This window comes from Heterocephalus glaber, unplaced genomic scaffold, assembly GCF_053883595.1.
Source record: "Heterocephalus glaber isolate CG9 unplaced genomic scaffold, H.glaber_assembly_v1.0 deba00001610, whole genome shotgun sequence".
NCBI lineage: Eukaryota > Metazoa > Chordata > Mammalia > Rodentia > Bathyergidae > Heterocephalus > Heterocephalus glaber.
The window spans coordinates 23,388,649-23,668,427 of NW_028258381.1; the positions used below are offsets into that span (position 1 = coordinate 23,388,649).

Genomic DNA, 279,779 nt, shown 5'->3' on the forward strand with positions numbered 1-279,779 from the left:
AGTTTTTTCCCCCCAGAAATTTTATACCAGTTTGTACCCTCACCTATAAGGTGAAGGATGGGAAGGGAAGAATGCTCAATCTCACCTTGCTCAGCAAGATTTGGCACTGTATTTAAAACATGTTTTGATAGTCTGATAGGGGAAATCTCTTTGGTGACATTTCTTTGATTACTCAGGAAGCTGGATATTGTAAAATATGCTATTGCATACTTTTATTTCTTGTTCTGAACACTTCTTGTTGGCTTTTTCTATTAGAACACTCAGTTTTTATTGATTTGTAATTACTTTTTATATATTAGAGATATTAATCTCTTGTCATTTTTGTTACAACAATTTTATCCTTGTTAGTAATTTCCCAATCAATTAAATTAAATGGACTTTAAAAACATGAAGAGCTTTACTTTTTATGTATTAAATTCTATCATCTTCATAATACTTTTTCTACTGCTTTTCGTGTTTCAAATCTCTTTACTTACCCTAAGATCAAATATTTGTCTGGTTTTTAAAAGTGTTTTCCTTTTTTATGTTTAATTCTTTAAATCCCCTGGAATTTATATTGATGTTTGGTGTGAGAGAAAGAGCTAATTTTATTTCTTTCCGAACAGCTAACCAAATGTCCAATGTCACTTATTGAATAATCCGTTCTTCCCCACAGGCTCATGATGCCACCTCAGTGAGCTGAGACCAGCGATCGCCATGGCAACGGGGCTGCGTTCAGAGCCTTCGTGCTCACAGAGTGGAGCCGGGCAGAGTTCAGTCTGGTCTCATGGCTCATCTTCCCTAGTTAAGATGCACTTTTGGGTGTTGTCTTTAGGGAAAAAAAAATTCTCCCTTGATAGCCATAATGCAGGAGAAAATGAAGGCTTTTTGTGCCCACTCTAGGGGTGCCAGGGTGGCTTGGAGCATGGGGCAGGTGAACTTTGAGTTGCTGCCTGACATCTTGAGATTCTGCAGGGACATCATCAAAGTCCTTGAATAGCTGGAGGACAAATGTGGCTCTGGTGGAAATGAAGCTCTGGTTTGCCCAGCAGAGCCAAATGGGATCCCAGGCATCCCTTCTGTTCTGCAGATTTCGGCTTCTGCCTCCAACAAGCTACCTAAGCCCTTCCTTCCCCTGTCTGGGGCTTCTGGCCTGAGGTCCCTGAATCCTCCTTCCTTTTCCAAGATTGCTGTCCTTGCCTTGTGGGGGACAGGACCCCAACCTGTCCTTGTCTGCCCACAGGATCAAGAATCCTGATCTGGACTGAATATTTGCATAGTCCAAATTCACATGATAAAGCCTGGTTGCCCAGCATGGTGGGCCATTTGAGGGGTGATTTGGTCAATGATGGAGCCCTCTGGAATGGGATTAGTGCCCCTAATAAGAACGGAACTCAGAGTGATGATCTCTTTCTCCACCACATGAGGATACAGCAAGAAGGTGGCTGTCTGGGCGTGGGGTGCATGCCTGTAATCCCAGCACTCTGCGAGGCTGAGGCAGGAGGATTGAAAGTTCAAGCCCAGCCTGGGAAACTTACTGACTTAGCAAGATCCTATCTTAAAATAAAAAATAAAGGGCTGGGGATGTAGCTCAGTACAAAGGCCCTAGGCCCAATCCCCAGTACTGCAAAAAGGCGGAGGAGGAGGGCTGGGGATTTAGCTCAGTGGTTCCGCTGCCTGCCTCGAAAGCGCAAGGTCCTGAGTTTGATCCCTGGTACCAAAAATAAATAAGTAAAGTAAAATAAAATAAAAATAAGAAGGAGGAGGAGGTGAAAAAGTAGGGAAGGAGGAGAAAGGGAAAGAGGAGGAAGAGGAGGAGGAGGAAGAGAAGGAGGAGAAAGAGGAGGAAGGCCATGTGCAAACCAGGAAGAGGGTCCTCACTAGGAACCAGGTCTTCTGACACCTTAACTTGGACATCATAGCTTCTAGAACTCAGAGACATGTTGTGAAGTCCTGAGTCTCTGGTCATGTTGTAGGGCCCTGAGGTGGCCAGGACAACCCCACTCTGGGGAGGTCACAGCGAGCTGTGTGCTGGGCCCAGGAGCCAAGAGACAATAACGATGTCCGTGACCAGTTTGAAAGTCAGGTGACTGCAAAACCACTTGCTACAGGGGGAGGGCAAACAAGGGGTCTCAAAAGCTGTGGAAGGAAGACACAGAAGTCATGAGCAAGCCAAGCGCTAAGGCTGAGACACAGTGATGGATGGCCACGGAGGAGGGATGCAGACCCAGCAAGCAGAGCCCGTGAGCATCGGCAACCTCTTCCTGACACTGAGGCCCCCAAGCAGACCCATGCTGCTCTCAGGGGCTGCTTCTCCTGCCCGTGTCCTTGGAGTCCCTGAGGTCCTGCAGCCTTGTAGTAATCCATGACCCCGCTCCCTGGTCCCTCCTCAGAACAGCACCTTCCCCATGCAGCCACTCTCTAGTCTGACTTGTTGGATGAATGGGCCAGTGCAGAGCAGGTGTGAGGGGAGCTTGGGGGCCTCCTCCATCTTTGCCAGGCCACCAGCCCTTGCTCTGCTCAGTCTGCTGGCCCCCGATGAGGCCCTGCCCAGCTGGAGCAGTGGCATCCCAGTCCCTGCGGGAAGCCAGGCCTGGGAAGTGCCAGGGGATATTTGCAAATACAAGTCAGGAAATGCCTGGTGTGAGCAGCTGGTCCCATAGGGGGAGAAATCTTGGAGGTGCTGTGGCCCTGCCAGCTCCTTGTGAGATTCCTGGAAAGGAAGCAGCACTAGGCAGAAATCCAAAGTGTAAAAGGGCCCAAAACTTGTACTTCACGATGTGAGATCAGAGAGGGCGTGCACCCTCTCTACATCACACAGCCAGCAGAGGGTGACATCAGGGCCGCAGCCTGAGATTCCAGGGTTCTTTCTGCTGTTTGTGCAGATAAGCTCCAGGAGAAGGAAGGAAGAAAGGAAGGAAGGAAGGAAGGAAGGAAGGAAGGGGAGGAGAGGAGGAGGGAGGGAGGGGGAAGAAGGGGGAGAGAGGGAGGGGGAGGGAGGGAGGGAGGAAAGAGAAGGGGAAGGGGAAGGGAAGGGAATGAAGAAGGGCACTTTTGCTGGCTCTGGCCACCTTGTCCTCAAGCTGCTCATATAAGAGTCTTCCAAAAGAGTCCCCTGTAAAAAGAGAACCCAAAACAAACCTAAGGGCATCCTTCACATGCAGGCCCTGATTCCTGAGCCAGAGCTGCCCACCTGGCTGTGAGTATGCCCAGGTGCCTACAGATTCTGGGCTTTGGAGGATGCTGGGGTTGTGCAGGGACGGCCCGAGACCCCAGGCTGGGCAAAGCTACCAGGTGCAGCCCTATTTGCCCTGAGCATTGTTCAAAGATCACCCTCTTCTTGTGCAAGGTCGAGAAAATGATGGGCAGTGCCGCCCAGTCGAGGGCAGAGCAGCGGCATCAGTGGAGACAGCAGTCATTGTGGATTCATCTTCTGTATCTTACCAGGTGAACCTTACAGATCCTGCTGGCCAGGAGCTGCCTCTCCCTGAGACACAGCCAGGTGTGGCCTTTCATATGCAAACCAGTCCATCCTGAGTCTGCACTCCAATCACTCCCTGATCTAATTTCCACGCACCCAACCAATGTTCCTCTCCCGCATCGTGCCGAGCAGGTGCCAAGCAATGGGAGGACTCAAGGCAGCTGATCCTAGACTGTTCACACCTATTTTCTCATAACGCATCCTGACTGATCCTATCTGCTACCCACAGAACCCTGTCCTTGCTCTCTCGGCCTCCTGAACAACCTCAGTGCTGTGGCATGGCGTGCCATCCCCTCCTAGGTATGAAGTGTGATTGAAAACTATGTAAAGGTTTAAATTTTTTAAAGTTATAGTAAAAGACACACTGCCACAAACCCGTCTCAACCCCCGCCCCCTTGTTTTGAAAATACTTATCCCATCATTCTTGTCACTTTTCTGCAGCAGTTCGGGAAGTCCTCTTTTGTGGGTATCTTTTTTTTTTTTTTTTGGTACCAGGGATTGAACTTGGTACCTTGCGCTTGCAAAGCAGGCAGCGAAACCACTGAGCTAAATCCCTAGCCTTTTGTGAGTGTCTTTAATTGTGCCATCGTGGCAGCCTCCATGTCCTGGCTAGATTGTAAACATTTCCCTTTTGTGGTCCTTTTGACTTTGGATAAGAGCCAGAAGTCACCTGGTACCAGATCAGTGAATAAGGAAGATGCAGACACACTGTCATGTCCTTACGAGCCTGCCTTTCTGTCAGATGGCACTTGGCAGAGCACTCACCATGTTTTTGATCACATCTCATAGAGACACACATGAAAGAGGACTTCCAGAACTGCTTCAGAGAGTGGCAAGAATGTTGGGATAAGTGTGTTTGAAGGGAGGGAGAGTATTTTGAGAGAGATTCATGGTAAGATGTCTTTTACTGTAATAAATTTTAAAAATTTGAACATTCACCATATATTCTGATCACATCCCCATAAGTAATAAATTCTCCTTCCAATGACATTGGCCTCTATGTGTCATGTGTCACTCAGTCACCTCCCTGAGACAGTCACCCAGTGTGACAGCTGACATTTGAGTTGACCCACGGTGCCTGGCATTGCTGGGGTTCTTGTGGATTGAGAATTGGTTCAAGAAGATATCTGTGCAGGGGAGGGGTGAGAGGCCCTGTCCCCAAGCCCTCCTGAGTCCTCACTGAGCAAGTTTTGGGGTTTGGCTGAGGCTCCTGGATATGCTGGCGCTTGAGGGTTTGAGGGCTTGAGGGCTGCCCGAGACCTTGCGGGTCATTGTAGCACAGTGGCTGCTCAGCCCTTTGAATACACTGAGAAGCACTGAACTGTGATTTGAAAGGGGCAAATTGAATGGTATGTAAAGTTTAGCTCAATTTTTAAAAACCAAATGCAAGCTTCGGGGTAGATGGCCTGGGTTCAAATCCTGACTCTGCCACTTAGTAGCTCTGCAAACTTGGACAAGTCACTGAACCTCTCTGTGCCCCCAGGTGGTCACCTGCAGAGTAGAGCTGTTAGATGTAGGACTTGCTCTGTCGGGGAGCATGAGTGCCAAATGAGTGGGCACCAGGAGGCCTTTGGGTTCATGGAGCGGCTCTTTAGTTTACTCGGTGGAAAAGGGAGCCCAGAAAGGGTAAATGGCTTGTCCAAGGTCATTGCTGTGTCCAAAACACACTCCATGCACTGACCCCTCCTGCCCGTGAATGGGACCTCATCCAGAATGCGGCCTCATGTGGATGTCATTTGGCTAAGGGTCTTGAGATGAGGTCCCAATGTCCGAGGGCAAGTGTCCTTATCAGACACACTGAGGGGCTGGGGATTTAGCTCAGGGTTCCGCCGCCTGTCTTGCAAGTGCAGGGTCCCGAGTTCAATCCCTGGTACCAAAAAAAAGAAAGAAAAAAGACACACAGAGCACACAGAGAAGGGGACAGACATAGAAAAGAAGACGCAGCAGAGACTGGGGAGATGCAGCCGGAAGCCTAGGGTCCCTGGAGCCTTCAGAGTGGGACGCGATGAGAAAGCTCCTCTAGGAGAGCCAGCAGAGGGTGTGGCTGGCAGTGTCAAAGCCAGGACTCTTCATCCTGGGCCACACTCGGGGCCTATTGGTCAGAGAAATGGAACCAACAGAATGTATACACACATGTGCGCATGCATTGTGCACACACACATGCACAAACACATATTTTTACAAGGAATTGGGTGGTGAGCCAGGAGGGCCTGTGGTGTCAATTCCAGTCTGAAAGCTGACTCAAGCTCCAAGAACCACGTGTCTGTCTGAGTCCAAAGGCCAGCGAAAGCTGATGTCCCAGCTCAAGCAGTCAGGCAAGAGCTCACACTCATTTAGGTTTTGAGTCTCACCAGGCCTTCAACTGATTGGGCAAGGCCCATGCACATTAGAAAGGACCATGTACTCTCTGGGGCTGATTCAAATATGAATATCAGCCAGACACACCCTCATGACACACACAGAATAATACTCCATCAAATTATCCAGCTACTCGGGCCATGAAGATGACACAAAATTTATCATGACTGGGCCTTTTATTGTGTTTCTCTAGGAATAAAACCCAGCATCAAGCCCAAGTTCCTGGGCTCTGGAGAAAGGGCTCTGTGACCACCTTGTACTCGGTGTCACCCACCCAGGGCACAGGCTCAGCTACTGGGGGTGGAGGACCTGTGAGCTCACCTGTCTCCTTTGGGTCACACTGACAGGTTCATTAACTTCTCCAGCCCCTGCCTTCAAAAAGGATTTAATTCACCTTTTACAATGCACCAATTGCAAGTTAATTAACTGGCAATTGAAAGTTATAGGTGACATTAGACTTTATTAATAACATTGTAAATAAATCTCCCTGGAATTCAATTAATTGAAAACCTCATGAAATTCTCTTTTTATAATCCATAAAGCAGGTCTGGGAGGGAGGCAGCAGGGACCCCGGGAGGGTGGAATTCCAGGTGTGGAGTTGCTGGCCCTCGGGGAAGGAGGGGCCTTGGCCCATCCAGCCGCTGTTGGCCTTGGTCCCCCTGCCAACCGCCAGGGTCACTGCCTCTTGGGGTGTGGGAAGGAGCTGCTCCCCATTGCTAATGTCCTGTTACTCAGGGGCCCAACACTCAGAGCCCCACACCTGGCCCCAGGCTGGGAGCTGGGGACACGAATGTGACCTGCATATGAGGTGCTCACGGCTGAGCAGGGACACAGAGCAGAGGGCCCCTCTGGATCCAGCTGCAGCTGGGGATCCTGATAGCACCTTGGTCCCCCTTGGCTGGGACCCAGGGCTGCGCTGGGCTGCTCACCTTGTGCGTCTTTGTGACGTGCCAAGGACACGCAGGGGGAGGGGATACAGGTGAGAACCTCTGGGGGCCAGCATGGCCGTCGTCCTGCACTGTCGCCCAGCTGCTGTGGCAGGTGGCTGCCTATGGTGGAACGGGCAGGGATCACTGGCTGCAGGCCAAGGAGCTGGGTCCCACCTAGGAGACCCTCGGCACCTCCCACTACATGCCGAAGAGGATGGTTCCCAAGTCAGGCCCAGCTTGAGCCTGAACCTTCCTGGGCCTAGCTGGACAGATATGCGGACAACAGCATTGCGCAGACTGGAAGGCCCTACTGGGGGAATAACATGGACCACGACTGAGCTCAAGCTCAAGGCCCTGGGGGAGGAGCCCAGAAGGGAAGGTGGTTCTGATGTCAGCCAGTTCCCCGCTACTCACTCTGGAGCTCACATGCTTGTGCACACACGCACACAGACTCTTGCACATATGCTCTTGCTCATGTGTGCACACGTACACCAGAGACTGGTGTCAGCTGGTGTTTGGGGAGGAAAGTGTGGCTCTATGTGGACTCCAGGGAAGTGTTTGCCAGAAGCACCAGGGAGAGGCAAGACCCACACCAAGGGGGTGGGAAGCTGTCTAGGAGCCAGCGATGAGTCTGGGTGGACACCATGGGCACGGTGGGGTGGAGTGAGGGGTGTGCATGGCCTGGGCTCATTCTCCCTCATGAACCTCTTTGGTGGCAGGCCCAAGGCAGAGAGAAATCCAGGGGAAGAACACAGGCTGGGCTCCCCTGGCCTGGGCTGAGTCTACAGGCTCCTGCTCTCCCAGCACCGCAGCCAAGGGTTCTGGGTGATTCTCTTCACATGCCGGGAGTGGGCCTTGAAGCCAGAGTGAGCTCAGAAGGGTGTGCTGGGGTGTCCACAGTGCCCACATAAGGTCCTTCCTGGTGCAGGTCAGAACCAAGGATGGGATGGGCCCAGCCTGTCCTTTGGCCACAGGGGTCGGAGGAGGTGAAGTGCTGATGAGTTCGCATGAGGCCCGGGGCTGGGCTCCTTCAGAGTTGTGAGTGCCAGAATGTGCCAGGCCCTTCTCCACCTGCTTGCTCCATCTGCTGTGTGCACCTGGCACTTCCCTGTGCCTGGGAGCAGTACCCACAGGCTGCCCAGAGTCAGGCCTGGCTAGGAGGAAGCTCCCAGCCAAGACCCGATGACAGCACCAAGTGATAGAGCCCAGGCCAGGAACATGGGAGCCATAGCAGGTTGGTGAGGAAGGGAGGCTTGCATTTCAGAAATCTACAAGCCAGATGGAAGGAGAGGCCAGGCTTTGCCCATCACTCAGGGTAGCTTCCTCCTCTCCAATATTGTTGTCTTCCTCAATCCCATACTGGACAGCAGCTTCCATGTCCTATGAGAAACCCTTCCAGCCCTCCCAAACCTACTCTGCTCCTCACCCAGCTGTGTGACCTCAGGCTAAGCTGGTCAGCCTCCCTGGGGCTCAGCTGATTCACTGCACACTGAGACAGGTGGCAGTGAAGTTGAAGGAGATGCCAATTCATGTCACCTTGTGTGGCACAGTGCCTGATCCCATCTCTAGTAGGATGATGAGCTCATGTCTACCTCCCTGGGGGACTCTGTTCCTCAGCCCACCTCTTGAGTACAGGAACCTCCTTGAGGTCCCACAGCACCTGCCTACCCCTTCGGCACTGTCTGACACACTTCAGGTCTAGCTTCTCCACCTTGCTGGTGGGAGCTTCTGCCCTTGGCCCCTGGTGGTTCCAGGCTGGGGTCTGGAACCATCTGGACCTACAGTCCCCATGCAGGGCTGTCTGGGGCCACTGCATGGTCCAGGGTCAGGGCCTAAGTATTTACAAGTTACCATTGTGCTCACTTGCTATGTGAAACACCCTCTTCTATGGCAAATACCCCTTTAGGACTCAGAAGCCAGCTTTGACTTCAGGATTGTCACCTCACAGAGTTCTGCACTGGCAGGTGACATCCAGGAGAGCCAGTCACTGCTCCCTGAGTCCCTACCCCTTTTCCACACTTCCCAGCTCTATATGAGCTGAGATTCCCATTCATTCATCCATCCATCCATCCATCCATCTATTCATTCGTTGTACTTCATTCACTGAGGTTCCCCAGGGCTTGGGTCTGCAAAGGTGTTAGTGCTGATGCATTATGAGAAGGGAGGAAGGATGTGCACTGACATTAACTCCTGTTCTGGGAAAGGAATAAGGGGTAAGGACTCTTTTCCAGCAGAACACATCACATTCCCTGCCTGGCTGTCTTTGCCAAGGTTTGGCTTCAAGTACCTGCCCCACCCTGGGTCTCCCGATGGCTGAGGGAGCTGGGCCAGCCGGGCTAGGTCCATGTGGCAGGAGTCCCTGGGCAGCAGGGGCATGGGCAGGGCTGGAGTCCAACACTATAAGCAAATAAAGGCAGGAAGAAGCCCCAGGCAATCTCTGTCTCTGTTTCTCCCTGTTCCTCTCTCTCTTTCCCCTACTTCAGTCCCTGGTCCAGGTTCCTGGAGTGGGCCATGGTCCCCTTCCTCCATGCCATCAGCTGTGTGGTTGGTCTAAGGTCCACCTTCTGTACTGGCTTTTCAGCTCCAGAAGGGGATGGACTTGGGTTTGGAGAAGCTCCGGGGCACACACCAAGCATTCTGCTCACACAAAGGCCCAGGGTGACTCAGCAGCCACCCTGGGCTCAGGCCTGTCCCCAGGCTTCCCTGGGGACCCAGGGAGGGGAACTTTTGGCAGGCTAGGGGGTCTCCCTGCTCAGAGCCCAGGGATCCCCCAATTGAGTCCCCCCCCAGGCCTCAGATACAGCATTGTTAGGGCACGGCCTCTGTGGGGTCCTCTCGGCCTCCCTGCTTCCCCCCGGGCTACCTGCCTCCAAGGCCTCGTGGTCACCCCAGCCTCCCAGGAGCTGCCCAGGGCTCTTGGGCATTGGGTCAGCAGGACGCAGCCCAGCCTCCCATAAAGAGACACAGCTGGGAGGGAGAGCACCTTTATTGTCAGATACAAGAACAGTGTCACAGGGCTCCAGCTTACAGGCCTCCAGCGTCCCTCTACGAGGATGAGGACGAGCAGACCTGCCTCAGGAGGGGCATCTGGGCCACTCCTGCCATGCGGGGAGACAGCCACCAGGTGGTGCCAGCACCTTCTAGTCTCTGAGTTTATGTGGTCGCTGAGTCCTGGGTCCTGGCCCAGTGAGAGAGGAACATGGGGACCGAGCAGATCACAGGGACCTGGGGACTGAGAGGCCTCAAGGGCTGTGGTCTGAGCTGCTCTGGGCCACTGGGACCTCACTGGCCTCTGCCCTGGATCCTGCCAGGACCCCAGCTCTCAGGGCTGGGGGCAGCATCCCCCAGCAGGCCTGGGACCTGGGAGGCTCCCCTCTCTCCAGTGTGCTGTGTCCTCTGGAAGTGGCAGACCCTAGAGATTTCCCATAGAGACTGGGAGGAGTGGGGCTTTGTCCCCCACCAATGGGCAGCCCCGGTAATGTGCCCTCCTGCCTTGGTGGGTGGAAGGGCTTGGCAGGGCTGTGGATGGGCTCAGAGAGACTGGGAGGGAGAGGTGGGCAATGCCGGTGGGGTTCAGAGGCCTTCACATCTCCAGCTCCTGGTCCCCAAGTGCAGGTGACAGTCAGTGGTATATTCAGGTCTCCCTGGGCTCAGAGAGCAGCTTCAGGCCAGCCCCTCTGCAACCTGAGGAGCCTAAGGGAGGCCCAGGGCCCTGCAGGTTCCATGCCAGGCTGACCTCACTTCCTGTGCCCCTGCCTACACCCTCCTGTCTGCTTCCTCATGAAGGGGAAGAAACTGTGGTGTTCAGGGAACAGGGCTTCAGGACCCAAGAGGCCAGGGTTCAAATCCTGCCCGGGCATCCATGACCCTGGGGCCTTGGTGGGTTATTTATGCCCTCTGAGCCCCGGTCCCCGCATCAAGTGGGGAGAACAAGCCTACCTCCTACAGGTTAAATGAGACAACATAAGGAAAGCTCCCTGGATGGGCCCAGATGCAGCGGGGACTCAGTAAATGACGAGGACTATGGTTATTCTCAGCCGACACCCAGCCCACCCAGACTCCGTCTCCAGCAGGGGCTGGAGGGGGGCTGGGCAGGGTAAGGGAAGGGCTCTGCCGAGGGTGCCAGTCCCCTTGGAACCCTGCCCTGGGAGTTCCATCCGCCCCCAAGGACCCCCAGGCCCAGGAGCCAGCATTCTTCACAATTGTCCAGCCTGAAGCTGGGCCTCCTCCAGGTCCAGTGGCAGCACTGCCCAGGCAGGGTCTTTTGCCGGGCCTGGGCTTGTCCTGGAGAGCTGGCCCTCATTTTCTGCTGCTGGCCTGGCTGGCACTCTTCTGCGCAGACTCGGGACTCAGCAAGGCAGCCAGGGCAGCCAGGGCACCATCAGGTTGGGCGCCACCCCGCTTCATCTTGAGGTTGGCTCTCAGGGCGGCATCCTGGCCAGAGCCCCCCTCAGGGGAGGCCAGAGGATCTGGAAGGAGGAAAGAAGAGGGGCTCGAAACAGTCTTGGCTCTTGGGGTACCTCTGCTCCCAGCACCTGGGTATGAGGGAAAGCCCTTGTCCAGCGGGGACAGCAAGACAGCAGCTAGCTTGGGCTCTTCATTTGCTCATCCACCCATCCATCCAGTCATCCATCCATTCATTCATCCACCCATCCATTCATCCATCTGTCCGCCATTCACTCATCCATTCATTCATGCAATTAGTCATCATGTACCCACTCATTCCCCACCATTCACCCATCCATCCACGTTCCCAGTCATTCATCCACTCTTTAACAAACACAGAGGCACCAGCACTCCCAGCAGAAGGGGCTCTCCTTGCATCAGAAAGAGATGTGGATCCCCACCCATGATGGAAGGGGGGAGGACTGGCTGGATCACAGGGGCAAAGGTGGGAGGGGGCTGCCGTGACCACTGTGGTCTGTCATTAGGCCCATGATGCTGGGGGTGCCTCTTGGGGATGGGGTGGATGCACTGATGGTCCCCATGGGGAGTCCTTGAGCAGGGGAGGGACAGGGTCTTATGGGTTTGGCAAAGTCCCCCTGACAGCCAATGGCTGGGAGCCCAGAGGCCTGAGGCAGTCACTATGCAGTCGCAGGGTGCAGGAGGAGGGGCCGTGCTGCTCACCGTGGATGCCAATCATGTGCTCCAGGATGAGGACTCTCTCTGCCAGGATCTTCAGCGCCTCTCGAAGCTGCTGTACCCCCTCCCCCTGGTGGGAGGAAGGCCCGGGGTCGGGGTCGGGGTCGGGTTCGGGGTCAGGGCCACCGGGATACAGTGGACTTGGCTCGCCGCCCCCAGCCTCTTCCCACCTGCCACTGTCATCACTACGAACAGCTGCCAGTCACAGACTGAGCCTTTACTGTGCCGGGCTGACTCCCAGCTCTGTCCACAGAAGAAACCCCAGCACTTGGAGACCGCGGCTGCAGTCCTTTATCGTCACAGCCTGGACGTGGCCGACCCAGGCTTCAAATCCGGACCTGACAGCCTACAGCTGGGGCTTTATCATCCTGCCGGGCTGCCTGGCTGCCTGGCTGCTTCCTCATGTGGGCCACTTCTAGGAAATACCCTCAAGGCCAGGGCACCCAGCACAGGGCCCCGCTTCCCGCCTGGACACCCCCACCCGAAAGCACCGGCCACATAGCGCTGCTGAGCAGCCGGGGGGAACGCACACAGCCGCGGCTTCCTGAAGTGCTGGCAGGAGGCAGGTGCCATCCACATTTCCAGGACCCACTGTCTACACGGGCAGAGGACCTCGTGCGCAGGGACACACGACGGGGCTGAGACAGGGCTCCCTTGTGTTGAGAAGATGGCGGTCAAGGCCACTTTGCAAAGGAAGCAGTGGTGAAGAGCTAAGGGATGTCCGTGTCCCCAGGTCAGGGGAGGAGACCAGGGTGGGGGGCAGGGGGTCCAGGCCCCTCTGTCAGGTACCCAGCTCAGCCTCCTGTCTCTGAGCCCCAAGTTGTTCTTATGAAATGGGCTGAGGGAGGGGTCATGGGGACCTCTCAGGGTCCCCTGGCAAGTGGCTGGGACTCAGCACCTCTCACCTCCCTCCCCGCTGCCTCCTCCCCCCAGCACGGAAGCCCTGGTCCCCCTAAAAGGTGTAACAGATAATGTGAACTAGGAAGAAAAGGGGTCAAGGGGAAGGGGAAGTGGGAGGGGTAGGGGACAGGAAAGAAAGGAGTGGAATCAATAGGAGAAAATGGAAACAAAGTCTCTGTAAACAGGGAGGGCTGGAGGGGTTGAAGGGAGGGCAGGGGAAGGGGAAAAATAATAACCAAGAGAGATTATGTAAAGGTGCAAATTTCCACTGATGAATGTCATTATATTGTACACCTAAAATGTACCAATAAAATAAAATAAAATAAAAAAGAAGTCCTGGTCCCCACTTGCTCCAGCCTTGCTCTTCAGGGTCCCAGTCCAAAGCTCCCTTGTCCCCAGTGCATGCTCTCCTTCACGACAGTGACTTCCCACTGGGTCCCTGGCTCCACCCCCGGGCCTGGTCACCCCAGCAACACAGGGCCCTGACGTCACAGCTGCACCCGCTGGGTGTTGCCACAAGGGGCTGGGACCTCCTCTAAGGTGAGACCTCGTACACCTCAGGGCTGGCTGAAGGGCCAGAGCAGGTCTGTGGGTGTCCCTCCCCTGCCCGCTACGGCGCTCGGGAAGGTAAATGACAGGTAAAGTTACCTCTGCAGTAGCGGCTTTGTCCTCTTCTTCTGAGATCACGCCAGGCTCACTCTAGGAAGCAAGTCATGTAGTCAGCCCCTGGTGGAGGGCAGCATCCCCCCGACCCCGGCGGGAGGGCCTCGGGGACAGGCAGGGCCTGGGACGGTGCTGGGCCCTGGGCCTCCTGCTCCGAGGGGAGAAAAGCTGGGTCTGGCACAGGGAGAGGCCTGGGTAGTTTCTGGGGCTGCGGGGGCCTGGGCTCAGGGCTAAGCCATTGCCTCAGGGACTCGGAGCCCTGGCTCTCAACTGGGACCCATAGCTGGATGTGGAGGTGCGCACACCTGCAATCCCAGCACTGAGGGAGGCTGAGGCAGGCTGGGGCAGGAGGATGCAAAGTTTGAGCCCAGCTTGGGAAACTCAGAAACTTAGCAAGAGACTGTCTTGAAATAAAAAATTTAGGGCAGGGGATTTAGCTCAGTGGTTCCGGCGCCTGCCACACAAGGTCCCGAGTTCGATCCCCAGTGCCAAAAATAAATAAATAAACAAAAACAAGGGCTGGGGATGTAGCTCAGTGTGAAAGTCCTGGGTTCCCAGGCACAGTGTGAGAAAGAGAGGGAAGAGTGGGGAGGCGATGGGCAGGTCAGACCCCATGACTGCCAGGCCCTGGGGCCCTCTGCATCTGGCCTGTGACCCCGGGCCCAGCAGCAGCTTCTGGCCCCGTCACCTGCACGGTGGGCAAGGCCCAGTGCTGTCACCCACATAAGGGGGCGGCTGGCCTCGGGCTCGGGAGCAATGACAGCAGTGGGCGTGCTGATGGCCACATGTGCTGAGGCCAGGCCCCTGCGTGCAGCTGACAAAGAGAGCATCCCCCACACACGCCAGGGTGGCCCGGGACCCCAGCCATCCGGAACTGGCACCACGGTCTTCCCGGCTGCCCCAGGCAGATACCCGGCGTCACTGCACCTCCACTCTCCCTGCCTCCCCCAAAGTGATGCCATCGACCAGCCTGCCAGGTCTGCTTTTGAAGGTGTCACCTAGGTTTGGATCTGAAACGTGCCCAAAGGTCATGCGCTGAAGGCCAGTTCACAAGGATGCCACACTCATGGGTGCATGGGCTATCTAGAGGTGGGTCCCAGAGGCAGGAAACAATCCCTGGGCATGACCTGGAAGGGTTCTCTTGTCCCTGCCCAATCTTCTCTTTCCCTCTGCTTCCTGCCTCAGGGCCTTTACACTTGCTCTGCCTCAATCTGAACTAACGGCTAGAGAGACAGAGCCAACCTGGGTTTGGGACCACTCATCCCGGCTCCAGCTGACCCCTCCCCATGGGTGATTCTCAGGAAGGGGGCAAAGGGTCGCAGCTGTTAACAGCACAAGACTCCTGCGTTGCCTTCCCTAGGTGCATGGATGGATGGATGGGCTGCTTTCCCAAGTGCCTCTTGCCCACAGTGGTCTGGCTTCCCCCTCCTAGGACACAATGGTCCCCAAGCTTGTCCCCTGCACTGCACAAGAAGTGGCCAAATCCTTACCTGGGATCCGGGGACTCCTGGAGGTCCTGGAGGACCGTGTGGTCCTGGGGGACCTATGGGCAGAGTCACCAATGGTCACCTGGGCCAGAGAAGCCCACCGTCCCTGTCATCTCCAGAGGGGACACTGCCAGCCTCCCCACCCCAGCACCTGTGCCCTGCAGCAGGGAGTAGAGGTTTGTTGAGGGACTGCTGGGGACAGCAGGAAGCTTCACACTCCCCAGCCTTGCCAGCCTTGCAACCCAGAGCTGCACGTGTCCCCAAGCCTGCGTCCCTGCCCCTCCTGTGTCTCCCTCCTTTTCTATGCACCCGCCTCCTATGCCCCGCCCCTTCTTTTTGTCCCCATGCCCTCTCCCTCTCCCCGTCGCCTCTCCTCCTCCCCAGGCCTCTTTCTCCAGGTGCCCAGTCCCAGGACCCAGGGGCTGGTGGGGAGCGGGGCAGGCGTCCTCCGTGAAGTCTCCCCACCACGCTTACCTCAGGGCCCTGTGCCCAGTCCCTCGAGGCCCCGGTCGCTAGCCCAGACTCCTGACCACTCCCCACCCTGCCCCCCCCCGCTGCCTGCTGCCCCCCAGGCGCCCTTTGAGAAACACACGCCAGACAGATGGCTCCCACCAGACAGACAGCTCCCGCCAGACAGACGGCTCCTGGGCTCTGGGGCTCTGAGCTCCACACGGTCTCCGCCAACCCCCGGACGCCCTCCTGCAGATTCCTCTGCTTTGGTGCCTTCACCAACCCTATACCCCAGCTTCCTATGTCCCCGCTCTCCCAGTGGACACCTCGATAGAAGGTCAGCTCCTCCTCTAGACGGATCTCTGACCTGCACCAGCCGCCGGCCTTGACCTGTGGGCCCACGACTGTCCCCCTATCAGGGGTGCTGGGTCTCATGTGCCTGCTCAGGGAGAGGAGTCCCGAGCAACTTCAGGCATGCGGGGAACACAAAGGTCCCTGTTCCCACAGCCTGCACAGGCCTGCTACGCTGCACCAAAGCGGCTGGGCCGCTCCAGGCTTAGAGAGGACACCGGGCAGGGCGCAGATGAAACCCGGTCTAGTTACAGAGCCAACATCTCTCTCCAGCCTGAACTCATGGGGACATGAGCCCTGCCTAGCACACAGTAACTGTGCAGTGAATGTTTGTTGATTGCACACAAGATTGAGTGTGTGACCAGGAGTTTGATCCGGGCACTGGAGGTTCTACTGGGATGTGACCTGCACGCAGCTGGGCACACAGGGCCGAGTGAGTGGCCACCAGCCCCTGCCCCACTCCTTACCCAGAGTGGGTTTGTGGGAAGAGGGGGTCAGGCCTAGAGCCAGGTCCCTCCACACTGAGTCCCAGGTCTCCCCTCCTCTGGGCTCCCTTTTCTGCTGCTCATCTCGAGTCCCTCGGTGTCCTGCCCCACAGGCCACTGCCCCTGGGGAGACCGATCCCACCCAACCACCTAGGGGCTGGGCTGACCCAGGCTGTCAGCTCAGGCCAAGGCCAGGAGAAGAGGAGAGGGATCTGTCACCCACTTACCAGGGGGGCCGGGAGGGCCCCGCGGCCCAGGGACTCCTGCGAGCACAGTGTCCACGACAGCAGGTCCCAGCTGGGAGTCCCCATCTACGGGAAGAGAGGCTGAGCAGAGCTGGAGCCTGGGCTGGGCGTCAGCAAGGCGCCCCAAGGCCCCAGGGCACAATGGTTCCCACAGCTCAAAGGTCATACGGAGGCCCAGGCTGGGGAGCACAGCAGGCCCTGGCTTCCCTGTGTCTCGGGCTGGCGATCTCCTCCAGGCCCACCTAGTGCCCATCCTGATGTGCCCTCCTCCAGGAAGCCCCTGCCCGCCCTCTGAGCCATCTCCACTCCCGAGATCACACTGCTGAGCGGCAGAGCTCACAAGCTGACTTCTGGGGTCCCATGTGAGGTCCTTTTCCGAGCCCAGAGCCAGACCAGGGCACCTGGGCCCAGAAATGGGATGGGCAGGTGGCCTGGGTGGACACCAGGACCGGAGGCACAAGTCCCTTGCCAGGTGGGTGTCTGGCCAGGTGGGCGGTCCCCAGGGCCGCCAATCCAGCACTCACATTCTTCCCAGGTGCTCCCATCTCAACCCTCCGGGCACTGGGTGGTATTGGGCAGTGCCAGGTGCAGGGGGTCACACCCAGGCCAGGGCAGACAGGGCCCAACTGGAGCCTCAGGGCTCAGGGTGCAGCTACTGACTCTTGAGCCCACCGAAGGTTCACAAGCACTTCTACTCTACTCGGTCCCTGCCCAAGGGCTTCCCTGTGCCCACTGCCCGGGAGGAGGCCTAGTCTGGCCCCTCCCCAGCCCTGCCACCTGCCATCTGCCCAGCCTCTGCACCCACAGATGGCATTTGGAACCCCACCCTGCTGGGGCGAGCCCTGCTCCTGGTGCAAGCTTTGGCTGGAGGCTTCGAGGACATGGCCATCTTTCCTCTACAGCAAAGGAAACCGAGGCTGGGAGATGGCATGGGGTCCAGACATGTGCTGCCTGGGGGAACAGAAGCTGAGCAGAGGTGGGGGTTGGGTGACAACAAGGTGGCCCATGTGACAGTGCCCGGGAGACCACTGCCCATTCGTCCCCACAAGTCGAGCCGATCCCTCTTCTAGAACTCCCCAGCGGGCTGGGAACTCAGCTAAAACCCAGCTCCTCTGGCTGGCCATGCCCTCAATGTCCTGGACCCACAGTCCCTGTGCCTGCTCCCCACCCCCATGGGGAAGCAGGTGTTTCTGCACAAATTGTGAGGCCCTTTGAGCAGGATGTGGCCCCTGAGGGCCCAAGTTTGTCCATTTTTCTCATGCCTGTTCCCAACACATAATAGGTGCTCAGTAAACACCTGTCAAGCGACCTATAGGGAGGGGCCCTGGAGGAGACAACAGAACAGGGATGCAGGGCAGCCTCGCCAGGGGGGAAAGGGGGTCAGGCCAGAAAGCAGAGCTGCCTGGGGACTGGGGCAGGACCCAGGGGCTGGGATTTGAGCCCAGAGGTAGGGACGACTGCCTTGGGCCAGGAGCAGGGTAAGGAGCAGCACTGGCCCTGGGGCCCCCACCCACTGGAGGCAAGCCCTGCTCCTGAGCTGAGCCCTCACTGGTGAGATCCCCACTTCCCCAGGTCCCTGGGAAGGCTGCCCCCTCTAAGGCAGCTCAGCCTGCCCTGCCCCAGTGCGACACTCACTGTCCTTGTCCGTGGGTGGCTGCAGGGAGTAGAGGACGCCTTGAGGGTCATTTGGTGAGAGGCCTGGGCTGCCTGCTTGGCCAGGGGGTCCTGGGGGGCCAGGGTGCCCCATCTCTCCAGGAAGTCCACGGGGCCCTGGTGGCCCCAGGAGCCCTGTGACAGGGAGAAGAGCAGTCACTGAATGAGGAGCTGCACACAAAGGGAGACAGGGCACCTGGGAGGGGGAGAGGGAAGGAACTGGGACCCCCAGGAAGATCGGGGTGTCCCTTCCTCCAGGGACAGAGTCGGGCTGGGGTCCTTACCCGGAGGCCCCACTGGGCCCTTCTCTCCCATCTGGCCCCGGTCCCCTTTGGAGCCTGGTGGCCCTGCAGGTCCTGGGGGTCCTGTCTGGCCTGGGGGCCCTGGGGAGACAGAGGGATGGGGCTGAGAACACCGTGGACCCAGATGGCCTGTGCTCCAGGCCTGACTTCCATCGGGTCCCTGTCCCCAGATGCTGGGCCCACCCGAAACCTCGCCCAATGGCCCCAGCTCCACCATGACCTGGGTGTGTCGGTCACCACAGTGGACAGGCCACCTTCATCCTATTCCCATCTATGATCCCAAGAACTGCTCTTGTTCCTGTGTTCCAGGTGGGGAAAGTGAGGCTCAGAAAGGTTTGGCTCTTTGCTCAAGGTCACAGAGCCAGGATGAAGGTCAGGTTTTTTCATCCCAGGTCCCTCCCTCTGCTGTCTCCCTGCTCAGGGTCATGCTCTGGGCACGTGGCAGGGGCCTCCCATTACATCTTCTCGGAGGCCTCTGCACAACTGCAGACAGAGGAGATGGAAATGTCCCTCTCTGGGCCGGGGACTGCCCCTTCTCCCTCTCGGTTTGCTGAGGAGGTGGAGGGACCTGCTCAGGCTGCGTGTGACTTGGGGTTCTGGAAGGAAGGGCTCTTCTGGGGGCAGCTGGCTTCAGGGAGCCCAGGGGCAGCCAGGAGGATGTCCAGGCGGCACCATTTGTGGAATGTGATCTCTATCTGGTGGCCATCGCTGGAACTGCATGCTCCTTGGTAAAAATGGTCTGACCAGGAGGCCCAGCTGCGCTCCCAGCCTCTCACCTCCTCAGGCCCTGAAGAAAGCTGTGAAGAAATGGTTGCTCTCTAGGGTGAGATCTTGAGGACAGCGGCTTGAGGGATGGGCTAAGGAGCCAGAGTGAGATGTCCCCAGGCTCCCCGCAGCAGGCCTGAGCCCCACTCCTCCTGCCACAGCCTTCAGACACCTGCTTCTTTGCCCCTGGGCCCGGAAGTGGCTCCTGAGGCCACTGCCCTGCTCTGCTGGGGATCTTCCCTCCTGCCCTGGTCCCTCTCCAGAACCCAGGAACAAATTCCTACACACAGACAGGACGGTGGAGGTGGGGGACTGGCGTGCATGCTCAGAGCCGAACAGGGGGCGAACAGGGTGTATCTCCCCATGGGGCTCCAGGGGGGCTGACGATCATCAGGGCAAGATGCCTCCAGCTCGCTGGTGACCCTAGAGAAGTTACCTAGCTTCTCTCAGCCTCGTTGCCCCTGCAGCACCCAGGGACAGAGCCCAGACCAGGGTAAAACTTGCTGATGTTTTTGGCTTTTTTTTTTTTTTTCAATATGGGGATTGAACCCAAGGCCTTCACACTGAGCTACATCCCAAGGCCTTTTTATGATTTTTCATTCTGAGACAGGGTCTTACTAAGTCTCTAAGTTATCCAGGCTGGGCTTGAACTTGCAATCCTCCCATCTCAGCCTTTCAGAGTTCTGGGATTATGGGATGGCACCATGCCTGCCTGACAGAGAACATTTCCACTCTTGCCTTTAAAATGTTGCAAGAAGACAAGGAGCCAGGTGTCCTCCTTCTCTGGATGAGAATTCGGTGAGGATGGCCCAGAAACAGGGGTAGGGGTGTGTCTGTAAGCTCAGAGTTCTGGGGTGCACCCGTAGGGGCTGCTGCAAGGTGGAACTGAGCAAGGGTGTTGGGGGGGCGGGGGGGGGCAGGACAGCCGCCGAGGGGCAGGACAGAGCTGAGGACTGGACTGTCCCACAGTAAAGAGCAATGGGGACTGCAGCAGACTGCTGAGCTTGAACCGGATCTGCAACGGCCACTGTGACTTACAGCGTGTGATCTGAATATGCAGTGAATGTTTAAATTTAAAAGTTTATTAAAAGACACATTGCCACAAATCCCCCTCAAAATCCTCCCTCTTACTTCAAGCACACTTATCCCACTGTTGTTGCCACTTTCTGAAGCAGTTCTGGAAGTCCTCTTTCGTGAGGGTCTCTATGAGGTGTGATTAAAAACATGATGAATGCTGCTGCCAAGTGCCATCCAACAGAAAGACAGACTTGGAAAAACATTAGTGTGTGTCCTCACCCACCTTATTCACCAGGTCTAGCACTGTGTGACTTTTATCTCTTCTCCAAAGTCAAAATGACCATGACAGGGGAACATTTTGAATTGATTCAGGAGACTGAAGTAGCCACAATAGCACAACTAAAGATACTTATGAATGAGGACTTCCAGAGCTGCTTCAGAAAGGGACAAGGAGGGTGGGATAAGTGTGTCGAAGCCAGGAGGGGACTCAATGCAACGTGTCTATTTTTGTAATTCATTTTTCAAAAATGATTATACCTCATAGTGACAGCCAATCACTGCCAGCCCTCCTGCCAGATCTTTCAAAGAGAAATTAGAAATCCTGATTTTTACATGAACTTCCCAATTTTTGAACATTAGCCCTAGGGCAGAGCTCTCTGTGGAGGCCCCAGGAGGCCGCACCACACCCTTCCCGCCCCGCTCGGCTCACCAGCTGGACCCGTGGGCCTCCTCCTCCGGGGTCCCGGATGGGCCAGGGGGATGGCGTCAGGGAGGAAGTCCTCGTTCCAGGGTGGCGGTGTGCTCTGGGGTGCTGGCAGGTCGTTGTCAGGGCCCGACGGCTGCTCGGCTGCCTCTAACAGGTGCACCTGGCCAGAGAAGGGTAGAAGGCGAGGTCCTGGCTGGAGCGAGGACTCACATATGCAGGGCAGTGCACCCCACAGCCCTGTCACTTCCCCTCCACCAGCGCTCCCGCCGCGGATGCTCTCCCTCCCCTTGTCCCCACTGGGAGAGCCCCTCACTCCTAGGAGCACCTTCCGCACCTATCACCATGACTGTGACTGCACAACAGCCCTGCTGTCCCTTCACATCCCGCTCCCTAAGGGAGGGACGGGCGGTCCCCGCTCTGCCCGGTTCAGGACACAACTCCTTCCTTGGTTAGGAAATGTTTGTGGCTGGATGGATGGATGGATGGATGGATGGGAGAGAAGAAGAGAGAGGGGAGAAAATAAAGAAACAAAGAAAGGAAGGACAGAAGGAGGGAGGGAAGGAAGGTAGGCAGGCAAGCAGGAAGGAGGGAGAGAGGGAAAGCATAAACAGGCTGGGCTGGGTACATGGTTCCCAGGACTCCCCAGGAAAACACAAAGTGGTCGCATTCCTCAGGCCGGGCCTGGAGCCAGCCGGTCCTTCTCCTGGAGGGAGACCAGAGTCACAGCCTGCCTGGGCCGGAGACTCCCCTAGGTTTAAATTTTCTCTCCCTTCATTGAAGTTTCTCAGGCAGCGGGGGCTGGAGTCCCTGCTGCTCCCGAGGACGCCGGAAGGGGGCGCTGCGAGCCCGGGATGGACACAGGCAGGTGCAGGCAGCAGCCCTGGTGCTGGGGACCCGGGTGCTGCGGCTGGAGGTTCACGGGGATAAATAGTTGCAGTCACAGCGCTCAAGCAGGGACTGGACAGAGTTTCCGGGGTGCACAGGCACAGGGTGAGCCACATCACGCTGTCCTCCCACCCCCAGCGCAGCCACTGTCTGTGTCCCTCCCTCTGGTCCTCAGGGGCCCAGCAGACAGAAGGTCACTGGGCCACATCCCCCCTGAGGTGGAGGCAGGGCTGCGACTGCGAGTGACTTGTCCAGGGTCACCCAGTGACTGTGCGGCCCCTCGTCACCAAACCAGGCTGTCCCACCTACGGCTCAGCTGCATCATGGAGTCACTGAGCAGAACAGCAGCTAGGGACTGGGTCTGCGACCCTCAGACCCTCCTCCAGGAAGCGGCCCTGGTGCAGGGAGGAGAAAGGCCTGGCTTGCTCCCTCCCCGCCCCGACAGGGCCACATCAGAGTCAGCCCCCTTGGAGTCCAGGCTGCCCAGCTTCTGAGCTACCAGGGCAGAGCAGGGGCGCCCGGACTGGGCCCAAGGAAAGCAGATTGTGGCCTTGGAGGCTGAGCTCTGGTGATGTCACTGCGTCCTGAGCACTGTCCAGGCCACCACCCGCCCTCCTTCCCGAAAAAGACCAACCCAACTCTGAGAAGTCTGTGACCTTCACCCGGGGAAGTCCCTTCAGTCCTGCCCAATGCAGTGATCCATGAAGTCATCATAAACTGAGGCCAAGGGGGGAAGGCAGGAAACATTCTGGTGCCCTGTGACCTCTGCCCACCAGCCCATCCTGGGACAAGAGGGTAGCAGCAGTCCCGGGTCAGGTCCCTAATTCTCCAGTTCCCTTGCAACTTGGAGGCGGTCATATAGATAAGCACTGGCCCATGAGACCAAATTAGGCTACTGGGGTATTTTGCCTCACTCTCCACTTCCTGCCTTTGACTGCTGAACACAGTGTGAAGAGGTGATGCCTTGAGCTGCAGCATCCACTTTATAACCGTGAGGCACCAAGCATGAGGACAAAAGCCAATTCACTGAAGAGGCAGAAAGGAAGGCTGTGAAGAGCCTGGGTTCTTGAGGCACTGAGGCAGTCCTGAGGCCACCTACTTGCATGCTTCTTGTTAATCACACAAGCATCCTCGTGGAATAAGCTACCACTGGCGGGGTTTCCATCACTTGAATTCTTCTGGATGCACCCAAGCTGGTGTCCTGTCGGAGGCAGCAGAAGCCTCAATCTCCAGCTCTCTTGGCTGCTGCCTGATTGCCGGCTCCCTGCCGGATGGGGTCTGCCTGCCTGGCTCTGCCTTCACCCACCTGACCCCTGACCCCTCACCCCTGACTTCTGACCCCAGCTCCTGTTCTGACCCCTGCAGGCTCTCCTGGCCTGGGCACCACCCATGAGGCTGCTGCGGCCCCTCCCTCTCTTGGCCTCTGGGGCCTCTGACCTGGCCCACAAGGCCCCCTGGGACCCTGTCCCTCCAGGGCTCATGAGGGCATGGAACAGACTCGGCTGGAAGGTGACCCGGATGGGACACAGTGGTCAGGGGAGTCTCACAGCCCTGACCTGGGAATGGTGACTGTGGAAAGGGGGACTGCACTGTGAGTCGGGCTCCTCCTCCTGTGCCACCTCTGCTCCCCCGGACTCAAGCTGCCTCGTCAATCTCTACCCCAGTGCCAAGTTCACCCCATCTTCCCTGCACCCCACCTGACAGTCCCGTCATCTGCAGAGGGACTGGAGGCCATGGGAGGCTGTGCCCAGGATCCCCCCACACCTGTGTCCTTATCTGTCAGACAACAGCACTGACCCTCGCTACTGCTCAGCCCTCGGCCATTTCCCTAGCTGGGTCCCACCCTCCTCCCTGAGGTCCCCAATGGTTCTGCACTCAGGCTGCTCTGCTGAGGAGGAGGCAGCAGCCCAGCCACACCAGGGTCACCCCAGCCCCACGCGTGGGAAGAAGACAGGGCCAAAGGGCAGCACAGGGTCATCCGGGGCTCTGTGTGTGTGCGTGTGCGTGTGCATCCTGCTCTGTGAGTTCTCCTGGTGGGGACACAGTGCCATAGGGCCAGCTCTCGGGGCTCTTGCTGTCAGGAGGTCCCAGCCCTGGCCCCCTCCCCAGCGCTCCCTGAGACTCATCGCATCACCAGGTGCTCCTCCTTCCAGGGAACCAGGCCCTTCCCCAGTCCCTTCCCAGCTCACACCCCACCCAGGCCTGCCCGCCCCGGCCCCTTTAGCTACCCCCTTGACCCCACAGGCCTGCAGGCACCTGTGACTCCACCCAACACTTGCTCTGCGGCCACCGGAGCAGCTGGGTTGGTGGGTGGGTGGGGGACCGGGGTCAGGAGGGACTCGGGCTTGGCACAGTCTCCCAACACGTGTCCAATGTCCCTGCACCCCTCCCCAGCCAGCTCCCCGGCGGGCTCCCCAGCCTGCCTGACCTTGGCCTCCAGCGTGGTCAGCCGCTCGCTCATGTCTGTGAGCCGGGAGCAGTTCATGCATTCTGAAAGAAAAGGGGGTCGAGTGAGGCCAGCATGGAGCCTGGGGTGAGGGCAGCCAGGCAGGGGTGTTGAAATGACTTGGCCTTGAAAACTCCTATCCATCCTCCAGGGCCTTATCCTCAAGGCCCCTCTTCCACGCAGCCTGCTGGGTGTCTGAGTCTCCGTTCCGAATGCACAGAGCACACTGCACTGTCTGTCTGTGCAGCAAGGGGTCAACTTCATGCCAGGGACTGGGGTGGAGACTGTCTGTCTTCTGTCCACCCATGAGTCTCAGCGCTTAGCACAAAGTGGGGACTCAAAAAATATCTGAGAATGGATGAAGGAAGGGTAAGTGAGATGACATTCCTGACTGAGAACCACATCTGGGAAGGAGCAGAGCAGATGGCACAGGTCATAAGGGCTGTGCCAGAAACCTATGGGAACATGGCGGAGGCGGATGCAGTAAGCGAGGATGTCCTGGAGGTGGTGGCATCTAAGGGAAGCTCGAGGGCTGCACTGAACACGGGCTGAGGCCTCCAGGGGCAGGGAAAGCGGGCAGAGTCTGCAGCCAGCAGACAGGTGAAAGCGGAGGTCGGATTTGCACTCTGAAGGGCTCACCCCGGCAGCTTTGAGGCCTGGGTGGGAGCAGGCAGAGGGACTGGGCCTGGACACCAGCTAGGAGCGCATTCTCCGTGACCCCTGGGCCCTGTCTTCTCGGGCTCTCAGTTGTCTGTTTATGTCAACTCCCCAGACCTGGAGCACTTTTGTGAGCACATGCTTTAAAGCTGCTGGAAAGAGCTTTTATTGCCCTGGACATTGAGGGACTCATCCATTCCTCTTTTTCCCGGCTCGGCTCAGAGCCCGACCTCCCCACCCTGGAAGCCCTGTTCTGGCTAAACAGATTCGCAGGCACCCGGAGGAATGTGGGTGACTCGATGGCTCTCCGTGTGGCCCGCGGGAGCTCTGGATTCCAGCTGCTGAGCTCTCTCCAGCACCGTCCTGTCCACGGGTCCCTGGGGGGCTCCCCTCTATCACTGAATGCAGCCCACCCTGCTGATGTCCCTGCTTGGACACAGTGACTCCTCCAGGAGAGGTGAAGGGATGGTGAGGGGACCTGGAAGGACTATGAGAATAGACATCGGGGCTGCCCGCCATGGAGGAACAGAGATGACAATGCCCATCTTCTGCTGCCCACCCTTCTGGTTACTTTACCCGGGGCTGCGCCAAGTTAGTGGTTTATAGTGGTTTGTAACATTTTTTAGGAATAGAACTCTCTTTCCCCTCCATAAAAGCTTGTCAGCAACCCCGATGCAGAAAACAGATTAAAGATTGAGCCCAGACACTCAGGGCGTGAATCACTTGAAGAATGTACACAGTGGTCTAACGCTGGGCCCGGGCAGGACCTAGCAAAAGACCAGCAGTTGGAGTGAGGTGGCCAGCAGTGACGTGCGGGTCTGAGCACACGTTTCCCTCTGTTTCCCTCCGGTGTCTCTCAGGCATGGGAGGTGAAGATAGTGCAAGGTGAAGCCCACAGAGCCGAGAGGAAGGCCGAAGGGAGGCCCCAGCAGAAGGTGATGCCAGTAACTCACAGGAAGATGCAAACAATGGGGCCCCAGCCCCAGGCCCAGAAAACATGGGAGGGTGGGGAGGTGGGAGCCATGGGCTGTCCTGCAGCTGGGGGAGCTCCGGGACCTGCCAACGAGGAGAAACCCATGGACGCTGATGCCTGGGGAGGCCTCTGACAAAGCAGCTGGGTCCCCAAGAGACCAGTTCCATAGGGCCCATTAACCAGGCCCTGCCACTCCATAGGTCCCCGGGGGCCAGAGTCCTGGGCTGATAAAGACACCCCCTATGGGAAGGGCAAAGACCAAGACAAGCAGGGTCCCATTGTCCACCTACTCATCCCCCCATTCCTCCATCCCCCTTCCTTTATCCACCCATAATGGTTAATCTTGATTGGCTTGAGAGATGTTTCTGCCTTGGAACCAGCTGACCATGGACTGAAACCTCCAAAACCAGGAGCCAAAGTAAACCTCTCCTCTTCTAAGTTGTGGTTGTCCAGTCCAGCAATGGAAAGCTGACTAATGCACCACCCACCCTATAGCGTCATTCACCCCTCCATCCATCACCCTACTGCCCCACTCCAGCCACCACCCACATCCCCCTGGAGCCTGGGGAGTCAGGAGGCCGCTTGCAGCCCTGTGTGAGCACTGGCGGGTGGGTGTCCGGCAGTGTGGACAAGGAGCCACCCCTCAGGGGCTGTGTCTGGGAGCAGAGGTCTTTGAACCTCTTCTCCCTGCCGGGTGACTGTGTCCTCTGGGCTGCCTGGAAGATGATGACAACTGTGCAGAGTGAGCCTTGGCTCCCCCACTCCTGGGGGCCAACAGGAAGGGCTAGGATGAGGCTGGAGTGGACATGGGGCCCTTGTAAGTTAGAAGCCAGCCCTATCCTGGCAGTGGGCAAAGCATACATTCAAAGTCCGGGAGGGAGGGGCCTCAGGCTCTCGTGGGACCTGTTTCTGGAGGCGTCCTGGGCCTGTGCCCAGTCTGCTCTGGCATTGGGCACCCTGCTTGGCAAGTGAGGAGTGGCTTGGCTGCTGGTGGCCATGGGGGCTGGGGGGGTCCAGCTCCCCAGCCAGCTCAGACTCCCTAGGCCCCCAGCCCGGGCAGGCGCTCTGCATCCAGCCAGGTTTATGGCGGCCCTGGCATCTGTCACTGACAGGCAGTTAAAGCTTGTTTGTTTAATTTTCTCTAATTAGTCATCAGAGGAGCGGAAACATGGAAACAGGGCTGGCTGAGCTGATCCGGCCCTCTGCTCTGTGACCAGATAAAGCCCTGCCCCACTCCGGGCCTCAGATTCCCTTGCTAAGGGCGGTGTGAAGATTTAGATCGAAAATGTCCCCCAAAGTCTCACGTGTGGAAGGCGGTTGGGCCATGGGGCGCCGTGCTGCTCAGCGGGGTTGTCACTGATGAGTTCGGAGCTGAGCCACTGTTGGGAGGTGGGCCCTGGTTAGAGGTGGTCGCTAAGGCTGTGTTCTCTCCCCCGGCTCCTCCTCTCGCTCAGCTCCCTGGCCACCATGAAGGGAGCAGCTTTTCTCCACTATGCCCTTCTGCCATGCTGCTTCTACCTTTTTCTTCCCTCAGCTTTCCCATCTATAAGAGGTCTATACTGGGTCAGCTCCAAGGCCTCCGGGCCCCAGCTTCCATGTCCTTGTCCTCCATTCTCAGCCTCTCACTTCCAGGCTAGTCCATCCACAGCAGGACAGAAGTCCCAGGTCAGGGCACAGCTATCTGCCTCTGGCCAGCGGTGCTGCCACAGACAGCTCAGCTCCCAGGACTCAGGCCCTACCTCCTGCATGAGGTCATTTCCAAGGCCAGGCTGAGAAGGGCTTTGCAGATAGGGCAGGAGTTGGTTACTGCAGGGGATTCTAAAGAGGCAGGGTGACCAATTGTGGAGCCTGGGCAATGGACCCCAAAGGGGAGACCAGGGTGCATGCACAGTGGTTCTGTTCCCAGCAGCCAACTTCCTCTGGGAGCGGTCTTAGGAGGTCATAGCTGGGCCCAGCTGGAGGAGACTCTTAAAATCCACAGGAGAACCCTGCCAGGCCAATACTCCTAGGTCCTACTGGGAAAAGGAAGCCCAAGGTTGGTGGGAGTCAGATATGGGGTGCGGGCCAGGCCAGCTTGGCTAACCATGAGTGCTCAGTTTCTAGTATGGCAGAGGATAGAAGGCAGAAAAGAGCCAGGGTGGGTGGGGCCACCCATGGGCCCACCCAGCCTGCATACATCAGATCCCATTTAGCCCACTACACTGGGTTAGCTCCACTCCATCCATGATATACTTTAGGTTACATGATTGCTTAGTGCCTCCTACCCAACACAAAGCTTCTGAAGGTCACTAAGGACCTTCCTGCACTGGTCAGACTTTGGTAATCTCACCTCTGCTCCCCCTGCTCTCAGCAGAGTCCATGTCACGGTTGGGCTTACTACCTGGCCTCCAAAGTATCTTGCTCTCCCACCACCAGCCAGACCCTGGGAAAAAACCAGGGGAACCTCCCGCTGGGCCACGCCCTTCCATACAGATCCTACTCCTCCCTCCAGGCCACTCCGCCTGCGCTTTCCCAGACTGCTAGCCCAGATACATGCAGTTCCTTCCTCTGCACGGTCCTATTCCCAGCTTCCCTCTTTGTCTCACAGTTCATCCTCATCCTTGAAAAGCAGCTCTGGCCCAGCCAGAGACACGGTACAGCAAACAGGAGCATGATGCTTAGCCCAGTGTAGCTAAGCAGAGCGGCAAGGGCTCCCTTAAGGAAGTCGGGCAGCGCCGGGGTTTGAGCAGGAGGGCTGAGCTGCCGCGGTTTGGCGGGGAGGCGAGGGAGAGAAGTCACGTTCTACCTTCACTGTGAATGAAGTAACACGGTAATGACGCAGCAGTGATACCCCAGCACTCGCCCAAGTGGCTCCCCGAGAGCTGTAGCCGGGCCTCTGCTCCACCTCACAAGCCAGAAGAGTTCTCTCTGAGCCGGAAGTGTTGGCTGGGTCTATAATTCCAGTACTCTGGGAGGCTGAGGCAAGAGGGTCACAAATTCAAGACCAACCTGGGCAATTTGGAGACTTAATCAAGACCCTGTCTCAAAATAAAAAAATATTTAAAAATTAAAAGCATGGGCCAGGGATTTAGCTCAGTGGTTCCGCTGCCTGCCTCAGAAGCGCAAGGTCCTGAGTTTGATCCCCCGTACCAAAAAATAAAAAATAAAAAAATAAAAGCAAACAAAGCCTCTAATATCAAAAGAAAAAACCCAAGAGAAATAGCAATATGTAAATATAATTTAGCTCTGTGGAGGTAAGGTCCCCCAGAAAAGCTTATCTATGGAGAATGAAAATTGGGGACTGACATGGGTACAGGGGACGTCTCTTTTTAACTGTTAGTCTTGAAGGACTCTCTGACTTTTTAATTTATATGATATAGTTTTTCTTTTAAACTGGTTTTTGTGGTTGGGGGTTGAACCCAGGGCCTGGTGCATATCTGCACTTGCTCTACCACTGACCCACACCCAGCCTGTGATATAATTAAACGTTTTAACTGAGAAAAAGCAAGGAACACGCTCATGATACTATGTGAAAAATATACAAAATTGTATCTGTGTTCTGTTTATAATTTTAAAGATTTATAGTCAGGCATGGAAAAGGACAGAGAAGAATAAAAATAGCTGCAGTGGTAGGATTATGGGTGAGTTTTTTCCTTCTTTTCTAAAATTTCTGGGTGATTGTTACACTACTTTGGCTCAATTTCCTGGTCTAAAAATAGGCCCAAACATCCCTACCTCATTAAGGTTGCTATGTGTGCTGAGGACCCTCAGGGGGAGAGAGGTGCCTGGCTGGACCTCAGTCCTTCACCTAAGTCCCTGAGATGCAAAGCCAGCTTCTTGCAGTAGGGCCCAGGGGTGAACAGTACCCAGGTCCCTGACTTTCCCCGGCTCTGAGCTCCTGATCTGGTGACCCTACACCTTGGGCCACTAGTGCTCTGAGGGTGGCTTCCTGCTCAAGGGCTCATGTGTGGCACCTGCGTCTTCTGGTTCCCATGTGCTTGAGTGTGCCCCCAGAATTTGGTCCCATGAACCAAGCTGTGGTCTCATACATCAGCAGATATACAGTAGGCTTTTAATTAATTGCCAATCAATAAATGAAACAGTCACTCCTCAAGGATCATTTACTCATCGTTCTTAGTTTGAACAGGATAGGAGCAGACTTTGGAAATAATTTATGTATAGGAAAACTGAGGTCCACAGAGAGAAAGGGACTTGGCCAAGAACATATCTTTGTAGCAGATGAGCCCTATTTGCTGCCAGCCACATCCCTCAGACCAAGACCCAAGCATCCACCACAGCCCAGGTCTTTCTTCCCACAAGGCCATCGGGAGCTGCGCTAAGTGAGGGCAGCAGCTATCAGGGAAATGGGATGACAGGATCCAGACAGTGGCTGAGCATGAGCAGAAAGTCTCTCTGTGACTTCTGTACCTCATGATGGCCCTGGAGGATCTGCTGAGCTGACTGGCTCTTTATTTCAACTTCCAGCTGGAATTCAAGCCTGATAGTTCTTGCATCATGGCTGGACCACATCCCAAAACATCTTTTCTTCAACAAAATTTAAAGAATTATCAGAATTATTGAGTAAGTTTATCAAGGTCACTGGAATACAAAGACAGTTTACAGAAATCAACCATATTCCTACGTACCACAAACGCATAGAAAATAAAAAATTGTAAATGGTAACATTTATGAAAGCATCATAAAGTATGGAATTACCTAGGATTAAATCTCTTGAAAACTACGAAACACCACTGAGAGAAACTTAAAACTTAAATAAATGGGGAGATATACTAAGTTCATGGGTAGGAGTGCACTATTATAATATGATCAGTAGAGTCAGTGTGATCCTATTCAAAGTCTCAACAAGCATTTTCTTTTTCTTTTCACTTTTTTGGGGTGGAAAAGTGGCAAGTTGATTCCAAAGTATAAATGAAAATGCAGAGGCCCAAGAATAGCTAAGGCAACCTTGAAGAACAGAAACAGAAAACTTATACTACTAGAATTGAGAACTGTTATAAACTAATCAGGACACATTATTATTGGTACAAAAGTAGACAAATTGATATAGTCACCTGACTTATGACAAAGTCTCACATTCAGCACAATAGAGAAAAGCTAGTCTTGTCCATAACCAGGGCTGGGTCAATTGGACATCCAAATAGAAAAAAAAAAAATCTGACCCCTAAGCCACACCATACATGACAGTAACTTCCAGATGGGTTGTTGATCTAAATATAAGAAGTAAAACAAACTACAGCATTTAGAAGAAAATAGGAGATTGCCTCATGACCTCTGAGTAGGGTTCTTTAGCAGGACCCGAAAAGCACTAGCACTAAAGAAAATTTTGATAAAGTGAACAGCATTAATATGAAAACTTTCTTTTGTTTCAGAGATACCATTAAGAGAATTAAGAAGCACAACACTGAGGGGAACACATACTCCCACAGAAGACCATATCCAATTGGCCATGATCATACAGCAAGGCCTCAGCTTCATTATCCACATCTGGGAAATGCAGATGAAACCACAGAGCCATACTCCCACCCACCTGCCAGAATGGGTAATATTAAAAAGACGAAGGAAGGATTTTTTTTACCAAGTCCTACAGAGGATGTGGAGCACCTGGGACCCTCATGGCCTGCTCCTGGGAGCATCAATGTTACAACCACTTCTAAAAACCACCTGGCGGAGTTCTACTCAGCCATAAAAAATGAGAAATTAGAGACATTTATAGCTAAGTGGATGCACATTGAGGCAATGCTCTTAAGTGAAATAAATAGGACACACATGTGTAAATACCGAATAGTTTCTCTGGTGTGAGAAAGTGAAAGTGTAAATAAGGACTAAATGTATAATAGGTCATGTGAAATAGGAAGAAAAGGGGCAAAGGGGAAGGAAGTGGGAGGGCTAGGGGAAAGGATAGAAGGGAATGGGATTAATATGAGAAAATGGAAAAATAGGAACAAAATCTTTGTAAATAGGGAGGAATGGAGGGGTTGAAGGGAGGGCTGGGCAAGGGTGAAAAATAAGAACCAAGAGAGACTATGTAAAGGTGCAAATTTCCAATGATGAATGTCATTATATTGTATACCTAAAATGTACCAATTATTAGAATGAATAATCAATAATGTAAAATGGGAAGAAAAGGTCCAAAGGGGTAGGGGTAGTGGGAGGGGCAGGGGAAAGGAAAGATGGGAAAGGAAATAATGATGAGAAATGGAAAAAATGGAAATAAAGTCTTTGTAAATAGGGAAGGGTGGAGGACGTGAAGGGAGGGCTAGGAATGGGGAAAAAATAAGAACCAAGATGCATTATGTAAAGGTACAATTCCCAATGAGAAATGTAATTGTGTTGTATACCTACAATGTACCAATAAAAGAATTTAATACAAAAAATAAATAAATAAAAATAAATAAAATAAAAACCACCTGGCAATTTTCCCTCCCTCTCATCCTTCTTTCCATTTATTTATTTATTTATTGGTACTGGGAATTGAACCCAGGGCCTTTGCATTGAGCTATGTCTCAAGCCTTTAAAAAATTTTTTTATTTTGAGATAGGACTGATTTAATAAGTTGCCCAGACTGGGCTTGAATTTGTGATCCTCCTGACTCAGCCTCCCAGAGCACTGGCATTATAGGTGCCTATCTGGCAGTTTCTAAAATGGCTGAATATAAGTCAACATTATGACCCAGTACCAGTCCTATGTATCCTACAAAAATGAATACATACATTCACCAAAAGGCATGCTCTGGATATTCATCACCTCATAGCTCAGAATAACCAAAAAATATAAATAACCCCAATCCTTATCAGTGGCCAACTAGATGCACAAGTTAACACTTGCAAAATGAGGTATCACATAGCAATAGGAGAAGACACACTGCAAGCAGCAGTGTGGACGAATCTTATAAACATTGTGTTGGGTGACAGATAACAGACCCGGAAAACTACCTAGTGTGAACACTGTACCAGTGGTCCCCAAACTTTTTGACACCAGGGACCAGTTTTGTGGAAGAGTTTTTCCACCAATGGGATTGGGTGGTTTGAGGATGACGAAAAGGTGAGCATACCTAGTTCCCACGACTGCACGGGTCACAGCAGGGCCCTCTCGTGTGAGAATCTAAGGCCCCCACTGATCTGGAAGAGGTGGAGCTCAGGAGCCTTGAGGTGCCTGGACCAGGCCATTGTGCAGGGGGCCTGGAGAAGTCATCAGGGCCCGCTCCAGGTTGCAGAGGGATGGGGTTCCCTGTCTTGGTTGGTCTTGGAGGCCTGGCGGGGGGGGGACCAGGAGCCCGGCGTGCAGCTCTGAGGGGCACCCCCTTCTGTGTACCGGAAGCCCTGCTCTGGCTGCCCCGGAGCCCTCACAGCTGTTTTCCATTTCCACCAAGGCCAGACAGAGCAGAGGAGCTTGCGCTGGGCCACAGGGACTTCAGGTAGAGATAAGGAAGATGTTTGATCCTGGAGGTGGCATGTCCTGGCTTGTGTCACCCTAAAGGAGGAAGCGTGGCCCATGTGGAAGGAGGCAGGTCAGAAGAAAGAAAAGAAAAGGACACCTCCGGTCCCCAGAGGCAGGCGTTGTTGTAAGTGTCAAGGCTATGCTAAGGCACCACATTTCCCACACATTCCTCTCATCCCTACAGAAAGCCCACTATTGTTTCATTTACAGATAAGGAAACTAGGCACAAAGAAGTTAGGAAACTTGCCTAGGATCACACAGCTGGTAAGTGCCTGAGCCTGGTTCAAACCCTGGCAGCCAGTGCCAGCCTGGCCCCAGACATGGGGTGTCCAAGGCTCAAAGTGCTAGGGGCCTCTGGGGCCCCAGCCTCACAACTCCTTCCCTGCTCTCTGGCGCCACCTTTGTCCTTCTAAATCCTTGTCACCCTCTGAAGGCAGAGGGCCCGGCTACCCTGCTTTGCACATCGCCTTGGTAGCCCTTGTCCTGGCTGCGTTCAAGTCCTGATGTCTGTGGGAAAGAATGGCAGAAATGTGATCAGTACATTTCTTTGAGAAATGAGACCCATCCGAATAGCTAGTTGTGTCCCTTTGGGGTGTGTATGTGTGACACTGGGGACTGAACCCCGGGCCCTCACACTCAGCTACACCTCCAGCTCCTTCTTAATTATTTTTTTCTAATTTTGAAATAAAATATCGCTAAGTTGCCCAGGATGGGCTCAAACTTTCAATCTTCCTGCCTCAGCCTCCCCGAGTGCTGGGATTCCTGGCATGTGTGTGCCACTATGCCTGGCTGTGTCCCTTCAATGTCTAAGCTGACATATTCCTTTTGCTCCTGGCCCGAGGTGGCAACTGGGCCTGACTCAGAATAAGAGGAGCAGGGCATGGGGCGGCGCGTGGGGCGGGGTCTCAGGCCGGATCCGGGTTGCACAGGGTCGCAGCACTGCTGCTGCTGGGTGGGGGAATAGAGGGCAGAGAGAGGCCGATCCACGTGCCCTGCCCTCACCGGAGCGAACACGTACTGGCGTGTGAGTGTGGGGTGTGCAGGGCCGTGGGCTGGTGCCTGTCATGTGTCTGTCTAGTTCTGTTTCTGACAGAAGCGCCCTCATGTCTAACTGCGCCTGCGCATCACACAGCGCTTTGCGCCCCTGACCACCGCTGTGTGCGGTGTCGCCCCGACATCTGTGGACCCAGTGCATAGCTGTGCAGCTCGGGGCACAGCTGTGACATGGCCCCCGGGACCGCCTCTGGGAAAGGCCCACCCCCACCCCCAGCCTCTCCGTGCAAAGGATCCAAAGGGGCTCAAGAAGGCTGCGGGAGGAGGGGCCGCCAGGCCCTGCTGATGACTCCCCACTACTCTTGCTGGCTGCTGAGGCCATGAGACAGTCCCCTGCTCTGGGGAGTCCCCTTCCGAAGTGCAGGTCAGCAAACCCACTCTGCCCCTACTATCATCGACTGGGATCTGGATTTGGGTCAAACACTGGAGTCAGGAATTGTGCTGTGCTTCCTCAGCCAGAGTGTAGCCCTCTCTGAGCCTCAGCCTCCCATCCGCCTGACGCAGGGAGCAACTTGGTCTCTGAGTCAGTGGCTGTAACTGGAGCCAGAAGCCTGGAATCGGGCCAGGAGTCCACCTTTCGCAGGCAGGCGGATCCAGTCTTGGTGGCTCATTTGAGAAGGCTTCTGTAGAGAAATGTGATCCCATCAGGCAGCCCAGGCCCCTGAGCAGGAGGAGGGGGAGGCCCAGTTCCCTCCCAGCTCAGCTGCTCCCTGCCAGTGAGCCCTTGTTTTTTTTCTCCCCAATAAAAGAGGGCAATAATTCCAGTCTCCTTCCCCGCTGCGGTACTGGGGATTGAACCCAGGGGCTTTGCACTGAGCTACATCTTCATCCCTGTAAAATGTTTTATTTAGAAAGAAGGTCACACCACGTTGCTAAGATGCCCAGGTTGTCCTGAATTTGAAATCCTCCTGCCTCAGCCTCCAGAGTGCTAGCATCACAGGTTTGCACGATGGATATTCTGACTCTTCCTTCACAGGTAATTAAAATGGAGATTGAAGAGGTGACCACATTGCTTCGGTTCCACGGGTAGCAAGGACAAACACCTAAGCCAGGACTCTTTCCTTAGCAACTTCCTGCTTCTGGTGGCTTTGGCCACCTGGCAAACCTCAGGAGCAAGTGTGCTGGAGCAGAGTCATGGAACAGAGCTCCTGGGCCTTCAATGCCTGGATTCTGTAGCCCAGTGAGGCTGCTGTGACCCTCTCATGGCTGTGTCACCTGCCGGACAGATGGCTGTAGGCGAATGCAGCTCACCCCAGCACAAGTGAGTTATAAGAGGCACAGTAGGTCTGTTTGATTACATTTGCATACGGATCACCAGTGCTATTCCCAGCAGGCGGGGCCTGGCTTTCCTCCAGGCTGGCCAGGTTGGGCCACATCCCTGGACCAACAGCATGAGGATTTGGGCGTGAGAATCCTGCCCTCACCTGGGGACAGAGTGGGGTCCCCAAAGCTGGGAATGTTCGGATGAGGACTGCTGTGCTACTGTTTGGGACTGCATCTCTGCAGCCATCTGAGGGAGTGAGAGTCCTGAGGTCACCACTGCATGTGCTCCGTGACTCCCAGGTTTCACCTGGGCAGGTTTCTGAGTCCTTGTTGCTAACAGAAGCTATTGTTTGATGTGCTCTTACCATTTTCTCCTGGTCCAGAAAGAAAAGATAAATATTTCGTCTCACACAGCTGGTGGCCAGCTCCACTGGAGTCTGAAAGACACCAGGTGCAGCCCAGGGAGACAGCTCTGAGATTCCTGACCTGCTTGGATATGTGGCAGCAGCACTGTCACTGCTCTGTGTCACTGGGAAAGAATCCCTCTCATCAGGGCTCCATGCCCAAGGTCAAGGCCCAGGGGCCTGGGGCAAAGCCAGCAGTTCAGCAGCCTCCAGAGCTTGGGGAGCCTCCTGGCAGGACCCCAAAAGCTGGGCCCCAGTGTGCCTCATCCTCCCACAGGAGCTACCAGCCAATGATCGGAAGGAGGAGATGATGACCTCCCCAGGGGACAGGTGAAGTCCCCAAAATAGAGCAAGAAGGGACAAGTCCTTCGCCACTAGGTTTTCAGAGGGAAATGGTAGGAGAGTTTTAAACACTGAAGACAAGCCACTGGCTTGTCAGCCCAGGTGGTGGGATGAGAGGCACAGAAGACGAGTCCAGGGCCCAGCTCTGCATATTTTTGTCTGGCCCCGTGGTCCCAGGAAGGTCCCTTCCCCTTTGAGGTCCCTGCTCCTCCAAAGGCAAAGTGAGACCCTGAGGTGGCTTCCAGTGTTAAGTCAGGATTCATCTGGGCTCTGGGAGAGGCCTTGGTGTTACATCCGCCTATGACGGTGTTTAGGGAAGTGAGAGGTGGGCTCCTCTAAAATAGTGGGCCCTCCTGAGGTCTCCATCAGGGGCTGGACCCTGGCTGCAGGGACCCAGGGCCAGCCTCATGCAGGAGAAGGGCTCTGAGGAGCAGCGTCCAACAGTTTTATAAGGGAATAATTCTCTTCCCATACACACAATTGCTCCTGGGGTTCTGATGGATAATAGATCAGCCTAACAACTGCTGACAGGAGGCACAAGTAGAGGCTGGCAGGCATCCTTCCCTCAGACACCTTCCGTCTGTCCCTGGGATCGAGGTTGGCGAGCAATGGGTAGGTCTCAGCTCCCCTTCCTGTGTCCTTGTGCACCAGGGGAACTGCACGTGAATGAGATCCTATCTCTGCCTCACACAGAAACCGCCCGCCTGGCCCCTGCTCCCTGCTCCACTCTTCAGGGGCCACTGTCCGCTGGTCAACTGGATTCTCCAGGTCCAACCTGGACCACGCCTTCCCCAGAGGAGGAGGTAGCCATGGCAACTGGAGGGGCCTGGATGGATATTCTCACCACCAGGCACAGATCTTTGCTGAGGATGGTGTTGTTTGTTTTGTTTTCTTCTAATTGCTTGTATTTTCCAGGCAGACACGACTTGGTTCTTTCTTAGGAACATTTTCCCCTTACTGAAAACATTAAACACACTCGATCAACAAAGACATTTGTGCAGGAGTTCACAGCGGTTGCCCAGTAGTTTAGTCATCTCTGGGCCCTGCCCTCTGGCCACCCATAAGATCCTGGGGAAGTGATTTAATTCTCTGAATCTCAGAGCTTTCCTCATAAAACAAGGAGAATCCACACCTTCCTGGGGCCCCTGGGCTGGTTAGAGAAGATAAGATCCCATGGCATGTCTGAGAAAGTATACTTATTTGTACTCTAATATTAAAAAGCAAATCTCCCACCTAATTATAAGACAGAAAGGATCTTAGCATTAAAGCCCTTTCCCTTTTACAGATTAGAAAACACATCTGGGAATGGCATAGGCACAGTCACACATTTAAATGGTGACCAACATGGAGCAAAAACACAGGCCAGGATGAGCATGAGCACTTCATTACTCCTCCTTAGTTATTCACACCATAGTAAGAATGAGTACTACTGTACTGTACACAGTACTACTCAGAGCGCATGCTTTATATTTTTTATCCTTTTGTTTGAAGTAGTTGGGATTGAACCCAGGGCCTTTGCACTCAGCTACATCCCAATACTTTTTACTTTTTATTTTGAGACAGGGTCTCACTAAGTCACTAAATTACCCAGTCTGGATTCTAACTTGTGATCCTCCTGCCTCAGCCTCCCAGAGATCAAGGATGACAGGTATGTGCCATCCCACCTGGCTCATTCCTCCCTCTGTGTTTTGGGGTTCCAGGTGTGCCCCCAGTTAGGGCCTTGCCTTTTGGCCCCCAGATGCTGGTTTGGATTAACAGGGGAGGCTTCTGGACTCCCAGATGGACTTACTAAGTTGCAAATGGGAGAATGATTCAGGGCAGAAGCAGAGCCCAGGGCAGCAGACTGGGGAGAGGCTGGGCCTGGTGTCTGATGCCTGCTCTTGGCTCGTAGCTGACAGGGGAGGAGCTGACGGGGGCCCAGATCTCTGACTGCCCAGATCTGGGGGCGGGGGGGTGGGGCGGTGCACAGCCTCTGGAGAAGGGTCTGCTCAGGGCAGGGTCCCTTTCTCCCTCCTGCCAGCTCTGCAAGCTGGGCCCAGGCGCAGTGGCCAGAAGTCGCACATCTGGCTGCCTGGGAGTGGACCTGCCACCAGGAAGCACAGTGGGCCTGGGAAGGACCCAGGCAGCACTATCCTCTCACTGTCTACTGCTCTCTAGGCCAGCTGGAGCCACTTACTAAAGGACAACAGGGGTCCCCCGCCCCCTGTCCTATACCCAGGGTCTGGAGAGGCTGTCGTCCAAATTTGCAACAAGTCTGCCCATCTGGTGGTGTGAAATTGTATCTCACTGCAGCCTGAATGCATTTTCTGCCCTAAAAGTTGGACCTCTGTATAGGTCTGTGAGCCATTTCTACTTCCCTCCTCTGTGAAATGCCCATTTGTGACCCTCACCCATTTTCTGTTGGATTGGTCTGTCTGTTTTCACATCGATTCATAAGAGTTCTTTCTGTATCTGAGATACCAACCCTTCACCAATTCTATGCATTGCAAATATCACCTCCCAGTCTCTGGCTTGTGGTTTTGCTTTGGCCACACCATCTTTTGCCCTAAGGAAGTTTCCAGTCTGTGCATCTTGTGTTCCTTTCACTGGCAGTGTGACACGGTTATGATGTTGAATCCACGTCGTGACAGCCATGTCTGAGTCCCAGTCAGGACTCTAAAAGGTAGCATCTAACTCCTCGAGCTGGGGAGAGGTTTGCAGAACCTGGTGTCTGTGTGCCTAGGAGTTTCTTTCCTTCCTCATTTGCCAGGAGTTTTCATTAGGAAGTTTTCATCAATTTCATCAGCTGTTCAATTTTATCAAAAGCCATTCTCTTCTACTTTGTTAATGAGCTGAATTACCCGGATAGATTGTCTATAGCATGCTGCTTGCTGGTTGGTATGACCTATATTTTTTGTCTTTTTTTTCCCCAATACTGGAGATTGAACCCAGGGCCTTCACATTGAGCTACATCCCCATCCCTTTTTAAGTTTTGAAACAAAGTCTCACTAAGTCTCTAAGTTGAACTTCCATCCTCCTTCCTCAGCCTCCCGAGTACTAGGATTATAGCCATGTGCCACCACGCCTATCTTATTTTATTTTTATTTCTACCTAAACCATTTAGAGCTCTAATTTAAGACCAATATTTTGTGGTCCCAGAAGTAGAGTAGATTTGAGTCCTGAAGGTGTGGGAGGCAGAAGCCATGGCTCTGGTTCTTCAGACTTCTAGTCCCCCATCCAGGGACAGATGGGGGCGAGCTTGCTTGTTGCCTCTGCCAGCCAGGGAGTGGATGGTCCCTGAGTGGGCACTTTCCCAAAGCTCTGTCTCCCAGGGACAGAAGAGCCCAAGCCTGTACCCTTTCTGACTCAAGTGTGTGAAGCCTAATAAAAAATAAGTGCTTGGGCTGGGGATTTAGCTCAGTGGTTCCACCGCCTGTCCCGCAAGCGCAAGGACCCAAGTTCGATCCCCAGTACCCAAAAAAAGTGCTTAATTCCTTTTGCATCCCCTTTCCCTTCCCTCCTTCCCCCTCCCACCACCTCTTCCCCTTGGAGAAAGATCTATCTCCCTACTTCCTATTATCTATCATTTATTTTGCTCTTTATACTTTTGAGTTTCTCATATAAGAGAGCCCATGTGTATCTGATTTATTTCACTTAGCATTATGGTCTCTAGGTTTATCCATTTTCCTACAAATGACTCAAGTGTATCTTTCTTTATGGCAGAGTAGTACTCCATAGTGTGCACAACACCTTTTCCTTATATACATGTGCCAACTTCTCACAAAGAATGTACACAGTACGTACTACACACATGTACTAATAAACTAAAAAATTATAGTGAATGCTTCAATTAAAAAGAATTATTACAGGGCCAGGGATTTAGCTCAGTGGCATCGGTGCCTGCCTCAAAGTGCAAGGTCCTGAGTTCGATCCCCAGTACCAAAAACAAAAGAATATTACAGGCTTGGGATTTAGCTCAGTGGTACCAAGCCTGCTTGACAAGCGCAAGGTGCTGAGTTTGATCCCCAGTACTGGAAAAAAAAATAGTACAGTAAAAGACACATTGTCATGAATCCCTCTTAAAATCATCCCCTTCACTTCAAACATATTTACCTCATCGTCCATGCCACTTTCTGAAGCAGTTCTGGAAGTCCTGTTTTGGAGTGTCTTTAGTTGCACTGTCATAGATGACTTGATTTCCTGAATTGATTCAAAAAGTTTCCCTCTCATAGTCATTTTGAATCTGGGGAAGAGCCAGAAGTCACATAGCGCCAATTCCAGTGAATAAGGTGGATGACGACTCACCGTCATGTTCTTACGAGCTTGCCTTCCCACTGGATGGCGCTCGGCAGCAGCATGCACTGCATTTTTCATCACATTTCAAAAAGACACTTAGGAAAGAGCATTTTCAGAACTGCTTCAGAAAGTGGCAAGAACATGTTCAAAGAGGGGGGGAGCATTTTGAGGGGGATTCATGGCAATGTGTCTTATTGTAATAAATTTTTTTATTTAAGCAGACATTGTATTTTATGATCAAGTCTTGTAAACCTTGGTCTTGGGGTCCTGGGACCCCTGTCCCCACTCCACCTCTACCCCACAGTGACCATAGCAACAGCAAGACCATCTGCCCCTTAGGTTCTGGCTCTGGAGGATGTTCCTGCCTCAAATTTGGCTATGTATGCAGGTTAAATAATTCTTGTGCTATTGTATCTTTTATTTTTAAGTATTTATAACAAGAGAACTGGGTTATCTGAATCCAGAGTCTCAGCAGATCTGAATCCTGCTTTTTGTCATTTGAGGGCCACTTCCTGTAAGACTGCCAGTTAGTTCAATGCTATTGCTATGGCTTGAATGTGTCCCCAGAATTCATGTCCTGGAAACCTAATCCCTAAAGTCCTATGTTAACAGCCTTTGCAGGCAGGGCCTCTGGGAGGTGACACGGTTAGATGAAGTGTGGGACAGAGGGGAGGTGCCTGTGATGGCACTGGTGGCTTCATAAGAAGAGCCACCACCCTCACTCTGTCTCATCACGTTATGACGCAGGGAGAAGGCCCTGCCAGGGCCCAGCACCTTGACACTGAACTTCTCAGCCCCCAAAACTGTGAGCAAAATAAACCTCAGGGCTCTCCTGTAATTCCAGCACTCTGGGAGGCCGAGGCAGGAGGATCACAAGTCTGAGCCCAGTTTGAGTAACTTAATGAGACCCTGTCTCACGATATAAAAAAAAATTTTAAAGGGGTGAGGATGTGGCTCACTGTGAAAGCCACTGCGAAGGCCTTGGGTTCAACACCAGTACTGAAACAAATACATAAACAAACAAATAACCTCCATTCTTTATAAATTACCCAGTGTGTGGTGTTCTGTTACAGGAACAGAAAACAGACTAAGACAACTACCAACCATGCTCATGTCCCAGGACAGGGGACACACATGTCCACGTGCAGCACTTGGTGATGACCACGCCCAGGGCCTGGCAGGGCTTGGCTGCCTCTGGCATGGGAAGGCCTCACAGCTTCCTTTCCTGGAGGCTTTCCCAGGACCCAGGTCCTGCCCACTTGCCCCGCCCCAGCACCCACATGTGCAGGAGGAATTGAGCTCATAGCCCCCCAAGGAGCACTGGGGGTCCCAGCTCTCAAACGAGGCACCATCCTGCCTTAGCTGCTGCCCACAAATGCCTTTGCTTTCCCCAGGCACAGCCTCATGAAGGGTGGGTGGTGGCCCATCCAAAGGTCACAAGAGGCCCCTGGCCGTGTAGCTGCCCAACACAAACTTGGACTCAGATGGGAACTCTAGAGGAAAGGATAAAGTGCTCAGGTCTTTTCTTTTCTTTTCTTTTTTTTCTTTGTGTGATACTGGGAATTGAACCTAGGGCCTTTGAACTGAGCTACATCCCTAGTCCTTTATTATTTTATATTTTGAGACAGAGTCTCACTAAGTCACTAAGCTGCCCAGGCTGACTCAAACCTGTGATCCTCCTGCCTCAGCCTCCTACAGTGCTGGGATTACAAGCACATGCTCAGTATAGCTGGGTCCAAGTATCCTTACTTGACAGTCAGGGAACCTGGGGCCTACAGAGGGTTGGTGTACACAGCTGTGAGACAGGACAGTGATGTTCCTGCCACCTCAGCTCCAGGGCTCTTCCTACTTCAGACCACCTCACCCTGAGCACATGCCCACAGAAGTCTCGAGAAGGGAAGACAGAGACACAGAGGCCCATGGCAGCTGCGCTCCAGTGTATGTGTGTGTGTGTGTGTGCTTGAGTGTGCATGTGTGACTGCAGCACCTTCCTGGGGGCCCTAGCTGACACACACATGTGTGCATGTATTACCAGGACTATGTCAGTGCCTGTGTGTGCATCTATTCATGTGTTGTCTGCACTCTGTCTCCCCTGTACCCAAGTCACAGCCAAAACATGACATCAAAGGCAGTGTTGGCAGGCTAGGGATCCCAGGGACTGTGAGGAAGCCGCTGCTCCTTGGAACTCCCAGCAAAGCTAGGCTCTTGTCCTGTTTAGCACCCCTGGTTTATAAGAAGCCACAGTCCTGCCTCTGGAAGGAGACCCAGAGGTTCCAACTCCTGTCAAAGCCTGCAGGATACAGGCCAGCTGCAAATGCAAGGAAGGCCCAAAGTGGTTTTGTTTTGTTTGTTTTTCAGTGCTGGGGATTGAACTCAGGGCCTTTGCTACATTCCCCCGCCCCTTTTTAAAATTTTGACACTGGCCTCACTAAGCTGGTAAAGATTTGAATCCCGGCTGGATTTGAATATGTGATCCTCTTGCTTCAGCCTCCCAGAGAGCTAAGGGTACAGGTGTGTGCTGCCACACCCTGTTCCAAAGCTCCAGTAGCCCCAACAGCTGTAGAGCTTGGGGGCTGGAGGCCTTGGGGTGTGGGAAAGATGGGGGTCAGGCTACTCCATGAACCTGGGTCCACTCCCTGGTGATGTGATTGGATTTGCTTGTTGGAAGGTGCCCTGGCTGAGTATGGGGTGGGCAGGGTCCACATCCACATGTGTGTGGCTCCTCCATGTCTTCAGGTTCTTGCACCTGGTGCTGGGGAAAACTTGCTGATGAGTGAGACCTGCCCCTGCCTCTGGGGCCCTCTCCACTCTGCCTGTAGGAGACACCGAATGCCAAAGGCATTTCTTATGACAGCAACATCTCCCAGGCTCACACCTGACCCCTGGGACCGGGCAGCTGCAGGGAGCTGGCGAAAGAGTCTGGCTCAGGAAGACCAATGTCATCTCATATTCAGTCTGACATCATCTGGCCACAATTCCTGGAGATCAAAATTAGGCCAAGGAAATTTAGGATGCTCCTTCAGATGTCCAAAGAAAACAGGGCTGAGGGCCAGAAGATGGATCATGAAAGAATTTCGGTGACTCAGTCCCAGCTGCGACAGCAGACATGAGATCCACTTGTAGGAAGCAGCAAAGGATGCATTTGTCCCCATACAGCAAAAGGAGACCCAAGATCCCTGGGCCACTGCATCGTCACCTAGGGGTCTGGAGTCAGCCCCGTTTCCCACATGGATCAGAGAGATGCTGGGCTTTACCCATGGTCACCCCAAAGCTGGCTAAACTCTTCCTGCGTGCGGTCTACTTCCTGGTTTCTTCCCCAGCTGGGAAAGGGCCAGGCTGCTCTGGTGGGTGAGCAAGTACCTGGGAAATTGAAAAGCAACCGCTGCCAAGGAGAAGGGGTCACTCCTCATTCTACTGGCTGAGCTAAAAAGCCTAACATTCAGTTAAATGAGAAATGGGGGAGCCGTCTGAAGGTCCCTGGATGCAAGATTCCTTGTGCATGGCCATGTTAGGAGAGAGGGCTGAAAATTTTGTCTGACTCCCAGGGAAGGGGAGCCCATGATCTCTAAATGTTAAGACCATTTGTCATGATTATCCAAGTCAAATCCTCCTTTGGCAGATGAAAAACCAGAAGCCCAGAGGTGGGGTTATTTCCCCAAAGTCATACAGCTAAAAAGTGGGAAAACCAGGTCAGGCTCCCAGGCAAGTTCCACAATTCCCCTCACCCGGCATATACGTCCAGCCAGTTGCACCCTGGAGACTGGGACACTAGAGCAGGTAGGAAGATGGAGCAGATTTCATCTCCCTGATTGTCAACCAGCAGATACAAATGGAGGCTTTCAAGATGGTGAGGCACAGAATCACCACATCTCTAGGACAGAAACAACTTCCAGAGAAAATGGAGGCAAAGGACTGAAGTTTCTCCAGGGGCCTCCTCAAAAGGAGGCTGAGTGAGGAAGCTATGATGTCCTCAACCCTCCTCAGCAGAACCACTTCAGCACCAAGGGAACCTGTTCCATGGCCTCCCAGGTCCACAGAGGGAAGGCAATGCTCAAGCCTGTCACATGGGGTCCTTCTACAGCCCCCAGTGGCTGTGGTGAGAATAACAGGGGCAAAATGTCAGGAGAATCCCCAGCCTCATCTCCACAGGGAGCTTGGCTCAACCCTGGGGCACTCGCTCACACTGTAGAAATGTGTTTTCTCCCTTGATCATACTAGCACTTTGGGAGGCTGGGGCAGGAGGATCGCAAGTTTGAGCCAAGCTTGGGCAACTTAGCAAGACCCTGTCCCCACATAACAAAAGGACTGGGGATATAGCTCAGTGAGGAGGCCCTGGGTTCAATTCCCCAATACTGAAAGAAAATTAAAAAAGGAATAGGACAGGTCACAGTCAAGGACTGTTGAGGGAGGAAGACGGAGAATGACCATCAGTTGCAGTGTTTTCTGGCATCTTTGGGACCATAGTATTTCCAATGTCACCCAATTTTACCATAATTCTGATAACACAGCAGAGACTCAGGGCCAACTGCAGAAGGCTTTGTAACCCCTGATGATTTCCAGTCAATAAAAAAAGGGAAAAGAGAATCATGGGCTCTGTAGAAGCCAGAGAGATCAGGAGGAAGTGTGGGCAAGGAAAGGAGGATCCCTGCCCAGGGTGCAAAGCTAAGGAAGAACTAGCCTGTCCATGGCAATAGCAACTCAGAATATGGAGACCTAGAGGTTGCCCCAACCTCTGCACTGAATAAGCCCAAGCTTTTTATTTCCCAAATGAAGAAATGGAGGCCCAGAGAGGGGAAGGCTCTTCCTACAACTCACTATAGGAAGAGGCAGAGCCAGAGAAAGAGCCTAGGCTTTAACAGAACCCTGTACCAATAGCCAACTGGTTTTAGACAAGTTCTCAAGACCATTCAATGGGGAAAGAATAGTCTTTAGCAAATGGTATTGAGACAGCTGGATATACATATGCAAAAGAATGAATCTGGATCCCTACCTCACACCATATATGAAAGTAACCAAAAATGGATCAATAAAATAATTGAGTTTAAAACTTTTAGAAGAAAACACTGGGGTAAATCTCTGCAACCTTGGTTTTGGCAATTAATTCTTAGATATGACACCAAAAGCACAAGCAACAATGGAAATACAGCTAAATTGGATGTCATCAAAATTAAAACTCTTGTACACCAAAAGATAATACCAAGAAAGTGAAAAGACAAGCTACAAAATGAGAGGAAATATTTGTAAATAATATGTTTGATGAGAGTTTTATATCTAGACTATGTCATGTAACTCAACAACTAAAAGGCAAATAGCCCAATTTTAAAAGGAGCTAAAGACTTGAATTTACATTTCTCCAAAAAAGATATTCATGGCCAGTGATTTAGCTCAGTGGTGCCACACCTGCCTGGCAAGCACAAGGTCCTGAGTTTGATTCCCAGTACAAAAAAAAAAAAAAAAATACACAGATGGCCAACAAGCACATGTAAAGATGTTCAACACAAATAAAAATCAAAATCACAATGAGATGCACCTCATACCCACTTAGAATGGATATAATTTTTAAAACAAAAAATAACTATGTGAGGATGTGAAGAAATGGGAATTCTTGTTGTACACTGCTAGTGGAAGTGAAAAATGGTGCAGTTTCTGTGGAAAACACTATGGTGGTTCCTTGAAATATTAAACACGGGATTATTATATGATCTATTCATTCTACTCCCATGCATATACTTAAAAGAACTGAAAACAGGTGTTCAAGTAACCATGTGCACACACATGCTTACTGTTCATAAGAACTCTAGTAATTCAGCCAAAAGGTGAAAACCCAAATATCCATCAACAGATGAAAGTTGAAACAAATTGCAGAAAACTACTCAGCCATAAAAAGGAATGAAGTACTGATACATACTACAATGTGGATGAACCTCCAAAGTAGTGTGTTAAGTGAAAGAAATTGGATTCAAAGGATCACACGTTATGTGATGCTATATACCTGACATTCAGAACAGATAAATCCAAGGGCCGGGGATTTAGCTCAGTGGTTCCACTGCTTGCCTCTCAGGTGAAAGGTCCCGAGTTTGATCCCCAGTACCAAAAAAAAAAAAAAAACAACCAGAATAGATAAATCCATAGAGGGGGAAGTAGATTGGTACTTACCAAAGACCCGTGAGGAGAGGCGTAGGGGCAAAGGTAGACTGAGATGGGGAGGAAACTGGTTAATGAGCAGAGTAGAAGGTTTTACTTTGGAGTAATAGAAATGTTTTAGAACCAGAAGAAGGTGGTCATTATACAACATGGTAACGATACTAAATGCCACTAAAATTTTCACTTTAAAATGGTTACTTTTGGCCAGGGATTTAGCTCAGTGGTTCCAGCGCCTGCCTTACAAGGACAAGGTACCAAGTTCGATCCCCAGTACCAAAAAAAAAAAAAAATGGTTACTTTTATGTTGTGTAAATTTAACCTTAAAAATTATTTTTAAAACAATCAGAAAAATCTATTATAGGTTGAATATTCCTTATATAAAATGCTAGGGACTAGAAATGTTTTAGATTTGGTGATATTTACCTAGACTTTACCACTTAAGCATTCCTAACCCAAACATTTGAAATCCTCAGAGTATTTTGGATTTCAAGTTTTCAGATTAGGGATGCTCAGCCTGTATAAATCACAGGATATCCTTCCATGGGTTTGTTGAACCCTATTCCTTCTCAGGTGCCTGTACTAATAAATTGTTTCCAATCACCTCCAAGGAAGAACTCATGTCAGCATTTTTCTCAAGTTGAGCACCATAAGAAGGCATTCACAGTGCAGCCCTCCAGTTTTTCCTCTGTTGCACCATTGATGGTAGACAAAGTCATTCCCTAATAGGAAAGGAGCTTGTTATGAAGCAGCACCACTTCCTGTTTAAAACATCATTTCCTGTTTAAAATGTCACCACTGCCTGTGTTAAATGACACCACTTCCGGCTTAAACAGCCCTTGCTTCTAGTTGGGAATATAAGCCTTTTCGTCTCAAGGATACTTTTTTTTTCCCCAAAAGGCCACTGTCAGCTCATTAGAGAATTCCTTCCCCATAGATGTTTCATGCAGGGCTGCTCCATAGGGTTAGCCGCTCTTTCGAACCAACTTTATAAAACCTTGTTTGGGCCTGCATGTGGCAGGAGACAGATGTGGTATTAGTGTGATGAAGCTGCTGCGCAGAGAAGTTATGACACAATCAGAGACCACCAAAGGCACAGAAGACAAATAAATTTTGGGCCCTTAACTTGTTACTCATTAAAAAGCATGGTCTGTGTTTTCTTCTGAGGTGGTCTGGGACTTGAAAGCTGCTTTTGCTAAAAAAACAAACAGACTCTTCACTTGGGCCCAGTAGGTAACAGGTGCCTAAGAGGTAACTAAAAGTAGAGAGACACTTGCCCTTTATTTTGTGTCTATATCCTTTATCACCATAAACCTTTGGGTTAAACTCTTGCTTAGCTCTACATTTAGGCGTATTAATCACTTAGAGAATATCTGTCTAAAAATTAGCAATATGAGGTTGACTAGCCCTAGATTTATATAACCTACCCCACCCCCTTCAGGACCAAAAACATCAAGGTGAGAGACTTACAGGGATATTCAACTACCATTGAGAGCCCAGAGTCTCCAGTCACTGCCCAAACCTGTGGTCACTTTGGATTCCAGCAGAGCCTCCACAAAACTGAAACTTCCCCAAGCAGAAACAATGATCTCATGGAGACCAGATTAAGTGACAAGGACTTCTCCCAAAGCCATCTTGCAAAACCAGAACTGAGACAATGATGAACCAGATCCCAGCCCACTCCAACTCCTTAAAAGATGGTCCTAGGGCCGGGGATTTAGCTCAGTGGTTCCGCCACCTGCCTTGCAAGCACAAGGTCCCAAGTTTGATCCCCGGTACAAAAGAAAAAGATAGTCCTATTTCAGAGCTGTACTCCCTTCAGCTCCTCAAGCTGAAGTCCCTTCCCTAGTTTCTCTCACTTTCCAACTCCGCCTAGTAAATCTGCCCGTGCCTCACAATGACACATCCTGAAATGTCTTTCTGTGGGAAGAAGCAAGAACCTATTTGGGTTAGCTGAGGTCCCCATCTCCTCTTTGGGCAAACTCCTCTGACCCTGTTGGGTGACATTCCCAGGACCACGCAGCAGTGGGTGGCACAGCTGGGACTTGGGCCCGGTCCTTTGAGCCTGGCTAATGTGGTGCCCATTTCACTTCCTGCCTCCTAGTGTGCACATCAACAGCTCTCACAGCGATAGTCTTAATGCCAATACAAAAATGTCCTGGGTACCACCCATCCTAATGGCCTGCCTCTTTCTCTTCTTTCTGTGCCTATTCTGCTCCAAGCTGAGATCACTCCCTGTCCTATTACTTTCCCAGTCCTAGGACTTGGGTGCAGGAGCCAGCAGCCCCCAGAGACCAGCAGGCTCCCTACTTCTTCTCCAGTGCAGGGCAGGGGCCACTTGGACCACCCCTTACCAGCCAAGTTGCTCCACCCTAAAGGCCTTGGTGTCCTCACTTGTGAAGTGGGCTTATGAATTGGGTTGTTGTTATTGATATTAGAATGCAATGAGGAAAGGCACAAAAGCTCACTGTAGTGGTCAATTAATGTGCTAAGTGGTAATTAATAATTGTTATTGTTCACCTTTCTCTTTTAGTTTGCTTGTCATTTTTTCTACCTGTTAAATAAATGACATTCACCGGGGTGAATCATACATATGTACATGAAGGCACACTGAAGGACAAGGACGGTTGCTGGACCTATGCCTCAGAGGCACTCAGGGAGCCTGGAGGTAGCCCAGAGGGGTGCCTGCCTGCCCCTTGCTGTGAAAGGCTTTCTGACCCTGGGTTAGAATGAGAGGAGATCAAGTACAGAAGAGTCAGGTGGGATGGAAAGGAGGGTTCCCCACAGAATGAAAGTGGGCAGAACAGAGACCAGAGATAATAATAATGGAAAAATATGAATCTAGCATTTTCGATGTGTCAACCCTTATATCAAATGCTTCACAGCTATTAACTCAAGTAATTCTCACCCTAACCCAACGAAGAAAGAATTACCAGTAGCCTCATTTTACAGATGGGGAAACTAAGGGAAAGGTGTTTTAAAGTGGGTGTATGGCAGAGCTGGGATTTTGTCTCTACAGGCCACTTGCTTCATCAAATTTCCTGGTGTCCTCAGAGAGCTGGAAGGCGGTCAGTATCTTGTGTGGCATGACACAGTTGGATTTGGGCATTGTGTGTGCACAACTCTAGGGGGCACCATCACGTTGCAGGCATCATAGCCTTGTGCATTTATTATGACAGTTTTCCAGCAGATGGCAGTCACGTGCCTTGAGGAAGGGGCACCTTTTCCAAATCCACACAAAGACACCATATGCCTGGGAGGTGGAGCTGTTTGGCTGCCATCCAGAAGGGGGTGGGAAGCCACTGAGGGGTCTCAAACAGGGAGGAGAGTGTTTAGCTTTGCATTTTAGACCTGCAGCTCCTTCTTGGTAGAGGGAAGCTGGTGGGGCTGAGGTGGTCCTGCTGACAGATGGGTTAGGTCTACACTAAGAGATGGGCCAGGAGATGGAGAGGAGGTGGGCTCCAGGGCTGTGTAGACCAAAGAATCACTGGACCAGTTCTGGATCCCCCAGAACTGAGGTAGCAAAGGAGGGGAGAGTGTTGGGGCTTTGAAGTTTCCAGACTCAACCGTTGATCCATTACACAGGGTGGCACTTGGCACCAAGCAAGGAGAATTAGATGTGGTTCCAGGGAGTGGTAATGAGTAGATTGTGGGCCACTGGAGGGTGAGGGGCCACAGGACACTTAAGGGAGGGAGTACTAGGCATGGGGGTGCACACCTGTAATCCCAGCACTCTGGGAAGCTGAGGCAGAGCATTTGAGCCCAGCCTGGGCAACTTAGCAAGTTAGTGAGGTCTTGTCTCAAAAATAAAAAGCTAAAAAAGAGCTGAGCATGAGTCACAGCATGTAGCCAGTCTATCTAGGACTCTGGCTAAGAATCCCCAGGGAGACCCAAACCCTCCCTCAGAGATACTGTGAGAAGCCTGGGGGACAAGCCTTCAGGAAGGCCGGGTACCCTTCCATCCCCCCACAGTGGGACCCTGAGTCACTGCTTCCTGTGCCGAGATCCATGACCGTCCCAATGCTGCCTACTACCTTGAGGGAATTCATGCTTCTGGGCACAGATGATGTCCCCAGAGCCCAGGCACCTCTTCAACAGTTGGGGACATCAACTACAGTTGGGACAAAGGAGGACAGGGATCCAGGGTTCCACACATGGGCACAGTGGACCCAGGGCCAGCAGCCCTCCAGCTTCTAGACCTGCCGTCCAGCCTCCTCCTGGCCTGGGAACCCCTTTCAGCTCCATCCAGCCCGAGCCACTGTCCCAGGGGGCAGGCTGGGCAGGTCTGGCCTGCGACAGTTTGGTTTCTTCTGAGACCCCCACCAGCTCTTCGATTTGCAGCCAAGACATGCTTCTCGCCAAGTCAAAAATAAAATAAAATAAAGCATGTTACAAAGTGATTCCCTCTCCTCCGATTCATTTTCATGTGGTTTTCAGGATCAGTTTGTTGTGAGTAGCCCTGTGTGCAGAAACATATGTTTACAATATGCCTGTGACATCGGGGTTCCAGAAGGCCCCTGGCGGGGCCACAGACACAAGCAGGACCAGCAGGAAGTGTGTCTTTGAGGGTCAGGTAATTGGGGACCCTCAAATATTTGTCCTAAGGGACTCTGGAGAAAGCTCTGTAAATCCAGGGTTTTCTGGAGCCTGGCAGAGGAAGGGGAAGGACAGGGGCACAATCCAAGGGTGGGGGACAGCTCAGAGGTGGCCTCTCCTGCCTCGGGGTCCTCAGAGATGGAACGAGGTCGGCGGGTCAGGAAGAGCTCTGTGTCCATGGTCAGGAGCTTAAGGTTCAGACTAGCATAGCACTAGGTGATCTCAGGCATGCTGCCTGTCCACTTCTGGGCTGCTGTAAGAGGTGTTCAGCTTAGGTGACAAAAAGTTCCTCCCTTGACAGTCTCTGGTTTCTCCAGATGAGGACATGGAGCAGGGCCACTGTCCTGGCCTACAGCTACCCTAGATCTTGCAGGTCCATGCTCTGTGTAGGTTGGAGTGCCTCTGAGAGCTCACCATGGTCACCCTGCTGTGTTGTTTGACACTTTGACTTGCAATCTCTTTAGGCCCTGTCCAATCCTGCGGGCAACTCTGACTGTTCTCCGGCTCCTCCTAAGAACAGCCTGGTCCTTGCCTCCATTTTTGTTTTTGTTTTTCAGTACTGGAGGTTGAACCCAGGCCACTCGCACTAAGCTACATTCTCAGTCCTTTTTTGTTTGTTTTATTTTGAGATAGGGTCTCACTAAGTTGCCCAGGTTGGGCTTGAACTAGTGATCCTTCTGCCTCAGCCTCCCAGAATGCTGGGATTACAGATGAGCGCCACCATGCCCGGCTCCTTCCTCCCTCTGTGTCTGCTGGCTCCTCCCAGACTCAGGCTCCATATCCACCATGATAAATTTCAGAGGTCCCGGGGCCATGGGCGAGGCTCCCTGGATTTCCTTGACCTTCTCCAACTTGCCCTGACAGGGCCCAGAGCCCACTCTGCTCGCTGGCCTGCCCCCTAATAGGGACGTGTCGCTGTCTGGGAGGGGAGCAGTCAGGAGGGGTCAGCTTGTCCCCAGCCCCTTTGGGGTGTTGGTCTCACCTCCCAGGTGTGCCATCCCCATGGGGAACCCCCTTTCTGTGGTGGCTCTGCCCCACTTCACCATATGGGGGCAGCAGGGCCCAGCAGAGTGCGGGGCAGCAGGGCCCAGCAGAGTGCTGGGCACCACAAGATTCCAGCTCTGTGGACCCCACTGGGGGATGAGGGCAGGGACCTCTTTCACAGGGAAGGCTTCACTGAGAGGTGGCAAAGCCAGAGGGACTCCCAGAGAGCCCACCATGGCTCCTGCCAATCCTGGTGCAATGCTGGCTCAGGGCACCAACCTACACTAGGCCAGCCCAGCTGACCAGAACTTTCTGGGGCCTGGTTCCAGGGCTTGGCTCCACCTGTCAGGAAGACTTCAGGGTGGGCTCCCCACAAAACAGAATGGGAACATTGCGGCCTGTGGCTTTCCATAGTCACCCAGTGCTCCTGAGTGGCGGGAGAAGGACAGTCACCCGTGTGTGTGTGTGTGTGTGTGTGTGTGTGTGCGCGCTCAACCAGGCCATCACATGCCATGGGCCCATACTCATGCCACACAGGCCTGTGCACACACTCACGCACACACACAGCTGTCAAACACATAGGTATATCAGTATAACGTAGGCTTACACTCACATACACCAGACCCATGGTTCCATACACACACACACACACACACACACATACAGCACACCTCACCCCACCCCCGCAGGGAGTTGAAACATCTGGGCAATAATGAAGAATCCAAGCTCTAAGCTAGATGTGGTAGTGCACACCTGTCATCCCAGCGCTGTGGGACACTGAGGCAGAAGGATCAAAAATTTGAGCCCAACATGGGCAATTAGTAACTTAGCAAACTGACCCTGTCTCTAAATTAAAAATAAGAAGGGCTACGATGTAGCTCAGTGTGAAGGCCCTGGGTTCAATCCCTAGTACTGAAGAAAAGAAAGAAAGAAGGAAAGAAAGAAAGAAAAAGAAAGAAAGAAAGAAAGGAAGGAACGAAGAGAAAGAAAGAAAGAGAGAGAGGGATAGAAAGAGAGAAAGAAAGAGAAAGAAAGAAAATGAATCTAGGCTCTGTTCTTTATGGTTGGGATGGTGAGTAATTCACTAAATTCCCCTGAGCTCCTTGGGCTCGTATCTGAACTGAGTATGAAAATCAGGAAACTCCTCCCAGCCTCACTGGCCTCTCGGGGCCCTGGAAGGGAAGCAAGGACACAACAGAGGTGAGGTGTTTCATTGATCACAGGCCCTGTCACATGTCCACCTGTGACATCAGCCTCAAAATCACCCCCTCAGACAGAAATGTAGGCAGGCGCCTCAGCCCTGGAGAGGAGCAGGGGGAAATCCCCAAATCAGCAACTGCACATCTTGAGGAGGGACAAGGCCTCAGGCCCTAATTCCAAAGGGAAAGAAGGGTTATTCCCAGGACAAAAGAGGACACTGGCTCCCACCAGCCAAAGAGCCCAGGAGCTAGGAATTTGGGGTCCGGGAGGAGGAAGCTGGCAGAGGGAAAGTCTGCCTGGCCCCAGGTCACTTGCCATATCCTGGGCCAGCTGCAGGGACAGAGGGCAGCTCAGGCTGGAAACCCCCTGATAGTGAGCAACTAGAGGCAGGTGGTGCAGACCCATAGCCCACCCAACAGGCTCCTCCCATGGCTGTGAGCTGTGTTCTGTGTGGAAAGAAGGCTCCAGCGACGTCCCCTCATGGCACTCAGCCAGTGCCACCCCACTGCCTGCAAACCTGCCCAGTGCCTGTGGTTTGGGGGCAAAAAGCCAACAGTCCCAGCGCCCTGTGTGGAGATTCCCTTTGTTTCATTAACACCTTTACCTTCAGTGTGGTCCAGCAGGCAGCTGCTGTGCCCAGGCCCTGCCCAGTCCTATCCAATCCTGATGGATTTTCCGTGGAGCCCCCAGGAGACTTACCCACAGGGACAGTTCAGAGGCGCTGGCTCATATTTCATTTCCCAGCCTTTGTTTCATAGGCCCACATGAGAGCAGCGCACTGTGTTGGGGAGCAGAGAGGACAGGGTCCCTGCAGACCCGGAGCCCAAGACCCAGTTCTGGAAAGAAGTCCCAGCACTAATGAGAAAAGAAATCAGGGAGTGGGTGGGATGGAGGGATAGTGTCCTTCCTTCCAGGGGTGGGGACAGTGTCCTTCCTTTTGGGGGTGGATGCAGGGGTCAGGCTCTGGGGTTGCAGGCAGCTGTGGAGAGACTGGTCACTCACCCTGAGCATGGGGAGGAGGAGAGGAAGAGAAAGAGCTAAGGCCATTCTGTCAAGGGGCAGACAGAACAGGCAGGCCCCCTGTGGGGACCCAGGTCCCTGGGCAGACACCATGCAGGACACCCCAGCCCCTCAAAGGACAAACATCTGGCAGCAAGCCCCAGGGAAAGAGGAAGGGCCCACCTCTAGAGCTGCCCAGGGAGAGGGAAGACAGTCACCTGGGGACACACTGAAGGGAGGGCTGCTCTCTCAAGATCCCAAGAGCTGAGACCTCATATGCCAAGTTGCCCGCCAGCCCACATCAAGGCAGAAGGAAGGGCTCCAGCTCAAGCCACCTTCCTGGCTGTAGCTCCAGAGTCCTTTCCTGGAGCCCTGGGGACAGCAGGGCTCTGCCCCAGCTCCTGTTCAAGCCCTGTGCTTTTCCTGGGAGCCACCAAGATCCAGAAGGCTCAGCACCCACCTCTCAAGGAGCTTCTGAGCCAGGGGCCCAGTGCACTCTCTGATCCTCGGTTTCCCTATCTGAACAGGAGAAGATTGGGCTAAGTGACCCCAAAGCCTTTGGCAGGGGTGATAAAGCCGGGGTGTTTTTCTCTAGAGAACTGCATAGAACTAGGAATGTAGAACTGTGTATACCCAGCCACCCCACACAAGCATGAGCCATGTCTGCACACGCACTATGCAGATGTTCACATCCTATGCATGCAAACTCATAGCTTGTGCACCCACCCCAGCTCACACTTGTGCAGCCACACACAAGCACTGTGATCATGCACCACTAGGAATCTAAGTGTAACTGTGGACTAGGCCCTATGCTGAGCACTATGGAATTGAACCCAAGGCCATTTGAGCCAAATGGAGTGTGCCCCTGAGCAAGGGACCTGGCCAGAGTGACAAGGGCCCATTTGGACAGGCCAGGAAGGGTTTTCTGGAGGAAGAGTCTGGTGCATCTAGAAAAAAGGATGGAGGTTTGGGGAGCTGAAAGGATGAACCACCTCCAAGGGTGACCCTTCTGAGCTCACAGCCCCTCCTAGCTCACCCCACTGCTGGTGAGAGCCCGTGAGCCCTGTAGACCCAACTCGGCAGTGCGGGGAGGGGCCGGGCCCAGGGCCAGGAGGAGATGTGAGCAGGCTTCCCAGGCAAGGGCCTCATGGCCACTGACTCACTTCCTCCCCAGCCCTGCAGGTTTATTTCCATTGGCAGATTCCTAGGCAATAGTTAGCCTCATTTAGATGATCAGGGCAGCTTTTGTTTTAATAAGAATAAAAATAAAACACCTCTGGATAAGAGGCCCAAATCTTGGGTCCTGCAGGAAGAATCTGGTTCTAATAAAGCTGAGGTCCATCCCAACCCCAAAGGCCAGGCTCCACCCTGGGAGCTGGAGTCGTTGGACTGGTGTCTCCTGGGGCCTGGTGACCTTGGGAAAGCCCAGGGGTCTGAGACCCGGCGACACTCCCGAGGAAAGGAAGTGGTTTGCAAGAACTCCTAGCTCCTTCTGCCAAGACACAAGTCAGTAGTAGCTACAGTGGCCAGCCTGCCTCTGTCCCTATGGGAAAGAATATCTGCAAAATCAGCCACTGAAAGAGACATTCTTGTCCTCCCTCTTCCATTTACAGCAAAACAGAAAACCCAGGTGAGTCAGCAAAGGCCAGGTATCAACTGGCCACTGGTCTGCTGTGTGGCCCTTGGCATGTTGCTCGATTTCTCTGTAAATGGAGATAATAACATATTGTTGTTATTTATTATATGTAGTTATGATGTGTTAGGGAACATAATATAATCATAATAAGGACTATTTCATGGGAGTGCTGGGGAAACTCAGTGAGAAACCAATGCAGACTTCTCTGGGGTTTTCTCACTAACTGTGTTTCTAAGGTTTCCCTTAGGGATCAGGGCACAGAGTGGGAAGTTTCCACTAAATGATGACGCTTTCGAGTAGCAGAGTGAGTTGAGAAGCAAACCACAGTGCAACAAATTCAAAGCAAGTGGCTGAGGACCCGTTAGGCAACTCACCCCCATGGAAGATGTTGGGGCGGGAAGCAGAAATGGAGAGAACTTTCAGAGATCAATCTGGAGAGGGTGGGCAGTGCTGGGGGCCACCTGAGCAGACTCTGCCCCTTGCCCAAGCCTGGTGTGTAGGTTTTTGTGCACAGCTCGTGTGGGCCATTTGGAGAGCTTAGCAAGAGTTCTTTGCAGTTACAGGACATGGAGGCTGTCGGGCCACTCTGTTCTCTCTCTTTTTCTTTCTTTCTTTCTTTCTTTCTTTCTTTCTTTCTTTCTTTCTTTCTTTCTTTCTTTCTTTCTTTCTTTCTGGAGATTGAACCCAGAGTCTTTGCACCAAGCTACATCCCTAGATCTTTTTTAATATTTTATTTTTATTTTGAGACAGGGTCTTGCTAACTCACTAAGTTGCCCAGGCTGGGCTCAAACTTGCGATCTTCCTGCTTCAGCCTCGGAGAATGCTGGGATTACAGGCATGCACCACCACACCCAGCTAAATTGGGTGTTTTGATTATTTCATGGAACCAGTCATTTCTGGGTAATGAAGCATAGTTTATGACTTATGACTTATACTGACTTTTGACTATTCTATTGCCTACTTTTTTCCCCAGAATAGCCATAGAATGCCTGGTTTCCACTCAAGGGCAAGGGCAGAAACTCCCCTCCACCCTGAATAAATTTTAAAGGCAACCAGGGAGGCCACACCCCCAAGTCCAGCTTTTCAGACCAGTTGCTATGATACAGGCATCTCCCTGGAAGAGGGAAGAAGGGAAACTAATGGCTTGTTTTCCAGCTTCCCGCTCCCCATCTCCAGGGAGTGGCAGCCCCTTCTCTGGGAGACAGTCCTTCCTCCTCAGGTGAGAGTGTGAGCAGCCATCCTCTTAATCCCCTTGCTATCCTGGCTCAGCCCACAGGCTGGTGGCCACGTGACCTGGCTGGTTCAGTCAGAATCCTTCCCTGGAAATGTTTCCTTCCCCAACATCAAGACCTCCCTCCTCCTTTCCTCTGGCCTTAAGCAATAAGACTGTGAGTCTCTGTCGCTTTTGGTTATGCCCTGTGCTTTGGGGGATACCCCTCCAAGGGGATGAAAGTGACACACTGGAGAGAAAGATACAGAGACAAAGGACAGAGAGAGATGGTGCACTGGCTCACTGGCCCCACCTGTCCATGCTGACTCCAGCTCCAAGCCACTTTGTAGGTTGGTTGTAGGGCTCCCTTGTGCCTATCTGTTAGGCTTCTGCCTCTTGCAGCTGAAGGCAGCTGTCCCCACAGAAACAGAAAGGGGACTTCCTTCCTCCAGGGACCTGAATCTGGGCAGAATCCTCCTGCAGAGCAAAAGCCAAGATCACTTCCCCACCATGACAATCACACCAGTGCTCTTTGGTGGGAGGCTCCTCAGCTCACACAGCTATTTCCTAAATAAGATGTCGTTTGTCCTTGCTACCGTCCTGAGGACACAGCCTGATCATCTTCATTTTACAAATGGGAAGGTGGAGGGGTCTGCCCTGAACCTGGCTCCACTGTGTCCTGGGCCAGCATCCCTTCCTCTCCCTAGAGCTGCCTCAGGGCCCCCTTCCCCGCTCCTGTGGTCGAGTAGAGGCTCTAGACCCAGTGATCTTCCTGGCCCCTTAAACAACACCACGGACAGGCCGTGTCTGCCTTAGTTCCAGGGCCTCAGTCTCCATCTGGAAAGTGGGGTGATGGCCCCAGTTTGCCTTTTCCCAGGCCAAGGAGAGACCATGCAGGAACATGTGGGGAGCACGGAGCTTGGCCTTTCCCTGCCACTTTGCAGGAAGGATGCTAGAGACATGGAGGAAGCCTGTCCTTACCCCTCCAATAAAGGGAAAACTTCTGATAAAACTGCCTCAAATTGACAAGTGATTTTTAAAACTACCTTGAATCCAAGCAGGGCCATCTTAATGCCCACTCCTGTTCATCCTCCTATGGCTCAACGTCAAGTTTCAGGACACCTGGTCCTGTTTTGTTCATTCATTCATTCATTTATTCCCCTAACAGCTGGAGCCAAGGAGGAGCAAGACCACTGCACATCTGAGGGCAGACCCCCAAGGGCTCGGCTCCAGGAGGCAGACATCCCCCAGTGCATTTCTGAGGCAAGGAAGCAGGTGTCTGGGGAGCAGTGAGAAGCCACCAATCTGTCCCCACGCAGTCTGTGACTCAGATTCCAGCAGGGTCCTTCGGTGCCATGGGTTTGTGCAGCTCTAAACTGAGGGTCCTCACACACACGGTGAAATGGCTGGGGGGACACAGGAGACGGACACACAGTCCAGGGGTCACCAGTGCCCTGCATCACCCCTGTAGTCCCTCTTGCTATCTTCTTGCCCAGCAACTTCCCTGGAAAGGAGCATGTGCTGCTCTCCAATCTGTTTTTTTGTTTTTTGGTTTTTTTCAGTACTGGGGATCGAACTCAGGACTTTGAGCTTGCCAGGCAGGCACAGCACCACTGAGCTACATCCCTGGCCCTGTTCCCCAATCTGGAAAGCATTGAGGCTTTTGGGCTTCATTTCAAGTGCAATTATTACAAACCCTTCAGGGAATGTGCGTCCAAAATGAAATCTCTCTGTCAAAACTTTCATTAATGCGTCGTGTTGCACGGGGATCAGCTTACATACACGCTGGCCAGGAGTGCTCAATGGGGACTGGATTCTCGGGGTGCCAGGCAGTGAGGAGCCAGTGCCAGGCCTCCCTTACCTTGCCAGACTCCAGAGGAAACCATGTCCTGCCTGGGTCTCCAAAGGGCAAGAGCTTTGGTCTCAGGAAGTCTCCTCAGATTTCACCAGAGCCACAACGCGCGTGTCCAGAACACGCAGTTGCTTATTCGTCTCAGAGCCCTCTCTGCAGGTCAACTCACAATTTGGAATAAGTCAGTGTGGCCAGAGCAACCCCACACACCCACAGCAACAGTGTCATGGTCAAGGTCACAGTTTTTCAGGCAAAGAAAAGAGACTTAGTCACATCAGGTGCTTGTGTGAGGTATGCGGAGCTGGCATGAGAAGTCGGGGTCCCCTGTCCAAGTCAGGGCTCCTGCTGTCCCCTGGGCTGCTGTGCATGTGTGGGTCTCTATCACTCCAGTGTAACTTGGATGGGCCTCAAGGTAGGGGACCCAGGGAAAGCACTATGGACCTCAGGGGGCAGCTTTGGCTTTGTTTTTCCTCTGTTAAATAAAACTAAAGGGAGGGGGCACTGGGTTGGGCTGAGCTCTTGCACTTAGGCCTAACTGACAAAACCAAAATGGAAAAGTCACTCGTGCTAAAGTTCCAGTCACTGAGCTGAAATGAAATTGTTTATCAGACCCTCTGAGAAATCAGTAGAGAGAACAGTATCAGCCAAATCCCCCAACAGGACAGTTGTAGCTGGCGTGATAAGGATGCCCCTGTTAGAACCTGCAGGAGGAAGTTCACTTTGCAACGACCAATGTGCTTCTGTTTCTCAACCCTTCCCTGCCCATAAAGCCAAACTCCACGGCTCAGTGCACCAGAATCCTCATTCTATTTTATGTAACCAGTGGCCTGATTCTAGGCTAACAAAGGCCAACTAGATCTTTAGACTAAATTCAATGTACATTTGTCTTTTGACATCTATAAGGAAAGCTAAAGGTTTAGGGAAATTCCTGGACCAGAGACCTGCCCCCTCCTTGCCTCCAGCACACCCCCCTTCTCAGAGGGAAACAAGAGCAGTTGACCCCCCATTCGCCCCTGAATCCCCTCTCCACCCTGAAATCTGCCTTTTTCTCCAATACCAGGGAAGATTCTGAGACTTTGTTCTGAGCTCTGCTTCCTTCCCTGCTCACCAAGCTCTAGTAACTCCTCAAGTCCAAGTCAGAGGGAGGGTGGTGTCACCGCAGTCAGGCACAACCGTCCACCCCCACCCCGTACACTGTGTATCCCAGAAGCCCTCCCTAATCAACCCCACACATTGTCCAGGCCTCCATGGCTTTGGGTTTATTGGCTGTTCCTCGTACAGGAGGACATTCCCGACCCATTTCACCTGACTACTCTCTCTTCATCCTCCCAGATCCACCTCCTCTGTGAAGCTCTCCAGGATTTCAGGGGAGCAGCACACACACCCCCTGTGAACCCACAGCCTGTGTTCTCCCAGTTATGTCACCTATGACACCAGCCAAGTTTATCTGCATCTGTCTGTCCCTTTGGTAACTGGCACAAGCTCCTGGGGACAAAGTCTGGGTCTCATTCTGGTTAGAATCTCTTTTTTTTTTTTTTTTTTTTGGTACTGGGGATCGAACTTGGGACCTTGTGCTTTCGAGGCAGGCGGCAGAACCACTAAGCTAAATCCCTGGCCCAATTTTTAGTCTTTTTTTTTTTTCCTGGTTAGAATCTCCAAAGAGATAGTGGCCAAATGATTTTGGCTACACGATTTAGTGGGTCATCATTACAGGTTCCAGTCCTGGCCAGGGTACTTCATAGCTGGATGAGCTCAGAAAAGTTACTCAACTTCTCTGAGCCTTTGTGTCCTCTGCCTCAAAGTGGTACTGGTCTCTCAGGATTGTTGTGGAGATTAAATGAGGATTAAGGGCCTGTAAAGGGCTCAGCCTGGTGCCTCTGGCACATGGGGTGCCTGGTTCCATAGATAATTAGCCAAAATAAAGTGAAGGCAAAACAGGAAGGGCCTCCTGCTCCCCTGGCAATAGTCCTGGTTGCAGACACTTGGAGCACAGAGAGATCACCAGCCCTTCCTGTCAGTGTCCACATGGCCAAGTCCCTGCCTGGCTTCCAAACTGCAGGCCCAAGCTGGTAACCAACAAGAACAAGAGGAAGAAAGGCATAAGGGCTGTGGGAAGTTTCTAGCCTGTTAGAGCATGTCCATGAGCCACAAGTGTCCACCCCATGGGGACAGAAGCCACCAAGTGAGCTGTTCGATAGATCTCACTCGGATGAGGCTATGAAGGCTTGGGTGCCATATTAGAGGTCAGAAACTCAAGCCACTCTTGGCCCCTGAGCACTGGTGGCTTCTGCCAGGCTCCTGTGTGGTATCACACCAGTGGCCCTGGCCACAGACAACTGGTCCAACTTAGCTACCTCAAGCCTCTGCCCAGTAGGGCTGCTCTAATGTGAGCAGTGGCAAATGACCTTGGAAAACACAGTGTCCAGTTGGCCAGGAAACAGGAACCCCTGGGGGCCATGCCATGCAGCACTGAGCCATCGGTCTGGTTGTGTGTGAAGCCTTTGAAGACCTCAGGCCGACTGACCAGATGTGACAACAGCGTCCCAGGTTGCTCACACTGCCTATGTCCTTGCACCAAATCTCACCACCAGCAGTGCCTCGGAACTTGAAGACCTAATCAGTTTCTCTCAGGAAGAAAGGGAAATCAGGTCAACGTGCTTTGGAAAGCTGCGTTGGCCAGAGTCCCACTGGCCTGGTCTGTCTGACATCCGGGCCACATTGGGCAGATAACATTTCAGCCCTGCATGCTGGGTGATTCAAGCTGGGGCTAATGGCTCCTCTTCCTGGGCCGCTCCCTGATAGCCTGACATTCTCAGCGGATAGTGTAATGGCTCTTCAGGACAATCCTTAAGATCTTTCTTCCTGGGGCCAGAAGAGTATCAGGTCCATTATTTTCTGAAACCGCAGCAGCTCCTCCAGCAGGCTCTGCCAGGAGGAGGGCTGCGAGCAGCAGGGAAGCCCAGGGTGATGAGCACAGCCCCTCTCCTGCAGAGGAGATGAATCCCAGCCATTTCTGAGCAGCTTGGGACAGGCCCTGACTCAGACAGGGAGAATCGCTTGCAACCTGCGGTGCTCTGTGCAAAGTTGCTGCTTATCACAGTGTCGGGCAAAGCCAAGTCACGTTCGTGCTATTAAATAAGTACAGCTGGAGGAGTGGGGCCTGGCTCCCTGCCACACCTTCCTGAACTTAATTCACTCATTCGTCCATTCAACAAACCTGCTACAGTCAGTGCGTCTGCACAGCACAAATCAGGCACTACTTGTAGCACTAGAAAGAGACAAAGCTCAATGCTGGCCCTCGAGATTCCCTGACTCTGGAACCCAGGTTCATAGCCAAGGTCCAAGGACAGAAAACAGGGGGTGGCAAATTTGGACAAGTAATAGAATTAAGTCCTTATTTTTCCCCATCCTCGAACTGACATTCAGCATTTTTTCCTATTGTGAGCATAGTAACAACATCATCAACAATGCAGTAGAAATAGAAATATTTATGCCTTTGTCCCCAACAGAATTCACATGCCCATTATTGCTGCTATCTTGATTTCCCCTTACACTCATCACTACATTGAGATTCTAGAAGTTGTCAGGCCTACAGTTAGATCCTCTTGTAAAAGTACCCCCTTACTCAAAGTAGTACTTTCTGTAGTTCCAATTACAGTTTGAAAACCTTAAGTGGAAAATTCCAAAATAAACAATTCATAAATTTTACATTGCAAACTTTCTGAGTAGTGTGATAAAATCTCTTGCCATCCCGTCTCGTCCTGCATGGGATATGAATCATTCCTTTGTCCAACATATCCACGCTGTATATGCTACCCAGCTGTTAGTCACTTTTATCAGATCTGCTATAGCAGCAACCCAGAGCTGTGTTCAAGCAAACTTTATTTAATGGGATAATGGCCCCTAAGCTAGGCAGTGTGGTGCACGTCTGTAATCCCATCTCTGGAATCACAAGTTGGAGCCCAGGCTGGACAACTTAGTGACTTAGAAAGACCCTGTCACAAAATAAAAAAGAATTAAAGGGCCAGGAATGCAGCTCAGTGCCAAGACCCTGGGTTCAATCCCCAGTATGGAAAAAAAAATTTTTTTAACTTTTCCCAAAGATCCTGCTGTCTGAGCAAGAAACAAAACCAGAAAATGTCACCTCCAGGAGAGTTTGACTCTCAACCTCTTAAATTCAACATTCAGGCCAGCCAGGACTGTCCTTAGCCACTAATGTCAGCCTCCAGGAAAGGACCCCAAGCAGGTCAGCCAACCCAAGCAGGATTTTTCACCCAGTGCTCCCTCATCCCGTCACCCCAGAGACACATAGGCATGGAGGAACATCCCAAATGCACAACCACCAGTGGTGTTCTGGTAAATGGTCAACAACAGATTCTCTTAGCATTTGCCAGTTTCCCTGGTATAAATTCTCCCACTGTGGCCAATTTTAAGACACTGAAAACATCACTGAACACAAAGGTGGGAGGTAACACACAAAACCAGATGTAAGCCAGGGGTGACCACATATGCCTGTAATCCCAACACTCTGGTAGCCTGAGGCAGGAGGACTGCAAGTTTGAGGCCAGGCTGGGCAAAGCCAACAACACTTTTCAAGTGAAAGTGTCATGGTCCCCATTTTATAGGTGACAAAACTGAGGATCAGCAGGGTGAATATCACACCTAGAGACTCAAAACTTATGTTGTTCTGCTCTGCCACAGGGTGTCCCATAAAAGAGCAATGTCTTCAGAATGGCCCTGGGGAGGAAGTAACTGTCACATCAATGGCCTCTGGTTGTTGGGCACCTATTCCACCATCCACAGGCCCTGGATGGGGCTTGTTTTCAAGACAGGTTCAAAGTGACCTGTCTGCTCTGGGACAGCCTCCAATTCTCCTCAGTGACAAGTACATTTTTCTATCCAAAGGAACTGTCCCCCAGCAGGCATTATTTACATTTCTCCTACAAATGCTTGCTTTTTATTGTTTTGGTTTTTTCCTTAATGACTCCCTTTCTTCTGAACCAAACAAAAGCCCATTGAGCAGTTCTAGGCCCCCTGAAATGTCTTGCTGTTTCACTGGGGACCACTGTGTCCTTCAGCCTCACTGAACTTCCATGTCAGTGAGAAGGCAAGATGGCCTTCTTAGCCACTGCCACCTGGCCACAGTTGTGGTCCTGCCTGGTCATTTGATCTTCCCAAGGTTCCGTGTATTCACATCTGTCTTAGCCACTTTCCCCATCACTGAGACCCAAGATCAGAAACCTGCAACTCAGTGAACGGAGGAAGAGGTTTATTTTGGCTCACGGTTTCAGTCCGTGGTCACCAGACTCTGAGGTAGAAAGAGCATGGTGGAGGAAAAGGTGTTCAACTCATGGCAGCCAAGAAGCAGAGAAAAGGAAGGATTTGGGGGCAAGAACACAGTCTTCCAGCTCACACAGTATGTATCTTTGAGAAGTACAATCAAATATACAGTGAATGCTGCAGTCCAGTGCCATCCAACAGAGAAGGAGGCTCATTAAAACATGACAGCGTGTCTTCATCCACCTTATTCACCAGATCTGGCACCACAAGACTTCTGGCTCTTCCCTAAAGTCAAAATGATCATGAAAGGCAAACATTTTAAATTGAGTCAGGACATTGAGGCAACCACATCAGCACAACTAAAGACATTCACAAAAGAGGGCTTCCAAAACTGCTTCAGAAAGTGTCAAGAATGATGGGATAAGTGCGTTTGAAGTGACAAGAAGCACTTTGAGGGGGATTCATGGCAATGTGTCTTTTGTTGTAATAAATTTTTTTTTTAATTTAAGTGTTCACCATAGTTTTTGATCACACCACGTATGTCAAAGCTTTTTACTTAACACCTCAATTAAAGAGGGAATGGGCCAGGGAGATGCCTGCCACAAACATTTCAAAGGCAAATTCATAGAGCCATAGGCTCATGGGGGCAATCGAGGGAGGCTGAAATGAATTTAGAAAGAGATGTAAACCAGGTCCCTCCCCTGGGCCCTAATCGATCACATCTGCTGGACACAATTAACTCACATTCATGAGGACAAGGACATGTGCAGTTTTCCTACTTTTGCACAGCCTAACAAAGTTGTAAAATAGCTGAAAGGTGACGATAACCCAGAAAGGTGTGTTAGAGACAGAACTTGCAGTAATCCGCCCTCCTCTTTGTAAAGGTCTGCATTTCACTTGGGGTGACGGAGACATTCTGGACATGAAGGCAGTGATGGGCAGCCACAATGTGAATGTTAATACCACTGGACTGTACACTAAAACTGGCTAAAATGGGCAATTTCACCTTATATAAAATTTACTACAATTTAAAACACACAGTCTGTAACTTGAAAGATACCCAGTAGCTTGGTGGCCTTGCTACATGGTCTGGAAGACCAGCGCTGGGAGGGCCTGTCCAATCCCAGGAGGTGGCCTTTTCTGTCCAGCTACAGGGGATAGGCTTCCTGTGGAAAACTGGGGAGTCCTGGGGACCCAGAGCAATGGGCCCACAGGGCCTCAGGGCTGCTGGTGAGCATGATGAAATCTGTTAGGGAGAAGGGAGGAGAAACGTGGGCTCCATGTCCCCCAACACCAACACCACAGCCCCAAGCAGCAATGCTGATCCTAAGAGCAGCCCACAGGTGCACCCTGGAAGGCATCTGGGATGGCCGGAGAGAGTAGTGGACATTGCATCATAAAAGGAAAGGCTGAGGGAAGGTGGAGGAGACCCTATCCTGAGGGCCACATCAGTCCCAGCCCCAGAGGCCTAGCAGCAGGCAGAGGAGGCAGGCATGGCTGGGGCTCCCTCAGGCCCAACATGGAGTGCCGGGCAGGTCATAGGGCAGGTCATAGGCCAGAGTCCTCAGAGAGAGAAGGGGCTGAATGCCCAAAGAGAGAGAGAGAGCAGAAAGAGGCCACAGCTGGAGGGACACAAAGGTCCACCCAGAAGGTCAGCATCCTTAAGAGCCTCTCTGGTGGCACTGCCCTGGGCCAGGAGGCTCCTGAGGACTGCTGGGCCTGGTCTCAAAGGCCCAAGCTATAAGAGCCATGTGTGTGCCACCTTCGGGAGACACACGCTCCCCACCCACCGTCTCTCTAACACAGTGCAGCCCTGGAGTGTGACTTCTGACAGTTAGCACACAGGTGTCAGGGACACACTCTGGCTGGGGACAGGCTGGGCATGCATGGGACACCACTCCACCCCCAGGAATGAAACTTTGAGGACATTCCCAGAACTTTCACAAGCACACAAGCCTTCCTACAGCCTTTTCAAGCCTGGGATGGCTTTGGGCAGAGAAGCCTGGCCTTGGCGAGAAGGAGTGGCCACGCCAGGGTTACCCCGTGAGTGGACTTTAAGTCTGGGCCTCAGTCCAGGCCTGGCTGGCCCCTAGCACAGTCCTCGCTCACTCACAGCACATTTTCCTCATCCTGGGATGGCCATCGTCCCTGCCCAGGGTCAAAATCTCATCTCCAAGGCCTTCCCAAATGATGTCCAGAGTCTGTGACCAGCCCCATCCCTTGGTTTGGTTTGGGGTACTGGGGATTAAACCCAGGGCTTTCACCCTGAGCTACATCCCCAGTCCTTTTTTATTCTGAAACAGGGTCTTGCTAAGTTGTGAGGGACTTGAACTTGCAATCCTCCTGCCTCACCCTCCCAGACTGCTAGGATTACAAGCATGTGCCACCATGCCTGGCTCAATCCTGGTTTTTCAGGCCATCTGTGGCCCTCCTCCCTGCCTGTATTCCTCACCTCAGCCTCCTCTGTCTGCCCCACCCCCAGCCCTAGCACCTTCCAGCCTCTGCCTACGCCTGCCTGGAATTTGCTGACTTGGAAGCTGTCAGTCTGGGCTCCTTCCTCCCCTGTAACCCAGGGACTGTGCTGGTTCCTGGTGCCTGTCTGATGACCATGGGGTGCATGTAGGGCTGTGGCCTTGCTAGGGATTTTCCCAAAGGCTTCAGAATTAATAGTAGAGAGTCTGATTCCAAAATAGCATAAATTACATCCTGGAATCCATTACGTCCTGATCTGTTAGGCAGAAGGAAACGTGGTCTGTAGCAAAATAAAAGACATCCTGGAACCCATTATGGCCTCCGATCGAAGACAAAGGCAGCGAGAAAGGACATTATGGGATCGACGTGCCTAATAAACGACGTGTTGGCATCTCCCTTCCACAGGGACGTGGATTAACAACAGATGTACAATGCTAATGTCGATTTGTATGCTAATCTAAAACAACTGCATGGCCTTTGCAGACAGGAATTCTATAAATGCAGCCCCAGTCCCATTCCCTGCAGCTGCTGGTGGCAGAGGCAGGGCTGGCTGGTGGGGGCCCCTGTAGAGTCGCCTGTGGCGGTGGGGGGGACCCCTAGCTTGGGCTCAGAACCGCAGTCCCCACTCTTCTCCATGTCTCACAGAGTCTGGTCTGCAAACTCCACTGTGCAAAGCAGACAGCCTCCAGCTCCGGCCGGGACAGGAACTGAGAATTCAGCTTGGTTCCTCTGCAGGGTTAGTGAGGCCAGAGGGTGAAGATGAATCCTAGAATCCCAGAGAATCTCAGACCCACTGAGATCCCTTTGCGCCCAGCACCACCCTCTGCCCTCAGTTTTAGAGGCTGACTCATCCCAGAGTCAGTCACACAGGTTCCATCACAGCTACCCTCTCCCCATGGTCAGTCCCCCACAGGCCAGGCAGCTCCAGGTTGGCAGAACAGAGAGCCTTTCCAAGCCAGTCTTCGGGGACAGGATTCTGGAGACCCAGATGAGTCAAATGAAGTCCCCAGCATCTTGCCCAAGGCAGCTGTGCAAAAAGCAGGGAGGGGTGAGATTGATGACTGAGGCTGGGATGCAGAAGAGAGTGACCATGAGGACCACACCCTTCCCAGTACTCTAGCTCCCAAGCCAGTGCCCCAGGGGAGGCTTGGTGGCCCCTGTGGAACCACAGCCCATGACTCAAGGGACCCAAATTCATACTTATCATACAACATTCATGCCTGACTATGGATCATGTCCCCAGTGTGCGGGTATCTGGCCCAGGCAGAAAATCCTATGCAGCTGGCTGGCTCCAAGGCTCCTTGGGCTGTGCTATTGTCTGGATCCGTAATGTTCTCCAATGGCTCATATCCTAAAGCTTGGTCACTGGCCCATGGCCATTGGGAGCTGATGGAATCTTTAAGAGGTGGGGCTTAGTGGAAGGAAGTCAGGCCACTGGGTGTGGCAGTTGGGGGGGGGGTGTCAACTTGATTGGCTTTGGGATCCACCCAGGGGATTAGTGCAGCACACTTCCAGGCCTGTCTGGGTGGGCCACCGAGGGGTAGTGTTGGGGTTTATATATTCTGCTCTGGCACTCTTCTCCTGCTCTGCTTCCTGACCACCACAAACTAAGCAGCTTTGCTCTGCTGCGCCCTTCAACCATGATATTTCTACCTTAGAGCCAGCCAGTCATGGACTCAAACTGTGAGCCAAAATAAACCTCTCCTCCTTTAGGTTTCTAGTGTTAGGTATTTTGTTCCAGGGATGCTAATACACAGGGATGTGCCATTGAAGGAAATAAGGGGACCAAGGACCCTTCCTCACCATCCTCTACTATGCACTGCTTGCCAAGATGCACTGCCTCACACAAGGCCCAAGAGCAATGGAGCCAACTGAACATGCATTGGAACCTCCGAAACTGTGAGCCAAGATCATCAGCCTTTCTTCTTTACAAGTTGATTGGCTCAGCTATTTTGTTACAATAATGGAAAGCTGACTAACACAGCACCTTGCTGCTCCTGGGGCTCAAACAAGAGAGACAGCATCACCTCCCACCACCAACGTGTCCAGAGCTGCTCTCTAGGCTTCTCTTGGCCTCTTCCGCCTCTGCTGTTCCTCTCTTTTTGGCTCTTTCTAGTCCCATGGTGGAAATATATGATGTGGAGGCAAAAAGTAAAATACACATTTTTGGCCCAGTGCTAACATATGCTGTTGTCTCACCTTGGCTTCTTAACATCTCTCAACCATGGTCTCTTCATCTGCAACATTGCTGAGAGTTGAAAGAGAATGCGAGATGCATAGCCAGAACCATGTGGACACTTAGAAGGGGCTGGTAAAAGTCAATTTCTTTCTATTCTACCTGTGGCTGAGACAGCTGGAGTCACCAAATACTTCATTTTCTTCCCTATATTTTCTTTCTTTTTTTTGGTACCAGGGATTAAACTCAGGACCTTGCACTTTCGTGGCAGGCACCAGAACCACTGAGCTAAATCCCCAGCCCACCTATATTTTCTTGACACCTTAGAGTTGGCCAAGGTCACATGGCTGGTTTGCATAAATAAGTTATGAGAGGTTGAGACCATGAAAAGACTGTGTGCAGCTACCTAATCTCCCAGCTGTTTCAGAGAGTATAACAGCAAGGTGGTGGAACTTCTGTATAATGGAAGCCCTAAGGAGCAATGTGACATTAAGCCTTCCATGTATATATGGTGGACATGAAGCATGGGCAAGGCAGGGACTTCCATTGAGTGAACTCCCTGAAATCTTGGAACTCTTTATTACTAAAGTGTGACCTAGTCTATACTGACTGCCACACTATCTGACATCAAGGGGTTATTTTATGGATGATTTGAGATAATATATAGTAATGTGACCAGGATAACTAATGTGAATACTAAATTTTTATTTCCTTGCCTTTTTCTCACCATCTTCTCAAGATAACTTTAGCATAAAGATCACAACTTACACTAGGAGAAAGTTAGCTATTTTATTTTTCAAAGGTTTCCAACCAAGCTACACAACAATGGCAAGGAAAAAATACATGTTATAATAATAATCATTATTGTTAGCATTTATTGAGCATTTACCATGTGGCTTGATAACTCTTGTGAAAGGCAACACTTATACCACTTTATAAATTAAGAAATTGTGGCTAAGGATATAGCTAAATGGAGTCCGTGCACAAGGCTGAGAGAGAAAGAAAGAGGAGGAGTGAAAGGGAGGGGAGGGACAAGTTGAGGCTCAGGGAGGTTAAGACAATACTTCTGGTTCTAACAAGATGATGTATAAGATAATTGGAAAATCCTCCTGCTGCGATCCCTTTGAAATGCTGGATGAAATATACCAAACATTGTTTTCAATGCATAGATGAGTTCCCAAGAAACAAAGGAGGTGCTTGTAAGAATAAAGAGCAAACTAAAGATAAAGATGCTACTATAGGAACAGGTGCTGTAGCTGACCTTGTGTGTGTGTGTGTGTGTGTGTGTGTGTGTTTGTGTGTGTGGTACCATTATAGTAATCTAGCTGCTTCATTGTGGGGTTTTTATATCCATGAGTTTTTGTGATCCAGGACATGAGAAGTGGCAGAGCCTCCACAAAATGTTTGCTAGAAAACTGTCAGCCCATCACCACAGGAAAGGAACAAGGCAGCTTCTCTCTTTTGCCTGAGTTTAAATAGAAAATCTCCCCTGATACATCCAAACCTCAGTCATGTACCTTATATGCAGCTGGGTTTGAATTAACATTAGAAGCACACTAACATGTATTCAGAAACCCACAAACCAAGGAAGTAACATAAAATCAATTCCTGCTGAGGGGTACTCTGGAGTGCCTTATAAAACTACAGAAATATGGTTTCATAACACAGGCTACAAAGGAATCCCATGGGGAAACAAATGGGGACAAAAATGAGATCACTATAAAAAAAATTAGAAAACAAACAAAAAGACTCAGCTGCCATAGTGAGGGAGTAAATAAAACAATCAGGAAGATTAAAGACACAACAACACAAGAAAATAAAATTCTGCTGGGCATGGTTGCACATGCCTGTAATCCCGGCACTCAGGAGGCTGAGGCAGGAGAATCATCATGAGTTTGAAGCCTGACCTGAACTACATAGCAAGACCCTGACTCAAACTAAAAACTAAGAACCTCCCCAAAATAGATAAATAAAATTCTAATAGAAAAGAAAATATGAAATATATATATAAAAGAAGAATATTCTCAAATATCAAAGAGCTCAAAGGAGTTGAAAATAGGACAGAAATTTTAAAAAGCTAAGTATATCATATCTGCTTATATAACTATATAAATATATAATATAATTATGACAGATTAAAAGGTATATTGAACACTGCTAAGGAGATTAATAAAATAAAAGCTGGATCTGGTAACACTGCCCCAAATGAAAAGGTGGAAATATAAAAAAAGAGACTCAGAGAATACACTGAGGTTACATGCTGTATAACAGGATTCCAGAAAAGAAAATAGTAAAGAGGCAAACTCTGAAGAAATAATGTCTAAGGGTTTTCTAGAATTAATTTGAATATAAGAATTCTCACATAAGGATTCAGGAATTACAATGATCCCCAGATAACTAAGTCAATCCATACCTAGATGAATCACAATAAATCTGCTGCGCACCAAGGACAAAGACAAAATCTTACAATCAACCAAAGAAGAAGAGTGAATCACCTTTAAAGATAATCTAACAGCAACAACAGAGGCCAAAAGATAATGGTATAATGCGTCCAATGCGCAGAGAGAAAATAACTACCAATCTAGCATTTTATACCCTGCTAAGCTGTCATTAAGGTCATGACTAAATATATAATTTGGGGACAAACAGAAACTGAAAGAAGCTGAAACTGAAATATTAGAGGAATGTAAATTTTGTAATGACACACAATTTCTCAGCTATAGATGTGTAAAAATTACTAAGTCTAGTAACACCAAATATTGGCTAGGAGTATGGGAAATTTTGGTTTTTGGAATGGAAATTGGAATGCTGAGCTTACAGGGTGATTGACAATATTTTTAGGAGTTAAAGATAAGAATTTTCAGTTTGGGAAAGCTTTTGGTCATATGTACAAGGACCCAGGGGTATTCTCTGCAGCTCTGCTTACAATTGCGATAGTAGAAGTAGAAGCAATATATCTTTCAGTAAAAGGATAAACTGTAGGAGAGCTGTATAGTCTAATACTATACAGCAGTTAAAAATCAATGAACCGGAGCTGGGGATTTAGCTCAGTGGTTCCAGTGCCTGCCTCACAAGCACAGCGGACCCAAGTTTGATCCCCGGTACCCACAAAAACAAACCAAAAAGAAAAAGCAGTGAACCTATGGGTAAACAGTCAATGTGGGTAGATCTCACAAATATCTTCAGTGAAAAGCAAGCTGCAAAAAGGATGAATTCCGCAGATAATCACAATGAAAAATTTAAAACACACAATAGCATATTTTGTTTATAGACATAAAAATGTATATAATAAAAGTACAAAATTTTTTCCTGGGAGTGACACATACAAACATGCAACTAGTGTCCTGTTTGGGAAGAAAACAAGTATGTAGGATGGAGCTTTAGCTGTACTTCTCTTTAACCATACCTGTAACATTTAATTTTTTAAAAATACACTGCTCTGGATTGTTTCAAAGTAAAAAAAGTTTAAAAAAACACTAAAGCAAATATGACATAATACTAGCAGCCATTTAATCTCAGTGGTCTGTATATAAGTATTTCATGGGGTGTTTTATGTACTTTTCAGTTAAATTAAAATATTTCTTACCTAAGTTTTAAAAACTCTCAGTTTAATTTTACCATTAGGATGGTAAAAGGCACCCTGCCGCACCCAGGTACCCTGAGCTGTGACCTGCTTCCTCAAGGGTACATTCCATTTCCTCAGCTCAGCTGTTTTTGGCACAGATGACAGCTACACATTTACCACTACATGCCCCTAAAACTCCACTAGAGTGACAGAAAAGGGTGTGTTTTCCTTAAAGATAGACATTGACAAGGAGGGCCACCTGCCTTGCAAGTGCAAGGTCCTGAATTTGATCCCCAGTACCCCCCAAAAAAGAAAAGAAAAGAAATTGACAAGAATAAAGGAAACTGCAGAAAAGATTAATAAATGGCGATGGACTCTACTCACCAAGAAAGCTGAGCAAGAAGACTTGAGATAGGAGCCAGGGATTTAGCTCAGTGGTTCTGGCACCGCCCTGGCAAGTGCAAGGTCCTGAGTTCAATCCCCCGTACCAAAAAAAAAAAAAAAGAGTTGGACATCATAGCATACCCCTCCCCCAAATGGCAAGTACTTGGACTTGAAGTGAAGGCAGATGGAGATGCGTGGGTCTCTGCAAAGGAGGAAGTCTCTGGGTCCTCCACTAGAGACTCCCTCTCTGGAGCAGCAATGTCCAACCCAAGCAGCCTTGGACAGCTGGTAATATGCCTCCATGAGACCATAAACTTTTAACATTATTATGTGATTTCTAGTGATATTTTCCATGACTTGAAAATTTCCATGCAATTTCATGACTTGGAAACAGAAGGTAGGGGAAGGCCCAGGGCAGTGCTGACTCTGGCTCCTGGGCCTTCCACAAGGTCAGTCTAATCAAAATCCTTGTGTTTCAGGCGTTGCAAGCCCTTGTGTGACTTACGAGCTAAATGCAGCAATTACAATATGCATGTCAACCTACCTGTGCATATGTGTGACTGTGAAGACAGATGTTCATTTACTCTTATTAAGCATACATGCAAGCTTTCCTATTTAATTATTAAACTTGATCCTGTTGTATTGTTTCATTTTAATGTTGTAATAAAACACAGCAAATAAAGGAAGTTTTGTTATTTATATACACTATATTATGTATTGTATTACATTTCATATTATATATTATATGTTTTATAATTGGCCCACCACAATTCCTCTTCACTCAAGGCAGTCCAGGCAGGCCAAAAGTTTGGACACTCATGTGAAAAACCCAAGGATTCCATGATTAAAAAAACACCAACTATGCTGGGAGGTCTGAGAGTCACACTGAAAACTGACGAATCCGTTGCAAATTTATATCCTGGATGTCAACACATTCCGCCTGCCTTCATTTCCCCACCCAGCTTCCAAATGGCAGGGGACCAGATCTATACCTTCCAGGTCCAAGACTACACACATTTTCTCAGGGGGATCTGACTGGCTCAAGAGAAGGTCACTGAGGGCTTGTTACATGCACACTACATGCTCTACATCTGCACACACTACACACAAACCTCACACCTTGCACACTAATGCACACACACAAACACACGTGCACACACATCCTGTAGATACACTATGCTTTACAATTCACACTAACAATCCAGGTATTCTTTGACTTAGGATGAGGTCACAGCCTGATAAACCAATGTTAAGTTAAAAATATTGTTAAGTCAAAAATGCTTTGAGCCGAGGATTTAGCTCAGTGGCACTACGCCTGCCTCACAAGCACAAGGTCCTGAGTTCGATCCCTGGTACCAAAAAGAAAATGCTTTGAATACATCTACTGTATGTGATGTTTAGCAACACAGCACACTGTAGAATGTCAATTGTTTCCTTTTGTGGCCATGTAGCTGACCCTATGTGCTTAGACACAGATCATAAACAGATAATACACACCCCTTGCACCAACATGTGTGCATATGTGAATATACAACATAATCGTGCATAATTACCACACTCATCCTATACATGCTAGCACATATGTATATCATAAACACAATACATCTACACACATGCATGCATACACACTCCTTATCCAGGAGTCCAGCCTGTGACCCAATAGCCCTGAAATCCATCCTTGCTTATAGTCTCTGAATGAGACCTCTGAAAACCTATTCTGCAGTGGAACCAACCAACCAGCTCCCCCATTTCTCTCTATTCACAGAGTTCAAGGTACCCCAAAATATGGCACATTGGCAGTTGAGAAACCAGCAGAAAAGGGAAGATCGCTCTGACCTTTTCCTGCCCTTCTCCCCTGAAGCAAGCCATAAAAGAATTCTCTGACCTTCCTCTAATGCAAGTCCTAAGGCTCCACGTGAGAAGGGTCCTCTTTATGCCAAGTGGGAAGAAACGGCTTTCTCTTGGAGGACACAGGGACACAGAAGAGCCTGAGCAAACAGGCTAGCTAATCTGTATTAGCTACATTCCCATTGGTGGGACACAATACCCAATACTCACAACTTAAAGGAGGAAAGGTTTACCTTGGCTCATGGTTTCAGTGGGTTTAGTCCATGGTTAGCCAGTTTTAAGGCAGACATGGCATGGTGGAACAGCACGGTAGAGGAAAACAGCTCATCTCATGGCAACCAGAAACAGAGAGAGGAAGAGTCAGACACAACACTATTCCCTTACAGGTCACACCCCAGTGACCTCCAACCAGGCCCCACCTCCTAACATCACCATCAGCCACAAACTCATGAATAGAATAATCCACTGATGAGCATAGCATCCCATGATCCATTCATTTTTCACACAGGAGACTTTGGGGGGTCATTTTAGATCTAAACCATAACATTTCCCCAGTTTGTTACCATTAGCTCCTCCCACTTTGTCCCATCATCTTTCCTCATAACTGTCCAGTCCTCATCACACTGAGCATTACACACAGGCTTCCCTCTTTCTTTAGGTCTTGGTTTGTAAAGGTCCCCGTGTCAGGTAAAACATATTAAATTAACTGTATGCCTTTCTCTTGTTAACATGTTCCTGCCAACTTGAACCACCAGTGGTACATGCATGACTGTCCCATACCACCTCATGGGACTGTCCCATGCTACCCAGTGGGACAGTCATGTATGTACCACCAGTGGTTCAGAGCTTCTCAGCAGTGAGACATGAATTATGGCCCCAACATGAACATGTTTCTCTGTCTTTTGTTTCAGGGGCCTTGGCTATGAACCTAGCTGTCTTGTCTCCGCTACACTATCAGCCCTGAGGCCCAGCCCACCCCAGCAAAAATACAGTCTTCCAACCATTTCTGCATTCATTTCCTCCTCCTCAAGTGGAGTGCAGAAGAATAGTGAGCCCTGGTGTCTTAGTAACTTTCCTCTTGCCTGAGACACATTACCTATTACCCACAACTTAAAAGAAGAGAATTTTATTTTGGCTCATGGTTTCAGTCCATGGTCAGCGAGCTCCAAGACAGGATGGCATGGCAGAGGGGCACGGCAGAGGAAAGCTGCTCATGGCATGGTGGAAAGGAAGTAGAGGGCCATGGGAAGAGCCACGAAGGGAGATACAACCTTGGGCTCACACCCACAGTGATCCACCTCTTCTGACCAGGCCCCACCTTGCAAAAGCAAGTCAGCTATAAGCCCCCATAACCCAATCACCTCCCAAAAGCCTCACCTATGAGCCTCTTGGAAGACATCTAGATACAAACCATCATTCCTGGTTTCCAGTCTATATCAATCACTATCCATGTGGCCTTTGTCTAATCACTCAGCCACCTGACCTCAGCTTTCACACCTGTACAATGGGCACACCATGCTACCCATCTGTTCCATGGGGTTACTAGGAAGGTAAAAGGAAATAATTCTAAGTGACCATATTCAGGCACTGGGCCCATTTCCTAGGTACCCACCAGGTGCTGGGCACAAAGCTGGGCACTTTCTAGCAGCACCTAGACTTCCCAAACCTTTTTCAGGGTAAGCATCACTTCCTCAATTCCCTGATGGGGAAAATGAGGCTGAATTTCATAGCTAGGAGGCGATGGTGCCAGACCTGCCTGTAAGCTCCAACCTCCACTTTTTTCTCCACTCTGACATCCTTACAAACCAAAAAGTATCAGAGAAGATCCAGCCCTCACAGGCCAGCCAGGAAGAGAAACACACAGAGGCAATCTCCAAGCCAGTTAGAGAAGCACTGAATGAGACACCTAGGCGATAAATCACTGTTCAAAGAGTGAGGCAGGAACATTCTGACCCTACGCTGGGAAATGCAGGTGATGCTTGGCCATGAAGAACATGGAGGAGGTTCTTATAGGAACTGGAGACCCAGAGCCAAACACTCCCTGCAAAGAGCGGAGGGGTCCTTGGAGGCCCCCAACACTTCAGCTGGAAGGGGTAAAGGTCTGAGCCATGAATTCCAGAATTTACAGGCTCCTGAGAACATGGGGCACCTCATAAATGGGACCTGATGGCAGAATGCTTGGCGAGAAAAGAGCTGGCATCATCACAGCTGCCTGTGCTCTCTGAGAGGGTGTGAGGGATGCAACCCTGTCCACAAGTCCTAGAATCACACAGCTCTGGAGCACCGCACGCTGGCGAACTGTCCCACAATCCAAGGGTCCACCCACACAGGAAAGGCGTAATGGTGACTCAACTCAGCCACCCTACTCAGTCTCTGCCATCACCAGCACCTGTATGGCCAGGATGGAGCCCTTGAGGTAGATGCCCTGGGAGCAGACCCTAATGTCACAACCCCAGGGGCTGGCACTGAGGAATGTCACTGCCAGACACCAGGGCATTTCTTGCCTCACACCTAAGGCCCAGGAGGGTGCATTCAGCACACACAGAAGCCTGCAGGGCTCTTTCAGAAGGCCTTCGTGTCTGTGAGAAAATGAAATGTATGTATTTGGGGTTTTCCCCAGTTCCTGACATGGGGCTCCTAAAACCCTTGGAATTTCCTGAGCAGTAGGAGACTCTTTGGTTGTTCACAAGCTCCTTTCTACTCTGACTTGATGCCAATGAGTGAGTCTTGCCGGGCCCCTAGACAGCTTCAGGACAGGCTGGTGGCCAGAGGTGCCAGCCATGTTACGAAAGAATAGGAACTTTCAATGCCATCCCGATCCCCAAGGAAGGGAGGAAAGTTAGCGACAGGATCACCAGTGGCCAGTGACTTAATCCGACCTAGGAAATGCAGCCCCACACAACACCCCTAATAATGGGGCTCACAGAGCTTCCACACTGCTGAACTCACGAATGTGCTGGAGGATGGCACCCCATCCCCCAACCTCTGTCCCTTCCCCATGTGGCTCTTGCATTTGGCTTCCTTTATAATCATAAGGAAAGTGCTCTCCTGAGTTCTGTACATCAAATATCTACCTTACAGCTCAATGATAGAGCACTTGGCTAGCCTGTGTGAGGCCTTGGGTTCAATTCCCAGTATAGCCAAAAATAAATAAAATAAATAAATAGAACCTATCTTTTAGCCAGGCTCAGTGATGCATACCTATAATCCCGCCTACTTAAGAGGCTGCGAAAGGAAGATCTCAATTTTGAGCCCAACCTGGGGAATTTAGCACAACTCTGTCTCAAGTGAAATGTAAAAAGGGCTGGGGATGTAGCAAAGTGCTCCCTGGGTTCAAACCCCAGTACAAAACATCTAACTTGAACCAGGAGTTGTGAAAATCTCTGAGTTTACAGGCTGGCATCTGAATCCCAGTGAAGCCGTCCTATGGGACAGGCCCTTCACCTGTGGATTACCCTGATCCTGAAAGATTCTCCAGCTCTGTCTCCATCCCCACCCTAGGGATGAACCCAGGGCCTTTGCATTGAGCTACATCCTAAGCCCTTTTTATTTTTTACTTTGTGACAGGGCCTCACTAAATCACAAAGTTGCTTGGGCTGGGTTTGAACTTGTGATCCTCCAGCCTCAGCCTCCCAGAATGCTGGGATCACAGGTGTACACCACCATGTCCAGCTCCAGGCCTCATTTTACAGATGAGGAAACTGAGGCCCTGTGAGGCTGTGATTTGACCCAGGTTCTCCCAGCACAGTGGATCACAGCCCCAGTACCAGGTCCAGGGAAAGCAGCGCCAGGCACTACCACTCCTGCGGAGCCCATGTCCCGTGGAGAAGCAAGGTAGAAGTGAGATGTTCCCCTCATAACCCCACCATCTTTCCCTGCATGTGTTCAAGACACAGAAACCTCTTGTTAAAGTTTTATGGTCTAACCATCGAGCACGCTGCTTTGTCTCCCTAATTTATACCCGACCTCATGTCTAGACATGGCCTCACAGGAAGGTGTGCCTCTTTCTTCTGGGGGCTGACAATAACCAGAGCTCATCACTGTCATGGTGGCCTCTCCACAGCGCCAAGCCCTGCTGCAGGGAGTGGGGTGTACAGGCCTGGGGCAGGGGGTGTCACAGACATCAGAGAGAGCACCCCTCAGTGCTGTCTCTGTGACCTCCTTTGCAGAGGAGCAACTGGCAAGCAGGTGACTTATAAAAGGCACAACCTCCTGCCTCAAACCCCAACTCTGTCCATGCCACCTGCAGGTCCCCAAGTCCCAGTCACAGCATTGGATCCTTACCTTGCAAAAGAAACACAGAGACTGAGTCCCTCTCTCTCTCTCTCTCTCTCTCTCTCTCTCTCTCTCACACACACACACACACACACACACACACACACACACACACACACGGACATAACCAAGGTCTTAGGGTCCATCTTGGTCCTAAACATCCATATCCCGAAGGGGAAGACACAAAAACCAGTCAGTGTGCATGTCTAATACCATTGTACCTAGCACTGGGGAAGTTGGGGAATAATGATAGCACGAAAACTATTTAATATGGGCCTACTATGTGCCATGTCATCTGATTTAAAATGCAGTGTGAGGGCCAGGGATTTAGCTCAGTGGTTCTGATGCCTGCCTTGCAAATGCAAGGTCCTGAGTTCAATGCCCGGTACCAAAAAAAAAATATGCATTGTGAGCTGGTTGTCATGATGAATGCCTGTAATCCCAGCATCTTGGGAGACTGAGGAAGGGGAATCAAAAGTATGAGCCCAGGGCTGGGGATTTAGCTCAGTGGTTCCGCCGCCTGCCTTGAAAGTGAAAGGACCCAAGTTCAATCCCCAGTACCAAAAAAAAAAAAAAGTTTGAGCCCAGCCTAGGAAACTTGGCAACTTAGCAAGATGCTGTCCAAAAAAAATAAAAATAAAAAAAGAGCTGGGGATGAAGCTCAGTGTGAAAGCCCTAGGTTCAGTTCCCAGTACCACTACCACCAAAAAAAAAGCAATATAATTAACAATTCTTCGAGACAAGTGCTGGTGAGGAAACTGAGGTTCAGGCAGGAAGTACTTTGCATATATGGTGAGCTGCGGTCAGATTTGCTAAAGCCTGAAGCCTTTCCACAGTCCAACTGGAGGAGGGGATCGCTCAGCAGGGTGAAACTGGGGGTGGCAAATGACAAATGACACATGACCCATCTGCCATGGTGCTGGAGCTCTAGTTGGGAAGCTGAGCCACCTGAGTAAGGCAGTTGGTAAGTCAGGCGACAAGGAGAGGGAAGGTGGAGAATCTCTGTCCCCACCAGCTGCCCTGGCTCACTCTGGCACTCTGTGGGACACATGCAGGCCCCCGGGAAGGTGACACTGCCCTGCACCATGCTCGTCCTGTTTATAAAATCACCACACTCTGTTCATGGCTCCTGGTGACATGGGAAGGGGCCTGGTGTCTTGTGTCACCAGTGCTATCCATCCCAGAGCTGTCCTACCCAGGAGCAAGGGAGGAAAAGGGGCTACCAAGTGGAAGGCTACCAAGGAAAAGTGGCCCTCCCCTGCCCAGGCCCCAAGGCTGAGCCTGTTCAAATGGTACAGGGGGGACGTTCTAGACTCCCAAGGCACCAAAAGCTGGCCTGGGTCAGCCACAGGACATTAGGAAGGATAATGTTTTTGCTTCTTTGGTTTTTTTCTCTTTTTTTGGTTCCAGGGATCGAACTCAGGACCTTGTGCTTGCTAGGCAGGCATGTTGGGGTTTTTTTGGTTTTTGAGAAAGAATCTTACTGTGTAGCCCAGATTGGCCTTGAACTCACTATAAAGTCCAGACTGGCCTCCAACTTGAGATCCTCCTGCCTCAGCCTCCCAAGTGCTGGGATTATAGGTGTAGGCCACCATGTAAGGCACAGGAAGAATGACTTAACTGGAGCTCATCTCCTGAAAGACAAGTCAGGAGCAGACTGAAGCCCCATGCACCTGGGCCAGATGTGGTTTATTGATCACATTCCCCTGGGCAGGAGAACCAGGCCAGCAGCAAAAATCTTTCCACTGAGGACTGAGGATCCAGGTACACATCTCCATGTGTTGGGGAGGAGAGAGCATCAACCCCTTGCAGAGGCAGGAGGGTGCTGGGTGGGCTCGCTCTCCTAGCTTTGTGACGTCACCTCCACAGTTAGTGGCTGGGGGCAGGGACCCCGCTTTCCTTCCCCCACCTGCCAGGGAGTTTGAGTGGCTGAAAAAGCATCAGAATACACAGCACATGGCTCCTGAAGCTGAACCCCACCACCAATGCCTGCACCCCAAAATCAGGACACCCCAGCATTCCAGGCTCCAGCAGAATGGGGGGCTCACAGCCCATAGACCTCCTCCAACAGTCCCCCTTGGAGGGACCTGAAGGTCCCCATTCCAACCTCTGTGTCCCCACAGTACAGGCATGGAGGTCCCAGGGACACTGAAGTCCTGGAGAGCCCAGGAAGAGAAACAGAAGCGACTAGAAGGTCCTGGCAGGCCCTGGGCACATGCTCTAACTGGGGAGGCTCAGGAAACTCATACACTTAGCAATCATCCCCCGTGGTGTCACTCTGGCCCCCGTGTGAGAGGCCAGGGGACAGAGAAGAAGTGGCCGTGTGGAGTGTGGAGTTTCTGAATGTGCGGACAAACCAGTCATGCACTGCACTACATGACCTGGGCCAGCCCTGGGTGAGCACTTTCCAGGAAAAAGCAGGCAGATGACATCTGCGGATATTTACAGCCCCACGCCGCATGACAGGAGGTGACGAAAGATACTCATCTGACAACAAAACCCATCCCAGTGGCTGGATGAGTTCCAGGTGGAGATGGAGGATCAAAGGCCCAGGAACTCACTTCGAAGCCTGGTGTCCGCTGAGCAGGAGCAGATGGTGGAAGGAACCCACCCTGAGCTGCCCCTCCTCCAGCTGGCCAGGCCCCACAGTTTGCAAGGCGCCTGCGGGCAGAGATGAAGGTGTTAGGAGTGGGCATGGGCAGGGCTAAGGAGATGTCCCCCAACCTCAGCCAGCCAAAGAGCTGGCAGGAGAGGCGGACACCTTCCTGTTCCCTGTCACTGTCCTCACCTCCTCTGGTGGCTGCAGCAGGGCCTCACATAGACAGTATCAGCATTTCTCTAAGCCTCAGTTGCTCATCCATAAAATGGGGATGATCAGAATCTCCCATGTCACACATGGGACAGTGCCTTTAAGGGCAATCTGTCCATCCATTCATTCATTCAAGAAACATTCCAGGTTCCAGACCAGTCAGCAGAACGACCGAACCTGCATGGAGTTCATTCGTGAGAAGACAGCAGAAAGTATATTCTTCATGTGTTTTCTTTTCTGTATGTTATGCCGTTGGACATCTGGGAGAATCTGTGTGTGTGTGTGCGTGTGTGTGTGTGTGTGTCTGTGTGTGTGTGTCTGTGTGTGTTACTGGGGACTGAACCTATGCGGAAGTGAACCTCCACACTAAGTTATATTCTCAGCCTTATTTATTTATTTATTTATTTTTGAGACGGGATCTTATTAAGTCACTAAGTTCCCCACACAGGGCTCAAACTTGCAATCCTCCTGCTTCCGCCTCCCAACGTACTAGAGTCACAGGCATTTGCCACCATGCCCAGTTTGGGAATCTTTTTTTTTTTTTTTTGGTACCAGGGATCAAACTCAGGACCTTGTGCTTGAGAGGTAGGCATGGTGCCACTTAGTTAAATCCCCGGCTCCCAGCTTGGGAATCTTATAAACCCAGGAAGAGACTATTCCTTCCAGGAATAGCTAATTCCTAAATATAAGAAACAATGTTCTTCGGAGCATGGCTCATATGCAAGCCAACCACCCCCATCCCTAACTCTCACATACAGAGACAATATTTCCTCAGCCCCAGATCACCCCAGTGGCAGGTCACCAGGCTCCTAAAGGCTGCCTCCCTCACCCACATCCTGACAGCAGGACGCAAGCTGGCCATTCCTAAGCTTTTCACTTGCTCTTCCTTGCATTTCCTGCAGAAACCCCAAGGAAGGCTATGGCCTTGGGTTTCTCTTCGTCCTGCTTCTGCCTCCTGCCCAAGTCCCCGTGCTCATAGGAAATGTAAGCACTAACTTCTCGCAGTGGGATTGACTTCTTTGTGTTACCACGTGGCCACCTCCAGAAACTCAAGCCCTGCAGGTACAAACAAGACAGTCACCTCACAAGTTGGAGAAGACTCTGGCGGCAAGGAAACTGAGTCACAGAAAGTGGGCAGCTCCTGCAAGCAGCTTGGATAAGAAAGGAAGCCAGAGACGAGGCAGTGGTAAAGGGTGTGCACATTCAGTCTGATCGGCTCTGGTTTGGTTTTCCAAGGCTGGGAATCAATCCCAGTACCTCATGCCTGGTGGGTCAGTGCCCTGCCACTGAGCTGCAGCCCAGCCCTTGTGATGTTTTCCTGCAGGTAAGAGATACTTGAGTATCTTTACGGGATGATGGGAAGGAACCAGTGCAGGGGAAACATGGACTCATAGAGAGATGAGGAGCTGAGCAAGGGAGCTGATTTGGATCCCGAGGGCCAGGTCCACCCCAGGCATCGACCCATGACATCTTGAACAGAACTTTAGCAGAGCCCTTCTTTTATAACAGTGGGATTATCTGCTCACTTCTCTACCTCTACATCCCAGGGCTCCTGAGCTTCCCTTTTTATCAAGTGACCCAAGTGTCCAGCACAATATCTGGAATGCCCTGGGCACTTGGTTCATTTTAAGAAGTGGCTCTCTTGCTTGTCCTTAGCTTCAATGACAACCATGGAAGGCGAGTCTCAGAGATATCAGCAGAATCACTGGGAATTATTTCCCTAAAATGCTGAGCTGTGCAGATCAGCCAGGGGCCGCAGCCTCCTCCCAGGAGTACTCCGTCTGGCTTTGAACCCTCAGCCATCCCAAACACAAACGGACTCAAACACAGAGCTAGAGCCGGGGTGAGAGGGCAGCCTCGCCTTGGAAACAAATCAGTCGGCTCCATGCTTGGATGCACTAGCTAAGTCACTGTGCCCCAGGCCTGCCCTTGCCCATATGGGGGCCCTCGAGATTCATTTCCTGTCCTGGCCAGATTCATTTCCAGCTGGAAGAAAGAAAGAAAAAGAGAGAATCCAATACTTGAGTCAAACATCGCATCTCCTGATGGTTGAGTCTATCAGCTTTATTTGTGGCAAGTCTCACAGCACCAAGGCAATATGAGATCTGGCCCCTAAATCATTAAGAGACAATTTTAGGTGTTCCAGGAAGGAGCCAGTCTAGAATCCAGCTGCCTTGTCCCTTGGGCTGAGACAACTTCAGGCGGGATTTCCCAGAACCTCAAAGCCCCAAGCAGCTTGGAATAAGAGCAGTCACCAAGGTGGTGACATGGCTCAGTGGTGGGTGCTTGCCTAGCAAGCAGGGCGTCCTGGGGTCCATCCCTTGCACTGAAAAAAGAGTATCCATGAGGAGCAAAAAGACCCAGGTTCCAGCTCTGCCTTGGCCACTTCTTAGCTAGTGGAAGTGGCCAAGATCTCTCTCTGAGCCTCAGTTTTTGCATCTACAGAACAGAAAATATACAAGGAACTGAAAGCCCTGACCACACTGTGAAGTGCCACTTGAAAGGTGAGAAATGAGTCACAAGGGAATGAGGCTGACAAAGGTACTGGTGTCACCTCTGCTGCCAGCCAGACGGAACTCACAGGAGGGACATCTTTGGTAGGAAATTAAACCTAGCGATGAAGGGCTGGTGCCTTATCCCACATTCAGTGCTGTCTCTTTTGATCAGTACTGGTAGAAATCATGCCCTGGGTGCACAGCCTGTCAGCAACTTATAAAGAACTCTAGCTAGTGGTTGGGGTGCAGCTCTTGGTAGTGTATGTGCTTAGCATGTGTGAGGCCCTGGGTTCCACTTCCGGCAACACACACATGACACAGGAATGCACTCATGCCCAGGTAAATTCCAGGCTCTGTGTTGGGCTCCACAAAGTGTAGCAGGGAATGACAACACGCCCTCCACCTTACAGAACCTCACAGTCAGCAACACTGTAATCAGCAGACTCCTAGGAATTTATCCTAAAGGAATTACGCAAGGTGTGAGCAGAGATTTAGCTCAAACAATGTCCACCAAGTTTCAGTTCCAGACATGATGAGTAACTTGTAGACTAACTCTACTTTGGATAAAATACATGTTTTTTTAAAAAAAACAATTATTGGAAGGCATGACAGGGAAATAAACTGTAGGCAGAAAGTGGAGAGGATTCAATCCTTGAAAAAGGAGACAAGTATTGTAAGATCCTACAGGGCTCAGCTTTTCCCCAAGGCAAGCCGGGGAGCCAGAACTCAAGTCCAAACTGCAGTCTTTGGGCTTACGGCTGCCAGAGGACCTGAGAACCAAGGGAAGAAATCTAATCAGGGATGAAGCTACAGCAAAGCAGACAGCCTCATGGCCTGCACAGCCCCCCTGAACTCCTTGGCTGGCCCCGGAACTACACGTGTGTAAGGCAGAGCCCAATGAACTCAGGAGGATGCAGCCAGAGAGGCTGCAGACGCCCAGGAGAGGTGTCAGCTACTGCCCCAAGAAGGGAGACGAGAGAAAGTTAGAGTCTCTCCAAGTTAGAGGTTTAGTTAACATCTAGGGTTTGCTTTGGAAACCACAAAAAGACTATGTCTTAAAGGCAAAAACTACATCCCAGGTGTAAGGGCTTTACCTACCCATCCCAATAAAATATAAATGCTGAGCCTTCACAAGTGTATGGCAATCTCACTGCTTGCTAGAACAAAAATTAGCAATCTTCAAGGTAATGAAAATCTCCACAACATGTCACTCAAGGCTTACAGAGAGACAGAGAAAGAGAAGAGAGAGAGACAGGGAGACAGAGACAGAGAGACAGAGATAGGAAGGGAGGGAGAGAAGGAGAGAGGGAAGGGGGAACTTTTACTAATATAAACAATTCCCCAAGAAGATCCAGATATTAGATATAGAAAAGAAGAATTTAAAAGTTATATATATTATATATATGTATGTATATATCCTAAGATACAAAGTAAGTTATGAATAAATGAAGAAAATTTATCAGAAAAATATAAGCAACAATGAGAATAAGGAAAAAACACATGAAAATTGAAGAACTGAAAAGCATATTATCAGAAAGGAAAAATTCACTAGATGAACTTAACAGAAGATTGTAATTGTCAGAAGAGTCAATGAACTTTAAAACAGAGCAATGGAAATTATTCAATCCAAAGAGCAAAGACAAAAAAAAAAGCAAACAAAGCCTTAACAACAATATCAAGCAATTTACTATGTGTGAATGGATTCTTGGGAGAAGAGAAGAGAGAATAAGGAAGAAAAAATTGGAGAAATAATGGACAAAATTTTCCCAATTCAGTTTAAGAAAATGGACTTATAGATTCAGGATGCTCGAAGAAACCACTCCCCCAAGTAGGATTCATGAGGTTCCACCTAGTAGTATCTTAGTCAAACTACTGAAAGGCTAGGATAATGAAAAATTTTGAAAATAGCCAGAGGAAGAAAAGACACAGCTAGAAGGGGAACAAAACCAGGTATTTATCATAGACTTCTCACCAGGAACCATGAATGCCGAAAGACAATGGGACAATCATTCTGGGTAATGTACTGAAAAAAAAATAGTCCAGAATTACAAACTCAATGAAAATATTATTCAAAGACTAATGGGAAATAAAATAGCAGAGAGGATATAGAGAAATTAGAACCCTCAAGCATTGCTGGTGGAAATGTAAAATGGTGCTGTCTCTATGAAAACCATTTTGCAGTCCTTCAACAAGTTAAACGTAGAATTACCGTATCATCCAGCAATTCCAACCTTGGATATATATAACCAAAATAATTGAAAACAGGTGTTCAAACAAAAACTTGCTCACACATGTTCATAGCAGTGCTATTCACAATAGCCAGAGGGTGGAAACAACCCAAATGCCCATCAACTGATGAATGGATAAACAAAATATGATCTGGCCATATGATGGAATATTATTCATTATTCAGCTACATCCTGCAAGATGGAGGAAGTCTCATAATATGATGCTGAGTAAAGGAAGCAGACACAAGAGGCCCCATACTGTAACATTCCATTTCTAAGAAATATTCAGAATGGACAAATCAATAGAGATAAAAAGCAGATTTTCGGTAGCCAAGGGCTGTGGAAGAGCAAATGAAGAATGACCATTTAGTGTGCATAGGGTTTCCCTTCAGTGTGACAAAAATGTCCTGGAACCAGATAGTGATAATGGTCATAAAACATTACAAATGTGCTTAATGCTACTGAATTACACATATTAAAATGATTAGGATGGTAAATATATTGTGTGCATTTTATGATAAGTAAATAAATAAATAAAATTAAGGTAAAATAGATACTCAGACAATTTTTTTTAAGCAGAAAGAATTAATTCCAAGCAGATCTGCCCTGCAAGAAAAGCTGAAAGAACTTCTTGGAGATGAGCATCTAGAGTATCAGATGCAGGGTTAGAGTTCCAAGTAGAAAGATAGATGAGTGGAAATCATAACTTAGGATGAATGGAAGATTTTTAGTCCTTCCTTTCACTTCTCTAAGAGACAACCTGACTAATGTAAAACTTGTGACATTGACCTATAAAATGTGCAACCTATTGATACTTGAAATATAAAACAATAACATGAAAAATGATAGATAAATGAAATTATACCATTGAAAGTTCCTTCCATTTTGCATGGAATAGTCCTATTTATCATAAGTTACAGATGCATATTGTAATCCTTAGAAAAACTATTAAGAAATAATACTGAGAAGTGGAATGGAAAAGTCAACCATGGAGGACATGTTAGACTAATTCATACTAAGCTTGCTTTCCCACCACAAACAACCAGGAAGTTGGACAAAATTTGTGAGAAAATGTTCATAGACATTTAATAAGAGGCACACAGAACAGGGATCTGGGAGAGAAGGAAAACTAACAGGTGACTCCTGAGGTACCTTCGGGACCAGTGCAGAGGGAAGAGGACCAGGTAGTGTGTGGCAATGTCTTGGAATCAGAGAGAAGGAAGTCAGAGTCAGGCATGGTAAGGTAAATTTGGTGGGCCATGTATTGGAAAGAATAGAGCTACGCAGGGCCAGAGATTTAACTCAGTGGCACCACGCCTGCCTCGAAAGTACAAGGTTGTGAGTTTGAGCCCTAGTACCAAAAAAAAGAATAGAGTTATGCAGAAAAAGAGCTTCAGCTGGGTGTGGTACCACACACCTGTAATCCCAGCACTCAAGAGGTTGAAGCAGAAGGATCGCTGCAAGTTCAAGCTTAACCTGGGCGACATAGTGAGTTCAAGGCCACCTGAACTTCATAGAAAGACTCTGTCTCAAAAACAAAATCAAAAACAGAGCTCCAGAAGTACACATGGAGTCAAAATGTATTGAACTATAAGCCTCTGGTATGTATAAATTACATGTATGTAATAAGAGGTGTGTAATTATACCTCCAAAAATTGATTTAAAATGCAAAAATAGCTAGAAAATAAGAAGCAGAAAACATGTACAGTCCTATATCTATGAAAGAAAATTAATTATTAAAAACTTCACAAAGAAATCTAGAGCCAGAAAGTTTCATTTTAACTTTATAAGACATTTAAGAAAAAGGAATAACAATTTTATATCCCCTCCCCAATGCCTTCAGAAATAGAGGAGGAAGGAACTCTTTTATGAGACCTACAATAAGTCTTAGAACCAAAGGCCAGTGAAGACATCACAAGGAAAGAAAATTATAGAAAAGTAACAAATGCAAAAATATACAGAAAAGTAATACATCCAAATGAGATTTATTCCCAGGAATGAAAGGTCAGCTTAACATTCAAAACCAAAGTAATTGGCCACACTAATATAATAAAAGCTTAGAAAAAAATGACCACTTCAATACAGAGGCAGAAAAAGCATTTGATAAGATTCAACACTTATGCTGAAAATTCTCAACAAACTAAGTGTAATGGTTTATATTTGGATGTCACCCAAAGCCTCATGCGCTCATAGGTGGGGACTTGGGGAGGTGACTGGATCATGGGTGTGTGATATTGGCCCATTAGTGTGTGATACTGGACCATGGGTGTGTGACACTAGATTAGTGCACTGATTGCTTTAGCAACCCGTGTAGATGATAGATTTACTGAAGAGGGAAGCCCCAACCTGGGTGTGAGTGGCATCAACCAATAGGCTTGTGGGCCAGATTAAATAAAAAGAGAAATAAGAAGGGCATTACCTGTCAGTCATGGCCAGGACCCATGTGCACAACAGCTTCTGAGTCCTGTGCCTGATGCCAATCAGAGAATGGTATCTTCAGTCCTTCTGGCACAAGATAAAGCAGGTTTTTGGTAGGATGGCCTAGATCCGATGTCAGAATGGGGTATAAAAAATAGTGGGCATTGTCCTTGTGGCCGGTGCCTTCTTTCTTTCTCAGTGATCCTGTGTGCAGGGAATATTTCCCTTCCCACAGTCACTCACACTCACTCACGAGTTATATACATGAAAGAAATTAGCATTTGTCTTAAAATATTTTCAAAACAACACAATAGATAATTTAGGGAGTTATTTGAACTTCTCCCTCCTTCCTATTTATCTATCTCCTATTTTGTGCCAGAGAAAGAGAGAAGAGGTTCTCATGTAAGAGAAATTGTAGTATTTAAACTTGTGTGTCCGACTTATTTTATTTAGCATTATTTTCTCAAGTTATATCCACTTATTTTTGAATGCCTCAAGTTCATCTTTCTTTATGGCAGAGTAGTACTCCATTGTGTATAAATGCCACATTTTCCTTGTTTATTCATCTGGGTTTTTAAAAATGAATTTTACATTTTTGATATAAATAATGATCACATTTATCATGGGGAATTTGTACCTGTACATAATATGTCCATTCATCTGTTAATGAACATATATGCTGTTTCCAAGATCTACCTATGACTTTAACTCTTTTGGGAAAGATACTTAGAAGAGGGATAGCTGGATCAAATGGAATTCCTATTTTTAATTTTTTGAGGACTCTCCACACTGATTTCCATAGTGGTTATACTAGTTTACATTCCCACCAACCATGTAGAAGGGTTCCTTTTCTCCCACATCCTCTCCAGCATTTGTTTTCATTTAATTTTTTAATGATGACCATTCTTTGCAGGATAAGATGGAATCTCAGTGTTTTAATACCTTTAATAAATGTAAAACCTAAGGGCCAGAGATTTAGCTCAGTGGTGCCAGCAGTGCCTGCCTGGTAAGCGCAAGGTCCTGAGTTCAATCCCCAGTTCCAGAAAAAATAAAATAAAATAAATGTAAAACTTCTAAGTTTTTCACTTGTTCAATTCTTTGAACAGAGCAAGAGCCTGAAAGGGAGCCCTGGACATCCCAGCACCCAGAGAACCCGCGGGGGCGCGGTGGGGGGGGGGGTGCCTCCTTGACCAGCAGGGGTCCCCAGAGAGAGAGGAATAAGAGCTGCAGGACTCACAGGAGCCACCTTAGGAATGTGCCTACAGTCCTGGACATGGCCTTGATTTCGCCTGCTGTCTTTATTGACTCTTGTTTGGGATGTAAAATCTTTACAAGGGCTTTCCGGAGCCAGCCCACACTGGCTCTCACACTCCCAGGAATTCCTTGACTGCCGACTCCTCCATCTCAAAATTGCAACCCCTTCCCCCACCGCTGGGCAGCCACCCCTTAGCCCAGGCTAGGTTTGCTGACAGAGGCCAGCTGCATCCCTCGCCCTGAGATGAGGTGGATGCTCGGCTTGCTCATCTTAAGGGGGGGTGAGCCCAGAAGGCTCTTCCAGCTTGGAGGGACTGATGGAGGCTCTGAGGCTGAGATCTTGAAAGGGGTCAGCAACTTCTCACAGTGAGCCCAGGAAACCCAGATGTTTCAGGTGAGCATAATGATAATCAGTATTGATGGGGATTATAAGATAAGAACTTTCTTCTGGAGACGCCAAGCCCTCGAATCTGGAAACCTTTGGGAGCATTTGGCCAGCTCAGTCACCCCTACCTGACCCCTGTCTTCTCCACCGAGAGGGGTGGGTCCCCAACCCTGCTTTGGTGGTCAAATGGCCCAGCCAGAGGGATTGTTCCTTGGACCTGTGAGAGCAGGCTTCAGTGCTTCACCCACTTAGTCTGCTTAGTCTTCACCCAGTTAGTTCTTAGTCTTAGAATTATCCAAGGCATGGAAGTAGGGCAATGGGGAACAGCCTAGCCTCTCCATATCATGTTAGGATACTGTCTGCTGAGCTGGCTTAAGTGCCATCCAACATCCTGGAAGGTTGTCGCTTTGCCTAAGTTGCCTGTCTACTATGAATTACAGCCCAGGTTCTGCAAAGTTGAATGTTAAATGATTTTTGAGGCTTCGAGAGACTAATAATTCCAAAGGTTTTGTTTTTATTGTTTTGTAGAATCTAATTATGTGATCTTATTTCAGGTCCTAATTTTATATTGGGTGGTTTTAATCTTTTTCCTTGTGTTGTAAAAAGCCATAACCAATCTGTGGATTGATGGGTGATAGATGAATAGATAGATAAATAAATAAGACAGATACATGGATGGTGATAGATAAATGGATACACAAATGATTGATAGGTAGATAAAGAGACAGATCGGTACCTCTAATCTTTTGAATCAGCTTTGTAATTTTGTTGTTTCCCTCATTAAATGAGTTAAATAAAGCAGTATGCACTATTTACTTGTCTGAAAACTATGACTTAAATATTTTGACATTCAGACTTCATTTAGTAATTCATCTGAAAAGAGAAGTAAAAATATATACTCCACTCTGAGGGGCTTCTGGGAGAGAGAGGAAAGGGCTTGCTTGGTCAGGGCTTGGTTATTCTCAGAAGAATGGGAAGGAATAAGGGGTTTTGGGGGAAGCAGATGTGAAAATCACAGTGGCTGATGGCACCTGGGTGGGGCTCCCAGGCTCTGGGGGCTGGGAAGGACCCAGAGCTCCCCTAAAACTGAAAGGACCTCTGAAAACAAGGCCCTAGTGGTACCCCCGACAGAGATCCGCCAGTGCTTCACTGGGTGGAGCTCAGCACCCCTCATTTTATTGATCATTTAGAATGGCTCAGGCAGTTACTTAAGGGTAAACCAATCACATTCCTAGAAACATCGCCTTGTCAGCCTCATGCTGAATCCAGACAGCAGGCCTGTCTGCTCTTTTGGAGGGACCGAACACCTCTGTCCACAGCCATGGGTCTGCAGGAATGGCAGATTCAAGCGCTGCTGCAAGGGGCCTGGTGGGGCTGTGGTCATTCAGTTCAGCAAGTTCTGGAAGTCCTTTTCCATGAGTGTCTCAAGTTGTGCTGTTGCAGCCTCAATATCCTGAATCGATTCAAAACGTTTCCCTTTCATGGCCATTTTGACTTTGGGGAAGAGCCAAAAGTCACATGGTCCTAGATCCAGTGAATAAGGTGGATGATGGTACACACCTGCATGTTTTTACAAGGCTGTCTTTCTGGTGGATGGAACTCAGCAGCTGAATCCGCCTTATTTTGTTATCACACCTTATAAAGACCTTCATGAAAGCAGACTTCCAGAATTGCTTCAGAAAGGGGCAGGAATGATGGAGTAAGCATGCTTGAAGTGAGAGTGAGTGTTTTGAAGGGAATTAATGGGAATTTGTCTTCTATTGTAATAAATTTTTTAACTGAAACATTCACCATATTTTTTATCACCCCTTGTATGCTGGGTCTTGCCCACCATACCTCTCCCATGGGGAAGCTCAGGTCCCTCCACCCCTCACCTCTGAGGTCCTCCTGCTTCTCCCTGAGAAGGGACCAGGTCAGCCTTGTAACACCCCCCCCCACACACACACACACCATCAAGTGCAAACCAGCCCCTCTAGTACCAGGCACCTCACGGACACTTTCATAGCCATCCCCTTCCTCTGTCTGTGCTCGGGGTCACAGGCCCTTTGAAGCATCATCACTATGATTGTTGCTCTCTCTGGAATCATTATAGTACTATTTGTAATTGCAAGGTTTGTATCTGTCACCTTCCCATTGCTGGGAGAAGATATCTGACACCTGCAACTTACAAGAGGAGAGGTTTAGCTTAGCTCACAGTTTCAAGCAGGCAACAGAACCACTGAGCTAAATCCCCAGCCCTCGATATTCTTAGCTCACAGTTTCAGAGGCTTCCGTCCATGGCCTGTTGACTCCAAGGCAGAGGAAAGCAGCTATGGCATCCAGGAAGCAGACAGCAGGGAAAGAGCCAGAGAGGAAGGGGTCAGAGACCAGATACAATCCCTAGGGTCACACCTCCATGACCTACATTGTCCAGTTAGTCCCAGCCCCTAATAGCCCACTCAGCTATGAATTCACCAATGAGTTAATCAATTGATGAGGTTAGCAGCCTCACAATCCAATCCCCTTTCCCAGAATCTCTTAATCCAGTCAAATTAACAATCAAGATTGACTATAACAGGGTTTTAGGCCATTTACAACAAAAGTATACAGCATCAGCCCCTCTATATCTGAAAATATTCTCAGATTCAATAAACTGCAGATCAAAAATACTTAGAAAAAATTGTGTCCATATCAAACATATACAAACTTTTCTTGTCATTATTCCCTAAACAATAAGGTGTAACAACTATTTTTACATAGTATTTACATAGCATTAGGTATTTTAAGTCATCTGTGGATGGTTGAAAGCAGGAATCCCCAGCACCTAGGTCACAGTACTGGTCCATGGCCTGTTAGGAACAAGGCCACAAAGCAGGAAGTGTGTGGTGGGCAAAGGAGCACAGCATCATCTGTATGTACAGCAATTCCCCCTACTTTGCAATACTGCTTGAGCTCTGCCTCCTGTCAGATCATTGGCAGCATTCAATTCTCAAAGGAGTTCGAATCCTACTGTGAATTGTGCATGCAAGAGCTGTAGATTGCATGCTCCTTATGATAATCTAATGCCTGGTGATCTGAGGTGCAGCTGAGGTGGTGATGCTAACACTGGGGAGTGGCTGTGAACACAGATTAACACTAGCAAAGACATTTAACTGCACAGAGACCTTAATAAATCAATTGCTTGAAGACTCATATCAAAACTCTATCAGTGAGTGGCAAGTCACAATTAAGCTGCACCTGGTGGCAGGCTTTAAGTCAGAATCTGACACTTATTTTAGTTCATGTGCACCTTGCGTATTATTTTATTTACCACTTCCATTCCTTCCTCTTTCCCACACTGTGCACTTGTCTCAGTCACAGGTTTGGTAAGGCCATGAGCTAACTCCAACTAAAATGGGTAAAACAGACAGACAAACAGAAGTCACTGGAGTGCTTGTTTGAAAAGGGGAGAAGACCAATGATGAGACAGCAGAAGACTCTAAGACTGCCAACTAAAAGAAAGCTGCATTTAAAAGAAAATACCAAAAGTATTATTCAAATTACAAGTTTGTTTCAACAGGTGATTCACATTGTCCAAGCCTGCTTTGTACAATATGCGGCAGCCAGCTACCTAACAAAGCCATGGAACCTTCAAAACTGCTTTGCCACATGGAGACCAAGCATTCTGCATTAAAAAACAAGCCTTTGGAGTTTTTCAAAAGAAAAATATGTGAACACAAAGAACTGAGGCAATTACTGAAGGCCACTACTTTATTAAATGCGCCTGTACTGACAGGCCCATTCTTAGTGGCTAACTCCATTGCCGAAGCCAGGAAGCCCTTTACTCTTCGAGAAGAGTTGATTTTGCCTACTGCTAAGGATATTTGTTATGATCTTCTAGGAGAGTCTGCAATTCAAACGGTGTCATGTGTTCCTCTTTCAGCACCATAACTTAATTCATTAATGAATTAATGAACTGCCAGAGAATGAGGCACAATTGTTACAAAGGACTAATGAGTTACTGTGTTATGAAATCCAAGTTGATGAATCTACCAACTTTGAAAACAAGGAAACAATGTGTTTGTTGATATATTTTTTCAGGAGCATGTGCATGAGATGTTATATGTACATTGTTGCCAACCATCAGCACAGCTGCAGGACTATTCAAGTCTTTGAATGATTAAGTATCAGGAAAACTGCACTGGTCATTGTGTGTGGATGGATGCATGGTCCATGACTGGATGGGTTTCCGGTTTCATCACTCAGGTCAAAGAGGTTGCTTCTGAATTAAGTCTACATACTGTGTCATCCACCTAGAAATGCTGGCTATCTGAAAAATGTGACCTGAACTTAATGTTTTGCAGGATGTGATTAAAATTATCAACCACAATAAAGTCTATGCTCTTAACTCATGTCCGTTTGCACAGTTCTGTGAGGAAATGGATAGAGAGCACACATATCTTCCCTTACACCCAGAAGTGATGTGGCTTTTACCAGAGTTTCTGAGCTATGAGAGCCAGTCCAGAGTTATTTTTTTAGAAAAACAGTCACCACTGGCAGCACATTTCAATGTCATGGAACGGGTTGCAGAATTTGCTTACTCATGTGACGTATTCAACCTGCTCAATGAACTCAGTCTATCACTTCAGGGGAGAACCATAATCATGTTCAAGTTGCCAGATAAAGTGGATGCATTCAAAGCCAAACTGGAATTATAGGAGCAATGAATGAACATTGGGATTTTTTTTTTTTGGTACTGGGGATCGAACTCGGGTCCCTGTGCTTGCAAGGCAGGCAGTGGAACCACTGAGCTAAATCCCCAGCTAACATTGGGATTTTTGACATGTTTCACACATAAGCAGACATTTTGAAAAAGACCGAGCCAGGGCCTTCTTTCTCTCTGCTGGTGCATGATCACCTATCTCAGCTTTCAGAAGAATCTGAGCATTACTTTCCAACCACCAAAGACCCCTGAACTTGGAAGGAATGGATTCATGACCCAGCTGTAAATAAGCCAGGTGAAGTGACTTTGTGTATGCTGGAAGAGAATCAACTGCTTGACACTGCAAATGATGGTGGTCTTCAAAGTATGTTGAGACAACTTTAAATCTCCATACATTCTGAAAGTCAAGGCAAAATATCCTGAGATTGCCACAGAAATGCTGAAAAGCCTGCTTCCATTTCCAACATCCCGTTTTTGTGAAGCAGGGTTTTCTCCAGTGACAGCAACCAAAACTGTGCTTACAGGCTACACTGATCATCAGCAATACACTCTGGGCGTTACTGTCTCACATTACCCACAGATGGGACCATCTAGAAAACAAACTCAGGGCTCCCACAATTCTGCATTTTGGTGAGTTGTAATAATAATAGAAAGAAAGTACATAATAAGTGTCATGCATTTGAATCATCCCATAATCATCTCCATCCCTGATCTGTGGAAAAATTGTCTTCCAATTTTATCCAAATACTGTGCCTTATATATAAAGAGACTGGAGCACCCAAAGTTTTTGTTACTTGCAGAGGGTCCTAGACACAGTCCCCCATGGACTGAGGGACAACTGTATATACATAGTAAAACAGTAAATTAGGTAATAAAAGATGGGAGAATGACTTTGTCAGAAAGCCAAGTTTGAGCATAGGTACTGTTTTGAAATGCAAAACTGTCCTCCGAGCCTGGGGCCCACCAGCTCTGCTGGGGACCCAGGTGGCTGCACACCTGTACCTTAGTCTGGACCAGCCTTCCCTGGTCATGAGTGTGACAGGAATTTGCTGTTGACCACCTCTGTTTTCCCCTGAATGCTACTGTCTGGCCCCTCGGGCTCCAGATCCAGACTGAGGCTGGCCTGGAGGATTGGGAGGTAAGGGCCCACCCCACTACGGGTTCATCAGAGCCAAACCAGGAGAAAGAAGCATAAACCAAACACCCTCCCCCAGGTCCGAGCCCATGAGGTTCCTCCATCCCCTACTCAGCAACGAAAACAGGACCGCATGCCTGGGCCCACGAGTAGGGCAGTTTCCTCCTCAGGCTGGCCAGCCCAGAGCACTGGGCTCACAGAGGTGGCTGGGAAAAGGAAAGAAGAAGTTCGAGCTGTGCAGCAGAGGAGGAAAGGAGATGCAATCACAGGAGGAGGTGGCAGGGAGAGATGTCCACAGCCATCGGGGCCCACCCTGGCTGGTGCCCTGTCCTCGGGGCCCCATCCCTGGCAGACTCACCCTCATCACAGTTGCTCCCGGTGAAGCCAGGGCAGCACCTCCACTCCAGCGCTGTCACCGTGCGGTAGGACACCCTGTACGTGGGTCTGATGAGAGTCCTGTAACTAACACAAGCACAGCGTCAGGGAGTTCGGGCTCCCTGTCACCCGAGACCCAGCACTGCAAAGACCACCACACTGCCTTGCCATCCCAGCTCCATGTTCACTCCGTGTGAGCTAAAGGTCCTTTCTACACCTCTCCAAATGTGGCCACCTGTCGTGGGAAACGTCCTGCACACTGAGCAAGATATGAATGTGGAAAAGAAAAATATTGTTAAAACCTGCAAAACTTCCAAACACCCTCAACTCACAAACTCTAACCTTTTCCCAGGCATTATTCCTTTTTCGTGATTCGTCTAAAGAGTACTTACTGAGCACCCATTTTGTGCCATCCTGTGGTTGAAGTCGTGAAACTGAGTCTGCATCCCTGGGCAGTGGGACATTTCAATGACATCTCCAAATACATTAGGGGATATTAAGGCAATAAAAAGCTCCTGAAGTTGGTGGTGTACACCTGTATTCCCAGAGTTCTGGGAGGCTGAGGCAGGAGGACCACAAGTTCCAGCCCAACCAATGAAAAACCTCTGTCTAAAGGTCCTGAGTCCAATCCCCACTACCACCAAGACATACACACACACACACACACACACACACACATACACACACCTCCTGCTTTTTAAAACATTTTAAATGAAAAATAAAATTTTTAATTAAAAAATAGATAAATAAAATTTAAAATAAAATTTCAAACAGCTCATGAAAAATGCTGTAGATCCCCATGGTAAAGTTCTACACACCAGTGTGGAAATCTCCCCTCCTGAGTTTTTTGAGCTAGGGTCTTGCTGAGTAGCCAGACTGGCCTCGAACCTCTGATCTCCCTGCCCAAGCTTCCCAGGTGCTGAGATTATAGGCATGCACCACACACCCAGCTCTGAAATTCTCTTACAAATAAGTTTCATACTATTTTGTGAAATACCAAGAAAAGTGGACATTAAATGTTCAGCCGAATTTCATAAGGGGGGTGCGTTCAGCTTTTCTTATTCACTTTCTGTGCATCATTATAACTTTGCATAACTTCCCCTTTAAAACAAACAACATGACTTCACAAAGTTAAATCTGGTAACGTCAAGCAACTTAATCGGTGAATGGGAAAACGACGAATTAATTGGGAGCAGTATGCGCGCCATCCAGAGATCCCCCGATGACAGGAAAATGCACAAGTCAAAGAAATATCTAAAATTGGATTTCAGAAGTAGGGCTCTGAATCTGAAAAATCCTGTTCCACTAATTTCTCTTTTGAAAACCCTCTCACTCATGTTTCATCAGCATTCTGGCAACCAGCTCCCCCTGCCTGCAAGGGGAGCTTCTGGTGAGGAGCAGCCCCAGCTGAGCGCTGTAGGGCCAGCTAGGGTCAGGGGCAACTGAGTCACAAAGTGGTGGTGGGGGGTGGAGTCAGTCCTTACAGTGAGTGACTGGGGACAGGTGGTGAATTGCACATAGTCACTGCCATGCTCAAACACTCATGCACTCACAGCTCACATTCACAGTCACATACCACACGCTCGTGTGCTAACACTAACACAAGCTCACCACCCACATGTTCTCTTAGCTCACACCCCTGCACACACTCACTCAAACACATTCTCAATACTTACACAGGAGCACGAGCTCACTCACACTCCCACTTCCTTACTCCATAACAGTATCTCCCGTGTCCTGGGTCCTAAAGTCTGGGAGCCACACTACCGGCACCCAGGAGCCCAGGGTGAGGTCCAGAGCAGCCCTTTGGGAAAGGTCACCGCCTGGGAAGCCAGTTTAGCCACCCCCAGCGTCACCTCTCCAGGCTACATAAAGACAGCCCAAACCAGGCATGGTGTGCACGCCTGTGATTCCAGCATCTGAGAGGCTGAAGCAGGAAGATGATGAGTCCAGTCCCAGCCTGGGCAGTGAGACTGGCTCAAAATAAAAAATAAAAAAGGGCTGGGGTGAGGCTCAGGGCAAAGGCCCTGGATTCAATCTTCAGTACCACAGGAAAAAAAAAAGCAAAATAATGGGGCTGAGGGAGGGACAATCTCCATATTCTGAGTGGGGATCCCTTGGGGAATGTGTTAAGCCCCATCCCAACACCCTGCAGGAGGGATTGGGGTGTCTCCCCCAGAGCACTTTGGGGCAGACATGACACAGTCCCCTGGGAGTTTGGGGGCCACGAATCTGACTCTTGCCAGCTGCCCTCCTTGGCAAGGTCAGTGCATGTGTGCATCTGATGTCAGCCCAGTGTGAAACCCCAGACTTAGAAGTCTTGAGAGGGACTCCACAGGAGGGCCACCTGGAGGGTCCCTGAGGCCGAGGGCAAGGGCGTGAGCTTGTAGCTGGGGAGGATCCCACAGGGTGGAGATGCTCAGGCTGGGCAAGCACCATCCAGGGAGATCCGAGATCGACCCCGAGAAGGGACCCGTGGGGCACTCGAGCATATTCAGGGACCTCAAGGCCAGATAACAGAAGCACCAGCCATGTGGGCCCCCTTCTCTCCTTCCTGTGCTTGCAAGTGAGAAATAAAGACAGAGGGCCAGGGATTTAACTCAGTGGTTTTGCCACCTGCTGTGCAAGCACAAGGGCCCGAGTTCGATCCCCAGTACCAAAAAAACAAACAAATGAGAAATAAAGACAGAGAGGTGGGCTGAGCCACTCCTTGCTGCTACAGGCCCAGCAGCAAGAGGAGAGAGGCCTTAATTCAGATACAAGAGGAAGTTTCTTGAAATGAGTCTGTTCTTTCCACTGAGAGGTCAGAAAAGCTGTAGAATCCATCTGGAGATGACAGCTAGGGCAGGGGAAAGGGCATGTTGTTTATTGCTTGCAGCCTGCAGACCATCCTCTAACCTCCGAAGGATGGGCTGAGGCGCCCTTCAGCCTCTGCCCCAAAGGCACTATGCGGACTCTCACAGTTAACCGCTCAGACTCCCCTCCTGGTCTGCAGGCCGAGGACACCAATGGAGACCAAGGTGCTGGAGGGAGGTTTGCAACTTGAAGGTGGACTCTGCATTCTCTTCAGCACCCTCCCCGTCACAGGGAGCATCCCAGCTCCTGAGCCACATGCACCAGCCCTTCTCCAGCTGGGGCAGTACCTCTCCCCACGCTGGTGCTACACGCCACCCCTCCCCTTCCAATCCCTCAGACCCCCAGATGCACCAGGTATTCGTGCCCCAATCCATGTCTTAAATGAAGAGCAACCCTAACAGGTGGATGCCATTGTTATCCCCAATATACCGATGGGGCAACTGAGGCATGAAGAGTTAAGGACCTTTCTCCAAGTCACAGTGCTGGAAGGCAGTGAAAGTAGGATCTAAACCCACACAGAATAGGTTTCAGCACCGGTCACCCTAGTTCATTTTTATTCCCTGCAAAGGAAACACTTCTCCCAGCAGCCACACAAGGGTCCTGATCTCACCCCTGATCTCAAAGGAGGACTCGTCCCCCAAAAAGCTCTCTTCCGGCCCCCCATTCCTGGGCCATGGGGCAGGCCATGCCACTGTGGTCCAGAAGGCTGCAAAGGAAGTAGATGGCCTGTAAAATCCAGGCTGGGGCATGCCAATAGGTGGTGCCACTTCACCGACCAGCAGGCCAAAGCTCCGCTTGGTAGAACTTCGGGTGCCACCTGGGTCCCAAAGGCAGATTCAGAGGTGATGGCTCATCACCCAGCCTAGGTGAGATCTGGAAGGAGCTTTGCTTTTCTACATCCATTAAAAAAATCCTAGCCCTGACTTGGGGATCCAGTTGGCAAACTTACTAAAATGCAGACCCAGTTTGGTGACTGCCTACTCTCCAAACCTTCCATGGCTCCCATAGACTAAAGACCAAATCCTTTAGGTCAGCTGATAAGGCACTCCCGAGCTTTCTACCTTCCCCTCCTTCTACCACCAGCAGCAGGGCTGCCACCACCATCATAGCACAAGATGCCCGGGGTGCAATGAACTCAGCCACGCTCCTTTGTACGCACAATATAGGTGCCTCTGCTTGCATGCCCTTCCTCCTTTACTCTGCCTGATAAAAGCCCAAGGAGTTTTCAGGGTTTTATTCAACTGCTCCTGCCTCTGTGAAGCATCCCTGTCCCCAGGGCAGTCAACAGGCTCTCTCCCCACCCCTTTCTTCCTACACATCTGATATAGAGCTTGGTTATAACCCAGCTCTCATTCATTCATTCACTCAGCAAACACTTGCCAAGAGCCTGTTTTGTGCAGCCAACAGGAATATAAGAAGGAATGAACTCTGCCACAGCATATGGCTGAAAGGGGGTGGGATCAGCACAAATCACAGAACCATATATGTGAACTTATGACCCATGATGGGACATGCTAAGCTGGAAAGCAGTGAATTCACTGCTCCTTGTAATTAAAATACAATTTACATGCAGTAGAAAGAAAAATCTAGTGTTTAGCTTGGTGAGCTTTTACCTTTGTGCTCACCAGCATCCCTATTCCTTCAAAACTCCCCCTCCAAGCTGGGCTTGGTGAAGGAGGATCACTGCAAATTCAAGGCCAGCCTGGGCTTCATTGTGAGTTCAAAAGCAACCTTATCTACATAGCAAGACTCTTTCAAAACAAAACAAAATCTCTCCTGACAATTCTCTGGCTCCAGAGGTAATCTTTTTTCTGACATCTCTCACCATGGATTAGTTTTGCCTGAGCTAGAACTTCATGAAAAGAAATCCTCTGTACCAAAAAAGAAAAAACAAAAAGAAATCCTACAGTTTGCACTCTTCTGTCTTCCTTCTTTCACTCACCCATTATGCCTGAGGTTCATCCATGTTGTTAAATGTAGTGATATTTGTCCCTTTTTATTAGTAAAGAATATTCTACTATATAAATGATACATGAATATTTGGAATTTGTCCATATTCTTGTTGATGGACTTTTAAGTATTTCCAGTTTTGAGGTATGATGAGCAAAGATTCTATCAACATTCTTGTACAAGTCTTTTTTGGACATGGGTTTTCATTTCTCCATGGTACATACTTGTAATAGAATTGATGAGCCAGAGAATAGATAGATATTCAGTTTTAGTAGACATGACAAACAACTTTCCAACAGGTTTGGGTGAACCTGCTTACATGCTGAGCCATAGCATGTGAGAGTTCCAGTTGCTCCACATCCCCACCAACATTGAATGTTGTTAGTCATCTACACTAGTCATTCTCGAGTGTGTGTAGTAATCTTTTGTTATGGTTTTTATTTGAAATTCCTATTGACTAAATAAGGCTGAGTCCCTTTTTTGTTTGTCATTTGGACAGTTTCCTTTGTGCAGTCCTGTTCAAATTTTGTACCCTTTTAAATTGAATTTTGTATCTTTTTCTTATTGATTTGTCTTATTGATTTGTGTGATTTCTATTTTTCTCATTTGCTCACAATAAATATTCATATACAAAGAAGAATATATTAAAGGAATATACACTCAGACATCTGTATGTGCAATGTTGACAGCTGCAGCTTCAACTAACTTCCATTGAAAATATTCAGAAAAAAAATTCACCTGTACTGAACATGAACAGAATTTTTCTTGGTGTTATTTCAAGAAGACACACCCAAGACCCTCTCATCTCTCGACCTATAAACACCCCAAGGCTGTGTAAGGACATAGGGAGAAAGTAGCTATCTGCAAGCCAGGAAGAGAACCCTTAACAGAAATGGAATTGTGCAGAAACTTGGTCTTCTAGCTTGCAAAGTTGTGAGAAAATAAATTTCCGCTGTTTAAACCATCTTGTCTATGTATTTTTCTGGCAACCTAAGCAGACCAATATAAATAGCTAGACATAAATTTCACAAAAATCCATACACTGATGAGAAAAATTAAACAAGCCCTAAATACATGGCAAGTTATACCATGTTCATGGATAGAAAGACTCAATGTTATTAAGGAATCAATTTGCTAAAAATTGGATCTATAGATTCAATGTAATCTTGATAAAAATCCTAGTGCCTTCTTTTTGCAAAAACTATGAGGCCAAGTATAAAACCTACAAGAATGCAAAGAACACAGAATAGCTAGAGGCCATGCAGCTGACAGGCACAGCACTGCACCATCAGGAAATGGAGGATCCAGTTGCCAACGTCCTTCCTTCACCCCAATAGCATGTGCGTGCCCTCACTGGCTGCCACCTGGCTCCCACCTGGATAAATTGAGGAGCCAGATGAGCCTTCTCAGATTCCTCTAAGAGAAGCTTTTTTGGTTTTTGTTTGTTTTCTTGTGGTACCAGCAGTTGAATCCAGGCCTTCGAATGAAGCTATGTACCCAGCCCTTTTTAATTTTTCTTTTTGTGAGACAAGATCTTAAGTTGCTGAGTTCCCCAGACTTGGCTCAAACTTAGGATCCTCCTGCCTCAGCCTCCTGTGCTGGGATTACAGGTTGCATGACCACATCCACTTAGTGGTTCCACTAAGGAATACTTCCCAGATTCCTTAGTATGGCCATGAGGTCTTTGAAGATGTGGCACTGTCCATTTTGGTCACCTTCCTGCTTATTCCTCCCTCAACTCAGAAACCCACCAGCCACATCAGGGCTTACACATCTGCTCTTTCTTCTGCCCTAAACACAAAGCAGCTACAATGCAGCCCCCAGAGCTCAGTGGAAGAGCCTCCTCTTCCATGGGTCCCCTCAACTTATTCTCTCAAAAAACCTAGACTTCTTTTCCAAGCACTTAAAATTATACGCCCACCTACACATTATTTGTCTGATGTCTGTCTCTTCCGCCAAGTCACAGGCTCAACTGCAGACCTCATGGCTGACTTTTTTTTTTCATATATTTGATTATATATATTCATATATGAATAAGAATAAGAATCTAATAAGAAAAAGAGAAATCACACAAATCGACAAGAAAAAGACACAAAGCCCTCGGATGCATACAATAGATTGGTGGGCTGAATGAAGCCACGATGAACAGTGTACTTGCCCCCAGGGATGGTAGCCGGGAACTGCAGTACTAGACAGGACATAGTGTCTCTCTGGAAGAGTTGGGGGTAAAGGGCTGAGTATGGCTCTGGAAACTGAGGACTGCAGGATGCAGGGGCAGGGCACAGCTACTTTCAAGCTTGCGTAGCTTCCCTGGTGGTCTAGTGGTTAGGATTCGGCTCTCTCAAGCTTTCGATCCCAGCACTCTGGGAGGCTAAGGCAGGAGGATCACAAGTTCAAGTCCATCCTGGGCAACTTAGTGAGACCCTGTCTCAAAATTTAAAAAATAAAAAATAAAAAGGCCTCAGCATATAGCTCAGTGCAAAGGCCTTGGGTTCAATCCCCAGAACCACACACAAAAAAGAGAAGCTTCCCACTGGGAGACCCTCGTTGGGCATCTGATGAGATAAGACAAGCAAATGTCCAGAGCCTCAAGAGCCCAGGGGGTTGTTTGAGGTGCTGTGGGTGCATCTGGGGAGTAGGCGTTGTGAAGAGCAAACAGAGCAGCTCCAGGCTGGGAAAGTCCCGGAACGCAAGCAAGGAGGCTGGACTCGGCTGTGGATGCCTGACGGATGCCTGACGCCAGACGCCGGATGCCAGAGCTCCCCCAGCTTCCCAGGTCTCCCTCCTGAGCAAGAAAATAATTCTGCGCCTTCGGCTTCAGTCTGTGCATGTTAATGTGTACGCATGCCATTTACTTACTGTCTTTGCATATATTATAAAACAGCAGTGCTTCACTTCTCTCTTCTTCTGTAGATTAAAAAATAAACAGACAATGTGATGTGGTTTTCCTGCCTCTCCACAGACAGCCCCTCCTGCCCACGAGAAGCCCACCCAAGGCTGTGCACAGAGGAGCCCCTCAATCTGCCCTCAACAGAGACACTGCCTGTGGCCAGATGGGAAGGAGAGAGAGAGGTGGAAGAGGAGGGGAGCTGCGTGGGCTGCTGCTCAGAAGAGGGATGTACAGCCGCACTTTACAGAGGATCAGGCTAAGGCCTTGCAGGTTGTGTGGTGACCCAGGCAGCTCAGTGGGTGAGTTCTCACCTGCTGGATAATACACTAGGGCTGGTGCCTGGAAAAGACCCCAAGGGGCTGGCCACAGGCTGCAGCCACTTGGTGACTGTCCTGGAAGGTAGCAGACACGTCTCGTGTGTCCCCAAAGACAGCCCTGGGCGCAAGGTCCTGTGAACAGAGATCTGTAGAAATGGCATCCAGGAGTAAGATGGCCATCACTGGAGTGAGGTAAGCAGGAGCCACAGCTCTCCAGCTCCAAAGGTGACATCCCCAGCACATCATGAGGTGCCAAGGTCCAGGCGTCCCTCACTCAAAATAAGTGGCAGCCCAGAGACCTCATCTGCAGGAGCCTCATGCCCCCTCCTTCCCTGGCACTTAAGCTGTCCAGGCCTCCATCCCTGCCTGGCCCCTGCTCCTACCCCGGCCCCTACTTCCTCACCAGGGACCTCAGTGAGGAGGAGCGGACAGGAGGTAACAGACAGGCTGGAGTCTCAACAGGAAACGAGCGGGGGCTTCAGGGGAAAGCAGGGGATTATTAATCTCCTGATTAATAGCAGTGGCCAGTGGGGAAGGAAGGGGCTGTCCCAGCACAGTTCAGAGGCAGGAGGCAGGGAGAGGAGTCTGGCTTCTGGGCCCCCCAGTGTCCAAGCTAGTCACTCCCAGATGCCAGATGGATGGAACAGTGGGGACCCCAGCCTGGAGGGCAGCCTCTTCCCGCCCAGCCTCCCCTCCCTCTATAGCCCAGGCCATTGTGGGCAGTGGCAGGGGCAGGGGATGTGGCCTAGACAAGGTTCCCCTGCTGGGGTTGCAGCCCTGGTGAGCTGCAGGACCCCCCAGGCAGGCTGAGCATGAGGAGGAGGAGGAGGAGGGGCAGGAAAGGCCAAGTCTTAAGAAAGTCTTTAAATCCTGCCGGGCATCTCTCTGAGCAGCAGGCAACCCAACCAGAGGGGGAGGCTGCCTGGCAGGGGGCCGTCTGGCAGAGGGGAAGGAGGAGGCAGATGGAGCCCCGGAGAGTTCCGGAGAACCCCTCCGCTTGCACATCTGGAAAAGGTTGGCTCTAATGCCATCAAAGATCTCGGAGGGGCTGGGGAGGCAGCCAAGGGCAGGGGGAGCCTGGTGGAGGAAACACAACCCCCACATCCCTGGCACTCGTCCCTCAGCATCCATCAGGCCCCTGTGCCTGGCTCACCCCCGCCAGCTGACCAAGGGGCCTGGGGCCAAGGGCAGCATCAGTAACGCCTGTCACCTCCCTGCAAGGAACACAGCACAGGCCAGGGGTTTTCTATGACAGAGCTGGAGGAGGGAAAGGGAGAGATTTCCATTGCCAAGGAAGGGAAACTGAGGCACAGAGAAGGGACATCCAGCTTGTCCTCTCTGCCTTTGGGGTACCAGTGAGTTCTGAGAAGCCCTCATCCAGCTCCTGTGCCACAGAGCCTTAGGACAAGGAGGAGAATGGTCCAGCTCAAACTCCAAACCTTCTGCCTCAGCCTTCCAGTGCTAGGATTACAAGCATGAGCTCCCATACCCAGCTTCAAGGCTGTTCTGAAAAGTCCTAATCCCCAGGCCTCTGCTTATATGACATTCCTCAGGAAACCCCTTCACCCCTGGGAGTCTTCAGTTAGCATGTATCCCATACACGCACATGTGCACGCACACACACACATGGAGTAAGGAGAGGGCTGTGTTCTTCCCACACATTAGTGCCTGGCACTGGCTCAGTGAGCCCTGAAAAAACAACTGAACAGAAGGTTGAGGACCCAGGGCAATGCCAACACCCCCAGCGCACCTGGCCAGGCCAGGTGGGAGCCCTGCTGTTGTCTGCACCATGCTGGTGACTCACTGGATGCCCAGCCCAGTCTCTCGGCTTTACATTGGTCCGGGACCATTAGTTTTGGGTAGTATTCTTACCCCTACTTCTAATGTATCTGATTACAAAAGTCCAACATAAAAATCAGAATGGAAAAATTACACAGGAGCTCTCGTGTGTGTGTGTGTGTGTGTGTGTGTGTGTGTGTGTGTGTGTGTGTGGAAATTTGCTCTCATTTCATGGGGATTGCTGAGCACCTCAGTGTGCCAGACACTGGAGCAAGCCTTGGGAAGAACAGGATGAAGATGAAGATGCGGTCTTGCCCTTGAAGCACTCGGAGGCTGGTGGCAAGAGTCAACTGGGAATCAGTTGGGTGGCTCTGCAGGGGACCTCCTCTTGGCCCTCTTCCTACTGCTTCTCCCCTTACCCCCTGCCAAGCATCCCATCCCTAGGCTTCTCCAGTATGTGCTCCTGCAGCTGGTTGTGCTCCCCTGCTCCAGTCATTGTCTCCCTCTTCTGGGCCCCTCCCTCTTCTCCTGCCTTCAAGACAAATAAAAAGTCTTCCCCGCCCCACAGGCCCCTCAGCTAAGGCCCTATTTCTCGTTCCCTTCAGAGAAAAACTTCTTGAGTCTCCACTTCCTCATCTCCCAATCCCTCTCCCCACCCACAAGCCATCTCAGTCCACATCCCTACCACTCTCCAAAACTGCACTTGCCAGGGTCCCCAGTGACCCACATGGCCAAATCAATGGTCACTCCTAGGGGACCTCACAGTAACACTGGGGACAGTTCTGCTCTCTCTCCCTCTGTCGATCCTGAAACTCAACTCGCAGGACTCCCAGTCTTCCTCAGCCCCATCCCTAAGGTTGGGGTGCTCAGGACTATTTCGAGGCCATCACCCCTTCTCCATCTCTTCAACCCCAAGGCCACCTATAGACTTATGACTTTTCCATCTATGTTTTGAGGACTCAGTTTCACCATGTGTCCTCGGGTCTAACACACAGGGATCATGTTAACATCTCTGACATTAGCATTTAAATTATACTTGATGGCGTGTCACAGTGTGGTTAGTAGTGTTCTTAGTGATAATAAAATAATGCACTTGTGCCAGGTATGTTGGCTGACACCTGTAATCCCAGTAGGAGGTTAAGGCAGGAGGATTGCAAGTTTGAGCACAGGTTGGGTAACTTAGTTACTTGAGCCCATATCTCAAAATAAAAACTAAAAAAGACTGGGAATGTAGCTCAGTACAAAGGCCCTGGCTTCAATCCACATGACTGAGGGAGAGAGAGAGACAGAAAGGAAGGAAACTGAAAAACATGAAACAATAGAGGCAAAAATTAATGAAACAGGTAGACGGTTGCAGGTCGTGGCTGGGCCGGTTCTCCACTTCTCCCCCTCCCCTACTTTCCTCCCTCCTTCTCCCTTCCTTGGTGGCTGTCCCCTGCCTGGTGGCTGACTCCTTGGCCCCCTCCCTGACCCCTCGGACCCTGGTGCCACTGCCACTGGATTGGCCTTCCTTTCCTGTTTCCCGGCTGTGGAGCCAGTGAAAGGATGACGACCCTGTGCTCTGCAACCTGATCCCTGCCGCCACCGTGGCAATGAGGCAGATGCCTCTCGCCTGCTCCAACCACAAGCGTCCCGTGGTTGACTTGGCCTTCAGCGGCATCATGCCTTATGGGTATTTCTTAATCAGTGCTTGCCAAGATGGAAAACCTATGTTACGCCAGGGAGATACAGAAGATTGGATCGGAACATTTTTGGGTCATAAAAGTGCTGATTGGGGTACAACATGGAATAAGGAGGCCATCAAAGCTGCAGATTTCACCGCCCAAGTGTGGGATGCTGTCTCAGGAGACGAACTGATGACCTTGAATCACAAACACATTGTCAAGACTCCGGATTTCACACAGGATAGCAATTACTTGTTAACTGGAGGGCAAGATAAACTGCTACACATATATGACTTAAACAAACCTGAAGCAGAACCTAAAGAAATCAGTGGTCACACTTCCGGTATTAAAAAAGCTCTAGGGTGCAGTGAGGATAAACAGATTCTTTCAGCTGATGATAAAACTGTTCGCCTTTGGGATCATGCTACTATGACAGAGGTGAAATCTCTGAACTTTAATATGTCTGTTAGTAGTATGGGATATATTCCTGAGGGAGAGATCCTGGTTATTACTTATGGACGATCTATTGCTTTTCATAGTGCAGTAAGTTTGGAGCCAGTTAAATCCTTTGAAGCACCTGCAATCATCAATTCTCCATCTCTTCGTCCCAAGAAAGAATTTCTTGTTGCAGGTGGTGAAGATTTTAAACTTTATAAGTATGGTTATAATAGCAGAGAAGAACTAGAATCCTACAAAGGACACTTTGGTCCCATTCACTGTGTGAGATTCAGTCCTGATGGAGAACTCTATGCCAGTGGCCATGAAGATGGAACTCAGACTGTGCCAAACTGTGGTAGGAAAAACCTGTGGCCTTTGGAAATGTGTGTTTCTGGAAGAAATAGCGATGAATTGGCAAAACCAAAGATCAGTTCTCCAGAGACAACCGAACAGGAACCAGAAGAAATTGCTTCAGAAAATTCAGATTCCATTTATTCTCCAACTCCTGGAGTTAAAGCCTGAGCATCAAGCATGTGCTGCAGAAAGTATATCATTTATGGACTAAAGGGGCGAGCAGAGAAAAGCATCAGCCTTTTGAGTTACTCTGCTTGCCGGCAAATGCAGCAGTAAACAGCGGGAATAGGAATTAGCCTCCGTGCAGGAGCAGCTGACTCCGTGCAACCTGTGAGTGAAAACAGCATCAGAGAAGGCAAGGCGGGAACCGGGCTCTTGTAGCAACAGCCTCTTGTCTTTTTTTTTTGGTACCGGGGATCAAACTCGGGTCCTTGCGCTTGCACAGCAGGCGGCGAAACCACTGAGCTAAATCCCCGGCCCAAGCCTCTTGTCTTTTTAATGAATACGTGCAAGCCAACATCCAATTTGTGTCATTACAATTAAATTTCTTGTAGCTTTTTTTGTTATTATGGAGAAGAAAAATATATTTGCCTAGCTTTCTGACATTTCCCTTAAAGCAGAATGCCTTCTCTCTCTTTTTTTGCTTCAGTTGTAAAGAAGAAGGAATACATGATAAAGTAACTGGTTTGATTTCTCTTGTTGTATGCTTCTGAACATTCAATTATTTTTAGTTCTCTCAAATAAAATGCCTCTAAAATGAAAAAAAAATAATGAAACAAAAGCTAAATCTTTGAGAAGATCAATGAAATAAACTAATCTCCTACCAAGACTGACAAAAAGATGAAAGTACGAGTTATTATCGATGTCAGAGATGAAATAGAGGATATTACTCTGTACATGTATCAAACAAATGAAAGACTACAGTGGACCTGAAATTCCTGAGGGTTATGTTCCTAGAGCATCAGCAAACTGTGAAAAAAATGCAAATTTCAGATATGGTCAGAAAAATGCCTATAAATGCCTATTTTTGTAGTTTAAGCTCTAATTATGCTAAGTCTCCGGCAGTTATGTAATTTAATTTAATAAAATATTGTATTAATAAAGCCTTAGAAGGTGCAGGGCATTTTGGTGGCATCTTAGGGATCTTAGGGCTTTAAGAAGAACAAAACCAAGAACACTCGAGATAGTACACGCGGTACAGCAACATGATATGATGCGGGAATGCTGGTGCATCTGGGAGATGGGTTATAGGGAAGCAGCCAATCAGCACAAGGAGAACTGAATAACGCTCTCGGATTGGCTACTTGCAAACCTCCCGCCAAAGAAACAATTGAGGAGGATAGTTGTGGTTTCCCTGAAACTGTGGGGGTTTCTACAAACAATTCTTAGTTAAGTTCTAAGGAAAAATCTGCTAATGACAGAGGCTGCGAACTCTGAACTGCGACTTCGGGGGGCAGGGGCGGTACATTGTAATTCATAAAAAACACATTACCACAACCCAAAGCCTTGTAACTATTAAGGAAATTGAATTTGTAGTTTAAAAACTCCAAGAAAGTAATATCCATACTCAGATGACTTCACTGGAGAATTCCACCAAATATTTAAAAGACAATTAACACCAACATATATTTTCTTCTAGAAAATAAAAGAGGAGAGAATACTTTCTTATTTGTTTTTGTGTGACAAATATGACCCTGATACCAAAGCCAGACACAAAAAGTACTAAAGAAGAAAACCATAGACCGATATCTATCATAAATATAGGCACAAAAATCCTTAACAAAATATTAGCAAATAAGCTTCATTACTATGGGGGGAAAAATTCTACCTTATCACCAAGTGGAGCTTACTCCAGGAATATAACACTTATTCAATTATTTGACAATCACTCTGTATAATTGCCATTTTAACCAGCTAATGAAAAATCACCTGCAACAACCTTATACTCACACTGTACTTAGCAATGAAATGTTTTCCCCCCAAGACAAAGTCGTCTGTCCACTCTCGGCCCTGTTGGAAGTTCCAGCTGAAGCAAAGGCAAGAAAAGAAAAGAAAAATGATAGAGATCAGAAAGGAAGAAATAAAACTGTCTCTATTAACAAATAGCATGATCATTTTCATAGAAAAAAACCACAAAGAATCTAAAAATAAAAAAGGACAACTGCAAAACTCTCTAGTGAACTAGTGAGTTCAGAAAGGTTATGGGATATGAGACAGACATACAGATATCTATTGTACTTTTATACACTAGGAAAAAAACCATAGAAATCAAACCCAAAAGCGCAATTTCATAATTTTTATGAAAAAATATTTATAATCACTCAAATAAATAAATAACTAGGTGTAACTCTAACAAAGGAAGTACAAAACTTCTATACTGAAAGTTATAAGAAGCTCTGGCTTTCTTCAATGAAGAAAGCTTAAAGAAAAAAAAATTTTTTAAACTTCATCCAGGGATGTAGCTCAGTGGGACCATATCTGCCTGGCAAGCACAAGGTCCTGAGTTCAATTCCCAGTACCCCCCAAAATTAAAACTTCATAAATGGAAACAGATGCCAGTTCCTAGATTGGAAGAGGCAATGTAATAAAGATACCAATTCTTCCTGAATGCATATACAGGTTTAATGCAATTCCCATGAAAATCTCATCAAGATTTCTGATACATATGGATTATTCTAAAATTTTGTCTGAAAAGACAAAGGAGCTATAATAGTTGTCTTCATCTGTTTTCTGTTGCTACAACAAAATACCTGACTCTTGGTGATTTATTTAAAAAAGAGATTTCTTTAGCTCACAGTTTTGGAACCAGATAGCCCAAGATCCAGTGGCCCCATCTCCACAGGGACTGCTGAGGGCCTTGTGGCAAATGGCACTGTGGTGGTGGGGCAAATCTGAGAGCAATCACTTGGCTATACAGAAGGACAGAGGGACTCAGGGACCAGGCACACTCTCTGTATAGCAACTCCAACTCCTTTGAGGAGGGGAAGGGGAGTAAGTGCTGGGGACTGAATCCAGGGCCTTCACACTGAGCTATGCTCCCAGCCCTTTTTATCTTCTATTTTGAGATAAGGTTTTGCTATGTTGCCCAAGTGAGACTCAAACTTGTAATCCTCCTGCCTCAACCTCCCAAAGTGCTGGGATTACAGGCATGCACTAGCACACCAAGCTTGCAACTCCATCTCTTGTGAGAATGAACCAGCGTTCTGTGAGATCTACATTAATCCCTTCAACTAGGCCCCACCTCTAAAAGGTTCCACCACACCCCAATATTTTCAAACTGAGGACCAAGCCTTCCACACATGAGCCTTTGGGGGACCCACCCAAACTATAGCAATACTTAAAATAATTATCAAAAAGAAAATAAAGTAAGAAGAATTAATCATCTAGATTTCAAGACATTCTGTAGTTACAATAATCGGGCTATATTTTGTTAAAACAATAGTCAAATAGATCAATGGACCAGAACCCAGAACTTGGAAGTGCACTGACACAAATGTACTAAATGACTTTTGACAAACATGCAAAAGCAATTTATAAAGGAAGAATAGCCTTTTCAACAAACAGTGCTAGAGCAATTAGACAGCCACAAACCAAAAATGAACCTCAGCCTAAACTTCAAACCTTGTGCAAAAATTAACTCAAAATGTATCACAGACTTAAATGTAAAACATAAGACTATAAAATTTTTAGAAAAAAAAAGAAGAGTATCTTCAGGATCTAAGACTAGGCAAAGAGATCCTTTACTTGACACCAAATGCATGATCCATAAAGGAAAAAAAAACCTGATAAAATAGACTTTATCAAACTTAAAAGTTTTGCTCTGAAAGACTGAAGGGAAAGCAAGAGGACAAGCCACAGGGAGGGAAAACTACTTGCAAGATACATTCCTGCCTGTGGACTAGTATCTAGAATACATAAAGAACACTCACAATGCAACAGTGAAACAACAAAGAACTCAATTAGAAAATGGGCAAGAGACATAAAAGTACTTCTCACCCAAGAAGATATAAGTTGGCAAATAAGCACATGAAAAAATGTTCCACATTATTAGTCATTAGGGAAATGTAAATGAAAACCACAGTGAAGTAGCACCCTAAAACAGCTAAATAAAAAATAGTGCCAACACCAAATTCTGGCAAAGATGCAGAGAAACTGGATCTCTCCCATGTTGCTGGTGGAAATGTGAAAGACTATGGCTACTCTGGAAAAGAGTGTGGCAGTTTCTTATAAAGCAAACATGAGCCCCCAAAACACAACAACAACAACAAACATGACCCAACAATTGTACCCCTGGGCATTACCCAGAGAAATAAAAACATGTTTGCCAGGGATTTAGGCAGTTGCACCATGCCTGCCTCGCAAATACAAGGTCCTGAGTTCAATCCCTGGTACTGAACAAAAGAAAACCTTATGTTCACATAAAAACCTATATGTCTTTAATGGCAGCTTTATTCATAGTAGCCCCAAACTGGAAACAATTCAAGGTGTCTGTCAGTGGTAGAATGGTTAATCTAACTGGTACAGTGGTGCAATAATCTCAAAACCGAAAGATTAAATTAAATAAAAAACTAAATCAGGTCAAAGCCCCCCATGGGGCTGCAGATGTAGCCCCAGGGTAGAGCCCTTGCCTAGAATGCAGAAAGCTCTGGGTTCAATTCTCAGCTCTGGTGGGAAAAACTCTTAATGGCTCCCTGATGCACTCACAGCCACACCTTAGCTGAGTACATGGGTCTGTGTGCCAGGTCCTGGGACCCTCCTGCTTCACAGTCAGTCACCTCTGTACGCAAGCTCAGCTGCCCCTTCTCGTCACCTGCAAGGTCTGGCCTACGCGCAGCTGTGACCTCCTCCCTGGAGCCTCCCAAGCCCTGCCAGGATTTGACTCTGGACTCTGTCACCCCTGGGAACGCATCTTTCACATGTCTCTGGAGTGCCACCTCCCTGAGAGCAGCTGCCAGCCATGTGGCTTCATTCAGCAGGAAGCCAGCCTCCAGGAGGTGGAAACAAACAAGTGACCAGCGAGGGGGGAAGCAAATGAGGCCTGGCAGTGCCCTAAAATGGAACATCCTGCGGGAGGGGTTTCCTTGCACCCCAAAATTATGTACCCACAGCTAGGCAGGGCTGCACTCACCATCCCTCATCTGAGCTGTAGGAATATTCATGGCCCAGTGGTTCTGCCCAGGAACAGTCCTGCTGTCCCCAACTCCCAGGAGGATGCCAGAGAAGGCCCACAGGGAGCTATGTCCCAGTAACACAGCCAGCATGTTTGGAAATATTTCTAAGCCAGGACACTGCAGGCTGCAAGTGAGTAGCCCAGGGGACAGGGACCAGTTAGGCCCAACTCAGGCACCCACAGCCAAGGGAGGGTGTAGCCATGGACCAGGCAGTGTTGGGGCTCTGGACACATGGCCACGTGGACACACAGACACAGCCAGAGAGCAGCCCCTCCTCTGACTGCCCAGTCAGATGTCACTCAGGTGACAAGTCAGATGTGGCTTCCTGTCCCATCACTTGCCAGCCCTGTGCCACCAGCAGGCCCTCTGTCCTTGTCATGTTAAACCAGGACAAACTAGTGGAAACCTCCTGGTAGAGTCTGGCACCAGGCAATGCTCTGGCCCCAGGGTTGAAGTTTATCAGGAGAGACTGGGGTGTAGCTCTGCCCATGGGGACTCTGCTTCAGCAGCCATGCATCCCTCACCCTAAAAGCCTTCACTGTGGCTTGGGTGCAGTTTGTAAGGTCCATACGCTATAAGATTGGTCCTCACTGTGGTGATGTGAGAGGTGTGGGGACCTTTAAGAGGTGGAGCCTCATTCAAGGTTGTGGGAGGAATGAATGAATGAATGAGGAAGCATGGATGTAGTTCTCAGAAGCCCAGGTTGGTTCTCACTCTATAGAGGCTGTTACAAAAGAGCAAGACTGGCCCCACCTTCCTACCCTGCTACCATCCACTGTGACATGACCCAGCCCAGAACCTTCACCAGTGCCTAAGCAAGGCTGTGTGACGTCCAGCCTCCAAAACTGTGAGTTAAATAGACCTCTTTTCTTCATAATTAATCCAGCTTTGGGGATTTTGTTACAGCAACAGAAAACTGACTAATGCACTCTTCCAATTCTGACCATCTCTGCCCAGCTACTCTCTCCTGACAATTAGACTGTGCCCCCAGGTCCTCCCTGTCTGATGACATCTTAGGGCCACCTGAGGGGATTAGGATGGGACTACCCTCACCCTTCAATTCTAGCCTCACAAACAGCCACAAGCATGAAGGTAAAAAGGCCTTCCTTTTTTCTAGCTGGACCTCCAATAAGTCTCCTTATAGAAAGATGGCTTAGGTGAGACACAGTCCAGAAGTCTTCAGTTAAATATGAGTTCCCATCAGCTCTGGTGCAGCTCTGGCTAAGGGACCAGCTGGCCGTGGCCTTCCTTGTGGAGTGGGAGTACCTGGGCAGTCAGAAGCCTAGGAGCTGGGAGAGTTGGGATGGGAGGCAGGAAGGAGGTAAGAGGTGGTGAAGCTCTACCAAGCTCACATGATTTCCTTCTCCATGCATTTCCAAGCAAGGCACCAGAAGATTTAAGATAAACAGATGTCGCCTGCCCTAAGGGGACTGTGACCACTGATTGTGGAAGGACATAACTGAAGGACTTATCTGTCTGCCTGGCAGGGTGCAAACAACAGTGTCACAAGGGGAACCTTTGCTTGGACCTCAAAGGCTAAGACAATTCACCAGGTGGAGAGGAAACAGCAATAATGATTGCTAAGAGTCATGGCCGTATCCTTAAACAGTCCATGCTAAAGTGTCCTGTGTGTGTGTGTGTGTGTGTGTGTGTTGTCACAACAAGAAACCTGAGGTGGCCTGCACCCTGACCACAGTGATGGCAGGACTGGGAAGGAAGAGAGCACCACACCCTATCCTGCTTTCCCCACAGAAATTGTGTGCAAACACAAATCAAAGCATCCAAAGTGCTTCCAAGGATGGAGAGAACCAAAATTGGACCCCACACAGCTTCAGAAAAGTGGGCAGAGAATGGACAAGAAAGACAAAGCCCGGAACAGGTCCCTGTAAACTCTGCGGTTGAAATGTGGCCAGACAGGGCAAGCAACTGGGATCTGAGCAAAGGAACTTGTACAGGGCTGCTGGGGGAGGGCGGGCCCAGGCCTGACCCGTACCCAGAGCTGTCTGGGGGCCCTGTGCTGTGCTGGAATCCACTTCCTTACTCAGTCCCAGCCAAATCACAAGCCAGACTCATGCAAGACTTCACTATCACCTCATCCTCCAACAATCTCATGATGTAGCTTTCTTTTGTAAAAACTTAATTTTATTGGTACATTTTAAGTATACAATATAATGACATTCATCATTGGAAATTTGATGTAGCTCCCTATTACCTCCATTTAGAGTTGGGGAAACTGAGGCTCAGAGGACCAATCCTGGTTACTAAAACTTCTGATAGGAGAATATTGTGTCCCACTCCCTTTCTTCCTTTTTTGTGACATTCTTGCATGAGACGCGATGCCTGGAGCCCCTGCTGCCCTTCTGTGACCTTGAGGAATGTCACAGCAGAGACACGCAGGGACCAGTGGAGAGTCAAGTCTCCAAAGGGAGACCTGAGGTGGGGCTCCTACAAATAAGATGGCCCACAAAGGGAAAGCCAGCAAAACTGGGACCAGTGATGAGAATGCGTATGGAACCCAGGGGACTCGGGGAGCAGGTGGCAAACTATAACCGTTGCCCCGGCAGCAGCCCCGAGGCCTCATAAGAGGGGGTGCACCCCAATTCTAGCTCAATTATGAGTTATCAGTGAGAAAGAAAAGTATCAACCCCTCCTTCCTTAACAAAGAATAATAACCACAGCAATGAGGTATGGAGTCAGCTCCTGCCAGCGAGCTCTGTAGCAAAGGCACGACGCACATGTTGACCCTGAATGTTTTCTCCTCTGCTCTCAACCCTCAGGAGGAGAGAAAACCTCCCCAAAGGCCAGCAAACACCCACACCGAAGCCCTCAAAACATTGTTCAGACTGCTACTTACGTCATAAAGCAGAGGGCAATCGTGAAAATCAATTATCATTTGAAAATGCTGCAGCCCAGGTGAGCTGCTCTACTTTTTCTTACCTTTTTAATAATTAGCTGTCCTACCATTTCTTTTTCCTTTTTTATTTTCAGCGTCCCCCCGCCGCCGAGACAAGGACACACCAAGTTACCCAGGTGGACCTCTCTGGCCTCAGCCTCCGGAGTATTTGGGATTACAGGCGTCCACCACCACACACCTAGCTAGAAGCCTTCTATTAGAGAACAGTGAAAAGGGCAGGGGATTTAGCTCAGCGGTTCTGCTGCCTGCCTCGCAAGCCAAGGACCCGAGTTCGATCCCTGGTACCAAAAAAAAAGAACAGTGAAAATAGAAAGTCACCAGAGCAATCGCTCTTTATGCCAGAATTGGGAAGGATGCAAAAATTAGTGGGTGAAAGTATGATGAGAAATACGGTATTTGTATAGATTCTAAGTATCTCCTCAGCACACGGCCAGCTCTCCGCATCTACGGTTCTGCACCTTCAGATTCAACCAACTGATTATCGAAAAAAAATTTTTTTAATTGCGTCTGCACTCAACACACAGAGGCCTTTCTTGGGGGTCGTTCCCGAAACACCAGAGCGTGGACATATCTACAGCCAGGCGTGTGCTTTGCACTGGGCATCGGGCGTCATCCGGAGCTGGCGCAGGGCGGGACAGACACCCAGCCCTATGGCAGGGGAGCCCGAGTCTCCATGCACTTCGGGGACTGCGGGAGGTCATAGGGCCGCCAGTGGACCCTGAGGAACAATTGTACAGACAAAGGACAAGAATGAGAAGAACTGCACGACAGCGGAGGAAGCCGGCAGACGCCCCCTTGGTCACGTGACCCACGTCCGCGCCGCCAGTCAAGAGCCCTCCTAGCTCCCCGAGTCTCTTACGTGCGCTCCACACAGGGCACGACCGCACTTCTCAGTGTCTTTGCTGAAAATGCAACGTCTCCGTCTAATGGTGAGGGAGTGTCGGACACCCTCAGACTGGAGAATCGCTACAAAGCCACTGGCCGGCACTTTCGAAAGCATCAAGAGACAGACAAGAGACCACTGAAAATGCTTTGGCCTGGAGGACCCTGAGGAGGCAGAATAGTTTAAATCCTGAGTCAGATTCTGCACTGGAAAAGAATTTTTTGTTTTGTTTCATTTGTTTTGTTTTGATTTTTGTTGTTGTTGGGTTTTTTGTTTTTTGGTTTTTGGTACCAGGGATCGAACTCAGGTCCTTGCACTTGTGAGGCTGGTGTGGCGCCACTGAGCTAAATCCCCGGCCCTATCATTTCTTTTGTTTTGAGACAGTGTCTCCCTATGTGTTTCGGGCTGGCCTTGAACTCACAGTGATCCTCCTGCCTCAGCCTCCCAGCTTCTGGGATTACAGACATGAGCCACCATGCCCAGCTTGGAAAAGGATATTATGGGGACAGTTGACAAAATCTGAAGGTCTATCTGTAATACTGTTGATTTCCTGGCTTGGGTATATATACAGTGGTTACTTAGTTACCATTAGGGGAATCCAGGTGGGAGGTATAGGCACAGACAAACTCCATTTACGTTTTTTATAAACCTAAAATATTCCAAAATAAAAAGTTAAAGAAAAAAAGGTTGTGGACACACACACACACACACACACACACACACACACACACAGAGTAATACTCATTGATGCATAGTTATAAAATCAAAAACTAGGAAACCCTTAAAAATCTATCAGTCAAAGATATGGGAAATAAATGATGATCCTTTCTTATAATGGAATACTACACAGGTGTTATAAAGATGGGCCCATGGGAAATTATCCCAAAATATTTTTCTGAGGGGAAAACTTATATATATATCGAAAAAATCTCTGGAATGAGGTGAGTTCCGGGAATTATGGAATCTGGAATAGGGGAAAGCATCTGGAATGGAAATACTACTAGTAGGATTGTGGCAGTGGTATTGGCAGCAGGGAGAACGCGCCTTTTGTACCATAGCCAGTTCTGTAACACTGGGATTTTTAATAGATCACTTATCTTCATAATCACAACAACAACAAAGGGTAGAATGTGAACCTAGAAAATGAAACAAAGCCAGCCAGGGCCCCTCTGCATCGCCGCAGGTCCCACTTGCGCCCGGCGCAGCTGGAGTCAAATCCTAGGCACCGCACCCGGGCGCTGATCTCTCAGGGCGGTGCTGGGTGACAGTCCGGGCCCAACGTCCAGTTTTAGCAATGAAAATACACCCACTTTCTGACGGTCCTGCGATGGTTAGGGTCATGAGTCACGTTGGCCATGCGGTGGAGCATGAGTGGGAGTCGCAGCGAAGGTGTTTCTTAGGGGGAGTGAATCCAGTTAGCTTCCGCGGCCGTCCAGGAAGGGAGAGGGCGCTCTGCCCGATCCAGCCTCACCCGGCCGGCCGCGACGTCACCTCTGTCCCCTGCCCTCCCGCCCGCCAGCCTCCTAACTACTGACTGACAGCGCCACACCTGAGCGACCCTACCGCCTACTGATTGGATTTCCCTGAAGAGCCCGGGACAGACCAGTATTCGGAGTATGGGGATCCCAGGGACGGGGAGGGGTCCGAGAGGCAGAGGCCCCAGACTGGCAAGTTGAGAGAGACAGGTTAGGGGGAGCCAGGCTCCGCGCTGCAGCGCCGCCCGGAGGGGAGCAGAAGGGGAGGGGTGAGGTAGAGCCTCGGAGGCCTTGAAGGCCAGGCTTGGCGGCCGGCGACCCGAGATCGCTCCCTGCGGAGGCCCAGGAAGAGCTCTGGGCTGAGACAGGCCGGGGGGCGGGGGCCCGGAGGGAGTGGTGCCTGGGCGGGGCTTAAGAGGGTGCGACTGTGGGGCGGGGCTAGGAGGGTGCGGCTCCGAGAGTGGGCTTGATGGGCGAGGCGGTGAGGGGCGGGGCTAAAGAGCAGCGGTCCCACCTTCTAATCCGAGGCTCCAAAGCTGGCTAGTTCCTTCCTCGGCCCCATCTGCCCTTCTCTGCTGCCTCAGTCCCCTCGCCCACGAATCTGTGGCGGCTCTGTCTCGCGGTACACACACATACCCCTTTGTACACACACATACCCCCGACCTGCACACCAAGGTGCTCGGTAAATAAGTGCTCAGCTCAGGTCTCCAAGCACCAACCCAGCCTCTGCCAGCGCTGGGCTGCGGCTGGATACACCCCAGGGAAAGAGAGGACGAGGGCCCAACCCAGGGCCTTTACCTCACGAGGTTGGCGCAGGGTCCAGGCCACCGGCAGCTGTGGTACACACGCTGAACCACGGTCTCCGAGCCGTTCTGTACCTGGCAAGACACCGTCCGTGTCACCGTGTGATGGCACCAGTGCCTGTAGAGAGAGCAGGAGTCACATCAGCGTCAGCGTGTCTCCCTCCTGAGGACCTTGAGGTCGGGGGCGGGGCTGGGGGAGCAGGGGACCCAGCAAATCCCCAGGCACTTTCTCTTGGGTAAGGGGCCCACCAAGACCGCCTGCCGGGCCAGGGGGCACCCACACCCCTTGGCCTCCCGCCCATCACTTCTGTAACTGACGCTTCCTGTGGGATGGGTGAGGGCCATCAGCTGCTGCCCCGCAGTCCTGTTCTGGCCAGGGAGGCAACAGCCAGGAGCAAGGATGACAGGTCCAACAGGTGAGGGGGACAGAGCTGTGGGACAGAGCAGGGCCAGTCCTAGGAAAGGCCACCAGCTGAGCTTTGAAAGGTCCCTTAGCTGAGCAACTGTGGGGCCATGGGGAGAAGGTGGCATTAGCAGAGAAGGAGCAGCCTGGGCCCTGGCACCAGGTAAGAGAGACCAGTGCACAGCCAGGAACCTTTGTGCAATTGGGAGGAGCAAAAGTGTGAGCCCAGGGCCGGGGATGTAGCTCAGTGGTTCTGCTGCCTGCCTCACAAGCACAAGGACCCGAGTTCGATCCCTGGTACCAAAAAAATAAAATAAAATAAAGAGTTTGAGTCCAGACCGGGTGACTTAGTGACTTAAAGAGGCCTATCTCAAAAAATAAAAAGAGCTGAGAATGTATCTCAGTGCAAAAGGCCTGGGTTCAATCCTGAGTACTAGAACACACACACACACACACACACACAATGCAAACAGCTAAGGAATTTTTGATGGCGCGAGATCTATGATGCTTCCCAGAAGGCCCTGCAAAGAGACAAAGAGATGGAAAATGTGAGGGAGAAGGTAAAGGACTTAGAAGCCAGGCAAGTGCAAACACTTAGCTATTAGTAAATGTAGAAGGGAAACGAGAGAGCAAACAGAACTTCCTCAAGCATGTACTTGAAGAAGTAGTAGAGAACATTTCCCAGAGCTAAAGAAAGACATGACTCCTGATTTGAGAGGCTCACTGAGTGCTATTATGGTGAGATTTCAGATCAGGATGAAGAGAAAACACTAAATGCCATAGAAAGAAAGGGTGAAAGGGCCGGGGATTTAGCTCAGTGCTTTCGCCACCTGCTGCACAGGTGCAAGGACCTGAGTTCGATCCCCAGTACCAAAAGAAAAAAAAAAAGAAAGGGTGAAAGATTACCTATTACTTGAAATGAGATTTTTTTTATCAGCAATATCAGATTCAAGAATATAGGGGCAGGACTGCCTCAAAGTTCTAAGGAGAAAAACTTAGAATTCTATATCCAGCCAAACTAACCTGCAAGGAAAAAGGTCAAATAAAGATTTTTCAGACCTTGCCTTCCGAGGGTCTCACCTTCCCTTTGGGCCTGGGATTTAGCTCAGTGGTTCCACCGCCTGCCTCACAAGGGCAAGGTCCCGAGTTTGATCCCCGGTACAAAAAAAAAAAAAATTTCAGGTGCACAAAGATCCCAGAGAGTTTACCAGTCACCCTTTCTGAATTACTACAGAATTTATTCTCACAAAATAAAATAAAAGACCTAGAAGGAAGATATTAAATATAAGTAGCAGTTATGGGCCAAAAAAACCCGAATAAGATTTAATAACAGCCTAGATCTAAAATAAAGGTAATCTTGATATGGAAGATGAAAAAAAAAGAAAGTTAAAGGAACTGAAAGTTGCAGAGATTTTTGTCTTATTTAAGGAAAGGTTATAGAAATCATGCAGTTTTAGGTGCGGTGGAAAAATACATGATTAAATATATTTTGAATCTTAAGATAAATACTATCAAGGAAAACATGAAACTGACAAAACCAATACAAAAAGGAAAAAAGAAAGAAAGAAAAAAGTAAGACAAAGAAAACCTGATCAACTCAACAAAATGATTGAAATGAAAGTAGCAACAAAAAACACACTGGTTAGAAGAGAGTAAAATTGAAAAAGAAATTAACAAAGGGCAAGCAAAAAATAATGAAATAAGTTCTTTAACAAAATAATAAACTGAGCACAGTAGCATACTCATGTAAACCCAGCACTGAGGAAGGCTGAGGCAGGAGGATCACAAGTTCAGTCTAGCCTGGGCAACTTTGTGACTTAGCAAGATTCTGTCTCTAAAAAAAACAAACAGAACACAAACAGGCTTTTGAAAAAAATCTAATCAACAAAGCTAAAACCATCCTTAATGAGAAACAAACAAAAGACATACATATAGACATAAAACACAAGAATAATTCCAGATGTTAAAGTGCATACGTGGATATTATATATGACCTTACATCAAAAATTTTCAAAATCTTGACAACTGGACAATTTTCTAGGACAAAACATCCTACCAATGCTGGCAGAAACAAAATACCACAGAAAAAGAGAGAAAAGTAGTTAAAAGTCAACCTGCCTCCCCAAAGGCACCAGATGACCTACTTCAAAACCTGCTTTGGCCATCAGTCTGCTCTGTGGCTTAGGCAAAATTATGTGCCCCATCTGAACCTCAATTATATACTTTTTTACAATCTAAGCCAGGCATGGCGGTGCACACCTGTAATCCCAGCACTCTGGGAGGCTGAGGCAGGAGGATCACAAGTTTGAGCCCAACCTGGGAAACTTAGAATTTAGCAAGACCCCATCTAAAAGTTTTAAAATTTATAAAAGGAGTGAAGATGTGGCTCAGTGAGAAGGCCCTGGGTTCAATACCCAGGACTGAAAAAAAATCTACATGTCAAGGTTACAGTGAGGGCCAAATGAGCACACCCACATTGGTGGTGGCAAACCATGTATGGCGCTGCCTCACCCAAGGTGTCAGTGCTGATTAGATCCTCAAATCCACAGTGTTACTGAGTCTGACGATTGTCCTCTCGTTTTGCAGATGGGAAAAGAAAATGCAAGGTTAAGCCATGGCTCAGCCCTAACTAGAGGCTGAGCTCGGCCAGGAACCCAGCCGTCCATCCCAGAGGATCAGCAGGTCCTGCCCACCCAGGACACTCGGCAAATCCAGCCTCTTCCACTTACTCAAGGAGACGGAGGCCCAGAAGTGGGGGACATTTCCGCAGCCTTGGCCCCTCCTGCATGCATTTCTGAAGAGCAGGAGAGGAGTGATTCTCTGTGAGAAGAGGGCAGACAGCCCTGCTGCTGCACCTGCTCTAAGGGCTCAGGCCCAGAGAGACCGCCAGCCATCTCTGAATCCCGCACTGAGCTACATCCCCAGCCCTTCTTTATTTATCATTTTGAAACAGAGTCTCTCTAAATTGCTCTCACTGGAGTCGAACTTGCGATCCTCCTGTCTCAGCCACCCAGAATGCTAGGATTACAAAGCGTGCAGGCCCGGCCTCACCTGTGGTCTTTCCCCGGCCAGCCAGCCTCAGCCTCCCTGAAGGATCTGCCATCGGCCGCCAGAGGGCGTGCTGTGGACCACACAGCACCCTGGCATCACCTCTAACTTACCCTTTGCAGGTCCTACTGTGCCCCAGCAGGCCGTTCAGTGTTCTGTTTGGTCAGCTCTCCTACTACCAGTCTCCATTCGGGGCCCTTCCCCTCTTCACACCTTCTGGGACCCCGTGCTCCCCACCTTAGGTCCCATGGGCCAAGCACGCCTTGCCTCTGTCTGAGCCTGGGACATTCAGGCCACCTCAGGCTCTTCAGGACAGCAGGCTCAGGGCAGGCCTCCATGCAGAGGGGCGCTGCCGGGACCTCTGGTACATACCACAGGGGCCTTCCGCTCAGTCAGGTGGTGGCCACTCACCCAGAGCCACTGCTCAGGGCTGTGCTGTGGGCAGGTCCTGAACCCCAGCGTGGTCACCTTAAGGGTAGGGGTGTCCAGTTTCAGGCCCAAGCCCCTTCCCTACTTTTCTGTTGTTCCAATTGCCTGGTTACACCTTGCCCATTTCCCGAGAAGCCAGGGTTCCTACATGGTGGCACACTCCTGTAATCCCACCAGTCTGGGGAGCTGAGGCAGAAGGATCCCAAGTTCCATCCCAGCCTGACCAACTTAGTAACTTAGCAAGACCCTGTCTCAAAATAAAGACTAAAAAGGGCTGGGGATGCAGCCCAGTGCGAAACCCCTGGGTTCAATCCCCCGTATGGGGAGGGGGCAGTTTCCAGCTGGCTAAGCTGGATGACTGTCAGGCCACCACCCACGAATGGAGGGACAGAAGCTGGTCCCTAGGGAGACGCTGGCAGAGGAGCCACTTCCCAGCCCTGCTCAGGCCTCTCCCGCAGGCAGGTGGGGCCCAGCACTCCAAGGCCTGTTTCACGGTTGGCAAAGCAGTTTCACAAGAGTTATGGGCTGAACTGTGTCTCTCCCAAAGGCACATTTTGAAGTCCCAACCTCTAGTCCTGCATTTGGAGATTTGGTCTCTAAGAGGAGATCAAGTTAAAATGAGGTCTTGGGGGGGTCTACTCCATCTAACTGATGCTTACAGTAGAGGGAATTGGGATACAACTGCATACAGAGAGAGGACACTGAAGAGCCAGGAGAATAGGGAGAATACAGCCCCCGACAGGAAAGAAGCCTCTGGGATCTCCAGTCTCCAGAACAGGGAGGAAAAAACAGTTCTTTTTTTCCAGTACTGGGATTGGGCTCAGGACCTTCACACTCAGCTACATCCCCAGCCCTTTCTACTTTTACCTCGGAACACAGTCCTGCTAAGTTGCTACGTTGCCCAGGCTGAGCTCAAACTTAAGGTCCTCCCGCCTCAGCCTCCCAGAGTGCTGGGATTACAGGGGTGCACCCCCATACCTGGCTTTAATGAATTTATAAAGGCAAGAGTCTGTTCAGTTTCCACTGTGGGAGGTCAAATGCAAAGTCAGGCCACACACTGGGCTAGGCCCGGGCCAGGGACAGCATAAGCAAGTGCCTGGCAGAGCAAAGCCCTTACACCAGGAGCCAGGAAGCGGAAGCTGAGAGATCAAGGTCCTGGTATCCCTTTTAAGGATGTGCTCCCAGTGACCTAAGGACCTGCCACAAGTCCCCACCTCCTAAACACTCTGCCAAGTCCCAGTATAGCCAACGGGACCAAGACTTCTCCCATAGGGCCATGGGAGACTGGGAGCATTCAAACTACAGGGACCAGTTACTTTGTGCCAGGTGACACCACGCCCCCAACACATTACGTTCCTGTAGCCTGTGAACCCTACACGGTAAGAGCAGTTAGCAAGCCAGGCACGGTGCCACAGGCCTGCAATCCCTGTACTATGGGAGGCTGAGGCAGGAGGATGGAAAATTTGAGCCCAGCCTGGGCAACTTAGCAAGATACCGTCTCAAAATAAAAAATAAAAATAAAAAGGGCCAGAGATGTAGCTCAGTGCAGAGGCCCTGGGTTCAGTACCAAGTGCTGGGGGAGGGGGTTAGCATCCCTGTTATACAGGTGAGAAAACAGGAGGGGCTAACTCCACCCCCCACACACACATAAGGAATACGTGTTCCGGGACACAGTGGATTCGCCTTCAGGTGTCAGTGCCTATTTCCTCCAAGAATCTGAACATCCTCTCCTGGTTGTTTCCAGACACAGGGCAATAGGACTGGCTCAGCCCCTCAGTCCACACCAGGCCCCAGCTGGCCCAGAGATGGCTGCTTGAGGTCAAATGCTCCCCTGGCTGGGTCAGCTTGGAGGGGTGTCACATGGGACCACACAGGGAGCCCGGGACCCCCTCCAGCAGACACTTGGGGGGACCGTGCCCTTTGGAATGCTCTGGGAGGGAGTCAGGTACACCAGTGACCTGTCATATATGACATTTGAGCCCCCAACAGTCACCTCCCCTTCCTCCTTCCTTGCTAATTGACCCCTGGGTCTCTTCAGACTTGAGACATCAGAAAGTTCATGAGAGGTAGATGAGATCATTATCTCTGTGGTTGAAGTGTGAGCTGTTCATTCAGTTCTGGTTAGTGACAAGTAAGAATTCAGTTGAGGGGCTTCATCCTCTGCAAGAAAGGGAGATGCAAGAAGAGAAGCTGTATCCCTTTTTCTAGACACAGTTGTGTGAGGATGTGATGCCTAGAGCTGTGGCAACCATCTTAGCGCCATGAGAGGAGAGAGCCTGGAGAAGCAGACCAAGAGCAGAGCCTTCAAGTCTGTGATGCTACTACCATGCTGGAGCCACCCAATTCTCGATGTGTGAAACATTAAGTGGGCTTGTTGTGTAAACCCACATCAGTAGGGTTTTCACAACTCACAGGCCATGTCTGAAAACATGCTCACCAAGACAAGCAGCTGTCAATCAGTACTGCCAACCGTATCGTCCGGAATATGAGGCCAGGGGGCCCAGCTTGTGCCTTAGTGGAGTCACTGAGCACCCACCTGGCTTTGGGAATGTCTCAACTTCATGCCCTCCGTTTCCTCCACTGCGAACAGCACTTCCCCTCCCAGGGCTGCAGCAGCCCCAGAGCAGCGCCATACATGAGCTATCGCTGGTGGACAGCAAACCTCCTGCAGACAGGTGTTGCTACTACTCCGCAGCGATCACACACGTAATGGGAATGTCACCACAAGGCGGGACTAACTCGTTTCCCACTGCTGGCTGCCAGACTGCTGGCTCTGCATGGTTTGGGGGCTCAGAAAATGACACCCCAAAATATGCCACTTAGGAGAGCAAGCAGAGACCTGGGACAGTGGCAAAGGCAGGAAAGGACTTTGCCTGGAGTTCCCTTGTCTGTCTGAAACCCAGAAGGGCGCGGTCACCATCAAAGCCCACTGGAAGGCAAGATGCCGGCCCTCACGGAAGAAGGGGCTGAAGGTCAGAGATTACGCCCAGACGACCTTGGTCCCAGGCCTATTCACCTCCCCTAAAACTCATTTTCTCTTCCTCCCAAATCCCCGCAGCCCCCTCTTCTCTATGAGGAGGGGAGTTCAGCTCCAAGCATCTGGCCCTCCTGTGGGCTTCAAGGGTTATACAGCTCTGGTGCCCTGAAAGTTACGTCATTTAGAGCCTGATTTAATAATTGGCTTAATGCGCCTGCTTTCTGTAGATCCGCCTGCCGTCGTTTCATTTTGCAGACAAATTATCTAGTTTCAGCAAGTGGAAAGAAGTTTCCTTCACCCTCAGTGACACGGACAAAAGTGGCATCACTCACCAGTGCCACAGATGTCCATGGAGCCACTGCCAGCCAAGGCCCCAGTGTGGCTGCAGGGTTGTCCTTGCATGTGCTGGGCCATGGGCACTGCCCGGGATGGGTGGGCAAACAGAGTCAGGCTCCAGAGCCAGTGCCAATCAGCCTCAGTGGGTTTCACTGTGCCCACAGTCGGGAGGCTGAGGCAGGAGGATCGAGAGATCAAAGCCAGGCTGAGCTACACAGCAAGACCCTGTCCCCCACCAAAAAATAAAACAAAGCAAAAAAACACCGGATGGAGAACTAAAAGCAGGATGAATGTTGGCATCTCCGCCTCATTTTAATATCTGTTGCCTTTATTAATAATCACTTCCAGCCACATTCTTGCCCAGCTCTCCACGTGGGCAGGTTAAACGCTTAAGGCGCCCGAGATAAGAGGAACTGAAGTCATTTTCAGGATTCGAAGGGGCTCCGAGGGCCAGCATTTACAACGCCCAGTTCCAGACGCCCAGAGCGATGTCTCAAAGTCCCCAGCCACCGCCCTAAACCCGCAGCCACCTTGAGTTCCTGGAAATGCAGGGACTCAAAGATGACCCCACCAGGGCCGGGGATTTAGCTCAGTGTTTCCACCGCCTGCCTCACAAGCGCAAGGTCCCAAGTTCGATCCAGTACCAAAAAAAAAAAGATGGCCCCACCATGAGGTCACCCTCAAGCAGGAGCCCCATGCTGGAAATCGAGGCTGCTCCACACCCCACACAGGAGCCCTCATCTCATGAGGGGACTGGAATTGTCCTCTTGGGTGATGCTGAGCCTGGCACTTGGGGACCCCCTAGAGCTGGGGCTCTTGTCCTAAAACTCCAGCCTCACTGTCACCCAGGACCAAGAGAAACACACTGACGTATGAGCCATTGGCAGCTTGTAAAGGGTTCAGGGTGTCAGTGCCCCGGGTAGTACAGGAATGAATGCACTGTCACCCACTGGGTGCTGAGCCAGGGAGCATGGACACCCGAGGACATTCCTCGAGAGCCTAGCCCCTTGGAACTCAGTCTCAGTGGCAGCATTCCAGGTGGAGGATCAGATCCCCACGGAGGAGGGGACACAGGGTCACACACTGGTGGCCATGCATTCGATGTGACCAGAACTTGGTCCAGGTCTGTTGTTTGCTGAAGTCTTCCCTGTGGACCTGGATGGAGACTTAGAAAAGCTTTGCCCCGCTCTTGGAAAAACCTTCCTGCTCCAGCCTCCTTTTCACAGGTGAGGAAACAGACCTAAGGAAGGCAAGGGACCAGGATGGTGACACAGCCAGGCAAAGCCAGGACTCTCGCTTCACCGCCTCTTCTCCAGTCCTGCTGCAATCAGCAGGGAGGTCTTCCCAGTGTAACTGGGGGGAAATAAAACCTGATAAGAATCTGAGGAATGTAGCTGCTGACCTGACCGGCAGGGTGTGGAATTTGGCATTTGATACCCACACTGATGCTGCCCCACATGGGGGATCTACTGGGCTCCGGCCCAAAATAACCAACTCTGGTCTAAATATGGGATGGCTAGTGACACCACTGTGACACACAGTGATCTTCATTGCCAGGGGAGTCCTCAGTTTCCCCGCAAGGGCAGCCTGAAAGGATGAGAAGCAACTCAGGAGCCAGCGGGGAAGGTGCGTTGCTCAGAAATAAACCTGTTGCGGAAGCTCCCTCCAAGCGGACTTCTCTCCCCACTCTTAGGACAGCCTCGGGTGGCTCAGTAAACCACAGCAGGTGCAGGCAAACGTGGGTCAAACTCCTGAGCAAGCCAGGGAGGTCAGAGCTGCAGGCTGTTGTGTAAACTTGGCTGTCTCTGTCCCTCTCTGGGCTGCTCCTCCTGCATCCACGGTGGGGCCGGCAGTCCTGCAGTGGGGAGAGGCTCTGAGACCACCCCGCTGGGGCCCTGTGGGCAGAAAGGTCCCATGCTGGGTACCAGGCTGGCCAAGGGAATGCTCTTCCTGTGTCCACTGCCACGAGGGCCGGGGTCTTGGTAGAACTGTGCCCCCCACTGCAGACATGTGACCTGACCGTGCATCTCCAGGTCCGCAAAACGGTCCCCAAGCCAGGGACTCAGTGACCCTTCTAACTGTGGCTTCCAGACGCAGACCCTGCGGGTGTGCAGGGAAGGTCGGGCCTCTTCCTGGCCACCCTGGGACTGTGTTGTCACCCATGGGGCACTGGAAGCAGCCAGGAGATAGTGGCTGGGGACCAGTCATTGACCAGGGTGCTGACACTCTGGACAACTTACCTAAGCTCTCTGTGCCTCCTTTACCAGCTGCAAAATTGGGATCAAAATGTACCTCACAGCCTCAAAGCCTCATGGAAGCCCAGGCCTCTACTTCCAGCACTCTGGGAGGCTGAGGCAGGAGGATCACAAATTCAAGCCTAGCCTGAGCAATTTAGTGATTTAGTGAGACCCTGTCTCAAAACCTAAAAAAGGTCTGGGGATGTAGCTCAGTGTGAAGGCCTTGGTTTCCATCTCTAGTGCTGCACAAAAAAGGGGTACACACCCCAGGCGCTGCACCCCACCGGCCTGCCCTCCCTCCAACCAACCACACCTTGCTTGTGATGAACCCTCTCAATAACCCTTTCTCCTGTCTCCTCTGATTGCCACCAGCTCCTGTCTCCGTTCCTCCTCTAGATGGTGGGGTCCCCCGTGTCCCCGTACCCCTTCTTTCTCCCCCCAGACCCTCTCCATCCTCTTTCCTTCCCATCCCTCAGTCACCTCCACTCCTCCAGCCTCTGCCACGCCTCACAGGTCTCACCTGGACACAGAAATCTCACTTTTGGAAGCCCCAACACGCTGGCTGGGGCAGGCACACAAGGCATTCACAAAAACCTAGACCTCATCTGGGCCTCATGGCACATGCATGTAATCCCAGCACTTTTGACAGGCTGAGGCAGGAGAGTCGAAAATTCAAGCCCGGCCTGGACAATTTAGCCAGACCTTGTTTCAGAATAAAAAGGGCTAAGGATGTACCTCAGTGGGAAGGCCCTGGGTTCAATCCCCAGTCCAAACAAACAAACAAACGAACAAACTACAACAGGCCAGGGATTTAGCTCAGTGGTGCCGCCCCTGCCTTACAAGCGCAAGGCCCTGAGTTTGATCCCCAGTACCAGGAAAAAAAATACAACACAAAACTAACTGCTCTGGAATTGTCAGGGGAGCTGCTCTGCAGGGCTGGTGTGGGCATTCAGAGGGAGAGAAGAAACCTGAGGCTGAGTCAGGAAGAGACATCCACGGAAGGCCTCAAATGCTGTGCCATGAAATTCGAATCTTGGCCCGAGTTTTGTTTTTTGGAGGTCTTGCGGGGGGGGGGGGCGTTATTTGGGGTTTGTTTTGTTTTGTTTTTTCTTTTGTGGTACTATGGCTTGAACCCAGGGCCTTTGCTTTGAGCTACATCCCCAGGTGTTTGCTTGTTTGTTTGTTTGTTTTTAAATTTTGACACTGGGTCTCACTAAGTCACTAAATCGCCCTGGTTGGGCTGCTGAGCTTGAACCTGTGATCCTCCTGCCTCAGCCTCCAGAGTGCTGCGATTACAGGCATAGGCATCACCAAGTCCGGCTCCTCCCTGAGTTGGTCAGCAGGGGCAGGCTAAGAACAGAGCGGGGTAGCAGAAGGTTTCCTCCAGCAGCCCCGCGGGGCTCAGTGACCCAGTCTGAGCCCCGCCCTGCCCCCACATTCCCGCCCTGGCCGCAACCCCGAGAAACCTGAGCCGCCCTCCGCCGGTCACGGGCAATTACTTGGCTGCTTTGTTCTTAGCAGTGATTAAAGGCAGATGTCCCTGGGGTGGAAGGTGGAAGGAGCCCACCTTCCCCTGCCTCTCCCCTGCATCTCGCTGCTCCCCCCAGGTCCTAGGGCACCGGGGGTGGGGTGGGGGTGACCACAAGAAAGGCCCGAAACCCGCGGACGGTGACAACTCTCCCGGCCAGTGGCGGCGTTTCCAGTCCTGGATTTGCTCTTCCCTTGGCCCCGTGATGAAAGCGCTTCCTCCCGGGAACTGAGGAGCGGCGGTGCCCACCGAGCGCTGCCTCCCCACGCGGAGCTCCTCGTCGCGGGCTCCGTGGGCTCGGAACAGAAAATTAAAGCCATCGCAAGCGCAGAACAGGGCCACCCTGGGGAGGAGGTGGCTTGGAAAAGCCGAAAACTAATGACTTGCAGTCTTCCTACCAGAAAGGTTTTTTTTAACCAGCCCTGGGGTGGCTTTGCCAGACTTTTGCTTAGAATTCCTTGGGATAAAGTTCTCTCCCCTCAGAGGGGACCTCACAACGGGACATTTGGGGCCCTGCACTGCCAGGTCTGGAAACCGCTATAGGGAGACAGAAAATCAACAGCAGAGAAAAGCCCAGGTCTCCTGCTGTGTGTGAGTGTGAGTGTGTGAGTGTGTATGTGTGTGTTCGTGGGGGCTGAACCCAGGCCCTTCACACACTGAGCTACATTCCCAGACCCTTTTTTATTTTCCATTTTGAGTCAGGGTCTCCCTAAGTTGCTAAGCTGCCCAAACTGGCCTCATACTTGTGATCCTCCTGCCTCAGCCTCCCAGTGTGCTGGGATTACAGACATGCGCCACCATCCGTGCCTGGTTCGGCCTCCTACTTTCTGATCCTCAGAGACTGAGAGTCAGGGTGAAGACACTGTGACAATTCCACAGCTGAGAGTGTGATTTGGAGAGGGGACCTGGTGTGTTAATTTCCTACTGCTTTAGCAACAGATGACCACCGACTTAGTGGGGCAAAATGATGCACGTGTATTATCTTACAGGCCTGGAGATCACAAGTCCAAAATCAGCCTCATGTGGGCTCGAGCCAAGAGGACAGCTGACCTGGTGCCCTCCAAAGGCTTCAGGGGCCAATCTGTTTCCTGCTTTCCCAGCTTCTGGAATATCCTCCCCTCCTCCCTTCTCTCCCCACCTCCAGGGGGACACTCTTGTTTCCATAGTGACAGCTCCCTGCTCACTCTGAGCCTCCCTCACTTTGGAAGACCCTGGATGTTAGGCTGGGCCCCCTGCAATCTGGGATGATCTTCCCAACCCAGATCCTTGACCTGGACACATCTGGGAAGCCCCTTTCCCCACGCAAGGCGACACAGTCACAGGTTCCCGGGATCAGGACTTGGGTACGGCTAGGGCCCAGTCTCCTGCCTCATGCACACCAGCAGGGGTCAAGCGGACCTGGGATCCAGGCTTTGCCCTCCAGACTCCGAGTTCCTTCTTCATCTGGATGAGCAGACAATCGGGAATTGGATCCCAAACATTTGTCACCCTTTCAGGACATCACCCTCAGCCTGTTCGCTGGTTGCCACCAAGGATACCTGCTTGTAAGAACGGATGCAAAAAGGATCTGTGCACTTCTATAGTCCCAGCACTCAGGAGGCTGAGGCAGGAGGACAGCTTGAGCCCAGAAGTTCAAAACCAGCATGGGCAACATAGCAAAATCCCACCTCAGAAAAGGGGCAGGGGACTCTGCACAGGAGCCCAAGCTGGAAAGTGGGTGCACACGTATCCCACAGGCCACCCCCACCGCCCCCGGGGCACCCTGGCTCCTGCTGCAGTCACCAGTCACCAGCCCCCACCTCTCGCCAGCCTCCCTAGAGGCCCAGCCTGTGCCACACCTCTGCAGTGAAAGCCACAGCTATTGGCCCCTCCTTGGCCAGAATGACCTGTCCTCAGCCATGCCCACACACGCGTGGCCCTCTTCCCTTGGCCAAGCAGTGTCCAGCTCCCTTGTCTCTGCTCCCTGCACCACTCACCCTCCACTCTCAAGCCCTGCACGGGGTTCACATCGCAGCTCTGCCTCTGCTACCTAGGACACCGCCCTGTGCCGCAGTTTCCCCACCTATACAATGAAGATTATAACAGCACCTCGCCTGTGGAGGTCATTGGGAAGAAGAAATGAGCGAGTGTATTGAACACACACAGAACAGCACCAGCCACAGAAGCATGAATTCAGTATTTGCCTAGGTCAGTGTCCAGGGTGCTGCAGGAGCCAGGCAGACCTGGTCCCTCTCCGTGGGGAGTGTATCACCCAGCAGACGGCACAGATATCAAATGAGTCATTATTAAATAATCAACAGTTGGCCAAGCGTAGTGGTGCACATCTGTAATCCCAACACTTGGGAGACTGAGGCAGGAGGATCACTATGAGTTTGAGGCCAGCCTGGGCTACATAGTGAGTTCAAAGTCAGCCTGAACTACATAGCAGGACCCTGTCTCAAAAACCAATAAATAAAGAAATAAAGCCTGAGCTAAAAATGTGTGTGGCAGTAGCACCAACCTTTGCCTGTCTGAGGCCTTCATGGGCCCATATCAGCCAAGCAGTGACAACTGTGCTTGCTTCGGAGTGGGTGACGCTCCATGGTGGACTCTCAGCAGACCCTGCATATTACCCACTTTTCTTTTTTTTTTGGTACCGGGAATCAAACTCAGGACCCTATGCTTTCAAGGCAGGCAGCGGCACCCCTGAGCTAAACACCCGGCCCTACCCACATTTCTAGTCTCTGCAGACTTGATGCTGTCACCTCTGCTTGCAGCCATCTGCTAGACTCCTCCTTCCAGGGGACCCGATAATATATCTGAGTCCCTCCCTTTGGCTTCTGGTCTCCCTGCCATGCCCAAGAGGACTCTTCCTTTGAGGAAGCATTTTCTAAACACATAGCCATCAATCCAGCGTCTCTACCTCCTATGACAGAGCACTATCCACTCACCCTGGTGGCCTGCCAGTGAGGAGCAGCCCCTGCGCCGCAGACCTGAAATGACTCCAGCCGGCCAGGCAAAGCCACAGTAAAGGCCCTTGCCCACATGTCCCTGTACCCCTCTGCAACCTGCCCAACCCGTCTCCCTCATGTGGCCCCCATGACACACCCTGTCTTCTTGGGAACAGTGGCTACTAAATATTTCTTCAATGGCATCGTGTCCTGATCTGTTGGCCTCACTCCTCCTCAACCTCGCCACTAACACATGATATTTTAGATCCCCCGCCACTCCATCCATCTGAATACCAATCCTAAGCAGCAAGATGCAGCCAGAAAACCCAGGTTCCTGCCCTGGCTCAGCTACCCCCAGCTGTATGACCTCGGATAAGTCCCTCTTTATTATCTTAGCCCAGTACCCCAGGGGAACAGCAAGACTTGCTTGTCCAGTGAGCAACAAATACAGCCATGCATGGTCAGCCCAGAACTCCCAAAGTTAACATCCAGATCCAAGCCGAGGCCTGCAGAATTGTAAAGGCTTCCAAAATTGAGTCAAAATGCGGAACTCCCTCCCTCCCCCAGAGAGCCATACAGAAGATCTATGTAGAATGAATGAGGAAGAGGCAGGCTCCCTTTTGTTCCTGAAGTTTCCTGGGTCCAGCCGTCACTCAACAGGATGGGCCGCCTGGGGCCAGGTCATGGCCCTGGCCCAGGATGAATCCACAGCACAGACAACACCAGGCCCTAGGGAAGATTGATAAACAAGCAAAATCCCTGCCAGGCCTCCGCGCTCAGTGAAAAGAGGGGGTGACCCACACCCCTACACACTCTCACACACAGTGGTGAGAGCCTTGCCTTAGCCCTGACGCCCCAGAGAGGCAAACAAGAGGTGTTTTTCTTCACCATCTGCTCAGGCCGGAGGGCTGTGGCCTCGGCCCATCCCCCTTCCTTCGGCTGCTCTCTCCTCAAGGGGCCCTTAGTTTTCACAGCCAGGCAGCGGGCTGATCCCGGCACAGAAGGCTTTAGTTAGTGGGCCAGGCCAGAGAGACAGGCAAAGGGCACAGGCCAAAGCTGAGACTGAGGAGGGGACCCTGTCCTGAGCGGAAAGAGAGAGAGAGGCTGAATTCTGGGGCTCCGTGAGATTCTGGGGCTCCGTCAGAGGCTCGTAGTCAGCTTCTCAGCTTCAAAGAATGGATGCTGACCCTGAGACCTCCTTCTCCAGGTCTGTCCACGAAGGCTATCCTGAGGAACTTTCTGGAAAAGTCTCCTCCATCCACTTCTGCTTTAAAGGAAGACTCAAGAATCCCTAAAACTGGTGGCCTTTATTGGTTCCTTTTGTTTGATTTTTGCTGTGAGAAGTTTAATATAAAAGAAAGGACTTGGGCTGAGCCTAAAGTGTACATATGGCCAGCCAGAGGGTGCCATGAGGGTGGCCCGAAGCTCCCAGCCCTCTCTGGGCATGCCACTGTCCCAGCACCTGGACATGCTCACCAACCTGGTAGCCTAGGGCTTCTTTAAAAGTAACTCTGAGCCAGGGAGGGTACTGCACACCTGTAACCCTGGCACTGGAAGGCCAAAGCTGGAGGATGGAAAGTTCAAGCCCAGCTTGGGCAATTTAGTAACTTAGAGAAACCTTGACCCTGTCTCAAAATAAAAAAGGGCTGGGGATGTAACTGAGTGCAAAGGCCTTGGATTCAATTCCCAGTACTGGAAAAAAAAAGTGACTCCAAAAAGTTGTTTTGATAAGAACACTGTAGACAACAACCTCACTGCAGGCAGGTCCCCTGTCTGGAGCAGGACAAATGCCTCCATTTCCTAGAGGACAGGGGGTCAGGCCATCGCTCACAGGTTCACAGAATTGTCTCTTGCTACTCTCCTAAGCTGCCTGCACCTGTGACTGGGCTGCAGATGCTTTGGGGTCTTTGCTCCCAGTGAGTGTGTGGTCCAGGAGCTCAAGGGCCAAGTGGCATGTACTTCGCCCCCTGCACTGCCTAGCACTCAGTAGGCTCACAGAGAAGTTGAGTGTGAATTCTCTACACATGGCCTGCCTACCTTGGAGCGTCTGGAGGAAGACCCAGATGTTCATCTTTCCCCACCCTAATCTTGTTCATGAAACTTTTCCTGGGTAGCCCAACTAATGAGGCTGTTTAAGAGATCATCAACTAAAAGGATATGTATTATTTTATGGCTAAATTGAAGAGAAAGGAGAGGAATTCCTAAAAGGAAGAAACTAATAGAAGATGGATTCTTAGGGACCAGCTAATAAATGTCTCATCCTTGGCTTGAATACAGTTCTTAATCTTCTCAGAAAGCTCCTGAAGGATGTGTTTCATCACAATGAGGTAGTAAACAAAACAAAACAAAAAAATGGCCACGAAATGCAACAGAGAGGGGTTCTAACACAAGGGAGAGGCCTGGGGTGAAGAAAATCCTCAGGATGTTGACCAAGGATTATTCCAAGATTGCAAATTGTAGAACTCACTTTAGTCAGCTCAGATCTCAGCAGACAGAGGTTTGGTTAACAACTTCTCCAAAAGATGAGTATCTAATGCACTACTGGGAAAGAGTTTGGAGATGAATTAGAATAACCCCACAGAAAGTTAGGTGAACAGAAACAAGAATGGTAAAGCAAAGATGGGAAGGAAAAGGAAAAATCATAGTAAACTGTATGGCCCAGCTCTCACTAAAATAGAAGGTAAGCCTTGAGTATTGAACTAACCAGAATTGTGGTATAAATGAAGTGTGCTGGGAAAAGGGGGACATGGAAAATGTGTGGGGAAAGAACAGCAGGGTAGGGGTGATAATCCACCCTCATCTCTCACTTAACATCTTAAAAACAGAACAATCAAGATATAGCAAGATCCCCTTGCCCTATCCCGACTGCAGGTTCTGGAGTTTGTGACTAATCTCAACGCAGTTAACTGACACCTCAATGACTGAGGGCGGTTTCACCACGTGGCGTCCTCCGGTCAGAGTTGGAAATTGTAATACTCCTAAACCAAGCTTTTTTGATTTTGAAGGAAAGCAAAAATGCACCATGCAACTTCTGGCTCTTCCTCAAAGTCAAAATGACCATGAAAGTTAAATTTTGAATGAATTCAGGATGTTGAGCAGTCATGACAACACAACTAAAGACACTAAAGAGGAGTTGCCGAACTGCTTCAGAAAGTGGGAAGCATGGAAAGCTCTTGGTGACTCAAGCCCCACCCAAGCAATGCAAGAATGTATCACAGTAGTTAAAAAATTGGACCCAGGTTGGAATCCTCAGACATCAGAGAAGAAAGGAAAAGAAGCAAAAAGTGGTTTTGGTGGGCTTGTTGTTAGTTCTCTATATCATGAAGAGACCATCAGGGAAGAAGACAAAGACATATTTGATTACTGCAGAGAAAACAACATTGACCATATAACCAAAGCCATCCAATCAAAAAGTGTGGATGGCTTTGGTTATATGGTCGATGTTCCTCCCTCTGGGCCCCACCTCTTAAAGGTTGCACTACCTCCCAATAGCACTATAGATGGGCAACCGGCCCTTTATCATAACGACTTAGAAGGGGCACTCAGACCCAAACCATATCCAACACTATATCTTTGTGATTCCAGACTTCATGTGGTAATTGCTCATTTACTGTCCTCCACCGACTTTGATGGTGGTGCCCCTGTCTGAGATACCTGTGCACTCAGTAGTGGGCAGGGTCCCTGGGAAACCATAGACATCTGTAAGTATCTACAGAATGAGTGGAGACAGCTGCATGGAGACTCCTGGGGAAATAGAGTCAGTGGAAAAGTCAGGAGCCAAGACCCATTATCCTGACTTTCCTCCTTCACATATGCTATGTGATCCTAACTGTGCAAAAACAATAAATAAAAAAGCACAAAGACCAAAACGAAATATGGCCCAAACGCAGGTAGTTTTTGCTCCTCAGAAATGAGCTACAGAACAAGGACAAGTCTTTTCAACAAAGGGTGTTGGGAAAATGTAATTTCCACATGCAAAAGAATGAAGTTGGATACTTACCTTATACCATTTATACCACATATAAAAACTGATTTAAGCCAGGTGTGGAAACTGAGACAGGAGAATCATAAGTTTAAGCCTAGCCCAGGCAACATAGCTACTTGAAGAAGCCACTATATTATTGTATCAAAACGAAAAATATAAAAAAGGATGGGGATTATAGCTTAATGCTAAGGCCCTGGGTCCAATCTCCAATCCTGGAAAGAAAAAAAAGACTAACCCAAAATGAATTAAGGACCTAAATGTAAGACACACAGCCTGAAAGTATAAAACTCTTAGAAGAAATCGTAGGGGGAAATCTTCATGGCATTGGATTTGGCAGTGATTTTTTTGCTATGACACCAAAATCACAGACAATAACTGGAAAAATAGATAAATTGAATTACATGCAAATTAAAAATGTCCGTGCATTAAAAGATACAATTAACAGTTAAAAGGCAGCTCACAGAATGGGAAAAAATATTTCCAAATCATGTATCTGATAAGGGTTAATTGCCAGAAAGTATACAGAATTTCTACAGTTTAACAACAACAAAACAACCAAATTCAAAACAGGGCAAAGGATTTAATAGACATTTCTGAAAGAAGATATGTACATAGACAATAAGCCCATGAAAAAATACTCAACACCACCAATCATTAGGGAAATGCAAATAAAAATCACAATGAAATACCATCTTTCACCCATTAGTTGGCTACTATTAAAAGTAAATAGATAAATAAAGCCAGGCATGATATGACACACCTGTAATCCCAGCTACTCAGGAGGCCAAGGCAGGAGGATTGTAAATTCCAGGGCAGCATGGGCAACTTAGCAAGACTCTATTTCAAAGTGAAAAAATAAAAAGGAAGGGCTAGGAATGTAGCTCGTCAGTAAGGTGCCCTGGCTTCAGTTGCCAGTATAGCAAAAAAGTAAAATAAAAATAAAGACAGAAAATAAAAAGAATTGTCAATAATGTGGAAGAGGAGCCATTGTGCAATGTTGATGGAAATGTAAAATGTTTATCTTCTATGGAAAATAACAGTGTCCCCTCCAAAATTGCACGCAAAATTCTCCTATTATCCAGCAAGTCCTCCTCCGAGTACCCAAGAGAATCAGAAGCCGAGACAAGAGAGAATATTTGTACACTCATGATTTTAGGCAATAATCTCAGCAGTCGAAAGGTGGGAGCAGCCCAAGTGCCCATCAGCAGATGAGCTATACACATATTACACATATTTCACACAGGTTACAGCATGGATGCAACTTGAGAACATTCTGCTCAGTGCAGTGAGCCACATGACAAATCCATACGCTCCTCTTCTGTGAGCCCCCTACAGTAGTCAAATTCCCAGAAACAGAAAGAACCATGGTTGCTCCAGGAGCTGGGGGTGGGAATAGCATTTAACTGTGATGGTTTCAGTTTTGCAAGATGAAAAAGAGTTCTGGAGATGAATGGCCAGGATGGTTGGAGGACATTGTAAATGTATTTCATGCTCAACTACACACCTAAAAGTGCTTTAGGATGATACATTTTGTTATGTATATTTTACCACAATAAAAAGTTTTAAAATTTAAACCAAGTGCGCTATGCATGCCTGCAATCCCAGCACTCAGGAGGCTGAGGCAGGAGGATTGCCACACATTTGAGGCCAGCCTGGGCTACATATTAAGACCTTGTCTCAAAAGACAAACAAAATAATGTTTTAAATTTTAAAGTTCAAAATCTTTTACAAAATGGAATGATAAATGATTTCTTTCTTTTCACTTTATTTTCTACATTGTCTATAATGAATATAATCTGGGAAAATAAACTTTTTGTTTAAAGGGAACGTGTGAGGCTCCTTTTACTTGAATATCTGTGCAGGCCGCAGGAGCCGAGTCCTGCAGCTCCCAGATGTGCTGGGCCACAGGCTGCCATCGGCTTTCTCTACCTGACACCAACATTTGGTTTCCATTCCTGACTCTTCACATAATTCCTGGAGCTCGGGGTCCAGCGGAAAACGGGCGGCTCTTGGGAGGGTCGGTTTGCACCCAGGGGAGTGGACTTGGCTGGTGCAGCCGCCAAGGCCCCCAGAGCCCATCCATCGTGCAGCTCCCAGCGCTGTCAGCGGGCAGACAGGCTTCCTGGCGAGGTAACCCTAGCCCGCTCTGCTCCCTGCAGGCCCGGCTGTGCTCTGTTATTAATCTCAGGGCAGATCCTGTGTCCTGAAGCTGAGACAGCTGTCCCTGTGCGCAGCTGTCCCAGGCTCAGCCACAGCCACAGCCCACTTCCAAGTCTCCAGCTCCTGCCAGTGGCCAGGCGGGAAGGCGGAATGGGCCCTTGCTCACCCAGTAGCCGGGACCTCATCCTGTGACAGAGCCCCTGCTGGCCCTGGTCAGTGCAGCTCCTTGAGCTCCTGTGTGAGCCTGGCTCTGTAGCCTGGAAGTTAACACAGCGACGTCCCACATGGTATGGCTGCATTGAATCTGTAAGGGAGGCTTGAGTCCATCTTGTGCTCAGTCCTGGGATATCTGTCAAGGCAAGCAAAGCCACCCAGATGGGGGCTCCTGACCCCAAGGGGCTTGCTGCCCAGCTTCAGAACAAGTATATGAAGCTGGGTACAGTGGTGTTAACCTGTAATCCCAGGACTCTGGGAGGCTGAAGCAGGAGGATCGCAAGTTCAACCTCATCTTGAGCAGTTTAGTGACTTGGTGAGACCCTGTCTCAAAATTAAAAAAAAAAAAAAAAGTGGGGTGGGGGATTAAGGAAGTAGTTTAGGGTGAACACCCTGGGTTCAACCCCCAGTACTATATCCATCCATCAATCAATGAAGGTAGAGCACCCAGGATCCTCTCACTGGGAGAAAAAAAATTCTCTTTCTAAATCAGGAAACTTACACAGTGCAGGTAGCTTTGTTCTTAACCGTGTCCTGGCTCCCCACACCACCCACCTGCCTCAGAGTGAACAAGGAGTGGATGGAGGAGGGCAGGGAGGGTGGCAGGAGGTGGGGTCAAACCATCATCTCCTTCCCAGGGCCTCTTTTTTTTTTTTTTTTGGTACCAGGGATTGAACTCAGGCCCTTGCGCTTGAGGGCAGGTGCCGGAACCACTGAGCTAAATCCCCGGCCCCAACCCAGGGCCTCTTTCGCCTCAAAGCCCTCCACCTCCAGAGCCCTTTGCAAAAAATGATGAAGCCCCATTCTTCCACCTCAGAGAGAGTTTTTTTCTTCTATTCCCCAGATTTATTGTAGCATAACTAACCAATAAAAATTGTATATATTTAATGCCAGGCATGGTGGCACAGGCTTAAAATCCCAGGATACTGGGAGGCTGAGGCAGGAAGATCGGAAGTTCAAGCCCAGCCTGGGTGACTTAGGGATTCAAGGAGACCCTGTCTCAAAGTCAAAAATATAAAAGGGCTGGGAATGTAGCTCAGTGTGAAAACTCTGGGTTCAATCCCCAGTACTGCAAGTAAATAAATTTAAAAAATAAAAACAGTATATATTTAAGACGTGCAACTTCATGATTTAATATACATATGTGCTATGAAGTGATCGCCACAATCAAGCTAATTGTCATACACATCTCCTCCCACGGTTACTGCGATAGTAGACGGTGTCCCCAAGAGGTCCGAATGTGAAGGCCCGGTGGGGTTGGGAGGGGCTGTGGACCACTGAGAGGTGGGGCCTGGCAGGAGGTCCTTGTGTCATTGGGGACATGCCCTCAAAGGGGCCTGTGGGATCCATCCTTCTCCCTTTCCCGGCTCCCTGACTGGAGATGGACCAGGGCTGTGACATGTACCCCCACCACAAGGTGTTGCCCTCCCCGGAGGACTTGGACCACCTGAACCATGAGCCAAAAGAAACCTCTCTTTACCTCATTACCAATCTGTGTCAGATATTTCATTACAGTGGCATGAAGCTGACTAATACAATCTCCGTTTTCTTTATTTCTTTTCTTCTTTTATCTTTTCCTTCATGGGGGGTAGGCATTGGGGATTGAACCTAGGGCCTTCACACTGAGCTACATTCCCAGCCCTCTTTATTTTTTATTTTGAGGCAGGATCTCCTAACTTGCTAAGGTGCCCAGGCTTGCCTCAAACTTGCAATCCTCCTGCCTCAGCCTCCCAGAATGCTGGGATTACAGGTGTGTGCTACTATGGCCAGCTTGGTAAGAACACTTAAGATCTACCCTTTCAGCCAAATTTCAAGTATACAATACAATATCATTAACTATAGTCACATTGCTATTCATAAAACTTCTAAACTTACTCTTCTTAAGTAACTGAATCTTTGTACCCTCTGACCAATATCTCCCCATATCACCTCTCTACAGCCCCTAGAAACTATTATTCTACCCTCTGGTTCTACGACCAAACAAGGTTTTGACTTTGATGGTGACTAGGCAGGTTCATCCACATACACTCACACACCTATTGGGAGACTGACTGTAAGATTCTCTATTTCAAAACTCCTAGAATACTACCTGAAAAACCATTAAAATAATTTTTTTAGGGCCGGAGATTTAGCTCAGTGGTTCCAGTGCCTGCCTTGCAAGCTCAAGGTCCCAAGTTCGATCCCCGGTACCAAAAAAAAAAGGAAAATAATTTTTTTAAAGTTTATGAAGGTAATCAAGACAAGATCAAGGTGCCCCAAATTAACAGCTTTCCCATTTACCAGCCATAAATAGTTGCAAATCTCAAGGTACAAAATAGCCCACTCATGATAACAAAAAAACTATAAAATGTCTAAACTTTACTAGATCTGACTAGGAGATGCATAGAACTTTTTCTTGAAAAATATTATAATAAAGCATGTGATCCTATTAATCTATTAATTTACACAGCCTGATCAAAATCCCCAAAACATTTTCATAGAACAAGAAAAGATGATTCCAAAATTCACCTAGTAGGAAATTATACAAGAATAGCTAAGAATATTTTTTATAAAGAGGAACAGTAAATGCAGAATTGCTGTCTCAGTTAACATAACACATGATAAATATATAGTAATTAAAATAGTGTGGACTGAACTAAGGGTATAGCTCAGTGATAGAGTACTTGCCTGTTATATGCAAGCCCCTGATTCAATCCCCAGAACAGAAGAAGATGAAGGAGAAGAAGGAGGAGGAGGAGGAGGAGGAGAAGAACAGAAAGAGGAGGAGGAGGAGGAGGAAGGGAATAGGGGGAGGGGGAGGGAGAGGAGGAGAAGTAGGCATGGTTTTGTATCACATAAACAGTTCAGTAGAAAGTAAGAGTTCAGAAAAAGGCTCATGCATACAGGGAAATTTAGCGTATGATAGAAGTGCCATTTCAAACTGGAAGGATGGATTAGTCAATAAAAGCATGAGAGATTTATAGAAACATTCAGTTAAATCCCTCCTTCACAGCCCATGTGGACCTAGTTAAATCCCTCCCTCACAGCCTATGTAAAAATTCTGGTGGAAAGGCCATGCTCTCATTTTGATCCACTAAGCATTCTCAGTCTTCACGCTACTTGGAATCTAGGATCAGTGGCCCCAATATCTTGTACACCTTTCCCTTTTCATGTATATTTGTATATTAGACTAAATAATGGCTCCCCCAAGGATGTCCTCATCCTTGTCCCTGGGACCTGTGGCGATTTATCTCCCATTGTGAAAGGAAATTTGCAGGTGTGGTTAAATTAAAGGCATTGAGATGGAGAACTTAGTTTGGATTATCCACAGGAGCCCAGCCTAATTTCAAAGGCCCTTATAAGAGGAAGGTGGGAGGGTCAGAGTCAGAGAGATGTAGAAAGACAGATTGGAGAGATGACCTTTGAAGATGGAAGAAGCTACCACCAAAGACACAGGCAGCCTCGAGAAGCTGGAAAAGGAAGGAACTGGCTTCTCCCTGGAGCCTCCAGAAGGGCCAGCCCCTGAGACTGATGTTAGCCTCAATGTTAGACCAGTGAGATCCATTTTGCATTTCTGACCCCAAGAACTGTGGGAGAACAAATGTGTGTTGTTTCAAGCCACTAAATTGGTGGTCATCTATTAGAGCAGGAAACCAGTATAGCTTCCAAAGTGGCTAATCCCTTCCTTCCTGAGTGTTCTCTGATCCAGGCAAGAATTCAGAGACACAGCACCCTCAAGGACAGCCTAGATCCCTGCCTGCGAATAACTCACAGTGCCAGGTAGACAACCACTCACTAGTTATCCACCCACTCATTATGAGGTTTACTGATGAGTCCTGAGCTCTCAGTAAGAGAGCTGCTCTGAGTCCATTAACAAAGGGGCCATATTCACTTCAAGGGACCAGAAAAGATTCCCTATAGATGTGGCCTTAAACTGATCTCTGGGGTGTAAGCAGGATTAACCAGCCCCAAAGTAAGCAAAGACCAACTGAGGCAGAGAAAAGAACATGTACAAAGGCCCTGAGGCAGGAAAGAGCTTGAGGCTAAAAGGCAGCCAGTGGAGAGCAGAGTGCTGAGAAGCCAAGAGCAGCCAGGCAGGGTCAGGAGGGAGCTCCCTCTGTGTCTCTCCTGCGGAGCCTCTGTCACCTGCTCAGCTGCCTCCCCAGGAGGTGCACCTGTTGAGTTCCTGCACAAATTGCTCCAGGGTTTGAGCAAATTGTCATCAGCAGGCGAAGAACAAGAAGGGAAGAGGCTGCCAAATCCTATAGCAGCTAGGATCACATCACCCCAGAACTGGGCACCGAAGCAGGGAGAGACCTCCAGAGCCCAGGGATCAGCCGTGCAGCCAAGTCAATCACAAGGAGGCAGGAAGTGAGTGGTGTGGATTCCCAGATAAACCCTGCCAGGGGGCTGGAATGACAAAAATGTCAGAAGCCAAGGCAACTGGCCTGGACAGCAGGGCCAAGGCAGAAGGGAACTGCTGCCTCTCTGGAGGGCTGGAACACCCGGGAGAGGGGGCCTTGGGCTTGCCCAGGCGCCTGCAGGGGCCTGGGGGGCAGGATTCCAGGGAGCTCCTCATGGAGGGAAAAGCTGAATCATTCCTAAAGCTCCAAGGAGGGAAGAGCCTCCCAGGGGGCCTACTGGGTGCTGGAATCTGGGGGAGGTCCCTGCCCCTCCAGAACTGGGAAGCAAGTGAGAGATCAGATTCTTCCAAACAAAGACACCAAATGTTTGGGCTACAAACCAGAACACAAAGAATTTATGCACACACAGCGCGAATGCGAGGTTGGGGGTCCCGCACCCTGTCTTGTTGAGTGAGGTGGAAGTGGGGAAGAGGGAGCCACAGAGCCAGGGCCCTCCTCCAAGGCCAAGGTTCATCTGGGGACGTGGATGGCCCCCACTCCTTGCTCCATATTCCCTGTCAGCTGAGCCAGGAGATCCCCAAGCATTGGGCTGGACCCCATCCTCCAAAATGCTGCCCAGAGAAGGATTCTGTGGTGTCATATGTCTGTGCCAACCCCCATCTGCCCAAGTTATACAAGCTGGGCAGCATGCAACTCAGGCTTGGAGAACGTTTGCCATCTCATCCAATCGCAAAGAATGTCAATTAGATCATGTTCTAAGCACTTTATTAACTCATGTAAATCTCAGAATGGCCCCAAGGGGTGGACACGTGATATCCCCATTTTATGGATGAGGAGACTGAGGCACAGGGAGATCAGGCACAGAGCTGGGATCCAGACCCAGACAACCAGCTCCAGAACCTCCCTCCATAGGAAGGAAACTGCAGCTTTGTGAGCCGCTACTTCCCACATTTTCCTTGAAGAATCCATTGACACCCAGAGGATGCACTTCAGAAAACATTGTTAGAGCATCAGAGAGCTGGTGGGGGGCCGTGGTGTCATAAGTGACACGGTCAGCTCTGCCCTGCACGCAGGTCCCTCTGGAGGCAGCTGGGGATAGGACCGACAAGGAGGCACAGAAGGCTGGATTCCCACTCTGTCCTTAAGAAGGACAGAATTAACCTGGGCAGAGTCCACCCCAGCCCAAAGTGCTGGCTTGTAGGCCATCAAAGAGAAACATCTGGGCCCTGGTTTCTGATTCAAGCAAATGAAGATCAGACCAAAGGGCAGGCACCCTGACAACTCCGGGAGGAGAACAGCGTGTCATGTGTACATTTCCATTTGCGCTGACATTCCCGAAAATCCTCCAACAGGTCATTACTGTTGCCGTGGTCTCTGCCCTGCGGGGAGCTTGACAGCCAATGAAGTGTGGGACCCATCGGAGCCAGGAGAAGCCAGGGGTAGGGCTTGTTGCCACAGCGACTATTTCTCCGGGAATGGGTCACAAAATAACAGACAGCAGCAGGGCAAGACAGCATGATGAAGACAGGGGCTCCACAGCACCCAGGGCTTTTGGATAGCGTCTCGCCCAATACCTCCGCGGGAGCCATTCTGTGTGACTCAGGAAAAGCCTTCTTCTCCACGCAGTGCCACTTCAAAGGGAAAAATGGGACCCCTGAGCTATGACTTGCATGGCCACTGTGAAAGTAGCTTCCAGAGCTGGGCTGGTGGGAACAAAGGACAGGCAGGAACCTGGCCCCAGGACCTTGGAGCACCTTGGACCTGCAATGGACCACAGGCCACCGCCTCATTTCATTTCCCAGAAAAGAGAGGTCCAGACATTCATCTACTCGAGTGTTCATTTAGCCCTTTGTTCATTCATGTGCTCAACAAATGCCCACTGAATACCTAAAATGTGCAAGTCCAGGGCCAGATGCTAAAATTTCGGCCTGAAAACTCCATGGAGGAAAAAATAAAAAACAGCTCACAAAAATGCAAGCATAGCCAGCTGCGGTGGCACACACAGGTAATCAATCGCAGCACTCTGGGAGGCTGAGGCAGGAGGATGGAAAAGTTGGAGCCCAGCCTGGGAAACTTAATGACTTAGTAAGACCCTGTCTCAAAATAAAAAATTGAAGAAGGGATAGGGATGTATGTAACTCAGTGCAAAGGCCTTGGATTCAATCCTCAGTATCCCTCCCCCCGAAAAAACACAAGGTGTGCGAACCCTGTCTTTGCTGCTTTTTGCAAAGCTGAAAAAACTCTGCAAAGTCTTTGGAATGTTCTGAGGTGCAAAACAGCTGCTCCTCAGCGTCTACAAGCACCACAGCCACCCCAAGCACTGGGGACAGCCAGAGCCAGGGTCTGAGACCTGTCCCTGTCTCTTCTGGCTCACACTATAAAACCTGAGCTCCTTCTGCGGGTAGAGAAGAAGGCTCACATTCAGGCTGCAGGGGCCCAGCCTGCTGCCCTCCTCATCCACCCACCGCCCAGCCGTCGGGACACAGCCCTGCTCACCGCACAAGCCAGACCCCATCTGACAGCTGCCGAGTCCTCACCCTGCAGCCTGTCTGCCCCAAATGCCTTCCCCATCACTGCCCGGAACACTCTTGCTCATCCTCCAAGGCCCCCTCAAACTCTGACCCCTCAGGGGCAGCCTTGAAAACTGATTCTGCAGAGCTATGGTTGTGAGGACTCTGCCTTGTGAATGAATTAACACTGTCACCTTGGGAGTGGGTCCTTGATCTCAGACTTCCAGCCTTCAGAGCTGTAAGAAATGAATGCTGTTCTTTCTACGTCCCAGTGGCAGCAGCACAAGATGAACTAAGTCCTGTTCCTCTTACATTTGTGGGATCCCCAACATATCACCACATGGCATGGTCACAGCCACAATAAAGTGTCCCTGTGTTTCCCTCAGAATTTCTTCCTATTGTGAACTCATTCAAGCCCCAGGACACCCTCAGGAAGTAACTATGATTATCCTCATTTTATAGATGAGAAAACTAGGGTGCAGAGGTTCTCCTAGAAAAATCATTGCACATATACCCTCCCTACCCACTCCATTTTGCACAATTTGTGCAACACTACAAACTCCATGCTTGCTCCTGGGTCTGGCCTCCCCAGCCAGTCCAGGTCATCAAGGACAGATGCTGGGTCATCTCACTGCCCCTAACACCAAGCAGGAGCACCTGGATACAGCCAGTGAGCAATAGTAACTTTTTTTTTCCAGTACTAGGGATTGAATCCAAGGCCTTTGCACTGAGCTACATCCTAGCCCTTCTTTTATATTTTATTTTGATAGGGTCTTGCTAAGTCAGTAAGTTGCCCAGTTTGAGATCAAACTTGGAACCCTCCTACCTTAGCCTCCCAGAGAACTAGGATTACACAGGTATGCATCACTGTGCCAGGATAATAGTAACTTGAACCAACTAAGTTCAATAGGAACTAAGGTACCAGGGATCGAAGGGATAGGGGCCTAACCCTGCAAAGGCGTGTGATGCAGTCAGACGGCGAGGGACCCATGGTGTGACCATTCCATGCCCAGAGTGGCCACTGGACAGAGGCCTGAACCTCAAGTTGAAGTCCCCAGCATCTGGCCTGGGCCCAGTGAATGCGGGTGACTAGGTGCCCGCTGGCCTCACAGTCCCAAGGGACAGGTTAGGTGTGGACAGGGCTCAGGCCCAGCTCCTGCACTCATGTCCCAAGCGGGTTGGTCAGGGCCACTGGGGTGGGGGTGGGGTGGACATAGTAGGAGAGGTGAGGAGCCTTGAGACTTGAGATCTCAGACCCCAAACCACAGCCAGCACGGGCACACAGGGTGTGGTGAGAGCCTCAGGTGAGATGAGCAGGGCCGGAAGGAGAGTCCAGGAGGCCTTCCTAGAGGAAGGGAGCTTGTGATTGCAGCAGAAGACGGTGGTGTAAGCACATGAAGAAGACCAGTGGGCAGGATGAGCATCTCACACTGCCCAGCATGGACCCAGCCCTGCCAGGCCAGGGGTTCTGGAGCCCACCTTCTGAGGCCTGGCATGCACTTTTCACAAACTGGATGGAATACAACAGAAAGGAGCATCATGAGTGGTCACAGTACTATTTCACCAAACTTCTTCCAGGATTGTGTGCGTGTGCGTGTGCATGTGTGTGTGTATGTGCTTAGCCACTACATAAAAACTATTTCTTAATTTTGAGCCATGATGAAAGAAATCTAACTTACTGGGGATTTAGCTCAGTGGTTCCACTGTCTGCCTTGCAAGCGCAAGGACCCCAGTTCGATCCCTGGTACCAAAAAAAAAAAAGAAAGAAAGAAATCCAAAGAAGGCCTGTTCTTGACACAGTGTTTCTCAAATTTGGTTGCACACACAAACAAAACAAAACAAAACACACCACTAGGGAAGTCACTAAAATACAGATTTATTCACAGATTTCATGATGGCACACACCTGTAACCCTAGCACTCGGGGAGGCTGAGGCAGGAGGATTGCAAGTTGGAGCCCAGCTTGGGCAACTTAGTGATTTAGTGAGATCTTGTCTCAAAATGTAGCTAGATAGATAGATATAGATATAGATAGATAGATAGATAGATAGATAGATAGATAGATAGATAGATGGCTGAGGATGTAGCTAAGTGTAAATCCTCTGGGTTCAATCTCCAGTACCAAAACAAAGGTCATGGATAGGTCTGGATCCCCCTTGAGCTGAAAGCAAAGACCTGGCTAAATAAATGTGGAGCCCATGCAAAAGGAAAACATGAGGCATCTTCGCTCTGAAAATACAAAGTTTTTCTGAGGAAAATACAAAGCTTTTCTGAGGAAAATGCAAAGCTTCCTCACTCCAGGTGTGCACTCCCACGCATGTGCAGCCTGCTGGGGTCCCTGGTGCTCAGTGCCTGGACCACAGGAGGGAGGTCAAGCCGGTCCCCCTCTCCCTGAGGGCTGCCTTCCTGTGATGGACAGACAGCCCCAAGGGCATCGCTTCTTGGCCTTTTGGTTAAGATCAAGTGTAGCCCCAAGGGCATTGCACCTGCTCTGGGTACACTCAATGCAGAGGGCAAGGGGCTTCTTCCCGGGGCCGAGGTGCCCTCTGAACATGCTCTGCCACTGCCATCCTGGGACAGGGACCAGCCACAATGCCATGGGGTACTCATGTGCCACCTCTACTCTCCCAGAGCCCTGGCCCAGGCCCCAGGCAAAGCAGGAGGTGGCTATGGAGGTGAAGAGGGAGAGGCAAAGTGGACCTGGGTGACACAGCGTGGGGAAAGGCTTGGAACCCATCCTGGGGAGACCAGGAGGTTGCAGGACACAGAACACCACGAGGACGGAGGCTCCGTTGTCCCATTAAATCTCACATCTCAAAGTTAAAAACAAGCATGTTGAGAAACTGAAAGCATCAAGGTCCAAGTGAGGGGCCCTGGTCAGATGACCCCAAAGCCAGTCCTCCCTGGGAGACAGGAAGGAAAGGGGGAGACAGAGAGGCAGACAGAAAGGGGGAGGAGGGAAGAGTGAAGGGGGAGCCAGGAGGCAGAGTTGGGACCCAGTGGAGTCATCATCCTAACAAGGATCAGACCTCTTCGAGAACTAACTCGCCAGAATTTCCAAATGGAAAGCAAAATACAGTTGTGGTTCTGAATTCCACCGCTGCTTAAAATGTCCTGCAAAGGATCCAAATTCTGCGCCAGGCCAGGATGTAGCTGTGCTTCTGCACTGGCAGAAACACATCCCAGGAGTAGCCCTGAGGGCCTCCCTGCCCACTCCTGGATCATCATTTCTGAAAAGCCACCCTGTGACCCGTCTCTCCCAATCCCCTGTCATGGAGTCCTTGAAGGTGTGAGCTGCGGGGAGGGCACTGTGTGCACCGGGATGTCCCACAGGAGAAGAGGGTGAGCTTCGCTGGAGGTAAGAGGCAGCGGGAGTAAAGGGGGTCAGAGGGGATGGTCCCAGCTGGAGAAGGGCCAGGCACTTGGCTAAGCACCTCAGACTCTCCAGCTGGTGGCAGGCACACAGAAAGGAATGAAGTCAGATCTATATTTTGCAGATCCAGCATCTGTGCATCTCTTTCCGCTCCTCATTTCTCATTCCCGGCATCCTGGTCTCCACAGTATAGAATTACCAGACCCAAAAAGGCTCCAAGAGGTTAAAGTACCTGTGCAGGTCTGCATGATAAACTTGGGCTACAGCCAGTAAGGCTCCCTCTACCCCATCGTGGAGGCCCGTGGAAGCTGGCACTGGGTCCTTGACCTGGACTGGGCACTGTGGAGGACCTGCCCTGCCCTCCTGTAACTGTGGTCGGCCTTTGGTGTCAAAATCCATGAGGCCAAGGCAATATTCCCACCCAAACCCCTGCCTCCTTCTAGACCTCGCACTTGGGCTCATGTTCCCTGACTCAGAGTCCATTTCTGGGGGCACTTGTCACAGGCCATCCTCCAAGGACAGGGTGTCCACTCCTAGCCAAGGGTGGCATTTTGTGGTGGGTGTACACTGAGCTGGGTATGCAGGTTAAGGGGTCTATAAATCTGTGGATGGCGCCCTCAGGGTGTAGAGATAAGCCAGGCTAGGGGTGGCTGGACTACCTCCCTATCTGTTGCCCTTTTCCAGAGCAGAACCCCAAGGCATCGCAGGGTCCCTCACTTGAGCCTGCTTCCCAGGTCATCGTGAAGGTACATTTGTCCAGTGCTCTGGTGTGAATTTGTTTTGTCATATGTCAGAGACCCAGCCTCCAAGGTACTGGTGTTGAAAGGCAGTGGGAGCTTTAAAAGGTGTTCAGGTCATAGGGCCACCACACTCACGAAGGGGTCAATGCCTGTCCTTCAAGGTTAGGTCTGGAGGGATGTGCTTAGTTACTCAGAGACGGGTTGTAATAAAGCAAGGTTACCCCTTGCATTTTGGCTTCTCTGTCCAAGCTCACTTCCCACCTCCAAATACATAAGCCAAAATAAACCTTGCTTCTTTATAAAGTACCCAGCCCTGGGTATTTTGTTATAGCAACAGAAAACAGACGAAGACATCTAGGTTGGAAAATGAACAATTTGTTACCTTGGTGATACCTGTGGATATTTACCCCCGGGCACATGACCCTCGACCGGAGTGACTGGTTTATGGAATTAAGCATCACTTCTCAGAGAAGAGGTGATTTTTCTCCTTTGTGCCCTGCCCCATGAGCCCACTGCCCACTGTCTGGACCCCATGTTCCACTGCAATTCTGCTTTCCCTTACAGAAACATGCCTACTTCAAGAATTAATATAAAACCATCATTTTTCCACATTAAAACTTCTGCCTCTGCTCACAGGGATGGAGTACAGGACCCTTTCTCTGGTTCTCAGGCCCTTTTGGATTGGAGCTGAGGGTGAGGGAGGAAATAATTCACAAGGCCCCTCATACACATCTGCAGGAGAGAGGGATTTGCATACTTGAGAGTGTCTCACAAATGGACTGGTCCTGGTGGGAAGAATAGGACAGTTAGGGTGGGGGCTCAGTCCTTACGGCAGCCTTCCCAGCCAGTTAATGTTGGTTTCCCCTCAGCTTCTGTTTTGCATCTAAACAACTCTGTCTGGCGAAAGTCACCAGTGGCCCTATTGCAGGTTTTAAGATTCTACAGGAAATGGCCTTTTAAACAGTCAGGGGCTTTTTGTCCCCTCCTCCTTTCTTGTACTGGGGATTGAACCCTGGGCCTTTACACTGGGCTACATCCCTAACCCTTTTTTTATTTTGAGACAGGGTCTTGCTAAGTTGTTAAATTGCCCAGGCTGGGCTCAAACTTGTGATTCTCCTGCCTCAGCCTCCCAGCGCGCTGGGATAACAGGTGGGTACCACCATGCCCAGTTCTAAAATAATCCCTTCTAAATTTTGTGTTTGCAGCCCACTGAGCACAGAGCAAGGTTCCCACTTATTCACCCCCTTCGCCTCTGGCTCCTCTTAGCCTGCCTTTTCCCCCCTTCTCACGCTTATTAATTACAAAAGTAATGTATGCTCTTGTCAAACACGCGGACAAGACTCAGAACAGAAAGCTGCTACAACCGTCCCTCGGCAGCCACAGGGGACTGACCTCAGAGTCTTCCCACCAACCCTGCTGCTCAAGCCCCTGGTATGAAATGGCAGAGGCTTTGCAGAGAACCTAGACCACCCTCCCATAGACTTCAATCACCTCTAGATGATTTAGGATACCAATGCATTGTAAAGTCTATGGAACTGTAATGCTTAGGGAACAGTGACGCGAAGTTTGTACATGTTCAGTACAGATGCAAATTTTTTTCAAATATTTTCAATCTGAAGTTGGTGGAATCCTTGGATGCAAACCCACAGATGGGGGGTAGGGTAACCCTACTCCTGAGACCTCCCCATAGTGAACTCTGAAAATGGGGCCCTAAAATCTTTCTTCTGAGCATTAATCTACTTAGATGCAGATCCACTTTGCTTAGTTTCCATAACAGGGATCATACTACCCGTACTATTCTACACTTTGGAAAGCTTAAGGCTGCTCTCAGATGAAGTGTGCAGAGCCACACTTTTGTGGGTGCCTGCTGAATACTCTATAATCAAAGTCTCCCGGAAGTATTTCCAAACAAAAGGAGGGAAATCGAATTGCAGGCAAACTTTTCCAAGGCGCTATGACGCTTTTCCAAGACCCCACCTTCTGCAGCCATGAAGTGTCTGGCGCTCCCAGCACAAAACACTCCTGTCCCCTCGATATAATGGATATAATGCCTTGCCAGACTCCATCGTGGTGGGCCTCGGGCTTGGTAAAATACCAAAGAGGTAAAGAGAAATGGGTCCTGACTCTTGGCTTCCATAGCAGAGTAAGGCGGCAGAACGCACCAGATTTGGGGAAGAAAATAGGGATTAGCCTTGAGCTGCCTCTGTACTTCGGGAACTTTCTCGGTCCCTCAGTTTCCCCAGTTAAAAGAAAGACGGTATTTTAAAATCTTGACTCCAGGGTGGTTTGAGGATCAAAAGAGGAGATGTACCAGTGCAAGTTGGGTGTTCCAGAGTGCTAGAGTACAGGCGTGCGGGTTGTAGTTATCATTAAATGAATAAAAGCGAAGTTCTAGCACCGTCTCCACCCCCACCCCCCACCCCACCCCCGCTACCCCAGTGGGAACTCAAACGCGGCCCTGATCGTCCCAGGGCGGCCAAGGCGCCACCTGCCGGCTTTGGAGGAGACGGCCGGCGGATCCCCGAACCCACAGCAAAGCCAGAGGATCACAGATGGTCCCACATCCCGCGTGGCCAGGGAGTCGCAGTCCAGGCTCCTCCGCGCCCTGGGCCCCAAAGGGTCGCTGACCGAATGGTCCCCCAGGGTCGCTGGCTGGAGCAATAGGGGATCTGGATACGAGATCTGGATCTTGGCCACCCGGGAACTGCTCAGCGACACAAGGCCGCGGGCTTGCAGGTGAGCGCGGAGGGACCAAGTGAGCCGTGGGACCTGGGGAGCTGAGCACGGAGCCCAGTGAGCCGCGCGCGCCCCCTCTGCGCACCCCTCCGTGCGCCCCCTCGCGCTCCCCAGCTGCTGGTCGGAGCCACCTCCACCCGAGCCCGCAGCCTAGAGGGAGGACGCACCGCGCGGCCCCAGCCCCCGATCCCCGCGCCTCCGAGTCCCCCGCCACTCACCGGCGGCTCGCGTAGCCGCTGCCCGGGGAGCCGGCGCCGGGCTCGGGGTAGCCGTGCTGCGGGAGGGCCGCGGCCGGGAAGGGGTAGAGAAAGCCGGTGGCCAGCGCCGACCCGCAGAGGCAGCAGCACGCCCAAGGCAGGAGCAGAGCCAGCCTCATCTTGCGCGAGGACCCGGCGTCCTGAGCGGGCGCGAGGACGATCTGGAGCGCACGGGAGGCGGGACCGAACCCGCGGCCCCGGCCAGCAGGGAGGGAGCGAGCCGGGCAGCGAGCGCGCAGAGCCCGGGTCGGAGCTGGAAGCGGCCCGGGGCGCCCACGCCTCTCGGGGGCCGCCTTTTCAAATTCAGCGAGGTGAGCTCTGAGCCGCCGGAGGGGGCGTGGGGCTTTCTTTTTAACCCTCGGCTGCCCGGGGCGGAGGAGGCGACCACCCCAGCTCCAGACCTTGCACCCAGGGACCCCATACACAATTGAAATCTTCTCAACCAAACCCTCTTCGGTCCGCAAATGCCTCGTGGAGCACATTTTCCGTCCCTGGCCATTTCACCTGGACAACTAACGTGGTTGGTTTGTCCTCCTGTGGGATAGTACCACTCCCATTTCTCATAGGTGGAAACTGAGGCTCAGAAATGTTAAACTAAAAAGATACACGCCTTTCGCTTCTTAGACAAAGTTCTCCGGGCCAAACGACTACATATCTGTGAGCAGCTGGCTAGGATTTTCCCGGAATCTTCTCTTTCCCTTTGACCCCCAACCTACACCTTGCCTGCTGACTATTCAAAGTCAGAATCCCCAACTGGTGGGACACCTGATCCAGAAAGGGGCTCTAGGAAGATGGAATACAATTTCACCTTTACAGCTGGGAAAACTGAGCTCCAGACCCCGCATGGAGCCTAGGGCCAGCCGGGTCCCAGATTGGTCTTTTCCCACCATGCTTGGACCCGGCAGTAGGACAGATGGGACCAGGAACCCAGCCTATGCTCCGTGCCCAGTTGGGAGCCTTTTTCTGACTTTCCCTGGAGGCTGGTCTGCCCTGCTCTGGGTGGGAAGCCCCCAGGACTGAAAGAAGCCACCCTATAGAGACCAGCATGATGGACCAATCAGCAGGATCTGTTAGTGGATTGTGGGATTGTTGTTAGGGAAAGACTGGAAGATGCTGTTAAAAATGCCCTGGGACAGCTCAGCTCTCATGATTCTCCATCTTGTCCCCATATCTTTGTCACGTATCTCCACGTGTCCCCATATACACACAGTCCATGTGCACCCTCTAGCATGCATATCCCAAGGTATCCTATCCAACCTCTCTTACCCTCTCCCCTAAATTACACATTTGTCATTTGGTTCTCTTAAATCCCAGTTCAGCTTTTTTTTTCTTTTGTAGTACTAGGGCTCGAACCCAGGACCTCAAACCTACTGGGCGGGTGCTACACCACTGGGCTTCATCCCCAGCCTGACTCAGCTTCTCTAATGGAATGCCAACAAGTCCCAGGTCCAGGTCTCTGTCCAGGACAGCGTCCTGATGGGAAATGTGTAACTTGGACATCAGATCGCTTCCTTCTTCTCACCCTCCATCTCTCCCTCAAGGCCTAAAAGATTTAGAGAATTTAGGTTATCAGGGATTTTCAGGGCCTCCCCAAAGAGGGATCTGAATTGAACTCCTTGGGCACTTGGCTAACACCTAATAAATGCTGAGGTCATTTCCCTCTGAGAATCTGCCTTCCACCTTCTGCTCCTTGATTTGCATAATGAGATGTAAGAAGCCAGAGAAATCCCATGTTGCTGTAAGCTGGCGGCAGTACAGTAAGGGGACAGGAATTTCTTTTTTATCTTAAACTCATCTTTTTTTCAGTGCTCCCTGTAGCACAGGATTATTTTAGGGCCAAAACATTTAGGAGAAGAATGAATACATCCCAGAAACTCCAGGACTAGGTCAATGACCAGGTTTGGTTCTCTTCTTCATTTCTGGGACAGTAGGTTCATTCTGGACCACAGATATTTACTAGACCACTTCTGTGAGACCGGCACTGTGACAGCAATTGGAGACAAAAACAACGTGATCTCCACTCTCCAGGTGCTTATGCTATTCTCTGGGAAGGCCTTCAAAAGACAGCCGCCAGGCTGCGCAGCTGTGCTACAAAGGAGAGGAAGCTCCGTTTAGATGACGAATGGACAAAGATGCAGGAAATCAGTAAAAGAAATATGATGTCATCTGCTCCATCCATACTCAGAGCCCAGGGCCGTTCCTGGCCACCCTGCTGACTTGCTCTGCGATCTGGAGTAAAGCCGTCCCTCTCTGGTCCTCCCCACAGCCGCATCTGGGGAGTGAAGAGGGCGAGCTGTCTGTCTCTAAAGACCTTCACAGCTCTAGCTTCTATGACTCCCCCTTCCCTTCGTCCTCCTTCTCCAGGAAGATACGGACACACACAACTGTTGGAAGCTGTCACTCTCTTTTAAGCAAGAGGGATGGAGAAGGATTCTGTGGCATCTCACTCTACCTTCCTGGGGGTAAAACCAGCTGGTAGAATCCAACTCTGCCAACACCAGCTATGTGACACCGGATGAGTTACCTAACTTCTCTGAGCCTCCTTGTCTCTAAAATCAGAAGAATAACAGTGCCTAACTTATGGATTTGCTAAAAGGACTGAATGAGCTAGTCATATATTCACAGTGTGCTTGAGACACTGTAATACTCCATAGACATTAATAATTATTATTATTCTGGGGTTTTGGTGAGAAAGGAAATTAAAAAACAACACACATCTCAAGTCCCCAAGGTGGGACAGCTAAAATGCTCAGATCCAGGAGTGCTCAGGGCTTTTGCAATTGACAAAACTTGGTACACTTTACTCCATGTCCAACAACTTAAAATAAAACTTTATTTTAAAACAATAATAGGAATCGCATGGAGTAGAAAGGCCAATTTGCATTCTTTTTAAAGTATGCGTGTGGTGGGCGACGAAAGTGGGAAAGTGTGAGCAGCCCTGAAATAAAAGCCTCCACTGAGGCTTCTGCAAGGTCCTGAACATTCGTAGCTGTCACTTCCACCCCGAAGTGCCTCCCCGGCTGGTTGGACAGCTCTCCACCTCCACACTTGTCTGTTACAGAGCGGTGCCCCTGGCATGCCTGGGATGTACACTGCATTCCAAGAGAGGTGGAAGCCACTGTTCACGAACAAGAGCCCAAAACGTGTAGTATCAGAAGTCTGGAGTGAGAGTACACGCCTGTGATCCCAGTGACCTGGGAGGCTGAAGCAGGAAGATCTCAAATTTGAGGTCAGCCTGAGCAACTTAGTGACTTAGTGAGACCCTGCCTCAAAATAAAAAATAAAAATAAAAGGCTGAAGATGTAGATCAACGCAAAGGCCCTGAGTTTAATCCCTGTTACTAAAAAAAGTGGGGGTGGGGGGGGAGTGGGGCCTCAGGTTTCATTGCCTGCCCTTTGCTTGCTTCCTCAGAGACCTTTGGCAATCACATAACCCCCAAACCTTGCTAAGACAGAAGCTGGACAACTAAGGGTCACTGTGGACAAAGTGCTCTCTCAGTCCTTATGTCCTCAACCTCTCGTGACACTGATGTATGCAGGGCAGCAATTCCCATCACATCCCTTTCATAGGTGAGACAGAGAGGAGGCAACTTGTCCCCGACCCCTTGTCCTTCCCTTTCGGTGAGCCTTAGAAACAGGACAAAAACAGGAGTCGAATTTCTCCGTGCAGGCTCCGGGCTCCCGGCCATGATGTTTCCAGGTCCTAGGGATAAGACTAAGACGTCCCCTCGGCTCCCCCTTCAAGACCGAAAGCAGAGCTGCACTTCTGCTAAGTTAGCAAAGAGCTGCTGAGCAGGGGAGGAAGGACTCTGGGAGCCCAGGCCAAGGGAAACACTGACCTCTGGCATGATAAATCCTCCTAATCTAAACCAGGAATCTCCCTGAGCCCATCCGCCCTGTCCCGACAGGACATGGGGTCTACAGAGTCCAGAATGCAGGAAGGCAGTGGTGGGGTAGGAGCAGAGCAGTCTCAACACCTATTTCTCCCTCAGCCTGTGTACTCCACTGCTCTGGGTCCTGGAATAACAGCAGAGGGTCTGGGTGAACTCGAGAGAGCAGCCGGGACCCACCAAAAGGATTTTGTGCTTTTACCCCAAATGTTCTGTCCTTGGCCAGCGCAAAATGCAAAAAGAATATGGACACAATGTAAGATCCCTACCCTGAAATTTCTTCTCTATCAAGACATCCCAAATTTCACCCAGTTCCGGTAAATGTGAACACATAATTTGCTTGGCACCTTTACAGTGTAAGCTGGGCTCCGTCCCCACACACTGACAATGAGCTGGACAATCAGAAGACAGAAAATTAGATGGCTACCGCAGTAGTCTGCAATCTCAAGCAGCAGTCTGAAAGGGGAGAAACAAGAAGTGTTGAAAGTAAAAGTGGGAAAAAATGCTTTAAAAATATGGAAACAGCCAAAAAAAAAAAAAAAATGAAGTCCATGCCGAAAGCCTGACTCAAATGTGGTGATAAGTCTAACCACTTGCTAATGTGGCCACGGCTAAACAGGAGCTTCCCAGGGAGTTTAACAAGGTCATATCATGGGGAATGAAAGGGACTGAAGATATAAAATAGGAGAAGCTTGCTGTGGCGGTGCAGGTCTGTGATCCCAGCACTCTGGAAGCTGAGGCAGGCGGATCACAAGCTTGAGTATAGCCTGAGCAACTTAGCAAGGTCCTGTCTCAAAAAACAAAAATTTTTAAAAGGGGAGGCTGGGGATGTAGGTCAGTGGTGGAGGACCCCTGGGTTTAATCTCCAGAAGAGAGAGAGAGAGGGGGAGAGAGGGAGGGAGGGAGGAAGGAAGGAAGGAAGGAAGGAAGGAAGGAAGGAAGGAAGGAAGGAAGGGGGAGAGAGAAGGCCCAAGGGAGCATTAACCTTGTTATGGCTTAAATCTAAAATATCCCCTAAAAGTCCCATGTGTTGAGAGATGGAGCTTTCAGGAAAGTGATTGGATAATGAGGGGTTTAACCTCATCAAGTGGATTACTCCACTGATGGCATTATAATTCGATGGCATTATTAGAAAGTGATGGAAACTGTAGGGGGGGGGGCCTAGTTGGAGGAAGTAGGTCACAAGAATATGACCTTGGGGACTATATCTGGTCCTTGGTTCCTTCCTCTCTGACTATTTCCAAGCCTGTCTGTGTCCCAGCTGCCAGGAGGTGAGCAGCTTCCCTCTGCCATGCCCTTCACCATGGTGTTTCTACCTTGGAGCCAGCCAACCATGGACTGAAGCCTCTGAAACCATGAGCCAAATTAAACTTTTCCTTTAAGCTGTTTATGTCAGGTATTTTGATTATAGGAACAGAAGCCCTAGAAACAATCTTATAAGCTATCCCTGGGCACAATCATAAAGACAAGGGGATACAGATGTGATGAGTCCACATCAAGATGTCCCCCAAATAGTGTCCTGAGCTAAGGAGGATCTGTGATGGGCACCTGTCTAGGGCTTCCCCTACCTGCACATCCTCTCCATGCCCAGTTCTGTGTTCAGCCTTTGGGGTTCCCAACATGAAAGATGATAGAGAAAGAAACCAGTGTGGGGCACAGAAGAGAAGCCCAGGGGCAGGGGAGAGGGAGAGGCTGAGTCACACAGGGGTGTCAGACTTAGAGTAAAAAAGACCAGGGAGAAGTAGTTCAGCTCTTCAAAGCCATGCAAGAAATGTATTAAAGTCATTTTAGAGTTCCAAGGAAGAACTTGGAGCCTGCTGAGTATAAGGAAAATTTTTGTAATAGGATTGTCACAGTTGGATGCAGCTGCATTGGAGGGGGTGAGTCCTCCATCATTAGAGGTATCCAAGTAGAGAGCGGGGTGACATCTGGCAGGAATGTTGAAATTTAAGAGGATGTATGGTTTTAAAATTGTGATTCTAGACCATTAAGCAATAAAGAGGTCTAATCAACCATAGACTTTCCCCTGTGTGTCATTAATACATGTGGTAGATGTTCCTGGTGCTCACCAGTGTTTATCTCACTTGTCCTCATGCTTGACAGCCTCTCTTGCAGCTAGACAGGGCCATGAGACCAGATCTGACCAAAGGGCAAGAAGTAGAAGAGACCTGTGCCACTTTGGGACCTAAGAGAGGTATGAGGTATGGGTCCTCCAAGTCCTCCTGTCCCTGTCACAGCACATATTCCCTGGGCTGGGCCTTTGCCAGCCTGAATCTCTGAGTGACTTTGTCAGAAGCCCTTCCCCTGCCCTCCCACCCCCTAACTGGCCCTGGCCCTGTTTCCTGAGTCTGTCTGGCCACTGAGATGTCAGGGTGAAGTTGTTATTGTGGCATTGCCTAATATTCCCTAATTCACTAAGGACATAGGCATGGTTTTAGTGGCTTTTGTGTAAAGGGGCTTCTGCTGATGTTTGCTATGGTTTGAATATATCTGCCTAAAGTTCACATGTTGGAAACATAACCCCTAAATCCATGTTAATGGTATTCAGAGGTGGGGCTACAGCGGGTACCTAGGATTCAAGGAGGTCAAGAGGGTGGGTGTCCCATGATGGCACTAGTGACTTTACAGGAAGCAGAAGAGACACTGAGCTGGCACATTTGACTTTAAACTTCTGTTCTATATAAGTTATGCCATCGCTGATATTTTGTTACAGCAACTGAAAACTGATTAAGACAATGCCTGTCCATCTGCACTGTTGCAGGACCTGGTGACATCTCTTTCCACTGAATAAGCAAATCTCCTCTATCCTCACCGACCCTTCCCTACTCGGTGGCAGACTAAACTGCACAGGCAAGGCCTTGGTGGCACCCAGTCAGGTAAGACATGGCTTCAAGACTATCAGGATCCTTCGGCAGGGTGCAGATAGAGACACTGCCACTGATGTCATCTGAGTCAAGTTGGCAATTCAGGGGAATGAGAGGGATGGTGACCCACAGTGGTGTTGAAGAGGACCTGAAGGAGGAGATGCCAGATAAGGCTGCAAGGTAAGGAGGAACCACCCTAGAGGACCAGCGGAACCAGGACACAAGGGAGGGATTGTGAGCTGTGCTCAGGGGCCCAGCCTGCACACCTGTGACACACCATGCACACACACTTGTGGGCAGGCCCAGACTTCCACAAGGGCCAGAGAGAGCCCCCTCCCAAGCAGCTGCCAGATGAGCGCCAAGTTGCGATACGGAGCGGTCTGTCCCTGACACCTTTCTCTCTTCTACCTCCCAACTCCAGGATCCAGTCCTTACTCCCAGCCTCGATTCTTAGCCAGGGCTCACAAGAAAACCCATGAGGAGGAGTCACCTGTGTGGCTTTGGAGACCAGGCTTAGGCAGTGGTGGCAAAAGGGAGCCTGGGTCTTCTCCAGATCAGGCAGAAGTTGCAAAGTGGAGCAGCGGGGATTACACATCAGGAAGCAAATCTGATATCAAGGACAGAGAGGAAGCACTGGACCTCTGTGATCAGGGAGCATTGCCACAGTGCAGAGGCCCTGCATGTGATCCCCAATGCTAAAAAAAATAAAAGGCTACCCTCCGCACCCTCCCCTCCCATAGGTACTCAGCACCGGAGGTCTTTGATGTGCATGATCTACAGCACCCTGCCCCAGTGCTGCTCCTCACAGGCATTGCTGGATGCCAGACAGGAATCCAGCCACATTTCCCAAGGTAACTTTGCCCTGCTACTAAGACCCAGGAGAAAGAGAATGGAGATGCTGTCCCCTTCCTAAAACCTCACTGCCATTTACTATTATGAGGTGTCTGAGTGAAGTTGAACAGCATTCTAGATCAGCCCATGGTGGAGAAGCCAGGAAGAAAGAGAGGGATAAAGCAGAGTAGAATGCTGACTACAAAGTCAGTTATTAGCACGAAGCAAGTGACCCGGCCTTGTGGCACAGGCAAGGCTGAGGCAGGAGGACGGCAAAGTTCAACCCCAGCCTGGACAATTTAGCAACTCAGTGAGACCCTGTCCCAAAATAAAAACTAAAAAGGGCAGAGGTTGTAGCTCAGTGTGAAGGCTTTGGGGTCAATCCCCAGTACAAAAAAAAAGAAAGAAAGAAAAAAAAAAAGACCAACCAAGTTCCAAGGAATTACCTTCAATTGGAAAAATAGATGACTACAGAATTAAAGGCTTTGAGGGGAAAATCTTTTCATGCTAAAGGGAGCCAAAAATTATTCCAGGGATTTTTAAATTAAGCCATTATTAAAGCTAAGGCTTTGGTTGTGACCAGAAGACCCTGTCAAGTTAATCAAAATCTTATGGGGAGTAGACGGACCAAGTAAGGGTCATCTTGTCCCCAGCCCCACGCAGCAGTCTGATAGCACTGAGTTGCTTTCCGTGGCGTCTTACCTGCGGCCTCACAGAGCCACCCAGAGTGACATCAGGAAGGAGGCAGCCCTGTATAAGGCACAGTGTGCACTTCCTGATGCTACCCAGAGGCTCCTTCCTACCTAGGACAGGTGTGCAGCTCCAGGCAGCTCCAACCCTGGCCTGCCCAATGCTCTCCTGGCTCCCCACTGCTCCCTGACCACCATCCAGGAAGCCCCACACGACTCCAGTCCAGGTTCTTACTGCCGAGCAACCTCCTTAACCTCTCTAAACTTCAGTCTCCTCTCTAACGTGGAAAGAACATATCTGCCTTGGGGGCCCTGGGATAAGAGCTGATCAAAAAATACATTGTGTGCTTAAATAAAAATAACTTATTACAATAAAAGACACATGGTCATAAATCCCTCCTCACTTCAAATACATTCATCCCATCAGTCTTAGCACTTTCTGAAGCAGTTCTGGAAGTCCCCTTTCATGAGTGTCTTTGTGAGGTGTGATCCAAAATACAGTGAGTGCTGCTCCTCAGTGTCATCCAACAGAAAGGTAGGCTTGTAAAAAGCAAACAAAAAACAAAAAATGATAGTGGGTCCTCATCCACCTTATTCACCAGATCTGGAACCCACCCTGCAACTTTTGCTCTTCCCCAAAGTCAAAATGACCGTGAAAAGGAAATATTTGGAATGGATTCAGAACATTGAGGCAGCCATGACAGTACAACTAAAGACACCTGGGAAAGGGTACTTGCAGAACTGCTTCAGAAAGTGGCAGGAATGATGGGATAAGTGTGTTTGAAACAAGGGGCAGTATTGGACAGGGGAATTTATGTTGCTGTGTCTTTTACAGTAATATTTTTTAAACTTTAAACATTCACCTTGTTTCATTCACAGCTTGTATATTCATACATACACTATTTGGAATATATAGGCCATATGGAAGCTCAACAGGTATCCATTCCTTCCTTTCCCCAACCTTTCTAAGTGGCCTTCAGAAAAGAAGGTTCTAGAAAGCACAACATGTCATTTGCCAGGATTTTTCAGAAGAAGCAAATGAGGATTTGACCTGACCTTGAACCCGAAAGCCCAAAGCCTCTGCTGACCTCATCTCTTACCCTAGCTCCCTTCCCTCAAAACCTGCAATGGCTCCTCATTGCCAACAGAATAAAATCTGAACTCTCCTTGGCCTGGCATTCAAAGCTGTTCAGAGCCTAGGCCCAAATTACTTTTCCAGAGTCATCTCTCCCTTCGTTCTTTTGTACACACAAATCCCAGGGCAAACCATTTTCACAGGTTCAGAAGTCTCCTCCACTAAGATGAGATTGTCCTGGCTCAGCACTCAAGAGAGGAAAGGCACAGTTCCCATGCTAAGGAGTGGATGTGCAGAGAAATGAACACACAGGTGCAAAGCGTGTGACACCTGCAGAGTCAGACATGTGCATAGGTCTGGGAGAGGGGAGGACAGCTCGACAGACCTGTGCGGGTTAAGGTCCCAGAAGAGCTCCAGATGGGCTCAGTCCTCGGAATGAGCAGGTTTTCCCCAGAGAGAAGGTGAGGGGCGTGTGCAGAAGTGCGGAATGGTCCAGGAGGTGGCTGAGCGAAGAGGACATGAGGTGAGAGCAAGAAATGAGGCCACCCTGACCGGGCCTGGATGCATCAACAGAGGCTTAGGAGGCCAAAGTCGCAGCCCCGGGGGATTTGGAACAAGGGTGACAAGTGACCAGTTCTGTCTTTTAAGAACTTTTCTCTGGCTGCAAAATGTAAAGCCAGTTGGAGCAGAGCAGCTAAGGGCTGGAAACCCATTGCGAGGCACTGGCACAGATCCTGGCTGGAAGTTCTTAGCGCAAATCTGAAAGATCAGGGAGATGGCAGGGAGGGAGCAGGTTAGAGAGCACTCAAGGGACCTGGTGACCAGCTTGAGCTGCTGGTCTGATACAGTGGCCTCCAGCCTCTCATGGTCATTGAGTTCCCGCCACGTAGCTGGTCCTCGGTTGTAAGTATAACACTAGTGCCAGATTTTGGAGAGTTTGTCAAAACAAATTGTTTCTTAATGTAAAATATCTCAGTGATGTTTTTTATATTGATTCCATGTTGAAAGTGTCATGGTTTTGATATATGGGGCTAAATACAATTTAAATTAATTTTACTTCTTTTAAATGCTTTCAGTGTGGCTGTTAAGAACTTCAAGATCACATTTAAAGCAGATGTTAAAATTCTTCAGGGCAGTGCTGGGTTAGAAGGACCACAAGGTAGGGAGGGACCAGAGCTGGCTCCTGGGTCCCTGCTCAGAGATGGAGTCCGTGGGATGGGTGACACACAGTGCCTGCTACTGGGCACCTCCAGTCATTTCCTGCCTTATTCCTGCTGACAGCCTCGTGAGATGGGTAGCATCGCTATCTCCACTTAACAGATGGGAGCCTGCAGGGCCCAGGAGCTCCATCACTAGATGTGCTCCTCACTTCTGGAGGTGCCATGCACCAAGCCTTGGAGGTTGCAGGCCTGCTGGAGGTGACCAAAGGATGAAATCCCCTAGGGGTGTGCTCAGTGCAGGGCCTCTAGGATCTGCAGGGACTTTTCCTGAAGCACAGGCCTGGAGGCATGGAGCAGGCCGTGAGGACACCATCAAGCCTGCCCTTGGCTCCTTCCCCTGCCCACCTTCTCATGTCCCACCCCCAACATCCACAGGATGGATGATGCATTGGACAAATATTTATTGAGTGCCTGTGACATGCCAGGCACTTAAAACTGGAAGCATTTTTTGTATGGGAGCAGGAGAATCCTTTGAAAAAAATTTTCCCAAGAAAACTAATAGACATGGTGGTGCATGCCAATAATCTCAGCACTCTGGGAGGCTAAGGCAGGAGGATGGCAAGTTCCAGCCCAACCTTTAGCAACTTAGTAAGATAGAATCTCAAAATGAAAACAAAGAGGGCAGGGGATTTAGCTCAGTGGTTCTGCTGCCTGCCTCGCAAGTGCAAGGACCCGAGTTCGATCCCTGGTACAAAGGGACCGCTTGCTCCCACATGCACTCCCATGACACAATCTGCCACTCTGTGACACAGCCAAGGGCCCCCTCCTGGCAGGCCCAATGGATGCAGCTGCCTGACCTTGGACTTCCAGCCTCCAAAACTGTGAGCTAGACCTGGGGGTAGAGCTCCATGGTAGAGCACTTGCCTAGCACATAGAAGGCACTGGCCTCGGCCTCACCCACAGCCTCAGCCTTGCAAACAAAGCAAAATTAAACAAAAGCAAGCCAACAAAACCTTGTCAGCTAAAGAAACCTCTTTTCTTTATAAAGTAGCCTACCTGGGGTATTTTGTTATAGTAGCAAAATTCTGACTAATACATTTTTCTGTGTGTTTCCTTCCCCCATCAGCACATTTAGTGACTTCCCTCTAATCTGGAATAGTCTGGTCACCAGCTTTCTATGCTTTCCCTGTTAGGGCTCACTAGCATAGAGATGGCACCACAAGGAAAGTGTAACACCAAGGGGGAGCAGTGGGGGTTGGGCTCTGCACTGCACAGCCTTAGTTCAAATGCTGGGTGGCCCCAAGAAGCTGAAACCCTATGCCTTGGCTCTACCTTCTGTCAAATGAGATGATTATAATAATATTTCCCACCCAGGCATGGTGGTGCTTGCCTATAATCCCAGCACTCTGGGAGGCTGAAGCAGGAAGATGGCAAGTTGAAGCATAGCCTAGGCAACTCAGTGACTTAGCAAGACACTGTCTCAAAAAGAAAAGAGAGAGAGAGAGAGGACGAGCTGGGGACGTAGCTCAGCACAAAAGCTCTGGGTTAAATCCCCAGTACAAAAAAGAAAAAGTAGCTCCCACATAGTTTGTGGAGAATTTAAGACGAGTTGATATGTTCAAAGCACTTAAACTTAGCGTGGTACGGCATAAGGACACAACAAATGTCAGCTGATCTCATTGCGGTCGCTGCAGACAGACAGCTTTCTTCCACAGGAGGCCTCGTGTTCCCACATGCACCGCAGCCGCCGGCCTGCTCTCTTGCCTCCGTCTCAGCCTTGCTCTGGACCCTAACACATCCCATATGAACATAAGAATCCCCTCCAGTCATTTGGCCAGGACTGAGCCTTTGCGTTTTCACATGCTCCTCATTTTCAAATTAAATTCCCTTGTTTTCATGGTCTTTGTCAGAAACAATTTGATGAAGCCCTTTCACCGTTCCCAAAGCCTTTGGTGAGAGATCTCTTTTCAAACAAGAATTTGCCAAGCTCTCTTCAGTCCTTCCTCAGCGTGGGCTCAACGACAGCTGTGTGCAGTGTTGAACCTGGGTGCCTGGTTTCTCTGGGGGCACGGGCCTGTGTGCTCACCCTGACGTATGGTCTGTTCTGGCATCCTTGGCTTAATGTCCTCACAGCCTGCACATTGAAGCTGCAGCACGGGTGGAAGCTAGAGAGGAATGTTGAAAGGGATCCTCTCCTAACCTGCAAGTCCTCCCATGAGCACACAGCTCTTTGCAGTGCCTATCGCTTTCTGCCTGACCATTCTATACCATGCAATCAAGATACTTCCTGGCTCTCCCAGGCTTCTAATTTGCAACGATCTTAAATGCCTTTCTTTGCAATTTTTCGTGCCTCTAGACAAAGGCTGGCCCATGTAATAGCATGCTATGTTGGAGTGAAGCCAAGCTGTCACAGTCATAAAAATATCATGCTGGTAGACCCCACCCTAGGTGCCAGAAACTGACTGAATATCCCAGCTAGGTAGCCGGTTTGTCCTCTCAGCTCCCCAAAGTTGGGTTATGATCACAGTTGCCTTACAGGCAGGAGCCCCACAGCAAGGAGCAACAAAATAACTGATCCAAAGTTACCCATCTGGGAAGCAGTAAAGCCAGGCTTTGAACCTGGGTCTGGCTGCAGATCCCATCTCTTCCTATATCCATCACTGCTCCTCATAGTTGTCCGCCCAGTGACAGTGGGGACAATCACGCTCACCATTTTGTCATTGTTTTTGTTGCTACTGCTGTGGTTTATTTTGATTATCCGGGTATGTGTGTGGTTGGTTGGTGATTTTGCCTAATTAATTAATGCTTGGCTACTATGCACCCAGTATCTTTATGTATGTTATGTCATTTTATCTTTCTAATTATCTCATGACATACAGATTACTATTCTTCCCCTTTTTTTCAGTACTGGGCATTGAACCCAGGGTCTTTGCACTGAACTACATCCCCCTAGCCTTCTTTTTTTTTAACTGTTATTTTTATTTTGAGATAGGGCCTCACTAGGTCAGTGAATTGTCCAGGTTAGGCTCAAATTTGTGATCCTCCTGTCTCAGGCTCCCTGAGCACTGGGAAACAAGCGTGTGCCACCACACCTGGCTTAATATCCCTATTTTTTAGAGGCTCAGAAAAGATTTATGACTTACCCAAAGTCACATTGGTAGCGTTTAGAAAGAACAAAGTTGCCAATGACTCCTTCAAACCTCATGGACTAGAGAACCTGATTAAGCCCCAATTTCACTGAGAAATTCAGGCGGAGATGGCAGAGTTCATGACAAGCTATGGGACTCTCCGGGTAGCCAAAGGAGAAAAGCCACGGGAAGCCTGCTTCCTGGCCCTGGTCACATTGCCTCATGCTGTCATGGCTTGCAGATACACGGTATGAAGAAAACTATCTCCTTTCCAAATCCTTCCGTGAAGATTGATTGGATAATGGTGGCAAAGTGCTTTGAAGATGAGAGGTTCTGGAAACACTCGTGTTTGGGTTGATTCCCAGGGGCTTCAGACAAGATTAAGGCTGATGAATGGGCCTGTTCAGGTGACTGCAATGTGTTGTGTGGGAAAATAATAATTTCCCAAAACATTTCTCTTGGAGGGGATGCCAAAACCGCCCTGCTCTGTCCACGCCTAAGCATGTCTTCCGTCCACTTGGGGATCACACGAGGAAAAGGAAACGGCTAGCATCAATTTCACCAAGGACTAGCTGTGAAAGACTGGCACGTGCTCAGACAGCAAAGCTTGTTTGGTAAAGAACAGTTTCCATATTTTAGGACACAACTCCAATGTATTGGGAGGGGAAAAGAAAAGAAAATGAACAAATGAGACACACAAATGTGTGATCACTACTATGGTGAATGTTTAATTTTTAAAATTTACTACAGTAAAAGACACATTGCCATAATGTCCCTCAAAATACTCACTTCAGCCAGGGATTTAGCTCAGTGGTTCTGCTGCCTCCTTTGAAAGCGTAAAGTCCTGAGTTTGATCCCTGGTACCAAAAAATATATATATGTCTATTTAGGGCTGGGGATTTAGCTCAATGGTTCCACTGTCTGCCTTGCAAACTCAAGGACCCGAGTTCAATCCCCAGTACCAAAAAAAAAAAAAAAAAAAATACTCACTTCAAACACACATATCCGATCCATCTGGCCACTTTCTGAGCAGTTCTGGATGTCCTCTTTTGTGAGTGTCTTTTGTTGTGCTATCATGGTGGCCTCGATATCTTGAATTGATTCAAAATGTTTCCCTTTCATGGTCATTTTGGCTTTGGGGAAGAAACAGAAGTATGGTGCCAGATCTGATGAATAAGGTGAATGAAGATACACTATCATGTTTTTTAAACTGCCTTTCCTTTGGATGGCATTGAGCAGCATTGTTTACCCCATTTTTTATCACTTGCAATTTGAATAAATACAGTTTATTTGCTGTCTACTAGATTGTACCATTTTGTATGTCCACCAGCAAGGTATGGATGGTCCCTGTAATACTTATGAGTCCCTGAAATCCTCATGAAAGAGTTCTTTCAGGGCTGCTTCGAAAAGAGGCAACATCGATGTGATATGTGTATCCAAAGTGAGGGGGGGATTTTGAGGGGAATTAATGGCAATGTGTTTTTTACTGTAATAATTTTTAAATTTAAACATTCATTGTATGTGTCTGTCACACCTCATATCATCAAACTGAAAACAGAACAGAAGAGCACCCAGGACATTCAGTCCAACCCACCCTGTGGTCAAGTGTGTTTCTACCTCCCCCAGCAGCCTGTAGTTAGTCATCTACATCCACGGCAAAGCTTGACTATGAATCATTAGCTGACAGGTAAGGAAGGAAACACACAGAAGTTTACCTGTGTTTTTTAATGTAAATAAATATCCCTATAGATACAATAGCCATCATTAGTTTGAGAAATTTAAAAGTTAATTTTGTGCTATATCCTCCTGATGACACTGGAGGGAAACAGGGATGATCCTACCTTTCTGGTAGATGTACAAAATGGCACAATCTAATAGAGGGCAAATGAACTGTATTTATTCAAATAGAAGTGCATTCACAGCTCAATGTGATGGTGCATGCTTGTAATCCCAGCACTCTGGGAGGCTGAGACAGGAGGATGGCAAGTTCCGGCCCAGCCTGGGCAACTTGGTGAGACCCTGTCTCAAAATTAAAAATGAAAAAAAGGGCAGCAGATGCACCTCAGTACAAATCCCCTGAGTTCAATCCCCAGTACCAAAAACAAAAAGTGTGCTAGAATGTACCTTTGGGTTAGCCCTCTCACTTCTGGGGATTTATCTTAAGTATTCATCAGCACATGTCAGAAATGAGGTATGAATAGTATTATTCATCACAGTGCTGTTTGCAACTGGCTCAGACTGGAAACAAGCAGTGTACATGAAATGGATGTGGTTAATGAAGCATGGTATGTCCATGTGGTGGAGTAGTATGAAGCCGCAGCAAAGGAGGTGAAAGCTCTCCTGTGCTGATAAAGAAAGATCTCCAGGCTATGTCACTAGGAAAGAAAAGGAAAGCACTGAGCAGGTCAGGAAACTGGTACAAGAAAAGGAGAAATAAGACCATATATTAATATTTGCTTATATGAGGAAATAATGCAGGCACACAGGAGAAGCTAAAGTGGTTATCCAGGAGAGAGGCATGAAATGAAGAGGACAGGAACAGGATGGGAGGGAGAGACAGGCCTCTTCAGGGTTTAGCTTTTTTTGACTTTCTCATTTTGAACCGTGTAAATTTGTTGCCTACTCAAAACAAGCATGCACCCACACAAAAATAAACACAAACATAAATGAGTTTGAGTCTTACAGAAGAAAGTAACACACAGAAATCAGAGGATGGTTGGGCCTCCATATATGAATATTTCACATCGCTGGATTCAACCAACTCATCGAAAAATATTTAAAGAAAACTGCATGTTACAAAACATGGACAGATGTTTTCTTTAACACTGACCCCTAAATGATATAGTCTAACAACTCCTTATATAGCATTTATACTATATTAGGTATTTATACTGTATTAGGTATTGTAAGTCTTCTACAAATGATTTAAAGCAAGATGTGGTGGTGCACACCTGTAAGGGAGGTTTCAGGCAAGAAGATTGCAAGTTCCAGCCCAGCCTGGGCTTCTTAGCAGTTTATTGATATCTTGTCTCAAAATTAAAAAAAAAAAATTAAAGCCTTGTGATGTAGTTCAGTACAAAGGCCCTGGGTTCAATCTCCAGTATGTACCACACACACACAAAAAAAAGTGTACAAGAGTATGTGTGTAGGCTATACGCAAGCACCACACCATTTTATATTAGCACCAGAGCACCTACAGATTTTGGTTTTCAAGAAGAACCAGTTCCACACAGATACTAAACAATGGCTACATCACATTGAAGCTAAATTTTCCTGAACTTTCTCTATGCTAACATCCACTTCCTCCAGCTCAGGCTTCCATAGAACTCTCCATCCCTCCCCACAGAAAGAAGAGCCTCGCCCTCCCTCCTTGCCAAACTAGCAGTCTCTGGAGCCCCCGGCCATGGCTACACATTACTGAATTCCAGGGCAGAGGGTGGGTGCCAGGTACCACTGCAAAGTCTCTACCAGCCAAGGTTGCAGCTAAGTGCTTCCCTTTTTTAGCACTGAGGATTGAACCCTAGGGCCTTTGCACTGAGCTACGTTCCCAGCCCTTTTCATTTTTATTATTTTAATTTTGAGACAAGGCCTCACTAAGTCACTAAATTGCCCATGCTGGGCTGGAATTTGTGATCCTCCTGCCTCGGCCTCCCAGAGTGCTGGGATTACAGGCATGCAGCACCACACTGCTTCCTCCTTAATTGTTTAAGAAGCCAGGACACCTCGCTAAGTCAAAGAGTAGTAGAATAGTCTCCTGTTGTTTAGGAGACAGTGCAATCTAGTTTCATAGGAAGGAGAAACATTCCTTTTGACTCGGGTGACAGCGACCCCAGCATTTTCTGCTACAGCACCTTTGATGCTTTCTGAGCTTAGCCTGCAGCATAAGGGCGGCCAGGAAGACACAGCGCCCCTGCTGTGCAGTCCAGGCCAGACCCCTCCAGCTCAGTCTTTTGATCCCAGCACTCCCGCCTGTGGAAAGAGCTGAAAAACTTTCCCTTCACCCACTGCACAAAAATTATCTCTCCGAATGCAATTGCTTACCAAAAGGTTTAAATACAGTGTTAAAATGACAACAAAACTTTCTTCTTCTTCTTTTTTTTTTTTTTTTGCTTGCATTCTTTTATTGGTACATTTTAGGTACACAATACGTTTACATTTATCATTGGGTACTTGTACCTGTACATGATGTATCTTGGTTCTTATTTTTTTCCCATTACCTGTGCGCCCTTCCCTATTTACAAACTTTGTTTCCATTTTTTCCTTTTCTCATAATTTTTCCTTTCCCTTCTTTCCTTTTCCCTTCCCCTCCCACTTCTCCTATCCCTTTGGACCTTTTCTTCCTATTTTGAAGTATCAATTATTCATTTTAATAATTTTAATCCTTATTTACACTTTCAGTTTCTCACACCAGAGAAACAATTCGGCATTTACACATGTGTGTCCTATTTATTTCACTGAAGAGTATGGCCTCAATATGCACCCATTTAGCTATAAATGTCTCTTGTTTCTCATTCTTTATGGCTGAGTAGTACTCCATTTTATAAAAAAACCACATCTTCTTTATCCAGTCTCCAGTTGATGGGCACTTAGGCTGTTTCCAAGCTTTAGCTATTACAAACTGTGCCGCTATAAACATGGGTGGACAACAAAACTTTCAATTCATAGCAAGAGGTAAAAGTGAAACCTGTAAAAAGAGCTGCTTTTTTTTTTTAGCAAGTCAAATGGTAGCCACCCCCGCCCCCCAGGTCTGGGGATGTAGCTCAGTGGTAGAGCGCTTGCATAGCATGCGTGAGGTCCATGGGGTTCCATCCCCAGTGCAGATTTAAAAAAAAAAAAGTTCAACCTATAATATGTTCATTAATACTAAGTGATGTGCTTCTATATTAACTACATGTCTCCTATCAATGGACATGGGAGTATTCCCTGATCCAAAATGCTGGTGAGACGGCCCCTCCCACACTATCTAGTTCCTAGAGAGGCAGAATTGTGCAACTGCTGAGTGGGCCTTTCATAGGCAAATCAACCATCACAGGGCCCTCATCCCAACGCCTCCTTTCTGGGCTCTGGGCTGCTACCCTCTTGCCCTAATCACAACTCATAGACCCACACCCCAGACCCTGCTGAAATTATTAAAAGTAATCCAAGCCTGCTGATCTGCCTTGCCTGTTTCTTCCTGAGGAGATTATAACAAAGACTTTGCCCACATTTCCCCTTGCTACCTCTGTTCCCAACTGAGGGTCTCTCCTGACTGACATCTGGCTCTCCCCCTACGTGGCCCCAATGCCCTGGCTGCCTCTGTCCTTTCGGGAACTAAGAATTGCAAGCTGTCTTTTCACTGGCAACCTTCTCCTGCTCACACCCAGCAATAATAAAATCTATATTGTGAAATATCTTTATATGAAGGTGATATTTATTCAAAAAAGAAGACTAGAATCATCCCAGTTAAATTTCAGATTAAAGCTGCACCCAAGAATATACAAGGTGCAAATTCAAGATGCATTAGGGAAGTAAGTGTTTCTATGAATGTAGAGAGAGGTTGTATACTCCATAATGAAGGCCTTCTAGGGCTGCCATGGGTATACTGGTCTTTCCTAAGCAGCATCATTTATTACTATTTGATTTCTTAAAGATAGCCATTCTTTCTGGAGTGAGATGGAATCTCAGTGTTGTTTTAATTTGCATTTTCTCATATATTTAATGGCAAAACTAAAACTAGAAATTTCATTCAACCTAGCCATTCTCCTTCTAGGTAAATTCCCAAAATAATTAAAGACATCATATCACAATGATACATGCACACCCATGTTTATAGCAGCACAATTCACAGTAGCTAATCTTGAAAATGGCCCATATCTCCATCAACAGATGAATTGATAAAGAAAATGTGCAGTGGTTCTGCTGCCTGCCTTGCAAGCACAAGGTCCTGAGTTTGGTCCCCAGTACCAAAAAAAGAAAATGTGGTATTTACATGCAATGGAGTACTACTCTGGAATAAAGAAGGATAAACTTGATTCATTTGAAGGAAAAAAGGATGCACCTTGAGAACATGCTGTTAAGTGAAATAAATCAGACACACAAACTTTAATATCACATGATTTCTCTTGTACGAGAAACGCAAAATATAAATTAAGTGCAAAATTAAAAATAGACAATAGATTTGAAATAGCAAGATAGATATTTAGCATATAGGAAGAGACCCAAGAGATGAGGGGGGACACGAGATTTTTAAAAGGGGAGAGGATTGTGAAGTGTCGTGTACGTGCATCAAGTTCCTATGAAAAGCATGATCATTATGAACTACAAACATGTATATAAAATATATATATATATATTTGAATGACAAGGTCCAAGAGATGCAGGGAGAGGGAGAGGAGAAAGGAAGGGAATAAAAAAGAGAATTAAGACGTAATATATACATGTGCCAACTCCCCATGATGAATGTAATCATTATGTACTACAAACAGGTACTAATAAAAAAGTAAAATAGAAAAAAATAAACAGGATCAGCCACAGTTTCCTGTGCTTATGTGATCTAATCTTCTCTTGACCATAAACATGGTGTTGGAATCCTGTTTGTAAATGATGGCTTCTTATGTAATGAATGTGGCTGGAATTTGTAGCTGCTCATTAAATGTAAGATTGTCTTCATTTTAAGATACAGAATTTTGAACAAAGTTGAAAAGGGAAGAAATTAGATAATTTAAGTAAGATCTAAATAGCTATATATAAAGAGAATTCAGCATGGATACATCATGCTTTTGAGGCATAACTTATTTGCAATAAGCTAACATACCCATGCTCTCCCCTGGAGAAAAGGGGAGGCAGAGGAAGATCATGAAGTTTAGGGTTCAAAAAATAACCAATGTAGGAAGGAAATTCTGTGGTTAGGATGGACAGAGTTAACCAAAAGCATCACAAAAATGTTTAAAAGTCCTCTACATTTGCTAAGTGATAATAGCTGTCAGATATCAACCACTTGCTATGTGCCACTTGGTATATGCCAGGAATTAGGCTAGATAGCTTGCATGCCTTGTCTCATTCAATGTTCCTAATAATCCCATAGCATAGGTTTTAGGAAGCTCATTTCAGTGATGGGGAAACTGAGGCTCTATGTTTATTATCTTCTCCTCCATAACAACCCCCCCCCAAACTTAGCAACCTACAGCAACAATAGACATTTATTATCTCACAATTTCTATGGGTTAGGAATTTGGGAGTAGCTTGGCTGGTCAGCTCTGGCTCAGAATCTCTCATGAGACTGCAGTCAAGATTTTGGCTGGTGTCACCATCATCTGAAGGCTTGACTGGAACCAGAGGACTCTCTTCCAAGATGGCACACTCATATGGATTACAGGTTGGCACCAGCTGGTTTGCAGGAGACCTCAGTTTCTCTGCACATAGGGTCTCCAAAGGGCCACCTGGGTCCTCAAGACTTGGCAACTGGATTGACCCAAGTGATTGATGCAAGATAATGGAAAGCCAAGATGCAATGTCTTTGGTGACCCAGCCTTGGAAATTCTACATCCTTCAATATCCAAGCGGTTACATAGGCCAGCCCTGTTCACTGTGGGAGGAGACTACACAAGAGCATGAAAATCAGTAAATGAGATCATTGGGCTCATCTTGAGGATGCTAAGGATGCTGACTTCCGGTAAGTTCAAGAGTTTGAGTAATTTTCTTAAGATCACTTAGCTAATTTCAAATTCTGTCTTACTCCAAAATCAGTCCTCTTTCCACTGAATGACCTTGCCTACCAAAAGTGCTTATGCACAGAGCTGCCAAATACAGGCTCCAAGATCCTGGTAAAGCTTTCTTTTCATTCTTCTGGGAATTATTTTAATATTGAAAGCTTAGCTCAAGCTTTCAAATAAAAATTGATGAAAATTAATTTTTTGCTTCATTAGTTTTTACCCTAAACCAAACTTGCTGGACCTCATCTTTGGCTAGGTGAACTTTCTATTTTTCTTTTTTTCTTTCTTTCTGTTTAAAGAATGTAAGTACTATATTAATAAAGGACAAAATATTTCCAGGTTATAAAAACATTTTGTGATCATTCCTATCTTTGAGAGTTGAGCTGAATATGTTCAGATCTCTTGTACAAGGAGGTGGTTGAAGGGTATTTTTATTCCCATGAGTCACAGGAAATCCATAATTTAGTCTTTAGTAATAAATACTGCATGGGTAATCATGAGGACCATGGAGGGTCAACTCAAATTAAAGATTTTATGACTGGCAGTTATATTAAATCTTTTCAACAATTTATAGACAAGATTTGAAATATGTCAAACTGATTTCTTTATATTTTTCTTTAAGTGAGAGATTTTATTGCATCAAGTCACCAAACCAAGAGAAAAATAACTCTCAGTTCACCCAGTCCTTGCCCCTGCCAATGTCACACTGCTTTCTTTCCAACCAAAGGCCAGTTCTTAAGCTATCTGAAGTCAACCTCTTCTTCTTCTTTTTTTTTTTTTTGGTACCAGGGATTGAACTCAGAACCTTGTGCTTGCGAGGCAGGCGCGGTGCCACTGAGGCGCAGTTGCCAACCCAAGTCAACCTCTTCTCATTAAAATGAAAGTCATAAAGCAAAGTATTTCAGTCATTTACAATAATACTAATAATTCCAAATTTAAATGGTACATATATCCAAGAAACATAAAGCATTTCACATTTTTTATTTCCCTCACCTGGAAACAAAAACTAAGCCCTTTGGCAAGTTCAAGGGAACATTCATTACTTTAAATATTTATAGACCAATGAATATGTATGCGTGTGGGTGTCCGAATGGATTGTGTTGGAAAAGAAGAAGGAACTGACTTTTATTGAGCACCTACTGGGTACCAGGCTTACAGCTAGGTCCAAGGGACTCAAATACAAATGAAACCCTTCAAAGAAGTCCTGGGGTGTTAAGGGATGCAACTACTTCTTGGTTTGCTAAATAAAACTAGAGCTGAGGCTGTGTGGGCACTGGACTCAACATAGCTGCAGCAGACTAAGACAAAGCCATTGCTGCACTCAGAGGACACTTGGCCTCTTTTCCTGTTGAAAGGAGAACTGGCCACTGGGAAGCCTATGGCTCCTGCCTCCTTCCTGACATCAATTTATGGCGCAGACTCATCACCCTGCCCTTTAGTAATAGCTTTGATCACAAATTAAAATGAGATTCTAAAGGGAAAGCCTTTTTTTTTTTTTTTTGAAACAGATTCTCACTATGTAGTTCAGGCTGGCCTTGAACTAGTGACGATCCTCCTGCCTCAGCCTGGCTCCATATGGAAAGCGTTTAACAAGAGATACAATACTCTACAGTTTGGTTTCCCCTTCCTACTAGAAGCTGGTCCAAGGGCAGAGTCTGCAGGTTCACCTCTGCACCCAGTGCCTGCCCAAGTGTCTGCTGCCAGCTCTCTCAAAGCTGAGGCCAGCCATCTAAGTATGTTTCATGCCAAAGTGGGGTGGGGGGACAAAATTCCTTCCAATATTTCCAGGTGTGCAAAGGAATGACTTTTTTGAAGTTCATTGGACTTTTGAAACTTTTAAATTTCTTAATGCATACAAAGAATGTGTATAATACATGGTTATGAAGCAATGCTAATAAAATAACCACCTGGGAATATGCAATAGTGCTACAAAGTAAGGAAAAGCTAACACAAGGGCAGAGATTTCAAAAGGACACAGAAATTAGCTTGAAGGGGCTCGCAACTGCCAAATCAAGGACAATTTGAGCAACAAAGTGAGCAATGATAGTAACCCAGATTATAACCCAGTGTGTAAAACAGAAAACTGTGAGCCAGCGTGTATGTGTGTGTGTGTGTGTGTGCAACATAAACATATGCATATGTATGTGTGTATAATCATGTACTACAAAACAACAATTTGGTCAATGGCAACCACATATAGGACAGTGACCTCTTAGAATTATAATGGAGTTGAATTCCCACCACCTAGTGACACTGTAACACAACATACTACTTGCATGTTTGTGATGATGTTGGTGTAAACAAACCTACTCCATGTATGTTGCCAGTCACAGAAAAGTATATCACATACACTTATATACAGCAAATAAAACTTAAGGATAATAAATGACTATGTTACTGAATTAGGCATTTACCCTTCTCTACTTTTTAATTTTTATTTAATTACTTTATTGGTGGAGATTTTCTTTATTGATTATGCCCACTCTTTTTGGAGGTAAGAGGCAATAACGCTAATGTACAAATGACTTGCCACAAATTCTCACCTCTATTTGTCCCATTTCTGTTTAGAAGTCATTTGAAAGCCATCTTGGGCCTTGTATTTTTCAGCTGTGTTAAAGTAAAATGCAATGGATAGAGTATGAATTTCAAGGAAGCTTTTTCAGTTTTAAAAACTTTTCTTGGGCCAGGGATTTAGCTCAGCGGTTTCGACACCTGCCTTGCAAGCCCAAGGTCCTGAGTTGAATCCCCGGTACAAAAAAAAAAAAGTTTCACTTAAGATCTTAAGTGCATCTTAAGTAATCAGAGTACATATCTTAAATAATTACCTTACCTTAAAATAAGGTAAACATATACATTTAACTAAGACATGCACTTTTGTGCATAGGGAGGGGGAATGAGTGTTTTATAAATTTTTCATGAAAAAAAGATGATTAATACAAAGATGTGCTTTTAAGGTAAAGTTTATCAGAAAGTTGGAAGAGTCAAAAGACTACCTCCAGGGCCAAGGATTTAGCTCAGTGATTTTGCTGCCTGCTGCACAAGCACAAGGACCCGAGTTCGATCCCTGGTACCAAAAAAAAACCACCCCCAGAAAGCACATACAAAACCCCCCACTTTTAAGGAAATATGTTACTTGAAGGAAAAATAACCTCAAAACTATTCTGGGCTGTATAAGCTTTAGAGCAGCTATAAGAACTTTCTGGAACTGGCCCATTTCTTTGCATCGGCTGATGGGTGGTAAATGGCATCCCCATGCACATCTGTGTCACTTCAGCTCCCTCTGAAAGCCCTCAGCCTTTATTCCCAAAGGTGACTTCAATGAGGATGGAAGGTCCATGGCCACTAGGGTTAAATTGCTCGAGCAGCAAGACCCTGACTAGCCCTGGGGATGTGTGGGCACACATATCATGGCGATGGACAGTTCCAGAGGTCTGAAGAAGATATTTGAACTTTTGTTACTAATAAAGAAGGGTCAGGTTATCTGGTTTACACTCAAGATCTAATTGGTTCATCATTTTCATGAAATAAACTTTCTTCTGAGTAAGGAAATTTCATCATGAGACTTGAGATGAACTGGTTGGAAAAATTTCCTTGGTTTTTCCCAGGTTTGAAGTCCCCGACCTCACGGTAGGCTGAGGCAGGCTGGAGGCAGATGCGCTGGCCTTGGGTACAGAAAGAAGCTGGTAATGCAGCCCTGTTTCATCCTGGCTGTGCATTCATCTCTACATTGGTCTGTGTCTGTGAGGTTTTTGTTTTGCAGAAACAGCGTCCTGGTTTCATTTAGCATGGATTTTTTTCTTCCATAGTGTCTTCCATCTGCCCTGATGCCACCTGCCATTTCCTCACAAGCCTGAAAATGCTACAGTAGAGGCCGTGAACTTCTCCTCCCTGTGTTGCTGTGGTCACTCTGCATCAATCCTGCCTCCCCACCCACAGAAGTGCGGCAGCCTGCTAGGCTGGGAGGAGGCTGCACTCAAGTCTTGCTGAGCCCCTAATTGCTATTTTACAGTGCACTCCTACTTAGAAACAAAACTTGGCTGTAAAACAGTGCTGTGTGCACCAGCAGTGGTCCCAACCACCTCGTGCTTACTGTGTCTCTTGCTGGCAACAAGAGAGGTCACATCTACTTGTGTCAATGCACATTGTGTCCCCACAATGAAATTGCCTAAGGATTCACTTCACAGAACATATCCCTGGCATAGATATATTCATGTTTCTATTCTACTATTGGGTAAATATTTACTTAAAAGAAATGCTTTATTTGTACCAACTTTATTCACAATAGCCAAACACTTGAGACAACCCATTATGTTTTGGATCAAGAATGAAACACCACCAACTCAAAAAAACACTCATCCACTCAGAGGCTGGGCTTTTGGAAGGTGACTGAATCATGGGGGTGCTGCAGCTGACTTGCTGTTAGGAGATGGAGCCTGGTTAGGGGCAGTCATGGGGCATGACCAGGAAGTGTTCATCTCTTTCCCTGGCTCCTCCTTTGCTCTGCTTCCTGGCCACCATGATGTCAGCAGCTTTCCCTCCACCATGCCCCTCTGCTAGGCTGTTTCTTCCTTGGAGGCAGCTGACCATGGACTGTAACCGTGAGCCAAAATAAACTTCCTCTCCTTCAAGCTGTGGTGTTGGGATTGTGTCTTGGCAATGAGAAAGTGACTAAAACATAACCTAAATGTCCATTAGCAAATGAGTGGATAAACAAAACTATGATATATCCATACATGGAATACTACTAAGCAATAAAAAGAGTAAACTATTGATACACAGAACATAGGGTCATACCCAAGATATTGTTTGAGTGAAAAAAGCCAGACACAAGAGTGAAATATTGAGTCCATTTATACGAAATTATTGAACAACCAAAAATAAATCTAGTGACAAGAAGTACAACTGAGGTTTTCTAGGGTTTGGGGTGGGAGGGAACTGACTGCAGGGAAACATGAGGGAACTTTCTTGGTGACAGAAATATTCCATGTCTTGAGTGAGATGATAATTATGTAGAACTAAATATTTTTCAAAACTCAACTTGTAAAATATGTTTATTGTATCATATGTAAATTTTAATGCAATAACTGATTTTTAAAGGAATAGACTCAACTGGCACAGCAAGTGTCCTTACCCCTTTTGTTTGTTTGGGGTTTTTTTTTTTTTTTTGGTACCAGGGATCAAACTCGGGACCTTGCACTTGCAAGCCTTGTGCTTGCAAGACAGAACCACTGAGCTAAATCCCCAGCCCTCCTTACCCCTTTTGTTCCTTAATTGCTAGCATGATGGCTGGAAGCACAGCAGCCACGTTGTGACAATAAGACAACATGCATGAGGACAAATACTGAAACAGTAGAGGAAAATGTCAAAAGAGCCTGGTGTCAGAGGCCATTGTTGAGCTTCCACACCAGCCCTAGAATTTCCAATCCTGGATGTCCAGAGCTTTTGTTGCCACGGTAGTTGGCTTTTTTATCAACAATATTAATTCCTAAGCAAAACACAAACTCCTCCAGATTATTTCCATGCCATCTTCATTTTTCATCAACTGAGAATAGATGCCTCCTTCTCCTAGCACTCACAGCCAAGCATTCACCCACACAATCTTTAAACATACACTTTACAATGGGGCCAAAAGGATGTTAATTATCTAGCTCTCTAAGGATACTGTAGTTACCCTCGTCAAGATGGTATCATGGTGTGCTCCAAAGAGTGAACAGCATGAAAAATGGCAGAGAGGCTGGGGATGTAGCTCCATGGCAGAGCACTTGCCTAGCATGTGCAAAGCCCTGTGTTCTATCTTCAACACCGAAAAAGGAGGGGGCAGAGAAGCCTTGAGGGATAAGAAGATGGAAAAAAGATCCATAGCAGGGATAGGTGAGAATGGGCCCAGATAGGTGGGTAGAAGCCAGTGTATTTAAGGTTTCCACGTATTATAATATCCAATGTCATAATCCAGTGTGGTTACAAAATACGTGAATGTTTAAACTTTTAAAAATCGATTATAGTAAAAAACGCATTACCATAAATGCTCTCAGAATGCTCCTCCTCTCTTTAAGCACACTGATTTCATCATTTTTGCCACTTTCTGAAGCAGGTCTGGGGTCTTTTTTCATAAATGTCTTCAGTTGTGCTCTTGTGGCTGTCCCAATGTCCTGGATTTGAAACGTTTCCCCTTCATGGTCATTTTGACTTTGGAGAAGAGCCAGAAGTCACACAGTGCCATGTTTGGTGAATAAGGTGGATGAGGATGCACCATAATTTTATTTGACAGGAATTTCCATAAAAGGTTTGAAATATTAATCAAAATTCTGTGCTTAATTCAGAGTTAAAGCTGTTACCAACCTCTCTGCCTCATCCTCAAACCCTGGGCTTCATTCAGGGTGGGAAGGCTGCAAGGGAAATGAACTCAATCACCTTTATTCCTCTGTCTTATTCCCAGTAACTGCCCTGCCAAGTCTCTTTCACTGGGCTGCTTGGGACCTTCCAGACATTGGTTATGGGGAAGGTACAGAAGGAGGACAGAAAAGGAAGACCTTTAACAGATGCAGATGCAGTGCAGTTAGGGTGTCCTTTGGAAGTAACCGATGCCCAGTGTTGATTTTTATCTCATTGGGAAGCTTATGTAGGTTCCTGTGAGACCCACAACAGTCTGCTGCTTCCGCATAATGCCACGGCCTGAGCACCCAGCAGGCCACCCTCTCTGGGGAGTCCACCTTTCCTGGGGAGTTTCCACAGGCAAGATCCTAAATCAGTGGTTCCCAACTTTTTTGGCATCCAGTACCAGTTTCAAGGAAGACAATTTTTCCACAGACAGGGGTGAGGGATGGTGGGTGCTTTGGGGATGATTCAAAAGAACATGCAACCTAGATCCCTGTCATGGGCAGGCAGTTGACCGCAGGGTTCATGTTCCTATGAAAAACTAATGTCTCCACTGACCTGATAGGAGGCAGGCCATGGGGCTCAGGTAAGGATGGCAGTGATGGGGATTGGCCCAGTTCCTAAAAGCCTACAGACTAATACCGGTCTGCAGCCCAGGGCTTGGGAACCCCTGTCCTAAATAACTCAGAGACAACTCCCTCCCATCTCAGTGTTCCAGGGAAAATCTCATGTATCCTTCCAGTGCATCTTCTTTCTTTCCCTACTCTTGGACCAGATCTCCCTACAGCTTCCCATACCCATCCTCACGCTGCCCAAATTCTAAGGGATACAGGTTCTCTGAAACTCCATCTCTCACTTGACCTGAGGTAAGCAAACAACATTCTCTTCAAAGAAATTCTTCCCCTCTTCCTCCTCCTCCTCCTAATTTTTCAATAACTTCCAGGCTATGTACTAGTTCTCAAGAGATGGACTAAAATCGAAAGATATGTAATATCTATTGTCAGCCTTTAAAGCTTCAGCCAAAATTGGAGGAGTCCTGTTTTAGCAATCTCTTCCAGATCCACAGGTTCAGAGAGCGGGCATGTATAAGATGTATGAAGAAAAACATTGAAGGACCCACCCTAGGTTATCATGAGCTCCTATTAGGAGTTTACTTGTCTGTGTCGTCACTGGAATGAAAATTTCAAGTCACAAGGAGGAAAGGGAAGAGGTCAAGTGTGGGGCACAGGAGGCCCCCCCCCCAAAAAAGTAAAGGCAGTGAGTTTGTACCAAATGTAAACAAGTGCACGATCATATTTAGTCATTTGTTTCTAAAACTACATAACATGGTCTGGCTACGTAATTTAAGGCTAATTTGGTGGCAATACTCCCAGGCATCCATATTGATTAAACAATGTCTTTTTGGTTTCTCCCAGATCACCTGAGTAACGGTGAGTGGTGAAGCCCTTTATAGAGCCTGGAGACTCGTGTTTCCTGGCTTCTTTTTCTTCTTTTTCCCCTGGGACAAGGCTGTAATAAATCCGATCCCAATCTGGGCAGTATCACCCCAGAATGTGTTGTTTTGTTTTGGTAGCGGGATCGAACTCGGGACCTTGCGCTTGCGAGGCAGGCGCCGGAACCTTTGAGCTAAATCCCCGCCCCTATCACCCCAGAACGACAAAGGAGTCAGAGTACCAGGCCAGGTTACCAGCTATTAGGTCCTCTGAATATTCAGGGTGTTTAGGAAGAATAAGGAAAACTGGGGGCCGACCACTGCGCCCCCTCCTGGAGTCTCACTTTCCACATCTCTACAAAGAGAGGAGGGACTGGCAGGCTCTCAGCCTCGGGCCCACAGAATCGGTTCTGCAGCTGGAGCTTTTGGCTTTTCCTCCAGTTCCTTCTCCGCATGCGTCTCACGCCCACTTTCCTCCCGTCACTCCCGGAAGTGCCCAATCCCGTCATTCCCTGCGCACCGCTGCTGGTCGTCAAGGAAACGAAGGCAGCCAATCCACGCAGCGATTCACGCGCTGTGGACTCGCTGCATCCCAGGTCACGGGGTGTACTCAGGAGGACTCCTGGGCGGCGACAGCGATGCTGAAGGCCAAGATCCTCTTCGTGGGTCCCTGCGAGGTGAGGCTGGACTTAGCGCGGCGGCGTGACCAACCAGCGGGGCCTAGATGAACACGAGGGTGTCCCCTGAGTCTGTGCCTTGTTCAAGCAGCCCCCCAGGAGATGACAGCCCGGTCCTAAAGCTGCCACCCCGGCGAGAGCCTTACAGGGAACTCCTTGATAATCAGTACTGTCCAAGGTGGACGAGAACCCGGTGTTTAGACGCCCGAAGGCCCACCATAGTGAGTGACACCCCAGGAACTGGATCCTGGGTCTCCTGACTCACGCTTAGCCTGACCGGTTATCCTTAATGAGTGTCTGTGGGGCCAGAGAAACAAGAGGGAAAACTAGATTATTTATTATATAGTTTGGAAGGATTGGCTATTTGTGTGTGGCAGTGGTAGCCGGGCTTTCTATGTATATGTGCACTGCGTGTTGTACACAAAAATAAAATTCAGATGATCTAAAGCTAAATGTGGGGGGGAAAAACACAGTAGAAGTGACAGATGAGGAGTATTCTCCAACTTCAGCATGCTTCGAAATCACCTGGAGGGTGTGTTAAAACGTAGATGGCGGGTCCTACCCCAGAGTTTTTATTTCATAGCCCAGGATGGACCTGTGAATTGGATTTTCCTGATGCTATTGGTCTAGACCAGTGGTGGCGAACCTATGGCACGCTTGCCACAGCAGTGTGTTATCACTGAAAACTCTAAAAGGTTTGCCATCACTGGTCTAGAGTGATGGTGATGTTGCTGCACCATGGACCACAAATGGAGAACCATTACAGATTCATAGGTCAGTGTGGAAAGATGTGTTTTTATCTTGAGTTAGGGAAGATTTTCTTAAGCACAACACAAAAATGAAGACACCTTAGAAGAAATAACAGTGAAGTTAAAGCCTGGGGAAAGTATTTGCAAAATGCATTGCAAAGAAAGGATTCACAGGTAAAGTACACAGGAAATTTTAAAACACAGTAAACAGAAACAGTTCAATAGAAAATCAAGCAAAGGTACTACACACAATTAAAATTGGGAAATAAAATTATCCAGTAACTACATATAAGGAGTCACTGCACCTCATAGTCACAGGGACACTGATTAAAACAAAAAGATGGTATTTATTTGCCCACCAAATTAGATGAGGAAAGTTTAAGATTGATAATATGCAGTGTTAAGATGCATGTAGGAAAATTAATGTTCTGGAGTCCACTGCTAAGACTCTAAGCTAAAAATAACTTTTATGGAGAGCAAATTATTAAAAGTTACAATGTGCATCACTTTTGGTGCAGTAATCATTATTATAACTAAGTGCTTTTCTGTGTTCCTGAGTCATGTACAATAGTGAACAACTGGAAACTCCTTTGCTCACTAAGAAGAGAATATTTAGAAAGTAAGATACCTTCCTACTCTTCTTTTTTTTTTTTTGAGACAGGGTCTCATAATGTAGTTCAGGCTGGCCTCAAACTCATGGAGATCCTCCTGCCTCAGCTTCTGGAGTGCTGAGATTACAGGCATGAGCTACCACGCCGAGCAATACATTCCTTCTTTCAAAGAAGGTGCAGCAATTAAGCAAAATGAGGCAGGTCTGTGCACAGGGATACAGAAAGCTCTCCAAGACAAAATCTTAAGTGTGCAGAATTATAAATAACAAAACAAGTGTTGAATTTTTTTTTAAAATTCATAGAAATTCTCAAGTATATAGAGGAAAAAGAATGATGAGCTCCTGGTATGCATCACCCAGCATCAGCAATAAAATAAATTTCAGTTCTCTTCCCCCACTTTTCAACCGTACCAACTTTTCTATTCCTCTCACCTGTCTTCCAAAGCACCTAATCTTTCCACTTATGTAAGTTATTTAGAAACAGCACTTTTTGAATCTCTGTAAGGCATTGCTCCTGGAAAAGTATCCAAGCCCCAGAATCCATTCCTATAATGTCAGACCATTTGTTTCATTTATTCAGCCTAAAAGATAAATATGCATGAACTCTACAACATAATCACTTGCTATGTTCATTTTACATTATACGTAATTTGTATGGCTGCTTCTTCATGGAAAATTACTAAAATAGTATTGAGTCCCCACCCCCACTTTTATTTTTCTGATTCTGTCAATTGACCCCTCGAAGCCTCCTAAACTAGCATTAATCAAGATCATTCTAGCCAAGCAGCTGTGCCCAAAATAAAGTATCTGAGAGGCAGGCCATAATGAGAGAAGCTTTGTGTTTTATGTTTTTGTTTTATTTCAGTACTGGAGATTGAACTCAGGGCCTTTGCACTGAACTATATCCTCAGCCCTTCTGTTAATTTTTAAATTTTAATATTTATTTATTTATTTATTTATTTAAAATCACTAAGTTGCCTGGGTTGAGCTGGAACTTGGTATCCTCCTGTCCCAGCAGAGTGCTGGGATTACAGGCATGCACCACCACACTCAGTTTTGGGAGAAATTGTTATAAGCACCGAAGCTGAAGAGATTGCCTTTCTTTAGAGGTGACAAAAAACCCCACTTTGTTTTATAGTCAGACATATAAATTTGAATGAATGATACAAATATGTAGAAAAGATCTGAAAAACAGATCATAGCTTTGAGGAGGGAATGGAACAGATAAAGGGATGGTTTGAATGGAGAGATGAGGAAGGCTGTTTTGTCATTGTGCTGATATTTCACACAGGGATGTGTATTATGTATTACATAAGGAGAAACAGCTCTGTGGACCTGTGGCACAGCCAGGCGGGTATCCCCAGACCTGGCACTCAGCTCTGACTTTGATCCTTTGTGTGACCTTGAAGAACTCCTCTTTCCTCTCTGAGCCTCAGTGGCTTTGTACCTGTAACAGACTGGTTTCCTGAAGATATGGAGAGGAATAGGCGAGAGATACACTCATGATATTTTTTCTGTTCTAAGGTTCCATAGCTTAGAGCCAGGCAGGGAAATCAGTGTGGTTAAAGTCACCTCAGCAACAGAGCCAGGACCAGAATCCTATGTCCCCTGGGTCCCAGGCCAGGCTGTGCCCACCACTCTAGAGCAAGCCATCATTGGTATATGACCTGTACTGCACAACCCCAAGTTCCAAGCCACCTATGGGGAGGGATATTTTATGGTTTATCTTTCTGCTCTTCAGCAAAGACCTTTATTCACTCATTTTCACAGAGTGGAAAAACTGTTCTGGCCAACTTCCTGACGGAATCTTCCAACATCACCGAATACAACCCAACCCAAGGAGTGAGGTTAGCCTGCCCAATCTGTCCCAAAGAGTCACCAACTGTCACCCACCTTCCACTTTGTGGGGTTTTGGCATTCCCAGAGTGCTCCCAAAGTAGACGTTCTTCTACTGCTGTTTTATTTTTAGGATCCTGGAATTTGAGAACCCAAATGTCACCAGCAATGACAAGGGCACAGGGTGTGAGTTTGAGCTCTGGGACTGTGGCGGCAATGCTAAGTATGTTTCCTTTAAAGATCTGCTTTGTCCAGTGCCTGAAATATCAGGCCTGGGGATGTAGTTCAGCGGTAGAGTGTTTGCCTAGCATGCTTGAGGTCCTGGGTTCCATATCCAGCACCACAAAAGAAATTCAAATGAAATGAAATAAAATGCACAGTTAGAAACCAGGGTGACCTAACCCTGGCTCCGACTCCCTGCCTTGCAGATTTGAGTCCTGTTGGCCGGCCCTGATGAAGGACGCCCATGGAGTGGTGATTGTCTTCAATGCCGACATCCCAAGCCACCTGAAGGAAATCGAAACGTGGTATTCCTGTTTTGTCCAGCAGCAGTTCTTACAGGATTCCCAGTGCCTGCTGATTGCACATCACAAACCAGGCTCTGGAGGTGACATGGGGAGCCTGTCTTTGTGTAAGGAGACTGGGGTTTCCCTTCGCCTCTTGTCTCAGCATGTGGGGCACCCATGGGTTGCTCTGTGTCTTCGAGTCCATTAGCTGCATACAATCACTGAGCACCTGCTGTGTGTAGGCATGTGTCATTGTCACCACATCAATCAGAATTGCCAGGTCGGAAAAGACATCCAGGCCAGCATGTAGACACTTAACAGCAGACAGACCCCCAGAGAGGGGAAACCTGGTTTTAACCATTTATTGGTCCCACAGGGCACGTGCTTTCCTGACAGGCCTTGGCTCAAGAAAGCCTCCAAATCTTATGTGACACACATATGACAGAGGTGACAAAGTGATCCTAGAAAACAATTCAGAATATATTCAGAAACAAAACGAGAGTAGGAGAGAATCTCTTCCTGGGTTAAGAACAAAGAGGAAGGGCTAGGGATCCAGCCCAGTGGCAGAGCACTTGCCTAGTGTACATGAGGCCCCGGGTTTCATCCACAGCACCACAAAAACAAAACTCCAAGAGGACCCACAGGTGGCTGGCATAGTTCTTGTCCTGTTGCCAGGTAACATCATCATGAAACCCTTTTCTGCTGTGTCAAGCAAGACACAACTTTATTTCTGGACTTTAGAAAGTTAGACTAACAGGGCCGGGGATTTAGCTCAGTGGTTCCGGCGCCTGCCTCGCAAGCGCAAGGTCCCGAGTTTGATCCCTGGTACCAAAAAAAAAAAAAAAGAAAGTTAGATTAATGGGCTTCTAGAAGTCTCAGGTCATGGGGAGCTAGAAAGAGCCTAACCAACCTGATTCTCTCTCTTTAAGCACCACCATTGAACAAGCTGAAGCTGGTGCACTCGAATCTTGAGGATGAGCCTGAAGAGATCCGGATGGAATTCATGAAATATTTGAAAAATATCATCAGTTCCATGTCTGAGAGCAGAGACAGGGAGGAGATGTCAATCATCACCTAACAGCCTTCCCGGGGATGTCCACCTCTCCATGCACTCAGCTGCTTCCCAGCACAGAACTGAAATTGCATCCAACTACTCATGTTCTCCTCCCAGTGTGGCAACAGAAGAAATTGTCCTTTTCTCCTGGAAGGTAGCAGTCGGCCAGGAGTTGACTTATACTATCCTTAGTTCAAGTGGGAAAATCCTTTCACTGGGTTCTGATTCCCTGGGCCCAGGCCTTCCCAAAGATCTGGAAAATTGAGGGATCCCCTCCCTTTCACATATGTCAAATTATTAAAATTGTGGAATTGTAGCTCTCATAGCCCAAAGATAGAACAGCAGTTTAATCCAAGTGTATTGGTTTGGATATGATTTTTATTCCTTGATTCAGTCAACAAATTCCAACTACTATGAGCATCTACTATGATGTGTGAGGCACTATGCTAGCTGTGGACTGTATACAACTTGGTGAAACCAACAAAACCTTTGCCCCCATAGAGCCTCCATTCTGTTTTTCTAAATAATAGTGAGGTAGAGCCAGAAACTTGAGTAATGTACTATGTTTTAGTTAGGTTAAAAAAAAGAAAGAAAAAAAAAAGAAACAGCTAAGCAGCAGTTGGCTCATGCCTGTAATCCCCACACTCTGAGAGACTGAGGCAGGAGGATTGCAAGTTTGAGCCCAGCCTGAGCAACTTAGCAAGACCCTGACTTAAAAAATAAAAAAAGGCTGGTGATGTAGCTCAGTGTAAAGCCCCTGTGTTCAATTCCCAGTTTGACAACAACAACAAAGTAGTCCTCATTTTCTGTAACTGGTGTAAATCGCACATGCTCCCATCCCCCACATCTTGAAGGGACCTGAGATCCTCACATATTTTGTATTTGAGGATTGGCCTGCTTGTTAAAATGTATTGGTCTTCGCCAGATCCGTACTTGTGATGCTTTGTCAGTTGTTTGTAGATACACACAGAGTGGCCTAAAATTTCAATCCCCACAACCCCTGTGTTCCCAGCTGATGCCAGTACAGGGTTGCTCTGCTCTCTCGTTTCAGCTGTCACAAAGCAGTGGTCTACTTCTCATGTCTACTTTGTGCCACGTTTCTCAGCATTTTGTTAGTGATTTTACTGTGAAGTGGCCCCAAGCATCAGGCCAAGGTGCTGGCTAACCGACCTGAGTACCAGAGGGCTGTGCACAGGGCTCCTCGGGGACAGAATATTCAGTCAGATCAGCTTCACCCGAGCAGGAGTTACCGTGCTGCTGGCCATGAATTTGGGGATTATGACCCAACAGTTTATTTGAAATAAAGCATATTTGAAAAGAAACACATGAAACGGGTTACGTAACAATCAGTTGATGAAAATATTGTGACAGAGGCTGGCAGGAACTTAGCCCTATATTTCCTCTGAAAGCAATGCTCAGTATTACTAATTCATCGTTCTTGGTGACTTTATAGAACACAGCTACTGTGAATAACAAGAATCAGCTTATTTCAAGGCTTCCCTCACAGTTCTGGAGGCTGGAAGTCCAAAATCACTATTACCAGATCCAAATAAGATGCCACTGGGACCACACTCCCTCTGGAGGCTCCACGAGAGACTGTTTCTTGCCCCTTCCACCTTCTGGGGGCTCCTGTCATTTCCTTGGTTTGTGGTTGAATCACTGCAGCATCTCAAGTTTCTTTCCGTTCTGTCCCCATGTCACCTTCCCATGTCTATGTCTGTCTCAAATCTCCCTCTGTCTCTCTTTCTATTACAGCACCTTTGTAGTTGCGTTTGGGCTTCACACAGATAATCTCCTTGTTTAAAGACTCCTAACAATCACATCTGCAAAGAGCCTTCCAAATAAAGTAACAGTAACAGGTTCTAGGGATTAGGACATGATCTCTTTAGGGGCCATTATCCACCTACCACAAATGCCATTCACTGAGGCCTTAATAAAGGAGAAAGCCTATGTTTTAGGGAGAAGGTAACAAATGACTTGTTATCTTGCTTGTTATCTTGCTGTGTGACACTCACATAGATAACAAATGACTTGTTCAGGATGACCCAGCAAATTAGAGGAGAGGACAAGACTGGAGCTCTGCTATTTCCAAAATCTAACTGGGCAATTCCACCCGTGAACATGGCTAAAAGTCACCTCTGTTATGGTTTAACTTGAGAATATCCTGCCAAAGCCTGCTGTGTTCAAAAGTGGGGCTTTTGAAGGTGGATGATGGTGCTATAGCTGACTTGCTGCTAGGAGGTGGAGCCTGGTTGGAGATGGACCCTGAGGGCATGGCCTGGAAGGGTGTATCCATCCAGACCCTTGCACCATATTGTTTCTGCCTTGGAGCCTGATAACTGGACTGAAAGCCTGAGCCAAAATAAACCTCTCCTCCTTTAAGTTGCGGGTGTCTGGCATTGTATCTCACCGAGGAGAAAGTAACTAAGACACACTCTGAGACTGAGACCCAGGTCTGAGAGCTCAGACCACAGAGCTATGGTTTGCATCTTAAATGTGTCCCAAAGTCCCTGTCTTGCTGCTGTTGGAAGGTGGTGGGAACCTTGAAGAGGTGGGTCCTCTCTGGGAGGTTTTAGTTCACTGGGGACATGCCTCCAAAGTGGATTGTGGGACGCTGATCTCTTTCTGTTTCTCATTTTCACTTCTCTACTGCCATGAGATAAGTCGATTTGCTCTACCCTGTTCCCCCAGCCATGATATGCCACCTCACCATAGACCCCAAACCAATGTGCCCAACATTCAATTGAATCCTCTAAGATCATGAGCCAAAAACAAACCTTTACTGATTTTAAGTTGGCTATCTCAGGTATTTTGTTACAGTAACAGAAAGCTAGCTAACACACCCTACAACAACAGTAGGGCAAATAAGGACCATATTAACTATATTTGAATCAGAGTTAGGGTGGCAATGGCTGGCAAGTGTGTTTCACATATAATTAACATCATAGTTCTTTGAACCAAGTCACAAGTAATGTTCTGAAGCTCTATCCATTGTGAAGAAAATGATGACTTATTCTCATGCACTATAACTTGAATGTCCCACATCTCAAAATTGGTCAGGCAAAGCCCCTTGAGATCATTATATTCTGTAAAGAACACTGGGAGGCCCTTATATCTCTAAGGGAGACTAAATCACTGGCAAAGAGTAGAGTTTTCCTGGCAATTCAGGACATGTAGGAACTCATTTAAAAAGTAGTACTCTTGATGCCCATTGAAAAGGCAAGTGTGTATCACTTCAGAAAACTGCTCTGAGACATGGTTCTTTTAGGGCTTGACTTCAGCTTTCCCCTGCCTAGTTATTAAGAATTATATGAATATTCTGGCCTTGGCTTATGTTTTCTCAACAAATGCACCTTTTCATTAGGAAAAAAAAGAAAAAATTTCATGTTTTAAAAACCAAAACCAAAGAAATTAAATAAATTATGGGGGAGGAAACTCTGCTTTTAAATGTTAAGAACAGACTACATACTTTTGATATGACTTCTATCTAAACTGTGTTATCAGTTGAAGAATTCTCTACATTGGTGATATAGAGCATTCTTCCTACTGAAGTTAAAAGCCAGTGGAAATGCTCTGTGTGCCAACTATTTCCACTTCAAAGGGAAAGTTCCTGATGCTTTGAAGTGAGCAACACATCATTTATCTTTCTGTATTCTTTTTTGTTTTTTGTTTTTCGTGGGGGTTTTTTTGGCACCGGGGATCGAACTTGGGACCTTGCGCTTGCGAGGCAGGTGCTGGAAGCACTGAGCTAAATCCCTGGTCCTATCTATCTTTCTGTATTCTAATAATTCATTCTTATCTAGGCCTTGGGTAGGCTTTATCCTGTCTCAAGGCTCAGTGCAGATTTACTCTTTGGATTAGGACTAATTGTAGATGTTAGACATTCAAAGTGTTGTGTGTATAAATTTAACCCATTTCTTACATTTAGAGTCAATAAAGGTTTGTGATACCGAACCCCTCTTCTAAGAACTGAACCCAGAATCTCCTCCAGCTTAGGCAAGCACTCCGCCACTGAGCTACACCCACAGCTCTTTATTCTCTTCAACACAAGGTCTAGCTGAATTGTCCAGGCTAGCCTCAAACACGTTTCCTCCTGCCTTGGCCTCCCAATCAGCTGGGATTACAAGCGTGTACCGCCACTTCTAACATAGGTATCTCTTGCAAATTCAGTCATTGGGAATTTATCATTCTTTTTGGGGTGTGACTGTTAAAGCAGGAAATTGAGCTCTGCACTTTAAAACCTGAATGGCTTTAAGGAATCAATCACAAGGTGAGAAACAATTTGTAATTCTTCTGTATGAGAATAGAGACCGTAGATAAAGGTCTAATATATACGCCAGTCTAGGACTGTTAACTTGATTCTGTTAGACACTGAAGAGCCTTAAGCAGAGCAGGGACAGATTACTTTAGTGAGAGTATGTAGAATACAGTTATCAGGAAGACGACTGAGGACAAGCTAATCAGATACAGGCTCCATTTAGGAAAAGTACAAAGTCTGAAATGCAGAATGAAGGTGAATGAGGGTGAGCATGGAATGAAAGAGACAGCTTTTTTAAATATGTAGGAGGCAAAATCTATGTCTGAGTGTTCAAGATGGGAGTGGAAGAGTTGGGTCCCCTGTCTGTGTGTCTGGCTGAAAGCAAGTGCTAGAGGTTGTGGTGGGTAATCAATGACTACATTTCCCATAGTACTTGGGGCAGTGTCTCATGCACTTCCTAGAGGGCTGTGCGCCACTCGCGCAGGCTCTCAGCATCCATAGAAACAGAAAAGGTAAATTAGGGGACATGCCCTCCGACGTTGCTTTATAAGCAAAATAACCATCCTGTCTTTCTCTATACTTCTTCTCTGACTCCTGCTCCTCTATTCCCCGGGGCTTCAGCGGCCCAAAAACACTGAGACTGGTCTCTATGGGAACACGTTGAACGCAACCGGAAGTAACGCGTCCCGGAGCATTCTGGGAGATGTAGTTTGGCCTACCTACAGACTGGTCAAATTTTCCGGCCTCTGCCCTCCACAGGTAAGAGTTCGCGGGGGGAGAGCGTAAACAGCCAGTTTTGAAGCCATGCAGGTGGCCACGCCACGCCAATCTGCGCACGGCAACTTGGAGGCTCAAACCACCAACGATCGCAATGCTGCGTCGCGAGCCAGGCCGGTCTCCGCGGTAACCGGTTTGCCGCTGAGGACTCTGGGAGTTGTAGTTGGGAGGAAGCCGGCTGCGCTCCAGGACGGCCGAGCCGCTGCTCGTTAGCGTTGGCCTCTGCAGGCCACAGGCGGGCTCCGCGGACAGGGCGAGCAGTCCGACTCGCCCTTCAGACGGTGAGCATTTTCTGGCGTACGGTAAACCACCTCTTGGGCTACCGCGGCCTCTAACCCCGAGTTGGATGCGAGAGTGGCCGGTCCCCAGGGACCCGCGAGGGGGCGGTGACCGCCACGGAAAGGAGGGGTGTTGCTGTAGCCCCGCCTCGGCGCCAGCCGGGTCCCACCAACAATCCCAGTACTCTGGGAGGCTGAAGCAGGAGGATCACAAGTTTGAGCCCAGTCTGGCCAATTTAGCGACATACCAAGACCCTGTCTCAAAAATTTAAAAAGAGATTAAGGCTCAGTGCAAAGGTTCTGAGTTCAATCCCTAGTACCACACAAAAGAATTTAAAAATAAAGAAAAAGAGCCATAGAGACACATAATGCACTTGTTAGTGCGGGAAGGCCCTGGGTTCAGTTCCCAGTACTGCAAAAAGAGGGTGGGAAAACAGTGTTGGAGAGGGAAGGGGAGCCTATAGGTGAAAGTAAATTAGTGTCCAGTTGCTGATCATTGTTGGAGCTGGCCATGTTACATCCACAGAGGTGACTAAACTATTGTGCACATTTGAATTCTGTTTGATGTAAATTATTATTTTAATCCTTCTCTGCTAGAGATGCGCAGTAGGTTATTCATCAGGGGAACAAAGGTATAGTATCTGACATTTGCTTTAAAATATTCCATCTGTAGCCAGGGGGATACAAGGGTGGCAGCAAGTGAATTCTTACTGGAGCTGGGTGAAGGGTGTGAGAGTTTGTTGTGCTATTGTAATCTCCCTACTTTAGTGGGACTGAAGATTTCCAAAATCAAGTGTTTTTTAATTTTAAAAAATATATTGAGAGGCTGGGGATTTAGCTCAGTGATTCCACTGCCTGCCTCGAAAGCAGAAGGTCCCGAGTTCGATTCCCAGTACCAAAGCAAAAACAAAACAAACAAAAAAGAGTATGGCCTCAAAAAATATATTCAGTGTGATTCAAGAAGTCTGCAAAATACTGGAGCTCATGAGGCATTTCTGTGAAACGTGACCATCCTGTGGCACAAGCACGCCTCTCTGGGGACTCTCACAGTCAAGAGTGGCAGCAGCAATGAGAGGGGCCATGTCCCTGATCCCCTGGGTTCCTTGAATGCAGGACAGAATTCTGACAGTGAAGGTGGAAGAACAGGACCATTGTGGGAAGGGACTCTGCCCGGGAATCACCCAGCAGCAGAATGCCCTTGGCATTCCATTTAGCGTGCTCTGCCCAGGTGGCTGAGCCCAGAGAGGCACAGCAAGGAGCCCAGGGGGGAGCTCTGGCGCAGGAGTGCAGCCTGGGCATGAAAGGTGTGGCATTCCTGCTAGAGGATGACAGAGAGAGAAGTCAGTGACACAGAACCCTGGGGAGGAGAAGAGCTGATCTGGGAAAACAGGGACAGTATGGGCTTCCAAAGAAAACTAACACCAGATCAGTTTTGACCCAACACCTTTTTTCTCTTAGCTCTTGTACATTTGATTCAGTTCTCATCTAATTCAGTTTGCAGCCAGAATCACAGAAACAATTAAGTTCGTGACCCAGAGGACCACTGTAGTTTATCTTGGGGCATAAATCAGTCATTGGATGATCTCCAGACCTGGGGGGGGGTTCCCCACCTCTTGATTTCATTTCATCTGAGTGGGCTTCCTTGAGGTCATTATTTAAACCAATTTTAGCCATTTTCTACAGAAAAATACATATTCACCTTTCCCGGTACAGATTTAAGTGCAGGTTTTCTATCTTGGGGTTTTGTTTTTTGCAATTACTGGGGATGGAACTAGGGCCTTGCACATGCTAGCAAGCTCTCTACCACCGAGCTATACCCCCAGCCCTTTATTTTATTTTGAGACAAGGTCTTGCTAAAATGGGATTGCAGGCCTGTGCCACTGAGGTTGCATGTTTCCTGCCCAACTCCAAACTGCCACACCTCCTTATCTATTAATGTTCTTGACATTTCTGTCTACAGTACTGAGCCTTCTTGCTGAAAGACACAGTCCCCAAGGCCCTGAGGCTTGTTATCTTTCTACACTATGTTCTTAGCAGAACTGTTATCTCTGGGGACACAAATCCAAAGTTTAAAAAAATTCTTGGGCTCAGCGGACAACTTGGCCTCAACCTCAGCAGGAACCCTGAGCTGGCACTGCCCAGCTTGAGCCACTCCCAGGCGACCGACTCAGGGAACTGTGTGAGATCATGCGAGTGTCGCTTTAAGCTGCGAAGTTTCAGGGCAATCTTACACAGCAATAAAAAACTAATTAATAAGGCCAGGTGTGGTGGTGCATTTCTGTAATCCCTGCCCCCTGGGAGGCTGAAGCAGAAGAATCTCAGGTTGGAACCCAGCCTGAGCAATTTAGTGACTCAGGGAGATCCTATCTCAAAAAATACATATATACATACATGCATATATACATACAAGGGCTGGGAATGTAGCTCAATACAAAAGTCCTGGGCTCAATCCCCAGTACCACCAAAATATGTAAATAAGAAAACTACAAGGAGTCTACCTGAGAATGTGGGTAATGTCCCATTTAGAGGCTGCTGGGGACAGGTAGTTTAGATTCCAAAAAGCTGGAATTTCTGGATTTTTTTTTTTTTTTTGGTACCAAACCACTGAGCTAAATCCTCAGCTTTCTGGACTGTTTTAATGGCTCTTGAGAAAACGAGACAGAGTATTTTAAATAAGGACATTCATAGAAAAATCTAGAAAATATCGTCATGGTATCAATATATCTAAATTACATTTCCTTTATAATAAAGCTATTTGATTTTTTAAACTATGACTTTTATCAAAAGTTGAATCAAGGGCTGGGGATTTAGCTCAGTGGTTTCGCCACCTGCTGTGCAAGTGCAGGGACCCGAGTTCAATCCCCAGTACCAAAAACAAAAAAGTTGAATCGAGCTAGGCATGGTGGCTCAGGCCTGTCATCCCAGCACTCTGAGAGGCTGAGGCAGGAGGATCACAAGTTCGAGCCCAGCCTGGGCAACTTAGCAACTTAGCGAGACCCTGTTTTAAAATAAGAAAAATAGTCTAGGGATGTAGCTCAGTACAAAGGCCCTGGGCTCAGTTTCTAATACTGAAAAAATAATTTCTTTGAATTGGAAGATTCAAATTTAAACCATCTCTGGGAAATAGAATTATAAAAAGACTTTCTCTGTACTTCATTTTTTTTGGCGCTGGGGATAAAACCAGGGCTTAGTGCACACCCAGCAAGTACTCTACCATTGAGCTGCAACCCCAGCTCCAGAAACTAATTTTAAAGAGATATACTGCAGAGGGTAGGGAGAGTCTAGCAAGACACTTTATTAAAAGAAAAAAAGCAAATAATCCTGCTTTCCTTTAGAGCTCTCGATGTTCTTCATTATCTCCAGAACAGGAAGTTCTCTGGAACAAATGGCACCTATGCAGTGAGCGCAAGAGTTCCCGGTATCGGGGCGGGGCGCGGTTCCAGGCTGCCGGGGCACAGGAGCGGAGGTGGGCTGGGTGACTGGCCGGTTTTGCCCCAGGTGGTCCTATGGCAGCTGCCCCCCAGCCTCACGAAGGAGCAGCTGGAGGAGCAGCTGTGCCCACTGCCCACTCACGACCACTTCGAGGTGGCCAGTGCAGACCACAGCCTTTATCCTCATCTCTACTCAAGAGCATACATTAATTTTAGGAATCCTGATGACATCCTTCTGTTCATAGATCATTTTGATGGGTATGTCTTCATGAGTAGTAAAGGCCTGGAATATCCTGTTGTGGTAGAGTTTGCCCCATTCCAGAGATAGTCAGGAGGAAGCCGAAGAAGAGAGACACCAAGATGGGGAGCATCGAAGACGATCCAGAGTATAAATAGTTTTTAGAAATTTACAGCATGGAAGAAGAGAGAACCAGTGCCAACCCTGAAACTCTTCTGGGAGAGATAGAGGCAAAGATGAGAGAACTTGTTGCTAGAAGAACCACACCTCTTTTGGACTATATTAAAAACCGAAAATTAGAAAAGCAGAGAATTTGAGAAGTGAGAAGAACGAAGGAGGAGGGAGTTAGAAAAGAAATGCTTGCAGGAGGAAGAAAAAAGAAAAAGATGAGAAGAAGAAAGATACAGGAGGAAAGAGGCAGATGAACAAAAGACAACTATTGAGACAGGAGTGAGGATAAAGCTTTTTTTTTTTTTTTTTTTTTTGGTACTGGGGATCGAACTTGGGACCTTGCACTTTCGAGGCAGGCACCGGAACCACTGAGCTAAATCCCCGGCCAGGATAAAGCTTCTTAAGAAATGAGAAAAGGAAGAGGAACCAGACACAGAAAAACAAAAAGAAAGAGGCAAGGAAGTCAGCATTGGAGATGGAAAACAGGAAACCTGTGCCCCCTGCACCTTCGTGAGAGCCAGGCCTTCAGAGAGCCCGATAGGGGTGCACAGGGAGAAGTCCCAGGATGGCAATGACAAAGAGCAGAGGGACATGGAGAGAAGAATCCAAGGACCTGAAACACCAGAATGCCGCTACTCAGATGATGTTAGAAAGCACAGTGGTCACTCTGAGTTTGACAGGTTTCCTAGAAGGAATGAAGATGAGCTGAGATGGAGGGGAGGGATTCACCCAAGACAGAGGGAAGAAGGAGAGCCAGGACAGGGGCGTCCCTGTGGGGACAGCAGAGAGCCCTGCCAGGGAGCAGGAAGGGGCCTGCAGCCTGGCACTCGGAAGGGAGCGCCCAGGAAGTAGGGCCCTGTAATCCACCTGTCTGCACCCTGAGTGGGCACTGTGCTTCTGCAGGCTCACAACCACTGTTTCTAAACAAATTCTCTTATTAAATCAGGTAGGAATCTGGGGGGGCGGGGAAGAGTTACCAGTATCACTTGCCTCAGCCTGTGGTGCCTTTGTCCAGCGGTGGCCCTCAGAGCCTCGGCCCTTGGAGCTGCGGTAAGAAGCAGGACCCCAGCTTCAGGTGTCAAAGATAGGAGGGAACATCCCAGCTGCAGACTATGGAGTCGAGTGTGTCCACCACTCTGGCCTAGGACCTTAACACTCCAAGAGGTCCCAAGGATAATGGAGGACACTAGAGAAAGTGCAGACCTCTCCTCACCCACAGGTGCCTGCATGGCCCCCACTCCTGAAGAGTTGGTGCTGTGCACAATATTAAGCTCTTCTGAATGCCATCCGGTAGGTTTTCAGGGAGCCCGCACTCATGACATGGTTCACAAAGACTTTCATTGGCAATAAGCTTTCCTTCAATCCCTCACCAGCCTACGCTCGGGATTGGAAGGGAGCCCCGTGGAACATCAGGGCCCTTTGTGGGGTGCACAGTGGATGGCCTGCTCCGGGGGGCTGAGAATAAGAGATCAGACCCTTCCCAAGGGTCTCCGGCCATCCCAGAGGTCGCATGACATCACTGCTACCTCAGAATCCTGAGCAGTGAGTCCATTCCTTCATATGGAGGCTATAAACACCCCTGGCAAAGCCAGATGAAAACACCGTGGGCTCCTGCTTCCCATTCGAAACCCCCACTGAGCTCTGCGTGAGCAGAGGAACCAAGAGTGACTTCACGGACTTGGATGTGTCCCTGGAAGCCTACATCAGGGGGACATTGAGTTCCTTCTCCTTGGAGTGTGGTTTGACCAAAAATCTGCCACACTGAAATAACTGACACACTGGACTGTTTCTAGCATCTCTTGTTAGTGTTGGGGTCCAAGTGACACCGAGGTAGAGGAGGCCGGGGCAGGATGACCTTCATCCTGTGCCTACCAGAACTGGTGGGTGGGTGGGTGGGTGGGTGAGCTGTTGAGATGCTTCTGGACTGGTCAATAAGCAGCTGCTGTGCTGGGCCCAAGTGCCCTGCCAGCCACCTTGGCCACCCAGCCCCCTCGCTCAACTCCTTGGAACCAGTCCAGGGGCCGGCGTGGGTCCCACATCTGTTGTGGTCCTTGGGTTTTGAGAGCACCCAGTTGTTAAGTGATTTTAGGATCCTTAGCTCAGGCCTTTCTCCGTCTTCACTGCCCGCTCAAGTACAGCTCCGTGGTCCCGGAACCAACTGGGTCAGGCCCTGGCTCCCTCAGACTCGCTGTGGCCTCACCAGCAAGTCCTTTAACCTCTGAGAATCTGTAACTGTCAAATAAAATAACAGATAAGAAGTGCCGGGCCCTGGATTTAGCTCAGCGGCGCCGCACCTGCCTCGACAGTGCAAGGACCTGAGTCGGATCCCCAGTACCAAAAAAAAAGTGGCGGGGCCGGGGGGGGCACATGGTGAGACTCTAAATAAATCAAAAAGGACTGGAGATGTAGCTCAGTGCAAAAGCCTTGGATTCAATCCCCAGAACTGCCAAGAAAAAAAAAAACAGGCAGGAAGTTACTTGTAAACAGCAGAGAGCTGACACATGAAAGTTACCATACGGGTCTTTGTCCAGCACGAGGACCATCACCTGCAGCCCAGCTCTGCCCTGTCTGTCCCTTGCCCCAGCCTTCACCTTCCCGCCCAGGCCGGGTACCCTGCTGGCAGCCTCAGACCTGCCCAGGGCTGCTCCTGCTTCCTCCCTACCCTAAAAGGCCAGATGCCCCCCACCAGCCCTGCCCTTACAGTCATTTGCCCACAACCTGTGGGCAGCCACAGCCTCACCTGTGGGGCCAGCAGAGCTCAAGTCTCTCCTCCCAGCCTGTCCCCTTCCCCGGCTGTTTCCCACCTGTCACCTCAGTCCCCTGCTCTTTCCTCATCCTCGCCAGATTTGTAGACTAAGTCAAGGGACTTTCCTTGTATATGAAAATACAAATATGCCTAAAAAGGAAAAGGAAAGTGACTTAAAATCTCACTATATACATAATATTTAATAACCTGCTTTTTAAAAAAAGGTGTGATTCCTAGGTACAGTGACACTTGCCTCTAGTCTTAGCACTCAGGAGGCTGAGGCAGGAGGATCACTTCAGCCCAGGACTTTGAAACCAGCCTGGGCAACATAGTGAGACACTCTCTCTCTCTCTCTCTCTCTCTCTCTCTCTCTTTTTAAACTTTATTATCAAACACACACATAAAAAATTAAAACCATTCAAAGAAGAACAATGCAAGGGGAAAAAAGCTACAATAATATTCAAATACAGTAGACCTCAACCAAAACAAAAGTGAAAAACACTTAAACATTTTTCCATATAAATTAAAAAAGCATCTCAAGCACCAACAAGACACCAGAGGATGTGATTTGTTTCAGAAAGATCCCCCAAACCAACATTGAACAAATAGTGGTCTGGAAAAAAACTCCAGTTAGCTAGCAGACTCCACATAAGCCAAGCTTCTCCCTAATTTAAATTTCAATAGTCATATGACACACACTCTTTTTTTTTTTCCTTGTTTTTGGTATCAGGTGTCGAACTCGAGACCTTGTGCTTTCGAGACAGATGGTGGAACCACTGAGCTAAATCCCCAATCCTCTTTCTTTTTGAAACAGGGTCTCACTATGTAGCTCAGGCTGACCTTGAACTCACTGTGTAACCCAGGCTGGCCTCACACTCATGGCAATCCTCCTGCCCCAGCCTCCCAAGTGCTGGAATTACAGGCATGCACCACCATGCTCAGCTGAGATCTCCATCTCAAAAAAAAAGACATGACCATTCAATATTCTACAGCATCACTTGTCATTTGTGTGCTCTACGCTCTAGTGTATGTAGTTATCCCCTGTGGCAGGCATGGCTTTTTTGCTGGCCATTTTCGCACAGGATCATATTTGGATTTTCTGACTTAAGGACTGAGAACAAGGAATTCGCCTCCCATCAGTGACTTTCTGAAAGAGGCTCCTGTGAATGACTTCACACAGGCACCAAACTAGGAACCGCCTCGGAATGTTCCTGTCCCTTCCCTGGCAGCAGAGAAGCTGAGTGGTGACTTCCCCTTTCTGAGAGCAGACTCAGAGGTGCGGTGAGACCCCTCGGTGCACTGCACATGCGGCCAGTGTCCCAGCAGACCCTGCCCATAGAGAGCCACAGGACAGGCCTGTCGGGGGCTGAGCGTGCCATTCTCACCAACAAATGGCTGTCGCTGGACAGGGGAGGCTGGCAGCGCCTTCCGAGGGCATTTCCTCCTTGCCAGGAGAAGCCAGTGAGCCCAGGGCCCTGGGAAGACCTTTGCCAGGCCAGGCTCGTGACCCATCAGGAACTCACAAGGGCTCATTCACGTGCACAGGCCCCTGCTGGGCCCCTGCAGATATCCCGTGACTCTTAGTCACACCCGTTGGCCACCAGGTTCAGAAGTCAAGAGACACTGCAGAGACATGTGAGCCACTGCCTGAGGGCCGAGGGGTGGGAAGGGCGCGCCAGGCCAGAGCCCTGGCAGTGTCAGTCACATATGAATCACTTGGGCTCTTTACTAGGGCTCAGGTGGCTGGTGGGTCGCAAAGGACCATCAGTCCACCCTGGCACGCGCCCCGGGACTGGACCAGCAGCAATCAGGGCATGAGGTGACACTCCCTGGCCTTTTACTGTGCCTGCCCCAGCGTCACTGCAGGTGACGTGATGGAAAAGGACAAGCCCGGTTCTCTGTGTGCCCCTGGCAGAGAAGTCACACCCAGGGCACCTTCTGAAGGGCTGAGTGGTGAGTGTCACCCAGCGACTTCCTGTCGGAGACTGACATGGCTCAGCCACCAAAGCCAGGCTCAGCCTCCGGGGCTGCAGGTGTGACTGAGGCTCTGCCAGTGGAGTGTGTGTGTGTGTGTGTGTGTTGTGTGGCATTTTTACAAAGCACATTTTTATTTTGTTTTGAGACAGGATCTCACTATGTCCAGGCCAGCCTTAAACTCACTAAGTAGCCCAAGCTGGCCTCAAATTCATGATCCTCCTGCCTCAGCCTCCCAAGTGCTGGGATTATAGGTGTATACCACCACACCCGGCTCACAAAAACACCTTTTTCTAGTTTATTTTATCTTCCTGGTAACTGGCACACTGGAGACAGAAAGGTTCGGAAACCTTCCCAGGATATGGCCAGCATTCCTCAGGGAGCCTGGACCCCAGACAAGCCTCTCGGGGTGGCTTGGTGACCGTCTGGGTTTGGTCAGGAGCCGCAGCTGCCCCTCAGCACACACATCAGTCACTGGCCTCCACCTGGGGCTGCTCTGGGGCCACTTTCCTGTAACTTCTGCTCTTTTTAAAACAACATGTTTCCTTGAGTCAGCAGAAGTAATGCATGTCCCAGGTGTGGTGGGGCACAGCTGTAATCCCCACTACCCGGGGGCTGAGGCAGGAGGATCTCAAGTTCTAGGCCAGCCTGGGCAATTTAGCAAGGTTCTGCTCAAATAATAAAAGGGAGGTGTCACTAGGGTATAGCTCAGTGCTAGAGCATTCACCAAGCATGTATAAGGCTCTGGGTTCAGTTCCCAGGATGGCAAAGAAAGAAAGAAAGACAGAAATGCCTGAAATAGAGATTTTTAAGCCAGGCATAGGGGTGCATGCCTGTAATCCCAGCACTTAGGAGGCTGAGGCAGCAGGATTGCCATAGTTTCAAGGCCAGTCTGAACTACATACCTAGACCCTGCCTCAAAAAACAACAAAAAAAGAAAATTTAAAATACTGTACATAATAAAATGAAAAGATTTTTTTAAATCTATATTTAAGTATCTCTTGGATACTTTTTCTAACCTTGCGGGTGTATATGTGTATATACACATTCCCCCAGTGATCCTCTTTCCAAAAGGGAGTCGGGGATCTCCTGGGGTCCGCAAGCTCCTCGCAGCCCCGACCCTGCTTTCCCCCGGATTTCAGATGAAGACAGAGAAGGTCTCAGTCCTTGCCGCGCGCAGCCCCCACCCTCCGGGCTCTCCAAGGCAATGACGCTCATGGCCACCAGGGGGAGATGTTTGCCCACGAATGAACCCCAAGCCCCTGGGAGCCTACAGCCAAGACTGCTGCCCTTCCTGCCCAGACCCGGTCCTCCCACAAGAGGAACTAGCACCTCTATCGAGGTCGCCCCTTGTCCCTCCCATATTATCACTTAGCGTGTCAATTGCACTTATTGAAAACCTTGGTTTGTGAGGAAAAGAGAGACAAAACACGCGCTCACTCTTGGACCACATCTGCCTGAGTCTGACGAATCTGTGCACAGATCTGCTCTTGTTTCTTAGCCCTGGGCTTCTAGAGAAAAACGACTGAGCTGCCCAGGCCGTGCCTGCAGCCTGACACCCTCAGCTGCCAACTTCGCAGGGCCTCCTCCCCGCCCCTCCACCCTGCAGCAGCAGGTCTTCCCGCCCGCCCCGCAGAGTGTCTCAACATGTCACCGCTTCCCAGAAATCTCCCTCAGTCGACTCCCAAGAGTCTGGCTGTGTGCTCTCCTGAGCTTCTGTGGGGCCCAGCGCTTCCCATTGCAAAACACTGCCCACTGAACGTCCGACTCCCTTCTAGAATGGAGCTCCTGAGGGCAGGGACAACGTCTTTCTCTCTCTCTCTCTCTTTCTTTTTCTTTATTTCTCTTTCTTTCTTTCTTTCTCTTCTTTCTTTCTCTTTCCTGTACTTAACGATTGAACCCAGGGCCTCCGCACTGAGCTGTACCCCCAGTTCTTTTCATTTTCCTATTTTCTATTTCCTTAGTGGCTAAGTTGTGCAGGCTGGACTTGAACTTACGATTCTCCTGCCTCAGCCCCCCAGAATGCTGGGGTTACAGGTGTGCATGACCACATTTGGCTCTTGTGAGTCTTATCCACTTGCCTCCCAATTCCTAGCACAGTGCCCTTTACTCCAAGCTTGTGAGTGCAGTGAAGGGTGCACGCATGCGAAGTTGAAAGAATGAGCGAGCATGCTCTGTTCCCGCTCTGTTTCTCTCCTTCCCTCCTCTTGCCCTCGCATTCCCCAGGCGCCCCCCACTGTCCCGCATGTCTCTGGAACGCTGTGGCTAAAGGACCATCTCTGTCTGGTGGTGGGAATTCCATGGGATTTGGCATGAGACAGACCTGCCCTTAAATCCTGGCTCTGCCACCTCTTCATGCCACATGTAGCTTGTTTCCTACCAAACTGGCAGAATTGCTGTGAGAAACCATGTATCAGCTCAAAGGAGGCAGCCACTGGTCAGTTCTTCCTCCCTCCCTCCCTGCCTTCTCCTGCCTGAGCTCCCCTCTGGAACTTAGGGTCAGGACACCCTTATAATCCCAAAGCTGCTGTTTGTTCCCCAACCCTGATCTGCTCCCCTAGGTTGCCCAAGTCATTTGTCACTGACACGTCCTCCTTGCCTGTTCTGCATCCCAGCACAGATAAGGACAAGGCACGGGGTAGAGGGAGGACGTTCTGAAGATGTGCATGGAACGGATGAATGAATGAATAAGTCAGCCACTGGCAGCATCTGGATGTGTGGGCAGGAGTCACAATGCAGAGGGCACAGGAGGCCTCATGCCCATCACAGGCCACCAGAGCACATGAAGATGCTGGGGCCAGGATACCCCTTGGGGTAAAGGCAAGAAACTGACCCAGACTTGACCGAGGGAAGAAGGAAGAGAAAGATGATGCAAACTTGGGAGCCCTATGGAAAAGGAAAATTCGAGAGCTGCAGAGCCTGACTCTTGCCTCCTTCTGCACAGGATCGGCACCTCTGCCGGTAGTCCCCAAGCATCACACATGCAGGACTGCCTGTTCTGGACACACTGTCCCCTAGGAATCTGCATTCCTCACAGCCAGAATCTTCCTCCTCTCCATTCCTGCCGCTAAAAGTCTTAAGTGCTGACAAGGCCGTTTCCTGCATTCGCTGCCTTCGTCACAGCCCTGTCGGGTGAACATCTGAAGTCACGAGTGCTCTGAGCCCCACACACACCATGTCCTCAGCCCCCTCCCTGGTCTCCCTGTCAGAGATGGGGGCGCCCCCGGAGCTTCGTCATCTGTGACAATCGTCCGCCCGCTCTCCAGCCGGAACCTCAGCGATGAATAAGGGCTGATTTCTCCTCAAACGATCACCACCCCCAATTCATCACATTCAAAGGACTATGCACCTCATGCCGTACATTGGGATGTACACGAGGGCCTGTGACGTAGGTTCAGGCTTATTGCATGCTCTCTCTGCCCTGTGATTTTCTCCTTTCTGTGCCTGCTCCTCTTCAGCCAAGGAGCTTCCTCTATGGAAGCCATTCAGAGGGAGTCTCTCTAGTATGAATTATGGGATGAATGGAAATTTCCCCTATTCATAATATTCAAAGATTTCCCCTGCTATATGAGTTCTTTGATTTTCTGCCAGAATCCTGTCCAAATGTTTGGCCATGTGCACCGCGCCAGGGGAGGGAGGTTGGGTTTAGCATCTGCATGTCCCCAAAGGCAGAATCTTTCTCAGCACAAAGCGTGACCAGATCCTGGCCTCGCACTGCCGTGACACGGTGGGAAATGAGAGTCACAAGCCTCTGTGTCTGGCACACAGATCTCTGTGTGTGCACAGACTGTCCAGCCTCCAGCTGTCCCTTCCTTGATGACTTCAGGTTGAGGAGGGAAGGCCCTGGGTGAATCTGCAGTTCAGACAGGATGCCAAGCGCCCGGGTCAGGGCGCAGGTGGTGGTGGCCATGGATCGTGGCCCTGGCCACCTCCCATCCTTCAAGGTGCCCAGATTCCCCCGCTTCCCTGAAGCCTTCCTAGGACCCTGGGAGAATTCACTGCCTGAAAAACTTGCTTGACACCCCCATCATGCTCTCTTCCTCCATGACCTGGTTATGCCTTTTTCTTCTCCAACAGATTTAAGCTCCTTGCAGAGGAACTGCATTGGGTCATTTGGATTCTCCACAGCACCTCTGAGCACGACACACCCTGGGACGAGGCTGTCTCCACAGCTGTGGACACGGCAGACCAAGCAGATGCTTCAGGGCATTTGCCTTTGACGAAGATGCAGCCTGCCTCTTTCTGGGATGCTTGTCCCTCATTCTCTTCAAGGTCACACAAGGAGAAAGGTGACCTTGTTCTTACTGTCACCCCTTTCTCCCCAGCCCCCACCCCCGGCAGGCCAGCCAGAGTAGCCCTGAAGCCCTAGAAGGTGGCAGAGGCCTGGTTCTCAACGCCTCAGCCGTGCATGGAGATGTTGCCAGTCAGCACGAATTTCTCTGGGCCTGGGAGAGTCCATGGGGAGAGGACAGGCTGGGAAGAAGCAATAATCTGTACTGTTGCAGAGGTGCTGGTTAAGTGAGCATGCCTCAGGGACCACCTGGAGCTCTGAGAGCAGGGCCTGTGTCTTCGCTTGTCGCTGCTGCAGTGCGTAGCTTAGCCTCTGGCAGGAGAGGTATTCCCAGAGCACCTCCTGAGTGGATAACTGCTATCTAGTAACAAAGCCATCAGGAGCTAGCAGATAGAACCTGAGGTCAGAGATGAATAACTGTACTGTGTCCCCCTCCACCTCGTGACTTCATCCCTTTGGCCTATGGCTAAGTTCTGGGTGCCACACAGGAAGTACAGGAAAGGCCTCTTTCCTCTTGTTAGTTACAAAATCTCTGTCTTCCCTGAAAAATAGGGACAAATTCTGTGTCTGAATTCAGGATTTTATGTCCCTTGGAGCTCTCTTCTAACTTACTTTAAAGCAAATAAGCCAGACCTATGCTTGGCAGGACAGTAAGTTGATAACAGTCACCTCCCCCCAACCTCCTCCACTCCTGTACCTGGTATTGAACTCAGGATCTTGTACTCTCAAGGCAGGCACGGCGCCACTGAGCTAAATCCCCAGATCACTTGGACTTGCGGGGCAGGCGGCAGGTCCACGCTTGGGTGTTGAGAGGAGGGAGGGTGGGCCCACCAGCTGCCATTGTTGTCTTAGCAGAGGCCACATGCTCACATAGTTATCTGGGCCCCAGGAGACAGCTGGTCTGAGTCTCCAGAATATTCTCTTAAATTGCTCCAGCAACGACTGGCCAGAGGGCACAGCAGATAAGAAATGAGAAAAACAGGTAAAGAGATCAAAGCCCATAATAGAGTGAAAGCTGTTAGAGGAGCAAAGGGTGACCCTACACCAGCCCCTCCCAGGGAGCTGGCAAACACCTCTCAAAGGCTTTCAGGAAATTGCTCAAGAAACCAGGTCAGAGAAAGAAAGAGAGAGATATCAGGTCTCGATGGAAAGCTGTAAAGTCAAGTCAGCCCCTGTTCCATTCCCCAGCCAGACTCCCCACAAGAACAGCACTTGAGCTCCCAACCAGAAAAGCCAGGAAGCCAGTTAGTGAGTTACACTAGTAACCAGCATGCATGTAATGTCCCCTGTGCCACATGTCACATGCAGGATCTCATTTAATCTTCCCCTCAGCCCTTTGAGACAGCAGTGTTTCTGTCCTTGTGTTACAAATGAAGGAAATAAGATGCAAAGAAGTTCAATCACTTGCTCGAAGCCACACAGCTAATGAGTACAGGAGCCAGGGTTCAAGTCCAGGTCTGCCCTACCTTTATTGTCAGCAGTTCTAGTTTCCCATTGCAGGACTTTTCATTCCACTTGCTGGAACCACCAGTCCAGTCTGGCTGGGTCATGGGGCCATCTTGAAATAGTTCCACCTCCACCATCTCTTCTAGAGCCTGTCAAAGCTGCACCAAGGTTTCCAAGAGACAGAGTCTCACAGTGAGCACTTCCCACCCTCTGAAAGTCACATTCCTGCGACAGTAGGCTTCCCTCCAGCAGTCGCTGGAATCTCTGCTGTGGGAACTGGGGAATCTCGAGTCATGGCAGACTCAGGAATCTGTAACTGTGCTCTCAATTCTTCAAGCCAGGCATTATGATTCATTTCTGCCCCACTGTGCCCAGAACCTCCATGGGATTGGCTGGAATGGCTGGGGATGGGGGTCTTGTTTGTACTGTCTAGCACATTCCTCCATTCCTGGTAGCATCCACTGGGACCAGGGTGTCCTCAGTGGCCTTTGAACTTCCAGGGAACCACTTCATGAGAGAGCCTGTCTTTTTGCTTCTCTCTTTGGTGCTCCATTGGGCTCCCCTCTGCCTGTCTGCCCCCGTCCTGTTGCCCTGGTGGCTGTCGTACCGTGGGACTCTTTAGGGTGTATGCACAGTTCATTGAGTTGGAACCCAGCGTAGGCTGGCTGGTTACTTTTGAAGTCATCTGGCTCAAAAAACATCAAGCCGGTCAGACTGTTCAGGTTTCCCCTTTGGGAAATTTGACCCAAAATGGAGATCATATAGACAGTGTGTGACAAGATGTCACAAGGGCGAGCAAGGCCTGGGTGCATAAGTGTACTGCCCAAAATTCCACTGAGGGAAAAAATTTGAATAAAGGAAAACAGAACAAGCTATGATGGAGAGAAAAATAGGCTTGTTTCTGGCAAGAGGTAAGGAGAGGCCAACCTGAGCACAGCTGGTAAAAGCCCCAGCAGGTGCCAACCCCAGAGCTGCCCTCCCGCCAACGGCCCACCTGGCTCAGCCTCAGCTATGTGTGTCACTTCAGCAAGCTCATTACATGTCCCCTTTGCTGTCACTTGGCTTAGAAAGCATGAGACTTAGTGCTGCAGTGAACTATGGGGAAACGTCTGGGAGCATCTTGAGTCCATGAGGCCACGAGACTCAGGGGAAACCCAGCCTGTTGAGACAGAGTGACACAGAAGGAATCCACGTCCTTGATGACATCGTTGAGCCACTGTACCTATCCTGGAACCACCAGCTTCCAGCATGTCAGCTATATAAGTTAAAGGCCTTTGTTTTCTAAGCAGATCTCTGTTCCTTGCAGCCTGAAGCATTCTCAGAACCTTTGTGTGGTCTCTCCCATGGCGCTCCCCTGAACCCTCCGGTTCTTGCTACAGTTCCAAGTGAAAAATCTACCCAAGCACTAATGAGAGAAAGTGGTCTGGAATGGTAAGAAATACAACTCGGATTGGTCACAGTTTATGGGGCAATCCCAGCTCTCAGTCCCAACCTCTAGACAGACAAGGAAAGAAAAATATTCAGGAAGTTTCCAGTTGTCTGAGTATGAGTCTTCTAAGATGGGGTCAGTGATGAATTTTAGGGAGAATAAGTTCAGAGGGGTTCAGTGCCTGAGATGTGGGGGGCTTATGCAAGGGCCCAGAAGCCATGGAAGGAGCAAGAAGTTGGGTGAATTCTGGAGAGAGGTCAGCATCCACAGCTGGATGTTTTGAGGTCTCAGTGGTAGATGAAGAAGGTTATGCAGCTGGAACCAAACTGTGGGGCCTTCCTGTGTAGTAAGCCTCAATGATGTTTTAGATCATCTTGGGAACAAAGTCCCCTGACTTGTGGCCCTCTGTTCATTGCCTTGTATGGCACTCCTCAGTTTCTCCATCTTCTCCATCCTTCTCCCTTTTCCCCCATCTACCTTTTCTTTCTGTCTTTTCCAAGTAAAGTCAGGAGCCAGAAATCCACAAGACCTGAGTCACTTCTAACGCAATTGGAGAGTTAAGGTAGTGGGAGGCAAGGATGTATTTTGGGAGATTTAGACTGAGAGTCTAGGAAGGGGAGTTAGATTGGCAGGCAAGAGAGCAATTGGTAAATGAGGACTGGAGAAAGCTTCCCCTCAGTGGGACTTCCTGTTGTTTTGTGATTCTGTGACAAGAAATGCGCCTGATTCTTCCCTTCCCTGGCTCTTCTTTGAAACTCTGTTCTTTAAAATACAGAACAAAGACTAGCCTGGCATCCTCTGAGTGTATCTGCCAAATGCAAATGGTTTCATTGTATTCAAGCCCTTAGAAAAGCCACCCACCCCATTTCCCATCTCAGAGTAATCTTCAGCAGTGTAAAGAGGTGGCCATCGTAGGTCATCAGATCTTCAGGTCCAGCCTTGGATGTGTCACTATGATTTTAGACATTGTGACCACCAGACCCTGCCACTGAGCCCAGCCCCTCTCAGTGCAGTCCTGTGCTCCCTCCACATGGGGTCCTGTCCCCAAAGGCCTGAGATAAGAAAGTTATGTGAGCCTATCTTATGATGTCATTCATTCAATAGAAATGCATTGCATACCTAGTAGGGTGAACTTAAACTTTTAAAAGGAATAAAAAAGAGGAAGCATTAAAGATAAAAATAAAAATCCTTTAGATCATCAGGGAAAGGAATGGAAGCTCTTATGGGTGTAAAGTTAAAAAAAACAAACTTTAAGTCCCTGCCTGGTAGTAAGATTGGTGCTTTGGTGTGGTACTTAATTAACCCTGAATTCACCCAGAAAGTTTTCCTGTATATCCCTTAGGAGTCTTTGAAATCCAGTAATGAGAACTGAGACTTTTTCCCACTCCTCCTCATCAGAGCTTTTCTCTAAGATGAAGCAGCCTAATGACTGCCTAAAAGCCTTCCCACGATCTGTAGATCTGTACCCGAGCGCTCCTTGCCTGTGAATTCTCCAGTGATGAAGAAGCGCCAAGACATCCCTGGGTGATTTTCCACACTGCTCGCACTCACTGCTTCTCTCCGGGGTGAACGATCTGATGTTCAGGACACTCACGGTTTTGCATATTCATACCACGACCAGCTTAGTCCCAGATGAGTTCTCTGACATCACCTAAGGGTGGAACTCGGACCGGAAGTTCTTCTGCGGCTTCTCTGCTACCAAACCCCAGATTTCGACTTAGCTGGGAGCACTGCCTGAATACCTCCTTTTCTCTCTGCTACATCCATACACTTTTTCTCCAGTGTGAATTCTCTGAAGTTGCACAGCTTTGCTTTCTTGAGCGCCCTGTCACATTATTGCATTTGTAGTTTCTGTTGCATGGGGAGCAGCTGGTGTCCTGTGGGAATGCTGAAGAGTCTCCCACGTCCACAGGGATTCTCTCCAAGATGAATGCTCTCAGTTTCAGTAGGGTGGCAGCCTCAAGGAAACCTGTCCAATGTCATATGCATGCTGTAATACTGAATAAACTCTGACTCTTGGTCCAAGACTTGGCCACACATATCTTATTTGGGAGGTATCTTACTTCTTAATAATGTAAGTTGAATTGCAAGTTTTCCCCATATTTACCACCCTCATGGAATGGAGGCCCTGAAAAGACATTCTAAGACGTTTCTGTATTCACAGACCTCCAAACTCAGGGTCCTGGGCAGCACCCTATGAGGACCACCTCATTGCAGACAGTGTAAGTATTGGCCATTCTCTCGTGAAGGACATGAAAATGTCTTAGCCACATGTGGTGGCACCCACATGTGGTGGCACACACCTGTGATCCCAGCACTTGAGAGGCTGAGGCAGGAGGATCACTGCAAGTTCAAGGCTAGCCTGGGCCACATAGTGAGTTCACAGCCAACCTGAATTGCATAGCAAGACCTCGTCTGAAATGAATAAAAATTTTAAGAAGAGAAAATAAAATGTCTTAGACTGAGAATGAAAGATTTTGGGAAAATGGTTAAAGATCAGAGTGTCTCTGGGCAGATATATAAAATAATGGTTGTGACAAATTGCTGGTGCCTTACTTCTCTTTTCCTTAATGAACTCAACTTTGGTCACATATGACCTATTAACAATACCTTCTGTAGTGAGGGGAAGGGGCAAGCAGGGAATTGCTAGGAGGTCAATCCTATTCCTCTCTCTGGATACTGACAATGTGCGTTCACCATGTGAAATCCAGCCCATCATGTATTTATGATTTGTGCACTTTTTATACAATGGAAAGTTAAAAAACAGCCTGCACTTCCCCACACTCCCAAGCAGCCAAGGGACAGTTGTGGCGAGTGAGATAAAAGCAGACCTGGGCTTCTCAGATCATTTATTAGCGGAAGCAGCCCCTGCCACAAGACCCTTGTGTCTCCTCCCTTCCTCTGGCCTTCTCCCTGCCCCTTCCGGAAAGCGGCCCTCCCGTGGCTGGGTGGAGGAGACCACGTGCAAGAGACGGCACAGGAAGCAAGAGGAAGGTGCCTGAACCACTCATACTGGAGCTTCCGCCTTTGGTCTAGACTCTCAGGGGTGAAAGATAATTTCCTGTAAGATTAGGCATCCTTTCCTGTGTTTTATCTCTGGTGGTCTTTGTGTTGACTTGTGCAGATACTCTCCCAAATTTCTTTTATCAATTCAGAATTACTAAAATGTTATGGTTTTGTTTGGGTTTGGTTTTTTCGGTTTTGGTTTTTGTCTGGATATGGGATCTCACTATGTTATTCAGGTCTCAATCCCTGGGCTTGAGTGATCCTCTTGCCTCAGGCTCCCGAGTACCTGGAACTACATTTGTGCACCACCACATCTAGCATGTTAGCCCTTTCTAAGAGTACTTTTTTTTTTGGTACCGGGGATCAAACTCGGGTCCTTGCACTTGCGGGGCAGGCGGCAAAACCGCTGAGCTAAATCCCCAGCCCTTTAAGAGTACTTTTATGATTTTTATATATAAGTCTTGGATCCAAGTGGAATAAGAGCCAGCTTTCCTCCTCCCACCCATGATTAACTAGCTGTCCCGATGTTACCTAGTAACTCTGTCCCAGGCATTTTGAAATGCTACCTGTATTATTAACCTCCTATTTAAATTGCGTCTCTTTGTTGAATCACTGTCTGTCTGGACCTTCTCCCATACCTAATTATTTTAATGCCTTTACTTTATAATTTGCTTTAATATCTGATAAACGTAGTCCCCTCATTATGGTTCTTTTTCAAAATGTTGAGAGTGGGAAAAAAAGATAAGTGGGAGCTGGAGAAGGTCACTCAGAGATGGAAAAATATCTTTTTGAAGTCTTAATGAGGCCAGTTGTCTACATGAATAAGATATTAGATAAAATGAAAAAGGATGAGAGGAAAATAATGTAACATAATCACAAAAGATGTTCACTATGACGTCATGGAATGCACAAAAGCTCCTTAATATAGATAACATTTCCACAGTATCCAGTATCCTTCTTTGAGTCATCCTTTTTCTCTACAATGTATTCTTGGAACCGTCTTGTAAAAAAGCCATATTTATCTAATAATAATTAGGCATATCCAGAAATCAGCATCAAACAAATGCCAGTTGTAATAAATACTTCCTAAATCTCAAGACTGGAGATTGTATAGACCACAGTGTACTGCAAAGTCTATACAAAGAAAACAATATTCTGCCATTCTTTCCACTCTAAAAATAGCCCTATGACCAAAAAAAAAAAAAAAGGCATAATGTTAGCAATTGTGATTTCCTTTTTGAATTCAGAAGAATTGTGGGGAAATTATGTGTGAGATGCAGGTTTCTTTTTAAAATAAGCTTTTTAAAGAAAACGGAAATGATCCTCTCATTTGATAACCAAAGAATTTAGAATAGTTCCATTGATTATGGAATTTTAGGTTTATCATAAAAATGTCTATTCTAGTATTACTCAGAGGCCTCATTAGGACAATAGTTTTGAGTGTATGAAAGTATTAAGAGAACTGGCCTCTTGAATCATGCCTTCTTATTCATCTTTTCTTTGATATAAATGCTCCATATTGGTGTAATTAACATAAAAATTGAATATTTGGAAAAATATAAACCCAGTAAAATTAACTGCCACAATAAGAATTTTTTAGAGGAAAGACAGGCATGATGGTACAGGCCTGTAATCCCAACACTCTGGGAGGCTGAGGCAGGAGGGTCACAAATTTGAGCCCAGCCTGGGCAACTTAGCAACTTAGGGAGACCCTGTCCCAAGTCAAAAGATAGAAAAAAGAGCTGGGGATGTAGGTCAGTGTGAAGGCCCTAGGTTCAATCCTTAGGAAAGAAAGGAAAGAAGGAGAAGAGCTAAGCATAACACTGATGCATTTCTCACTGTATGCAAAGGAAATATTTAAGACAATTACAGATGGGAGGGGCGTGAGTTATCTCTACATGGGAGGGAAGTAACATGGTAAAACAATGTCAATAGGCTATTGTAATAAGTTACATATGTATAATATGATACCTAGAGCAAACACTAAAAAACTGTACAAAGAGATGCACTCAAAAGCAGTGTCAACAAATCAAAATGGAATGACTGTATAAAAAATGGTCAAGCAACTCCCAGAAAAGCATAAACAGAGAAACAGGAATTTTAAAAAGAGAGAGAGAAAACAAATTTTTAAATGGCATACTTGAGCCCTGGCATATCAGATGTACATGAAATATAAATGATATAAATAAAAGACAAATGGACAAAGCTTTACAGCGGATTTTAAAATATGACCTAACTATATGCTGTATACAAGAAACTCACTTCAAATATAAAGATATATGTAGTTTGAAAGTAAAAGGATGCAGAAAGACACATTGTGCAAATATTAATCAAAAGGAAGCAAGAGTAGCTATATTAGTATCAAATGAAGTAGATTTCACAGCAAAGAAAACCACCAGGGATCCAGAGGGACATTACCTACTGATCAGGCCACCAAGAAGGAATAGCATCCCTAACTGTATATGCAACAAACAACAGAGCTCCAAAACAAATGAAGCAAAATTGATAGAACTGAAAAGAGGACTAGAGGAATCTACAATTATAGCTGGAGACTTTAACACTATTCTCTCAACAATAGATGGAATTCATTACTAGTCAGGAAATCAGCAAGGATATCAATGACCTGAATACTATCAACCAGCAGGACCTGATACTTACACAACACTCAACAACAGCAGACTACACATTCTTTTTGATCACCTATAGAGGCATTTGCTGCAGCAGCTGCAGTGGTTTACATCTAAGATGTGCCCCCAAGGCTCCTGTGTTCAAGGCTGGGCTTTTGTAAGGTGGCTGGATGATGGAGGCACTATGCTCATCAGTGGATTCATTCTGTGAGAAGGTGGGGTCTGGTCAGACTAGGCAGGTCACTGGGTGCACGACCCCAGGGTGCTGTCCTTCCCCAGCTCCTCCCTTCACTCTCCACTTCCTGGCCACCATGATGTGAGCAGCTCTCCTCTGCCATACCCTCTACATGCCCTTCCTGACCTGGAACCAGCAGACTGTGGAATGAATCTTCTAAAAATTGTGAACAAAACAAAACTTCTCCTCCTTCAAATTGTGGGTGTTGGGTGTGTTTCAGTGAAAAGGAAAGTGACTAGGCCAAAGATCATATCCTAGGTCATAAAATAAACCTCAGTAAATCCAAGAGCCAGGGATTTAGCTCAGGGGTTTTGCCAACTGCTGCACAAGCGCAAGGACCCGAGTTCAATCCCTGGTACCAAAAAATAAAATAAAATAAAATAAAATAATATAAAATAAAATAAAATAAAACAAACCTCAGTAAATCCAAAAGAATTAAAATACAATGCAAGTGTGACCTCTGGCCACAACAGAATCAAACTAAAAATCAGTAACAAAAAACTTTAAAAACTCTCCAAACACATGGACATTACTGTTGATTACACATCATAATCCTCAATAACTCATAGGTCAAAGAGGATGTCTCCAGGGAAATACAAAGATCACATTAGCCCAGTGGGGTGGCACATGCCTGTGATCCCAGGACTCAGGAAGATGTGGCAGCAAGACCTCCAGAAGTTCAAGATCAGCCTGGGCTACATAGTGAGTTCAAGGCCAGCATGAACTACATAGCAAGACCCTGTCTCAGGAGAAAAAAAAAAAAAAATCATATTAAACTGAATGAAAATTAAAATACAACAGGTCAAATTTGTAGGACAAAACTAAAGGAGACTGGAATTAATTCATAATATTAAATGTTTACAGGAAGAAAGACCTCAACTTTTTCAAAAGCTCCTACCATAAGGAACTAAAACAAAGAAAAAAACCCAAAAACAAATATAAGGAAGGAAATAAGAACAAAAATCAATAAAATTAAAAACATAGAAACAAGGAAGTTAGTCAGAAAGATAAGGTTCCCTTTGAAAGATCAATAAAACTGATAAACCTCTAGCAAGACAAAAGAAGAGGAAGAGGGCCAGGGATTTAGCTCAGTGGTTCCACTGCCTGCCTCAAAAGCTCTAAGTCCCGAGTTCTGAGTTTGATCCCCAGTACCAAAAAATAAAAAAAGAAGAAGACACAAATTACAAACTTCAAAAGTAGGGTAGAAGCCAGGCATAATAGTGCAGGCCTATAATCCCAGCACTCCAGGGGCGAGGCAGGAGGATCACATGTTCAATTCCAGCCTGAGTAACTTAGCACCTTAGTGAGACCCTATCCCAAGATAAAAAATTTAAGAAGTGCTGGGGATGTAGCTCACTGCGAAGGCCTGGGCTCAAACCACAGTACCAAGAAAAAGAAAAAAGAAAGAGCAAGCGAGCCTTGGCTACTAGTATAGACTGCTGACTTTAAAAGGCTAATAAGGGAAAGCAATAAAAACAACTCTACCCTTATAAATTCAGTAACTTGGCTGGAATGAGCCAATACCTTGAAAACTGTAAAACTCAATATTAAATAGATAATTTGAGAAGTAACTATCTTAAAAATTACGTTTCTATTTTTATAAAATAACTTTCTATTCTCAGTGACCCCGCACAGATAGAGGACCCCCATGATTCCACATGACACTCTATTCAAGGTTGAGATTTCTTGCAGCAAAAGGACACAATGCAGGAACAGCAGGAAAAGGATATAAATAGAAGAAGGCCAGCAGGTTCAGTGCACAAGCTCTTGTCATCTCTCTTGGAGACAGCACAACACATCTTTTTCGGGGGCACATTGCGAGGACATGTGTGAGACGTCCTTGTCCAGAACTCCCACTTGAGTCCTGGAGTCCAACTAAAATGAAAACATAAAGACAACAAAGTTAACAGAAGTTGACCACACACCTGCCAGGTCACCAACACAGCCCCCACCTAGGCACTAGATGAGCATGTGAAGATGGGCACCGTGAATATTTTATTTTGTTTATTTTTTTGAGACAGGGTCTTGCTATATAGCCCACCCTGGCCTTGAACTTGAGGCAATCCTCATGCCTCAGCCTCCTGAGTGCTGGGATTACAGGCATGTGCCACTAGCCCGGCTTTTCGGGCACCGTGAATCTTTTTTTTTTTTTTTTTTTTTTGGTACCAGGGATCGAACTCGGGTCCTTGCGCTTGCGCAGCAGGCAGCAGAAACCACTGAGCTAAATCCCTGGCCCAGCACTGTGGATCTTTATGTTTACTTTAAACATGCCAGGAAGCTGGTTCCTATGAACTCCCTGTCCAAGGTATAGAGGATGACATCTTATCCTGTAGCTGTGCTAATATTCCAGAGTTGGATCCCCCCTCATGGGGACAGAAGGTCATCACCATAGCTACGGAGGGACAAGAGAAACAGACCTGTGTGTTAACACTTCCCTCACACTCAACCAGGACATCTTGGACCCAGGCAGTCACTGGAGCAGTAAACTCATATTTAAAGAAATATTAAGGGCAGTCTTACACACTCTCCAGAAAACAGAAGAGGGAATACTTCCTAAATTATGAGACCAGTATTACTGTTACATTAGAAGTACAAAGATTAGAGCCCAGTATGACTCATAAACAAAGATACAAGTTCAAGCCCAGCCTGGGCAACTTAGCAATTTAATGAGATCCTGTCTCAAAAAATAAAAAAGAGGGCTGGGGATTTAGCTCAGTGGTTCCAACACCTGCCTCGCAAGCACAAGGTCCTGAGTTTGATCCCTGGTACCAGAAAAAAAAAAAAGAAAGAAAAAAGAAACTACTAAATAAAAATTAAAAATAAATAAAAAATAAAAAAGAGCTGGAGAATGTAGATCAGTGTGAAGGCCCTGGATTCAATGCCCAGTACTGCAAATAAATAAATAAAGAGTTAAATAAAATGAAACAATGTAATTCACCATATTAATATGTTTGCTAAAGGAAAACTGCATATTCATATTAATTGATGCACAAAAGCCTTTAAATACCTGTTTATGATTTTTTTTTTAAATCAGCAAACTTGAAATAGAGACTTCCTCATCCTAATAGGGTGCAAAAAATCTGCATTTAGTCAAGCACGGTGGCACACACCTGTAATCCCAGCACTCAGGAGGCTGAGGCAGGAAAATTGTCATGAGTTTGAGGCCAGCCTGGGCTACATAGTGAATTCAAGACCAGCCAAACTACATAGCAAGACCCTGTCTCAAAAAAAAAAGAATCTGTTAATGTGGATTTTTTTTTTTTTTGGTACCGGGGATTGAACTTGGGTCCTTGCGCTTTCGAGGCAGGCAGCAAAACCACTGAGCTAAATCTCCAGCCCTGTTAATGTGGATTTTTAAAGCTACAGGTAAGTATATAACTGTACAGTTAGCATTTACTATACTGACTAGGAAAAGGCTGGCCTCTCTTCCCCACTCTACTTTGGATCTGAGGCTCTCCAGCAGCCTCTCTGTGAAAGGCTTGGTCCTAGTGAGGTGTGATGGGGAGGTGGGGGGACCTGTAAGAGGCAGGGCCCAGTGCCAGCTCTTCATGTCATTGGGGCTGTGCCCTTGACAGGGACCCCAGGACCCCAGGCCTTTTCTCTGCTTCTCTCTGGTCCCGGGCTGCGAGCTGAGCTGCCTCGCTGTACCTTGTGCTCCAGCCATGAGCTGCTGTCCTCCCCCGTGCCCAGACTGTCAGGGCCACCCAGCAATAGTGGGAATCTCCAGCACTGTGAGCCGGTGTTTGTTAAGGTGACAGAGAGGTGAGCAGCACCCCCGTGATAGGACCAGGGCGAGCGTCTCTGCTTGCACTGGTAATCCCAGCCAGCTTCACAAAGCAAGGCAAGGAAAAGCATCCATAGGAAAAGGAAGAAACAAAACTATCCTTATGTTCAGATGACATCATTGTCCACAGAGAAAAATCTCAAGAAATCAACAATTTTTAAAACTCCTATGGGGCTGGGGATGTAGCTCAGTGGTACAGCATCTGCCCAGCAAGTACAAGGCCCTGGGTTTGAACCCCAGGACTGAAAAAAAACCCCTAGAAAAATACGTGAGTTCAGCCAGGTCTCAGGATACAAAAATGAATTGTATGTCAAAGGAACACGTGGAAACCATCATTTTTAAACAGTAACATTTATAAGCACTCAAATAGTTAAATACTTAGGTATAAACCTGACAAAACACTGCAGGATTTATACACTGAAAACTAAAAAATTCTAATAGAGAAGGAAGTTTATGCTCCTGTACTGGAAGACTTAACATGGGAAAAATGTCAGTTCCCAAGGTGACCTGTAGACTTGATGTAATTCCTATCAAAAACCCAGCAAGGATATTTGTAGATATTGGCAAGCTTATTCCAAAATACATGGAAACACAAGGAAACCGGAATAGCTGAAAAGCAACTTTAAAAAAGATGAAAACGGAAAGTATTATGCTACCTGACTTTCAGACTTACTTTGTGGCTAGAGTAACCAAGCTGATGTGGGTAGGCAGAGAGACAGACACATAAATCACAGACAGACATAGAGATCAATAGAGCAGAATAGAGCACAGGGACAGACTCCTGCAAATATCTCTAGCTGGTTTGGGACGAAGGTGTGACTGCAAATCAATAAAGGAGAGGGCTCTTTTAACAGATGGCATTAGAGTAGCTGGACATCATAGGCAAAAGACTTAACCTCAACCTAAACCTCAGATCTCATACAGACATCAAATCAAAATGGATCAGACTTACTGTGTCATGTAAAGTCGCTGACCTTGTAGAAGAAAAAAATATGAGAAAGTCTCTGGGAGCTGAGACCAGGCTGGTGCTTCTCAACTAGGAATGATTTTAACCCAGCCCCCACCACCAGAGGATATTTGTCAATGTCTGGGGACTTTCGTGTGTGTGTGTGTGTGTGTGTGTGTGTGTGTGTGTGTGTGTGTGTAGCTTGGGTTGGGGATGTTCTGGCATCCAAAGGGTAGAGAACAGGAAGGCTGGCTTTGAAAAATATCATCCAATGCACAGGAGACCCCTAAACAGAGAAATCATCCAACCCAGATATCAGTCATATTGAAGTTGAGAAACCCCGGTACAGGCAAAAAGCTTTTAGATGTGACACAAAGAACATAAACTGTAAAAGAAAAAACCCGAGAAGTGAATTTTTCTCAACATTAAAAATATTTGTTCCACCAAACATTTACCTGTTTGGACGAACCTGTTAAGAAAGCCAAATGCAGTCCTGCACATCTCTAAGCCTGGCCTCAGGAAGCAGAGGCAGGAGAATCACACATTCTAGGCCTGCCTGGGCAACATAGCAAGAACTCCATCTGGAGGGAGGTAGAGAAGGACGAGGAGGAGGAGAAGGAGGAGAGGATAAGGTGAATATATCACTCTGCTCACATTTCTGACACCAAATGTGTGTTTTTCACATTAACTAATTCTTCAGCTCTCCAAACACCAAGTGAGTATCCAATGATAAAATTCACTTCTGGTGCTAACTACCCAGAATTAGCAAGAGATCACACCGATTAAAGGCTCGGTGCCACAAGATTGCTGTTACTCCAGGTGCCTGTCACAAGCACCAAGCCCCCTGTGTTTCTGATCAGCTATAAATGACACCCTCTTCCAGTTCAATAATATTGCTCCAAGGGCTCACAAAATTCAACCTGGCATGGTGGTGCACACTTGCAATCCTAGCACTGGGGAGGCTGAGGCAGGAGCATCACCCCAAAGTTCAAGGTCAGCCTAGGCTACATAGTTCAAGGCCAACTTGAACTACATAGAAGACCTTGTCTCGAAAAACAAAACAATCCGGCACCTGCCTTGCAAGTGCAAGGTCCCGAGTTCAATCCCCGGTACCAAAAAAAAAAACAAAAACAAAAACAAAAGAATTTCATTAATCCCTCCAACAAGAGGGTGGCGCCCCCAAAATGAGCTCCAACTAAGCTCCACCTCTTAAAGGCACCACCACCTCTGCATCGCCACACTGAGGACCAAGCTCTGATGTGTGAACTCTCAGGACAAACAACACCCAAACCATGTCACCATACTGTTGGATTCTTACTTTATTTAATCATTGTCCCTCACTAGACAATGAGTTTATGTTCAGAAGAAGCTACATTTTCTTTATCCTTAACATGTAAGCCAGGTGTGGTGGCACATGCCTATATTTCCAGCACTCTAGGAGGCTGAGGCAGGGAGATCAAAAGTTCAAGCCCATCCTGAGCAACTTAGTGACTTAGCAAGACCCTGTCTCAAAATTTAAAAAGCAAATGGGCCGGGGATTTAGCTCAGTGGTGCTGCGCCTACCTTGCAAGCGCAAGGTCCTGAGTTCAATCTCCCAAACCAGAAAAAAAAAAGTTTAAAAAAATTTTTTTAAATAAATTTAAAGGGCTGGGGATGTAACTCAGTGCAAAGGCCCTGGATTCAATCCCCGGTACCACAAAAAAGAAGGAAGAGAAAGGAAAGAAAGACAGAAAGAGAGAAAGAAAGGGGGCAGAAATCCATCTTGTGAGTCTCCAGGGTCACAGGAGATGTACAAAACTCTTTCTTTGACCTAGTCAGAGTGCAGCAGCGAGTCTGAAAACCTATTTTTACATGTGGTGCCCAGAGTGACTGACAGAAACGGCGGCACCAGGAATGCAAGGCTTGCTGGGATCAGGTCCGGAAAGTTCTGGAATAGAAGAGGTGACCCCACAGAGAGATTGCCTTGGCACTCTCGGGACCTTGCAGACATGTTTCTGTGTAATTGTAAAAGTGCACGTGGTCGGTATTCGCTTGCTGAGGCTGTCCTAACAAAGGACCACAGGCTGGAAATGTAGTTCTGAAAGTTCTGGAGCCTGGAAATCCAAGGTCAAGACGTTAGCGGAACTCACACCCTCGGAGGCCTCTTCCCTTGCCGTGTAGACGGGCTTCCCCTGTGACTTCACAGTGTCCTCCTTGCCTATGTGTCTGTGTCCTGATCGCCTCCCCTGAGGAGGACACCAGTTGTTTTGGTTTGTTTTGTTTTGGTTTTCCTGTTTTGTTTTCTTTCATTTTGTCTTATTTTTGTGGTACTGAGGTTTGAACCCTGGGCACTCTACCACCAATCTATTTCCACAACCCTTTAAAAAATTGTTTTATTCTATTTTGAGATAGGATCTAGTTAAGTTGCCCACACTGGCCTCAAACTTGTGATCCTCTTGTCTCGGACTCCTGGGTAGCTGGAGACACCAGTCTTCTTAAAAAGACCTGCTGCAATGACCTAATTGTAATTTAACCTTCTTTAAAGATGTTATTTCCAAATATAGTCTATTCTGAGGTACTAGAGGTTAGGGCTTCAACATAGATATAGGGGCAGAGAGGGGACATAATCCAGCCCATTGCATTCATAAAGCTCTGGCTTTTTTGTTCAATGTTGAACAAAAACCTTCCAAATATATAAAAATGTATCTATGTGAGAGATTTCTTCCCACTCGCCCACTGCTTTCATCCTGTCTCAGCTGTTAAATCAATAAAAGTCTCAGCGTTTTAAAAATACCTTAACAATTTTGATACTGAACAACAATCAATGCTGTAGTTCGTTCTCAGATGCGCCCAGCTTGATGGGATCTTATTCTCAAGAGGAAGCAGCTCCACTCAGCTCTGAGTCACAGCTGGCCTTTGGAACATCCTCGCTAGCATCTGAGTGCTTCCAAGTGGTGGGAGGAGATGTCTTTTATAGACAGAGACCTTCTGAGCAAGCGGGCTGGAAAGGATTCTTCTCCATGAAAGACTGAACTACCTGACTTTTTATCAGAATCTTCTGTTTCTTTCTGACTTTTCTACAAAGTTGATCTGCCCCATATCAAAAGAGATGACGGGAGTGGAGAAGAATCACTGTGGGCTGAGAATCAGGAGGCCTAGGAGGGCTTCCATTATTAGCTAGAAAATCTTGAGAAGGTTGCCTTACCATGTCCAATATGTTTTATCATTTGAAAAAATGAGCAGCTGAATTAAAGGGCTTTGATCTCTTCCTGCCATAAAATTCTAAGATTTTAATATGAAACAAACACACAGAATTTATTACAGAGGCATCTTCTTAATTTACCCGCCCCCCCAACCTTTCAATATCAGGCATTGAACTTAGGGCCTTTGCCCTGAGATACATTCCCAGACCCGTTTTTTGTATTTTATTTTTGAGACAAGTTCTCACCAAGTAGCTAAGTTGTTCGGGCTGGGCTTAAACTTGGGATCCTCCTGGCTCAGCCTCCAAGAGTGCAGGCATTACAGGTGTGCGTGACCAGGCCCAGCTCTAATTTACTCTTAAAAGTGAAGATTATTCCATTAAACTCTGAACTTAAACACAATTGCTCATACTTTACTTTCATAAAGTAAAGAGGTCTTTTGAACTCACAGTTTTGGAGACCTAGAAGTCCAAGATCAACTGCCCCTTCTGCTCAGTCTTTGGGGAGGAACTTGTTTTTTTGAGGTTTTTTGTTGGGTTTTAGTTGTTTTTTTTTCCCCCTAGTACCAGGGATGGAACCCAGGGCCTTGCACTTGTGAGGCAGGAGCAGTGCCACTTAGCTAAATTCCCAGCCCTGGTTTTGTTTTGAGACAAGGTCTCACTATGTAGTCCAGGCTGGCCTTGAACTCATTATGTAGGACAGGTTGGCCTAAAACTCACAGAATCCTCCTGCCTCAGCCTCCTGCATGCTCAAGATCACTCTTCTAACAACCCACTCCCCTGGGAACTAAGCTACCTCTGCAAGACTAATTCTGCTTGACCAGCATTAATGACCCAGCCACCTCCCACTAGGCCCCATGTTTTAAAGGTCTTGCCCCCTTTCAAGGTGGTTATATTGAGAACCAAGCTTCCAGTCCACAAAATTTTGGGAATAAAATCATATGCAAACCATAACAGCATTCAAAACACATTCTTCAGACTTGGCCCTCTAGCTTCCATGACCTATGGAGTTCTGACCTTACAAAGTCCCTGTTTTCCTTATATTTATTACTTCTTAGATTTAACAAATATCTACTAAATACCTCATGGAATGGTACACCCTCACACAAATCAAAATTATGACCATGAGCCAAACTGTGGAGTTATAAAAGTATAAGGTACCGAGAGACTTTTGGATAGACAAGGTTACTTTGGAATGAAGCCTAACTGGGCAGGTGAAAAATCTTATGTCCTCAGAACTAATCTTTGCTATAAAAATCCCCGATTTTAGTAAACTTCCAGTGTTCCCAGAAAACTTCTCCAAATGCCTTTCTTCTTCAATTTTTTTATTAGTCTATGTTTGCAGTACATAATAATTACATTCACCTTAGGAACTGTTACATAGACATATTGCATCTGAACTATTTTTACTTCCCCTTCCCCCCTTCTCTCCCATCTACCCTTATCCCCTATTCGCTCCCCATCTCCTCAAAGTCTACTGCCCTATTTCCTATCATCTACCTTTTATTTTTCTCTTTAAATTATTTATATTTTGCTGAGCAGGATGGCACACACCTGTAACCCCAGCACTCAGGAGGCTGAGGCAGGAGGACCGCTGAGTGTTGGAGGACAGCCTGGGCTACGTGGTGAGTTTAAACTCAGCCCGAACCCTGTCTCAAAAATAAATAAATTAATTAATTAAATAAAATATTTATATTTTGAGTTACTCATATAAAAGAAACCATGCAATATTTAATCTTCTGTGTCTGATTTATTTCACTTAGCATTATGGTCTCAAGGTACATCTGTTTTTCCTACAAATACGCAAATTTACCCTTCTTTATTGCTGTCCAGCGTCATTTCTTCACCATGAATCCTCAGGGTCTAATAAATAAGAGGGGAACTTGAATGGGAAGCTCTGCCACCTTCTTCACACCTAAGCTTTCTTTCCCAGTACGAATTCTCAATGCTGAATCAGGCTGAGTCAACTGGAGACGGTCCCATATTTTTTGCACTTGTAAGTTTTCTTCTTCAGTAGCATCTCCTTGCTGATGGGAAAAGGTGGGCTGAACTTCCCCCAGTTTCCTGCAGCCTTTGCACAAATAGGCTGTTTCCCCTTGCCCCCTAGTATGAATTATTTGACGCTGAAGAAATTTCCCACTTTCCCAGAATGCTTTGCCACATAGGCTACACTTGTCTGGTTTGTTCCTGCATGATGATCCTATATTGTCCCAGGTTTGCGCACCAGCTGGAAAGCCTCTGACAGACATTACACAAGGCTCCTCTCCACCCAATTCTCTGGTGCTTAAGTGGCTCTGGGGCCACCTGAAGACTCTTCCATTTCCTTTATAGTCATCTGGTTTTCCTCTATTGTAAATACCCTGATTGATGCTGAAGAAGGTGTGAGGATGAAATAAAAGATTTTCCAGGTTCAAAACATTCAAAGGTGTCTCTCCGAAATGAAGTATCATACTCCGAATGAGTTTTGGTTTTTCCTAGAAGTTCCTTTGCATTGACTGTTTTCCTCTCTTGTGTGAATTACAGAATATTGTTGAAGGTTTGGACTCTGGTAGGAGGTTTTCCCACATGTACTTATTACCGTCACAGCATTTCTCTCCACCTCCAATATTCCTGTGCCTCTAGGATCTGAACTTCCGTAAATGTTCTCCCACATTCCTTACATTCATATGTCTTCTCTCCAGTGGGAAGTCTGTGTTGTTTGATGAGACACCAAAATTTTCCCACCCTGATTACATACGAAGATTTTGATCTCCCGCAGAAATCCTGTAGTTCTGATTGTGTTCTGAATGCTGCTAAATTCCTGTGGAGTTTCTTTTCCATAGAAACTGCCCACACATGATCATCACTGAACTCAGACTGCAGCTTCTCCCTCCAAGTTTCCCCATTGCTGCTCCAGGTGGCTTCTCTGATCCCAGATGGGCCCAGACACAGACTTGCTGTGTGGACAACAGCCTGGGAGCATCTTCTCAACACAGCAATGAGTCGTTTCACTTCTGCTTTTCAGCCAATATCTTGTTCTCACTCCCAGTCTCACATGCAGAAAATGTAAATCTGACCAATGCCCTGTTGAAGGAAAAGGAAAATATTGGTTGGATAACCATACAGTGCTGCTGCCAAGCTTAAGGGGGGAAGTGCTTTTGAATGTCAAGATAGTATTTGCCACTGATACTTAGCAACTTTACTCAGCATAAACAACAGAAAATACTTGGGAGTTGAACATAAATAGATGGAAAAATCCTTCTGTGAAAATAGCTTTGAATTTTCTAGTTGACAGATATAATTATTGTGTGTATTCTTGTGATGGTAGTACATTATCCAGCTTTCTCATTGCTGAACACAATGCCCAGCATTCATAACTTAAAGGAAGAGAGGTTTAAATTAGCTTATGGTTTAAGGGATTCAGTCCGTGGCCAGCTGGCTCCAAGGGAGAAACATCATGGTGGAAGGATGTGGTGGAGCAAGATTGCTTAGTTCATGGTGGCAGGGAGGCAGAGCAGGGGAACAGAGCCAGGGAGGAAGGGGTGTGGGACCAGACATAGACCTCAAGGTCACACCTCCATGGCACACCCAAATACTCCCAGAAGAGTGCTTGACTAATCCCCAGGGTGGATCCCAAAGCCAATCAATTTGACACTCCAGCCTAACACCACAAGTGTTAAGTTTGTTTTGCTGAAGACCTATTTCTTGATGGCATCTCATGAGGATTTCCTTCAGGATGACCTTGAAAGAACTGACCAACACTGTCTGTCTCAAATACAGTGGACCCACTGGGGATGTAGCTCAGCGGTACAGCATCCAGCTAGCAAGTGCAAGGCCCTGAGTTTGATTCCCAGTACCCAAAACAAAACAAAACAGTGGATTCTCAAGTTACGACCAGCCTGACATATGGACAACTTGGGTTAATTAGGTTAAGGGAAGATTCATCTGCTCTTGTTATCTATAGTGTGTACCCAGGTAAATATCCAGATCTCAGCTGTATTGACTCACAACTAACTTGAGATACAACCAGCCCTTGGGAACCAATCGAGTTCATAAGTCAAGGGGGTCCACAGTACTTAGGAGCTTGGAGCTCAGGAGCAGTATGTTGGATCTGTGCCTGAATACTAAGTGCTCTGATTTTAATAAGACTAACTACCTGGGGTGCTTGGGAATAGGAGGTAATGGAGATTATGAGGCCCTAAATCCTCTGAGCCCTTCCTGGTGCTGCTACAAATCTGCATCATCACAATGACACAATTTTGGTTCCAAAGCAAAGCCTCCACTAAGACTTGCTTTTCTTTGTTATTGTACATAGAGTGGGGATGATTAATTTAATGTTACTAGTAGAGTTTTTTTTCTTGTTGTTTTTTCTTTTTTGAGACAAAGTCTCACTATGTAGTTTAGGCTGGCCTCCAACTCAGTGATCCTCCTGCCGCAGCCTCCCAAGTGCTAGGATTATAGGCATGTACCACCACAAACAGCAGTTACTAATACATTTAGATATTAAAAGACTCTATGAAGCTATTAAGTACAAGGTGTGATAGTGTGGGAGACCAGATGGGAGGACTGAGGCCTAATTAGCCTTCTGAGGCAAGCGCTAAAAAAAAAAAACAGGGCTTGTATGCAAGCAAAAGTAAAACCAAACACTTGAGATTCTGTTGTTTATCTGGAGAAGTAGCATGGAGCGTGGGAGACAGATGAATCCTATGTAACTCTAATTGCTTGTGCCCATATCTGAGTGACTAAAGCCAAGGTGCAACAGTCACTGGGGCTCTTTGTCAAAGGGAGGCATGAGTCCCCTCCCTTTCTCCCCCATATTTTAACCTAATTCTGCATTTCTTTACTTTTCATCCTCATCACCCCTTGGTCAAGTTCGAGCTCGTGGGCTGTTTGCCACATGACAGTGAATGTTTAAATTTTTAAAAATTTATTACACTAAAAGACACATTGCTATTAATCCCCCTCAAAATACACCCCTCACTTTGTTTTTGGGGTTTTTTTTTGGGGGGGGGTGTTTTTGTTTTTGAGACAGGGTCTCGCTCAGACTGGCTTTGAATCACTATGAAGCGCTGGCTGGCCTGGAACTCACAGCATTCCTCTTGCCTTGGCCTCGAAGTGCTGGGGTTACAGGCAGGTGCCTCCATGGCCAGCCCTCCCCCTCATTTTGAACACATTCATCCCGTCGTTCTTGCCACTTTCTGGAACAGTTCTGGAAGTCTTTGGTTGTGCTGTTGTGGATGCCTCGATGTCTTGAAGAGATTCAAAACATTTTCCTTTCGTGGTCAGTTTGACTTTGAGGAAGAGCCAGAAGTCCCATGGTGCCAGATCTGGTGAATAAAGTGGATGAGGACACATGTTTGTATGAGCCTGTATTTCTGTTGAATGATACAAAGAAGCAGTATTCACCATACTTTTTATTACACCTTGTAAAGATAGTAAAGAGAATTTTCAGAACTGCTTCAGAGAGTGGCAAAAGCTGGGTGTGGTGGTACAGACCTGCAGTCCTGGAGGCAGGAGGATTGGCCCGAGTTTGAGCCAGTCTGGGCTACATAGTGACATAGTGAGACCCTGTCTCAAAAAAAAAAGAGTGGCAAGAATGATGGCATAAATGTGTTGGAAGCAAAGGAAGTATTCAGGAGCATTCATGGCAATGTGTCTTTTACTGTAATACATTTTTAATTTAAACATTCACCATATATTTTAATCACATTGCCTATGGTAGAGACACTGTCAAAAATAATTGTGGGGCCTGGGTTTTACCTCACTGGTTTCGCTGCCTGCTGCGCGACCCCAGTTCGATCCCTGGTACCAAAAACTAAAAAATAAAAAAATAACAATTGTAACTGTTATCTTTCAGATCCTGAGGAGGCAGAGACCAAGAATGTTGTCCTTCCCTGAGCAAGGTCAACTCTAGACTCATTTCTCTACCAATAATTTGCCAGGAATTGAGTAAGAGTGAATACGTCTGGACTCTTGTGCAGTTTAATACTTATAATTGATACAAAAAATTGATAAATTTGTTGGACTTTAGGAAAAATAGTGAAAAATAAAAGGGAATATTACTGATACATATTTGATAAACCAGGAAGTAGTCTCAGGAATACCAATAGAGGCAGTCACTTCTTACTCCAGCCAGGAAAGCACCCCCTTATCAGCACTTAACCACAAGGTTTGTTTACAATGAGCTTGTATGATAGGGGGGGCAGTACTGGGGATTGAACCCAGGGCCTTCACACTGAGCTTCATTTCCAACCCCCCACCTTTCAAAAAATTTTAGAAACAAGCTCTCCCTAAGTCACTAAGTTGCCCGGCCTGGGCTGAAACTTGCAATCCTCCTGCCTCAGCTTTCCAGAGTTCTGGGATGACAAGTGTGTGCCCCACCTGGCTAGATTTTATGATTTTTGTCATTAAATCATTCTGGCTCCAAGTCAGAAGGTAGACAGGAAATAATGGGCCCAAATGCACAGAACAGAAAGTTGACCAACGAGAAGTGAAAAAACAAAAAGAGGAAGTCTAAGAGCAGAGCCAAGGTTACACTGAGCAACGTCTTAACATGTTTCACTATCAGTATACAGATGACAGGGCCGGGGATTTAGCTCAGTGGTTCTGCCACCTGTCTCGAAAGTGCAAGGTCCTGAGTTCAATCCCTGGTACCAAAAAAAAAATATATATATATACATATATACACACACACACATATATGTATACATATATATGTGTATATATATGTATATATATGTGTGTGTGTATATATGTATATATGTGTGTATATATGTATATGTGTGTGTATATATGTGTATGTGTGTATATATAATGTGTGTATATATATATATGTATATAGATGACAGAGAACACCCCACATGGCCAAAAACTAACAAAAGGGGAAAAGAATAACACAGAAAAGCTTAATTGTAAGGAAATAAAATTACAATAATTCCAATGATGAAGAACAGCCTTGCCTATCTCTTAACAACTAGTTATAAGAGTTGAAAATAAACTCCATTAAAAATGTCACGTGTTGGGTCGGGGATTTAGCTCAGTGGTTCCGGGCAAGGTCCCGAGCTCGATCCCCGCTACCAAAAAAAAAAAAAATTAAAAAAAATTTTTTTAAATGTCACATGCATGTACCAGCTCCCTGCGAGGAATGTAATCACGCACTACAAATATGTATCGTTTTAAACAATCAGAAAGAAAACTCCATATGTGAATTCAAATATTCCTTTATGTTGCTGTGTGTTGATTTAACTTCTGAGGTGAGTTGCTCGGGTGGAGGGCAATGCATGGAAGTTTAAGGCACTAAACTGCGGCCAGCTACAGAAAAGATTCAGAGAAGTCGGCCGGAAGAAACAAGATCAGGAATGCCGCTACACTTAATCTCTGCCTATGGCAAAAAAAAAAAAAAAATTACTTCTCTATTTTTCTTGGCTACTGTTTGTCCCCTTCCTGAAATCACAGAACACTTTGAAAATCTGACCTCAGTTTCTATCCTCTTTCCTGTCTCACAGTAGCGCCGATCCCAGCCCCTCCGCGAACCGAGCGCGCTAACTGGCCAACGCTGTGCTCACGCCCAGGCCGGGCTCCTGTAGGTCCCGCCTCCCCAGGGAAAGCGGCTACTGCGCAGACGCCGAAGCCTCTCTTTGCGCACGCGTACCACCAGGCCCTCCAGACTACCGAGCCCTCTTCCTAGAGCAGTCCCTGCGGGAGTGGGGGGGTGGGGCGCTGGGGCGCCCCTTCTCCCTCCATTACTCCCCACAGAGCCTGCCCAACGGCCACCCGGAAGTGCAAGCATTTCGGAGGTCCAGAGCGTCGGTTTTGGGTACGCTGTTACTCTTTCATTCACCCAACTGACAATCCTCGGGTGCTTTGATAGGGAGATGATCGAGGCGCAGCCTGTGTCCGCATACAGGACTATAGGACTGGGTGACAGGTGCCGTGCTTCACGGTACGGGATGCTGTACCTCCAAGGAGCCGAAGGGATGGCAGGAAGCGCTCCTGGAAGGGCAACAACCCTGGGCCCCGCAGTGCCCGCCACGTGGGCTCGCGAGTATTTGGTGGATGGGGCCTGCTGCTGGCAGAGCGTCGCGAGTAGAAGGGGGATTCCGCGCGGAAGAAAGGCGGCCGGCCTGAAACCGTCTGCGCGTGCAGGATCTTGAGTGCCCGGAGCTGAAGCTGGAAGGTAAGCAGGGGGAACCCTGAAGAGCTTCGTGTGAACGATGGGAATTAACACTACCGTCCAGGCTACTCGACGGTGCTTTAATCAGAACACGGGAGGGGCCAGGGATTTAGCTCAGTGGTTCTGGCGCCTGCCTCGAAACCGCAAAGTCCCAAGTTCGATCCCCAGTACCACAGAGAAAAAAAAAAAAAGGAACACGGAAGTTTTGCTCCTGAAATACAGCTGGAAGCCATTGTGGTGACAGAATGGAGACGGGGACAGCCTGGCACATTTATTTATAGCAATTGACTCTGTAAGATGTAACTTTGATGAGAGCAAGGACCATGTCTCTGGTTTTTTCTCTTGTCTAGCATTTAGAAGAATGCTTGGCCCTTAGGAGATCCTTAATAAGTGTTCATTGGAATAGTGGAAGAATGAATGAGTTTGCTCTTATAAGGGTTTCCTGGTTGGATAATGGTTGGGGCTGAGATGTGGAGAAGACATTTCTGAAACTTGGAAGAGTACAAGTACTGGAATCTTGGTAAGGAGCAGTTGCTGATCCTGTCCTAACCACTGGTAATAGGCTGAAGGGCAGGGGTCCAAGGCTCCTGCTGCTCATGGACTCTGGGAGGGCCCCAGAGTGCAGAATCTGCAAATACTGGTTCTAGGTTCTAGTCTCACCAGCCAAAAAGGTTAGTTTGTTGTCTATCCAGCCACATGACCAAATTTGAGAAGTACGTCCTTTTTTTCTTTTTATTTGACTATTCTGGCTACACGCATGGGAGTCATATGGGTGTGACTTTTAGGCTGCATATTATTCGTTTCTTTTTTTTGTTTTTTTGTGCAATACTGGAGATTGAACATGGCCTTTGTGCAAGCTACATCCTTACTGCACCCCCCACCTTTTCTTTGGAGACAGGGTCTGGAAAAGTTGCTAAGTTGCCCAGGTCGAGCTCAAACTTTCAGTCCTCCTCTCTTAGGCCTCCAGAGGGCTGGGATTACAGGTGTGCTCCTCCATGCTTGGCTGTATCCCATTTTATTGATGCATCCTCACTTAATAGTTCCTTTCCCTGGTGTTTTTGTTGTTTGTTTACCTTCTTGAATAATACAGAAATGAATATTTCATACCTCGCTTTTCCTCCATTTCCCCTTTACTGAATCTTTTCCCAGAGATCACTTAGCCAAATAATATCACCTAACTGGTTCCTAATATTACAGGCTATGTTACCTGAAAAGTCAAGGATGACAACAATATCCCTTTATGCAACAGTTACAATCTGAGCATCCACTGATGGCCCTGAGGACCTTGTATGAGCAAAACAAATATAGACCTTGACCTCATAGAGTTTCCAGTGTAGGGCAGGAGGCCAGCATTAATCCCGTCATCACACAAGTATACAATCTCACACTGAGAAACGGTATGAAGAAAATTAGCCAAGACCATTGAAATCAATCTTACAATTTCAGGAGAACTGGTGGTGATACGGAGGATTTTATTTTTAATTTTACTACTGTACTAACTTAAAAAACATTTCCTCAGGTTCCTTTGCCTGTTTTTTGCATTAACCTGAATTGTTCCTTCCTAGTTTGCCTTCTACTTAAGGGAAGTAGTGGTTGTAGGCTGTAGTGTAAGTCAACAAAAAAATTATTAACTTAGGTCTAAATTTTTTGCAGATGAGTAACTAGCATGTACTTAAGAACTTGTCCCAACCTTTCCTATTTGTCTCATTTAAATTTCTCCTCTTCACTAGGCTTGAAGCCCCATCTTTCCTATTTGAAAAGGCAGCAGAAACCTAGTGAAGAGCAGGACTTGGGTGCAAATCCCAGTTCCTGCGCTCCCAGTACTGTGACATTAAGCAGATGGCAGAAACTGCTTGAGCCTCAGTGTCCTTGTGGGCCAAAGGGAGCTAATTCCCTGGGTGTGATTGTTGGCCACATGTTGAGTATGAACATTCCATTATGTGGGGCAAAATAGGTGAGAACAGAATAGCATATGTGGCTCCCAGCAGGGTGTTTTGTTTTTTTGTTTTTGTTTTCATTTGCAGTAATAGGGATTGACCAGAAACTTCACAGTAAGCTACATCTCCAGCCTATTTATTTATTTTTTGAGACAAGGTCTCGATAAGTTACCAAGAAGTCTGGACTTGAATTTGGGATCCTCCTGCCTCAGCCTCTCAGTGTGCTGGGATTACAGGCAGTACTACCATGCCCAGCCACCTAGTAGGTTTAATTGCCTCACCCAAACAAATACCAGAGTGGTTCACAACACTCAGTGCTGGCAAAAAATGGAGTATGTAGCCCTGATGACACTGCCCCTCTCGCTGTGGTGCCAATGAAGGCCTCCCCTAGGAGGAGCCTTTGAGGTGAGAATTTGAGATTGAGTAAGAATTCAGCGCAGGTCAGTCCAGGCTAAGACCTCATTTACAGCCTTGTCTCTTACACATCAGTACATCCGCAAGTCCTGCCCACTTTCCTTTCTGGATATACATCCCATCACTTCTGTTGTCCACCACATCAAGGGTGGTTCTTGCCTGGCCACCCAGGGGCCTTTTAATGACCTCCTGCTTTCACTCTCGTCCCTGCACTTTTGTCTACACAGCAGCCAGAAGGATCCTTTTACAGTGGCTCATTTCACAGCAGTGCTCCAAACCCTCCAATGCCCTTCCATCACTTGGAAGAGTAAATCTAGTTCCTTACCAGACCCCACAAAGCACTCCCTGATCTGCCTGGGGCTACCTCTCTGTCCTTTTCTGTCACTTTCTTTTGCCCACTCTTCTCAGTTTCAGCTTTCTGGCTCAGCTTCAAACACCCTTGTCTCAGGAGACCTGGATTCTTACAGAAAATAAAGGGTGCTCCATTTGCTGTTGCCCGAATACAGCAAACAGACCTTAGGGTGACCCCCATTCTTGGTGTTAATGCCTTTGTGACATTTCCTTCTTCTGAGTTTGGATGACCCCTGTGATGGAATGTCACTCCTGTGATTATGCTACATAAGACTTCATCTAGCAGACAGGAGAGAGGTACTCTTGCTAACCTTCAAAAAGCTCACATCCATGCTGGGAACTGGGCATGGAGAGGCCCATGTAGTAGCAGCTGCTTCCTCTTCCTCAAGTCCTTTACCTGTTTTGTTTTTTTTGGTACTGGGGATGGAACTCAGGTCCTTCAGCTTGCGTAACAGGCAGTGGAACCACTGAGCTAAATCCCCGGCCAGACCTGCTTTGTTTTCATAGCCCTTCATTTCCTGGCAGTACTGGGTCTACATGAAAAAAGGATTTCTCTCCTCTCAAAACACTTCTGACACCAAATGTTTAGGGTTTTCTGATACCAAACAGTTCCCCAGTTTTCTGCAGACACTATGTGGGTATTCTGCGATTCAGTCCTTACATCATTATCTTAGCTACTTTTCTTGTTGCTGAGACAAAATACCTGATACCCACAAGTTAAAGGAGGAAGGGTTTATTTTAGCTCACAGTTTGTAGAGGTTTCAATCCATAATCAACTGGCTCCAAGGCAGGGTGGCATGGCAGGGGAGTATCACAAAAGACAAGCAACAGCAGCAGTCTTTCTGTCTCATAGCACATGCAGCTACACACCCTTAGGGTAGATGACACTCACATCCAGGGTGGGCCTTCTCATTATCCACATTCAGAACTATGCCAACTAATCCTTGGATTAGTTTAGTAATCACATGCCCTTAATACCAACATGACACACTAAATCTAGCCACCTCTGAAAAGTCCCACCTATGACTGCATGAGGTTTTGGGGGTACATCTAGATGCAAGCCATAACAGGGCAATACTTCACTATTTATGATTCGTTATGTAGGATACAACCAGGGACATCCGAGTGGGAGAGATGCAAGAAATGGGGGTGCAGGGTGATGCTTGAAGTATCTATACCTCTCGGGCACGCCACCTTCCCAGCCCCTCTGTGATCACCAGCGCAGAAGCTCTCTGAACCTGGGAGGGACTTTATGGAGACTTCATCACATAGGCACAATTAACTATGAATTTAATCTCTGGCCCCTCTCCTTCCCTCGAGGATGGACGTGGGTGGGCCTGAAGATTCCAAGCTTTTGATCATGGCTTGGTCTTTCTGTGCCAAGCCCCCTTCCTGAAGCTGCCTAGGCTCCCACCAGGAATCACCTCAGAATAAAAGCTGCTTCCGTGATTCAGAAGTCCCCAAGGATTTGGGAGAGCTCTGGGCCAGGAAGCAAATATATTTCTCATTTGTTACAGTGTTTTTATTTCCTGTTTAATTACTTGTTTTGTCCACAAAAATCTAAATTGCATGAGACCAGGAATTGGTATTTTATCAGTGCTGATCTCTAGCACTTAAGCAGTGCCTGGAACATAGTAGGTGTTCAGTATTTGTTGAGTGAATTGCATCATGAATGAGCAAAGGAGAAGAGGATATATGTTGCAGATAATAGAGACTGCATGTGTCAAGGGCTTGGGGCCACTGGGGTTCTAGAACTGAAAGGCCTGGGGGCCTGGAGTACAGAGAGGTAGTGATAAAGATAGGAGGCAGAATTATGGACCAGAGGGCCAGGGATTTAGCTCAGTGGTTCTGGTGCCTGCCTCGAAAACACAAGGTCCCGAGTTCAATCCCCGGTACCAAAAAAACAAAACAAAACAGATTTATGGGCCAGACCATAGAGGACCCTGTAGCTTGTATTACAAGATTTTGTTCTAAGGGAAATAAGCTATTAAAAGGTTTCAGGTAAATTGAGGATTGTGGGGTTCTTTTATTAATTTTATTGGTACATTTTATTTTTTTATTTTTTATTTTTTGGTACATTTTAGTTATACATAATGATCACATTCATCACAGAAAATTTGTACCTGTACATGATATATCTTGATTCTTCTTTTTTCCCCATCTCCCTCCCCTCCCTTCAACTCCTCTTCCCTTATTTACAAAGCTTTGTTTCCATCTTATCCTTCTTTTCTTTTTTTTTTCTTTTTCCTGCTTTCTTTTCCCCTCTCCTTTCCCTAGTTCCTCTTTTCTTTTGAACAATTTCTTCCTGTTTCATCATCTCTATTATATATTTTGGTCCTTATTTACACTTTGTTTTTCACACCAGAGAGACAATGTGATATCTATACATATGTGTCTGATTTATTTCACCTAAGAGTATAGTCTCAAGGTGCATCCATTTAACTAGAAATGTCTCAAGTTTATCCTTTATGGCTGAGTAGTACTCCATTGTATGAAAGAACCACATCTTTTTTATCCATTCATCATGTGATGGGCATTTGGGTTATTTCCAAGTTTTAGCTATTACAAACTGCTGCTGTAATCCCAGGTGTGCATATATTGCTGTGATGTGATGCTTTTAATTCTTTTGGGAAGATACCCAGGAGAGAAATAGCTGGGCCAAACGAGACCTCTAATCCTAGTTTTTTGAGGATTTTACACACTGATTTCCATAGTGGTTGCATCAGCCTACACTCCCACCAACAGTGGAGAAGGGTTCCTTTCTCCCCACATCCCTGCCAGCATTTGTTATTGGTGGATTTCTTGATAGCAACCATTCTTTCTGAAGATGAGAATTGTATTCTTATGAGATCCCTTGGTTGTTTGGTGATACACTGATAGTAATGGGGCAAATAGCAGCAGGGGCCCAGTGAAACAGCTGTTCAAGTCATCTAGGCAGAGATGACTAAGATTGGCATTGGGTGATGGTAGAAGATACAGAGATGAAATCTGGAGGTAAAATTAGCTGGGAGCACTTCCAGTTCCTATGATAAAAGATAGCTGCTATGCCAAATAGATGGAAGAGACACAAGCTCAGATTGCTTCATTGGCACAAAACTGAGCCAACCCAGTGCCTTCTTTCTCCCCCTCTGTGTACAGCCAGCAAATCCTGGTGGAACTTTCGCCACACATCAGATCTGCAGCAAATCCAAAGCTGAATAAGGTACTAATGACTCACAAATAGAGCATCCTAATGGCAGTAGTATCCCTTTGGCCTTTCTATGCCCTGTGCCTTGTGGTGGTTGCTTCCTGTCTGGTCCTGTTTTCACTGGTCAGCTTCATGTTGTGTACATCTTATCTTCTCTGCTTACCCCGAGACCCACTCAAAGTTAGGTGCTCCATACATCTTCGAATGAATGTTTCTCCTTGAGTATTATACTAGTAGTCCCTCAGAGAGCCAGTTCCTCAACCCAAGGTTTCGGCCAAAGTTACTGAGCTCATATCAAACTCATTGCACCTATCCTAGCCAATTAGTGGAGAACATTCCTTCATATGTGATATATGGCTTTGCAAGCATGAAGGGTGCTCAGAGCATTGTCTCGAGCCTTTGCACTGCCCTCATACTTAACTATTTGCTTTATTTCGTGTTTATTCAACAAATATTTATTTGAACGTTCACTGTGGGCCTGTTTTAGGTGCTAGATAAACAAGATAGTCTTGCCCTCGTGGAACAAACATTCCATTATGTACCTGAGGCGTAGGTCTGGATGAAGAGAAAGTGAAATTCACTAAACTACTCATCACTGCATTGAACACAAAACACTCCCCCCCACACACCTTGTGACCCCATATGGTAGGCTTTCCCTTCAGGTACACCCAGAAAATGGTTTAGAAAAATAATACTTCAGGCTGGTCAAAGTTGCGCACACCTGTAATCTCAGCACTGCAGAGGCTGAGGCAGGAGGATTGCCATGAGTTCAAGGCCAGCCTGTCAAAAAAAAAAAAAAAAAGACAGGGCCTTACAAGTGTTGAGACAACTTTCCTTTAAATTCCATTGGTGACACTGCTGTGATTATGTATTGGTCTCTGGGTATATCGTCAATAGATCCTCTTGTTTGTAAGAGTCAGCAGAGGCCCTAGAAACCCTGGTAGTAGTTAGGATTTTGTCGTGGAGAGTGAAGTCACTTGGCCTCCAGTCCTAGATTTGAGCGGGAGGGGCGTTAGACGGGACCTTAAAACTATGGTCACCGTTGGGTTTCCCACCCACCTCTTTCAGGCTTTCCAGCCCGAGATTAGCCACCAATTCATTCTTGAACATTAGTGGGGCAGTCTCGGTGGAAGAAGGCACACAGTGAGGCTGCCCAACTTGGAAAAGAGTGTTTTATCCTGTGCAGCGGTTGGGCTGGCAGGGATGGTCTGAGCATGCGCACTAGCGCCCCCTCAGGCCAGACTGCGCTGGAGGAAGGGGCGGGGCCTCCCTAGTTTATGGGCTCTCATCCGCCTGACGCCGGAAGTGCCTTTCCGCCCCTGCCACCGGACCATGGAGGCTGTGGCCCAGTAGAGTCTTGTGGTGTAAGGATTGTGGGGGCGGTGGCCATGGAGGCCGTGCTGAACGACCTGGTTTCTGTGGATGATCTGATGGTGAGGCCTGCCCCGCGGGAGGCAAAGAGAAGAATCAGAGGGCGGGTCCTGAGGAGAGTTGGGCACGGGCAAACCCTCTTTAGCTTTGGCTTTGGTAAAGGAAGCCTAACTACGGCTCCCGGCAGCCTTTGCAGTGCCCGGCTCTTGCCCGAAGTGTGCGTTTTGCCTCAGGGGATAATGGGAGTTGTAGTTTCTTGAAACTCCGCACCTCCAACCTAAGGCCTGGAGTCCGAAGGTGGAAAGGCTGACCGGTTCTGGGTTCATGCCAAGTTGGGAGCTCAGGGTGCTTCTTCAGTGGTGAGGGGGATACAGTGACCGTCTTAAACTTTCACATATTATGTAGGCTGGCATGGTGCTTCCTTCATTGCATGCCAGATCTCAATCTTTGTAACTCTAGGAGGTAAGCATTATTTTTATTCCTGTTTTGCTGATGAGATAGAAGTCCAGACCCGGCAGGGCAGGGCGGGATGGAACCAGCAGCCCTAGAGGAGGACCGCGAGGGCGTGTTGGGCAGTTCAGACAGTATGTTTACTGTTCAGTCACTTGGGTCAGCTGCTCCGGGAGCGGTGCCTGGAGCCACCACCAGGTGGCATCTCTGCTCGGTGCCACAGGGCGGCGTGGGGGGGGGGGGGGCGGGGTGGTCTGTTCCTAACTGGCCCGCCAGAGCAGAATGCCTGGTTCCTAGGGACGGAGACAGGCTCCGGGGTACCAGGTACCAAAGACCCCCCAAGGGAAGAGGGGAGAGCCAGGAATATCTGGAATGTAAGGGTACATGGACACCAGGTCCAGATAGACTGGTTGACACCCTTCCTTTCTAAATGGTTCCTTTCCTCTCCTTTGGCAGAAATTTGAGAAGAAATTTCAGTCTGAGCAGGCAGCAGGCTCGGTGTCCAAGAGCACGCAGTTTGAGTATGCCTGGTGCCTGGTACGGAGCAAGTACAATGACGACATCCGTAAGGGGATCTCGCTGCTCGAGGGTGAGGCTCTGGGCCACCCAACCTCCTTTTCTGTCCTTTTCTGCTACTCTTGGCTCCATTCACCACCTCCAGCTCAAGTGCTGGGGTCCTTTTCTACATGAGACCCTCCTCTCACCATGCAGTCCTCTCCCAGTACATTCACTTCACTGCAGCAAAGGGCTACACAGGCAACACTCTGTATCTGCAGGTTCCACAGCTGCGAGTTCATTCAGATCCAAAATACTTACAGAAACAAAAAACATTTTCTTGATGAATATGTACACTTTTTCTTCTTGTCATTATTCCCTAAACAATACAAATGTTGGACCGGGGATGTAGCCCAGTGGCGCCACACTTGCCTTCCAAGTGCAAGATCCTGAATTCGATCCCAGTACCCCACTCCACAAAACAAAGGTACAACTTAACATAGCATTTACATTGTATTCAGTATCATAAGTCATCTAGGATGATTTAAACTATATGAAGGGGGCCTGGGGATTTAGCTCAGTGGTTTCGCCGCCTGCTGCACAAGCACAAGGACCCGAGTTTGTTCCCTGGTACCAAAAAAAAAAAAAAGTAAACTATATGAAGGGACATGCATAGGTTACATGCAAATGTTTATATAAGGAACTGGAGCATCCATGGATTCTGGAATGCAAGGAGGGGTCCTGGAACCAATACCCTGAGAAAACAAAAAGAGAGCTGTAGTGGCAAAGGATGCCTTTCATAGAACTATAAAAATACTGTCACCCTGCATTTATCTGTTTAGCCAGTTCAGATTTTTCAGGTCTGCTCTACAGTGGGGCACAGTAGTAGAAGTGGTCTCAGCATCGCCATGTAGTTGAGAAGACAGTACAGGTACTGGGGAAGGTTTTGGAAGCTACAAACTAATTAGCAAACTCTCGGGCACTGAGGACAACCAAGCACCTACACCTCTGGGAAGTCACTAAATTAAGGTGTCAAGTGGGGTCATTCAGGGACAGTAAGTTAAAGAGGAGGAAGTACAGACTTATAGTTAACAATAATCGGGCAGCAGGTAAGAGCTGCAAAATACACAGCAGATGCCAGAACTGAGTCGAGCTGCCTTTGATCTTCTCTGGTGTCTTGATTTCACGTTTGCATGGATGCACCAGAGGTGACCATAGTATTGATTCTGCAATGTCTGCCCCTGGAGTGTTGTGCCAGCCTCAGTTCCTGCTGCCCTGGAGCTCTGAGTGGAAAGCTGAGAAGGACTGGAGCTGACGTGAAGGCTCAGGCCAGACTTCCTAGGGCTGTGGTAGGATTCCAAGAGCAGCAGATCCTCTGGGATACAGTATTAGAAAAAGAGAGAAGCAGTGTTCACTTTCTTACTTTTCTCTCCCCAGAGCTGCTGCCCAAAGGGAGCAAAGAGGAGCAACGGGATTATGTCTTCTACCTAGCTGTGGGTAACTACCGGCTGAAGGTAAGGCCACAAGGCTCCTTTCTTCCCACTCTGCACTACTTGGGTGGCAGACAGGCAGGCAGGGGTGGTGGCGGGTGCAACAGGTGCAAGGTAGTTTCAGAGCAGGACTCTTGAGGGAAGGTGAGAGAAAGGATCAGGGTACTGAGGGTGTGGGGACCAAGGTGAAGGAGTGCAGCCCCGAGTCTTGGGCTGTTATCTCCACTGGCTTATCACCCCCATACAGTTGGGGTTGTTTGTGGACTCTACTCCATTGGGTGGGGCTGGAGTGATGGCAGGAGGAGGGGAGGAAGGAGCCCTGGGCTGGAGAAGGGAAGGTGCCCCAGTTTGGCAGAGGGATGGTAGGGTCTCCCGGCGCTTATGATGGGGGCGGTGTTTTCCTTGAGTGCAGGAATATGAAAAGGCCCTGAAGTACGTGCGAGGGCTGCTGCAGACAGAGCCCCAGAACAACCAGGCCAAGGAGCTGGAACAGCTCATTGACAAGGCCATGAAGAAAGGTGAAATCCTCACCCTTTGTTAAATCCTCTTTCCCCGTCATGCCTGGGTCCTTGGAGTGTCTTTAAAGGAACCCCTCCTCCCCCCTCCCCAAGAAGTCACTTCAAACCCACCTTCCTGAAGCTGTTTGTCCCCAACCCTTGGATCTCAGCCTGGAGACTCCAGGTGGAGGTGCACCTCTTCTGTGGAGCGGCAGGCTGGGGAAGCCATGGTCAGGGTCCTTGGGGGGGCTGGGCTGAGCTTCTAACACCCTCCGCTTTCTTTTTCCCAGATGGCCTGGTGGGCATGGCCATCGTTGGTGGCATGGCCCTGGGTGTGGCGGGACTGGCTGGACTCATCGGACTGGCTGTGTCCAAGTCGAAATCCTGAAGAAGACTGCACCCATTCCTCTGCCCGGGGAGCCCTAAGGCACTTTTCAAAGAGGAGCCATCCATCCCTGTGGGCCTTTTCCTGTTCTCCCTTGTACCTTTGTCATTGTCCTCTGGGGCCTTCCGCCTCCACTTTCCTGAGACCTGTTGTTCAGCCCCAAGTCATGTGCTTTGGGATGAGTGTAAATAAAATTGAGCCGAACTTGGGAACTGTGTGTCTGAGTTGAGAGGGGGCCACTGGTGGTCCTTCGTGCTCTGTGCCCCCTTGCTCCTACCCTCCAGCTGATGTGGTGCCCACCCCACACCCTTCCTTCCTTCCTTTCCCCAAAGCCATGTCCTTGACAGAATGGAGACATGGCCTTTTGATGCCCCCAAAGTCCTGGGAGAGAGCAGTGATCAGGAGGGGAGGCAGCAATGCCCAGCAGCCAGCCTGGGATTTATGACTCCAGTCTCCTCTGATCCACTCAGCTGCCTCTTGGCCCATGGAGTTTTCCACGCCAGGGGCCCGCACTGGGCTTCCTCCAAACCTCCGCCCTTCCCTCCCTTTGTCTTCCTGTGCCCTCCCCTTCCTCCTGCCCCATTCCCTAGGGGAATAGGGGACCAGTGGTGGTGGGAAAGAAGCTCACTTAGCGTGGAGCAGGCAAAGGTCTTAGTGGGTAGGTCAGGGCCCATGGTGCCCCAGTTACAGCCCATGGGTGGGAAAGCCAGGCTCCACCCAGCTAGGCTCGCCCCATACCCTCTCGTGCCAGGCTGTGCGTGGGCCCGTGTGCATCACTGCATACCGCTCATTCCACAGCCCTGCCAGGCCACAGCAGGAGGAGGCACCTGAGGAGAGCACAGAGGGGCCTGGTGCCTGATGGAGGAAAGGAGGTATGGGCAGTTACAGTCCAGTGCAGTCTTGTCTCCTCACAGGAACCGAGCCCCAGTGTCCCTTGCCTAGAGAAGCAGAGCTGTCTCAGCTCCAGTCTTGGGGAAGGAAATGAGAGCAGTTTCACTGGGACAGGTGCTCAGACTGGCTCGGGGTGGGGCCCAGAGCCTCTAATCCATCATAACTAAGGAGCCGTTACAGTCCCTGGCACTGACCTGGTGAGGTTAGCCACAGGATCACGTCCTGGGCCTGTGATCCACCCCCCACCCACCCCGGGCTCCTTGGCAGCAAGATCAAGCTCGATGCCGAGTCAAAGGTCAGCTCAAGGAGGGGGAAATTCAAGTTCAGGAAATGTGGAGGAATGCAACTCTGGTGGCCTCCCCTCTGCCTGCAGCATTCAGATCCAAGACAGTCCCCGAGGATGTGCAGGGATTGGTGGTCCTAATCTGTGACAATCTGTGAAGCCAGTAGTAGTATCTCTAGTTGCCAGAAGCAGAAATGAGTAGCCCAGATCACCGGGAAGTGATGGAATCTAGTTTGAGTCCAGGTGGGCCAGACTCCAGAGCTGGCTGTCTCCCCCAACTTCCTCCTCGATCATCCATCTTCCCAGAGACCTAAGTGTCCCAACCCCTAGGTCCCTGAGTGTCTTGGGTAGTTCTCACCATTTGAGGTGGTTCTGTTACCTCAACCCTTCACAGAAAGGCTGCAGTGAGCCTGCTGGAGTTCATCTCTCTGTCTGTCTCCTGTTCCTCTCAGGTCTCTCGGTCACCTTTACCTTCCTTGTCCCTCTTACTCCATTCTCCAGCCCCCAATGAAAGCTGAGTCAGAGACAGCCACTTCCCCTTGGCGCCCAGTGCCTCCCGTGGGGCCCCTCCTGGCCTATCCGTTAGTCTCCTGGGTAAGTCTGCTCCCCCTCCTTCATGGGGCGGGGAACCGGGAGCTGGGAGGTTGGGGGAGGGGGTGGACTTTTGGCCCGTTTATTCTGCATCTCCTGTCAACAGCTGCCAAACGCACTGGGCTCATTCCTCTGACCTGCTGGGAAGCGCAGTGACCCAGGAAGGAGGGAGACAGAAACCTGGAGCCAGACCTGAGCCAGAGGAGGAGGCAGACAGGGGCCGCTGGACTTCCACCCTCCTCTCCCTCCCTGGTTCAACACTTGTCTTTGGCCAGAGCTGTTTTGAGTTCCCCAGGGGATCCCTGCAGCTCCACCCTGCCCGTGTGGGGCCCCAGCCCCTTGGGGGCCTCCATCCCAGGATGTCGATAGCTGTGGAGACCTTTGGCTTCTTTGTGGCAGCCCTGGGACTCCTGATGCTGGGAGTAACGCTGCCGAACAGCTACTGGCGAGTGTCCACCGTTCACGGGAATGTCATCACTACCAACACTATCTACGAGAACCTCTGGTATAGCTGTGCCACCGACTCCCTGGGTGTCTCCAACTGCTGGGAGTTCCCATCCATGCTGGCCCTCTCTGGTACAGGCTGGGGAAAGCCCCGGGAGCAGAGGGAGGTAGAGGGTGGGAAGACCCCAGAAGTGGGCAGCAGCTGCCTTTGGTCTGGCTTTGGCATCCTAAGGATGCAGGGAGGCTGGGGTCAAGCTCTGGGTCCTGGACTGATGCAGCCAGGAGTTCTGGGGACAAACTGGTCTGGAAATGGAGAGTTTGTGACACGTGGCCCTCTGTCCGTGGTTACAGGATCAGGCACCAGAGTCAAGCTGCCGGGCACAACTCCTGGCTTGCTAGCTGGCTCTGTGCAGGTGATTCATGAGGTTTGTCTCGGCCATCTGCAAGCTTAGGATAGCAGCAGCATAGTTGACATGCAGGTGGCTGTGAGGACTGTATGTGACAGAGCCTGCAGCTGTTAACTCGCTGTTTGCGTAGGTGCACTGGATGCATTCTAATGTTTTATTATGGGGTGGGATTGCTGGGCTTGGCAGGGGACTCCATCTTGGACTGCTGGTGGTGATATTCTGAGGTCTCGGCAGTGTCCCCAGGTGTCCATGGGCCTGGCCTCCTTGCCAGGCTGAGCTCTGGAGTGCCCGTGTCAGGGCCTGGTTGTAGTGGGAGGCGCCTCGTAGGCGGGGTATCCCCTGTAAAGAGGTGCCGGGTGGACTTGCAGATGTGTTTGGGCTTCTCAGTACTGTGTTCTCAAGTTCAGTGTGCTGCAGCTGACAGCTCTGGTTTAGGCCCCGACAGTACTGATGGCTGCACCTCCTCCTGCCTCCTGCTCACCCCTTTGGACTGGGCCCTGTCATTTCCCCCCAGAGCCTCCCTTAGTCTGCCCCTGCTAGAGACCAAGAGTTGATAACTGTGAACCCTTGGTGCACCCCCCACCCGCACTCCCAACCCCTGCAGGTCCTTGGGAGCCCTCTCATTCTTCCAGGCACTGAATCCAGGTGCTAGGCAGGCGGGGAGAAGCTGAGGCCAGCAGTGGGTGTGCAACTGCCCTGTGAATGCCGAAGGTGTTCTGAGCAGTTGTGTGGTTTCCCTCTCCCTGACTCTCCTGAGGCAGCTGTGGGGCTTTATGCTTTCATCAGTCTCCAGTGTTTACTGTGTGCAGGACAAGTGCTCTCAAAACACTGTAAAGGCTGATCCAGCTGGGTGAGGTGTCAACTCACCTCAACTCAGGAGGCTGAGGCAGGAGGATCACTGTGACTTTGAGGCCAGCCTGGATTACATAGTGAGTTCAAGACCAGCCTGAACTACAGAGACCCTGTCTCAAAAAAAAAAAAAAAAAAAAAAAATTAAAAGGGCTGGGCCTGGGTACTAGGGGTGTAGTAGCTCAGTGGTACTGCCAGAAAAAACAAAAACAAAAAAGAAAACGCTGAGTCCAATGTGGGTTGGGTGCCAGAAGAGACTGGCGGCAGTTAGCTCAGTAGCCCGGCTGTACTACTGTACCCAGCCCTCGCCCTGTACCGAGACCAGCTTTTGCCATAGGTCTGTGTCCCAAAGAGTTGCCATGTGGCCCTGCTGCCATTGGCCTGCAAGAAGACAGATGTAGGAGCGAGGTGCTCAGTTCCCTGTGCACTGCTCCTTGGGCAGGTTCACGGTCCCTGTAGTCGCCCTGCTTCTGGCTGGGCACTGTTACCTCATTTTACAGCAGCTGCCCAAAGGCACAGAGGTGGTAGGGGCCATGGGGACCCCGCTGACTGAGCCCAACCCCAGGCCCCAGTTGTTTCCTCCATGAAATAACCTCCTGGGCCACTCGGCCCTGCTGTCTTCTCTCATTTGGCCACCAGAGCTCCCTGGGCACTGAGAGTTGGGGGCAACTTTGAAGAGAGTGGCTGGGAGTCAGAACAGAACATCCTCCCGAGAACTTTGTCCCTCCTCCCTACCCCCAGCTCCCAGCCGCTTCTCTTCCTGGCAGGAACCCAGTCTTTCCCCTTCAGCACCCGTGCTCCTGCCCCAACCAGGAAAGGGGTGCAAGGTCCTTGGGAGTGCTTGGCAACAAAGACAGAGAAGGGAGGAGGGAGCTTACAGCTTCCCTCATCTTTGAGAAAGGGGAAACTGAGGCACAGAAAGATTATGGGCTAGACTGACTTGGATCTTCCAGGGTCAAGGTATCCCACTTTCTGGATCAGAAGCAGCCACTGCTGCCCCCTACTGGTTACTCTGGGAGGAAACTCAGCTCAAGATGTCTACATTGTGCTAGGCTCAGTGTGGACTTCGACTTGGAGAGGGAGCAGATGGTATGGGAGCCGGTGCTCAGATGCACTTTCTATAATACAAGACAGAACGTGGGCGTGGTCTGATAGAGTCTCAGCTGAGGGGACTGCACTTTGATTGCCACAACTTGGGGGAAAGGGAGAGCTTGCTGCAGGCGTCTAGTAGGTTGAGGTGAGGATGCTGCCGAGAGCCCTGCAGTGCGCAGGACGGTCCCCGAACGAAGCATCTGCCCCAAAGTGCCATAGAGCCCAGGAGAAACCCTGTAATAGAGTTATCAGTGAAGTGTGCCCCGAGCAGAGCAGGGCTGCAGGCTGGATGGCCAAGGTACGTAAGGAGGGAGGCTTGGATGGAGCCCATAGGGCAAGGAGAGGACTTTTAGGAAGAGGCAGTGGGCATGGTGGTTGGTGCATGCCTATAATCCTAGCACTCTGGGAGGCTGAGGCAGAAGGATTGCAAGTTTGAGGCCAGCATGGGCAATTCAGCAACTTAACATGCCCTGTCTCAAAATTAAAAAGGGGGTAGGTTGGGGGTGTAGCTCAGTGGGAAGGTCCTGGGTTCAATCCCCAGTACTGAAAGCAAAAGAGAGGAAGGGAGGGAGGAAGGGCCAGACAAGAAACCAAGCCTGAGCAGGGGCTGAACGGGGCTGGCTCTGGTGGAGGGGAAAGGCTGACAGCTGTGTTCCCTCCCCAGGGTATGTCCAGGGCTGCCGTGCGCTCATGATCACCGCCATCCTCCTGGGCTTCCTGGGCCTCTTCCTGGGCATGCTGGGGCTGCGCTGCATCAACATTGGGAGCCTGGTGCTCTCCACAAAAGTCAAGCTGGCGGCCATCGCAGGGGCCCTACACATGCTGGCAGGTAATGGGGGAAGGTGGTGGTGAGGCCTAGGGGCGGCCCCGGGTTCTCTGCCCTCATGTCCAGCTCCCTGAACCTGGGGCTTGCCTCGCCTTCCCCATGGCATTGACACCTCTGCTGTTCAGATCCGTACACCCCACCCCATCTGTACCCTCCTCGTCTCTGGGATCCGATTCATGGCATCAGCAGTGTTTCTTGAGGTCCCACTGAAGCAGGTGTGAGCCAGGTGTGGGACTTCCTTCCAGAGCTTGGGGAGCTCTGCATGTGCACGCACGCACACACACACACACACACACACACACACACACACACACACACACTCTGCACATAGCAAGGCCGTCAACTGGCCATAGCTTTTCAGTTTGCACATTTGTGTAACATGGCTTCACAGTAAGCTGCCAGGTGTGGTGGGGATTGTCAGAGAGGTCAGGTGGCTTTTTGGAGGACAACCCTCCATGAGTGTGGATGGAGGACAGCCCAGGGCTCAGGGCTTTGGGAAAAGGACTGCAAGGAAGTAGGCAGGAAGACTTCTTGGGCAGGTGGGTTTTGGAGGCAGGGAAGACTGGGATAGTCAGGTTCCAGATGAGGAGGGGAGTGGCCCAGGCCCTTCGAGTATGATTGAACAAGGCTGGTCTGGGACAAACAAGGCGGCAACTGACTGGGCCAGAGTGGTAGCAGGGTGTGGGCTGGGGTAGGGGCCTGAGAACCAAATTGGGAAGTTTACAGTTGACCCCAGGAATAGGAGGGCTTATAGGCTACAACAGGAGGAACTGAATGAAACTGTTGCTCTTGACCTACTCCCCCTGCCTGCCCCTTCCCCAAGCCCCTGATCACCCTGGGCTGTGGCTAAGGGGCACTATTGGTCCTCCCACCTCTCAGGGACCTGTGGGATGGTGGCCATCACCTGGTATGCGATCAATATCACCCAGGACTTCTTCAACCCTTTGTATGCTGGAACCAAGTGAGTTAGAGGCCCACCCTCGGGGGCAGCTGGTGGGTCTCCAGTGCCCCAGGTTGGCACTCACTTCTTGTACCTTTCCCATGCCCTGGCGCTCAGGTATGAGCTAGGCCCTGCCCTCTACCTGGGCTGGAGTGCCTCCCTGCTTTCCATACTGGGTGGCATCTGCCTCTGCTCCAACTGCTGCTGTGCCTCAAAGGAGGACCGCGTCACCAGGTAGGGAGGGGGTGAACAGAGAGGCGAGTGGGGCTCGAGGGCCAAGCCTCCCTGTGACCCTGCGCCCCCACTCCCAACAGGGCCCATCTTCCCTACAAGCCGTCCACAGTCCAGATGCCCTCTGTGGCTTCACAGGAAGAAGGCGACATCAGCTTTGGCAAATACGGCAAAAATGCCTATGTGTAGGAGCTCTGGCATGTAGAGCCCTGGCCCCAGGACCTCATCCTCCCTGGAATGACCTCAGGGCAGGCCATGCCCTGTGTCTGGAAGCTACATCTTGTATCTGGGAGCCTCGTCCAGCTGAGCCACATCCAGAACCTGCCCCTCACCTGGGCACTCTTGGCCCTCCCAGGCCCAGAACTGCTCCTCAAAACTCGCCTAGGCCTCCGGGACCAAGGGGATGAAGGCGTCTCCCAGTGTGTGCGTTCTCTATAAATACATGCATAAATAAATGTACACTGTGATTCCTCAGGGTTTGAGAATGTCAGTTTAAGTGCCCAGCCCAGCAAGAGGTGGGAGGCAACACCAAGAAACACAGCTGTCTCCTTCAGCAAAACAAGAGGGTGACAATAACTTCGGTCACCAAGGGGCAGATATGGGAAGCCCCAGGCCCAGGAACCTGGAAACTGCAGGGGAATCCCTGGCCAGCTGGAGACAGCAAGCCCCACTTCTGCTGTGGACCTGTCTTCCCACAGCTGCAGCTGGGGAGCTGGTCTAGGGCAGTTTCCTTACTGGAGCTCGCATGGACACCAGGGATGGGCAGCCCATTTGGAGCTCTGCTCCAGATTAGCTGGGTGAGTGCATGCCCATTTCTTTGGGAGGCTCAATAACTTCCCAAAAAAGGCTCTGAAGACTGTGTGCAAAGCTTGGCGGCATTAAGCTCACACGAGGTTCTGGGTTGTGGGCAGCCTTGGCACAGCCCAGTGGGTACTGAGTAGTGCTGATAGCCACTCGAGAGGAAAACGAGACTGGACAGAAGCCTGGCATCCAGTGGGAGAAGAGGGGAACAGGGCCCCAGGCCAGCAGCCCCCTTTCTCTTTAATCTGTCTACTTGCCTGTAAACTCCACCACTTCCTTTCAGGACACTAACCTGAGTGGAGTCCTCCAACTGAGCACTTAGGTATGTGCCTTAATATGGCCACTAGGTTAAGGGCACTGGGCAAGGCAGTCTCTTTCTTGCCGTAATGTAGGAGGTGGCTAGACCAGGGGAGAGGCAAAAGGACCTGTCTACACTGCACAACTGGTAAGGGCCAGAAATCCTCCAAAGCTGAAAATAAAACTGCCCTGCTTCCCAGAATCCCTAGCTCTCCTAATTAAATGCAGTGCTCAGGGGGAACTTTGGGGGGCCCAGTCTCCAGCCTTCCAGACCCTGATACTAACCTCTCCTCTTCCCTTGTTCCCAGGATGGTGGTGCTGCCCCTATCCTGACACTAAGGGTAGCTTCTAGAAGCTTTTGGCAAAGCATAGATTTCCCAAAGACCAAGTATCGTCCAAGGTGAGGAACAAGTCTTCTCTGGCCCAAAGCAAGTTGGCAAAGCTGCTCAGGCCTTCCTGGGGGGTTCTAGTTTACATGCTTACAGTTCTAGTTTACAGGCCCATGCTTCCTGTAACATGATCCACAGGAGACTCACGGAGCCAGGCAGCATCAGAGCAATGGGACACTGTTGGGGTTCTCTCAAGGTCATTTGGGAAGGTGGGGAGAGACCTCACACCAAGCAGAACCTGTGTGACGCTGTGACAAGATGGTAGGAAGCAAGGACAGGGAAGGAGGAATGAACCAAGGAGACTGCTGACTGCTGCAAATCTGGCAGTGTTTCACAGCTAGAAAGTCTTTCCTCCTTGTTTTCCGGCTTGAGTGTACTTGTGGTAGAAAGGGCAAAGGGAAGGAGGGCCAGCTTCAGATCCCAGAGCTTCACTTTCTGAGAGAAACAATAAGCCCAGGTGGGAGTTGCAGCCTCCAGCCAGACTCCTGGTGCCCATTACTGCTGCTGCTCACAAACCACCCCAGGACTCAGCACAAACAACTACTTATTACGAACATAGCCTCTGTGGCTAAGGATTCAGACTGGCACAGTGAGGCGGCTTGTCTCTGCTCCATGGTGGTAGAGGCCACAGTTGGGGAGACAAAGGGTTGAAGGTGCCCTGATGCCAGGGGCTGGAATCACCTGAAGGCATCTCCATGCTACTACTGGCACCTGGGCAGGGAGGGCATGGCAGCCTGGCTCACGGGCCTGACAGCGAGGGTCCCTGCCGGTGGCCCCTCTGTGCAGCCTTCCTGACCTAGCCTTAGATGTCACTTTTCTAACTCCAGACATTCTCTGCTGCGGGAGCAGTCACAGGCTGGCTCAGGTTCCAGGGCCAGGGGACAAACACCCAGCTTTGGATGAAAGAATACAGAATTTAAAGGCACTTTTTTTTCTTGGTACTGGGGGTCAAACTAGGACCTTGTGCTTGCATGGCAGGCAGTGGCACCACTGAGCTAAATCCCCAGCCCAAAGGCACTTTTAAAACCACTATACCTGTTTTATCCCTAAACCCTATGGCTGCCATCACCACCCAATGTGAAGCTGTCACCACACCACTTGTCCTGATGTGAGTTTTCAAAGAAAAGGAAAGCAGGTCCCCAGGAAAACACTGTCCCCTAAAGCAGAGGGAAGAGCCTAAAAGTGCTCAGCATTGGCTTTGCTGCACCTCATTAATTTTTTTGTTTGGTTTGGTTTGTTTTGAGACAGGGTCTCGCTTTGTAGTTCAGGCGGGTCCTGAACTATGTAGCCCAGGCTGGCCTCAAACTCACAGTGATCCTCCTGCCTCGGCCTCCCAAGTGCTGGGATTACAGGTGTGGGCCACTACACCCGGCTATACCTCAGTAATATTTTAAATTCATTTGCTTAACAAATACAAAGCCCTACACCTGCCTCACAAGCGCAAGGTTCTGAGTTTGATCCCCGGTACCAAAAAAACCCGAAAACCAAAAACAAAGCCCCTGCTTTGCTGAGTGCTTAACCAAAGACTCCACGGAGCCTATGAGATTACATCCTGCTACCCACTTGACAAGTGAGGATCTGAGAAGGTCTAGTGTCAGAAGGCCACCAAGGACAGGACTCCTCCTGTGCTTCCCAGGAACTTCTGGGGTCTGCACACCACCACCCCTGACGACAGGGGGTTCCCAAGGACTACTGCTCCCTCAGCGTGGTGGCACAGGGACAAGGAACCTTTTGGTTAAATATCAGATGACAAAGACAAGCCTGGCTCCTTCTGCAGCATCATTCTGTGCCTGTTTCCCAGCCCTCAACCCACTTCCCAGTCACCCAGGAATCTGGCTGGACTTTGAAAATGCTCAGACATAAAAAGAAAAAAAAAAAACCTGGATCAATAACCACAAAAGACATGAAGCGGTAGCCAGGAGAGGCAGAGATGAGCTGTGGGACAGGCAGCAGAATGGGACAAAATCTCCTGATCAGGGACACCAAGGGGCACACAAAGGAAGGGGTGAATGGCCAAGTCAGAGAGGAAAAGACAGCAGTGAGAGAGAAGGACAGACCCTCACCCCAAACACCCACGACCAAGCAGGCAGGCTCCTGGCACCAGGCTTTTTATTCCCACAGTTCCTGAGGGAGCCTGGCCTGCCAGGGCAGGACACAGCTTTGTGGGTGAGTGGCTCCTCCCTCCGTCCGGGGGCGCTTCTCTTGGTCATGCTCTTCAGAGGCTGGTGGTGGACTGAGGCCCTTCCTCTTCAGGGACACGAGGCTCACACGGTCCACTTTAGACACCTGCAGACAGAGTAAGCCCGGGAGGAGAAGGAGAACAGTCAGGGGCCTGGGGAGGCCATGGGGTGGGGTTGTGGGTGTGGGTGCAGCCCGGGCTTACCTGGTTTCCTGGTGGGTGCCCAGACAGCGCACGGTGCAGTAGCGGGCACCGCAGCTGACACAGGTGTAGGGGGAAGGGAAGCCACATACAGCACAAAAAGGGCGCTGGGGCCGGGATGGGGGCCCTGCACAGGCCGTCAGGTAGTTGGGGCCCTCGGCCACATTCAGGTTCTGCAGAGATAACAGCAGGCAGCTGTACCCTGCTATGCAGCTCACACCCTTGGGGATGGGATCTCCACAGGTTCACCCTTGGTGGCAACCACCCCACCGGCTCTCTCACCTGCTCCTCTAGCAAGGCCTGAAAGTTTTTTCGGAAGCGAAGTTTAAAGTGATCACCGCGAGTTTTCTTCTTTTTCTTTCCTGGGGGCCAAGAGCAATGAGCTGCTTGGCACTTGTGGAGAAGGGTACCACCTTGGTACTCCCAGACCCCTGGGTGCAGTCCCTGCCCACACTGCCCAGGGTCTGAGCCTTCCTTCCCTATAAGCATTTGCCCCTCACCACCACTTCACCAATCCTCACCCACCATCACCTCCGTACACCCCAAATCCAAGGCCTATGTCAGCTCATCTACTCCATCTTCTTCACTGTCACACAAGAGGAAACTGAGGCACAGCAGGAGAGAGTGACTACTCACAGACCCAGGAGCCTATCACCAGCGCAGCTGAGAGCTCCCAGTCTTCGGCCTCCAGCCCAATGCATCCCACAGTCCCCACCTGGGCTGGCTTGTCCCCTTCCTCACCGGTGTCTGCATCATCATCAAACTGAGGCAGCCTCTTGCCGAGCTGGGGGAGACCTGCATGGGGGTCATCCTGGAAGTTGTCATTCTCCAAGGCCTCGAGCTGCCTGTTGATCCGACGCTGCCGGGCTGCCCGGTCCAGCACTCGCCGCTGGCCAGGGTCCTGGGAGCGAACTGGATAGGGAAGGGCAAGGAGATTTACGTGGGAACAGAGAAGAGGGGCAGTGGGTAGCCCTGGGTCAGGGCAGTGTGTGCAAGATGGCCAGAGGGTGGGAGCTCCAGGCTTTGGTCCCATCTTGGTAGCCCATGTCCCAGTATCTTCTCCTGCCCTGTCAGTCCTCTAGCCTGCTTCCTTCCCAGCTAGCTGAGCTATTCTCAGCCTCCCGTGCTTCCTTTGTGGCCCTGGGGACCCAGCCTGTGACACCTGCCTGAGGACACAAGGCCAGGCTAACTGGGAGGCCACTGCACACCCAAGGCTTCCAGATTCCCCTGGGATCTTTGTCCTGCCGCTGAGGGACAGGGCCCACCCCCAAATAGACACACTCACCTTTAAGCTCACCTCCCCCATTTGTGGTAAATGCATACCTCACCTGAGCCCTAGGGAGCCCGCTGCTCACCGCTGGCATCAATTGAATGCTCCCTGCTAACCTCTCATGTGTCACTAATGTCCCAGCTACACTCTGCCAAGAGGGGTCTAGTGATGTTTCACCTCAACTCCTGTCCACTCCCCAGCCCCAGCAGGTTGACACCCGCCTGACTGTCCAATAAGAACTGCCCACGTGTGGGCAACTGGTGACCTCCTCAAGCCAAACCCAAGGTGCATTTGTAGAATTTCCCTCCAGCTGACCTCTCTACACTGACTGTGCTGAGCGCCTTCCCTGATGTCACTCCAGGTTTCCTTCTTCCCTCCCCCGAGTCAGCTGCCCTCCCTGCCTCTGTGCCATCTCTGCCTATCCTATTCCTCTTCTCTCTGTCCATACCCTTTTTCTGGCTTTTCTAATCCTAACGCGGGGCTCTATTTCCCATAAGCAGATGACTCCACATGGAACTGGCTATGTCACCAGCTGCAGGACATCATTGCTGACCCCAATGACAATACAACTCAAAATGAAAATCTTCCCATCCAAGTCTGCCTCTCTGCTGCAGACTACAAATGAATGGACCTTTTATGCTGTACATTTATCCAATCTCCAAATTTTAAAAAAAGCATTTATTATTTATTAATATATTTTGTTTTAATTTTTTTGTTTTGTGCATCTGTACTAAACATATACAGACTTTTCTTGTCATCCTCTGAACAAGTCTCAAGTATTTACGTTGCACTGGGCTATTATAAGCAACACAAGTGATTTAAAGTCTATGGGAGTGGGCTGTGGATTTAGCTCAGTGGTGCCAGTGCCCCCCTCACAAGTAGAAGGTCCTGAGTTCGATCCCCAGTACCAAAACATAAAAAATAAAAATAAAATAAAGTGTATGGGAGAATATGTACAGGGTCTATGCAAAAACATCATTTTATATGAAGGACTTGAGCATCTGTGAATTTTTACATGGTGAGGTCCTGCTCTTTGCATAAATTGAATTATTTCATCCTCACAACAACCCTGTGAAATAGGTATCCTCACCCTCAGTTTACTAATGTTCAGAGATTAAGAAATGTGTCCAAAGTTTGTACAACTAGTCAGGGACCAGGTCAAAATTCAATTCCAGAACACATGGCCTTGACCACCGCACTAGACTGCCTCCTTTCTCAGCACAGCACAGTGCCCTAGGTTCCAAGAACATGAGGGCCTACAGTCTCGGGAACACGAGTGACCTATAAACCAGCACAGTATAATACAATGTGTGTTAGGATAGGGAAGTACAAAGTGCTACGGTGCACATGACAGAAATACCCAACCTGGCCTTGAGAGGTCAGGGAAGATTTGTCAACGTAGGGTAGGCTGAGGCCCAAGTCATAAGCAGCTTGGTCCAGGACACAGGAGGCTGTTTCAGCCTTGGTGCCAGCATGAGAGAAGGCCTGGATGGGAGACTGGGGCCTTTAACAGGGATGTTCAGGACGGGTGGTGTGTGGAGCACACGTGTGCATGTGGTGGGGGACGGGGTAGGATGAAGAAGGCAGGCCAGATCCTTGAGTCCTACCTTGGGATATTTACAGGAATCTGGATTTGGGGATTTTTTGCCAAGAGCAATGAGGAGCTGGTGAGGGGTTTTAAGGAATGACATCATTTAATTTATTGCAAATCAATTTAGCAGTATTCTAATTTTTTCCCCCAGTACTGGGGATTCATTGCAGGCCTCATACATGCTAGGAAAAGTGTTCTACCACTGAGCTACATCTCCAGTCCTTTGTGATTATTTGTTTGAGACAGGTTCTTGCTAAGTTGCCCAAACTGGTTTCAAACTTGCAATACTCCAGTCTTGGCTTCCAGAGCAACTAGGATTACAGGCACATTTGTCACCATACTCTGCCTAGCCCTTATCTCTTTTTCTTTGAACTATTTATTTTTTTGTTTGTTTTGTTTTGAAACAGGGTCTTGCTCTGTAGACCAGGCTGGACTCAAACTTGCAGTGATCCCGAGTGCTGCTTCAGCCTCCTGAGGGCTGGGATTACAGGCATGCACCACCACACCAGCCTGGACTTTTCAATATGTTCCTAACTTCCAGCCTCTAGATCTACTCTATACAACAAGGTAGCCACTAGTCACATGCGGTCATTTAAATTGACATTTAGACTAATTAAGATTCAATAAAATTTAAAACTCAGCTCTCAGTTGTACTAGCCATATTTCAATAGCTCAATAGCCACACACAGTAAATGCCCCATACTGAACAACACAGGTTAAGAACATTCCATAAGTGGAAGATGGCAGAGTGGTGAATAGCAGAGAAACAGGCTCTCTGACATTTGGTGTCCAGACCTTGGAATATAGCAACATGAGGAAGAGAAAAAAGAGGGAAGTGGGTCCCTGGGACCCAGCACAGATCTGAAGTAAGAATTGAAGCCCACAGGTAGAGTGAAGAGAGAGACTTCAATGTAAAACAAGGAGGTGGGGGGCCGGGGATTTAGCTCAGTGGTTTCGCGGCCTGCTGCACAAGCACAAGGACCCGAGTTCCATCCCCGGTACCAAAAAAAAAACAAAAACAAAAAAAAACCGAGGCAGTAAGTGGCACTTTCTCCTTGAGTCCTGACTCACTGCGTGGGAAGAGTGGCTCAAAACTACAGACAAACAGTAACTACTGGTGACCCCAGAGGAGGCCTCCATGGAGAAATGCACCAGTGGAAAATAGCAGTGGAAGCAATGGGATGCAGTGGTTGGTGTGTTATTTGGGTTCAGACATCCCCCAGATGAAGGCGACTGGTTGGTAACCATCTTGGAGAGGGACCAAACTCAGAGTAGCTACAAGCTGGCTCCATCTAGCAGCTCCCAGTGTCAGGGTGAGGCGGAACCAAGTTAAAGCCTGCAGGAGGCACATAGAGTGTTGCAGGCTGAACAAATCAGGTTCTAGCCTTACAGCCAGAAATCAACCTGAACTTGTGTAACTAAAGGAGATCGAAGAGGATATCAAAAAATGGAAACATATCCCTTGTTCTTGGGTAGGAAGAACCAATATAGTGAAAATGGCCATACCTCCAAAATTGTTATACAGACTTAATGCAATCTCAATCAAAATACCAATAGCATATCTCACAGAATTAGAGAAAACAACCCTAAAATTCATTTGGAACCAGAAGAGACCTAGAATAGCAAAAGCAATTCTAAACAAAGGCAAGGCAGGGAGCATCACAATCCCTGCCTTGAAATTATACTGCAAAGTTACTGTGATAACAACAGTACGGTACTGGCAAAAAAAACCCCAGACCTGCAGATCAATGGAACAGATTAGAAGATGCAGAAACAACTCTAAACATACTCAGCCACCTTATCTTTGACAAAGGAGCCAAACACCTTCACTGAAAAGAAGATAGCCTCTTTAATAAATGGTGCTGGAAAAACTGGCTTTCCACATGCCAAAGTTTAAAACTAGATCTGTATCTTTCACCATGCACTAAACTAAAATCGAAATAGATCAAAGATCTAAATATTAAAACAGAAACACTAAATCTGCTGGAAGATAAAACAAGTAGAACGCTTGAAGACATTTATGAACAAAACCCCAATTGAACAAGATGTATTACAAAGAATCAACAACTGGGATCTCATCTTATTAAAAAGCTTTTGCACAGCAAAAGAAACCAAGAGTTGGGGTGGGGACTTAGCTCAGCGGTTCCACTGCCTGCCTTGCAAGTGCAAGGTCCTAAGTTCAATTCCCAGTACCAAAAAAAAAAAAAAAAAAAGAAACCAAGAGTCAAGAGAGACAACCCATAGTGTGGGGGAAAAAATTTGCCACCTGTTCCTCAGACAAAAGGCTAATACCCAGAATATATAAAGAACTCAAAAAAATCACACCCCTCAAATTTAATGACCCAATCTAAAAATGGACATCTGAAATAGACACTTCTCTGATGAAGACATAGACATGGCAAATAAATATATGGAAAAAATGTCCAACATCACTGGTCATTCAAGAGATGCAAATTAAAACAAAACTGAGATTCCACCTCACTCCAGAAAGAATGGCTGTTATCAAGAAATCCACCAATAACAAATGCTGGTGGGGACGTGGGGAAAAAGGAACCCTTCTCCACTGTTGGTGGGAGTATAGACTGGTGCAATCCCTGTGGAAATCAGTGTGGAGAATCCTCAAAAAACTAAAACTAGAGGTTCCATTTGACCCAGCTATTCCCCTTCTGGGTATCTTCTCAAAAGAATTAAAAGCATCATACCACAGCAATCTATGTACATTCATGTTGACAGTGGCACAGTTTGTAATAGCTAAATCTTGGAAACAGCCCAAATGCCCATAAAGAAGATACTCTGCCATAAAGAAGGATACACTTGAGACATTTCTAGCTACATGGATGGACTCTGAGACCATACTCTTCAGTGAAATAAATCGGACACACATGTTTAAATACTGCATTGTTTCTCTGGTGTGAAAAACTGAAAGTGTAAATAAGGACCAAAATATATAACAGATATTGGGAAGAAAATGTCCAAATGAGAAGGGGAACCAGGGAGGGGGAGGGGGAAAGGAAGGAAGGGACAAGGGGAAAAAAAAGAATAAAAGGGAGAAAAATGGAATCAAAGCTTTTGTAAATAAGGAGGGGAAGAGGAGTTGAAGGGAGGGGAGGGGAATGAGAAAAAAACAAGCAAGATATATCATGTATGGGTACAAACTCCCTATGATGAACGTTACCATTATGTACAGTATATCTAAAAATGTACCAATAAATGTTTTGCCTCAAAACAAATAAAATAAAATGTACCATTTTTTTAAAAAAGGATATTCCATAATCCCAGGAAATTCTACCGGACACTCTTGTAGTCCCTGCAGTCCCCACCCACACTGAAGCAAGAATTGCCTTTCTAAAAGATAAATCTGTTCTGGCCATTGTCCAGCTTTAAAAGCCTTTATTTGGAGGCTCTCCGCTCTCTCCAAGGAGTTCAGACTCTCGGCAGTGTGTGTACTTAATGCCTTTCAAAATCCAACCTCTTCCGAGTCTGGCGGCTTCTCTCACTACTTCTCTGGAAGCTCCAAACTATGAACGTGGCTTTCTAAGAGACCTGTTTTTTCTTGCTTTCCTGTCTTTCCTCGTGCAGCCCTTGTCGCTGGGAAGGAATTTCTGCACACCTCCACGGGGCGAAGCCGTAACTCGACTTTCAAGCCTCAATTTAAGCGTTTTTATTTCCATCTCATCCATCCCTGTCCCCTCTTTCCCAGGGGCTAGGCTGGGTGCCACTCCTCCCTGCACCCGGGCGCAGTGCCTCCCTCTACCATGGCACGTATCACTCTGAAATTAATGGTAGGCTTGGGTGTTTGTCCCCCTCCCAGAAAGCCAGTTCTTGGACAACAGGTACAGTATTTTTTCTCTTCATTCCCAGCACCGGCTTGTAGCAGGCATCAATAAAACGTGAATGAATGGTTTTGGGGGCAGCCCCAACACCGGGAACCGAGGGCCAGAGAATATATTTGAAACGAAAAACGGTGAGCAAATCCGAAGCCAGGTGTGGACCTGGGAGGTGGAAGGGGCGAAACCCGAGAGGGCTCACATACCAGAGGTTTTCTTCTCCACCATTTGCGCAACACAGACGCCGGAAGAGCTCCCTGCGCGCTCGCACTAAACCAAAGGCGGTCGTAGCAGCACTACTTCCGGTGCTTATATGTCTACGCATGCGCAAAATCATCTACCGCGTAGGCACTACTTGGTGTTCCCTTGGAGACCAGAAAGCTTTCCGCCATGATTTGTAGGGGCAAAACTACTTCCGGCCTCAGCGTAAATGAGCAAATTTGTAAGACCCGAAATGGGTAATTTTAAAGAAGTGGTGCTAGTAGAGATATAGTATTGGAGTTACAGTATTTTCCTTGGATTCTTCTGAAGGTGCCATTGTCTCACGTGCAGCTCCTGGAGCTTCTCACGAGGGCAGCAGATTGCCTAAGAAAAGTGGGCAGGCTTGGACCGGCAATCCGAAATGCCCTCCCGGTTGGCCCTCTGCCGAAAATTCAGACCCAGTTCCCTTGAGCCGCAACCCCGCCGAAGGCTCCTCTGCCTCCTCCCTCCCCACCACCTCGCTCTCCCAGTCTTCCGCCCTGTTGGGGACAGGACCCGCCCCCGCGTCCCGCTGGACCCTCCCCAGGGGTCACGTCCCTCTCTAGGTTTCGGTTTCCTTGCTGTCAATTGGGCAGTGTGCACGGCAGGCTCAGATCGCAGCCTCGGCTCTTCACGGTCACGCGGCCGGGCGCCCCCCTGCTCGCCCAGCGCAACCTGCGAGCCAGCGCCAAGGACAATCCACGGCTTGTCTCGCAGCCGCCGGCAATCTCGAGTTTTCTGTGGCCTCAGGTTACGCCTTTTTTCCAGGGCGGAGCTCCAGCCCAGCTCCTCCTAGCTTCGGGCCTCTCAGCCTCCCGGGTTCCCTCTACCGAGAACTTTCTCCAGAGCTGGGGTCCAGACGCACAGCCCAGCCGGGTCTGGACCTTTGGGCCGCCCGGCTTGCACCCTGCCATGGCCTCGGGACCCTGGCTTCTGCTCCAGCCCGGGCTTCTGCTCCTGCTCCTTCTGCCTCTGCCTCCAGCGACCTGTGCCTCCGAACAGCCCCGGGCCAGCAACCCGGTCAACCCAGGTGAGAACCCATGCCCCACCCCTAACCTGCCAGCCCAGCCCAACCCTGGGGGGGGGGGGGTTGAGGGCCCCAGGGGGGTCCACCCTCTCGGCCAAGGGCACACCTTGGGCCGAATCAAGCAGCCCCTCACCCACTCCTAACCCTGAGCTGGGGGTTCCAGCCTCCCCAAGGAAAACTGACCCTCAATTCCTGTATGTCACTCCTTCCCACACTTCACTGAGATGGAAATGTCCCTGGGCCAGAACAGTTTAAGAGGGATCTGGAAAGGAGAGGACTGTGGTGGAGTTAGCGGGAGACAAGGGGGCCTATGGGAGAGCTGAGCACGTGCAGCACGGAGCAGCGGGTGATCTCAAGTGCCAATCCCTGGGTGGTGACAGAGAAACTGCTGGTGATCACCGTGGCCACAGCCGAGACAGAGGGATACCGCAGGTTTCTGCAGACTGCGGAATTCTTCAACTACACTGTGCGGGTAAGGTGGGGCCCACTGTGCCTCCAGCGGTCCCTAGGGTGAGTCTGGTCGGTAGCAGCCCCCCCACACACACACACTGGCTGAACCCCTCCCTGGCATGGCGGGTCTCCCCCCACAGACCCTGGGTCTGGGCAAGGAGTGGCGAGGTGGTGATGTGGCTCGGACAGTTGGTGGAGGACAGAAGGTCAGGTGGCTCAAGAAGGAAATGGAGAAATATGCAGACCAGGAGGACATGATCATCATGTTTGTAGACAGGTAAGGGGCTGGGATGGGAAAAAAGGAGAGGGAAAACATGAGGAGAGATAAAGATGCTGAGGTTCATAGTGGCCTCCTGCTCATCTTCTACTTCCTTGCCCAGCTATGATGTGATTCTGGCCGGCAGCCCCACGGAGCTGCTGAAGAAGTTTGTCCAGAGCAGCAGCCGCCTGCTTTTCTCTGCAGAGGGCTTCTGCTGGCCCGACTGGGGGCTGGCAGAGCAGTACCCTGAGGTGGGCACGGGGAAGCGCTTCCTCAACTCTGGTGGTGAGTGGCAGGGTGCCTGAGGCAAGAGGGCCCAAGAGTGGAGGCGCATGGAGTGTGCCAGGTGCCTGGGGGCTGGAGAGGGAGTGGGGCCAGGTCTGCGAGACCCCAGGAGTTTTGGGGTCAGCCCCTCTCCTGCCCCACAGGGTTCATTGGCTTCGCTCCCACCATCCACCAAATTGTCCACCAGTGGAAGTACAAGGATGATGACGATGACCAACTGTTCTATACGCGACTCTACCTGGATCCAGGGCTCAGGGTAGGAAGGGGCAGAGGGTGGATTACCCCACATCCCTGTGGGTGTGGCAAACCTTAGGCTGAATGGGTGAGAAGGCAGGAAGGGGTCTTGGGGAGATGTAAAGAGAAAAGGATGAGAATCCCAGCACTCTGGGAAGCTGAGGCTGGAGAATCACAAGTTTGAGCCCAGCCTGGGCAACTTAGCAATTCAGGGAGACCCTGTCTCAAAATAAAAAAGGGAATGCAGCTCAGTGTGAGAACCCTGGGTTCAATCCCCAGTACCACAAAATATTAAAAAATGACAAAAAGGGAAGAGAGGGAGAAATGATATCCCCTGTCTCTGTCGTTAACCACTCCATCCCATCCCATCCAGGAGAAATTCAGCCTTAATCTGGATCATAAATCCCGGATCTTCCAGAACCTCAATGGGGCTTTAGGTGAGGAGGAAGGCCATCCAGCGGTGAGCAACAAGGGGTCCCTGCTACGGGGGTCCTGGATTGCGGGCCCCTGGTGGAGCTGGGCCGGTCTGCAGCTCACCTATGTTACATTCTTCAGACACCTGCTTCAGTTTTACAGTGCTAGCAGTAGTAAGCATGAAAGCAGTGGTAGGTGTCCTAACATCTCCTGGGCACATACTGTGTGCCCAAGGTATCTAGCTGGGGGGTTTACCTCTATAATATCATCGAACACACAATCCTCCAAGGGATGGTCCCTGGCTGTCCACTTTGGACAGACCCTTAGACAGATATGGAAATCCACTCCCTGAGGGCTGGTGACTCACTGGGTGACACAGGTATCATGTGGCAGACCTCTGTAGGGTGGCAGTAGCCTAGTCAGGACCCTTAAGAGAGGGAAGGCTTTTGCCCTGACAGAGCCACATTCCAGGAACCATTTGGCCTTAGGGACCCCTTTTTCCTCTAGAGAAACTGGGACCCCCGTACTTAGAAGCACCTCCTGCTCAGCAGTTCCCCCAGATAGGGATTCTGAAACTTGGCCTTTCTTCCCCAGATGAGGTGGTTTTAAAGTTTGACCGGAATCGGGTGCGCATCCGGAACGTGGCCTACGACACACTCCCTGTTGTGGTCCATGGAAACGGCCCCACCAAGGTGCCCCCCAGCAGCCTCTGCCCCTGCCTGCCCCAAGCCCTGGGTACCCTGTCCTTCCTGAGCAGTCATTACTCCCCAGCCCCAGCAACAGAGGTGACCCTCACGCCTGGCCTTGCCATGGCCCTGACTGCCCTCCCTCACATCTGTCCCTGATGCCCCTGCTGTTCCCATCTCTCCCAACAGCTCCAGCTCAACTACCTGGGCAACTATGTCCCCAATGGCTGGACTCCCCAGGGAGGCTGCGGCTTCTGCAACCGGGACCAGAGGACACTCCCGGGGGGGCAGGTGAGGTGGGAGCCCCTGGAACAGAGGCTCTAGGAGGATTCTGGGTGGCTGTAGGGCAAAGGTCCAGGTACCCAGAGGTAGCTCCCGGGTACTGGCGGAGTGGGGGACAGTCAGAAGCCCAGGTTCCCCCTGAGCTGTGTCCTGTTTCATCCTCCAGCCTCCCCCCCGGGTGCTGCTGGCCGTGTTTGTGGAACAGCCTACCCCGTTTCTGCCCCGCTTCCTGCAGCGCCTGCTGCTCCTGGACTACCCCCCGGACAGGGTCACCCTCTTCCTGCACAACAGTGTGAGACACCCGCAGCCTCTCCCTGGACCCCTTCCCTGCACCTGGCGCTCCTCCTCAGCACCTTCCCCACAGCTCAGGGCGCCCTCTCTGCCCACTCAACCCATGTCCCCTGTCCCTTGTCCCCCCAGGAGGTATACCACGAGCCTCACATCGCAGACTCCTGGCCACAGCTCCAGGACCACTTCGAATCTGTGAAGCTGGTGGGGCCAGAGGAGGACCTGAGCCCAGGCGAGGCGAGGGACATGGCCATGTGAGGGGGCATGGCAGGGAGCAGGCGGGTGGGCGGCCACCCACCCTTGGCCCTTCCCTCTCCTGTCACCAGCTCAGTCCCCTTAGACCTCCAAACATGCAGCCTGTGGTCCCCTCCCTTGTCTAGCTGCCACTGGCATTGGGGACTCTGGGGAAGGAAAACCTGACCCCGCTCTGCTTCTCCTTGGGAACTAGAGAGTCCTGCCCGTTCCATGGTCCCCTCCCCAGTTCTCGTCCCATTGTGGCTCATCTGTCCGTCTGTGGGTCTGTCACCTGCAGGGACACCTGTCGGCAGGACCCAGAGTGTGAATTCTACTTCAGCCTGGATGCTGATGCTGTCCTCACCAACCAGCAGACCCTGCGCATCCTCATCGAGCAGAACAGGTCTGGCCAGGGGCCCCCCAGAGTCTGCAGGCACCCAACCCTCCCCTGGGCACAGGGAACCCGAGGACTCATCCCCTCCACCCAGCCCTTATTCCTTCCTGGCCACAGGAAGGTGATCGCGCCCATGTTGTCGCGCCATGGCAAGCTGTGGTCCAACTTCTGGGGGGCCCTGAGCCCTGACGAGTACTACGCCCGCTCCGAGGACTACGTGGAGCTGGTGCAACGGAAGCGGCTGTGAGTCCCATCCCAGGCCAGCCCCTGTCCCAGCCCTCTCAGGGGCCCGGGGTGATGGTGATCACCAGGTGGTCATGGCCAACAGTGCTCAGCAGGGGATGTGAAGGGCCTTCAGGCTTGGGGACCAGCGTACCCCAAGAGAAGCAGCACCTGGGATGACCTGGGTGGAATGTGGGCAGCTGCCACCTAGCTGACCCCAGCACTCGTGCCCACAGGGGCGTGTGGAACGTGCCCTACATATCCCAGGCCTACCTGATCCAAGGGGAGACCCTGAGGACGGAGCTGCCCCAGAGGGAGGTGTTCTCGAGCAGCGACATGGACCCAGACATGGCCTTCTGCATGAACCTGCGGGACAGGGTGAGCAAGCAGCTGGCCTGGGGGCCCGGTGCTGGGACCCCAGAGGTGGCAACCACCTAGTGTCATCCCTGTCCTCATGCGCACTGCCACTCTGCACCAGGGCATCTTCCTGCACCTCAGCAATCAGCAGGAGTTTGGCCGGCTCCTGGCCACGTCCCGGTATGACACGGACCACCTGCACCCCGACCTCTGGCAAATCTTTGACAACCCTGTGGTGAGTGGGGGCCCTTCGCTCAGAGGATACTAAGGAGGACGTCAGTGCATGGGGGCACCCCGAGCAGGTCCTGAATGAGGAGGAAGAGCCTCCCCTCAGGCGCCTGACCCTCCTGCAGGACTGGAAGGAGCAGTACATTCACGAGAACTACAGCCAGGCCTTGGATGGGAAGGATCTAGTGGAGCAGGTGAGCCCCTCAGACCTCGTCCCTGAAGGCCAGTGCCTTTGGCCCTCACCTGGCTTAGCAGTTTTCAAACTGAATTCCCAGGAGCCCCGAGAGGGCGGCAGAGGCTGAGCAGATGGGCTCCCGAGTATTCAGATGCCGCTTAGTTTCCAAAGGGGCTGTGTCCTAACAAACCTGTCCTAATGTCCAGAATCAGGAGGCAGGGACCATCTGTATTGATGCTGTGGGTGAAATTACATCTAACCCAGGCATGGGAGCACACTCAGGGAAGCAGAGGCAGGAGGACCACAAGTTGAACCCAGCCTGGGCAACTTTAGTGACTTAGCAAGACCCTGTCCCAAAGTTAAAAAAAATAAAAAGAGCTAGGGATGTAGCTCAGTGTGAAGGCTGTTTGTTCAATCCCCAGTACCCCGCCCCCCCAAAATTACACCTTTGAAGAAGGATATACTGGCTAGGCATGATGACACATACTTGTAATCCCAGTACCTTGGGAGGCTGAGAAGGAGGATCACAAGTTTGAGGCCAGCCTGGACAAGTTAGAGAGACCTTATCTCAAAGTAAAGGAGGGGAAATGTGATGTAGCTCAGTGATAGAGTGCCCCTGGATTCAATCCCCAATGCTGCCAAAAATAAATAAAGGAAGGATGCACTATTGGAAAGGAGTTTGAAAACCACTGTCCGATGCCAGGAGTGATGTTGGACTCCTGTAATCCCAGCACTTGGGAGGCTGAGGCAGGAGGTTTGTCACGAGTTCGAGGCCAGCCTGTGCTACATAGTGAGTTTGGGGCCAGCCTGGACTACATAGCGAGACCCTATCTCAAAAAAAAAAATGGAAGAAAACCACTGTCCCCTGCTGGAGCTCCAGGCTTCTGCCATCTGTACTGTGTGGCACAAAGGGTCCCTGCCCACTGTCACCCCCTCCATGCTGGCCCCTGAAGCCCAGGGCCTGGGCCCTCCCTAGCTCGGGTCACCCTTCTCCCACCTCCTCTCATCTCTGGCTCCCCTGCTCCCTGCCTCCCTGCTTCTCACTTCCGTCAGCCCTCCAGCCACCTCACAGCTCTGTTGCCCTCCCATGCCCTGTCCCCAGCCCTGTCCAGATGTGTACTGGTTCCCACTGCTGTCAGAACAGATGTGTGATGAGCTGGTGGAGGAAATGGAGAACTACGGCCAGTGGTCAGGCGGTCGGCATGAGGTGAGGGGTGCAGAGGGAGGGACCCTACGCTTGGGGTTGTGGGAGTGGCAAGGGGGATCGAAACTGGGAGGAAGCCCCCAGCAGTACTGCTGCACTCTTCGTTCATTCATTCAGAGCATATTTACTGGGCCACTGGCCTAGAGAGTATAGGTACAGGAGAGCCAAGCAGGGACCTGGGCTCAGATGGGGACCAGGGGCTTCACAGGAGAGATGACATCTTATCTTAACTGAGATGTGACGCCCAAGAGCAGTGAGTCATGCGGAGAAGTAGAAGAGAAGCCTGCTGGGGTGGCACATACCTATCGCCCCAGCACTCTAGGAGGCTGAGGCAGGTGTTTGAGCCCAGCCCAGGCAACTTAGTAACTTAGTGAGATCCTGTCTCAAAATAAGAAATAAAAAAGGGCTGGGGATGCAGCTCAGAGTGAAGGCCCTGGGTTTAATCCCCAGTACTGCCAAAAAAAAAAAAAAAAAGAAGACTTCCAGACAGTTTTCCTGGTAGTAAGGCCTGGAGACAGGAGAAGGAAGGAGGTCAGCACTCCACTGCCCCAGGCAGTGGATGGCTCAGTGCCCACTGCCCACAGGACTCGCGGCTGGCTGGGGGGTACGAGAACGTGCCCACTGTGGACATCCACATGAAGCAGGTGGGCTATGAGGACCAGTGGCTGCAGCTTCTGAGGACATACGTGGGGCCCATGACGGAGCACCTGTTTCCTGGCTACCACACCAAGGTGGGCCCACACCCCAGTGCCACTTGGGCGTCGTCAGACGGAACCCTCACAGCCAGTAGAGCATTTGGGGCTCCTCGGAACCCATTCTGGCCATGAGAAGTGCAGGAGGGCAGGTGGGAAGGCAGCTGCCATGCTGAGACCCACGCTGGCCTGTCAGTGAGGGCCGTCACTGCCAGGGCCCCCAGTGGCCCTGATCCTGCCTGCAGCTACCCCTTTTGTCCGCTCAGACCAGGGCAGTGATGAACTTTGTGGTCCGCTACCGGCCAGACGAACAACCCTCACTGCGGCCACATCACGACTCGTCTACCTTCACCCTCAACGTGGCGCTCAACCACAAGGGCCTGGATTATGAGGTGAGCCCTGTCCTGTTCCAGGGAGTTGCCGACCCCCATTTCACCTAGGGACCTTTGTCATTTAACACGCCCCATATTCCCCTAGCTGCCTTTGTTGACCCTGGCCGCGCTATTCTCCATTTCCCAGTATTTTGGGGTGTATGCCTGCTGGGTCCCTTCTAGGTGGACTCTCCCCTCCCTCCTGTGTTCCCCTTGCCTGTGATGCCCCAGCCCTTCTGGTCTGTCCTGCCTCCCCCCAACCTGGCACCCCCCCTCCTGTATCTACCTGTCCCCCACCCCATGTCTGCTCACCCCCTTCTCTCTCCCCAGGGAGGGGGCTGCCGTTTCCTGCGCTACAACTGCATCATCTCGTCCCCGAGGAAGGGCTGGGGGCTCCTGCACCCCGGCCGCCTCACCCACTACCACGAGGGGCTGCCCACAACTCGGGGGACTCGCTACATCATGGTGTCCTTTGTGGATCCCTGACACTCAACCACTCTGCCAAGCCTTCACTGCCATTGTGCCTTCTTGGGGGGCCTGGCCCCCATCCTTGGAGACGGGTGTCTGCCTATAGCCTTGCTTCCTGAGTGTGTCCCAGTGCCCAGGACTGAATGTGTCCCCTTGCCACATCCACGGCCTCTAAGGAAGCTGCAGGAGCCCCTGCCCTTCCTGCTGCCCCCAGGGGTTCATGGTGCTGGGCTTCTGGGGGCTCTCCCGTGATAAATTATTAAGGTTCCTCAGCCTCCCTCTAGTAAAGGAAGGTTTGTAACTCTTGAGTCCACGTGTCATGTTTGACCTGCCAGTAACCTTGTCACCCTCCTGCCACCCAGATGACTTCAGAGAGGGGGAAGTGGGGAGCGGATGATGGGTTCATGGGGATCACCAGCTTCCCCAGTTCCATTTCCTTGCTTCTCTTTGCTGACTGAGCTGGGGGAATGTGTGACAAGGACCTTTTCAGTATATGTGCTGCTGAAGCAAGCCCTTGACAAGGCTGAGGGAGAAAAGGAGTCACAGTTAGGTGCAGACGCAGCCCTGCACCCTCTCCCTGGCAGCACCTTATCCAGGAGTGTTCTTCCTTAGGGAAGGGGACAGGAGGGCACAGCCCTGAGCAAGGCTCCCAGGACACTGCTGAAAAAGGAAGTCCCCTGGAAGCCTGTGGTGGGACCTAGGCAGTCACTTGGGCAGGATGGGACTGGGAAAGGGGGTTCCAGGTGGACATGGTGGCACACGTCTGTAATCCCAGCACTCGGGAGGCTGAGGTAGGAGGATTGCTGTGAGTTTGAGGCCAGCCTGGGCTACCTAGTGAGTTCAAGGCCAGTCTGAACTACAAACAAAAAAACAAAGGACGGAATTCCAAGGCTCGTCCCCTGGAAGCTTCCTGGGAAGCTTCCTTTAACTTGTTCTACCCCAGTCCTGCACTAGACTCTGAATTTCTCAACTGTTCCCTTTTGGAGTTCTCTCAAAAACAGGACAGACTTGTTCATTATCCTGGGGCATCTCTCCCGACCCAGGCCGGACTCTCTTCTGCACCCCCCCAAAACCACCCCCTGAGGCTGCCATCCTGGTAGGTGGTGCTGATCACCCAGGCACATAGGTTGAGCACCCTTCTGGCTGGAGTTTTAAATCCCTCTCACACTGGCTACTGCCTTGCAGGTGGAAATGGCTGAGTGGGGACAAAAGACTTCTTGGCAAGGACTGGACAGAGAAACCTGCCTGAGAGTAGGCAGGCAGGGGGATGAAAGGGTGTGCCTAGCATGTGGAGGGACCTGGGCTCTGCCTGTCTCCTCAGGCCCACTGTTCATTTATTGACCACCTCGTGCCGGACACCTAGGGAATCACAAGGGCTGTGGTGGTAGACATAATAGCTGTCCTCTTAGTGCTTATGCCCTGGGGAAGATGACCTTAACAGACTCAGTTCTGAGGGGAGGTACTCCACGATGTCAGCATGGAACAGCGTTCCCTTGAATGGCATGGACATGCTCAGATAGGGCGCATGATCTATGGACCTCCAAATAATCCAAATGATGTAACGGAAATGTTATAACTCCCAACTTGCTAGATGTCAGGACACGCCAAGTTCGGAACAATGGAGGTTGAGAGTGGGAAGAATTTACTGAGAGAAAGATAGCTTCTATCTAAAAGACAGAAGGGGGACCAGACTCATTTCTCAACAGTGTTTTGAGCAAAGCCAGGAGAAGAGGTGGGTTCAAGGTGAGACAAAACTGTAATCAATCAACTAGTAAGGTTACAAGTACAGTCACTTAGGTAATATTGATCCAATGGGAAATCACAAGGTAGGTATGAGGTAGGACAAAACTAGGGTCAACCAATAAGATTACAAGTATAGTTGCTTAGGTAATATTGATTAAATGGAGATCAAATGGAGAAGCGAGTCTGCAAGCCTACCTGCAAGGAACAAGGACTTCTGGGAAGGAGTGGGCTAGGGAGGTTTTGGTCCCCACCCAATGTGATTGATGCCTGTTTAGAACATCAATCACTGCTATTTATCCCTAGGGGAAATATGTGACTGTAGTAGTTCCTCATTTTTGAATCCTGGCTTTCAGTGAGTGTCTCAATTGTATTGACTCCCTCAAAAGCCCATCAGGTTTAACTAACTGCCTGTAATATATCCAACCAATTTAGCTGCCTACAATAAAGCTAGAAGACTTGGTGATGGTGAGGACAAGTCAGGCCCTATCCCATAGCCCAGTGGGCCCTGTTTCGGACTCATCAATCCTCAGCCTCCCCACAAAACTCTTCCCTCCAGAGCATCTGCAGAAGGCCCTCCCTCTGTAGGTAGCCTGCCTTCCCCAAAAATTCTGGACCTCAGATTAAGGTTTTTTGTTTTAGGCTTTTTTTTTTTTTTCCAGTACTGAAGATTAAACTCCCAGGCCTTTCACACCAAGCTCCATCCCCAGCCTTTTTTTTACTTTTTATTTTGAGATGGCCAAATTGTTAAGTTGCCCAGACTGGGCTGAAACTTGCAATCCTCCTGCCTCAGCCTCCCGGTACTGAGATTACAGGTGTGTCCCGCTGTGCCCAGCTAAGGGTTTCCCAATCCTTTCTCACTGGTGTAGACTGCATAGCCTTCAGGGCACTTTAAGAGGGAGTTCTCACCGCCAGGAAGTTCAAACACCTTACCCAGCCCCTGGCCACACCCTAGTCATTTCCCTTTGCTCCTATTGGTCACCCCAGCTCCGGGAGTGATAAGGCTGTATTGCTCAGGCTCACAGGGCTCAGGGTGCCATTCAGCAAAGGGGGTGGAACCCAGACCAGGGTTCAAGGTCAATGGACTGGGCCACAAAGGGGGTGCTTCAGAGCTCCAGAGTGCCCTGTGCAGCTACCCTGTACACCATGGAGGATTCTTCAAGCCTTCTTCATAGGGGTCTCCAAGTGTTTGCCGTCCTGCAATGGATCTTTTCCTTCTTGGGACTTGGTGAGTCCCCAAAGTTCCAGGACCCAGGCAAACCTGGCAACTGTGCTCTGCTTCCCCATTACCCCCAGACAGGCAGTGCAGGGACCTTTAGGGTCCTTGAAGGAGCCCAGTGAGCAGGCACACAGAAGGGCCTGAACACTGTGGAACCCGGGCCGAGGCTGTCAAGGCCAGGCTTGAACACCTGGGTCCTGATTGCCTCCCCATCCCCAGGCCAGGTGTGCCTGGTGGCCTTGCTGCTCGCTGCCCTGGGCCGCACCTGGATCCTGATGGTCCTCTACCTGACCTGGCTCTACAGAGACAGAGACACACCCAGGGCTGGAGGCCGCCGCTCAGCCTGGGTCCGCAACTGGGCCATCTGGAGACACTTCCGTGACTACTTTCCCATCACGGTGAGGGGCCTGGGTAAGGTGTGCTGGGAACAGTGGGAGGGTGCTTCAGAATAGACTCTTGGGGCATCATCCCCCAAAGCCCAGTCGCCCCAGTAAATGAGTGACATTTGTTCCCCAGCTGGTTAAAACTGCGGAGTTGGACGCCTCCCAGAACTATCTCTTTGGCTTCCACCCTCATGGGGTCCTGGTCGTGGGAGCCTTCGCCAACTTCTGCACTGAGGCTACAGGCTTCTCCAGGCTCTTCCCTGGTCTGTGCCCGCACCTGCTCATGCTGCCCTGTTGGTTCCGAGTCCCTTTCTTCCGGGACTACATCATGACCAGTGGTAAGGAGGGGTGGAGTCCAGCCTCGAGACCCCCAAGCTTGGCTGTCACCTCCCTCTCCTGTTGAGGGCACCGGGGCCCAGCTCTGCCTCCCCAGAGTCCTCCCCATTCTGCTCTGCAAGCCCCAGGTGTCGAGTCCATCCCAGCCTCTGTCTCCCCCAGGCTTGGTCTCCTCTGACAAGGCCAGCGCCGCCCATCTGCTGTCCCGTCCTGGGGGCGGCCAGGTGGCTGTCCTTGCAGTGGGAGGGCCCCTAGAAGCGCTGGAGGCAAAGCCCGGTGCCCTGAGCCTGCGGATCCGGAATCAGAAGGGATTCGTTAAGCTGGCCCTGGAACATGGGTGAGGAGGGCAGGGAAGGGTCTGGGATGTTGGGCCCAGAGGTCCCCTGGGCTGCCCCGTGGGGAAAGGAGCGCGGCCAGGAGTCAGCTGTCGCCTGTGTCCCCAGGGCCTCCCTGGTGCCTGTCTTTTCCTTCGGGGAGAACGAGGTCTTCCAGCAGTTCCCGAATCCGCCCGGTTCGTGGGTGCGGAGGGTGCAGGTGGCGCTGCAGCCCTTCCTGCGCGTGGCCCTGCCGCTGTTCCACGGCCGCGGGGGGCTCCCGCTGCCCTTCCGCGCGCCTATCCGCACAGTCGGTGAGCGGGGTCCCCTTGCTCCCTGCGCGCCTGACGCTCCGCTCTGGGCTGGGGGAGGGGTCGTGTCGCCGGCGAGGGGCTGCTGGGCGTCGTCCCCCATTGGCCCTGAACCTGTCTGGGCGGATCCCGAGGGCGAGGGCGGACAGGCTGGCGGGTGCAGCTGGGACTTCCCATCGCCCCGTCCCTCCGCAGTGGGCGCGGCGATCCCGGTGCAGCGAACTCCGCGGCCCAGCCGCGCGCAGGTGGACGAGCTGCACGCGGTCTACGTGGAGCGCCTCACGCAGCTCTTCGAGGAGCACAAGGCTCGCTACGGGATCCCCGCAGACCGGCACCTCGAGCTCACCTAGGCGGCCCCCCACCCCCGGCTCCGCCCTGTGCCCTTGGCGACTGCGGGCTGGGGAGTGGAATTAAAGGTGGGAACGGACCCGCGGCGCTCGCGTGTTTGTTCATGGTAGGGGAGGTCGGGGCGCAGCACAAGGCCGCGGACCGGGTCCCCCGCCGCTCCTGGGTGGCGTGAACACTCGTAGAGACCTGCAAGCTGATCAGGGTCCTCCTGCTCCACCACCGCGCTGGAAATCAGTCTCACTGGCCTGCGTCTTCTCCTCCACTCCCCACTTCAGTTCTTAGGGGCTCGCGCCCACCCCTGTCGTGTGCACACAAATGCTTGCCCAGGCCACTGACCCGAGGAAGTTCTAGATCAGGCCCAGAGGGGCCAACAATCTCACCACACACACACACTGACATTTGGGGAGGTGGCCTGGGAGCCGGCAGAGTGCACCCGTTCTTCATCAGTTGGAAAGAGGTCAGAGTTCAGGGCCCTAGGAGGGCTCCAGGGCACAGGGACCCACCGTCACACATGACTCCACCCTGTGGCCCGCCAGAGCTGAGGCAGTGGGGTGCAGGCTCTAGGAAGGTGAAGGTTGGGCGGGTGTGGGATATGGGGGTGGGAGGAGGAGGCAGTCTCTCTGGAGGGGATCTGTCACCTCAATAGGAAAATAATCTTGGTGTTTCCAGATTGTCAAGTTCCTCACCCACGCAGTGTCCCTTCCACCTCTTTCCAGCTGGTGTCCAGCTTCTGCCTCCCTCTTATCCTTCCTGACCCTCTGAAGGTGAAGACAGGAGAGCTGCCCCAGGATGGGAATATGTGCTGGGTGCCAGCCCACATGGTCTCCTGGGCACTGGACTCGTCTGTGATGTCCCCACGGGTGTCAGTGGCTTCTCTCAGCCCTTCCCTGGGCTTTGGCCTTCTGGCCACTTCCACCTTCCGGTCTTTGGAGAACACATCATGTTCCATAGGGAGCCTCAAGCTGAGTGGAATACCCACAGGCCATCGTGCCCCCCATTCCCACTGGGACTCCTCACATGAGACAAGGACCTGACCTGAACTCTGGCTGGGCTGGCAGTGGGCACCAGTGAGTAGCTTCTCCATTGGCTGGCATGGGGAAGGGGGAGGGACAGGACATGGATGCACGCCCCCATGCTGAGTGGGGTGAGGGGCTGGGGAGCTGTGGAGGGGATGGTGACTGCTTCCCACCTTCTCGCGTCCATAGGAGTCATCCTGTCCCAGCCCCAGCTCAGGCAGGCTGTGGTCATCCTGATTGGGGTGCCCAGGAGACCCTATATGCGGTCCCAGGGGAGCATCGCGTCACACCCTAGGAACACAATGGCTTCATGTGCCTGGCGCTGAGGCTTGGGTGAGTGGACATGCATGTCCTGATGGCCAGAACGAGGAAGCAGCTCCCCTGGAGGGTCTCTGTGGTACTGCAGGTTTTCTCAGTCCCTAACATCTGGGTCCCTGCAGGGGGGACTTGTGTCTCACAGCTGGTGGCCCCTGGCAGCCCTTCAGTACCTGACTGTGCCCACCCCCGTGCTGCTTCCCTCTGCAAGCAAGGCCAGGTCATAGGGCAAATAGCAGAGCCCTGGGGCTCAGAGGCCCTGGCCCTGTCTCAAAAGTGAGACTTTCGGCTTGTTTACCTGTGAACTGGGCTACTACCTTCCTTGACACAGATGTTATAGATGTGAAGACTGAATGCAGAAATGAGTATTTGAAGGCCTGAAGTACAACCATTTGTCAAGAAAAGTGAGCCCTTTCTTCTAGTGCCTTCTTTGCAGCCATAGTTGTGTGTTTCAAAAGGCTCTGGGAAGCAGCATCATAAGGCATGGGAAGGGACTTCCAGCCTCCAAGGTGGCAGTACAGGAGACTGACCATCTCTATTAGCTTCCCATCATTATAATAAATACCCGATGTAATCAATTTATAAAGAGAAAAATTAGCCAAGCATGATGGCACATGCCTATAATCCCAGCACTCTGGGAGACTGAGGCAAGAGGATTTTAACTTTAAGCCCAGCCTGGGTAATTACTGAGAGCAACTTACCGAGATTCTGTCTCAAAATAAAAAAGGGCTGGGGATACAGGTCAGTGTGAAGGGTCTGGGTTCAATCCCAAGTACTGGAGATAGAAGCAGAAATAGACGGACCAGAGAGAGTAGTTATTCTGGCATAATTGTGGAGGTTTCAGTACATAATGGGTTGGATCTGTTGGTTTGGGCCAGAGGTGAAGTGACATATCATGGCAGAAATGCGGCAAAACTAAACCACTAGACTCGTGGCCAGGATGCCAAGAGGAGGCAGAGGGCCTCCTGTCACCTTCCAGGCCACGCCCCCTGACCTAACTTCTTCCACTGAGTCCCAGCTCCTAAAGGCTCCACACCCCCTCCCCTAGGGTGCCACTCCAGATGCCGAGCCCCCAGCCTACAGGCCTTTGGGAGACACTGCTGCAAACCACAGCATCCCCTCTTTTGGCACCCTGCAGGGCCTCCCAGGTGCACTGAACTCCTTCGGGAAGAATGACATCTCCACATTGAAGCCGTTGGCCGCAGGCTCCTGGCAGCACCTGTGCCAGGTCACCTTCAGGAGACTCATGGGCCTCTCTCTGTGCCTCTTCTCGGCCCCTCCTGAGATCTGCTGCCCTTTGTGTGCCTGTCACCACTCATGTGCGTTCTCTCCTCCCCAAGGGTATGCCCCATCCCTGTGCCCCAGAGCTGCAGACCACCAGGAGCAAGTTGGCCATGTGTAGCAACTGTCCTCAGACCACAAGGGAAGCTGTGGTGTCCTAAGCCCTGAGCACTGACACCTCTGCCTCCTGCCATGTCCATCCTTCAATGAGTGCATGTCCCGGCACAATTGCCCCATCCTGATGTGCCACAGAGTTGGCACCTTGACCCGGATCCCAGCACCATGCATCTGTCTCCCAGGGAGACTTCCCTCTGCTACCTGACCCTGGATAAGCTCTTCATTTCATCTCTGTAAAGAAGGGGATCTGGACAAGGGTGGAGAGGGAGACTGTACAGAGGGGTAGCTTTGAAGGGTGAGCAAGATTTAGGGAGAGGGAGAAGTTAGGGTGGACAGTAGAATGTTGTGAGCCAAAGCTGAGCTTGGCTGAGGGTGCCTAGCATGATGGAGGGATGGAATGATCCTCAGGGGTGGGAAAGATAGAGTTAGGTACCCAGCTTGCCTCTGAGCCTTACCAAACCTCTTAGGGTTTGTGGGGGGGGGCAGAAATGGGGTAAGGGGGCCAGAAAAAAAATTTTTTTCCAGTACTAAGAATTGAACCCAGGGCCTTTGCACTGCCAGATTGTGACGAGAAAGCTTATGTTCTCTGGGCCTTCAGATCTCTAAAGCCAAAATCTTTTCCTCATGGGCATATTTATTTATTTATGATGCTGACAACTGGACTCAGGGCCATACTAGGGAACCGCTCTACCTCGGAAGCACCTCCTCAGGCCTCTTCTCCTTACCTCGTGGTTCCCCTTTAAGGTACTTCTGGCACCGTCAGTGTTTTCCCTTCCTCCTCCTCCTCTGTCCCTAGTTTTTCTGCCCATGCACTTGAACTAGGTTTTCCCCATGAGAATCCCATTTTTCTTCTAATCTGGGAGACGGGTGGAAACCAGCTCCAGGCTGGAGCATCCTTGGATTCCTCAGTGTCAGGCTCACTTGGACATAGCTGCTTGTCCATCTGCTTTCCTGCAGTGGAGCATCTAGGGACCTCAAAGTCTGGGTATGACCCCAAGCTCTTAAGAGTCTTGAAGCCTTTGTCCTTGATCTTGTCAAGCACGAGGAATGGTTAGAAAATATCATGGAAGTTTAAATTTTTTATTTGTTTGTTTGTTTGGTACCGGGGATCGAACTCGGGTCCTTGCGCTTGCACAGCAGGCAGCGAAACCACTGAGCTAAATCCCCGGCCTGGAAGTTTAAATTTTAAAAAATCTTTACAATAAAGACACTTTGCCATGAATCCCCTGCGAAACCCTCCCCCTCACTCTGAACACACTGATCCCATCATTCTTGCCACTTTTTTTTTTTTTTTGTACCAGGGATCAAACTCGGGTCCTTGTGCTTGTGGTGCATGCAATGGAACCACTGCGCTAAATCCCCAGCCCATTCTTGCCACTTTCTGAAGCTGTTCTGAAGTCCTCTTTCATGAGGGTCTTCAGTTGTGCTCTCATGGCTCCCTTGATGTCCTGAATTGATTCAAAACGTTTCCCTTTTATGGTTATTTTGATTTTGGGAAAGAGCCAGAAGTCACAGTGATAAGATCCAGTGAATAAGGTGGGTGACAACTCACCATCATGTTTTCATGAGACCATCTTTCCATTCTATGGCACTCAGCAGTACCATTCACTGTATTTTTGATCCCACCTTGTAAAGACACTCATGAAAGAGGACTTCAGGTGGGGATTGGTGGTGTACACCTGTATTCCCAGCACTCGGGAAGCTGAGGCAGGAGGATCACTGTGAGTTCGAGGCCAGCCTGAACTACATAGTGAGACCCTGTCTAAAGAAAAAAGAAAGAGGACTTACAGAACTGCTTCAGAAAGTGGCAAGAACAATGAGATGTGTATTCAAATCAAGGGGGAGGATTGTGAGAGGGATTCATGGCAATATGTCTTTCAGTGTGATTTTTTTTTATATTTAAACATTCATCACATATTTCAATGACACCATATAAGCCTGACTCTTTGTGAGTAGGCTCACAGTACTCTAAGTCTTCCCAAGAACATGATCCCCATCTCCAAACGCTGATCCTCGTCTCGTGGGTAAGGACCTCAAGAGTCACTTCTCAGCCATTGGCTTTGAATATGTTTTTTGTTTGTTTGTTTGTTTGTTGGTACCGGGGATCGAACTCGGGTCTTTGCGCTTGGGTAGCAGGCGGCGAAACCACTGAGCTAAATCCCTGGCCTGGCTTTGAGTATGTTCTATGTGTCTGAATTGGCCTCTCAGAATTCAGGGTCTATTTATTATTGTGCATCCCTAGTCTGAAGATTTGAGGTCCAAATTCTCCAAAGTTTGAAACTTTTTGTGCTGACGTGACAGCACAAGTGAAAAAGTACCCACTTCACCTCATCTGAAGGGTCTCAATCAAAATGCAGGTGTGGGGCTGGGGATTTAGCTCAGTGGTTTTGCCGCCTGCTATGCAAGGGCAAGGACTGAAGTTCGATGCCCGGTACAAAAAAAAAAATCCAGGTGCACTAAGAATATTGTCTCTGGGAGGCTGAGGCAGGAGGATGGAGAGTTAGAACCCAGCCTGGGCTACTTAGTATCTTATGGAGACATTATCTCAAAATAAGAAAGTAAATAAATTAATTAAAAGGGCTGAAGATGTAATTCAGTGTATAGGACCTGAGTTCAATTCCCAGTATCACTAAAAAAAAAAATAAAAAAGACTAAACGACCCTAAGCCCATGTGTATTAAGTTTTTCACATTAGGATCTCAGCTTGCTGCAGGCTGCAGTGTGGGCATCAGGCATGCTTTTCTCTATGATCTTCCCCTAAGGGACAGAGGCACCAACGTCAAGTGGAAAAGCCACCAAGGGCTGAGGTCTGTGGGGATCAGGTGCACCTTCCTCCAGCCACCTGCCCTGCCTCCTCTCCCAGTGAATGCCCAGCGCCTATCTGGGGCAGCAGAAGTTGGGATAGGTGACAAATGGGGTCTCTGTGGAAAACTGGGAGGAGGGTGGCAAGGGCTTCATTCCCCATCAACCTCTGTCTGAAATCTGAGACCGAGGAGTCATGGTGCGCGGTATGGGGAGGGATTGGCCAGGGTTGGTGTCCAAGAAGCAACATGTTCCAGCCAAGAAGGAGAAGCTGGGATGGGCCAGTTGAAATCAGGGGTGGCCCTGCAGGGAGAAACATGCTCAGCTCATCATGGGAAACTGCAAGCTTACTGGAAAGGGGCCACATCTGATCCAAGTGGAGAAAGGAAGAAACAAGAAGAGAATCACATCCACTTGGGATTCGGGAAAGGCCACTGCAGGAAGAAGAAAGGTGCTGGTAGGGGAGAGACAAGCTCTATCCTTGGAAGAGACTTGGTGTCCACATGTGGATGTTGGGGAGAGGGCTGGATAAACAGTATGGTGTAGAAAGGATGTCCAAGGGCAGAGGATTGGGAACAACACCCATGGACAATCACAGGTGTGACTCCCTGTATTAGTTTTCCGGTTGGTGAGACACAATACTGGACACTCACAACTTAAAGGAGGAGAGGTTTAATTTGGTTCATGGCTTCAGGACATTCAGCCCATGGTCTGTTAGCTCCAAGACAGGAACATCAGACAGGATGTGGTAGAGGAAGGCCGCTTAGTTCATGGTGGTGGGGAAGCAGAGCAGGGGAACAGATCCAGAGAGGAAAGGGTGAGGGACCAGGTAGAGTACCCAAGGTCACATCCCCATGGCCTACCCAGACACACACAGGAGCAGGCTCTACTAATCTGCTAGGCATTTTTGTTGTTGTTGTTGTTGTTACCGGGAATGAAACTCAGTCAGAACCTTGTGCTTGCCAGGCAGGCATGGTGCTGCTGAGCTACATCCCCAGCCTCAGAATTTCTCAATTCAATGAATTTGACATGTCAGGATTAGCCACAACATCCATTAGGACACACACACCCCCATCCACTTCAGCAACACAAGTGCCATGTCCCTGTGCAGTATGCCAGCTTGGC

At 49.2% G+C, this 279,779-nt stretch overlaps 7 protein-coding genes, 1 long non-coding RNA gene and 3 pseudogenes across 21 annotated transcripts; 8 read left to right on the forward strand and 3 right to left on the reverse strand.

Annotated features, from left to right (window-relative positions):
* Positions 1-9,715: 9,715 nt before the first annotated feature.
* Col26a1 (collagen type XXVI alpha 1 chain) lies at positions 9,716-155,035 on the reverse strand. 2 transcript variants are annotated; one of them, XM_004840137.3, is made up of 12 exons: positions 154,706-155,035; positions 120,536-120,658; positions 97,030-97,127; positions 24,227-24,288; positions 20,917-21,073; positions 18,408-18,506; positions 18,106-18,258; positions 16,453-16,536; positions 14,943-14,995; positions 13,438-13,488; positions 11,875-11,959; positions 9,716-11,216 (listed from the first exon to the last, which is right to left on the reverse strand). In XM_004840137.3, the coding sequence occupies exons 1-12, from the start codon at positions 154,861-154,863 to the stop codon at positions 11,047-11,049; spliced, it is 1,293 nt and encodes a 430-aa protein (XP_004840194.2). In that variant the 5' UTR covers positions 154,864-155,035; the 3' UTR covers positions 9,716-11,046. The 2 variants fall into 2 exon arrangements, with proteins under 2 accessions (XP_004840194.2, XP_012925980.2); XM_013070526.3 differs by having other exon boundaries at positions 97,030-97,133; positions 154,706-154,980.
* Positions 108,431-109,462, forward strand: LOC106008969 (serine-threonine kinase receptor-associated protein pseudogene; annotated as a pseudogene).
* A 24,400-nt stretch (positions 155,036-179,435) lies between the features above and the next one.
* Positions 179,436-184,387, reverse strand: LOC110348140 (LYR motif-containing protein 1 pseudogene; annotated as a pseudogene).
* Ift22 (intraflagellar transport 22) lies at positions 184,362-190,632 on the forward strand. Of its 5 annotated transcripts, none has more exons than XM_004840141.4 (5): positions 184,362-184,555; positions 187,685-187,761; positions 187,884-187,973; positions 188,179-188,381; positions 189,186-190,632. In XM_004840141.4, the coding sequence occupies exons 1-5, from the start codon at positions 184,517-184,519 to the stop codon at positions 189,332-189,334; spliced, it is 558 nt and encodes a 185-aa protein (XP_004840198.1). In that variant the 5' UTR covers positions 184,362-184,516; the 3' UTR covers positions 189,335-190,632. The 5 variants fall into 5 exon arrangements, with proteins under 5 accessions (XP_004840198.1, XP_004840195.1, XP_004840196.1 ...); XM_004840138.3 differs by having other exon boundaries at positions 188,179-188,357; XM_004840139.3 differs by lacking the exon at positions 187,884-187,973.
* A 3,722-nt stretch (positions 190,633-194,354) lies between these two features.
* LOC147822647 (uncharacterized) lies at positions 194,355-212,376 on the forward strand. Of its 6 annotated transcripts, none has more exons than XR_015445469.1 (5): positions 194,355-194,626; positions 205,148-205,220; positions 205,799-206,571; positions 207,261-207,472; positions 210,227-212,376. It is a non-coding gene; the product is annotated as an uncharacterized LOC147822647 (long non-coding RNA). The 6 variants fall into 6 exon arrangements; XR_015445467.1 differs by lacking the exon at positions 205,148-205,220 and having other exon boundaries at positions 194,358-194,626; positions 210,227-210,351; positions 211,692-212,376; XR_015445471.1 differs by lacking the exon at positions 205,148-205,220 and having other exon boundaries at positions 194,359-194,626; positions 210,227-210,351; positions 211,748-212,376.
* LOC101718752 (regulator of nonsense transcripts 3A pseudogene) lies at positions 197,128-199,085 on the forward strand (annotated as a pseudogene).
* Positions 212,377-239,417: 27,041 nt separating the features above from the next.
* Positions 239,418-243,066, forward strand: Fis1 (fission, mitochondrial 1). Its single transcript, XM_004840142.4, has 5 exons — positions 239,418-239,599; positions 240,444-240,576; positions 241,920-241,996; positions 242,385-242,490; positions 242,760-243,066. Exons 1-5 carry the CDS (start codon positions 239,444-239,446, stop codon positions 242,855-242,857), a joined length of 570 nt encoding a protein of 189 aa, XP_004840199.3. The 5' UTR covers positions 239,418-239,443; the 3' UTR covers positions 242,858-243,066.
* A 559-nt stretch (positions 243,067-243,625) lies between these two features.
* On the forward strand, positions 243,626-249,882 carry Cldn15 (claudin 15). Its single transcript, XM_021254474.2, has 7 exons — positions 243,626-243,726; positions 244,530-244,622; positions 244,726-245,195; positions 248,076-248,240; positions 249,117-249,198; positions 249,295-249,411; positions 249,492-249,882. The coding sequence occupies exons 3-7, from the start codon at positions 244,979-244,981 to the stop codon at positions 249,595-249,597; spliced, it is 687 nt and encodes a 228-aa protein (XP_021110133.1). The 5' UTR covers positions 243,626-243,726; positions 244,530-244,622; positions 244,726-244,978; the 3' UTR covers positions 249,598-249,882.
* A 3,105-nt stretch (positions 249,883-252,987) lies between these two features.
* Positions 252,988-260,668, reverse strand: Znhit1 (zinc finger HIT-type containing 1). The gene is made up of 5 exons (XM_004840146.4): positions 260,170-260,668; positions 254,017-254,187; positions 253,558-253,637; positions 253,279-253,448; positions 252,988-253,181 (listed from the first exon to the last, which is right to left on the reverse strand). The coding sequence occupies exons 1-5, from the start codon at positions 260,189-260,191 to the stop codon at positions 253,160-253,162; spliced, it is 465 nt and encodes a 154-aa protein (XP_004840203.1). The 5' UTR covers positions 260,192-260,668; the 3' UTR covers positions 252,988-253,159.
* A 272-nt stretch (positions 260,669-260,940) lies between these two features.
* Positions 260,941-268,774, forward strand: Plod3 (procollagen-lysine,2-oxoglutarate 5-dioxygenase 3). The gene is made up of 19 exons (XM_004840144.4): positions 260,941-261,233; positions 261,611-261,702; positions 261,821-261,957; positions 262,061-262,224; positions 262,368-262,480; positions 262,832-262,895; positions 263,467-263,564; positions 263,748-263,849; positions 264,007-264,132; positions 264,261-264,382; positions 264,661-264,765; positions 264,874-264,999; positions 265,215-265,356; positions 265,457-265,570; positions 265,689-265,757; positions 266,841-266,945; positions 267,527-267,673; positions 267,901-268,026; positions 268,336-268,774. The coding sequence occupies exons 1-19, from the start codon at positions 261,116-261,118 to the stop codon at positions 268,489-268,491; spliced, it is 2,226 nt and encodes a 741-aa protein (XP_004840201.1). The 5' UTR covers positions 260,941-261,115; the 3' UTR covers positions 268,492-268,774.
* A 2,478-nt stretch (positions 268,775-271,252) lies between these two features.
* Mogat3 (monoacylglycerol O-acyltransferase 3) lies at positions 271,253-274,469 on the forward strand. 4 transcript variants are annotated; one of them, XR_015445472.1, is made up of 8 exons: positions 271,253-271,441; positions 271,652-271,830; positions 271,949-272,153; positions 272,314-272,488; positions 272,595-272,779; positions 272,972-273,192; positions 274,076-274,191; positions 274,330-274,469. XR_015445472.1 is itself a non-coding variant. In XM_004840147.3 (6 exons), exons 1-6 carry the CDS (start codon positions 271,294-271,296, stop codon positions 273,124-273,126), a joined length of 1,047 nt encoding a protein of 348 aa, XP_004840204.1. In that variant the 5' UTR covers positions 271,254-271,293; the 3' UTR covers positions 273,127-273,210. The 4 variants fall into 4 exon arrangements, 1 of the variants encoding a protein (XP_004840204.1); XR_205031.3 differs by lacking the exons at positions 274,076-274,191; positions 274,330-274,469 and adding an exon at positions 273,794-273,908; XR_015445473.1 differs by lacking the exons at positions 274,076-274,191; positions 274,330-274,469 and adding an exon at positions 273,841-273,865.
* The last annotated feature ends 5,310 nt before the right edge of the window (positions 274,470-279,779 follow it).

Excerpts from the sequence above, each read along its gene's own strand:
- Col26a1 (XM_013070526.3), bottom strand. The coding sequence starts at position 154,863 with ATGAGGCTGGCTCTGCTCCTGCCTTGGGCGTGCTGCTGCCTCTGCGGG. Across the intron at positions 24,289-97,029 it reads CGGGAGCAACTGTGATGAGG|AATGCATGAACTGCTCCCGG; the intron begins GTGAGTCTGCCA and ends CTTTTCTTTCAG. Across the intron at positions 18,507-20,916 it reads GAGGCCCACGGGTCCAGCTG|GGCCCCCAGGCCAGACAGGA; the intron begins GTGAGCCGAGCG and ends CTGTCTCCCCAG.
- Ift22 (XM_004840141.4), top strand. The coding sequence starts at position 184,517 with ATGCTGAAGGCCAAGATCCTCTTCGTGGGTCCCTGCGAG. Across the intron at positions 184,556-187,684 it reads TCTTCGTGGGTCCCTGCGAG|AGTGGAAAAACTGTTCTGGC; the intron begins GTGAGGCTGGAC and ends TCATTTTCACAG. Across the intron at positions 187,762-187,883 it reads AACCCAACCCAAGGAGTGAG|GATCCTGGAATTTGAGAACC; the intron begins GTTAGCCTGCCC and ends TTTTATTTTTAG.
- Fis1 (XM_004840142.4), top strand. The coding sequence starts at position 239,444 with ATGGGCTCTCATCCGCCTGACGCCGGAAGTGCCTTTCCGCCCCTGCCA. Across the intron at positions 241,997-242,384 it reads TGGGTAACTACCGGCTGAAG|GAATATGAAAAGGCCCTGAA; the intron begins GTAAGGCCACAA and ends CCTTGAGTGCAG. Across the intron at positions 242,491-242,759 it reads TGACAAGGCCATGAAGAAAG|ATGGCCTGGTGGGCATGGCC; the intron begins GTGAAATCCTCA and ends TCTTTTTCCCAG.
- Cldn15 (XM_021254474.2), top strand. The coding sequence starts at position 244,979 with ATGTCGATAGCTGTGGAGACCTTTGGCTTCTTTGTGGCAGCCCTGGGA. Across the intron at positions 249,199-249,294 it reads CCTTTGTATGCTGGAACCAA|GTATGAGCTAGGCCCTGCCC; the intron begins GTGAGTTAGAGG and ends CCTGGCGCTCAG. Across the intron at positions 249,412-249,491 it reads AAGGAGGACCGCGTCACCAG|GGCCCATCTTCCCTACAAGC; the intron begins GTAGGGAGGGGG and ends CACTCCCAACAG.
- Znhit1 (XM_004840146.4), bottom strand. The coding sequence starts at position 260,191 with ATGGTGGAGAAGAAAACCTCTG. Across the intron at positions 253,638-254,016 it reads TGATGATGATGCAGACACCG|GAAAGAAAAAGAAGAAAACT; the intron begins GTGAGGAAGGGG and ends CTTGGCCCCCAG. Across the intron at positions 253,182-253,278 it reads GGCACCCACCAGGAAACCAG|GTGTCTAAAGTGGACCGTGT; the intron begins GTAAGCCCGGGC and ends CTCTGTCTGCAG.
- Plod3 (XM_004840144.4), top strand. The coding sequence starts at position 261,116 with ATGGCCTCGGGACCCTGGCTTCTGCTCCAGCCCGGGCTTCTGCTCCTG. Across the intron at positions 262,481-262,831 it reads ACCTGGATCCAGGGCTCAGG|GAGAAATTCAGCCTTAATCT; the intron begins GTAGGAAGGGGC and ends CATCCCATCCAG. Across the intron at positions 263,565-263,747 it reads ATGGAAACGGCCCCACCAAG|CTCCAGCTCAACTACCTGGG; the intron begins GTGCCCCCCAGC and ends CTCTCCCAACAG.
- Mogat3 (XM_004840147.3), top strand. The coding sequence starts at position 271,294 with ATGGACTGGGCCACAAAGGGGGTGCTTCAGAGCTCCAGAGTGCCCTGT. Across the intron at positions 272,489-272,594 it reads AAGCTGGCCCTGGAACATGG|GGCCTCCCTGGTGCCTGTCT; the intron begins GTGAGGAGGGCA and ends CTGTGTCCCCAG. Across the intron at positions 272,780-272,971 it reads CGCGCCTATCCGCACAGTCG|TGGGCGCGGCGATCCCGGTG; the intron begins GTGAGCGGGGTC and ends GTCCCTCCGCAG.